This window comes from Cupressus sempervirens, chromosome 6, assembly GCF_028749045.1.
Source record: "Cupressus sempervirens isolate cs-2001-9-10 chromosome 6, ASM2874904v1, whole genome shotgun sequence".
NCBI lineage: Eukaryota > Viridiplantae > Streptophyta > Pinopsida > Cupressales > Cupressaceae > Cupressus > Cupressus sempervirens.
Window position 1 is genome coordinate 451,824,626 of NC_143123.1, and position 223,406 is coordinate 452,048,031.

General features: G+C 36.1%; 1 protein-coding gene across 1 annotated transcript; it reads right to left on the reverse strand.

Moving 5' to 3' along the window:
- Positions 1 to 34,923: 34,923 nt before the first annotated feature.
- On the reverse strand, positions 34,924 to 194,486 carry LOC149553020 (16S rRNA processing protein RimM family). The gene is made up of 10 exons (XM_089788537.1): positions 193,967 to 194,486; positions 193,669 to 193,829; positions 192,371 to 192,505; positions 189,327 to 189,437; positions 155,100 to 155,381; positions 153,704 to 153,903; positions 147,182 to 147,494; positions 112,781 to 112,894; positions 62,494 to 62,682; positions 34,924 to 35,575 (listed from the first exon to the last, which is right to left on the reverse strand). Exons 1-10 carry the CDS (start codon positions 194,196 to 194,198, stop codon positions 35,108 to 35,110), a joined length of 2,205 nt encoding a protein of 734 aa, XP_089644663.1. The 5' UTR covers positions 194,199 to 194,486; the 3' UTR covers positions 34,924 to 35,107.
- Positions 194,487 to 223,406: the final 28,920 nt, after the last annotated feature.

Genomic DNA, 223,406 nt, shown 5'->3' on the forward strand with positions numbered 1-223,406 from the left:
CATGACATTTAATTTAATAAAATGAGATATGCTCTCATAATTACTTTTTCTATTTAATTAAATAATCTTTAATTAATTAGAAACACTTTTCTTATTTAATTAAATAACTTCGTTTAATTAATTAGGAATGGCTTCTCATTTAATTAAATAACTTCGTTTAATTAATTAAAAGTAAGTACTCCATTTAATTAAATAATTTCATTTAATTATTTCAAAATTCTTTTCGAAACTAGTCAACTCAAGTCAACGGTGGTTAAATCTGGCCAACTTTTGGTCAAACTTGATCTTTGCGTATGTGAATATGAGCAAATGTGAGTATGAATTCTAGCAACAACTCGATGCAAATTCTCATTCAACCTTTCAAAATGAAGAGATGAGGGTCTCTTAAATAGACTTTCCTGGAATTCATCAACGATTGAGATCGATTTCAATCAATGGTCAGGATTAAAGGTGAAGTTCAGTCATAAAGGGAGATTTCCAAACTAAAGGGAGTTAGCAGATTTAATTTGAGTAAAATAAGGAGTTAACTGATTCAATTTGAGTAGAAAAAGGAGTTAATTGATTTAACTCATTTTTTATCAATAGTGAACTGAAAATTTCCCTTTTTGAACTGAAGAGAGATTTTGTTGAGATATTTAATTTAATAAAATGAGATATGCTCTCATAATTACTTTTTCTATTTAATTAAATAATCTTTAATTAATTAGAGACACTTTTCTTATTTAATTAAATAACTCCATTTAATTAATTAAGAATGGCTTCTCATTAATTAAATAACTTTGTTTAATTAAATAGAAGTAAGTACTCCATTTAATTATTTCAAAAAAAAAATTGAAACTAGTCAACTCAAGTCAACCATGGTTAAATCTGGTCAACTTTTGGTCAAACATGATCTTTGCGTATGTGAATATGAGCAAATGTGAGTATGAATTCCAGCAACAACTCGATGCAAATTTTCATTCAACCTTTCAAAATAAAGAGATGATGGTCTCTTAAATAGACTTTCTTGGAATTCATCAACTATTGAGATCGATTTCAATCAACGTGTCATGCCCAAACTACGGGGTAAAAATACACACACAAATTTTTTTTTATAACTAAATTAATAATTATAATGCTCTAAGATGAAATAATTGAGATAACATTTTACGTACAGGTTCTCTACCTTATGTCTTAAGATTAGAACATGAGGACGATTACATCGTTAAGATATTAAAACTTTTGTTATAAGATTGATATCGATCATTAATTAAAAAAATTGTTAATTAGTCTACTAAAATATGATACATGGGACTAACCATCTTTAATTAAACCCATTAATATTACATCTAATACTAACTATCTTTAAACTAAGTTAATTTAATAAATCAATTTATTGAAACCAAATTAACAAGATTCTATTTAATACTAACATCTCTAAACTCTAAACAAATTTAACTTAAATAAAAATAAAACTAATTAACTAAAACATGCTAGCAACTAAATTAATAATTAACTTATAACTTTGACAAATTAAACTAATTACTAAAGTAAACTAACCTTCAACTAACAATACCATTAATAAAATCAAAACACAATATAAAAACTAACTAACATAATATAACTATAACACTAATACTAACATCTAATACTATATAGAACAACTTAACACTACAATTAAAAAAACTTAATATTAAATTAAACTAACATTACATAAATTAACATAACTCTAAACTTAACTAAATTTAATGCTAATTAACTTTAAACAATTAACAAAATTTATAACAAACTTTTAATAACCACTTACTAACTAAAATTAAATTCTAAAACATACAAAACAAAATTACATTTAAAACAAACTAAATTTCTATCCATACCTTTTACAATAAAAACAAACATGCATACATAACAACTAAACAAAACAAAAATAAATAATAAATAAAACTAAACTACACATACTACCCTATTCCCTAAAGTTTCTAACCGACCCCACTTAAATACTGACTCCAAACAAAATGGCCCCCACCTGCCCACAGTAGCCTAGGCGCTATCCTAGGTAGCCCACGTGGGCCCTACATGCATCGTCCCCCCCCCCCAAGATTGTGTAGGCCTGCATTTAAGGCAAAAGAGAAGGTGGTGAATTTTGCTTTGTCCAAGACATACGTATGATACATGGGCTTAAATGCCTTTAAAAAAAAAAAATGCCTTCACAAGTGGTTGTCACATCAGTCCACTTGGATGGCAACAAATGCCAAACAATAAGCAAGCCCCAACTATGCGTTGATCTAGGAGTTATGGTAAAAGATAATTAGGTAAGTCTTTTAGATATTTTAGGATATTTGTTAGTTTAAAATATTATATGTTTTGTTTTGATTGAATATATCTATTTATCCATTTGTGAATTTATCTATATTATTCAAACAAGAATATTTAGGAGAATAAGATTCTCTATTACCAAAGGGGAATTAATTATTTCCCTCATACAAAAGACAGACAGTATTTGCTCTCTTGAGACACTTTTTTTTTTGAAAATATTCTAAGTATAGAATTACAAGGCATTGAATACATTTTTTTTTTCTCCAAGGTATATATATTTGATACATTTAAAACATAGGGTTAAACATTGTGACCCAATAATACAAGATTTATTGATTTCTCAACCAACTCGAATTGAACTATAAACCATAATTATTCTTCTTTCCTCGACATAGTTTTTTTTTTTTTTTTCATATTTAACATATAAGAAAAACTTAAAAAATTTTGCTCAATCAAACTGAATTTACACCCATGATATAATTTCTATTTCCAACATAGAAGTAAACTTGAAGTTTGCCTAATTAAATCAACACCATTTCCATCCTATTTTGATGTGCATCCATCCAAATTAAAATTTACAATTAAATCACATGACAAGCAAATTTACTCAATCACCAATTTTATTGGCAAACTTGATTCAAGGGCTCAGCCGGGAAAGAATCAAAAAGAAAACTTGGCTTCGTTGTTGATCCAACAAAGTTTGAAATACCAAATTTACATAGGATAACAATCCCAAATTTCAGCAATATAATTGAATTTTCTTCATGACCCTCATCAAGGGATTCATCACAATTTCTGCAACACATTTCTAAAGCCAAGGATGGGACGAAATTCTGATCAGGTGACAACAAGCATGACCAAGAACAATTCAACCATGCATATTCACACAAGGTTATCACTATATGATCCACAATGAATCAACACTAAGGAAAGGTGGATTCTTCCAACCAGGAGAAGTCAAGCACAACACCAAACAGATGCCCAATCGAGGCTATATACCAAGAACTTCCATTCTTCCATTTCAACATAACATAATCATACAAGGTTTGTGCTGACAGGTAGGGACCCATAACACCCTACCCTTTCTCCCTCTTCTCATCCTAAGAAGAGACTCTACACTGGTTAGAGTCCGACTAAACAGACCTTTCCCAAAATTGGTCACTTATGCCCTCTCCAAGGGTGAGTAATACCAAAACACCCATGCAAGAAAAATCTCAAAATTTCAAACATAAACATGAAAGGAAATCATCCAAAATAGCATGGTTTTCAAAGCTTTCCAACATACCCACAAACATACAAACATTGAAACAACAACAAGGTAGCATAAGCATGAAACAAGAATGAAATCTGAACAAGGGAGATGAGAATTCCAACCTTCACAAAGAGGTAATGGCAATAAACAAGTTTGAGTAGAGCTTCCCTTTCCTTACTTCAATCTTCAAGAACTCCTCTCTAAATGTAGAGATTGGGTAACCACCTCAACTAGTCCAACAAAGGCCTCTAAATAAGCCTAAAACTCAATCACCAAAGGGATCAATAACTACACCCCACCACTAACAAGTGTAGAAACTCCTACTCAACCCACACTATGGTTAAACCCTAAGTGGAGGTGAGGTAATGAAACTCAAGGTACCATGGTCAATTTTTGCACAAAGGCAAAAAGAGACTTTTTGAGTGATCTCCAAAGTCAACAAAAGGGGTGTAGGGGTTGGAAAAGACCCCTAACCCATACCCATACCCTTTGGGTATAATAATTTCATGTTTTAAGATTTAGGAAAAAAGTTTAGAGCCAAACAAAATCTAGAAATAAAATAGGACCTTCTAACTATTCTAACATTGCGGATTAAGCACTAATCTGGATTAAGGGATGACTAACCTCGATTAAGAACCCAATTAGCAAAGTGACACTAACTTAAACTAACTTAGGTCCAAAGGTTGCACAACTAACCCTAATCAGCACACTAAAGAACATAAACAATTTACGAGTGTCAAGCGACACTAAAAGAACATAGTTACGAACACTAACATTTATTGAACACAGAAAGATACATACATACATCTCATAGTACAATACGTGAATTATGAACAACAAGGTTTCAAAAATTAGCACATAGAGATCAGTTATGTTCCTCTGTCGGTTTCCTCGACTAAAATATCTGCACACTCATTGCACACATCAGTAGTCCCGAAAATCACATGTACATATATATGTATCAGAAATTCACATAAATTGAAACATACATTAATAAGGGTTTCTTTCATCCTACTTAATTCCTAACCATTAAAAAAAATCTCTTAAATCAAAGTATCAATCGTACATTTATCGATTTCATCAACATACATATAAATAAAACATTAAATGACAAACATCAATATATATGAAATTAACATCACATAACATGAAATAATATAATATGTTCCAAGCATCTGATAATGTCTCGACATCTCGAGTCGTGAGTAACAAAAAGATGAAGTAACAACTAAGGCTACGAAGGGTCGGGGCAAGGCCTCACACAACGGTCAGGATTAAAGGTGAAGTTCAATCATAAAGGGAGATTTCCAAATTAAAGCGAGTTAACAGATTTAATTTGAGTAAAATAAGGAGTTAACTGATTCAATTTGAGTAGAAAAAGGAGTTAACTGATTTAACTCATTTTTTATCAATAGTGAACTGAAAATTTCCCTTTTTGAACTGAAGAGAGATTTTGTTGAGATATTTAATTTAATAAAATGAGATATGCTCTCATAATTACTTTTTCTATTTAATTAAATAATCTTTAATTAATTAGAGACACTTTTCTTATTTAATTAAATAACTTCATTTAATTAATTAGGAATGGCTTCTCATTTAATTAAATAACTTTATTTAAATAATTAGAAGTAAGTACTCCAATTAATTAAATAATTTCGTTTAATTATTTCAAAATTTTTTTCGAAACTACTCAACTCAAGTCAACCGTGGTTAAATCTGGTCAACTTTTGGTCAAACTTGATCTTTGTGTATGCGAATATGAGCAAATGTGAGTATGAATTCCAGCAACAACTCGATGCAAATTCTCATTCAACCTTTCAAAATGAAGAGATGATGGTCTCTTAAATTGACTTTTCTAGAATTCATCAACGGTAGAGATTGATTTCAATCAACGGTCAGGATTAAAGGTGAAGTTTAGTCATAAAGAGAGATTTCCAAATTAAAGGGAGTTAACAAATTTAATTTGAGTAAAATAAGGAGTTAACTGATTCAATTTGAGTAGAAAAAGGAGTTAACTGATTTAAATCATTTTTGATCAATAGTGAACTGGAAATTTCCCTTTTTCAACTGAAGAGAGATTTTCTTGAGATATTTAATTTAATAAAATAAGATATGCTCTCATAATTACTTTTTCTATTTAATTAAATAATCTTTAATTAATTAGAGACACTTTTCTTATTTAATTAAATAACTTCATTTAATTAATTGGGAATGGCTTCTCATTTAAATAAATAACTGTGTTTAACTAATTAGAAGTAAGTACTCCATTTAATTAAATAATTTCATTTAATTATTTTAAAACTTTTTTCGAAACTAGTCAACTCAAGTCAATCGTGGTTAAATCTGGTCAACTTTTGGTCAAACTTGATCTTTGCGTATGTGAATATGAGCAAATGTGAGTATGAATTCCAGCAACAACTTGATGCAAATTCTCATTCAACCTTTCAAAATGAAGAGATGAGGGTCTCTTAAATAGACTTTCCAGGAGTTCATCAACGGTTAAGATCGATTTCAATCAACAGTCAGGATTAAAGGTGAAGTTCAGTCATAAAGGGAGATTTTCAAATTACAGGGAGTTAACAGATTTAATTTGAGTGAAATAAGGAGTTAACTGATTCAATTTGAGTAGAAAAAGAAGTTAACTAATTTAACTAATTTTTTATCAATAGTGAACTGGAAATTTCCCTTTTTGAACTGAAGAGAGATTTTGTTGAAATATTTAATTTAATAAAATGACATATGCTCTCATAATTACTTTTTCTATTTAATTAAAAAATCTTTAATTAATTAGAGACACTTTTCTTATTTAATTAAATAACTTCATTTAATTAATTAGGAATGGCTTTTCATTTAATTAAATAACTTTGTTTAATTAATTAGTAGTAAGTACTCCATTTAAATAAATAATTTTGTTTAATTATTTCAAAATTCTTTACGAAACTAGTCAACTCAAGTCAATTGTGGTTAAATTTGGTCAAATTTTGGTCAAACTTGATCTTTGCCTATGTGAATATGAGCAAATGTGAGTATGAATTCCAGCAACAATTCGATGCAAATTCTCATTCAACCTTTCAAAATGAACAGATGAGGGTCTCTTAAATAGACTTTCCTGGAATTCATCAACGGTTGAGATCGATTTCAATCAACGGTCAGGATTAAAGGTGAAGTTCAGTCATAAAGGGAGATTTCGAAATTAAAGGGAGTTAATAGATTTAATTTGAGTAAAATAAGGAGTTATCTGATTCAATTTGAGTAAAAAAAGGAGTCAACTCATTTAACTCATTTTTTATCAATAGTGAACTGGAAATTTCCCTTTTTGAACTGAAGAGAGATTTTGTTGAGATATTTAATTTAATAAAATGAGATATGCAATCATAATTACTTTTTCTATTTAATTAAATAATCTTTAATTAATTAGAGACACTTTTCTTATTTAATTAAATAACTTCATTTAATTAATTAGGAATGGCTTCTCATTTAAATAAATAACTTTGTTTAATTAATTAGAAGTAAGTACTCCATTTAATTAAATAATTTCATTTAATTATTTCAAAATTGGTTTCGAAACTAGTCAACTCAAGTCAATCGTGGTTAAATCTGGTCAACTTTTGGTCAAACTTGATCTTTGCGTATGTGAATATGAGCAAATGTGAGTATGAATTCCCGCAACAGTTTGATACAAATTCTCATCCAACCTTTCAAAATGAAGAGATCAGGGTCTCTTAAATAGAATTTTCTGAAATTCATCAATGGTGGAGATCGATTTCAATCAACGGTTAGGATTAAAGGTGAAGTACAGTCATAAAGGGAGATTCCCAAACTAAACGGAGTTAACAGATTTAATTTGAGTAAAATAAGGAGTTAACTGATTCAATTTGAGTAGAAAAAAGAGTTAACTGATTTAACTCATTTTATATCAATAGTGAACTAGAAATTTCTCTTTTTGAACTGAAGAGAGATTTTGTTGAGATATTTAATTTAATAAAATGAGATATGCTCTCATAATTACTTTTTCTATTTAATTAAATAATCTTTAATTAATTAGAGACACTTTTCTTATTTAATTAAATAACTTCATTTAATTAATTAGGAATGGCTTCTCATTTAATTAAATAACTTTGATTAATTAATTAGAAGTAAGTACTCCATTTAATTAAATAATTTATTTTAATGATTTCAAAAAAAATTTCGAAATTAGTCAACTCAAGTCAACCGTGGTTAAATCTTGTCAACTTTTGGTCAAACTTGATCTTTGTGTATGTGAATATGAGCAAATGTGAGTATGAATTCCAGCAACAACTCGATGCAAATTCTCATTCAACCTTTCAAAATGAAGAGATGAGGGTCTCTTAAATAGACTTTCCTGGAATTCATCAACGGTTGAGATCGATTTCAATCAACAGTCAGGATTAAAGGTGAAGTTCAGTCATAAAAGGAGAGATTTCAAAATTAAAGGGAGTTAACAGATTTAATTTGAGTAAAATAAAGAGTTAACTGATTCAATTTGAGTAGATAAATGAGTTAACTGATTTAACTCATTTTTTATCAATAATGAACTGAAAATTTCCCTTTTTGAACTGAAGAGAGATTTTGTTAAGATATTTAATTTAATAAAATGAGATATGCTCTCATAATTACTTTTTCTATTTAATTAAATAATCTTTAATTAATTAGAGACACTTTTCTTATTTAATTAAATAACTTCATTTAATTAATTAGGAATGGCTTCTCATTTAATTAAATAACTTTGTTTAATTAATTAGAAGTAAGTACTCCATTTAATTAAATAATTTCGTTTAATTATTTCAAAAAAAAAATCGAAACTACTCAACTCAAGTCAACTGTGGTTAAATCTGGTCAACTTTTGGTCAAACTTGATCTTTACGTATGTGAATATGAGCAAATGTGAGTATGAATTCCAGCAACAATTCGATGCAAATTCTCATTCAACCTTTCAAAATGAAGAGATGAGGGTCTCTTAAATAGACTTTCTTAGAATTCGTCAACGATCGAGATCAATTTCAATGAACGGTCAGGATTAAAAGTGAAGTTCAGTCATAAAGGGAGATTTCCAAATTAAAGGGAGTTAACACATTTAAATTTGAGTAAAACAAAGATTTAATTGATTCAATTTGAGTAGAAATAGGAGTTAACTGATTTAATTCATTTTTAATCAATAGTGAACTGGAAATTTCCCTTTTGAACTGAAGAGAGATTTTGTTGAAATATTTAATTTAATAAAATGATATATGCTCTCATAATTAGTTTTTCTATTTAATTAAATAATCTTTAATTAATTAGAAACACTTTTCTAATTTAATTAAATAACTTCATTTAATAAATTAGGAATGGCTTCTCATTTAATTAAATAACTTTGTTTAATTAATTAGAAGTAAGTACTCCATTTAATTAAATAATTTCGTTTAATTATTTCAAAGTTCTTTTCGAAACTAGTCAACTCAAGTCAATCGTGGTTAAATGTAATCAACTTTTGCTCAAACTTGATCTTTGCGTATGTGAATATGAGCAGATGTGAGTATGAATTTTAGCAACAACTCGATGCAAATTCTCATTCAACCTTTCAAAATGAAGAGATGTGGGTCTATTAAATAGACTTTCCTGGAATTCATCAACGGTTGAGATCGATTTCAATCAACGGTCAGGATTAAAGGTGAAGTTCAGTCATAAAGGGAGATTTCCAAATTAAAGGGAGTTAACAGATTTAATTTGAGTAAAATAAAGAGTTAACTGATTTAATTTGAGTAGAAAAAGGAGTTAATTGATTTAACTCATTTTTTATCAATAGTGAACTTTAAATTTCCCTTTTTCAACTGAAGAGAGATTTTCTTGAGATATTTAATCTAATAAAATGAGATATGCTCTAATAATTACTTTTTCTATTTAATTAAATAATCTTTAATTAATTAGAGACACTTTTCTTATTTAATTAAATAACTTCATTTAATTAATTAGGAATGGCTTCTCATTTAATTGAATAACTTTGTTGAACTAACTAGAAGTAAGTACTCCATTTAACTAAATAATTTCGTTTAATTATTTCAAAAAAAAACTTGAAACTAGTCAACTCAAGTCAACCGTGGTTAAATCTGGTCAACTTTTGGTCAAACTTGATCTTTGCATATGTGAATATGAGCAGATGTGAGCATGAATTTCAGCAACAACTCGATGCAAATTCTCATTCAACCTTTCAAAATGAAGAGATGAGGGTCTCATAAATAGACTTTCTTGGAATTCATCAACGGTTGAGATCGATTTCAATTAACGGTCAGCATTAAAGGTGAAGTTCAGTCATGAAGGGAGATTTCTAAATTAAAAATAGTTAACAGATTTAATTTCAGTAAAATAAGGAGTTAACTAATTCAATTTGAGTAGAAAAAAGAGTTAATTAATTTAACTCATTTTTTATCAATAGTGAACTGAAAATTTCCCTTTTTGAACTGAAGAGAGATTTTGTTGAGATATTTAATTTAATAAAATGAGATATTCTCTCATAATTACTTTTTCTATTTAATTAAATAATCTTTAATTTATTAGAAACATTTTTCTTATTTAATTAAATAATTTCATCAAATTAATTAGGAATGGCTTCTCATTTAATTAAATAATTTTTTTTAATTAATTAGAAGTAAGTACTCCATTTAATTAAATTATTTCGTTTAAATATTTTAAATTTTTTTTCGAAACTAGTCAATTCAAGTCAACCATAGTTAAATCTGGGCAACTTTTCATCAAACTTGATCTTTGTGTGTTTAAATATGAGCAAATGTGAGTATAAATTCCAACAACTCGATGCAAATTCTCATTCAACCTTTCAAAATGAAGAGATGAGGGTCTCTTAAATAGACTTTCCTAGAATTCATCAACAGTTGAGATCGATTTCAATCAATGGTCAGGATTAAAGGTGAAGTTCAGTCATAAAGGGAGATTTCAAAATTAAAGGGAGTTAACAGATTTAATTTGAGTAAAATAAGAAGTTAACTGATTCAATTTGAGTAGAAAAATGAGTTAACTCATTTAACTCATTTTTTATCAATAGTGAACTAGAAATTTTCCTTTTTGAACTGAAGAGAGATTTTGTTGAGATATTTAATTCAATAAAATGAGATATGCTCTCATAATTACTTTTTCTATTTAATTAAATAATCTTTAATTATTTAAAGACACTTTTTTTATTTAATTAAATAACTTCTTTTAATTAATTAGGAATGGTTTCTCATTTAATTAAAAAAAATTTTAATTAATTAGAAGTAAGTACTCCATTTAATTAAATAATTTCATTTAATTATTTCAAAAAATTTTACAAAACTAGTCAACTCAAGTCAATTGTGGTTATATCTGGTCAACTTTTGGTCAAACATGATCTTTGCGTATGTGAATATGAGCAAGTGTGAGTATGAACTCCAGCAACAACTCGATGCAAATTCTCATTCAACCTTTCAAAATGAAGAGATGAGGGTCTCTTAAATAGACTTTCCTGAAATTCATCAATGGTTGAGATCGATTTCAATCAACGGTCAGGATTAAAGGTGAAGTTCAGTCATAAAGGGAGATTTCCAAATTAAAGGGAGTTAACAGATTTAATTTGAGTAAAATAAAGTGTTAACTGATTCAATTTGAGTAGAAAAAGGAGTTAACTCATTTAACTCATTTTTGATCAATAGTGAACTAGAAATTTCCCTTTTTAAACTGAAGAGAGATTTTGTTGAGATATTTAATTTAATAAAATGAAATATGCTCTCATAATTACTTTTTCTATTTAATTAAATAATCGTTAATTAATTAGAGACACTTTTCTTATTTAATTAAATAACTTCATTTAATTAATCAAGAATGGCTTCTCATTTAATTAAATAACTTTGTTTAATTAATTAGAAGTAATTACTCCAATTAATTAAATAATTTTATTTAATTATTTACAAAAAAAATTCAAAATTAGTCAACCGTGGTTAAATCTGGTCAACTTTTGGTAAAACTTGATCTTTGCGTATGTGAATATGAGAAAATGTGAGTATGAATTCCAGCAACAACTCAATGAGAATTCTCATTCAACCTTTCTAAATGAAGAGATGATGGTCTCTTAAATAGACTTTTCTGGAATTCATCAACGGTTGAGATCGATTTCAATCAACGTTCAAGATTAAAGATTAAGTTCAGTCATAAAGGGAGATTTCCAATTTAAAGAGAGTTAACAGATTTAATTTGAGTAAAATAAGGTGTTAACCGATTCAATTTGAGTAGAAAAAGGAGTTAACTGATTTAAGTCATTTTTTATCAATAGTGAACTAGAAATTTCCCTTTTTGAACTGAAGAGAGATTTTGTTGAGATATTTAATTTAATAAAATGAGATATGCTCTCATAATTACTTTTTCTATTTAAATAAATAATCTTTAATTAATTATAGACATTGTTTTTATTTAATTAAATAACTTCATTTATTTAATTAGGAATGACTTCTTATCTAATTAAATAACTCTGTTTAATTAAATAGAAGTAAGTACTCCATTTAATTAAATAATTTCGTTTAATTATTTCAAAAAAAAATTCGAAACTAGTCAACTCAAGTCAACCGTGGTTAAATATGGTCAACTTTTGGTCAAACTTGATATTTGCGTATGTGAATATGAGCAAATGTGAGTATGAATTCCAGCAACAACTCGATGCAAATTCTCATTCAACATTTCAAAATGAAGAGATGAGGGTATCTTAAATAGACTTTCCTAGAATTCCTCAACGGTTGAGATCGATTTCAATCAACGATCAGGATTAAAGGTGAAGTTCAGTCATAAAGAAAGATTTCCAATTAAAAGGAGTTAACAGATTTAATTTGAGTAAAATAAGGAGTTAACTAATTCAATTTGAGTAGAAAAAAGAGTTAACTGATTTAACTCATTTTTTATCAATAGCAAACTGGAAATTTCCCTTTTTGAACTGAAGAGAGATTTTCTTGAGATATTTAATTTAATAAAATGAGATATGCTCTCATAATTACTTTTTCTATTTAATTAAATAATCTTTAATTAATTAGAAACACTTTTCTTATTTAATTAAATAACTTCATTTAATTAATTAGGAATGGATACTCATTTCATTAAATAACTTTGTTTAATTAATTAGAAGTAAGTACTCCATTTAATTAAATTATTTCGTTTGATTATATCAAAATTCTTGTCGAAACTAGTCAACCGTGGTTAAATCTGATCAACTTTTGGTAAAACTTTATCTTTGCGTATGTGAATATGAGCGGATGTGAGTATGAATTCCAGTAACAACTCGTTGCAAATTCTCATTCAACCTTTCAAAATGAAGAGATGAGGGTCTCTTAAATAGACTTTCCTGGAATTCATCAACGGTTGAGATCGATTTCAATCAACGGTCAGGATTAAAGGTGAAGTTCAGTCATAAAGGGAGATTTTCAAATTAAAGAGAGTTAACAGATTTAATTTGAGTAAAATAAGGAGTTAACTAATTCAATTTGATTAGAAAAAGGAGTTAACTGAATTAACTCATTTCTGATCAATAGTGAACTGGAAATTTCCCTTTTTGAACTGAAGAGAGATTTTGTTGAGATATTTAATTTAATAAAATGAGATATGCTCTCATAATTACTTTTTCTATTTAATTAAATAATCTTTAATTAATTAGAGACATTTTTTTTATTTAATTAAATAACTTCATTTAATTAATTAGGAATGGCTTCTCATTTAATTAAATAACTTTGTTTAATTAATTAGAAGTAATTACTCCATTTAATTAAATAATTTCATTTAATTATTTCAAAAAAAAAATTGAAATTAGTCAAGTCAAGTCAACCATGGTTAAATCTCGTCAACTTTTGGTCAAACTTGATCTTTGCGTATATGAATATGAGCAGATGTGAGCATGAATTCCAGCAACAACTCGATGCAAATTCTCATTCAACCTTTCAAAATGAAGAGATGAGGGTCTCTTAAATAGACTTTCCTTGAATTCATCAACGGTTGAGATCGATTTCAATTAACGGTTAGGATTAAAGGTGAAGTTCAGTCATAAAGGGAGATTTCCATATTAAAAAGAGTTAACAGATTTAATTTGAGTAAAATATGGAGTTAACTGATTCAATTTGAGTAGAAAAAGGAGTTAACCGATTTAACTCATTTTTTATCAATAGTGAATTGGAAATTTCTCTTTTTGAACTGAAGAGAGATTGTGTTGAGATATTTAATTTAATAAAATGAGATATGCTCTCATAATTTCTTTTTTTATTTAATTAAATAATCTTTAATTAATTAGAGACACTTTTCTTATTTAATTAAATAACTTCATTTAATTAATTAGGAATGGCTTCTCATTTAATTAAATAACTTTTTTCAATTAATTAGATGTAAGTACTCCATTTAATTAAATAATTTCGTTTAATTATTTCAAAATTCTTTTCGAAACTAGTCAACTCAAGTCAATCGTGGTTAAATATGGTCAACTTTTGGTCAAACTTGATCTTTGCGTATGTGAATATGAGCAAATGTGAGTATGAATTTCAGCAACAACTCGATGCAAATTCTCATTCAACCTTTCAAAATGAAGAGATGAGGATCTCTTAAATAGACTTTCTTGGAATTCATCAACGGTTGAGATCGATTTCAATCAACGGTCAAGATTAAAGGTGAAGTTCAGTCATAAAGGGAGATTTCCAAATTAAAGGGAGTTAACAGATTTAATTTGAGTAAAATAAGGAGTTAACTGATTCAATTTGAGTAGAAAAAGGAGTTAATTGATTTAACTCATTTTTTATCAATAGTGAACTTTAAATTTCCCTTTTTCAACTGAAGAGAGATTTTCTTGAGATATTTAATCTAATAAAATGAGATATGCTCTAATAATTACTTTTTCTATTTAATTAAATAATCTTTAATTAATTAGAGACACATTTCTTATTTAATTAAATAACTTCATTTAATTAATTAGGAAAGGCTTCTCATTTAATTGAATAACTTTGTTGAACTAACTAGAAGTAAGTACTCCATTTAACTAAATAATTTTGTTTAATTATTTCAAAAAAAAATTTTGAAACTAGTCAACTCAAGTCAACCGTGGTTAAATCTGGTCAACTTTTGGTCAAACTTGATCTTTGTGTATGTGAATATGAGCAGATGTGAGCATGAATTTCAGCAACAACTCGATGCAAATTCTCATTCAACCTTTCAAAATGAAGAGATGAGGGTCTCATAAATAGACTCTCTTGGAATTCATCAACGGTTGAGATCGATTTCAATTAACGGTCAACATTAAAGGTGAAGTTCAGTCATAAAGGGAGATTTCCAAATTAAAAAGAGTTAACAGATTTAATTTGAGTAAAATAAGGAGTTAACTAATTCAATTTGAGTAGAAAAATGAGTTAATTGATTTAACTCATTGTTTATCAATATTGAACTGAAAATTTCCCTTTTTGAACTGAAGAGAGATTTTGTTGAGATATTTAATTTAATAAAATGAGATATTCTCTCATAATTACTTTTTCTATTTAATTAAATAATCTTTAATTTATTAGAAACATTTTTCTTATTTAATTAAATAATTTTATTAAATTAATTAGGAATGGCTTCTCATTTAATTAAATAACTTTTTAAAATTAATTAGAAGTAAGTACTCCATTTAATTAAATTATTTCGTTTAAATATTTTAAATTTTTTTTCGAAACTAGTCAATTCAAGTCAACCATAGTTAAATCTGGGCAACTTTTCATCAAACTTGATCTTTGTGTGTGTAAATATGAGCAAATGTGAGTATAAATTCCAACAACAACTCGATGCAAATTCTCATTCAACCTTTCAAAATGAAGAGATGAGCGTCTCTTAAATAGACTTTCCTAGAATTCATCAACAGTTGAGATCGATTTCAATCAATGGTCAGGATTAAAGGTGAAGTTTAGTCATAAAGGGAGATTTCAAAATTAAAGGGAGTTAACAGATTTAATTTGAGTAAAATAAGAAGTTAACTGATTCAATTTGAGTAGAAAAATGAGTTAACTCATTTAACTCATTTTTGATCAATAGTGAACTGGAAATTTTCCTTTTTGAACTGAAAAGAGATTTTGTTGAGATATTTAATTCAATAAAATGAGATATGCTCTCATAATTACTTTTTCTATTTAATTAAATAATCTTTAATTATTTAAAGACACTTTTTTTATTTAATTAAATAACTTCATTTAATTAATTAGGAATGGTTTCTCATTTAATTAAATATTTTTTTTTAATTAATTAGAAGTAAGTACTCCATTTAATTAAATAATTTCATTTAATTATTTCAAAATTTTTTACAAAACTAGTCAACTCAAGTCAATTGTGGTTAAATCTGGTCAACTTTTGGTCAAACATGATCTTTGCGTATGTGAATATGAGCAAGTGTGAGTATGAACTCCAGCAACAACTCGATGCAAATTCTCATTCAACCTTTCAAAATGAAGAGATGAGGGTCTCTTAAATAGACTTTCCTGAAATTCATCAACGGTTGAGATCGATTTTAATCAACGGTCAGGATTAAAGGTGAAGTTTAGTCATAAAGGGAGATTTCCAAATTAAAGGGAGTTAACATATTTAATTTGAGTAAAATAAAGTGTTAACTGATTCAATTTGAGTAGAAAAAGGAGTTAACTCATTTGACTCATTTTTTATCAATAGTGAACTGGAAATTTCGCTTTTTAAACTGAAGAGAGATTTTGTTGAGATATTTAATTTAATAAAATGAGATATGCTCTCATAATTACTTTTTCTATTTAATTAAATAATCATTAATTAATTAGAGACACTTTTCTTATTTAATTAAATAACTTCATTTAATTAATCAAGAATGGCTTCTCATTTAATTAAATAACTTTGTTTAATTAATTAGAAGTAATTACTCCAATTAATTAAATAATTTCATTTAATTATTTTTAAAAAAAATTTTAAACTAGTCAACTGTGGTTAAATCTGGTCAACTTTTGGTAAAACTTGATCTTTGCATATGTGAATATGAGCAAATGTGAGTATGAATTCTAGCAACAACTCAATGCAAATTCTCATTCAACCTTTCTAAATGAAGAGATGATGGTCTCTTAAATAGACTTTTCTGGAATTCATCAACGGTTGAGATCGATTTCAATCAACGTTCAAGATTAAAGATTAAGTTCAGTCATAAAGGGAGATTTCCAATTTAAAGAGAGTTAACAGATTTAATTTGAGTAAAATAAGGTGTTAACTGATTCAATTTGAGTAGAAAAAGGAGTTAACTGATTTAACTCATTTTTTATCAATAGTGAACTAGAAATTTCCCTTTTTGAACTGAAGAGAGATTTTGTTGAGATATTTAATTTAATAAAATGAGATATGCTCTCATAATTACTTTTTCTATTTAATTAAATAATCTTTAGTTAATTATAGACATTGTTTTTATTTAATTAAATAACTTCATTTATTTAATTAGGAATGACTTCTTATCTAATTAAATAACTCTGTTTAATTAAATAGAAGTAAGTACTCCAATTAATTAAATAATTTCGTTTAATTATTTCAAAATTATTTTTGAAACTAGTCAACTCAAGTCAACCATAGTTAAATATGGTCAACTTTTGGTCAAACTTGATCTTTGAGTATGTGAATATGAGCAAATGTGAGTATGAATTCCAGCAACAACTCGATGCAAATTCTCATTCAACCTTTCAAAATGAAGAGATGAGGGTATCTTAAATAGACTTTCCTGGAATTCTTCAACGGTTGAGATCGATTTCAATCAACGATCAGGATTAAAGGTGAAGTTCAGTCATAAAGGAAGATTTCCAATTAAAAGGAGTTAACAGATTTAATTTGAGTAAAATAAGGAGTTAACTAATTCAATTTGAGTAGAAAAAGGAGTTAACTGATTTAACTCATTTTTTATCAATAGCAAACTGGAAATTTCCCTTTTTGAACTGAAGAGAGATTTTCTTGAGATATTTAATTTAATAAAATGAGATATGCTCTCATAATTACTTTTTCTATTTAATTAAATAATCTTTGATTAATTAGAAACACTTTTCTTATTTAATTAAATAGCTTCATTTAATTAATTAGGAATGGCTTCTCATTTCATTAAATAACTTTGTTTAATTAATTAGAAGTAAGTACTGCATTTAATTAAATTATTTCGTTTGATTATATCAAAAGTCTTGTCGAAACTAGTCAACCGTGGTTAAATCTGATCAACTTTTGGTAAAACTTTATCTTTGCGTATGTGAATATGAGCAGATGTGAGTATGAATTCCAGTAGCAACTCGTTGCAAATTCTCATTCAACCTTTCAAAATGAAGAGATGAGGGTCTCTTAAATAGACTTTCCTGGAATTCATCAACGGTTGAGATCGATATCAATCAACGGTCAGGATTAAAGGTGAAATTCAGTCATAAAGGGAGATTTTCAAATTAAAGAGAGTTAACAGATTTAATTTGAGTAAAATAAGGAGTTAACTAATTCAATTTGATTAAAAAAAGGAGTTAACTGAATTAACTCATTTCTGATCAATAGTGAACTGAAAATTTCCCTTTTTGAACTGAAGAGAGATTTTGTTGAGATATTTAATTTAATAAAATGAGATATGCTCTCATAATTACTTTTTCTATTTAATTAAATAATCTTTAATTAATTAGAGACTCTTTTTTATTTAATTAAATAACTTCATTTAATTAATTAGGAATGGCTTCTCATTTAATTAAATAACTTTGTTTAATTAATTAGAAGTAATTACTCCATTTAATTAAATAATTTCGTTTAATTATTTCAAAAAAAAATTTGAAATTAGTCAATTCAAGTCAACCATGGTTAAATCTCATCAACTTTTGGTCAAACTTGATCTTTGCATATATGAATATGAGCAGATGTGAGCATGAATTCCAGCAATAACCCGATGCAAATTCTCATTCAACCTTTCAAAATGAAGAGATGAGGGTCTCTTAAATAGACTTTCCTTGAATTCATCAACGATTGAGATCGATTTCAATTAACGGTCAAGATTAAAGGTGAAGTTCAGTCATAAAGGGAGATTTCCAAATTAAAAAGAGTTAACAGATTTAATTTGAATAAAATAAGGAGTTAACTGATTCAATTTGATTAGAAAAAGGAGTTAACCGATTTAACTCATTTTTTATCAATAGTGAATTGGAAATTTCCCTTTTTGAACTGAAGAGAGATTGTGTTGAGATATTTAATTTAATAAAATGAGATATGCTCTCATAATTCCTTTTTTTATTTAATTAAATCATCTTTAATTAATTAGAGACACTTTTTTTATTTAATTAAATAACTTCATTTAATTAATTAGGAATGGCTTCTCATTTAATTAAATAACTTTGTTCAATTAGTTAGATGTAAGTACTCCATTTAATTAAATAATTTCGTTTAATTATTTCAAAATTCTTTTCGAAACTAGTCAACTCAAGTCAATCGTGGTTAAATCTAGTCAACTTTTGGTCAAACTTGATCTTTGCGTATGTGAATATGAGCAAATGTGAGTATGAATTCCAGCAACAACTCGATGCAAATTCTCATTCAACCTTTCAAAATGAAGAGATGAGGGTCTCTTAAATAGACTTTCTTGGAATTCATCAATGGTTGAGATCGATTTCAATCAACGGTCAGGATTAAAGATGAAGTTTAGTCATAAAGGGAGATTTCCAATTTAAAGGGAGTTAACAGATTTAACTCATTTTTGATCAATAGTGAACTAGAAATTTCCCTTTTTGAACTGAAGAGAGATTCCGTTGAGATATTTAATTTAATAAAATTAGATATGCTCTCATAATTACTTTTTCTATTTAATTAAATAATCTTTAATTAATTAGAGACACTCTTTATATTTAATTAAATAACTTCATTTATTTAATTAGGAATGGCTTCTCATCTAATTAAATAACTTTGTTTAATTAAATAGAAGTAAATACTCCATTTAATTAAATAATTTCGTTTAATTATTTCAAAATTCTTTTCGAAACTAGTCAACTCAAATCAACCATAGTTAAATCTGGTCAACTTTTGGTCAAACTTGATCTTTGCGTATTTGAATATGAGCAAATGTGAGTATGAATTCCAGCAACAACTTGATGCAAATTCTCATTCAACCTTTCAAAGTGAAGAGATGAGGGTCTCTTAAATAGACTTTCCTGGAATTCATCAATGGTTGAGATCGATTTCAATCAACAGTCAGGATTAAAGGTGAAGTTTAGTCATAAAAGGAGATTTTCAAATTAAAAGGAGTTAACAGATTTAATTTGAGTAAAATAAGGAGTTAACTAATTCAATTTGAGTACAAAAAAGAGTTAACTGATTTAACTCATTTTTTATTAATAGTGAACTGAAAATTTCCCTTTTTGAACTAAAGAGAGATTTTGTTGAGATATTTAATTTAATAAAATGAGATATGCTCTCATAATTACTTTTTCTATTTAATTAAATAATCTTTAATTAAGTAGAAACACTTTTCTTATTTTATTAAATAACTTCATTTAATTAATTAAGAATGGCTTCTCATTTAATTAAATAACTTTGTTTAATTAATTCGAAGTAAGTACTCCACTTAATTTCGTTTAAATAGAAGGAAACCTATGAGTTGCAGCTCCATCCTGCAGATGAAAATTGAGGAGATTAAAGATAGCAAGATCAATTCCTTCTATGTCAAGGCAGCTTCACCATCAGAGGAAGGGTCGGGTTAACCGGGATGGGCACTGGACTCCTCCTCCCTGTGGAGTTCTGAAAATTAACACTGATGGTTCTTTCCGTGGGAATCCTGGTCCGGCTGGTATTGGCGGAGTGGCTCGTTGTAGTTCTTGGGATGTTAAATTTTTCTTCTCAGTTCATAAGGGTGATTATACTAACAATCTCATGGATGCTCAGGCTATTTTATATGCTGTGGAATAGTGTTGCTTGCGAGGATGGAGTAAGATTATCTATGAGTCTGATTCCCAGGTGGTGGTGAACATGCTTTCTTCGCAAGAGCTTGAGGATGTTAGTTGGCAGTTGGCCACTGTTGTTAAGAAGATTCTTTTCTTCTCTTCCTCTTTTCAGTTCATTACGTTCACATATATTCCTCGTGAATGGAATAGAACTGTTGATTGTTTAGCCAAATGGGCATCTAGTCATGATCCAGGTTGGAATATTAGGAATAGGAGGCAACTGTCCTTTGAGATGGTGCAAGAATTTGATGATCTTGTTGCTCAGGATCGAGCTCCTTGTTGAGCTCTCCTTGTTGTATTCCTTTCTGTCTTAATAAATTTTTACCCCTCTTTTTGCACAAAAAAAAAAAAGCGGAGATTTAAAATATAATATTTTGTAAACAAATCCAATTATTAATAATTTGCAATTTAAATAACATAATATTTGCTAAGATCTTTTAAATAGATTAATAAATATTATTTATTTAAATTCAATTTATCAAATATGAATTTTTTTTATCATTTATTAAAACTCAATCCAAAAATTTATTATGAAAAATTAATAAGAGAAATACCAAAAATATATTTATGTAAAACTGTCTCTAACGAATAGTCTATTGACTAAATACATTATAGAAACTAAAAAACAATATTTAAAGGAAAAACTAAACTAATATAAAAAAACAAATTAAAATAATTTAAAAACTAAAATCTAAATCAATTTTAAAAGTTAATAGTTAAATAAATAAAGATCATGACATGAGCTAATATGGGGATCACAAGTAATTATTATTTTTAAATAAATAGAAGAAGAAAAACAATAGCTAAAAGTGGAGATATCCTATGGTTTCAGATTGGGTTGCTTCCATTGACTTATATTGGCATCCCTATTGTTGTTTCTAGGCAGGGACAACTCTTCTAGCAAAATTTGACTATCAAGCTACAAGAAAAGGTAAATCATTGGACTCATAGATGGCTTTCTACTATTGCTCGAGTTACTCTTCTTTAATCTGTTATTCAAGCTCTTCCTACTTATAGAAGCATGGTTCAGGCTGCTCCTGTTTACTTTCTCAAGGAGTTTGATACTCTTTCTTGATAATTCCTTTGGAATGGTAGTTTGCATAGCACTAAATGGAGTTTTATTAGTTGGGAGACTGTTTGCAGGCCTAAAAAGGAGGGCGGTCTTGGTCTTCAATCAACTCTCTTGAGTAGTCAAGCGTTGGCTGCTAAGCTTTACTGGCGATGGTGCTCTAGACAACATCAACTTTGGGCTAGTATTATCACCCATAAATATTTTAGAGGTGTTGATCTTTGCTCTATTTTTGCACTTCATCTTGAAGATCATGTCTTTATGGTCTAGCATACTCTGAAGATTGGTGCTCTATTAGTCAAGAGAGGTCTTTTCTAGATATATAAGGGAGGCTTTGAGGCTTTTTTTTTTTAGTTTGATGCTTGGGATGGATTCCCATCCATATTATCCATGTACGCTCATCTTCAGACTCTGTGATTCTTTTCATGCTACTGGATGGGATAAAGTGGCTCATTACAAGAATCCTTATCAATTGGGATCTATTGTTGGTTGCAGATGGAAGCACTCTTCTGATTGGCCTCCTGAAGGCACAAAGGTGGATCGTCAGGAGCTTTCTCAGATTTTGGCCTCAATGGAGTGTTCCTCTCTACTAGGACTAGATGTTTTGGCTTGGGGAGGTACCTTGTCAAGTAAATATCATGTCTCTACTAGGTATCAAGAGATAACTAAACAATTATTTGGGGATGTTGAGGTCCCTTGGTGCAAGTTTGGAGTAAATTTTCTTGGTCCAAGTGCAATTTTTTCATGTGGCTAGTGGCTTACAATCGTTGTCTTTCGTGGGATAATCTTTGTAAACGTGGATTTCAAGGTCCCTCTTATTGTGTTTTGTGTGGTAATGGGGAGGAGTCTGACTCCCATCTATTCTTCCATTGCTCCTTTTCTACTCAATTATGGCACCTTTGGTGGAGTGCATGGGGTTGCTCTTGTAGGCATGCTTCCTCTTTGCCTTAGTTCTGGGTCCACTTGGGCAGTGCTCCCTCCAAGTCTTCTCCTCTACATGCTACTTGGATTGTTGGCCCATCTTTCATTCTTTAGCATATCTAGCTGGAGAGGAATCGTCGAATCTTCCAAGATGTTCAGATTAGTGTTATGCATATTCAGTGGAAGATCTCACATTCTCTTCAGGAAACTATTCAAGTCAAGTGTGTGCTAGGTGGGGGTATGGATCTGGCTAATCTTGCTATATGAAATCGCCTCAATTTTCATCTTTAGGATGGGGTTGCTTTTCAATGGTATCAAAGAGTGCCCAAACATCCTCGACAACATGGCAATTGGCGAGTGAATTGGGAGGGGCATTGGACTCCTCCTCTAGACGTTTGAAAATTAACACTAACAGTTCTTCTCGAGGAAATTCAAGTCTCGCTGATATTGGGGGAGTGGCTCTTTGCAGTTTTGGTGAAGTTAATTTTTTTCATAGTGCATAAGGGTGACCATACTAACAATCTCATGGAGGCTCTAGCCATTTTATATGTTGTGGAACAATGTTGTTTGCAAGGATGGCACAAGATTATTTGTGAGTCTAACTCCCAAGTGGTGGTGAACTTGCTTTCCTCACAGGAGCTTGAGGATGTTAGTTGGTAGCTAGCCACTATTGTTAATCAAACCCTTCTCTTTTGTACCTCTCTTGAGTTCATTAGGTTTACTTACATTCCTTGTGAATAGAACAAAGTTGTTAATTGTTTGGCCAAATGGGCTTCTAATCATGCTCTAGGTTGGAATATTATAGATAGTGGGCAACTTCCCCCTGACCTGTTATAAGAATTTGATGAACTTGTTGCTCAGTATAAAGCTCCTTGTTGAGCTCTCCTTGTTGTAATCCTTTTTGTTTTAATAAATTTGTACCTCTCATTTTCCAAAAGTGGAGATAACAACTAATAAATATCAAAACAAGAGTTAAAAGTGGAGTGAGATAAAAACTTATTGGTAAATAATTAACGGGAAGTATTTACAATTTTTTGGCCAAACTGACAACTTTTCCAACCAACTGACAATTTTTTCATCAAAAATTCAATTTCTGGGAACAAAGTTCCCACAAATAGCCTATCGACTAAATTAAACAAATCTCTCACTTTCCTAGGCGATAATAAAGGAGGTGACAAAAACAAAATTCCCTTTTTAAAAAAAATCACAATAAACTAAAAGTCAAATAAAGAATCAATGAGACACAACAACAATCTTATCAAACTTAATTGATATTTTCCTTGCTTCAAAATAAATGACAATAAGCTTTTATATACAGAACAAATTTACAAATTTAAAATACTATCATTTAGTAGATTTTTTTGTCTTTAAATAATTACATGATATAGGAATTATTTTTTTTATTTTTTTATGTCCATGTTTCGAATAAGGACGACATGTATTTAAATAAATAAATAAATAAAAGTCCCCACATTCATTTAATTGTTTCATAATTTTGAATGTATTTATTTATTTTAAAAGAAAACAATACAATCAATTCATGGATTAGATTCATGTAATTTTCGATTAAATCCTAATCAATTTAATTCATTCCTTCTACAATTTCCTTCTCCACAAATTTCATTCAAGGTTTGATAATGAACAATTTTTCCAGTTCCTCCAATCTAGATATAAAAGTACATATATTTTATTTTATTATCTTTTCATGCATATTCACTTGCTTTTTTAATTTGAAGTATAGTGAAAGTGCATTCTTTAAATACAACTCTAATTAAATCAATATTAATTAAATACTTTTACTAAGACAACATTTAAATTTTTTATTTTTTTTAAATATAAGTTTCTAAATTAGGACTTTAAGTTAACTCTTCTAATTTAGTCAAATATTCTAATAATTCTATCAAATTAAATATCACCTTATTTTTATATTTCCCCTTTTTAAATCAAATCATATTTAATAATTCAAATATCAATGATTAATCCAAAATCCATAAATAAGAATTCTACCAAATAAACCACGTGAAATGCATAAGGTAAATCAACCAAAGTGAAAATCAAACTACATACAGACAAAAAGACTCATGGGTTTTAAAAAGGGTAGACAGTCAATTACGAGTCCTCCTTGCAAGACAAGTATTTAGGCTATGGTTGTGATTGGACCTAAACATTATTTCTCCATTCTTACCATTGAGTTATTGCAATAGGGCATGCTCATCCTAACAATTCAAGGAAGTTGATGTTCGGTACCTGTAAACCTGTATAAAAGACGAGCAGGTGCATGTGCATATATATCTAAACTTAACAGAAAATGGTGGGTAGTGGTACATTGCGTAGATCCTAACTAGTAGGTGACTACAACTCCCTCCCTCAACCATATCAAGCACATCAAACATAAATGTAAAATAGAGACACACACCATACACACGCAAGTATGGGGTAAGTGTAATAGTAAATCACAAGTCAAATCATTACATGAAATAAAATCAACTAAGTGATTCTTTACTAATATATATGTAATCTGAATCATGAAATAATGTCATATAATTATAAATCCAATGTCCTTGGAACTAACTCATGCATGGAATAGACATAAAAGAGTTTGGTAAATATAACCAAAAAGCAAACTATGAGTGGGCATTATAGCTATTATTTATCGACTTAGGGGTTTTTAGCCCTCTCTCAAGGAGCTCCATACTTGGATATCTAAGCATTGGGATCAATATCTTATTAATATATCCATTGGGATCAATATCTTATTAATTAGCTCCATATTTTTCCTTTTGTAAGAGGTTTTCTATTGCCAGATTTAATAATGCAAATGCTAGGAGAACCTTTATCTGATAATTTCTTCACATGGGAAAATCGTTTCCCTTTGATGATGAAACCTTGGCATAAGGATTTTAATCCTTCCACTGAATCTTTTTACAAAATGCATATTTGGGTTTGTCTTCCTAACCTTGTTCTTCATCTTTGGCATGATTATGTCCTTAGGGAAGTTGGTGAGGCTGTGGGTGATTTCTCAATGGTGGATTCAAAGTCTTCTAATACATTGTATTCTATCTTTGCAAGGATTCTTGTTGATATACATGCTTCTAAAGGCCTTCTAACGAGGATTAAACTATGAGGTCCTATTGGCTCTTGGATCTAGTCTTTGGATTGTGAAGGTCTTTCGTTTAGATGCAGAAAATGCTTTAATACTAGGTGTGTTGCGAAAAAGTGTCAGGCTAAAAATTTTTAATCTAAGAAACCCTCCTCATGGTGGAAGGTTGCTTTCTTGCAACATTATACAATGGTAAAAAAAAATGCTTCTGATGGGGAAGTTCCCTTAAAAAATACTATTGTTATTCAACAACACGTAGATGTGTCTCCCCCTTCTCCTGATCATGTTGGTTCCAATCTCCCTCCTATGGTTGGCTCTATCCATGGAGCCTCTAGTATTACTTATTTTGTTGTTGTTGATCGAATAGAGATTGATGTTGCTAACTAAGTCCAACATGGTGTTGTTGAGGTTGTTATGGTTTCCATTAGAAGACTAATGATGTTAGCCCTATCTAGAATGGTTTTGTGAGGGGTGGATCTTGTGTTGATAGTCTTGCTATTGTTGGCCCTATCATTGTGCAAGGTTTGGTTGTTCTGACAATTTAGATGATTTGTTGGCCTAGCACTATATGACAACCAAGATTGAAGAGGTATGAATTATGGTTAAAGTAAAGCATTCAAAGAAGCTTCCCTCTCATTCTTCTCCTAACCCCCACAAGTTAGGGGTTAAGGGAAAATCTTAAATATATTGTCCTTTTCTTTTGGTAGGGTGGTCAGATTAATTGTGTTCATCTTTTCTTTGCTAAACAAGTTGTGAATGTGGGGGTTGTGAGATGTTTGGCTCCCCTTTATCTTTCTTTGTTTTGTTGTGTCTCTGTCTCATTTCTCTGTGAAGAGTGTGTTGTATATCTTTTGTTTTGATTTGCAGGTTGTTCATCTTTGCACCTCCTTTGTATTTGGGCTTTAGTTTACTTAATAACAAGCATATGATTCTTTTATCAAAAATATCATTTCTATTGAAAATGAATAAAGAAAAGTAAGCATAGATGTTGTAGATATGAAACTATAAGTATTCTCACCATTGATAACATAAAATAAAATATTTATACATGATAGTATAGCTTGACCATCAAACAAACTCTAGTTATATTAAAGAAAATTAAATAAGTATGTTCCTATGGCATGTGAGAAAATAAATTTCAAATAAGTACGCTCCTCTAGCATATGGGATGCATGGTACCAAATGAAAAACTCATATGTTGTCATATGTGACAGAATGAGCACTTCTAAGGGTAGAGTGCATATAGTGCGAAATATCCAATTCATATCTGGTATCAAGTCTTATGACACAAATCCTAGTAACTTTAATGTCCATAGTGTGGCATTTCCTATGGCAAATAAGCCCCCATGTTTTGCACAAGTATGGTTTGAATATGCAAAAGCATATGCAACCATGTATACGCCATATTATGCACGTGAGGGGAAAATAAGCCCCCATGTTTTGCACAAGTATGGCTTGAATATGCATAAGCATATACAACCATGTATAGGCCATATTATGCACATGAGTGGTGTCCCCATTTTTAAAGGTATTGTAAGGAATTTTGTGCAAAGGTGCATGTGCACTATTGTGTGCACTATGTAGAATGTTAAGAATGCTAATGAAGATATCACATAAAGTTTACTTGAACCATGTGTATTTTCTTGAGAAAAATGGTGCCTATTAATTTGACAGTGACCTAAGGAAATTGGGTGCACAATTGCTTAAGCTTGTACCCATTTTCCTAATTTATATACTACTAATTGACAAGAATTGTAGTGAGTATGAGTTGTCATGGTTTCAGTAATTCTATCCCTCACAATTGGATATGAATGCACATATTCTAATCCTAAATGATGTTGGACCATTGCAAGCTTCATAAGTATCTAATCATGTGTAACTTAAAGAGCCAATGCTAAATGTAGAATAATTATTATGGATGATAATGAATAAAGGCCTTCTTAATAATATTATCTAACATAGGGTGAGGACCATAGTAGAAAGTTTCATCTTCTAGTAGACCCTAGAAACATTCTTCCTAAAAATACAATTCTAGAGTTTTAACATCAACCTAAAACGACTAGTGTGCAATGCATGTGTAATGATTTATTTTGATTTATTTGAGACACGTTGGGATGCATAATCCCATTTTTATATTTATTAATTGGATAAGAGTTATTGCATGAGTAGTAAATACCATAGGGAATGGTTTCTATAATTTGTCCCCAATTTTTTTATAAGTGTGAACCATTTTCTATAGTTTAAGGGCATTTCATTAATATTCGAATGAAAGTTAAAACTGGGGCCCTCACCAAGTCTCTTCATAGTTGATTTAACTCAATAGGCCTTTCAATCTCTTAGAGGTTTTCTAGAATCACACATTGTTAGAGTTAATTAGGATTTATTCTATTCATTATAATTAAGTTTACTTACGTTAGTTTAATTGTCACCTGCCAAAAAAAATTAATATTTCTCATGTTACTAGGCAAGAGCCTACAACGCAACGGTAAATTGTGAGTCTCTCATTGGGGAGGTCTTGGGTTCGAATCTACTCAAGATTAACACATAATAATAATTAATCTTAATAATAATAATAAATTATCTAAGCTTCGACCAATTACCTATCAAAATAAATAAATAAATATTGCCCATGTTAATTATATTAGGTGTCATTCTAGATAGAGATGAGTTATAACTCATTATTTCTTATTAGTTTCAAGGGTAGTTATAACCACATGCATGCTAAGCCTCCTAAGCGCAACATTCCCAAAGTTGAGTTTCTTGCCTATAGAAATCTTTTGAGAAAAAATGACTTAGTTATTTCTAAGGCCAATAAACCCAACACCACAATCACTATGAACATGCAAGACTATATCTCTAAGATGTGTGAGCTTCTTTCAAACATTGGTAGCTACAATATTGTTACTTACAATCATTGACCCAAGATCCTTTAAAAAGTTAGAGCGACTATTAGTGGCTCCTTATTTGATTAGGCCACCATCGAGAGACACATCCTTCCATCCAAAGAAGATAACCCTCACATTTATGGGGTCGCCAAAATCCACAAAGCCAATGTCCCTCTTAGATTCAATGTTGATACCATTAGCTCTCATGCTTACTCTTTAGCTTATTTCCTTGCAAATTTAATTTCACCTCTTGTGGATAATTGTGACTCACCAAGTTGGGAACCTCACTACCATTCCTAGCATGAATTTCCTCTTCAAACATACAGGAAGGAAAAACACATGAAGCATGCCAACACAATCACCCAAAGAGGACAAATGCAACATCCTGAGATTTTAAAGTATTCCAAAGATAAAAGCAAGCAACCAAATATACACACATCCTTGATTGTTTTCTTTATCTATTTGTATGAAAATATGAACAGATGTAGAGCCCACTTGCCAAATTAAAAATTGGTAGTATTTCTGTTATCTTTAATGGTGTCTCCCTTTTTACCAAGTTTCCTAAATCCATTGAGATTGTCAAATGTGAAGTATTAATGGATTTCAAGTATTAATGGATGCTTTATGAAGCATTTTTTTTGTCATCTCTCTATCTCCATCTTGTTGCATTTTTTGTTGTTAGTTGGTACGGGTGCTGTGCCCCGTCATCAGTGGTATCAGAGCAGGAGTTCCTGAGCGTGCGGACAGATCGCCGAACGTGAGGCAGTTTGCACCAGGACCTTGAGTTGGGTGAAGTTTGTGAAGAAGTTCTTGATTGTGTAGACAGAGCGCCGACTGTGAGGCAGTTTGCACGAGGTTCTTGTTTTGGACGAGATTTGTCTTCTAAAGACTTGATTATGGAGAAAAGAAAGAAGAAGATGACTTTTGTGATTGGATGGATTCTGAGGATTCTTCGACTTGAGAAATTTAGAGCAAGAAATCAACAATCATTGCTAGTTGATTTGCAGAAGCAAGTGAATGAATTAGAAGCTGAGTTGCGGAAACGAAGAGCATGTCACCAGAAAAGAGATGTTGATAATTCTTTGAATGTGGAAAAGAAAGATGATCCAGTGGAAGAGCAAGCAGATGAAGAGGAAATTATTTGTGAACCTAAAGTTGAAGAAGATGAACGAGAAGAGGAAGAACATAAAGATGACAAGACTTATGAACCTGAAGTAGATCAAGATGATTTGAAGATTGCAGCAATGGAGGAGAAGTATAGTGCCTTAGTTGGAGATCCAATAAGTGAAGTAGTTACATGCATGAAAGAGGCAAGAAAAGATGAATATGTCAAAGAGGTAAATTCTTATGAATTATATGATGCTGAATTTGAGGTGATTTTGAAAGATACTAATGATGGTTTGCATGAGGATCTTGTTCGTGATGTATGGTATGCAAAGGAAGATTGGTATGGTGTTGTTGGATTTATTACAGGTGTAATTAATTCAACAAGATTGAATGAGGATGAGATTTATGCTTGGATAGAGTTCATTGGAAAGGAGAAATTTCAGCATTGGATACTTGTTCCAGCTATGTGTTGGAGGAAGAGGAAAAAATTATGTCAACAATGGCTACTTCATTTTGTGACTCCATACTCACAAAATTTTTCCTACCATGGGAGTCGGATGCAGGAGCATCATGCATCAGTAAAAAAAAAAAATGTGGAAGATTTGCATGTTGGTTTTCTTGTCCTGTTGAGGTGGAAGCTTGTGGTGAAGATGAAGATGGTTGTATATCTTTCTTTTGGCATTAAAGTGTGAGACACACTTTTCTATCTACCAAAGGAGTCTGATGTAGGAGCATCTTGCATGGGAAAATTAAATTATTAGAAAAAAAAAAAAAAAAAAGAGAAAAAAAAAAGTAAAAAAAAGAAAAAAAAAAAAAAAAAAAAATTGTGGAGGAGAGAGAAAGTGACGAAAATAGAAGGAAAAATAATTTAAAAATAAAATAAAGGAAAAAGGAGAAAAGAGGAATTTCTATTTTCAAGATGCATAGGTGGCGTAAATAGAAAAATAATAATAATAGTTGTTATTCCATTAATCGAGGTGTGTAGGTGGCATCTTAGAAGTTTGAGAAAATTTCCTTAAATCATGTATTTAATATTTGTTGTGATCCACAAAAGAAATGTAATTTTCTAATTGGGCCACGTAGTGGTGGAAATTCTAGAAGGTTGTAGATATTGTAGAAGGTTGTGGAGATTCTAGAATGTTGTGGATAAATCATGCCTTGGGTGGTAAGTGCCTATTTAAGAAAGGCCTATTATCATTTGTAATCAAGTTCAAGAAGTTCAAGAAATGGAAGTTTTATGAAGCATTTTGTCATCTCTCTCTATCTCCATATTGTTGCATTTTTGGTTGTGAATTGGTATGGGTGGTGTGGCCCGTCATCATTATCATTTTGGTGGAGTTATGCGTAAGATCAACCTTTTGTTCCGTCCAAGGTGTTATCTATGAATAAGTTGGCAAAGCACATTATTCATCTTTTATCCTAAAACTTGCAAATAAACATTCAATGTTTTTTTGAAGTTGGTAGCCTCATTGATTCTAGCAACATTGAAAAAACTAGTATTGTCCACAAAATAAAGATGAGAATAAGGAGAGAGGTCATGACCCCAATTCCAACCTTAAACTAGCCTTTTCCTAGCAAAAGACCTGATAAATCTTCTCAAACCTTTATCTATCAAAAGGAACAAATACAAGAAAGAGTATCACTTTGTCGAAGGTCTCTAAAGCACCAAACAAATTTTGTGCTCATTGTTGATAAGTATTGCAAACAAAGAGGAAGTGGTACAACTCATCACCCAATTGGTCCACTCGAGTTGGAAAATAAAGGTTGCAGACACATTATCTAGGAAGCTCCATTTGACTCTATCATATGCTTTGGGCATATCTAGCTTAATGAACATAACCTTTTACTTAGAGACTTTCATAAAAGTCTCTAAAGCACCAAACAAATTTTGTGCTAATTGTTGATAAGTATTGCAAACAAAGAGGAAGTGGTACAACTCATCACCCAATTGGTCCACTCGAGTTGGAAAATAAAGGTTGCAAATACATTATCTAGGAAGCTCCATTTGACTCTTATCATATGCTTTGGGCATATCTAGCTTAATGAACATAACCTTTTACTTAGAGACTTTCATAAAGGTTGCAGACACATTATCTAGGAAGCTCCATTTGACTCTATCATATGCTTTGGGCATATCTAGCTTAATGAACATAACCTTTTACTTAGAGACTTTCATAAAAGGAATATATTCTAATGCTATGATATTCTCGTCCAATTTGTTTCTTCTAGCAATAAACCCACCTTGCTCTTCAAAGATCAATTCATGAACTCGTGGCTTAAGGCTTTCAACAATTAGTTTTGTGATTATTTTATAAATTAGGTTACACAAGCCTGTAGGTCGAAAGGAGTCAAGAGAATTATTTCTTACTTTTTTAGGTATATGTACAAAGAATGTCCCATTCATGGCCTTGAGTTTGTGTTTTATGTTTATTTTTGTATGACTCTTGCACCACTTCTAAGAGATCCAACTCAATTATTTACCAAAACTTTTTGAAAAACTCTACAAGGAACCCTCTGAATCCTCCTTCATCCCAAACACCACCACTTTAACCTCAAATAAAGAAATAGGTCTACACCTATTTCTTTAGTCCTACAATTCTTGCCTAAGGATCAAAGCGGCCTCTCTGCACTATCTTAGTTCACACTAGATCTGTGAGACCCCACAGAGATTACACTTGGCAACGTCCCTCTAGTAGACCTCAGAGGCAACCTTCCAGAGTATTTGATTGCCCTAATGTCCACCTTTCCATTCTGGACTACTTCTCGCCTGTGAGAAGTTCTTAGCTGTTATTTCTTTTTCTTGGTTCTTTTGTTGTTTTGCTTTCACGTTCTTTCTACGGACCATTTGGTGCTCCCCCTGCTAGCGTTTGCCCTTTGTACTTTTTCCAGTCCTGTAGACCCTCGTTGGTCACGTGTTGGACATTAATATCTTATCTTATCATATCTAAGGTCTTCATCATTTCGTTGTTAACAATGGTAGTAAGACAACAAAGTACAAGCCTTTCCTCCTCCCTATTAGTTATAGAGTCATCAATAAACAAGTTTGCAAAACATCTAGTGGCTTTTTGAGCAATCTCCCAATAAGAAGATAGAAGAAGCCAATACAAGGATATGAGAGAAATAATAAAACTCTCATGTCTTCTATCTTTCATTGTATTATGAAAAACTTTGCTTTCTTGTCATCTTTTCGGAGCCAATCAATCTAGGACTTTTGCTTCCAATAGATATATTTGCAATGCTCCCACTCCAACTAATTAATTGCATTAGACTCTTCTCTGCATAGAGCCTCCAACAACCCTTCGTCCCTAATTTTTGAGTGATAGAATCAACCCAAGACTAAGCATCCGTTTATATCAAGAAGATATTACCAAAACACATCATGTTATATTGCTTAAGTTTATACTTTATGTATTGCAATTGCTTGACAAATGAATAAATTGTAGTACCAAAAGAGGGCTTCCCCTTAGTTCGCCAATCCAACATAAGGCTTCGTAGGGACTAGTCACAAAGCCACATACATTGAACTTCAAAAAAAGGGTTCCTTTACGACTAAAAAAATAAAAGCAAAAAACTTGACCAATCAATGGTCAAATCGCCTCTAATCTAAGATTTCCAAGGTAATAACCCACTTAGCCCCCATACAATAACAAGAAATAAGAGGCCTGTGCAATCTTTACATTTCCTCACCTTCACATTTTCTATTAGTCCACTAAACAATTTGTGGGTTTAACATCCACCACCTTCAAGAACTCACAGTTGTTCCTCAAAAGACCCATTGAAGCATTGAGCCTTATATTACCTCTCCTCTTTTCATCCATACTTGAGTTTGCATTAAAATCCCTAGTCAAAATCAAAGGAAATAAAGGAGCAAGGGAACAAGCATATCTTATGTGTGACCAAATCAATTTTTCCCACAAAATCAATTCAACCATAAACATTAGTGAAAGAAAATTCTTGTCAATTTCACAACTTGTAGCAACTGAGATAGAGGCTCTACTATAAAATTCCCAAATTGAAACAAGTTTCTCCAAGTCCCACATGGAAACCAAACTTGAGCTACCTTGGGCGCCAATACATTGACAATGACTTCAAGCCCATATTTTTTATGCCTTGTTTAACATACCACCAACTGATAACTTACTTTTCTAAATAAAAACTACAACAAGGGAATAAGAAACAATCAACTCTCAAACAACCTTTTGTCTAGTGATGTTGTGGAGAAAAGTGTGACCCAATGGTCTTTACAAAACTAGACTCCACTAATGTCTCACCAACTTCACATCTTGATTTTTCTTCCTTCCCACCTTTAGGGGTTTCTACAAAGACCCTTTTTAAGATCTTTCTAATGAATTATGAAGAAGGGTGGGGTTCATTTACTTTACTACCTTTCTCTAAGTCCTTCATTACGCATATTACAAAAGAAGTGAGATGTGGGGTTCATTTACTTTACTACAATCCTCTAAGTCCTTCATCGCAAATGTTACAAAACAAGTGAAACCTAAACTATCTTTCGTTTCTATACCTCCACTTGTTCCCAACTCACCTAAGCTCCCTAAGAAGAGATTTGTTTACATTTGCACAACTAGCCCTTCCTCCTATAATCAAACCCAAATTGCATTGTTATCTTGCCCAATTGGGTCCCCGTAGTTCCACGAGAACCTAACCAACAAGTAAATTAGTGATAGTTCCATCAACCCTGTTAAAAACTTCATCAACATGCGCATCATTAAAAGACTTTTTTCCGACATCCCTTATTATGGGTTCTAACTGGGAGGAAGGGCTCTATTGTCTATCAAGGAATGTTCCTTTATCCTATTTAGGCTAGTCCACTTGATTTTATGAGACCCTACAAAATTAGTTATAGGACACACCTTATGCAAATGCTCATACTCATAACATATTAACATAGAAGTTATACTTTCAAGCCAAAATAATAATTTTGAATTCAATTAAGATATTAAATATTTATTTTTCTCATAGAAATATATAATTTTATTTTCCATTTACAAATAATCTTTTTCTTTTCAATTAAATTTATTTTGAATTACATTATTTTGACATTTTTTATTGTCATTATGTAATTTATTATTTCAAAAACTACGTTGCTATTTTTATTTAACAAATCATTGTTTTAGTAACCATTATAATTAACTTTTTCGCTTACTTTATTAGATTGCCTCTATTTATTATTTTCAATTATTAGCATACCATCTCAATATTATAAAAAAATTAAGTAAAACTTATAGTGTCATTTTTTGTGAATTAATGGGCATTCGATTGGTACCAAAAAAAAAATCTTAAAAAAACAATGAAACAAGAATGTAAAGTCTAATTGCTAAACACTATAACCAGGATCAATCATTTTATTTGATCTGCATTTCCACAGAGCAACGATCAAGTGCGGTAGACTTCCAAAACAAAAAACACTATATGTTAAATCTTCAATAATGCAATAGTAATGTTAATTTATTGGACATGTACAACGATCCAAGGCAAACTAATACATCCAGAATAAATAAATTAATGATACAAAATCAGACTCACTTTATTCGAAGGAGAGAATTTTAACAAACTATAAATGGAAGACCGTAATTGATATGTATTTTCTTTTTCTCTATTTTCTTCTTTCAGGCAGTCAAAATGCCTCTTCTCCTTATAGTATTCCATCTGATACAGTTTCTTAGTTAGTTTCTGCAAATAACTCATGGATAAGATAGTATCAAGGCAGGCGTTCTCATTTTGCAACCCTGTCGTGAAAAGCTGTGGTATTGCACCACTTTCCTCTGAGATCAAAATATAGCCATTTTCACCACTCTGGTATTGCAAACTATATGGTTTAAGCTCCATATAATATGTGCTTGCAGCCTGTTCAGATCGACCATGAAATTCTTGAGCAAAAAGTTTAACTCCTACATCTGTTCCTTGTTTATGCATATACCCAAGGAATATAGGATCGCCAATCACTGTAAGCTCATTTATGGTGCATATCTGCATAGATGTTTCACAAAATCATCTTTCAAACTTCCAATATAGGAACACTCGGACAATCTTATAGCATAATTTAATGATAAGAAAGAACTAAATGACAGTCAGCCAAAAGGATTTCAATATAAGACGTGATATATAAGATATTAGTTCTTTGCAGGGATTTTCTAGAAAAAGCATTGAACTACTCTTCTAGATTGCTGGGAGGCCTGTTTATAATTTTGTCAAAATGATAATTGTAGATATTGAAGATTATTAAATTTTGATGCATGTCCTGATCACTTCTAAAGCATATAGGATTTAGGTGCCCTTTATTTTGGAATTTATCATAAGATCTGTGTTTTCTTGAGGCCTCTCCTTTCCGCAGCAAGTGTTCAACCATTAATTTGATCAATATGGCTACATTGTAAATAAATCATTACCCTTTTAAATTTAGCAAATGTTTACCATCTTTCTTAGGTGCGATTTCCGGTGTTTCCTGTGCCCTGACCCCCAAACCAGCACTTCACTTAGAAAACTTGAATTTAATCTAGAGTAATTGCACCTCATCACATTTATCATGTTGCTTCCCGTGTTCTCATATCCTTTTCTGGATACTTGAGCCCTTTTTAATTCTATTAGAGACAGAAAAATAATGAGCGTGGGTATGTTAACTTCTCTTTAAGATTTACTTTCGATAGATTTATTTTATATGTTTAATTACACACCATAATGAGAAATATATTGAAAAATTATACGTTAGTCAGAATTTAGTGGTAGAAAAGCCAATGCTGTCCTCAAATACCAGGCTATGCTCTGTTTAGGAAAGGCCTATTACTTTAGCTTCATCTGTTCATTTTTCACATAAAGCCTCTTTGGTGGAAGTAGGCTAGTCTCTACCCAATAGTTTGATAAAACAAAACTAGGATTTTTCCTTGCATAAAGTATATTTATTGAGATCCTGAAATCTCGCTTCAGTTTTTCCAATTTTAAACCAGGATAATCAAATTCCATTTGCACCTTGACCATAACATGTAAATGGAATCCTACTATGGTCCCAATATAAAATAGTCCTAGCAAAAGCTATGCTTGGATTCAAACTAAATAGACAAATATGTAGCATGAGCTGACCCATGCTGCAGAATTTCAACAGTATCCTCAATGGTTTGGAGTTGAAGTTGATAAATTATTTTTATAATTTAGAGAAATATATATACATAAATTGAAGGAAACAAATTCAGGAAACAGGGAATGAAACCATTAGATATTTAATGCTGGTTGGCTGGAAATATCATTTGAAATTGTTGCCATTGATGTCAAAGGGTTCTATGTTTATGATGCTTTGATTTTTGAATGCCTTGAAGATTAATAATAATAATTCAATTTATGCTGCCTGACCTATGATATTAAGTTTGGTGCCCAGCTTGTGAAAAAAAAATTAAAATTAAAAATTCTCTGTAATTTTTGCCCAACTCCCCCATTGCGGCACCCACTTTAGTGGTGTTTGCATTAAGAAATATAAATATTATTTTCTGTTTGAGCAAACCCCATCTTGGACGCCCACTTTGGGCAAAAGACAAAAAAGTCAAATAAATATTATTTCATGCACATTAAGTTTAGTGCCCAGCTTGTGAAAAAAAATTAAAATTAAAAATTCTCTGTAATTTTTGCCCAACTCCCCCATTGCGGCACCCACTTTAGTGGTGTTTGCATTAAGAAAGATAAATATTATTTTCTGTTTGAGCAAACCCCATCTTGGACGCCCACTTTGGGCAAAAAATGAAATATCAAATAAATATTATTTCATGCACATGGCCAACCTGTTTTGAAGGAGTGCATCGATTGGATAAAGGTGTAAAGGAACATTGAAAGATGCCAACTCAAATTTTAACTATACTCAAATCTGAAAATATATCTACTCGGAAAACTCTCAAATATTTAGACAGTAATTAGATGACAACAGCTAAGAGATAGACCAATTCATATTCAACATATCACAGCATTTATGCTTACAATCTTTATGTCAATAAGAATAGTAATAGACTCAGGTATAAATGAACATATGACCCTTCCCAGAAAAAACATTGAATATATATTTTGTAAATTTCGCAAGTTCACTTCTGGATTCGCTTGTGTGTATTTTTTAGCATCAGCGTTTTGGATCACACTATGTGATCTTTTGCCATTTCAATTCTGCACTCTCTCATCCTCATGATGGATTATATAGCGAGATCCAAAACATTGATGCTAAAAAATACACGATCAAACCCAGAAGTCAAGTCGCAAAATTTACAAATGGATTGTGGGAATCTGATAATGTTAATTGAATATACAGCTTATCAATACTCAAGTCTTTAAAGGAACTTGGTAAATCACACCCTCGGGAATCACAGTTCAATACTGATTCATACTGATCAAAATGCGGATATGGAAAATGTCAGAGAAAGGGGTATCTCAGAAAATTCTCAAAAACTCGTACAGTATTTGAATGACAACAGCTAAGAGATAGGCTGGTTAATATTCAACATATAACAGCATTTATGATTACAATCTTTATCTCAATAACTATAGAAGTAGACTGGGGAATTACTGAAGATATGACCCTTCCCCTAAAAAGCATTGAATATACAGCATATCAATATTCAAGTCTTTAAAGGAAACTGGTAAATCACACCCTAGTGAATCACAATTCAGTACTGATTCATGCTTGATCAAAATGCTGATATGGAAAATGTTGGAGAAAGGGGTATTGACCTCAGACTACCCCGATCTTCTCCACAGTCTAATTTAGTCTTAGTTACCAATTCGGGATCTGAATCCGATTTGGGCACTAATCGAATCCAGGGATTCCTGATTTTTTTAGTCCCATTATGATTCGTAGATTTGTGTGTGTTTGTGTGCATGTGTGTGTGTGTGTGTGTGTGTGTGTGTATAAATATATATATCCATTATATATATAAAAAATTAGGAGAAATATACAATGAGAGCAAAATAGAGAGCAAATGTGAGGTAAAATGTATTTGGATGTTGAATAAAAAGGTCATTTTAAAGTTATGAGGCAGAAAAAAATATTTAAAAAGTCATATTAAATAAGTTGGACCCACTTCAAACCTTGGCCTGCCTGTGGATTCTTGCGGAATCGCGCTGGATCCTTGAGGATTCATGCAGATTCCCACTGGATCCTCGAGGATTCACATGGATTCGCACCGACCTGGGCAAGACCCTTGCTTTACACTGTGGATCCGTCCAAATTCACAGGTCCATGGGTCCGGATGGATGCACAGTATAAAACAAGGATCCTGCCCAGGTCGGCACAAATCCCAATCTGGATTGGGCCCAGACCTGAATCCAACCTCCTAGGCATGAATCCGGTAACTAGGGATTCAGTTAATATTGGCAAATTGTGCCAACAAAACAGAATTCTCTTAAACAATATACACTGAAGACAGTAATGAGACTTTATTACAATCTACACTTTCAATCCATTCTCAAACCTATCTGTTTAACATGCTGATTGTGCTAACTCCAACAATGGCTAGTTCTGAGCAATGCCTCCGTTGGCTACTAACATTATTATCCCTTCAATATGGATCCAGGTCAGATCTGGCTGATTTGAGGTGATTAGGTGCCTTGAAGTTGAAGTCGCACTGACCTTTCCCAAAATGTCTCCTACTACATTCTGGTAACTCCATCCATTAATCAGGTTGATATAGACTAAATTAAGATCAGCTACTTCATCCAATGAATGTGTTGATTACTATCTTCTATAGCTGGTACCTCTCTCTCACATTTGAGTTTTCTCTCAAAGAGCATCCAAAACATTCAATGCTGGGAAAGATCAAATCATGCCTATATGTAGCAGCCCCAAGTAAGTTAGCAACAATAGGTAAAATTGACCAACCCCTGGACCACCAAAAGGCATCAGGTCAGCCCAAAATAATCAACTAAATAAAATTCAAAACTAATAAAAAGACTACAAGTCAACCTACAGAGGCAATTTTATTAGCGATTATTTATAATTTTATTCGTTTATTTATTCATTTGAAGACTTGAGGGAAATTCAGGTTCATCACACAGCTCCCATCTCAAATTGCTTATCCTTGAGCAATGTTAGGTTGAGATGTTAAAAAATCTCAACCCCCTCACATGTTGCATCTTTGGGGGTAGTCTCATTCATTTCACCAAATATTCAGGGATGACATCATTTATTAACCTCTTCTCTCTCACATCTAGCACTGCTTCAGCTTCAAAAAAAAATAGCCTTCATTATAAAGTGGAAGTAGCTCTTGGGAAGGAGTGATTCACTGGTCAAGGGCCTTCTTAAGGCGTCAAATGTGAAGTGTATTATGAATTCTGCTGTCAGCTGGAAGTTCCAGCTCATAAGATATTGTACCAACCTCTCTTACCACATTTTAGGGCCCAAAAAACATGGTCTGAACTTCTCATCTCCGTTCCCTTTGATAGATGATTGTTTATAGGGCTGCAGCCTCAAAAACATCATATCACCAACTTCAAAACTCATTCAGTTCGACATTTATCACCAGATATGTTTGCTGATTTTGAGCTTGCTAAATTTCATTGAAAGCATTCAAAATATCTATGCTTTCGTTGTACCATATCCTTCGCACTTGGCACTGTACTATCAGCTCCACCAACCCACTAATGCAGCGGGGTATTTCCTAAACCCTCATTTTTGCTTCTCTCCATATTACACATATCCCAATGGAGAAGCCATGGAGGGCTTCAGTGATTGCATGTAAAGGATGGTACCCGATGTTGAGGTGTGGGGCCTCATTGTGGCCGAAATGGAAGTGTATCAAAATGAAACAGGCAAGCTATTCTTCTCAAACGTGGCAAAGAGAGGTAGAAACACTCAAACCCAAGATACAATATTTGGAATTTGGAGTATTTCACATCCAAGATAAGTAGATGAATACTAAGTTACAAAAACTTGTTGTCACCTTACTTTCTAACTTTTTAATATCTATCTTGCAGACGCTTGGTGGTGAAATCGGGGTAGAAATGTCCCAAATCTCCGAAGAGACATTTTGATTTTGAACAAGCATCCCAAATGGATATTGATTGCAGCCAAGAGGTGGCTTCCTTATTACATTTGACATAGGGGCATAATGCTGATTACAAATCAGCTTTGCATGAAGACTTGGCAAGTAGTGTGGCCAAGGAGCATTTAAGGAGAAAGGATAGTGCAAATGAGTATCCATGATTTTTTCTTCTATTCATTATCTAGTGCCTATGGTTATAGTATTGTTACAGATGTTGAGCATGATGATAGAACTAGGTTTGCATCTACTCAGTATGGGATGGTTGAGTTTCGTATACTTGATGGTGTGATTTTTTCACACAAAGAGGTGCATTGTATGACTCCAGGGAGATAGTTATGGAATCTAAGTGTTAATTTTGAACTCCCAAAGAAGTTGGTTTTCATGAATACTTGAGGTATTGTTGGCATGGGCAAAGTGCTATACTTGTGCAATTGGACGACACAAGGGGAACATGGATGCATGGACCACCATTTCTACTCCCAGGATCAGATGGATAGACTTGTTTGGGATCAAGGTGTTGACAAGATAGGAACTCTTCTTTTCAGTGATCAAAATGAGTGGATTCATGGCTTAAGGCAGCAAGCAGTTGGGTTTAGAGTAGCACAGCATGCAGAAGCAACAGTATCTCTTAGGATGACATAGGATCCAAGGATCACATTGATTGATTAGTCACATTCTTATTTTTGGTACCACAGCATAGCATGTCCTGACTACAAAGTTACCAATATGGGCCATAGAGATGTTGGGAGATGGATATTGGATCTCAGTATTGGTTTAGAAACTCATGATTGCTTGAGGGCAAGCAATCTCACAAAGGGTTGTAAATGTCCCCTTTTGGGACATCAAGAAATTTATGGACATCTTCATGTAATATTAAAATTGGCTTATGAGAGCATAATGAAAATTTATAAATGGCTCAATTTAATATTATAAAGTGGTCTAAAAGTGAAAAAGGAGGAATAAGACAAAGAGAGGAGAAGGGAGTTGAAGGGCCACGACTTTGAGAATTAAAAGGAGAGAAGCTTCATTCTTTGAGAAGGATTACATTTTGAAGTTGTTTTAGGTTTCTCTTGGAAAAAGGGGAAGCTTTGGCTTTCAATTTCAAGAACCTAAGGGTCTTCTCGTCGGATTGGACACCAACACGATTCAGCATTGGTGGTGAATTCTCATCAAAGGTTCTTTTCTATGTGTTTCCAATTTGACCGTAATATTGTTATTAAGATTGAATTTTATGCTTGTATTTTTTTGGTTTATAATGCAAATTGATACAGTGCAAAGTAGGAGAATCCCCAAAGGAGATGTCCTAGCCCCCAACAAATAACCACACAACGGAAGATAAACAACAATGCAAGATCTGATACCAAACACAACTCTTTATTCATAAAATAACTGATTAAATGCAATGTGTCAGGCTGTAAGGCCTTCCTGGTTACGGCCAAATACAAAGCAAGTAATAGTTCTCCAAGATCCCTCAAGATCCAATCCAAACCCTAGCTAGTCCAGATCCACACTCTAGTAGAAACCTCCAAGGAAGATCCAACTGGTACTCGCAAGCCCACCAAGCACTCTCCTTGTTTCCCAAGCATCAACTACTAGCCCTTCTCAAAATTTTCTACTCTACCACCACCTCTTCTCCAAGAGGGATGAATAATCTCAATCCTGCTGTAAACTGCCTCACATTCGGCGCTCTGTCTATAGACTCAGGAAAGACTCACTCTTCAGCTACTCTCCAAACTCACTCCTTTGGATGAATGAATGAATAATGACTGAAGACTTCACCACACCCTACTTATACCCAACTAAGCCACAAGTTGGCCCAGTAAGCTAAAAATTAAATATCCCTTACATTAACTATTTGAAGAGCCATAGGTCGGCCTCCAACAGAAATTAAATACCAAATGCCTTAAAAGGCTTACAATACTTATTAAATACATCAAAATTAATTAACCAAGACGCAAATAGGTCCACCCAACTCCACTGAAATCCCTCCAACATGCAGGATGGTCAACTACCCTAGGATGCTCCTGCATCACAAATACAAATCTAAAGTTGTGTTAAACTAAGTATTTCAATGAGCATCCACTGGTTCATTTGTTGGTTTATATTGTTGGTTTTGTTTGCATGAGCTATCTGTTGTGTTCTGAAATTTGTGTTTGAGATAAATTTGGGAGAACATCCATTTGGGATTGTTAGTTTTTTCAAGAGGATCTGCTGCAAATGTATTAAGCACTACCATGATATTCGGTATGTGTTTTCCAAATGCAGCTATCAATATATTTATATGAAGAAAGAGTTATGAATAGACATGTCTCTTTAGGACTATGTCTATTCATAATATTAACCATTACAATTATATATACAAATTATATATTGTCTTTTTCTCTAATATATAAATAGTTATAAAATATATATGTGTATATATATATATATATATATATATATATATATATATATATATATATATTTATGTATATCTCATATATATCAAATATATATACATATCCTCACTAGAGTTTATCTAAATGAAGCTATAAAACATTAACACTCCCTCTTAGCTAGGAAGGATAAACACAAGACTTATATTACACCATTGGTAATTTTAGATATAACAAAAAATATATCTTTGATCAGATGATATCTATCATTTGATATCATAGATGATATTGCGAGTATTGGCCTCCCAGAATATCAAAGATATTCATCAAGTACTCAAAAGGTTTTGATATCACATCTGATATCAAGAGTATTGGCCTCCTAGAATATCAACATCCAATATTCACCAAGTACTCAAATAAGGTGTGATATCACATTTGACATCGCGAGTATTGGCCTCCCAGAATATAAAGATATTCACCAAGTACTTAAATAAGGTTTGATATCACATTTGATATCAAGAGTGTTGGCCTCCCAGAATATCAATGATATTCACCAATTACTCTTTGAGTAATGGCCTCCCAGAATGTTGAGATGCAAGACATTCACCATATACTCAATTTTTTTGATCTCATAATACAAGTTATTGTAAGATCATCACCTTTCAATATCTTCTACAAATACAAGTGACATCATTTGGAAGTCGTCACTTCTTCATAATGTACACAAGGGGTAGGCCCATTAAAATCACATAGTCACGAGGTATATTCATAAATCACAGTCCTCTTGACTACTACAATTTATTGATCATAAGAGAATCCATCACAACATGGTTACTCCCTCTGAATCAATATGATTGAGATCACCAAAGGTTGACTAAATTCTATCACCTATCTTCTCCCTCTCTTCCAAGGTTTCTTGAAATGTCAGTCTCCCACTAAATCGATCTCCCTCTTTTTCTGCAATAACATTCTCAGAGGAAAACATCAAGGTACATAGCTCTTATAGTGCGTATAGAAATATAAATAAGAATGTTAATTTGAATGTTAGTAATTTAACTCATGACTCTTACTAAGAATAACATTATTACATCTCTCTTTATTTTCAATAATAGAATTAAGATAACACAAAACTTAATTTATATATATGACTTCCCCTAAGGTGACATATTCTCCTAGAAGTTCAATATTTATAAATATAGTTAAATTTCATTTATGTTTCAATAACAATATTAAAAACTCACAACAATACTAATAACTTGTATTGATTAACATATTTATATGTAACAAAACATAATATTAAGTTATTAAATATCATTCTTAAATTAAGATATTCTCCTTATAAGGTCTCATTTACAAACTAGATATAACTAAGTTCTCATTTATAAATTAAGATATGTAACACATAACTAATAATAACTATACTTACGGATGTGATGTGCCAAGTCAAATCGATGTGTTCCATTGGTCAAAACATTGATTGTCTACCTTTGATGGCATCCACACAATGATCTTAATTTCCGTTTACTATAGAAGGGATCCACGTATAACAGTCGGTTGCACATTCATTTTTAGGGTTGTGCTTCACGTGCCCCTCCTTAATTTACTGCTGTCTTTCCACTGTGGCAGAAATAAAGAATGTCAGGTATGTTGAATGAGGTGTTCGCCCCGTCATTTTTTATTTAGTGGCAATGCTTAATACTCGAAGGAAATGTATTGCCTAATTTAAGCATTGCCTAATTTGACCAAAGTGATTATGACATCCCTATTTTCCCTTATATCTCCCATTTTCCAGTCGACTCCATGCTAGTACCCAAGACAGTGGATATGCTTCACTTTGGAATATCTATGAACTCCATGCAAATCTATTTTCTGCCAATATTATTTATGGTTTAGGTGAAATCAATTTGTCTCTTTCTCTGACATATCTGACATATCTGCTGTTGCATGCCTGATATTATCTGTCTTATCAGGTGGTGTGGACTAGTTTGCAACTTCATGAAAAAATCAACTAGACGACATCATGCTCAAATGCTCTTCCACCTTGCACGTTATAATCTCTGTAATTTTGTGGAGTTGAGAACTCATTTATATAGTGATTCAAGAAAATGATCGTTTTCTCCTCTATCAGACCATTGCTATTGAATACTTCATAGAGATCAACATTCTTCAGTTTTCTTGATTCCGAAAAGATTCGTCCTGCTCCGATACCATGTTAGTTTTTTCAAGAGGATCTGCTGCAAATGTATTAAGCACTGCCATGATATTCGGTATGTGTTTTCCAAATGCAGCTATCAATATATTTATATGAAAAAAGAGTTATGAATAGACATGTCTCTTTAGGAATATGTCTATTCAAAATATTAACCATTATAATTATATATACAAATTATATATTGTCTCCTCTCTAATATATAAATAGTTATAAAATATATATATATATATATGTATGTATGTATGTATGTATGTATCAAATATATATACATATCTTCACTAGAGTTTATCAGAACAAAGCTATAAAACACTAACAGGGATACTACAAAAAGGTAAGAATTTCTTTGATTTGCCTTCAACAGATTTGGTACGACTAAGGAGAGATCAGAATTGCAAGTCAAAGCATACCAAAGTTTGTTGCTGATTGTACAATGTAGACCCCTATGGGCTGGTACAGGTATGTAATCAGACATTTGAGATAAAATAACATCCGAATTCAATTCTCTCTATGTGAAATATGCACTATATCCAAAAGCTCATTGAGTACCTTTTCAATCTCCTCCGTATACACCTTTAATTGACAATATGCAGTTATCAATATGGATTTTCTCCTTCTTAAAACTCAACCATATGTTGGAAACCCCTATCTAGTGACATTCCACTAGGAATGTCTTCAAATACCTTTCTATGCTTGTCCAAAATAGACTGAATTTCCATATTGTAAGAAGCCATCCTTTGATGATCGCATAGTTTGCGAACTCTATGGGCACCCTCCCAGTTGCCAAATACTCTCTTTGGTTCTTTTGGGCAAGTTTTCACAAGTTTAACTATTGCATTTCAATAAACACAAAAAAAAACACGGGTAAGAATGTTGGAGAAGGTAAAATGCTGGTTAAAATGTGTTTTCAACATGTCTTTTTTTGGTATAAACCATGCATTCTCTTTCAAGATGTCAAATTTTAATTTAATAAATTTCATAACTGAATTTTACCAGAAGGTATGTTCCTTTAAGAGATTTTAATTTGTCCAACATTTTAAGTTTGCCAAATCGAAAATTCTGGACTTGCCATATACTCTCCACATCCAACTTTTGTGAACTATGGGCAAATGTGTGTTAGTGATAAAACTATTCAGCTTCTCATGCCACTTGATCCCTGTAAAAGACTTGCTCCATCCTCTTAGCTGAAGCTTCCATAGGTCCCTTACTAAATAAGCCACATAGACTATATTCTTTCCATTGTTTTAGAAAGGCATGGTTCAATGTAATGTCCACTATTGTAAATGCTTTATTTTTTCACCCCAAAACACAAATACCAAATAGAACAAGAAATAGGATGGAATTAGTAACATCTATATACCTAGTTCAGCTCCTGCAACATATTAGGAAATCAATGAAACATAATACTCAAAATAGATCTTCCTTATTAAAGACAATAAAAGAATAAGATCATTTCAACAAGGGTTGGAAACACTGATTTAATTAAAAGATATATTTAAATTATTGGTGGAGTTCAACCATAGGAGAGCTAGGATAAGAGGCATATCAGGGTCATGTGGCCCTTGGCATCCATATGAGAGAATGTGGCTAGTGAGGAGTACATAGCCGATCAATCCTCTACCCTAGGGATAAGAGTGGATGGCATCCCTCTTGGCCATCATGTGACTCTTTGTTATCCATACAAGGTAGTGTACCTAGTGAGGAATCGCATAGCCATTCCCCTCTTCCACTGCCACCATTATCCTCCTTATGATTAGAGTCCCTTGACATAATGGCGACCAAGGTATAGGCTCGAGGAAACTTCAGTAGGGTATCTGAAGCTTCCTTCGCTTCTAAGCCCAAGAGCAGGGCACTCCTTGCACCCCCTTAGCCTCATGGGACAATCTGTCACCAAAATGAGGTTGTGTGCTTAGAAGAGGACCTCACAACAGTTTCTCCCTCCTACTCCTCTATTATTCTTACCATGATTCATTACAGAAAACACATAAAAAATTAGGCATTGTTGCATGTATTCTTCAAATAAGAAATCAAATAATAATGGTATCATATTCATACAGGTTGTAAGAAATAAATTATAAATAGGACCATCACTCATTAGCAAGAAATCATATAGAAGACCCACAATGTTGCTTATTATAATAATTGATACTTCATACCAATTTATAAATTATTAAATAGTCCTCAAATTCTCTATGCTTGAGTGAGATTGCTGTGTGTAAGATCTGATTGGTTCAATGTGTCATATCTTCACTAATCAGATGGTTGTTGTTGAAAGATTAATGTTTGCATAAATGATTGATTAATTGAAGGAATTCCTTTAGTTTGGTGATTCAAGGCATTTGTGTGTTACAATTAAGTACTCAATGATTAGATGATTGAAAAGTTATGATTTAATGAATGCCTGTTTGATATATCAGTCGATGATGATTGAATGAATGTTGATTTGATAGAGTGATGCTTGATTGCTGAATTGCACAATCCCATGATTAAATTATGATTGATGTGGATTTGATAATTGTTTGCTTGATCTTTCTCATTGATTGTTTATAATATATATGTTTGTGCAAACTAGAGGTTGTTCTGCTCTTAGAGGTGCTGCTGCTTGTAATCCATGGTTAGATACCTTCCTACAAGGAAGTCTCCTCCTTTAGATATCTTTATCTCTCTTTGAAGAGAGACGTGTAGTGCCTCTCGTGTTTGCAGTTTGAACCTTATTATATTTTGATCTGAGAGATACTTGATACTCTTCTTATTTGTACTTTGAGATGACCTGAGGGTCGGATGCTATACTTTGATTTCAGCATCATAGATGCTATACTGCTATGCTGTTCAGTTTATCATATCTGCATGTTGATGCTATTTTGAGATGACAATAGGTCTATGATGATATCTGGTTATCTGGTATTTTGAACATATTTCTGATTCTATCATGTGATGGATTTCATGCTATGGACATTTACTTTATTCTTGCTTCTCTATGCTTTATGTAGACGTGTGTGGTGTAAATGGATTATTTTAGTGTAATTGAGTAAATGGTTAAATTAGGCATTTAATACATTTATTGCTTCGACTATGATATTATATGAAATTGCACTTGATCATGTGTTTTAGTGTGCAGGATTTATATCCCTGGCAGTGGCACCTAGAGATAGTGATTCAACTATTCATATTTTACCAATGTCACCCTTGTATGGTCGACGTATCCTTATTTTAATTGTTTAAATCAAACCTTTCGGTGATTATTAAATCCAAACTCATTTGCATTATATGACCAGACCAGTGAGCGTGTCTGTGCATTTAGAGATTCGCACTGTCGCGAAAGTTGTAAAGGGAATTTCTTTGATTTTGGGTTTTTGGGCTTTAAATTTTATTGAATTTAATTTTTGGCAGCTTTGCCATAGATGAATTCCTATTTTTAGGAATAGCTTATTTTAGTTTGGGTCAATTTGGAGTCTAGTTAGTCCAACTAGCTATTTGCCTTAATCAATTATTCACTTAAAAAGTGAATAAGTATGAAAAGAGGAATTTAATTCCTCACTTCTCACTTTTGCAAAACACAAATTTGAGAGCTTTTTGAGAATCCTCTTTTGGAGGATCACGTTTATGTTCGTTGTGAGAGTTGTGGACGTGGGATCTTCGCAAGGTCGGTCCCGTTGGATCCAGCTCAGGTAGACCTTGCTTTGTCGAGGCTTCTGGCTATTTCAGTAGGCAATTTATTTTATTGTGTTGTTTTCTATTTCAGCCCCTTTTGCTGTCAAGTAGGGCTCTCCCGTTTTCTTGTTTCAACTCAGATTTTGTATCTATTTTTGGTAGTTGTTTGTCTAGAGGCTAAGCAATAGTGTTCCTCTCCATTTCTGTTTGTTGGTTCTGCCTGGTTGGTCGTGTATGAACGTTTTCCTAGTTTTTGGGATGAGGGTTGTGGGTTTCGCACCGTTATGCTAGCCGTTTTTGCATACGGTATCCGAACCCAAATTTTATTGGATTTTCAAGGCTTTTGTGCCCAAAGACCAAATGGGTTTTAATTTCAAATTTTTCCAATTTTTTGGAATTTTACCTCGTTTTGTGTGCCGCCGAGTTTTCTCGAGTCTTCTTGTCATGTTATTGATCGCAGACTTGGATCATCCGTAGGATGTCAGTCATATCATTGTTGCACTTTTTATGTTGCATTGGGATGTGTGTCGCATCTGTTCTCTCGAGTTGTTATTCGATTGAGTGTTATTTCTGCTTGTGTTCTCATCCAGCCATTGTGTTTGATCTTTGTGATGGTGGTGCGCCACACATGAGCACATGTGTGTGCAATTGTCGGGTGACTTGTGAGGCTCGATTTCGGTGGAATTATGTTCATTTGGGGTTGGGTTGGGAATATGCATGCATACAGGCACTCATCATGTGATGAGTATGGGTATGTAGGGTAAGGTTGATGTAGGGGCTTCTAAAACATCAATGGTGTCCTAGCCCAGGTTGGCATTAGGAAGTTTCTGATAAATGATAACTAAAGAAAATTGTTAGAGAATTAAACAAGATAAGACTGCTAAAGTCGGCCTCCCGAGGGTGGTGCTGCGGGGAATGGTCAATGACACAGTCCATGCGGTTAAGCCATGGACGAAGCATGTCAACCTCCCTAGGGAATACCGAGGGGAACGGTTTGTTAGCATGTTACCAACTCTCCACCAAGAGTCCCTACATAGTTATCCATTGAGTGTCTAACTAGGACCTGTTGTACTTGCATTGTTGCATGGTCTTGTTTTCAGTCATCATTACTGTTTGGCATGAGTGATAGCCGTGGATGTTTGCTATGGTGTGTTTGTGGTTGGATCATTATCTCCATCAACACGGCGGGATTGGACCCACAGGTTTCACATGGTTGGGAGGCGTAGCTACCTTCACCATAGCTGGGGACCGATGTACAGAGATGGTCTATTGTCCCAGTGCGATCGTTGCTGGATGTTTTCACTTGGTACTTCAAATTCTAGAGTATGCTTTCTTGTGATTTATGTTTTTATTGGGATGCTTGTATATCTTGTTTTGATGATGTTAGTTTATTGAAGCACTCCCTTATTATGATGTTTGGCATATGATAGATGATGTTATCTACTTAGTTCGAGTATCTATTGCTTTTGGTTAGCATGTTAGATTTCTTGTTCTTATGATGTTATTACGCTTTAGTAGTGACATGCTTATAAGACAACTCCGACTATCCAGTTGGCAGTTTGGGATGTTTCACGTGGGGGATGGCTAGGACCTTCAAGGTCTCATGATGCTATTACGATTGGGAGGAACCGTACACTTAGCTTGTTATTTTTGTACACTGTGATGTTGCTTTTAGTTATTTCCTTTCACTACGATGTTAGATGGTTAGACGTCGTTTCCGTCTTGTAGTTATTGTCCAAGTGTCCATGCCTCGACTGTGGATTCAGTACTTCCCGGTGTGGAGGTTCTAACTTCTTGTTTTATCCCTTGATTTGTCCTTAGAGCTTTTCTTGTTGTTCCTGGGCGACCATGCATCAGCATTGGGCGATACTTTAAAGTATTGCACGCCCAAAGGAGAAATATTGTACGACCCCTGATTGTATCGCACGCCTTAAGGAGAAATGTCGTGCAATACTAGAAAGTATCGCACGCCCATTGAAGAAAGGTCGTACGATACTTATGAAGTATCGCACGCCTTCTTGAGGAGTGTCACCCAAACCCTGAAAGTATTGCGCTCCTTCATTAGAAAGGTCGTACAATACTGGCAAGTATCGCACAATGCTGAATTAAAGTATCGCCTGGGTTTTGGAAAAACCTGTCTAGGCGGACAGTGGGCACTTTTAGGTTTGACTAGAAGTTTTTCAAAGGTGTTTTGGATACCCTTTGTGGTGTTCTCGAATACCTCGGAATTGCATTTTGAATTCGGAATGTTTCCGGATTCAAAATTGTGCGTCCTTCCGTGGTTAGCCGTTTTGGTCAATAGTGGTGTTTGAAGATCCGTTGGTATTTGGATGTTTGTTTTGTCTTCCATTGCGATCTTTGTGATCCTCATATGTTATATGTCGTGTGCATCCATACTTGTTTTAAAAAAAAATTATCTTGGCTTATATTTATCCTTGTTCCAAGGATCTCCAAGCGGGGCATTACAAGACGCCTCTTTGAATGGAGATAACTCTTTAAATGGACATAACCTTTATTAATAACCCCTTTTCATTAAAATCATTGGTCTTCTCTGTCATTGCACATAGAGCATATTAATTACTGCCCTTAAACATATTAATCATCGTCTTTGCCTAATTAAATTAATCACTGCCTTCATTATTATCTTGTTTTTAAAAAAAATTATCTTGGCTTATATTTATCCTTGTTCCAAGGATCTCCAAGCGGGGCATTACAAGACGCCTCTTTGAATGGAGATAACTCTTTAAATGGACATAACCTTTATTAATAACCCCTTTTCATTAAAATCATTCGTCTTCTCTGTCATTGCACATAGAGCATATTAATTACTGCCCTTAAACATATTAATCATCGTCTTTGCCTAATTAAATTAATCACTGCCTTCATTATTATCTCTACTCCTTGCTCTATCACCACTGCCTTAACCTTTATCTCTGTTCATTGCTTTCTCATCACTGCTTCTATCGCTAATTATATCTTCTTGTATGTCTGCTATTCAGATATAATCCCATGATACCCCCATTTCTAGTCCTGCTTATATAAATTCAAAAGCCCAAGAGGTGCGACTATATGAAATGTGGCAACCATTCAAATTTGGTCTGCCTTCAATAATTATTTTATTTCTTCCCTAAGTTTTTGGGCAATTAACATTAATTTTAAATCTGATTTAGGTTGGCCCTTCATACAACTAAATCCTATATAAATCATTTTATTCTTACTAGTTAGATTGGCTCTCACAGAATTGCCTGGGGTTTTATTTATTTTATTATCATTATTATCAAACTTCTTTTTCCTTTGGTCGGCTCCTCATAGCCTGACGAGGTTATGGCATTCAATAACTCTGTTCATATTTATTAATCAAGTATAACCATTGAATTCCAAGAATCTCCTCCATATCCATGCTAATAATATGGAAATCAACTTTCATTATTATCTCTGCTCATTACTATATCACCATTGTCTTAACCTTTATCTATGTTCAATGCTTTCTCATCACTGCTTTTATTTATTCTCCTTATATGTCTGTTATTCAGATATATTCCCATGATACCGGCGTTTCTAGTCCTACTTATACCATTTCAAAAGCCCAAGAGGTGTGGCTACATGAAATGTGCCAACCATTCAAATGAGGTCTGCCTTCAATAATTATTTTATTTCTGCCCTATGCTTTTAGGTGATTAACATTTATTTTAAATCTGATCTAGGTTGGCCCTTTGTACAACTAAGGCCTATATAAATCATTGTATTCTTATTAGTTGTGTTGGGTCTTGTAGAATTGTCTGGGGTTTTATTTATTTTATTATTATTACTACTATCAAATTGCTTTCTCCTTTGGTCGGCTCCTCATAGTCTGAAAGTGTAATGGCATTCGATAACTCTGTTCATATTAATCAAGTATAACCATTGAATTCCAAGAACCACCTCAATCTCCATGGTAACAATATAGAAAGCAACCTTCATTTTATACTCTCCCATCCTCAACTCCCTTTGGAGGACCTTCTTAGTGTAAGGGAGAATTGTTCCACTAGCAACATTTACATCAAACCCCTCAATATCCTCAGTCTTCAATCCCAGTCTAGTCAATGCTTCTTCATCAATGTAACTATAAGTAGCCCACTATCAATAGGGATTGTCAACTTTTTTCCTTTCAAGACTTCCTCTAAGATGGAAAGCATTCTATCATGGTCATCCTGAAAGTTCCACAAGTGTACTTCCTAAATACCTTTCTCTTTAGTGTACATACCGCACCTCTTCTACCTCTTATTCAGGTTCAGCCTCATCACTTTCTGTATCTTCGTCAGAGACTGTCTCTATGTAATGAATTGGTCCTTCACCCAAACACCTATACCCTGGCTGCCAAGGCTCTTGCCATGTAAAACATAGCTTCCTCCTTCGTAGCTCATTTATATACACCTTTGCTTGCCTTAGCTTAGAGGAAAAAGCCTAAGAAGGTGGTACATTCTTCTACGAAAATCTCTTGTACAAAGTAGGAGGTTTTGTTTTCTTGGAACAAAATTTGTCCTTAGTCACCGAATCCTTTAGATTCAAGGCTCTCGTGAGGGCTTCTTGCAGTGTATTTGGGTCAAATGCACTTACTAAACCTTTGAGAGTTTCAGCCAAGCCTTCTACAAATAAAAATGAGCCTTCTTTCAATTACATCAAGAACCATTACTACAAGTTTTTGGAACTCTACTTCAAAGTCCTACACTTCACCATCTTGCTTCAACTAAGCTAGTTCTTTGAAGTGAAATTCTAGATCACTTCTATTAAATCTTTCAGTCAACTTTTTGGCTGAAGTTTTCCAATGAATTTATCATATCATTTCCTTGAGTTATCATGCCTTATAACCTAAGTCACAAGGTTCGAGTTCGAGTTCGAGTTCGACCACTATGACGTTTGGATGAAGTTCGACAAGGTTCAAAAATTCAAAAAAAATCAACATTAAATTTGCTTTATATATATTTTTATAATATTTTTCAAAATATAGGTATATCCAATAAATTATTAAAATAGTTTAACATTACAACATTGGTTTGAAATCTTTATAAAAGTATATCGCATTTTGAAAATAAATACAAATAAAATTGACTTTCAATTTTAAAACCATTATTTATAAACAAAATATACTAATTTAACTACATTTTAGAAGCACAAAAGTAAATTACATCGATATTTTATTTTAACTTAACAAAACAATAAAAAATAATAAAAAATTCTTGAATTTATTACATTTAAAATTACACAAATTAAAATAATAAAGAATAAATTATAGTAAATATTAATATTGTTTAAATAAAAAATTAATACACTTAAAAATAATAATAAATTTTCTTTCATACTTAACAAAATTAGAAAATCATAACATACAAAGCAAAAATACGAAATGTAAAACTATAAGATTAAACATTGAACAAAACTTAAAATGTCAAATGCCAATCAAATAATTAAAACACGGGAATTAAAACATGAGAGTTCTGAGACGAGCAGTTTGCATTGCATAGCATGCCCTAAAATTTGACCTCGACCTTAGAATGAAGCTCAACATTTACAATTCTAGGATGAGCGTGCCCTGAAATTTGTCTTCGGTTGTAGAATGGATCTCGACATTCACAGTTCCGAGATGAACAGGAATCTTTGCTAAGCCTGAATAATTTCCTCGTTGCACTAGCTGAACGGTATAATGAACGGAGACCAATATTTCAAAAAAAATTAGCGAAAACCCCCAAAAAAACCTGTAAAAAATTATTTTTTGCTTTATTCGAATTTCAGCCGAACTTCTGCAAATTTAATTATTTTTTTATGGGTTTGTTGAATTTCGAACCTCAAGCCAAAAATTCAGCGAACCCTCTGACACAACTTATAACCATTCACGAGCTATCCCTTCAAGATGTAAGGTGGCAAATTTGATCACCTCTTCTTCGAACAACGGATTTAATGAGAAGCGTGTGACTAATTTCTGCAATGAGGCCCTTCCTAACAAGCTTGTAGAGCCATCAAAGGTTGGGATGGTGACCTTTCCTAAGAAGTGTTAAATGTCCTTCCCTTATATGCTTTCCTCCCATGTCCTATTGCTTTCATGTCATAATAACCCCTAAAAGTCAAATCTGCATGTACAACAAGGCCTAAGGCATAGTGTGTATCATAAAACCTTGATACATCCTCTTCTAAGTCATGTTCTTCCTCCACATTGGCTATCGCATCCTCGTCTATATATATAGACCTGAAGGTCCTTATGCTTGTTGGGGCCAAAGATTTCTCCTTTCCTAGAGCTTTCTCACCACTTCAGCTGCTCTCATCTTCTTTGCTATGTAAAGGCATAACATTGCTCACCTATTGACCCAAATCTTTCAATAGTTGCACCATTTCTCCCCTAATATCTCTCATCCTAGACACAATTTCTCCCCTAATATCTCTCATCCTAGACACAATTTCTCCAATCTCTTTCATGAAAACCTAAGTATGATCTTCTTCTTTATCCCCCATGCCAACTCCCTACCTCTTCTCATGCAACAAGTAGCATTGTTCCCTATCGCTCATAAGCAACCTACAAGTTGGCAAGTCGAAGGGCTCTAATACCACTAAAAGACGCCAACTCAAATATCAACTATACTCAAATCTAAAAATACATCAACTCATAAAAATGTCAGACATTTAGACAGTAATTGAATGACAACAGGTAAGAGATAGACCAATTCATATTCAACAAAAAACAGCATTCATGATTACATCTTTATCTCAATAAGAACAGTAATATGCTCAAATAAAATCATAAAACTGAATATGCGACCCTTCCCATAAGAAACCTTACATAAACAACATATAAGTATTGAAGTCTTTTAAGGAACCTGACAAGTCATACACTGGGGAATCATAGTTCCATACTGATTGAGAATTGACCAAAATGGTGATTTAAAAACTTTCTGAGAATGGCATATTGGCCTCAGACTACCCTAATCTTCCCCATGCACAATCTGATTATTTAATTACTAGAAAATTCCACCATCACACAAAATCCTCTAAAACAAATATACACTAACGACAGAAAAGAAACTTTATTAAAATCTACACTTCCAACCCATTCTCAAAAAGGCTCGCATTGATTGGCTGCAGGAAGGGGATAGAAATACTGCTTTTTTCATCATTTTGTTCAAGCTCGTTGTAATAAAGGGTATATTTCTTCTCTTGTCACTACTGAAGGACTTCAAATTTCTTCTCAATCTGCTATGACCAAGGAAGCCCTTCAATTTTATTCTAACCTTTTTACTGAGGATTCTCAGCATGTAGCTAAGGAGAACTTAATTCTTTCATGCATTCCTTCTCTTATCACCAATGCCATGAATGATTCTCTTCTTCCTCCAATTTTGATATCTGAACTTGAAGAGGTTGCGTTTGGGATGAATAAAGGTAAAGCTCCAGGCCCAGATGGCTTCCCTATGGAATGCTTTCAAGAATTTTGGGAAATTATTAATATGGATCTCTTGGAGGTGGTTAAGAAATCCCTTCAGAATAAGCAAATGCTCTGTGCATTGAACTGTACTTTACTAACTCTTATCCATAAGAAAGAAGGTGTTGACAATCTTGACTCCTTTCATCCCATTGCTCTTTGTAATGTTGTGTACAAAATTATTACCAAATTGATTGCTAACAAACTCAAGATATGCCTTCCAATTGTGATTTCAAAGGAACAAGGTAGTTTTGTGGTTGGTAAGCAAATTCTTGATGGAATTGTTATTGCTTCTGAAGTTATTCATTCTATGCATACATCAAAAGAGCGAGCTATGTTCATTAAGTTGGATATGGCTAAAACTTATGACAGAGTCAAATGGAGTTTTCTCCAAAAGATCCTCTTGGCCTTTGGTTTCTGCCAACAGTGGGTAAACTAGATTATGAGTTGTGTTACCTCAGCTTCTTTTTCTGTTCTAGTGAATGGTGTTCCTTCAGAGCCCTTTGGTGCCTCTAGAGGACTTCGCCAAGGGGATCCTATTTCACCTTATCTCTTTATCATTCTAGCTGAGGGTTTGGGCCGCTTTCTTAAGCTTCGTGCTCACTAGGGTTTGATTCATGGGTGGAAATGGGGTGTTGGCTTGCCTCCTATTTCGCATCTTCAGTTTGTGCATGATACTTCATTTATGGGACAGGCCTATCTTCAAGAAGCTACTTCTTTTAGGCATGCTTTGGATGTGTATCTTGCAGCTTTGGGACAGAAAGTTAATGAGAACAAATCCTCCATTTTTTTCTTCAATACTCCCCAGGCTATTCAGAGGCGTATTACTACTATTTTGAGGTTTCAGATTAGGTCTCTTCCCTTTGTTTATTTGGGTATTCTTCTTACTGTTGGTAGATATCCTAGATCTTCCTAGCAAGTTTTGCTTGATAAACTATGGCAAAAGGTTAATCATTGGACTCATCGATGGCTATCAACTGTTGCTCGCCTGACTCTATTAAAATCGGTTATTCAAGCCCTTCCTATTTACAGGTGTTTTGTTCAGGCTGCTCCTACGTATTTTCTTCAGGAATTTGATGCTCTGTCCCGTCAATTCTTTTGGAGTGGGAACCTTTCAACTTCTAAATGGAGTCTGGTTAAATGGGAAACAGTGTGTAGACCTCAGAAGGAGGGCGGCCTTGGCTTACGATCACCTATTTTAAATGGACAAGTTCTCACTGCAAAACTTTATTGGCGTTGGTGTACTAACCAACATCAACTTTGGGCTCGTATTCTCACCCATAAGTATTTTCCAAATATTGATGTCGTTGAAGTTCATCACTTTCCTCTAGAAGGGAGAGGATCCGTGATTTGGAATATGCTAAAGTTTGGAGCTTAGTTGGTTTAAAATGGTTTCTTTTGGATTTGTCATTCAGGATCACAAGCTTTATTTTGGCTTGACTCTTGGGATAGGCACCCTCCTATTCTTACCACTCATCCTTAGCTACATGCCCTCTATCAAAATTTTAGTGCTGTTGGTTGGGACACGATTGATTTTTATAAGATAGGGTGTGTTAGAGGTTTGGCTCCTTCCTTTTGTTGGAAACACCCTTCTGAATGGCCTCCAGGAGGATTTGAGGAGGATAGGAAGGAGTTGTTTCAGATTTTGCAGTCTCGTGAGTGTACTACTTTGGTTGGTAATGATGTTCTTGCTTGGGACAGTGAAGATTTCTCTGGAAAATTTTCAGTGTCTACAGGATATGTTGAGCTTCTTCCAGAGACGTTGGGGGACATTCAGATGCCTTGGTGGAAGCAAGTCTGGTACAAGTTTTTTTGGCCCAAATGTAACTTTTTATGTGATTGGTGGTCCATAGCCGATGTCTTGCGTGGGATAATTTATGCAAGCGTGGCTTCCAAGGACCTTCAATATGTGTTCTATGCCGAACTACTGAAGAAAATATCTCTCATCTCTTTTTTCAATGCTCTTTCACTAGGCATACTTGGCACTCTTGGTGGAATGTGTGGAACCAGTCCTGTTGGCATGTTTCCTCACTAGCAGAATTCTTTGCTCGTTGGGGTAAGGCTCCTGTCAAGACTTCATTTCTTCAAGTTTCCTGGACTCTTGGACCCTCCTTTATTAGTTGGCATATCTGGTTGGAAAGGAACCGTCGTATCTTTAAGGATGAGTTTTTAGAGGTTCCTCACTTATGGAGGGAAATTCTCCATTCTTTGGGGGAAAGTGTTTCTACAAAATGTGACACTTCTGAGGCCATGGAACCAAGGGAGGATATTTTCAATAATCGTCTGAATATTCCTCCCACATGGAAAATTGCTAAGAAAGATGTGTAGACATCCCTTGCGAAAGATAAATAGGGTGGGGAAGTGGAGTGCCCCTCCGCAAGGTATTCTTAAAATCAACACGGATGGGTTTTCCAAGGGAAATCTAAGCCCTGCTGGCATTGGTGGTGTTGGTAGAGATAGTAAGGGGGATGTCCAGTTTGTGTTTTCTATTTATAAAGGTCGTCACACTAACAACCTGATGGAGGCCATAGCTATTTTGTATGTTGTGAAGAATGCTTGTGACCTTGGTTGGAGAAGGCTTATCTATGAATCTGACTCACAAGTGGTGATATGTCTATTGAATCAGCAACATTCTGAAGTTGTTAGTTGGAAGTTAGCTTTGATTGCGGACCAGATTCATAATTTGTGTACTTCTTTAGAGTCTGTTACTTTCACTCATATTCCCATATGAGTAATTGGAACATTGTTGATAAGACTCAACTTCTTTGGAGGCTTCTGACCATATGTGTAATTGGAACATTGTTGATAAGACTCAACTTCCAAAGGATTTGTCTCATCAACTTGATCGCTTGGTTGATCTTGATAGGGTTGTCTGATGCCCTTTCCCTATTTGTTCTTGTTTCTCTTTCAGCTTGAATAAATTTTTACCCCTCCATTATTTCAAAACTATCTGTTGTACATATTGATTGTGCTAACTCCAACAATTGCTAGTTCTAAGCAAAGCCTCCTGTCATGTCCCCTTTCTAATGACATAATTTTAACAAAGAATTTGCCTATCACCGACTCTCGTAGGAAAATGATTGTGGAAAGAGGGTCATTTGATTTCCAGATGATTACATTTGTGCTTCCGGAGAATAATAATTCAGTAACTGGGGCCTACTTGTTCTATTATTAAATTAAGGTTGTACTTTAACTTTATAAAGTTATTTATTTAATTTTATAAAGTTTAATAATAAAAGTACATCATAAAGGATAATTCCGGAAAACTTCCAGTAACTTCTCAGTGAGTGAATAAATAGAGGACATAAGGCACCCATTTGGACAGGGGGGTTTTGTGAATTCGATTTCGATTCCATTGGAGCGATTTGTAGCCATTTGGTCTGCAAATTCTCAGACTATCTTTGGGAACGATAACTCCCATTGATAAACAATTTTGAGGGTGTGGAATATCACCCGAATTATTGCACTTGGAGGTAGCATTCAACTATTTCGAGTTGGGCGAAATTTGTGGCCTAAGGCCAACATCCAAAGGGATTTAATTGTGAGGAGTTGGATTGCATATCTTGTGAAAATCTACTGCACTGCGGAAAGGATTTCTTCATCTAGAAACTGACGAGCTGAGCAAGACATATTTTAAGAATTTGCCATTGATAGGAATGCATCATTTTTCAGTTCGAAATTCATAGTAGAGACAGCGAATTTGTTTGGATTTTTTGCAGCACTGTTTCCCGTCAGATCAGGTGCTCCATCGGTGAGCATTTTCGTCACCTATTGATGCAGAGCCACACATGATCATATAGGGCATGAGACATCACAAATCGCAGGTCCGCGAGTCAACTTGAGGAAACAAAAATCGGCGGAATTGTTCTTGCAAACGATTTTAATCAAGGTCGAGCCAGGCAAGATATTCTCGCCATGCGATTCAAAGTTCAAGGTGTTATTAAGCGGCAACCACGACCACAGTCGGGTTTAAAACGGCAGATGTTCGAGAGGTTTTTCCTGCGGGTCTGAACCCTATCACAGCGAGTTACACATTCCAGACATCGTTGGATTTACTCCTATCGACTCCATTGGCATTCATCACGGACCAGGTTCCCAAAAGGTTTATTACATGTTTCTTCGTTAATGTAACGTCAGGCTTATATATTGAAGAATGAATAAAATGTGCAAACTGTTTACTATATCATTTGCCGTAATTATTGAATGATCTTTCCATAGCAGAGTTAGACTTTAATATCAATATCACTGATTTGCTTATTCAGTCACAACAAAGATTTCCTAGTTTCATATCAGATTTCATTTGAGTCATATCAGTGGTTTCAAGTTTGTCTGCTAATTATTTGACGAAATGTCTAACCCATGAAATAGTAAGATTTTGGTGTTGGGAAGAAGGTATAATCCTGCAGGGAATATTTCACCTCCCTTGGCTAATAACACTATTCTCCCTAGTTACCAGATTCATGCCCAGGAGGCCAGATTTGGGTCCGGGTCTGATCCGGATTCAGATTTGTGCCGATCTAGGCAGGATACAAGGATCCTGCCCAGATCAATGCAAACCCACACGAATCCTCGAGGATCCCACACAAATCCACATGAATCCTCAAGGATCTCGAGAAAATCCGTGTGAATCCTCGAGAATCCAATGCAAATCTGCGAGGATCCACAGACAAGCCAAGGTTTTAAGTGGGTCCAACTTATTTTAATGACTTTTTAAATTTTTTTGGCCTCCTAACCCTAAAATGACCCTTTTAATCAAGATCCAAATACATTTTACCTCAAATTTGTTCTCTATTTCGCTCTCATTGTATATTTCCTTTTTCTTTTTTTTATATAGATAATGCATACACACACACACACACCCGCGCACATGAACCCTTACGAATCATAATGGGAAAAAAAATACAAATCCACAGATCCAATTTGCATGCCCAAATTGGATTTGGATCCCGAATCGGCAACTAAACTATTCTCCCTTCAAAATGGCACTATGTCAGACCTTGCAAATTTGAGGAGATAATGCAGTTTGAAGAGGCGCCAGAATTTCCTAGAAAGTCTCTGGCATTCTGGCAACTCTGTCCAGAAATCAGGTCAAAATAGGCTACCTCTGGATCAGCAACTTCATTTGATGAGTGTTATTCCTCGTTATATTCTCTAGCTCCAACTCCTTTCTTACTTATGATATTTTGTCTGTGAAAGCAAAGCATTTGTTTAATGCAGTTTGTAGCCAAAACATTTGATGCTGGGAAAGACCAAATCATACCTATATAGCCACCTCAAATAAAACGACCACAAAAGGAAAAACTGACCAAGATAAATAGAAGATCATTTGAGATGCATTTTATCAAGAATTCATTAAATATAATTCCTATTCAAAGCAGATCTAGAGCAGATTAAAAGGAATATATGTGTAGATTTTAAGATGGATTATTGCAGACTTATGAGCAGATATTTTTGAAGATCACAAGCAGATTTAAAGAAGCATTATTGCAGACATCTGAGCAAAGGTTTTTGAAGATCACAACCAGATCTATAGAGGCAATTTTGAGCAGATTTATAGACGAGGGTTAGCTATGATTCAAGAGGTAGATCAAGTATTTATCACAACATTCTTTGGAGGTCGGTGCCTCATATTCAAAGAGATATGTGTCTCTTGCTGAGTTGGTACTCAATTGTGGGGATTGGTGTATCGTGTGGAGTTGGTGCCTACAAAGATTGTAAGAAGTTTATAATACAAAAGCAATATCTTGCCACTGAAGGTTTCCACATAAATAATGTGTTTTTATATTTCTACTTGCTACATCTTGCATTTGAGGTTGATTAAGTTTTTGAAGTATTGCTACTGTGATCAATCATGTTTTGAAAAGCAAATGTTTGTTACTATGTTGATTCGGTCCCCCTCTCAGTATAACCATGTGCTCTTGAATAAGAAACCAATCAATCATTTATAGCACCATATCATGAATGTATTGGTAAGGTAGGCAGAAACTGATTTTTAAGTCCCCCTCTCGATACAATCATGTGCTCTTCAAATATAAGAAACCAATCAATAATTTATAACACCATGTCATGAATGTATTGGAATGGTAGGCAGAAACTGATTTTTGACCTCTATTGTTTTTTTATTTAATGAAGATCCATTAAAAAATTCTATTAAAAAATACATTATAAAAATAGCATGTATATGCCAAATGAACACTTGCCTGTATGTATTGTATGCCTTTATCTGTCAACCATTCAAGAACTCCTTGTTCCAAAAAAGATCTGACAATGTTCCCATGCCCATTTGGTGCCTCAATTATTTTCCAAGATGATTCCATAAGGATTTTGTATTCCTCTCTATCACTCAAGCTGCTGACACAAGGCAAACTCCCTTGTGTTACAAACCATACCTGCATTTCAAGGATACAGCACAGATAAAATTTCTCAGAGGTCAATGAAATACAAATTCTGATATTTGTGGGAAATAAATTAAGTAAATTAAGCAAGCAAGATTTTTCATTTAAAAAACAAGATTGAAGAGCTTATGAATAAATCAAGGTTAATGGCAATATTGCATTCGATGTTAGCAGGCATAATGAAAGGGAAGGATTTCTCGAAACACTCAATATCTTAGCCATAGGTAAACTGCAATTCTGCTAGTTATGTGATATGATTAGCTTTATTGATTAATCCTCCTTAATGAATGGGAATTCTAGAATAGTCCAAAAGAACGTTTGGACGCAAGAAACAGATGATACCAATTTATGGAGTTGGCAGTTACGAAGTGAAGTAAATAACCCATCCTAATTTCCATTAAACAATAAAGTTACCATCATAGAACAGGGACCATCCCAGTTACCGTCATACAACAGTTTGTATATAAACTATATACATCCAAAGGCTCATTGAAGAAATGACCTTAATGGCAAAGACCCTCGTCAGTCACACTAAATGTAAACAGTCAGATTACATTAGAAAATAAGGGTTTTAGTAAAAGCCATTAAGCCTATATTTATATAAGGTCCATCCTTTTCCTCAAACAGTAGGAATCAAGAGAACCTTTGAACTGTTAAATATTGTTGGTAAACGGCATATTGCAGACAATCAATATAATGAGTATTAAAAATTAAAACCCAAATATTGAAAGAAATAGGATAGAAAACAGGCAACAACTAGCTACAATGCCTTGACAGCATTGGAATATAATTTTTCATCATCCGCAATGTGGACAGTCCAAACCCTTTACTGTTGTCTTCACATTTCAGTTATTTCGTCTTTCATTTCATGTAGATTATAATAAAATGTGTCATTCTCTTTCCTTGTAAGATATATTTTTCATTCACTTGAATTTAAACACTGACCATGGTCCTCGACCAAGCCCAACTCTAAGGCTGTTCATAAACTATTGAAATCCAAACTTTAATAAACAACAAATGTAATGTCTCCTTTTCACATCACCATGGTTGGTGGTTTGGATTAGCTTATCAGTGGTCCTCATAGGCTAAGTCAATTGGATAGAGAGTCCCATTTGCCAGATCAAGAGACTCTTTTCCTTCTAGAGGTCAGAAGAATTCAGGATTGCTCTTTGTTTGGGGAAGTTAGGTACACTTACTATTTATAGTAAGAAATTTATCCAGCATTTCTATATTTGGCAGGGCACTCGGACCGGCCTCAGTTGCAGTGTTGACCATTGGCATCTTTGTTGATCAGGTATTCAAGGATTTACTAATTATAACAATTCAGGGGTTGATAGAGAAGTAACCCTACTATTTTTAGTAAGGCAGTTGCCTGCACAATGGAAGCAGTGGTTGACCTACAGGATTAGACGAAACAGAAAGATAATGAGTAATCAATGAGATATTAAAGTTATAATGGCACTAAAGAGGTTATAACTTATTTCTTAACAGTTATATTATAAAGTTAATATTTAACTTTATAAAATGTTATTAAGTGAGGGGCCATTAAGATTAAATAAAAAGTACACATTTATCATGGCATAACCTACGATCTACACAAAAACAATTATTGAAGTCCATTATAAAGTTCATGAAGTAAATGGGAACCACAAGACATCATTAATAAGCATTAAATGCTTTATTTACATTCGCACCCAAATCAAGCATTATTTACAAAGTTAAATCAAAGCCATTCTGCAAGTCAATAATGTGACTTATTATAGAAGCATCATGATCGAGCCATATTGAGGAAATATAAAAGCCAAGGGAAGGAAATTGAATGGTTTATGCTATTGACAATTGGCTTTTCTTATTGAGAGTTCTTGGGCTTTGAGCCATGAAACCTAGGGATTTTGTGAATTCCGGCATTGGAGGATGTTAATTTTCTAGTGTTGTGCAATTCTGAGACTGTCAAAGATCAGTTGAATTATTGCTTGCCCGTGGGCTTTAGACAAAGGCCCAAGTTGTGTTATTTGGTGAAGAACCAAAGAATTACCGAAGGGTTTGAGCTTCACAAGAAGTGGCGATTGCAGTTCTAGCAATGACAAACCAGTAGCTGCAATTTGCGGCATTATTGAAGACTAATTTTAATATATTTGAGGCCACCATAACAATCCCAAGCCTCACATGAGCAGCTGATGCTTGGGCACCAGGTATCTAGGCCAAATCAACTAGCATTTGGTTGCTTTCTTGTCACCACTATGACAAGTACAATGGTGTGGGGATTTAGTTGATTCCATTGTGGAAAAATCAGTGAATAAGCTGACTGATCACTTTCAGCTGTCACGTTCATGGATAAATGTGTATTTTTTATGCAGGAGCATCCTAGGCTTTCTTGCAATCCTGCATGTTGGACCCAAGTGACAGTGGTTTCCAATTTTCCTGTTGCTACCAAGTTGTTCAATGGAGGCCGAGTTATTGTAGCTCCTAGTGGATGCCAAGTTACTATAGCTCTTGGCGGAGGCCGAGTTATTGTAGCTCCTAGCGGATGCCGAGTTACTGTAGCTCCTAGTGGGTGCCGAGTTATCGTAGCTCTTAGTGGATGCCGAGTTACTGTAGCTCCTAGTGGGTGCCGAGTTACTGTAGCTCTTAGTGGATGCCAAATTACTGTAGCTCCTAGTGGGTGTCGAGTTACTGTAGTTCCTAGTGGATGCCGAGTTATTGTAGCTAATGGATGTCGAGTGTTCCTATATGTGTCGAATGCTAGTATTGGTTTTGGTTTTGTTCATGTTGAGTTGTCTATGAACCGACTTTTGGCATTTAATTTATGTATGGGTATTTAATTTCTGTTGTGACCGTCTTATGGCTCAAAATATATTTAATGTGAGGGATTTAATTTAGTTTGTAATGCACTGGGCCGACTTGTGGCTTGGTTGGGTATAAATAAAGGGTTTTGTGAAAGTCTTTAGCATAGCTAGAGAATTCATTCATTCGGAGGAGTGAAGGGGATTGTGTAGATGCAAATTTTGAAGAACTAGGGCTGCAGCATAAGAATCAAAGGATTGCTGGGTAGACCTGAGGGTACAAGTGTGGATTTCTTGGTGTTCTTATCCAGTTGGGATCTGGACTAGCTAGAATCAAGTTTGTAAGTGGATCTTGTTGGATCTTGCAGAACTGTGATTGTAATTGTTGTTTGTATTTGGCCCTAACTTGGAAGGCCTTACAGCCGGGCGTATTGCATGTAATCAGTTATATCTATCAATAAAGAGTTGTGATTTGCATCAGTTCTTGCATTATTGTGGTTTTGTTGTATTTTTGTTGTGTGGTTGTTTGCTGGGGGTTTGGACATCTCCTTGGGGATTCTCCTGCCTTGCACTGCATCAATTTTCATAAGAAAATTCAAAAGAACAGCTTGTCTTTCTAAGTATGTTTGGGCATAAAAGAATTGTATATATTTCTAATATGAAATCAAAACTTTTCCAACCCTTAAAAGTTGCATGCCAAGTGCTTGTATCATAGAAGCATAAATCATTTTGGGAAAAAATCGGCAAATTAGAGTAGGATATATTGAAAAAATGGTGAAAAAAGAATATAAAATTGAGAAAAAATCGAATTTACGAAAAAATTGTAAAAACATGAAAAATACTAAAAGATTTTTTTTTTTTTGTTTAAATTAAGGGCAAGTGCAAGTGAATAGTTGAGTTGGTGTGTAGGCATGTCATTAGGTGCAGAGTTAGCCTTATGATCCCAATGCTATGCATCCACTTCGGTTCAAGTCACACTTGGTCATCACAAATCTTATTATGATCTCGGTGCTACACATCAACTCTAGTTCGAGTCACAAATGGTCACCACAAACCCTTTTGGAAAAAACCCTTTGGGAAAATGGCTCTCAAGCTACACTATGGCCGACCATTCCTTCAGCATAAAGACAAGCATTACAACAGCCCTTCCAAGTGGCAATGGCCTTTCAACAGACAGACACAACACACAAACCGGGCTCAAAACTAGTGGTAGTTAGGCTCACAAAGAAATGAACCACTCAGCTACAAAAAAGAAACAATGACCATAGATCCTCAATACAACCCCTAGTACAGAACTCACAAGCTCAAACTCGAGGGAATCAATAGGGGTATGCCAATTAATGCATACACAAACCTTTCAGCTTCAAACTTGTAGAAAACAAATTTTGGAAACCAAAGACTCCGTATGCAGTGGGCCAACAATGTGAGAAAGAGGTTCACACTATTCACTTAACTGTCGTTAAGGTTCTTGTAGAAAACAGAGACTAGCGCTCCTCAATCTCAGACCTTCGTAACAAAGCTTTTTTCCTGAAATGGAGTGGACTTTGGCCAACTCTAAGAAAGATTGGGAAATGGGTTGCAACTCAATGGGGAAATTGTTGCATTATTAAAAATAAAACCCCTTCCTAATGGGTTTTAATTTTTACCTAATCATTTGAGGGTTATCAATCAGGATTGCACCTATAGCAAGATGTAAAATCTAGCTATCCTATTGGAACATGGAAAAACTCGTAGGCTATTGGTAGTCCTATAGTGAGAGGGAATCTCTGGGATTAAAAGATTGGTTCCTTTTTGGTATCACCTAAAACTAAACTTATGTGGAAAAAGGGTGAGAAATGAGTGATTAAAAATAAATACTTAAAACTTAAATGAGGTGATACACCTGCAATTTATATGCAACTTTAATTAAATGAACACAAATTACCCACAATACCAATGGTTCACAATACCCAAACAAGCATGCAATTACAAAAGTGATTCTATGCAAGGACCCATAATCTTTTACTTTGACTGGGAAACCTAGGCTTTACCTATTTTCTATAGAAAGAATAATGACACGAACAAAGACCTGCAATTACAAGTATCAAGATTCAAAAATGCAATAAGGAATATACCTAAAGTGCGGGAAAACACAACACAAGCAAAAATCCACAATACTCCGACAAGAATCAATGAGAAGGAAACATTGAATTTGTATAATGAATGCTGAAAAATCTCTGCTACAAAGTTCTCCCACAGTAAAACTCACAAGTTTGCAATATGAAAAAAATGAGCAAAAAAGAAGAGACCTCAAAACGAGGAGAAAATACAATAAATGGAAGCCCGAAACCCTAATTCGAATATGAAAAATATGCATGAAATGAAAGACTCAAAACTGCTCCAACTTGTGAAGAAACCCATCAAAATTGCCCTCAATTCCATGTATAACTGATAGATGACTGAAATCTGCCTCCAACTGCTCAAATATCACCTAAAGAAATCAAATATCATATTTACACTATATTTTACATATTATGTGCATATATATTTAAAAAGTAACATTTCACTTTAATGTTTTTAAATAAAACATTAAAGTAAATCTCAACATTAAATTAGACTATGAAGTACATAAAGTCACTTAAGTGAAATCAAAAGGCCACTCAACATTAAATTATAACATAAAGTGCAGTGTAATGACTTAAATCACTTAGGTGATAAAGTAACTTAAAAACATAATGTAAAGTCATTCTAAGTTATATTTTTCAGAAAGTGCAACTCAACATTAGAATATAAGGCCAATATTTTAAATATGCAATGGGACTTGGAGAATGCACTTTTTGGGCACTTAAACTTTGATATCTTTTGACTAATAACTCCGATTAAGCCTCAAGAGGTATTGAATCGAAGGAAAAATTGAAAGCAAGAGATTCAAGGAAACAAAAAGGCTAAAACAATCTAAACAAACACTCAAAAACACAAAAGGGGACTTTGAAGGCCTTAAAAATCAAGTATAAGCTAACAAACTAGAAAACTAAAAAAGACTTGACGAGAACCTTCATTAAAACAATTCATTATATGGATTGGGAAGGATTGGTTGATCAATCTTGGCAAATCAAATAGTGAATTATCTCAGAAAAATGTGAAACACAATTGGAAAAGTTTCATACTGTTAGCAGAGTTCTCTTGTCTCTATTTTTTTATGGTTCCATTTAATTGCTCTTATTGTTTGTTCTTCTTGCTAAAGCCATGGATAATATTCGTCATCTAAAAGGAAGTCCTTCAGTATTCAATTCTTAAAAAAAAAATCTTCCTGAACACTATTTTGGAAGGGTAGATATTTTATATATTCATTTAGAGAGAGATACATTTATATCAAGTATTCTTTTTAACATTAGATATGTAAAAGATTTGTAAGAACTTGTGACAAGGTGTTTTCAGGGACAAAAGGGAGTTTAGTGGTGGTTCTATTTTAATGGAGTGAGAGATTGTAGGAGTTTTCAGAGTGATAGAGGATAAAGAACAACCATGTTTGCATTTATGTCTGTCCATATTTGAAGATGTGCTCTTCATTGCAAATCCAATGGGTAGTTCACCAATTTGCATCCTTACACGGACTTCTTCTCCATTGCCTCCTCATGTTGTTGAGACAAACCCAGATACAAATATTATTGCACATACTATCACAACATCCCCTATCCCACCACCATGTTGCTTAATGTACTTTCAGCTTTCAATGCTTCTTCATCTAATGAGGATATTGAGGAATATCAATGTGAAGAGATCAAAGAAAAAAAAAAGGATCAATTGTAATCTTTGAATAAGTAGGTGAATACAAGGCCCGTCAAAGTACTAACAAAGATTGGTCGAAATTAGTGAAAACGGAGTTGCAAGAACTATCTACTAAAGTGTCACAAGGAGTGTGGGTCTGTTTATGACTCAAAGCCTTGTCGAGTTGGAGTTCAGTGAAATCAACACTATGTGTGCACCCATGATTGTGGGAATTTAAACAACACTATTGGAGAAACATTCGTGGGTTTTCTATAATTTAAGAAGGCATTGGATGGAGGTTTCAAGCTTCGCCAACCTTCTTTATTTGGTTATGCATATCTATCTCCTCATTTTCATTTTCTTGTAACAAACACCAATTGGATTTATGCACGTTGACATTCTGGATAGTCGGATGAAAGTGATTTTCCCATTTCACTTTCAAATCTGTTATACTCTCAGTAGATGGTGAGACAACAAGATGTGTTGTGAAGTTCTCGGTCTCTATTTGATGGTTCAAAAGGAAACACCATCGAATAGAACTTATAGTACAGACTCCACCTCCATCACTTTCAGATGAAAGTATATAAATTATTACATTTAACAAAACTAAGTGGAGTACACATGTTTTGGTGAACACTCAGAAAAAGATTTGACATTGTTTGGTTTACACAATTTGATTTCAAGCAGAACCGAACACTCATTTTGATACGATTTTAAAATCCTGCCATTGTGGGCACTCTGATGTATGGTTTGAATTTGTCATTACTGTTTGGTGTTATTTGAAAGAGTTAAGCCTTAGACTTACAAAGACACGACTTTTAAAGAGAGAAGCGAGATCTCTTTCATTTTGCATCATGCTTTCTTGGTGTTTGCTTCCTTGGCTCTATCATTGTGTCATTGTTTCTATTTTGTTTGGCATCATGCTTTTTTGGCATTATGCTTTATGTGTTCTTGGCTCTATTCATTCGGCATTCTATCCAGGAATGTTAAAGCATTGCTACATTGCTTAGATTCGCCTCCTAATATGTTATGCTTATTTTTCTTTTTCTCTCAAACACTAGATGTGATAATTCTCCGGGATTGATTGTTATCATGTAGTGATTTAGAATCTTCATTTTGATCTTCTTGTTTGTGTTTTGGTATCACAGTGCATGCATGTGCCTAGTTTGCTCAAAGGTTGATTTTGTTAACATTACATACAGCTATATTGGCTGTGTTGCTTACTTACATTGGTATCATACAGATTGGGTGGCATTTGCATATCCTATGTTACAAATGGTTCAAATAAAATGGTGCGCTAGAGACAACTAAGATGTAGTTTCATTGCATTGGTTGAGCTGAGGTATTTAGAACTTGTGTTGAGGAGTGGGATGTTGAAATTCTTGCAAGAGTTGGACAGTGAGATGAGTCAGTCTGGTAGCGATGGCAGAAATTTTTTATGGATCCTTCCTGTGAGAGTTGGAGCCAATCTGTAGCTGCAATATAAAAGCTCTGTGTTGATTAAAAGCTAGTATTAAAGAGTTATGCTATAAATGCTTCTATTTAGTCTTGTAGTAAAAGGAAAGACTAATTTAAAGAAAATAACTTTTTGAAGTTGCAAATTTTGGTTTGACACCAATATAGAGATAAGTATTCCATTATTATAAATCATGAATTTTAAAATAACTGGAAATAGTATATGCAATGGCATTGATCTCTATGATTGATTGATCTTAATCTCTATTGGTTGCAAGACACAATGGGACTATGTAGGTTGGATAAGGATGTTGCTTTAGAGGGAGTTATTTTAGCTTCAGAGGGAGGTTTTAATTTGTCATCCTTATTGCAGTGATCAAAGTAGGATTGAGAGGGAGTCCTTATAAAATCCCTGCCATTCTTGCATATGTTGTTAATATTTTGGTATTGTAGATTTTGAGACTCTTGTTGGAAAAGAGTTTCAGTTGTTATTTCCTTTCTTGTGATTCTTGCGTTGAGGCATATATAAAATTGTGAAATACAAAAAATTGTAAGGACAACATGACAACTCTCACTTATGGGAGACTCATAATGAGCATGATTTAGAGAGAGTCCATGATGTCATCACATTGAGAGATTTTGTGATGGGAATTGAAAGTCATGTTAAGAGAGTCCTTGAACATATCACATTGACAGAATCTGTGATAAAATGTTGATCGTAAACCTTACTATCTTGTCATGTTCAGAGATTCCATGACAACATCATGTTGAGAGGTTTGTGATGAAAGCTGGTTATAATCCTTGCAGGCTTGTCATGTTGAGAGATTCCAAGACAGCATTACATAGAGAGAGCCCATGATGTAAGGGTCTTGCAAGAGTGTCGTGTTGAAAGATTTCATGACAACATCACGTTGAGAGAGTCCGTGAAGAAAGTTGATTGTGATTCTTACAGGTTTTTCATGTTGAGTGATTCCATGAATTATGTTTTTGTTTAAGGGTCCGTTTGGTTCGTGGAATTGTAGAAATCTTGATTTCTACAATTCTTGATTTAGCGAAATCAAGGTTTTGCAAATCTTCATTCCTATTTTGGGATTTTACTTGAACTGCTTGTTTCACTCGAAAGATGAGTGGGAAGACACATTTTTATGTCTAAGCTTGGAGTCACAAGTAGACTCCAAAATGTGGTCCAATCTATTGCGTTTACACTCCTCAAAAAGCATAACCAAGTTTTGATTTTCAATTCCTACTTGCTAGTAGGAAGTCTGAAATTCTAATTCCATTTTGCCAATTTTGGAACAAATGCAAAAAATTTCAAATCCAGATTTTGACAAAGCCAATTCCTGTTATCTTCCATGAACCAAACGGACCCTAAGAGTCTATGTCAATAGAATTTATCATTGACATTTTTGGTTGCAGCCTTGTGTGTCTGATTAGCTAAAGATCTCTCTCACTAAAAGGGAGTGCTGAAGATTGTAGCTGCGATAGAGATCTTTATCTCTAGAAATATGGGCGTTATTATCATTATGGTCACCTTCATCAGCTGACAAGGACATTTACGATAATAATTGTAATATTAAATATAAAGACATATGTCATAGGACATGCGTTGAGGCATGGAAATACGAAGAGTTGTGTATTTAAAAATGAAGAGTCATGTTTTGGGAAATTCAAGAGAACTTTGGTTGTAATGTGAAGAGTCTCTCTATTTCTTATAAATATCGCATCAAGCGAAGAACACTATATACTTAAACATTTTATTATCAATAAAGTGATTTTTTTGTTTTGTGGTTGGGTTTTCCCTTCAATATTAGAAGATTTTTCCTAGGGTAACTTCTAGTGTATTTTGTATCTATTATGTTTTCACCAATGTTTATCATTTATTTTTGGGCAAAACATAACACGGGAAAAGACTATCAGTTCTTATCCCAAGGACAATGAAAATCCTTTCATGGAATGTTGGGGACTGTAATGCCCCTAACAAAGTTCGTTTATTCAAGCGATGTCTTGATCAGACTCGACCTAAAGTTATTCTCTTACAAGAGTAAAAGTTAAGTGGACAAGATTTGGATGTTTTTAGCAACTAGTTTAGGCAATGGCATTGCTCTTTTGTTGAGCTCAAGAACCCTCAAGAGGACAAGGCCTAGTTTGGAATCTAGAAGTTAATGACATTATTGTAATAGCCTTCGCGGGTTTTTGGTACTTGGCTCATGTAGTTTTTAAACAATTGAATGGTGGCTTTGATCTCTTAAATGTCTTTGGCCCTACAAGCAAAGGTGGTTTACTGGATCAATGGGAACAAATTTCAAATATTCTTTTTCAACGTCAAGACAACTTTTTTGCCATTGGACAGGATTTTAATTTGATTCTTCGCCCAATTGATAAATTAGGGGGTCTAGGCTAGGAGAGTGCAAAGCAAAGGAACTTCAATGACATTGTTACTCATAATAATTTGGCCGAAATTCCTTTCCAGTCTAGGGATTTCAACTATACGAATAGAAGGCATGGCTTTTCAAACATTGTTGATAAGCTAGATAGGTTCTTCATAGCATTCTACAAACATTCTACCTATAACAGGGTCGGATCACTTCCCAATCAACTTATGTATTGTGGAAGGTGTCATTCTAGATTGTTGCCCTTTCAAATTTGAAAAGATGTGACTTTGGTCTAAAGGTTTCAAAGAAATGATCCAACATCGGTGGCTGATATCTCCACAGTGGGAAGGTAATAAAGCTTTTAATTTTTTTTAAAAAATTCAGTTCTTAAAGGATCATCTAAAAAAGTAATATAGAGTAGTTTTTAAAAATATCCTTACAGAATAATTGAGAATTGAAAGTGAGCTCAAAGATCTTAATGAAAAAATTATCAAAGATGGTACGATTAGTTTTGACTTTGACGCTAAGAAGTCTCTGAAGGAAGAATACATGGAAATCCCAAGAGATTTGGCTTCAAGAAGGGGACAGAAACACCAATTTTTTTCTTAACTCGGATAAATCTACCTCTATCAATAATTAAGGACTCTGTTGACAATCTACTATTGGAGAAAGAGGTTACTCACAGAGGTGTTAGGTTTTTCACTTAAGGGTTTAGGGCAAAGGATGCCATCTTTCATGATCCTAAAGGTATTCTCAAATTGATTTCACTAAGTGTCAATGAGGCTCAAGATAAGATGTTACATGACAAAGTTTCACTCCCGGAGATCAAATCTACTCTTTTTGGAATGGGTGGGGATAAAGCTTCAGGTTTGGATGGTTTCCCGGCTTTTTTTTTTCCAAAAACTATGAGACATTTTTGCCCAGGACATTTGGGAGGTAATTGAGGAATCAAGAAAAGGGGGATTTATCCTTACGGGTCTAAATAGCTCCTTCATTGCTTTAATTCCAAAGAAGAAGGAGACTCGAACATTTGAGGACTTTAGACCGATTGCTCTATACAAAACTATTTACAAGATCATTTCCAAAGTTATTGCAAATAGACTCAAATAGTGTTACACTCTGTCATCTCAGTGGAACAGAGTGGCTTTACACCAAATAGATCAATTTTAGAAGGTGCTATAGCTGCACCTAAAACTATTTACTCAATATAACAAGCCTGGGCAAACAAAATGTTGGTCAAATTAGACATCCAATGCGCATATGATGGAGTCAATCGCTCCTTCATATTTGCAGTACTTCGTAGAATGGAGTTTGATGCCAAATGGTTTCAATGGATAGAATCATGTATAAGCATGCCAAGATTCTCCATTATAATCACAAGGTTTTTTTGAAGGTACAAATGGCATCAGATAGGGTGATCCTCTCTCCCCCTTTTTATTTATTATTATGGTGGAAGTCCTGGGTAGATTGATTACAAACAGAAGGGTTACTGATAGTTGCTCCACTTTGATATAAACATAATGTAGTCTCCATATCCGAAACAACTCACCAAGTCTTTGTAGTGTCAATGCAATATTGAAGCCGCCACCTAGATCCCACATCAAAGTATGGTACATTCCTTATGGAATGTAGAAATGGACCACATCATCACCATAAAGAAACCATTTGTTAATGCAGATCATCCTAATGTAGTGAGGGATGAATCCTCATATGCCAAGAAATCCACACAAATGGTCACTCGATCTCGCTATCATAACTCAAACTAGCAACCAACATGATATCAAACATATTATCCAACCAATGCTAATCCAAAGAAATCACCCCATATTCCAACTATATCCAAATGAAAAACCTTTTTGTACTCTCATACTACTAAATCATGGAAGTACTAGATGCCAACTCAGGGAATGCTATATGATTCTAACCAGGGGTGCTACTAGCCCAACTAGAGTCAAGGAACATGAGGTCACCAATCAATAATCATAACGCTATCCTACTGAGAAAACAGATGATACAACCAACGATAAGCTATGAATATTCTTAACAACCATCATAGACAACTCATGAGTGGCCAGCCCACTAAGATGGTTGACAATACAATCATCATTATCATCACGAAAGTGATTAATAACTAATTTATCTGAATTGACCACTCTATGATCAGCACCTTGCAATGAGTGGTGGCTGTCCCAAATATGGTGAAGACGAAAAATTCACTTGATGGGCAAATAACTTGGCTTGTCTTGCCCTTTCTAACCAAAATTCATATAGTTTTTGAGACTACTTTATCTCTGCTGCTCCAAAGTGTTTGAATCATGCCCATTGATTACATCATGTGTTCCAATAATGGCAGAACCTATATTACTCACCTCCAAGTGACTAGAGGCTGCAATGTCATTAAAATTGAGGATTTATCACTGCTGTTAGAAATCAAAAAATTAGGAATGATCTCTTCGCCTTTATCCACGCTTTTCCAAGTCTTAGCCATGAAAAACAAACATATTCCTAGCTACCCCAATCTTGGTTTCATTCATCAATGCCCTAAGTACAATATGTTTACCCATATAAGTAAACTCCAACTCCACCTTGTTGAAATCTTGGACATACCTTACAAGAGATATCAACTATTGCACACGAAGTACCACATCCATAACTCCGCCAATACCAACCACAAAGTAATCATCTATGAAGGAATAATTACCCAATGCAAGGCATAATGTTGGTATACTTCTTGTGCAAACCATTAATGAATCATCTCCTAGCATGACAAAGAATCCATCACCTTTCTCTACCTCCAGCCCCATATTGACCACAAAGCTCTCATTAATGAAACTATGAGTAGCACCACTATCTACGAAGCATAACACCCATTGCTCCTTAACAATTCCCTCCAACATGAAAGGCTGCTAACTAGGAACACCAAAAATAGTCACAATGGTACCACACATGCCTCAACACCCTCATCATTATTGCCCTCAAAATCTATGTCTGAAATGTGCTCATCCTCAACATATGAATGAACCTTGATAAGATGCGCCTTGCCTTTTCTAAGGCATTTGTGTCATGGCTCCCATGGCTCCTTACATGTAAAACATAACTTCCCCAACTCTATGAAACTCTTGATCAAGCATAGGAGGTGGCAGTTCATTCTTAGCACACGTAGAGGGCCTCAGGAATAACTTTGTACTCTTGGAGGGCTTCTTATCATACTGGGAAGAAGAGGGTGGTGGTGTAGTGTTCAACTCCAATGTAGTCTCAATGACCTCCTCCAAGATCTTGGGCTTAAAAGCTCTCAACAAACCCCCTAATCTCTCATGCAATCCCTCTATGACGAGCATCACAACACACGTAAGTGGCATCTCTGAAACCATGACTGCAATGTGCTGAAACTCATTAATGCAAGTCTCAACATGACCCATCTACCTCATCAAAGCTAGATCTTTGTAGTATAACTCAACGCCTTTCCTATCAAATCTAGCAATAAGTTTCTCTCTCTAAGAGTGTATGAAGTCATGGCTATGCCACCAATCATATGCAACCCCCTCCAAATGTAGCATGACAAACTGTATAGCTTTCTACTATGGTATAGGCTTAAATGTAAAGAATATATCCAACTTCTGCACCCAAGCCCATGCACACATCTTCCTATTGCCATCAAATGGAAATAATGTAGTTGTTAGCTCGCTTAATATCCCCAATTTGTTGTTGTCTAAACCATCTATCTCCTCTAGGCCTAACTTGTCTCAGCATTGTGCACAATATTGGCCTAGTGGATATGCATCTCTAACATGTTGAGGTAAGGCACGTCACTTATCTATAGCTGTCATCATTGTGTCCTGAAATCCAACACAATCCAAAGGTTTTGTCGGTGCATGTTCCTCTCTAGGAGGGAAATGTGGTTGTAAAGGTCTATGAATTGTGCATGTGTATATACTATCTTGTCTAGGAAACAAATGTGCTATCATCTATTAAAGAGACCTACTGCTCAATGACTACCAACAACTAATGCTGACCTACTCCCTCTATCACGTCTACCACGCCTATCTCTGTGTCTAACCCATAGTTCAAAATAGTGTGGAGAAGTGGTCAATATACCTACTTCTCGCAAGAAATTGCGCCAGGCGAGAAAACTTAACCTTGACGATAAAACAAAAAATTCTCAAGAAAAAGAACTTCTCACAGACGATGCTAGTAAAATTGGGATGCCCAATGAGTTCCCTAAATTGATTTCATTTGCACTTTTAAGCATTTGGAGGAGAGAAGGGTTTTGGAGGAGACAAATAGTGTTTGGCAGCATTGTAGACCAATTGCAAGTGTATTTGAAGTGGGTTCACAGCTCTTTTCAAGTAAATCCGGATTCACAAGTAAGTTTTCTAAACTCTTTTCTTTAAAGTTCAAAGTCGTTTTGTCTTAACTTAGTTGCATCTAACTTTATTGAAACTCTAAAATATTGTTTGCAATGTTCTCTAACATGTTTTAGAGTGTAATGAATAAGATCTAACACCATGTTTTTGCATTTTTTTAAAAAAAATTATAGTTTTCTTGATATTTCATAACCTAACATATTTTCAGTTTTTTTCTTTCAAGTTTCAGCTTGTATTTAAACTTATTTAAAGTTTTAATCTAATTTAGTTTGTTCCTAAATATGTTGATTATATTTCAAAATTTGTGGCTTCAATTTATATTTTGTATGTGTAGGTTGATTTTACATTAAATAGGAAATATAGATTCCTCTACAATTGGGTCAACGGCAACATCTGCCAATGGCCCCATAGGCACATGTCCATCTAGATTTGTAGGCACATGCCCTAAAGGGGCTAGAAACAAGGCATGAAAATATGCCTTTGAAGGAACCAAGTATAATAGCATGATATGCATAAAATGCAAAAAACAAATTCGTGAAGGCATATCTCGTTTGAAGTACCACCTTGCCAGTATAAAAAAGCGTGACACAAGGATTTGTGATGCGACCATTGAGGAAATAAAAAGAGAGATGTTTGCCTTGCTCGGTACCCAAAAAGAGAAAAAGTTGAATAGGGAAAGGGCAAAACCAGCCATGAGTGCAACCGTTTCCAAATTGCAAGGTATGGTTACTTTTTAAGAATCATTAATTATTTTCTAATCACCGATGTTAGTTTGGATTATCCTAAAACAATGATCATAATGAAATGATGTGAGTTGTGACCAAGTATCTCACTCACCCTTGATGAAGAAGCAAGAATAGTTGAGGGCATATTGGGCTCTCTTCGTGGCCCATGGATCCATACACCTACCTATAATGTCCACTTAGCTTCCACTTCTGTTGGTTCTAGTAGACCACAGAAATCTTCTCTTTATGGTTTTTTTGTGCATAGAAACACACATGGAGCACAACCATCACTGGAGGGTACTAGATGGAACAGTGATGTGCATCAACAAGTTGACATTCAATGTGTCGATTTTTGGTTTTTTAACATCCCTTTCAATGTTGCAGCAAGTCCCTATTTTCTAAATTTTTTGATTGGTTGTATAGTGGCAGGAAAGGGCTACAAGGCGACTACTCCTACAGACTTGAGTACAAATAATAACAGACAATGCAACGGCATATGTGGCAGCGAGTAGGATCTTACAAGATAAGCATAGCACACTCTTTCTGTCTCCTTGTGCAATGCATGTTATTAGCTTTCTTTTGGAGGATATAGGGTAATTGGATTGGGTGAGACTGGTTATAGAGGATGCAAGGAAGTTAACAAAATATATCTACAGTCACCCTTGGGTTCTTCACTTGATGAGAGAATTCACCCAAGGGAAGGAGTTGATTAGACCCGCAATCACAAGATTTGCAACAATGTCCTTAACATTGCAAAGTCTTATTGCTTCTTTGAATCCTTTGAGGTAGATGTTTGTGAGTCAACCATCGCTAGATTCAAGTTATTCAAAGAAACCTAATGGACAGAGTGTTGCACACATTATCTTTGATAGTCACTTTTTTATCTAGCTACAGAAACCGTGGAGTAAACTTGGAAACTTCAAAAGTTGAATATTTAAGTTTTTTATATTCAATAATCAAGTCTTTCCTTATTAATTTATAACCCTACTCTATAATTAATGATAATTGTTTTCTACGTTTCAATAGTAGGTGGCAAAGCCCTTGGTTAAAGTTCTCCACTTGGTAGATGAGGAACAAACCCCAATGGGATATCTTAATGAAGCAATGGATAGGGCCAAAGAGGCTGTAAGAAATCAATATAGAGGGAACAACCCAAAATTTGAGACCATAAGGGAAATTATTGATAGGAGGTGGAGCAATCAGCTCCACCAACCCAATCATGTAGCAGGGTATTTCCTCAACCGTTGTTTTCACTTCTCTTTGTCGTATCCAAATGTCAATGGAGACGTCATGGAGGGCTTCAGTGATTGCATGTTGAGGATGGTACTCGAGGTTGAGGTGAGAGACCTCATTGTGGCCCAAATGGAAGTGTATCAAAATGCTACGGGTAAGCTATTCTCCTTAGACATGGCAAGGATGGGCAAAATCACTCAGACCCCAGATCCAATACTTGGAAATTGGAGTCTTTCACATGCATGATAAGTAGATAGGTACTAAGTTACAAAAACTTGTTCTCGCCTTACTTTCTAACTCTTTAATATTTATCTTGTAGATGCTTGGTGGCAAAATTGAGGTGGAAATGTCCGAAAAACTTGCCCTTTGCATCTTATGTCAGCCATCTATCTCATCCAATTGTGAGCATAATTGGAGCTTATTTGAAGCCCTTCAAACAAAGAAGAGGAACAAGTTGGCACGAATATGCCTAAATGACCTCTTCTTTGTGCAATATAACCTTAAGTTGTACATAAGAAAGCTAGAGTGAACACCAATAGAGCCACTTGATCAAGATGGCATAGATCCTTATGGTGATTGGATTGCACAGGAGCAGACTCCATTGTTCACAGAGGATGACATATATGATTTGGAAAGGCAGGCTATGGAGGAGGGTGGCTTTCCACCAGGTCTAGATGACATTTAGTATTACAATAACAGATAAGTCGTCTATTATTAGTTAATGGTTATCTTGTAAATATCTTAAGCTTTAGTTTGCTTTCGTTTTTTGCTTTTTCTAGAATAGAATGTTTCTATTCTTTACGATCATTCTTTTGTATAAATTGACCTCTCGGTCTCTATTAATAACAAGCAAGTATTTACCAATTACCTCGTAATATGGTATCAGAGCATATTTCTTAATTTTTTTCGAAAATTATAATTTCCTTTCCGAAATTATTAGAGCAAATTTTCAAAATAATTCTGTGATCCTTGCTTTCTAAAAACCCTCAGATTTTTGACTAGGGTTTTTGTTGAGGTTTTTGCGTCTAGTTTCTTCTAGAAAATCGCATTTTTTCTTCTCTGTTGTTCTGAGACGACTTCAGCCGCTGGATTTTCTGCATCCCGAAGCGATTTTCTGCATCAAAAAAAAATCCTGTCTCCCGCGCGCTTTTCTACTACCCACGATTGGCTGGAAATGGGTCTACAAAATCAAATACAAATTAAATGGTACTTTGGTTAAGTACAAAGCTCGTTTAGTGGCGAAGGGCTTTTCTCAGCATCAAGGCATTGATTATGAGGAGACCTTTGCTCCTAGTGCAAATATGAGCATCATCAGATTAGTCCTAGCCATGGCAGCACAATTTGGTTGGAAGGTCCATCAGATGGACATAAAAAGTGCTTTCCTGAATGGTGATCACCATGAAGAGGTCTACATGATGCAACCTCATGGTTTCAAGGTTGTTGGTAAAGATCATCAGGTTCTCAACTTGGTAAAAGCTCTCTATGGTTTGAAGCAGGCCCCTCGGGCCTGGTACATCAAGATTGATAAGTACCTCAGTGATCAAGGCTTCAAGAGGAGTTCTTCAAACTCAAATTTGTACATCAAGACTACTGATAGTGACATCATCCTTCTGGTTATCTATGTGGATGATCTGATCATCACTGGCAGTTCTACATCTTTGATTCAGGGAATCAAACAACACTTATGCCAGTCTTTTGATATGACTGTCCTTGGGCTCATGCATTATTGCTTAGGTGTTGAAGTTTGGCAACAATCTTCTGGTATATTCATCTCTCAGTCCAAATATGCCAAGGCCCTGTTAGACAAATTCCGAATGCAGAATTGCAAACCTGCATCTACACCTATGGAGAAAGGTCTCAAGTTATCAACAAAGTCTGATTCTCCTTCTATTGATGATACTACATACAGGCAACTAGTAGGCAGCCTCATCTACCTCTCTGCTACTAGGCCTAATATCAGCTTCGCAGTCAGCTATATTTCACGCTTTATGACAGCTCCTAAGGCTAATCATTGGCTGGCAGCAAAGCATGTGCTTCGTTATGTGAAGGGCACTTCAGATTATGGACTTTTGTACTCTCAGAGTTCTAGTCCTAAACTCAGTGGGTTCACAGATTCAGATTGGGCAAGCTCTGTTGATGATAAAAAGTCACCATTTGAATGTGTTCAATTTGGGATCCGGTGCAGTCACATGGACCAGCAAGAAGCAATAAGTAGTTTCTCTCTCTTCTACAGAGGCTGAATACAGAGGGATTGTTAAGGCAGAATGTGAAGCTGTTTGGCTTTGTCGGATGCTTGGGGATATGCAGATGTCACCAACAGGTCCAACTACTCTGTTTGTTGATAACGAAGGCATTATCAAGTTAGCACGGAATCTAGTCTTCCATTAACGGACCAAGCATGTGGATGTTCATTGTCATTACATACGACAGCTGGTTGAAGACGGGACTATAGATCTGCAGTATGTTCCTACCTCAAATCAAACTATAGACATTCTCACCAAGCCTCTTGGTCCTGATAAGTTTGTCAAATTTAGAGGATAGCTTGGTGTGTTTGATAGATTAACCATTAAGGGAGGGTATTACAATAATAGATAAGTCGTCTATTATTAGTTAATGGTTATCTTGCAAATATCTTAAGCTCTAGTTTGCTTTCGTTTTTTGCTTTCTCTAGAATAGAATGTTTCTAGTCTTTACGATCATTCTTTTGTATAAATTGACCTCTTGGTCTCTGTTAATAACAAGCAAGTATTTACCAATTACCTCGTAATATTTAGGACATTGATAGTGAGGACACTAGCAGTGAGGATTCAGATCATGAGGAGTGATTGTCAACGCCAGCACCAGCTACATTATAGAGGACTGCTAGGGCTAGACCCGCTAGACCCCCTCCCACTCCCATAGTTTTTACTAGAGCTCCTGGGAAGGGGAAGAGGAAGATATAGACTGGTTTCATACGGTACTTGATATTTGCATTTGCTTATCATTTTACAAAGACAATTTACTATTTGTAATTTGCTTCAAAGTTCAAAGTCTTTGACTATGGCTGCCAACCATCGACATTCCACATAAGGATGCTATTTTGTTACTTATTGCATTTACATATATCTAGATCAGCTTGTTTGGTCTGTCTTCTCATTTACTGATTCATTAGATGCATCCCCCTATCGCTTTTTGTGAAAAAATGCATTTCTAATTAACTTTAAGTCATTTTTTAAATTGCAAATATTTTTCCAAGAAGTTTCCAATATTTGCCAAGAACAAGTTTTTTGCTTCACCGATAGGTAGTAGACAAAAACTATGGTCTAACCAACTCCAACTAATCAAGTGTGTCATGTAGCCTATCCAGCACCTTGTTCTCTGTGGTTGAGGGTTAATGAGGGTCCTGAACATCTCCCTATCAAGGTCATCCTGTTGGTTTGTCTAGTGCCATCATGTAAGTCACCCATGTCGACAAGATCCTTTGTACGCAACTCATCATGTGCCTATGCTCTCCTACGGAAGTAATATCTATAAGTATCAAATATACCCGAATGCATAGAGCTGAATCTCTAAACCCTCAAGGTGGAAGAATGGTTGCTTTGATACCATTGAAAGATGCCAACTATGAACTTTTGTATAAATACTAAATTTTGTTTGCTGATTGTCTATGACTAGGCATATGCTCTCTTTTTTTGTGGTTTTTTCTCTTTCTGATTTTTTTTTGTGTTTTGGTAGTTTTTAAAATTTTGGGGGGTTCTTTAATAGAATGAGATGCAATGAACAATTTGACTACAGTAAAATAACAACTGCAAAACAAATTTAGACTAGTCTGAAACAATCTGATTTCTGATTACGACTAAATGCATATTACAAGAGTCTAGACCAGGAAATTATTGAAAAGAATGTCTGTTAATGAATGTACATGCGGTAAACTTAGTAGCAGACTGTTATTTTAATTTCAGACTTCTGATCTGATTGCTATGACAGGTAGATATCAGCCATCACAATGCAATAATAATGTTCGAACTTGATAAGGAATTTTTGAATATGATATTTGACTTTGATCTGATATTCAAATGCAGAGATAGAACGATTTATTGTTTACAATGGTGCTATCTCTTGCATCCTCAATCGGATATATACAATCCTATGGCAAGTAGACATGCTTACTCAAATGATGAGACATGATGGTTCATTAACATTTGTTTCCAAGAGGCACAATTATAATCGGTTGTTTTTTAGTTAACTATAACTAACACAGGTCTCATTAGTGCTTAGTTTGTATTAACAAAATCAGATCGATCATTAAGGTAAATATAGATATAACCAATGCTAGATCGATAAGCAAAAGATAAATGAATGTTTCAAACTTGTCAAGGATGTGATCAGTCAGATCGCCGAAGGAAGGACAGTCAATTTGGATCATGAATATAATTATGTATGTATACATGTATGCATACATGGTTATCAGTTCCGCATTCTTCCAGGCTGACCAATGCTATCACATTTGACACTCCCTCTTAGCTAGGGAAGAGAACAAGGTATGCATAGTTTTAGATGTCACCTAGTACGTGATATCAAGGAGTATACAGAATATAAAGTACCATGATACTTGTATATCCTAGTTATGGTATGTGCACTAACACCATGTTGCATGATGTCTACCGTAACTTGTCATGGTATGTCCACGGGCAATATGTCACATAATGTCCACCATGACCATGATTATCTCATTAAGACCTGTTAAGAGTATAGGATCTCTGATAGATAAGCAATTACAAATATGTTTCTATAAATTCAGAATGAAATGAGCAGAATAACTTTACTTATCATCATGTATTTGTAGCAGGTACTGGAACTCTTCCTTCCTCAGCACTGGATGCTTATATTGAATAACTGTAAGACAAATATTGAATGATAATAGCAATGATATTATAATATAGGTATGCCTCTGCAGGAACTCGTATATTATTTTTTTGTTTTTTTATATGTTCACTGCAGGTTGTATGTTCTCACTTATATATATAATGAACAGGCATGACCCCGAAGAGTCATGCCTCTACATGGCCCAAGAGCCACGTAGGGACATGCCTCTTCGGAGGCATGTTTAACTTAACACACGATTGTTCATAATTGTTACCAATAACAATGAGCATAATTACGAAAGCAACAAAACACAGGTTTGAGACCCGGTGTAAGAATTAATGCTTGGACGCGGGTAATACCCCGACAATATCACAGTCGGGGATAACAAGAAGCTTGGTGTTTTAACCTTGATACGGGTAATATAAAACCCGATGAGATATCTGTAGTGAATGATGGGAAACCCGATAACAAGGTCTGTCATGAATAATAATAAGGTTCAACCATTCAAGTCGGTCAATCATAAAACAGACTTTACTGTCACAGTTTATATAAGTAAATATACATAACAGAGGTGTATGTATATGTACATGTATGCATACATAAGTATGAATACATGTATGTATCTATATGCCTCTGTCATGTATATCAGACAGTGGTGCATGAATACTTCTTTGTAATATATGACAGATATCAAAGTCAGAACAAATTGCTTATATCTCTGAAATGTAATAATAACATCATAGAAGATTCAAATTTACTTCTCCTAATACTAAACATCAACACTCCCTCTTTAGCAAGGGAGAAGAAAAGAAATTAGTCAGAGTTATCTTAATAAGCAATACTGCATGAATAGTAACTGATCTCTACTTGCACTTAAGCAATGTCTAGAGGTAAGCCAACGATAATCTCTACTTGCACTTGAGCAATGTCTAGAGAAGCCCAAAAATAATCTCTACTATTTACAAGATCGTTACCTTGTAAATAATTCTAGATTACTGAATATGTCCATTAAAAATCATCACCTTTTATTACATATAGAATAGAAGAAACGAATAATCAATTCTTTTTATTTTAAAAAATTTCCATTACAAATAATCATACCAAGTCTTTCCCTGAAATATTTTAATTTCACTTTAGCAAGAGGTTTGGTAAGAATATCAGTTGTTTGATCATTTGTACATATATATTCCAATTGTATAACTCCTCGATTAACAATATCTCTGATGTAATGGAATGGAATTTTGATATGTTTAGAGTGATTGTGAAACACGGGATTAGAAAAAAGCTTGATACAACTTTGATTATCACAATGAATCACGATGGGCTTCAATGGTCTTTTGAAGAAATCAAAGAGCAACTTACGAAGCCATACTGCTTCTCTGGTACATAGGGAAGATGCAATGTACTCGGCTTCACTAGAACTCAAGGCCACAAAAGTTTGTTTCTGACTAGTCTAAGAGATCATACCAGATCCAATACTGAAACAGTATCCTAAAGTACTCTTGCGCTCAATAGAACTTCCAACCCAATCAGAATCTGAGTATCCAGATAGCTCAAGATTAACTGTCATATTTGATTCCCATTCCAATAGTACCTTTTAGATACCTCAATATGTATTTAGCTGCCTACAAATGTATCTTCTTAGGTGTGCACATAAACTGACTCAAAGTATGAGTTGCCTAACAAATGTTAGGACGAGTATTAACCAAGTACATTAAAGATCCAATAATCTGTCTATAATAAGTGGGATCCACATCTTCAGATTCATCCATATCATCTTTTAGCTTGTGTAAGTTTATCTCCATAGGTGTAGCAACTGGTTTGCATTCCATCATACCAAACTTGGTTAATATATCAATTGTGTATTTTCCTTGATTCAGTATAATACAGTTGTCTAGTTGCCAGATTTCTAATCCCAAAAAATAGTGAAGTAACCCTAGATCCTCCATTTCAATTTCAGCAAAGAGATCTTGTTTACATTTTTCTATCATGTGTTCATCACCTGTGATTAATAAATCATCAACATATAGTACAAAGATAACCATATCATCACCTTCTGTTTTGAAGTATAGATTAGGATCAGCTTCATTCTTGGCAAATCCTAATTTTAGTAAATAGTTATCTATTCTTTCATACCAGGCTCTAGGAGCCTATTTAAGACCATAAAGTCCTTCAATTTACAAACACGAGTCTGATGATCAAAGATACTGAACCCTTTTGGCTGTTCAACATAAACTTCTTCTTCAATCTTTCCATTGAGAAACGTGGTTTTGACGTCCATTTGATGTACTTTCCATCCCTTAGATGCAGCAATAGCTAGGATAGTTCTGACTGAAGTATATCTGGCAACGGGTGCAAAAGTCTCATCATAATCGATCCCTTCTTTTTGAGAGAAACCTCAAGCTACAAATCTTGCCTTGTATTTTTCAATACTTCCATCTGCAGCATGTTTAATCTTGAACAACCATTTAGAAGAAACAACAGATTTGTTTTTAGGTCTTGGTACAATGTCCCAAACATCATTTTTCAATATTGAATTATATTCCTCAATCATGGCTTCCTTCCAAGATTGATGTGAGAGTGCTTCCTTAACATTGTTAGGTTCAGATTTAATGAGTTCAGATAACAAAGCAACATAACAGAATTCATTTCTAGTTCTTTTGCTTTCTTGAATTACATCATCTGATTCAATTTGATTTTCAGCTAACATCTTTCTGGCCCAAAGAGGTCTCTTCTTATTGTTAAGGTTGACATTTTCAGATTCAGTATGATTTGACATGGAAGAGATGTCAGAATTTCCCTCCCTCTCAATTTATGTATCTTGATCTTCTTCAAAAATAGATTCATCATTATTAGAAGTCTTGAAGGCCGTGTCTTCTTCGAATATGACATCTCTATTGATCTCAATAGTTCTTTGTCCAGGAATGTAGATTTTGTACCCTTTTGAAATTTCACTATAACCAATGAATATCCCCTTCTTCCCAGAAAGCTCTAATTTGGTTCTCTTTTCTTTTGGAATGTGAATGCAAATTGGACATTCGAAAATTCTTAGATGACTTAAATTTGGTTTAACTCCGGTAAATGCTTCTTCAGGAGTGATGTTTTCCAATATAGAGTGAAGACAACAATTTTGAATGTGGACGGTTGTATTGGAAGCTTCAGCCTAAAAGGAGTAATGGAGGTTTTGATCATGTAACATGGCCTTGGCTAACTCAACAATGGATCTATTTTTTCTTTCAGCTATTCCATTCTGTTGAGGATTATAAGGTACGGAATACTCCCTTTTAATCCCAACAGAAATACAAAAGTTTTTGAAAATATTAGAAGTGAATTCACCCCCATTATCAGACCTAAGGATTTTGATCTTTTGTCCTGATTGATTTTCGACTAGGGCTTTAAACTCTTTAAACTTGGATAAGACTTCAAAAGACTCATTTTGTTTCAAAAAATAAATCCAAGTTCTCCTAGAGTAGTCATCAATGAAAATTACATAAAATTGACATCCATTTAGAGAGGGGACTAACATCGGACCACAAAGATCTGTATGAATCAACTCAAGTATGTTTTTAGATTTATGAACACTATTGAGAAATGAGTGTTTAGTGTTTTTCCCTAAGGCACACCCTTTACAAATACTTGAGTGATCTGAATTAAGATTTGGAAGACCTTTTACAATTTTACTTATAGATGCTAAAGCTCGAAAATTAAAATGACCTAATCTTCTATGCCAAATTTCCATGGAGTTTGTCTTATTTTTACTAAGAGTTAAGTTTAACTCTGGGTTTTGAAAATTACATAGTTTATAAAGACTTCCATCCCTAACCCCTATGGTTATAGCTTTCTTGATAGATGAGTTCTTAGTCCAGGATAGAACTTTATGTCCTTGAAATGCAATGTGGTACCCTTGATCAGCAAGTCCAGAGATGGAGACAAGATTTATTTTGATCCCTGGCACATAAAGAACGTTCTTTAGTTGTAGAGTGATATCAGAATTCAGTTGAATAGAACATGTACCAATGCCTTTAATTGGATGAGAGGAGTTGTCTCCAATAGTAACTTCTTCTGATTCATGATTTGAGAGAGTCTCAAACTTGTCTTTAAATCCAGAGATATGGCGAGAAGCTCCACTGTCTAAGATCTAGGTGTTGTGATTAGAGTTTAACTCACTTGAGAGAGCTACTATAAATGCATAATTTTCTTTGTCTGTCTTCTCATTATTCTCTTCTCTAACTTCTGCCAATGCTACTTGAAATTTTTGTTTTTCAGGACACACATAGTAGGAATGACCAAGCTTATCACATTTAAAGCATCTTACTTTGGACCAATCTCTATGTTTGTGAGATTTATGATTTTTATTGTTTCCCTTCTTGTTGTGATTGAACTTTCTTTTCTTGTTTGATTTCGAGTACGAAGCTTGGATGTGATTATCTTGATTTGAAATTAAACCTCTGGATGCTAATTTGGACTCTTCTTGAGTGCATTCATTCTTTAGTTGATCAAATTTTGGAAGTTCAGGATGAAAGCTTAAACTTCTTATGAAAGTTTCCCATGATAGTGGAAGTCCTCTAAGGGCAATCATACTTAATTCTTTATCATCTATTTGATTTTGCATAGTAGCCAGTTGATCCTTTAATTCGGTGATTCTAAGGAAGTAAGATGTAATGGATTCTCCATTTTTCATTTTTATGTATAGTAGATCTTGTTTCAAAGTGAGCAATCTACTTGTATTGTTAATTTCAAATGTACTTTGAATTGTAGAGAACATATCAAATGCAATTCTGAGATTTGCTATAGAAGGAAGAATATGATCTTTAACTGAATCTATGATTATTTTCATTGCCTTATTATTGTGCCTTTTCCATGTTGCTTTCTCAGATTCGTTTTCAGGCATAGGTAAAATAGTTTCAATGTAATTTTCTAATTCCATCTCCCTTGGAATTATTAAAAGCCTGGTTTTCCAAGATGAAAAATTTGAAGCTCCATCTAATCTATCTTCAATTCTTACATGGTTCAACATCTTTTAATGCCCTTTTAAAACTTTTATTTTCCTTTTAAATTAGACTCAAAAATTAATATTTGCAATGGTTTTCTTATCAGTACTGCTCTAATACCATGTTAAGAGTATAGGATCTCTGATAGATAAGCAATTACAAATATGTTTCTATAAATTTAGAATGAAATGAGCAGAATAACTTTACTTATCTTCATGTATTTGTAGCAAGTACTGGAACTCTTCCTTCGTCAGCATTGAATGCTTATATTGAATCACTGTAAGACAAATATTGAATTATAATAGCAATGATATTATAATATAAGTATGCCTCTGCAGGTACTCGTATATTATTTTTTTGTTTTTTTATATGTTCACTACAAGTTGTATGTTCTCACTCATATATATAATGAACAGGCTTGACCCCGAAGAGTCATGCCTCTACGTGGCCCAAGGGCCACATAGGGACATGCTTCTTCGGAGGCATGTTTAACTTAACACATGACTGTTCATAATTGTTACCAATAACAATAAGCATAATTACGAAAGCAACAAAACACAAGTTTGAGACCCGGTGTAAGAATTAATGCTTGGATGCGGGTAATACCCCGACAATATCACAGTCAAGGATAACAAGAAGCCCGGTGTCTTAACCTTGATACGAGTAATATAAAACCCGATGAGATATCTGTAGTGAATAATGGGAAACCCGACAACAAGGTCTGTCATGAATAATAATAAGGTTCGACCATTCAAGTCGGTCAATCATAAAGCTAACTTTACTGTCACAGTTTATATAAGTAAATATACATAACAAAGGTGTATGTATATGTACATGTATGCATACATAAGTATGAATACATGTATATACATATATATGTCTCTGTCATGTATATTAGAGAGTGGTGCATGAATACTTCTTTGTAATATATGATAGATATCAAAGTCAGAACAAATTGCTTATATCTCCGAAATGTAATAATAACATCATAGAATATTCAAATTTACTTCTCCTGATGCTAAACATCAACAAGACCAAATTGATCTGCAATAGTTATCAAGTCAGCATCATATCAATCAATTAGTCTAAGAGATGTTAACTATCAAGTTAGCATGATAGTAGACATTGTAAAGTCGTCACCTTACAATGTTGAATACAAGTGTACATTGTCAGAAAGATCGTCACCTTTTAGTATTATACAAAGGTGAGGCCGATGAAGTCATAAAGTCACACATATGACAAAAGAGTTTACACATTAAACATCTTAAAAACATATAATAGTACAAAAGTTTCAATGAATTACATTCAACCATACCAAGTTTCTTTCTGAAGTACTCCACTTTAACTCTGGAGAGAGGCTTAGTAAGGACATCTATTGTTTGGTTATTTGTACAAATATATTGAAATTGAATTGCTTTCCTTTCAACCATATCCCTCACGTAGTGATAAGGGATCTCTATATGCTTGGATCGATCATGGAAAACAAGATTAACTGAGAGCTTGATGCAACTTTGATTATCACAATGAGTACTAGTAGGTTTCAAGAACTTTCCAAACAGTCCCACAATCAATTTTCGAAGCCATGCAGCTTCTCTAGCTTCCATTGTGGGTGCAATGTATTCGGCTTCAATCGAACTTTGTGTCATAAAAGGTTGTTTCCTACTTATCCAAGAGATCATGGCGGATCCCAAACTAAAACAACATCCAAGCATACTCTTTCAATTAGTCACACTTCCGGCCCAATCCAAATCTAAGTATCCATGTAAGTCTAAATAAACATTCTTATATTTGAGTCCATATCCAATACCACCTTGTAGGTACCTCAAAATGTGTTTAGTAACAAGTAGTTGTATTTCATGTGATTCACACATAAACTAACTCAAGGCCATCACTATATGAAAAATGTCACATCGTGTGTTAACCAAGTACATCAGGAATCTAATGATTGTCTATAGAGGGTAGGATCTACAAATCTAGATTCAATTTTTGCTTCTTTCAACCTGTGTAAGTTTTTTTCCATGGGTGTGGACATAGGCCTATAGTTTAGCATTCCAAACCATTTCAAAGTGTCAATAGTATATTTCCCTTGATTTAGAAGGATACCACAGGTTTCTGCCAGACTTCCAATCCTAGAAAGTAGTGTAGTAGAACAAAATCCTTCATATCCAACTCTTAAGCCAAATCCTTCTTGCATTGAGCAATTAGGTGAACTTCTTTTGCTATCAGCAAGTCATCAACATATAGAATTAATATTTAAACATATCACCTTTAATAACTTTAAAGTAGAGATCTGGATCAGCTTCAATCTTAGAGAAACCTTCTCCTATAATGTGTAATGTTCCCAAATGTGTTGAACTCCAAACTAACATGCACTAGATTAGGATAGGCACACAAGGTGAGGTGTACAATTGGGCCAAGTTGATGTACAAACTGCTTGGGTCGTACAGTAGATGCCTGGATGTTGTACGGTGCTTTCATTGGAGACCGTACAGTAGTATATGAGGCTCGTACGGTTGAGGGAGCAACTGTTGGCCGTATGGGGAAGGCAATATGGGTCGTAAGGGTTTATGGTGAAATGGTTGTACAGTGAGGGGGTGTGTTGGTCATAAGATATGTTAGAGTAAAGGTCGTACGGTAAGATGAAGCAGAAGTACGAATGTGGAGTTGTCAGGTTGCTCGGTAGGGTAAGGTTGCAATACGGGGAAAATGGGCTCCATGTTGGATGAGGGAATGGTGTGCAGTTGAAGGGAAAACTCGATCATGCAATCCTAAATTTAGAGATCCAAATTCATTAGATAATACCAAACAAAAATGGAGATTAGAACACAAATAACCTTCAATTAGTGTTTGCCAAAAGATGGTGCTCCGATTTGCCAAATCCAAGCGAAGTATTATAGGCAACGGAATAGGATGAGGGTTGAATCCCACCGAAACCAAAATAGCCAAATAAGGAAAGTCTTTCACTTCCGCAATGGCGAACAACAGAGAATCTCAACGGGAATTCGCAATACAAAGAAATAATCCAAATTGCATACCAAAGACTACCTACAAGCCGTGCCTAAATACCCGTCAAGAAAAATCTTTCCTAGAGTGTATAAAGATAGCCAACAACGACGCTAACCTATAGGAACTAAAACAAAAATGGGTCCGAGATATAATAAATCAATTGGCCCATTGACAAAATTATAATCAATAATTTATTTTATGACGGGAACATTACATAAGGTATTTGTCAATTCTCTCGTACCAGACTCTAGGAGCCTGTTTAAGTCCATACAGGGCTTTCTTCAATTTGTACACATGAGATGTTGCATCATGAATCAAAAAACCGTCTATGTTACAACCCAATTTTGACTTAATTTTAAATTCTCATAGCTGTTAGATTGAATGGATTTTTTTTTCATAATCATGTGAAGTAGGTAGTTATTTATATCCGTCGTATTAACTGTTAATGAAGATGGTCGTTGTCCATTATTTGTCATGTGATTTTGGAATTATGGTAAATAATTAAATTCTTTTAAATATTTATATGAAAAATATTATGGACCTTGTTATTATTGTGGAAGTATTTCACGAGTGATTGTAGGAGAAGATGAAGGGGGGAAGCATTGCTAAATGGGATCAACAGAATGGGATACTAGTTTAGTCCAGTCATCAGGATTGACAGGTATGACCTTAAATTACCTTGGTAAGGACCTAGCGACTTGAACTTCGGAACACAACTGAAGGACCTACATGAGCTACTAAATAAATAATTTAAAACACAAAATAAATTAATTAGAATATAATATGTACCTCAAAGGATTTTGAATGATCTTTCACTATATTATTTTAATATATACCTATGTACGTACCCAAACATAAATATAAAGTGACACCATAATATTATTTTCTTTATAATATAATGATGTCACCTCACAAATATATCTAAATGTACATAGATAGATTTAAACCATAATATTTCCAATTTTTAACCTTCAAATCTTCTTTCATCATTTTATTCTTTTCTTGCTTATAACCGATTGAACACTTGGCACATTTATTTGGCGTCCAAGAGCCGAGACATTCTATTATGTTACGGCTTCTTGGAAGCCAAAGAGTCCTTTACCCTTTTATATATTTCATAAGATCAGGAGAGACGGAGATATACAAAAAAATCACATACTCGACTTCCTTTTATTATTCCCATTTTCCTTGCTCATTTCCGGCTACCATCAACAACCCGATACTTTGCAAATACCTTTCGAATTTCTGCAAGTTCCGTTCATAACCGTTGCATTATTTTAGCAATGTCATTCTTGTTAAAATCTGCCTTATATTAAGTCATGATTGTTTTTACACACTGTGGTTACGCCTGGAATCAAATTGAAGAAGAGTTGATACATAGGCATCTAGCAAGACTCTAAACATTTCCAGAATTATATCAGGTTATGTGGTCCATCAACCTCTAGTATTGTTATGAAATTTATTATCAGCTACTACTATATACCGAACTCCTTAGTAGTAGGCAGTTGTTATATAATCATCATGCTTAAGTATCAACAATTGACCCTCTTAAGAAGGAGTTGTTATCAAATTAGTAGTAAAGTATCCATGACATAGAATCGTGTTTTATATATGCCATTGATAATCAAAACCAAATGATATTTTCTGCAAGTCTTAAAGAACATATTTCTTCAAATCATAGAATGTGAAAAGCTGAAAACATATGATATTCATGATACAGTTGAGAATCAACAGACAAAGCCGAATTGCTCTAAGATTCTGAGCACCTAGGACTCACTGGCTGTATAGCCATGGAAAAGGTGAAGAGGTGAGATGGAATCTGCAATGACATGGCAGTGAAATCAAATATGATTCAATAAATCTAAAATATTTTTTACTTAATAGCTCATGCTTGTCCCTATTGTTTTTCCTCTATTGTCAAGCCGAGCGGTGGTGATCAAGTCATTGAACCCATCAGAAAAACCTTGGCCAAGGTCATCTAAAGGCATGTTTACCATCTAAAATCACTCGAAGTTAGTGGTGCCAGTTATTTAGACATGTCTATCCATAATTGTGCGAACATTCTAAACATGTCTATCATAGAATGTGAAAAGCTGAAAACATATGATATTCATGATACAGTTGAGAATCAACAGACAAAGCCGAATTGCTCTAAGATTCTAAGCACCTAGGACTCACTGGCTGTATAGCCATGGAAAAGGTGAAGAGGTGAGATGGAATCTGCAATGACATGGCAGTGAAATCAAATATGATTCAATAAATCTAAAATATTTTTTACTTAATAGCTCATGCTTGTCCCTATTGTTTTTCCTCTATTGTCAAGCCGAGCGGTGGTGATCAAGTCATTGAACCCATCAGAAAAACCTTGGCCAAGGTCATCTAAAGGCATGTTTACCATCTAAAATCACTCGAAGTTAGTGGTGCTAGTTATTTAGACATGTCTATCCATAATTGTGCGAACATTCTAAACACTAGAATGCTCAGGTGGCTGGACTAAAAGTATCCCAAGCCCGATCCCGGGGTAGCGAGGGTCTTTCTAATTCAATAGATTGCGTGGAGATAAGTATGGTCCATGGTTGAGAGGTTAAGCCTAAGTCAATGCTTCTCTTCTTATCGAAAGCCAAGGCTTGCACAACCAACTAAAGACTCATCGAATAATACTTGTATGTTTCCTTTTCTTCTTTTCATGTTAAGCATTTGCTTTACTTGTATGTAGAAAAAGATAGTTAATCGTTATTATAATTATAATTAAATTCAATTAAATTGATCATTAATACAATTATTTTTTAATCGTTATTCTAGTTATTTCAGTTGATCATTGATACAGTTATTTTCAGTTAATTGCTAATATGGTTATTACAGTTGATCATTGTTTCAGTTGATCATTGATATAGTTATCTCAGTTGAACATGGTTATTTCAGTTAATCGTTGATAGTTAAAACAGTTAATGTCCTATGAAAAGGAATTCAGTTATTTGTTCAATAATTTGTTGGGTAAAACTCTGTATAAATCGTCTTTGTTTTGTTATGAAAAACCTTTTGTTACAGTCTAGTTGTTCTAGACAGATTTCCTCTTCTATAGTCACGTTCAAGAATGTCATCTTTACATCTATCTGGTGTATCTTACAGCCCTTTGCTGCAACAATGGCTATAACTGCTCTAACAGACATATATCTCGTAACTAGTGCAAATGTCTCCTCGTAATCATTTCCCTCCTTCTATGAGAAACCTATTGCAACAAAACGTACCTTATGTTTCTCTATACTGTCGTCTGCAACATGTTTAATTTTGAAGAGCCATTTAGACCAAGCAATCGATTTCCCTTTAAGTCTAGGTACTATATCCCACACATCATTTTTTAGAATGGACTGATACTCTTCTGTCATGGTATCTTTCCATACTTAGTATTTAAGAGCTTCGGTTACATTAGTGGGTTTGAATTTGAAATCGCATTCAATAGTGATAAGTAGTTTGACAATATATTCGGCCTCTGACTCTCTAAAAGTGCCTTTCAATGCAGCGAAATTTTTGCTTCCTCAATAACCTTTCTAGCCCAAAGTGGTTATGTCCTTTTGTTAAAATTGGGATTTTGCTTCCTCTAAATCTCAGAACTACTATGGTTTTCATTAGGGTTTTCTTTGGTTGCTCCCTCTAAATCTCAAAATTAGGTTCTCCCTCCTTGTTTTCAGGTGTGTCCTGAATTTCTAATTGATCTACGCCCTTAGACCTTTTGAAGACAATGTCTTCCTCAAAAGTGACATCTTTGCTCAGCTCTACTTGGCCTTGATCAGGAAGGTATAATCTATAGCCTTTGGAAGTTTCATTGTAACCTACAAAAATCCCTTTTTTCCCAGAAGGTTCTAATTTTGTCCTTATCTCTTTAAGTGCATGTATGTATACAAGACACCCAAATATCCTAAGATGGCTTATATCAGGTTTTATCATGGTAAAGGCCTCTTCTGGTGTTTTATTATCAAGATGTGAGTCAGGACATCTATTTTGTATGTAGACAACTATTATTGACACTTCTACCCAAAATGAAGTATCAAGATTTGGGCATACATCATTGACTCTGCAACTTCCACAATGGTTTTGTTTTTCCTCTTGGCTACCCCATTTCCTTGTGGATTATAGGGTACAATGAACTCCCTCTTAAACTCGGCATTAATACAAAATTCTCTAAAGATTTCAAGAGCGAATTCTTTCCCATTGTCAGTCCTCAGGGTTTTAACTTTCTTTCCAAATGGGTTTTCTGTTATGGCCATGAATTCTTTGAATTTCTTAAGGATCTCTTCTGACTAAAGCATTCCAGGAAGTGGATCCAGGTCTTTCTAGAGAAGTCATCCACAAAAATTACATAGTATAGAGCAAAGAACCAAAAATCGCGATGATTCATGAGATTCGCGCGATTCAGCAATTCAAGTTAGCTTGGGCAATTTTTGCTGACTCAGTGAATCAGATCGCCAATTTTTTGGTGTGAATTGCCATAAATCGTTGATTTAGGCGATTTCTTCAAAAACCACCAAAAATAGTCAAAAATCGCCCGAAAAATCAGCAATTTTTTGGCCACTGACTCCTCTCCGACCATTCTGAAGGAGATTGATCTAGAGTCAGAGTGGCTCACTGAGGGTACAGATGCAGTGTTCACTGAGGAAGACCATGAGTGGGTTGACCAGGTAGATAGAGAGGCTAAATCTGTGGCTCTAGCAGAGGAGGAGGCTAGACCACGTTCAAGCACTAGCAGACACACACGCACACGCATAGACATAGGCCCTACTGATGTTGATCATGAGTCTATCTCACATGTGGGGGCGATGGCTCATCAATCCTTTAGGACCTACCTTAGACGAATTTGTAGAAGGCAGACAGGATACTCAAAGGCTGAGGTTGAGGCTACGATCGAGCTTGAGAATGATGATGAGGCTTGAGCTAGAGACTTCTTTTTTTCATTTTGTTTACAGATAGACATATGTTTCATGGATCTTCATCTTACATACATTTATGATTTGATGTCATCGGTTTATGGATCTTCATATGACATGCATTTATGATTTGAGAACATTTATAATTCTATATATCTATGTCTATGATCCTCTTCTTTCTATTTATTTCAACTACAATTTACATTTTATGTATGTGATGGATTTATCACTTATGTTCTTTGTTTATGTATGTTATTTTCTATTTGATGATGTTATAGTGTTTTTAAGTTATATTCAATAAAGGGTGCATGAAATAGGTTTTAAATCATTAAAATCTCTAAATTTCAAAAGTTTTAAATCATTAAAATCTCTAAATTTCAAGGGTTTTTTCACTTTGCCGATTCATAGCTGATTTGTAGCCAATTCCGATCCAATTCATGATTCGAGTCGGTCTTGCCGATTCCGAGTTTTGGTTCTTTGGTATAGAGAGCCTCTCATTATTGGAGTTGACATAGGTTCACATAAATCTAAGTGGACTAATTCCAATACATTTTCAGTTTTGCTTAAACTATTTTGGAAGGATCCTTTAGTGTTCTTCCCTAATGCACACCCCTTACATGTTCCATTATGGATTGTGTTTAGTTTGGGAAGTCCTGTTACTAATTTTCCCATAAATGTTAGGGCTCGAAAATGTATATGCCTTAATCTTCTATGCCAGATTTCATTGGAGTCATGGGTTTCATGAATGAGTGCTTGTTTTGACTCAATCCAGAGCTTGTATGGGTATCCATGTCTTACACCTATTATTTTAGCCTTATTAAAAGTAGCATTCTTTGGCCATGCCAAGAATTTTCCGTTCACAAAAGTAACTCTATATCCATTATCTTCTAGGGCAGATATAAATACTAGGTTTCTTTTAATTCCTGGTACAAATAATACATCTTGTAGTTGGATAGTGATGCCAAAATCTAATTTGATGTTATAGGTTCACACTCCTTTTATAGGATGTGCAGAGTCATCTCCAATGGTTACTTCTTCCTCAATTTCTTCAACCATAGTATCTAGATGTTCTCAAAATCCGGTGATGTCTACAAGACCCACTATCAATCACCTCAGTATTGACTTTATTTGATACATGATTTGATAATGCCGAATAGAATAGAAACTTCTCAAGATTTTATTTTGTATTTGATTTCCTAACCTTAGCATAGGATGCTTGTTTCTTAAGTCTTTCAGGGCATTTGGCAGCATAATGTCCATATTCATCACATCTAAAACATTGGACTTGTGAAGCATCTCTCCTTTCGTTGCCCTTTCCATGAAAATTGTTCTTCCTTTTGAAGTTCTTCTTTCCTTTCTTATGATATTTAGCATTTAGAACATCACAGTCCTCGTTTATGGATTTTTGGTTGATTCCTTTTGGTAATTGCCTCGCTTCTTCTTGTAGACAGTCAGACCTTAGGCAGTCTAACTTTGGAAGTTTTGACCTAGCACTTATGCCTTGTTTGAATGATTCCCATGAGTTTGGTAATCCACTTAGAGCTATAAGGGATAATTCTTTTCTTTCTATCTCATGTTCAATGTTTGATAGTTGATCTCTCAATTCTATTATTCTCATGAAGTAGGCAGTCACAGATTCTCCTGAAGTAGGCAGTCACAGATTCTCCTTTACTCATACTCATGTGAATCAGTTGTGCTTTGAGTGCAAGGGTTTTGCATGTATTATTTATCTCAAAGGTGCTCTCTAGAGATTTTAGCATGAGGTATGTTGTCATCTGCTTTGACAGTATTGGTACTATGCGGTCTCTCATAGAATCCACTTTTAGTTTCATAGCTTTCTTGTTATTTTGAATACATTGGGATTTTTCTGGCTCATCCTTAGGTTCTGTCCTTTTATCTTTTACATATGAATCTACTTTGTGCTCATCTAATATCATCGTGATTCTTAATTTCCACGCTATGAAGTTGTTGGCTCCCTCAAGGAAATCCTTAAATCTGATTGGATTTGTCATTTTGAATGTTAGAAGTGTGACAGAACTTTATCATCGTAGGTAGTCTAATTTCTCAAGTTTACCTTTGATCTTCCTAACTTGGCTTTGATACTATGTAAATGCACTAGTAAACTTAGCAGCAGACTGTTATTTTAATTTCAGACTTCTGAACTGATTGCTATGACAGCTAGATATCAGCCATTGCAATGCAATAATAATGTTAGAACTTGATAAGGAATTTCTGAATATGATATTTGACTTTGATCTGATATTTGAATGCAGAGATGGAACAATTTATTGTTTACAATGGTGCTATCTCTTGCATCCTCAACGGGATATATATAATCCTATGGACGAGTACACATGCATATTCAAATGATGAGACATGATGGTTCATTAAGATTTGTTTCCAAGAGGCATGATTACAACCGGTTGTTTTCTAGTTAACTACAACTAACACAAGTCTCATTAGTTTTTAGTTTGTATTAACAAGATCAAATCGATCATTAAGGTAAATATAAATATAACCACTCCTAGATCAATATACAAGAGATAAACGAATGTTTCAGACTTGTCAAGGATGTGATGAGTCAGATCATCGAAGAAAGGACAGTCAATTTGGATCATCAATATAATTATGTATGTATACATGTATATCAGTTCACAAAGTGAACTGATATACATGGTTATCAGTTCCACATTCTTCCAGGCTGACCAACGTTATCACATTTGACAATGAATTCCTATCAACTTCAATTTTGGCCTACATGCTGAAACCTAAGTTACCGAAGCCGGTTCTAATGCTGATGTGGGTGCAGGAGCTATTTTTTTGGGGGGATTTTGGATATGTTTGGTTGCGTCCATAAACATATATGTATGTATGTATGTATGTATGCATGCTAAGAAATGCAAGAAATATACAAAAATAAACCATTCCATAGCATTATGCTTCACCACTGATAGTTCAACTTCAAACTTCACTAACACAAAATGACAAATATACAAATTGAAACAACTAATTACTAAATTTAAAATTACTGGAGTTCAAGATTCCAATGGAATTTGAATCACAAAATCAAAACTTAGTTCATGATTCAATGTTAATCAAGACTCAAGACTCACTTATCAAATTCAGTCATTCAAAATCATAAGGATTCTAAAAATAATCCACATCAATTAAATACATGCTAAAATTAGTGTCTAAAGGCCTTTTTGCTGCGGGTGCCTTGTAGATGGGCCTGGATGCTCCCAGGAAGCGCATCTTAGGCCTGTGGGTTCTTGTTGGATACACTGCAGTGCATCCACCAAGAACCCACAGTCCCAGTATGCGCTTCCTCGGAGAATCCGTGCAGCATCCTAATGCACTCAAGCATCAGGATGCACCAGAACCAGCATCCACCCATTTCAAAGAGAATCGGTATCTAAGGCTGAAACTGATGATTCTGGGCGTAAACTACGAAAAGTCTGCTAGAATTTTATCCACAAATATTGGCGCCTACTGCTGGAAAGGTCTTTATAGCTAGCATGAATCATATGGCTCAACTTACAGAGTGCAGCTGGCTGGAAACTACAAACAAATCTGCATTCCTTTCCTTCAAACACTGATCTGAAGCAAGCCACACAAATATTGCACGAACCCAATTTGAAACCATGCATTTTCTCCCTAATTTGTGATGTTGCCCTCTTTTGGAGGAGTGTGGCTATGCTAGAAGGCAAGATAATTATCAAATGGTCTCTATTAATCAGATCTCCACTCCACAAGTCTGCTCTGTAAATTCAGAATTTCTCCACACAACAATCAATGATCTCCTCAACAAATTTGATGCCCAATTGCTGCAACCAGCTGATAAAACAAATTAATCACAATTCAGTGATTCACCAACAAGATGGGGTGATGTCCAAGTCATTTTCTGCACGAGTTTTTGTTCTTGAAGAATGGATTTTCTGCAACTCCGCAATTTCAGAGCTCCACACGATGCTGGAATGAATTCATAAACCTAGATAATGAAAATGGGTTTCCAACGTGTTGATTTATTGGCCTCAAACCCTAATTCATTTTTAGGGTTGACTTGCATTTTTTTATTTTTTTTTAAAGTTTCCTTACCTCTCCCTCAACCCACTTAGGCAACCTTTTAATAAAACTAAGTTGTTTTTTAAAACAACTTAACTCATGTCTCCTAGGCAATCATGGCACAAGGGTCTCCCAACTTGTTACTTTATTACAAAAATATAAAGTAACATTATTATTATTTATTTATTCTAACCAACTTAGTGTTTACCGTACAGGTAAAGAAAATGAACGCATACAGACAATGAACACGACAGCAGAATTATATTTGCAATAGTAGATGAATGATGATTTACAATGATCCCAGACGGGCTATAAATACTACCGCCGAACCTTCCCGAAGGAGTCCATCAGCCACAATTATTCTATCCGCTACAAATTATTTACCGCCGGACCGTCGACTACAGAATACCGAAACACTGCCGGACCGTCGGCTACAGAATACAAAACACCGCCGGACCGTCGGCTACAGAATACCGAAACACTGCCGGACCATCGGCTACAGAATACAGAAACACCGCCGGACCGTCAGCTACAGAATACCGAAATACCACCGGACCGTCGGCTACAGAATACAGAAACACCGCCGGACCGTCGGCTACAAAGTACAGAAACACCGTCGGACCGTCGGCTACAGAATACAAAATACCACCGGAACCATCCAGTCGGCTAACACCATCCCCCCCAAAAAGAAAAGTCGTCTCCGGACGACAATTACAACATATCTGAGACAAATTAACAAACAAAATATATCATCAAAGTGACTACAACAAGAAAAATCTGCTTCTGTCACATCACTTTCACATTCATCCCATTACATCTGTAGCCTCTGCTAACAAAATACTGTCTCCTCAAGCTGACCTTGATAGCCACCTGTGCTGCTTTCTCTGTTTTCAATTCCTCGGTAGCCTGAGCCAAGTGTCGCTGCACTGCCTCCAACTGGATGATCAGCTCCTCTCGAGCTCTCTACACATCCACCAAGACAGCATCACAGCCAACACTTAATCCCACTGCCTCTGGTACACAGAAAGTCCATGCCTGCAGCAACTTCAACTCTTCTCAACTAGTCAGACTCCCATGACTAATATCTGCCACGACTAGGGGTCCAGGGGGCAATGCCCCCGGCGGGGTCGAGGGGCAGCGCCCCTCGCCGCCAAGACCAAATTAACACTTCGAAACCCACACAGAAATGCACGGATCACACTATTTTTGTCATTATCTACCGATTTTGCACTCTTTTTGGCAACCACGAATGCGTCCCCTTCCCTTTGGCATCATCTGTCACTCATTCTAAACAACTTGATTTTGTCGTCGTTTTTTTTTCTTTTTTCTTTTTTTTAATTGCTTCCTCTACAATCCACCACAAATTCCTCTGCACACAGAAATTCTTCTCCTTCTGGAAGAACAAGCACTCTTCTTTATGTCTTTGTTTCCCCGCGGAAGTCTGGCTGGGGGAGGGAATGGAGTCTAGCTGGAGGATTCAGAAGTTTGATGCCCGCGGCTAATATTGAACCCATGATGTTGCAGCAGTCAAGGCAACCATTCACCGTTGCACCATAGGTACCAGCCGTAGCACAATCTTTACTACTACCAATACCAACCTGATTTTCCTTGTCCAATGACGGCCCAACTGGTGACGAAGCTTCTGATTCAGCAACATAAACAACCTTCACTTACGCTCCTCAACAGCAATTCCTTTTTGTTTATTGAATGTATCCAAATAACATCTTTCTGCTCTGTATCGGATGGCACAGCTACGCCCAGAGGGAATCTGTTTTGCATTGCATGTTCGGCGGGGTTTATGGTTCCGGCAGCCAAATGTTTTATACCCGCGGACATCTGCCCACGGGGCTTTTAATAGCCTGCGGACAGACTGTCCGCGGGACCTTCCGTTGAACTCCCGCCGCGAGGTCTTCTACCCGCGAGACTTTCCGCTATACTCCCGCGGGGTCTTCCACTGCCCGCGGACAGCAGTTGCCCACGAACTTCTCAGCCCGCAGGCCTTTCTGTCCGTGGCCTCCTTTTTGTTTTTTTTTTTTTTTTTTTAAATAATTTTTTTTTTTTGAATTTTTTTTTTTTTTTTTAAGAAATCAAATAACAGAGGTACCTCCATTTTGCCTCTAGGCGTCGCCATTCTGCAACGACGACGGAGTCAGCTGGCCATCCTATGACAGCAACGGAGTCTTCCTAGCATCATATATTTTGAATTTGGATCCGTTGACTGCCGAAGGTACATTCTGCCCGTCCAAAGTTGATAATCTGATCGCTCCATTGTCACCGACCTTCCGAATCTGATATGGTCCAACCCATCTGGCCTTAAACTTTTCCACTTTGATTTCATTCCGACCATCGTATGCCTTACGTCTGTTCTGTGCCACCTCCGTCGCCCACTGTGCCTACAGTCGTCGTGCAACTGGATTATTTCCTTGCTGTCGGTGCCCTTCGAATAATTTTATGCTGCGTTGTAACCTTTTCTTTCCGCGCAGTCCATTCACCATGTACTGGACAGTGGGATCTTTCGTTTTTCTGTGTTCAGCCTGTATGTTCTTCCCCTCAGCTTCAGCCACGGTAGCTTTTCCTTCTTCCACTTCCCTGCATTCCTCCGGACATTCATTTTCCTGTGTTTTGTCACGTTCGTCGACCGTTAACATATTGCAACTCGGAAACAGTTCGTAGTCTTCTATCTGCCAGTGGAACAGGCCATTCACTGAGTCCAGGTCGTCGTCATTCGATCCTCCATCAAGTCTCAATACTCCCTCTTCGTCTGGTTCCATTCTCCTCTTTGCTTCGTCATCACTTTCGCCGTCACTTTCTGAATCTGACGATGTTGCCTCCTCACTGACCATTTGTGTATGCAGGTCAATTGTGAATCTTTTGCCTCCGCGCTCCATTGATAGGGTATTTCATTTCCAATCATGTTTTACTTTTTCTTGTACCAACCAATCCCGTCCCAGAATAGCATCATATCCTTTTCTTTTTAATGGAATGACCACAAAATCCAATAAAAATTGTTGCGTACCAATTGTTACCGGCTGCGCTTTCAAGATTTCCAACGGTTTGATCCCGTGCTGGTCTGCCGTGAGCAACTGAAATGCAGGTGGCCACAATGTCGGCTTTCCCAACTTCTTCCAAGTATCCTCCGGCAACACATTCACGCCGGACCCTCCGTCGACAATTGTGTCTGTCAAAACATTTCCCAAAATCCCCATCTCGACGACCGCCGGATGTCGTCCGGAGGTGAGTGCGAGCAACATCAGGTCTGTTGTCATCACTTCCCTACTGTCCCTTCTTGTGTCCTTCGTTACTTTCGGAAACGGTGTATGATTCAGAATGGCCGTCCGTAACTGGGGCATTGTGAGAAGGTCACTTATCTTGACCGGTATCTCCGTTTGTAAGATCTGTCGTACAATGTTTTGTTCTGCAAAGGTCTTTGCCAAGGTGCCGATGATGTCCTTCAACTGAGATGTCCCCGCCGACGATGCCTTTGCAATGTCCGCCTGCACTTTCTCCACTTTTCTCTTTTCCTCCGCTTGCCTCCGTGTAATTGCCAGAACCTCCTCTACATCTGTGCCAACAGTGATCAAGTTTACTCCAGCCTTTGGACACTTGGAATCTTCGTGATCGCCGGGTCCGCACCATCTACATAATAATTTCGGTGTGTTTTCCGCTGTACAATCCCGCGCAAAATGACCCCACAAATTACACACTCGGCATTGAAGGATCGGCCGTTCGTTTGCATCATATTGAGTTCGACTTCGGCTCCCATTATTATTGTTATTATTGTTATTATTTTGCCCTCTGTTATTATTCTTGTATCCTCCGGATGTAGCACCGGCGGTATTCGTGTTTCCGCTACTACCCGACGGGGAAGCCTCATGTGTGAGAAACACCTGCGGAGATCCTCTTGTCTTCTTGTCTCCTGGACAGAGTTGCAGCAGAGAGATCATTGGCAGTCGAGATTGAGGCTAGACAGAAGCTAGCCGCCGACTTGGCCAACCAGCAGGCAGCATGGGCCGCAGAGCGGGCAGCACTACTGGCAGATTTGGCAGCAACGGTCCAGGAGAGAGACGCGGCTAAGCAAGGTATGGTGGCAGCAGTTCGAGATAAGGATGCAGCTGAGCACGAGATGCAGTCAGCTAGGACGCAAGCCATGGATGCGGCGCTTCTTTTAAAAGAGGCCGTCGAAGTTAATTCTCAAATTTAGACAGATCTCCGCATCCGGACTCAGCAGGTGTACGAGTTCCGTCGCCAGCAGCACACTTCTGGGACACCCCCTTCTCTCTAGTTTCTCTATGGTATGTAACTTGTCTCCTAATTTTGTTAGTCATCAGGAAACGACTGTTTTTTTGGGGGGGATGGTGTTAGCCGACTGGATGGTTCCGGCGGTATTTTCTACTCTGTAGCTGACGGTCCGGCGGTGTTTCGGTATTCTGTAGCTGACGATCCGGCGGTGTTTTGTATTCTGTAGCCGACGGTCCGGCGGTGTTTCGGTATTCTATAGCCGACGGTCCGACGGTAAATAATTTGTAGCGGATAGAATAATTGTGGCCGACGGACTCCTTCGGGAAACTTCGGCGGTAGTATTTACAACCCGTCTGGGATCATTGTAAATCATCATTCATCTACTATTGCGAATATAATTCTGCTATCGTGTTCATTGTCTGTATGCGTTCATTTTCTTTACCTGTACGGTAAACATTTGGCGTTGTTGCCTTATGAATCTGGAAGGTGGGAGCAATGAAGATTAATGCCAAATCAGCTTAACAAGGATCGAAATAAGTGAAGGGAAAAGATGGAATCCGTATTGCGCAAGAGAATTTAATTCTGGCACAGCAAGCTAAACGCCGACGAAGATTTCAGAAGATTGCCAACGGAAACCGAAGTGCAGAGGAATTGTTGGAGGAGACTCGGCAGCGGGTGGAATTGGTGGAAAAAGCACGGGAGGAGTTCTTGAATTTGTGTTCGTCGAGGGAAGAAAATTCAGACGGGAGAGCATCAACTCGCACAGCTCGCAGTGCCGATGGAGCACGAGCATGGAGTGACCTCTTCATCCAGGATAGACTTCCGCGAGAAACAATTTCGGAGGATCCTTCGTCTTCACCAAGGTTCGCAGCTGTCGACACCTCCAGTGTGGGAGTGCAGACCACCGGTGTGGGAGTGCAAACCTCCGGTGTGGGAGACCAGTCCGCCGGTGTGGGAGTACAGACTGTCGGTGTGGGAGTGTCGACTGCCAGTGTGGGAGTGCCAACCAGTGTAGGAGTGCAGACCTCCAGAGTTATGGCGGGACCCAAAGAAAAGCTACCGAAATTTGAAGGCGATGGTACAGCCGACCCCCTTCGACATTGTAAGACATGTGAGACGATTTGGCGGGCAAATGGAATCACAGATACCGACGAATGGGTCAGGCAATTTCCGGCAACCCTACGGGGTGTCGCGATTGATTGGTTTTCGGATATGGATCCGCAGAAGCTGGATACATGGGATAACATTAAAAAGGAGTTCTTGGCGGAATTTAAACTCTTGCGGGATGATAATGAAATCGTAGCGAAAATTTTCAATACCAAGCAAGGGAAGCACGAAACTGTCCGTGTCTACGCCAGGAGATTGAAAGACTTAATAAACAAAATGGAAAGCAAGCCAGCGGACGGATTGTAGAAAAGCTGGTTTGTGGACGGCCTATGCTCGAAGTTGCGGAGGAAAATGAAAATTGTGCCACCGTCATCATATGTGGATGCGTATAACAGAGCACTGGACCTTGAAAGTGAGCAGAAGACAAAGAAGAAGAAAACTAGCTCCTCTAATTCTGATGACGACGAGCCTGCCGAAGATGATAGTAGCGACGACGAAGGCAGCAGCAAGAAAGTTTGTGCCCTACAGAAGGATATGGTTCGCATGATGAAGGAATTTAAAAACATGCAGAAGGAGCCAAAAGCCAGTGAGCTGTGGTGAACGGAGTGTAAGACAGACGGGCATACTAAAGGATCGTGTCCAAAGAACCAATTCTGTGACATTTGTCAGATCATGGGCCATTCGACAAAGGAGTGCCCCTTTAACATGAAGACAAGAGGATCTCCGCAGGTGTTTCTCACACAGGAGGCTTCCCCGTCGGGTAGTAGCGGAAACACGAATACCGCCGGTGCTACATTCGGAGGATACAGGAATAATAACAGAGGGCAAAATAATAACAATAATAACAATAATAATGGGAGTTGAAGTCGAACTCAGTATGATGCAAATGGACGGCCAATCGTTCAATGCCGAGCGTGTAATTTGTGGGGTCATTTTGCGCGGGATTGTACAGCGGCAAACACACCAAAATTATTATGCAGATGGTGCGGACCCGGCGATCACGAAGGTTCCAAGTGTCCAAAGGCTGGAGTAAACTTGATCACTGTTGGCACGGATGTAGAGGAGGTTCTGGCAATTACACGGAGGCAAGCGGAGGAAAAGAGAAAAGTGGGGGAAGCGCAGGTGGACATTGCAAAGGCATCGTCGGCGGGGACATCTCAGTTGAAGGATATCACGGGCACCTTGGCAAAGAACTTCGCAAAACAAAACATTGTACGACAGATCTTACAAACGAAAATACCAGTCAAGATAAGTGACCTCCTTCTCACAATGCCCCAGTTACGGACGGCCATTCTGAATCATACACCGTTTTTGAAAGCAACGGAGGACACAGGAAGGGACAGTAGGGAAGTGACGACAACAGACCCAATGTTGCTGGCACTCACATCCGAACGGCATACGACGGTCGTCGAGATGGAGATTTTGGGAAATGTTTTGACAGACACAATTGTCGACGGAGGGTCCGGCGTGAATGTGTTGCCGGAGGATACTTGGAAGAAGTTGGGAAAGCCGACATTGTGGCCACCTGCATTTCAATTGCTCATGGCAGACCAACATGGAATCAAACCGTTGGGAATTCTGAAAGCGCAACCGGTAACAATTGGTACGCAACCATTTAAATTGGATTTTGTGGTCATTCCATTAAAAAGAAAAGGCTATGATGCTATTCTGGGACGGGATTGGTTGGTGCAAGCAAAAGTAAAACATGATTGGAAACGCAATACCCTATCAATGGAACGCGGAGGCAAAAGATTCATAATTGACCTACACACGCAAATGGTTGGCGAAGAGGCAGCATTGTCAGATTTTGACAGTGAAGGCGAGAGTGATGACGAAGGAAAGAGGAGCATGGAACCGGATGAAGGAGTATTGAGACTTGATGGAGGATCGAATGACGACGACCTAGACTCGGTGAATGGCCTTTACCACTGGCAGATAGAAGACTACAAACTCTTTCCGAGTTGCAATATGCTAAGGGTCGATGAAGATGAGAAAAAGGAGGAAAATGAATGTTCGGAGGAATGCAGGGAAGCGGAAGAAGGAAAAGCTGCCATGGCTGAAGCTGAGGGGAAGAACATACAGTTTGAACACAGAAAAACGAAAGATCCCACTGTCCGGTACATGGTGAATAGACCACGCGGAAAGAAAAGGTTACACTGCAGCATAAAATTAATGAAAGGGCACCGACAGCAAGGAAATAATCCAATTGCGCGACAACCGCAAGCACAGTGGGCGACGAAGGTGGCACAAAATAGACGTAAGGCATACGACGGTCGGAATGAAATCAAAGTGGAAAAGTTTAAGGCCAGATGGGTTGGACCATATCAGATTCGGAAGGTCGGCAACAATGGAGCAATCAGATTATCAACTTTGGATGAGCAGAGGGTACCTTCGGCAGTCAACGGATCCAAATTCAAAAAATATGGTGCCAAGAAGACTCTGTCGCTCTCACAGGATGGCCAGCTGACTCTGTCATCGTTGCAGAATGGCGACGCCTAGAGGCAAAATGGAGGTACCTCTATTATTTGATTTCTTTCAAAAAAAAAAAAAAAAAAAAAAATTTGAGGGAAAAAAAAATTTATTAAAAAAAAAAAAAAAAAGGGCCCTGCGGACTGAAAGTCCCACGGGCAACTGCCTGTCTGCGGGCAGTGAAAGTCCCGCAGGCAGAGAAACCCCGCGGGAGTCTAAGGTCCCGCGGACAATCTGTCCGCGGGCTCTTAAAAGCCCCACGGACGGCTGTCCACGGGCATAAAGTTTTCCTCCGGCAGAAAAAAAAAGAAGAGAGAGCCCCCGCAGGCATAACATTTTATAAAATCCTCGCCACAGGCAGCTGCCGGTGAAAGAATGGTCCGCGGGCATAAAGTCTCTTCGAACATTTAACTCTCTCCGCGGGTATAACACAATTGTTCCTCCACCAGGCCGCGGGTAGGAGAAGAAAGGCCGCAGGTAGGAGAAGAAAGGCCGCGGGTAAGGAAAGATAGGCCGTGGGTAAAAAACATTCCCGCCAAACTCCATTCCCTCCTCCAGCCAGACTTCCGCGGGGAAACAGAGACATAAAGAAGAGTGCTTGCTCTGCCAGAAGGAGAAGAATTTCTGTGTGCAGAGGGATTGGTGGCAGATTGTAGAGGAAGCAGTTAAAAAAAAAAAAAAAAACGACGACAGAATCAAGTTGTTCAGAATGAGTGACAGATGATGCCAAAGGGAAGGGGAGGCATCCGTGGTTGCCAGAAAGAGTGCAGAATCGGCAGATAATGACCCGAAGGACACTTTCTGGATTATCTGCCGATTCTGCACTCTTTTTGGCAACCACGGATGCGTCCCCTTCCATTTGGCATCATCTGTCACTCATTTTGAACAACTTGTATTTTGTATTCTGTAGCCGACAGTCCGGCGATGTTTCTGTACTCTGTAGCCGACGATCCGGCAGTGTTTCTGTATTCTGTAGCCGACGGTCCGCGGTATTTCAGTATTCTGTAGCCGACGGTCCGGCGGCTACAGAATACAGAAACACCACCGGACCGTCGGCTACAGAGTATAGAAACACCGCCGGACCGTCGGCTATAGAATACAAAATACCGCCGAAACCATCCAGTCGGCTAACACTTAGCAAATATTAAAATATTCCTAAAGTATTCATAAAATCCAAATCTGGACTCAAAACTAAATTTTGACTAAAGCACTATAAGCACCAATGTTGCATAAATCTTTCAAGCCAACTGGCACTTCCTCCTAAAAAGTAAGGACTTCTTCTATAAAACAGGAACCTCTCTCCAAACATTTGTAACTGCTCAAAAGGATCCTTCTTTTCTCTGTGGTCCCCAGAGTGGTTATCCAGTGAACTGTCAGTTCTCCCTAAAAATAGGAGACCTCCCTAAAATGTAGAAGTGTCGTTTGAAGCTCCAAAACAGCTCACAGAGCCCCTACAAAGCTCCATGATCCTTAGAATGAGTACTCTAGCCATATTGATGATCTCCGGGAACTCGAATGATAGGTCAGCCCCTTCTCTTCTCCTGACGCCTAGAAAGGAGACATTACAAATAGAAGAGTTTGTTTCTTCTGTATTTTCTGTCAAAGGAAAGATGTTTTATATTGCTTGGCAGGAACTGCATCTATGGACAGGCTTCTTGCAGGGAAAAAAACCCAAAAAGTAGAGGGTTCAAATATTGGAAGTCGAGAAATCTCAGTTGGAAGTTATTTATGTTATCACTGGAGGCTCCTCAATACTCTATGGATTTCCAAGAGGAGTAGGAGGCAGTTATTGCTAACATGTGCTTGAGGAGTTTCTAACTGTAAGGATTCTGAAAGTTTTAGCCTTAGGGTTTTCTTTGAACTGATTTGTTCGTAGGGATCCATTTTTATGTCATTTGCATACACGTGGTTAGTAAGTTTCTACAAGTATTGTTTAGCTCTCTGTAGACATTTAGAGCTAATCATGGATTATTTCAGTTTGTAATGACGCATTTCTATATTTTGTATTTGAGGGCCCATATAAAGCCCTTCATAACTAATCAATAAAATATATACAAAACTATTCTTACAGCCTCATTACAGCACTCCATATTGATTTGTGAAATGCAGAAGAATAAATGCTGCTAACAGTAGCTTACTCTCGATCAATTTGTATCTAATAAAGCCACATGAACAAAAGTTTCAAAAGCCCACTTGCGCCTAGCTTGTTTAAATTTTAAAATTGATCCTATATCCCACTCCACTTGGAAACATATCGGGTGTTTCAAAACTACCAAACCTTTCCCAAAAGAGTACTAAAAGTTCCAACAACATTGAGAGGAAGGAACAAGCAATTCCAAAAAGAACACATGGAAAATTTTGCTAAATTTTAGAAGACAAGGCAAATTCAAACCCATTACCCAACAACTCCTAAACTTGTATCTAATTTTTAGTTCTTTTGATTTTAATTATGCACATTGTTGTAAAAATATAACACGATATTATTCCATTAGATATCAGAGTGACAATTATAATGAGGTTCACCTAATTATATGGAGTTCAGAATATTAAACTGTCAAACATAAACATGGGTATTTGTCCTAGAAATTAAGTGCTAAAAATACCAATACTAACAGATGGCACAATGGTAACTTTATTAGAAAGGTAACTTTATATTTTGATACCCACTTTTAGGGCTTGCTATACTAAAAACATATAAAGATGATGACTAAAAATTATAAAAGTCAAAACCATCAAAACCATATATTCTTCAAAAGATTTTCTTTGGAAGCAATTCTTGGACTAAGTTTTAACTCCATCAAGCTGCCTTGTAATTGTGAACGCATACCTCCTTGGCTGAATTCCTAAGTACCCATTTATCACCTCCCAACATTTCTGAAGTAGAAAATTTCCTAGTTACTGGACAATAATCCATGCTAAGCTGCATTCATAGTTCTCCATGAAGTTCTCTCCCTTGCAAGGAAATAGTTCACAAAGTCCACAAACTCCCAAACTATCTTGCCAAAAACCTGTGCTAAGTTTTGTCTACAACAGATCCCTTCCTATCTTAAAAACAATAGGCTTCTTAAAATACATATACTTCATCAACAAATACTTCAGCACTGCCAATATCTACAGAATCTTCAACAATGACTGCATTAGCTTCATTTGGTTTTGTTTCTTGAGCTTTCCCTTCAGAATGACATTGGATTGTATTCACAAGTTTTAATATGTATGACCTATTTTCTTGAAGTGGTAACATGTAGCCCCACTTTGTCTTTGTACGATCTTCATCAATTATTTATTGCATAGAATGCTATCTCAATTTGAGAATCATCTTCTCTATCTCCTACAATTGGTCTTTTTTCTTCAACTAAGAGAGCTAAAATCATAACTTGCAGAGTTTGTGAAGATAGCTCACTAAGAAGAAACATGGGTTGTCAATTTTAGAAGGCAAACACTATTTAACGAAATTGTCTTCGTCTAAAATAATCCACTGTAGAATTGGTTGTTGATCTGTAGCATTGATCTTTGATAGCTATCAAAAGAGAGACCTCAATTGCTTATGTGGTTAGACATAGTGACTGATTATCTTCAACCTTAAAAAGTTGATATTTCACATAAAAGTTTGCATTTAGCACTTCTACTCCTATTAGTTATGGCATTTTTTAATGAGTTAAAAATAGGGCTCATAAATACCTTAATATACAAAATATCTAAAAATAATAATAAAATATAGAAAGTACTCAACGATGAAGGTGATTATGTAAATATCAAAGTCTAATAGTTCTACCTGTTCCTCTTCAAGGCCAAAATAATCATGATCTTCAAAATATAATTGAAGAAATGGAATTGTATCTTCTGTTGCTACTATAATAAGGGGTATTGAAGAATTTTCAGGAGAGCCCTGTATTCACAAATACATTTTAGAAAGCATAATTAGTGCAAGGAGACAAGATTTCAACTTCAATGAGAGATTTCAACTTCAATAAGAATAGAACTTCTTTCTATTTTAATGAGTTAAACTAACTGTGAGTGATCTTATGTTTACCATCAAAATAGAAGCAAAAATCCTCAGATAGTTCTTCCCTTTGATTTAGTGATCAAACAAGGAAAATGTTAAACAAAAGAAAGTCAATCAATCAAGATTCAAAACCCAAAACTGGGTGACGAAGATCCCACAGAAGGCAGTACATTCCTCCAAAGTCCAAACTGATGTTGGCTGAAAATAACTAAGGATCTCACTCTTAGCAGTTGAGTGTATAATGGAGATAAACATTTCTTGACAACTTCATTGATAGCTTTATTGCTTTAATCAATCTAAGAACATAGAAAGGGTCCTTTGTCTTAACCTTCCTAGATGCTATTTTCTTGGGTCCTTTGTCTTAACCTTCCTAGATGCTATTTTCTTGTTCTCTTTTGCAGTTAATTGAGGATTCCCTGCCTCACAGATGCAATAAATACTTTTCCTTCTCAAAACCAGCCATCTGAAGACATTGAAACCTCATTTCATGTTGAAGGAACTACAAGCAGCTATTAAGGATATCAAGAGTGATATATCTACAGTTTCTGACAACCCCAATGCGAAATTTTACAAGCACTACTGGAATTATTACTAACACAACCTACTTCAGAACATACCAAGAATTAATCATTAAAATAAAACCTAAAATTAATTGAGTGCCTTGGATGTGTTTTTGTTGAAAAATGGAAAGTTCTCATCCGAAGGAAGATGTTAAAATCCCTCGGTGTAGATAGATGCAACATGGAAAGATTCCTTAAATGAGCCAGGTAAAAGAGTACATAACAATAGAAATGGAAGATCAAGGTCAAAGAATTCTCAACACCTGATCTACTGAGCCATACAAGTGTCCTAAGTCACACAATTCGCCGAATTTCATCCATGAAGTTTGAATTTCAGCAAATTTTTACCCTTTACGAACTTCATTCAAATCTTACGATATAATAAGATTATTTTATTTTAAAATAATATTAAGTTGTTTAGTTTAATTATTTAGGAATGTTTTGACAATTTTGTGAATATATTTCTTATATTTAAAAATAAATAAATATATATAAGTTCAATTTAATGTTGATTATTTTTCAAATTTTTACCCTAGCCAAATTTCATTCGAATTTTATGATTGACAAACTCAGGTTCAAATTCGAACCTTGTGACTTAGCAAGTGTCAAACTCAAATGAGCTGCACTGATCCCTGAGCACAGATAGATGCAACATGGAAATATTCCTATAATTTGCATAAAATGGGGTAAGCAACGCATGGCAATGGAAATGGAAGACCAAAATAGAAGCATTTTCAATGCCTAGTCAACTGAACCATACATTGTGCTGGTGATGAGCACAGTGACCTGCAATGGTCCCTTGGTCCCTTGACCCAATAGTCAAAGAGTCTTGCCTATCCAGCCACCTATCCTTCTAGAATCTTGGCAAAGCCATAGACAGGGGCATGAATTATAAGTGAGTGTGATGTCCCTCCCTGATTAATGGAACTAGTATTATTAATTTTAATTAAATGCTAAGTTGTCCCCTCATTGGCATTTAATTAAATATTAATATTTCACTTGTACTTATAAAGTTTATATTATGAAAAAAAGTTGAAATATTCTTTTTGTCTCATATGTTGAGGGAGTTTAAAATTAAATGCATTTAAAGAATTCCTCGGCAATTACATCTGGAGGTCAGGTTTAACTATTAAGGAGTTTTCAGTAAGGGGCAGACTGGGAATTTTGATTTTTTAGAACAGGGGAATTACAGATTTGCAGATTGGAGCAGCTTCTGGAGAAGGCAGACTCTTCAGCGGGGCATCAACTTTATTGTTGAAAGATACTCTCAGGTTGTTTAAAATATTTGGGTATTTTAGCTTAGAATAGACAATTGAATGGATTACTCAATTTTGTACAGTATTTATGCATTTAATGTCATAATTCTTTCAATGAATTGATGAAATTGGTTGCCGTGAGAATTAAGAACAATTGGTAGATAGTGTGAGAAAAAGTTTAATCTTTGTCTGGGTGTTACATTAAGCAGCTGGGTGTTTACAGTATTCTCTGCCAAGTTTGGAACTGATAGAATTAATTTGGAGAAAAAAATGCCAGGGTATACCGTGTGATCTTTCTTGTTTTCATAGATTGCAGAAATTTCGAGGTATTGAACAAAACATCCTTGCATAGATGATACGTCTAAATGGAGTTATTCCAGCCATTGTGAAGAGTTGGAATTGGAGAGTGATTTGTGTCATTTTCCTAAGGAGGGAACCTGAATTTATCATGTTATAGTCTAATGAAGACTATGTTATCTCTTGTGAGTTTCGTTGGCAGCACAAAGTAAAACTGGTGTTGTTGCAGGGAACTTTTGATTGTCATTTTATAACTAACTTATTTTGTATAACGGAAAGATTTCAATGGGATCCCACCGCACGAGTTTACTTTCACGATTATTGTACATGAGGTGGCGGGAGAAAATGTGGTGCAGTTGGTGACACATAATGCAGCAAGTTATGTTGCTGCAGATAAACTTTTTGAGTTTTGATGGAGAGGAATCTATGAATCTATTTAAATTTTTCTTATCAAATATAAATTTCTAATTAATTTAAAATTGTTGCAGGTAAACATTTATTTTTTTGATAGATAGCTGCAAGTAAAATATATATTGGTCTTCAAGTATGGCTCATTGCCTTGATCTCATATTGGAGGATACTGGTAAAGTTTGATGAGCGAAAGCATGCGTTGAAAGGGCCAACAATATCTGCAAAGTCTGCAGTCATGCATTGATTCTTAGCATTATGAAGCAATACACGAGGCAAAAGGAGTTGGCTTGTCCTAGTATCATGAGATTTGCCTCAAATTTCCTCACACTAAAATCCTTGATGAAATCAAAGGCGACTTTGAGGAACATGTTTGTTGGTGAGTGAAGTTCCTCATCCCATACTATGACCACTACAGAGATGGATGTGGTAGATTGCATTTTTGATGATGCAAGTTTTTGGACCCCTTGTGAAGAGATTGTGCAGGTAAATTTATTTCAAATAGTTTAATATTTAGTATTCTTTTTATAATTTTATATGCAAATTTTTGTTTTCTTTGCAATTTTGCTTATTTAAATGCACACTTCAGCGGGTGGCTCCTCCTACTACAGGAGTTTACTTTCACAGTCATTGTATGGTTGGGACAAAGCCACATAATTGTCAACCAGCCGTCAATGATTAAGTCCACGGAGCTGCCGGTGGGAGTGAATGACGACTTTCCGATGCTCATCTTTTTTACATAGCCATATTGCCATCAAGGCACACTAGCGTCAGGGAACGAAATTTCCCTTTCATATATTAATTTGGACATTACTAGAATTATCTAATTCCTTCTACAAATATGAACAATTATCAATGCAAAGATACTTGATTAGTAGTTCTAAAAGCCAAGTAAATGCAATTTCAAGTGACTGGTAATTCCAAATGCTATAATGAATGATAAGAATTAATGAATTTGATACACCATGCAGCAATATGAATGCAATTGTTATTCTTAATGTTACGATGTAGATAATGGAATGGAATTGTATATGTATTTACAAGGATGATTCCAATGCCAACGGAATTCAAATTCCAGAATATGTCTGCAATAATAGTTCAAACTTCAGACTACAGACCTTAATGTGATGCTATGGTTGTCTCTGTTATATTGATATGGTTCCTCCACATGCCCTGCTAGCCATCTCTAACAAGCTTTATAATATATGTTGTTGTTCAATACGGATGATCACTAGCAGTATGTCGTCTCTGCTATGATCTTTTGTAAATGCAATCTACAAGTTCCTTGAGTCATCTCTGATATGAACATAGTATATGCTCGATATAGTGTTGTCTGATATAACTATTATGATGCTTGTACTTCGCTTATAAAGGTTGCGTGAGCAACCGATTTCTTGCTCGAATGGAGCGTAAATCCATAAAGGGAATAAATTGTCATTTTTTCTACAAATCCACATCTTTCTAGCTGGTTGGCATGGAATATAAATATGTCTATGAACGGGCACATGAAGCATCATACCATATAGTTACATGTTATGATTCATTAACATCATAATCAGTTATCATAAACCAATAGCATAATACAATTCAATACTAATCACATAAAATGATAAAAGGATCAAGTATCAATAATCATATATGCGCTTCAATTAATTAAAATGGATGAGTTTATGACAGCCACCACCCCTTAAAGTTGCTTGCCCACAAGCAACCTTAAATTAGGATGATGGCATATGTGTTCTTTCTCCCAAGTGGCATCTTCTTCAGGAAGATTTTACCATTTAACTAGATACTCCTTGACATCTCTGTTCCTCAACCTTTTTCCTTGGGTATTGATAGTTCTTTATGGTCGACAGACCAACTTCCCAATGTCAACAAGAGGAGAGAGAATAGAAGAGCTTTTGTCATGGTTTCCCAAAGTCCTTTTTAGGCAGGATACATGAAAGACATTGTGAATTCTGCTTTCTTCAGGCAGGTTGAGAGCATATTCTACTTCTCCAATCTACATAGAACCAAGGTTGTAGTTTTTCAGCACCAGTCCTGATTAGTGGGTTGTAAGCGGAGGTAGACTTTGTCCCCAATTTCAAAACTTTGTTCAGTCCATTCCTTGTCTACATAAATTTTCTGCTGGTTTTGAGCCTGATGTAAATTGTCCTTGAGGATTCTTAATATGTCTTGACTTTCTTGTACCAAGCCTTAAGCAACAAGAACCTTACATTGTTCAAGTAATTATGTCTATAAATAAACAAGGGTTATATCCATAGAGTACTTTAAAAGTAGTATCCCCATGGACATGTAATGTCTTGTATTATAATTATGTTTTCTAAGATATAGCCACTTAACACGTGACTTTTGTTATCGTGTCACATAATTGTGAAGGTGACCTTCAACCCACTTGTTGACAATCTCAGTTTGGTCATCAGTTGCGGATGATAACTTGTGTCGGTATTTAATTTTGTCCCTATGAGTCTGAATAATTTTGTCCAGAAACTAATGCTGAATTTCCTATCACGGTCACTAATTACGTTGCAATGCTACCCATGTAATCGAAATACGTCTTTGAAAAACACTTATGCCACTTGCAGTGGACTGAACTCTGTTGTGATAGCAAAGAAATTTGTGTATTTGGTTAGGCAATCCTTGTGCCTTAAGAAGCACAGTGATAAAGTCCACGATATACTTTCCCATTTTTGTTCGGGTATGAGTAGGGGCGGAGTAGCCGTGTTGGGTTTGAATGCTCATCTTTATTTTGTTGGCAAGTGGGGCAGTTCTTGACATGCTGCAAGTCATCACCTTTTAAACTCTTCCATGAGAATCTTTCTCATATTTGCTTGCATGTCTTGTAATAGCCTGGATGATCGTCTAAGAGGCTATCATGGAAGGCTTTGAATATCTTTTCCTTAATCTTAGACTCAAGTACACAGAATATCATGTCTTTACAATAGATGATCCCATCTTGTACTCTGTATTGATCTTCTTTCTTTTCTTCTTCCAACAGTGCTTTTGTGAAGGTATTCTTGGAATGTTCAGCTAGGAGATGTGCCTTCCAGTCATTAGAGAGGGTGGTTAGAGAGCATATTGCTCATTTCCTTGATAATGGATCAATTACCACATTTCTTTTCCCCTTAATATATTGGAGTCTGATTTTCATATAGTCTTTAATGAAATATCATCTGGTAATCCTTCCTTACTCCAATCTTCTTTGATTTGCTCTTGATGTTGTCTGAATTTTGATTGTTCCATTGTTTGGTCATAATGGAGCATTTTCTCAGGATGGTTGGCTCTGATACCAATTGTAATGTTCCTTTCATGTTTTGTTTTGGACACTACTAGAATTATCTAATTCCTTCTACAAATATGAACAATAATCAATGCAAAGATACTTGATTAGTACTTCTAAATGCTAAGTCAATGCAATTATATGTGACTGGTAATTCCAAGTGCTATAATGAATGATAAAAATTAATGAATTTGATGAAATGTGAAGCGATATGAATGCAATGGAAATTCTTTGATGTAGGCAATATGTTATGATGCAGATAATGGAATGAAAATGTATATGTATTTACAAGGATGATTCCAATGCCAATGGAATTCGAATTGCAGAATATGTCTCCAATAATACTTCAGACCTTAATGTGATGCTATGGCTGTCTCTGTTATATCGATATGGTTCCTGCACATTCCCTGCTAGCCATCTCTGATGAGCTTTATAATATATGTTGTTGTTCAATAGGGATGATGACAGCCAATACGCCATCTCTGATATGATCTTTTGTAAATACAGTCTGCAAGTCCTTGAGCCGTCTCTGATATGAATATAAATATATGCTTGATAGGGTGTTGTATCTGATATAACTGTTATGATGCTTGCACTCTGCTTATAGAGGTTGCCTCAGAAACCAATTACTTCTTCAAATGGAGCGATAAATCCCCAAAGGGAATAAATTGTTATTTTTTCTTCAAATCAACATCGGCATAGTCGATTGGCATAGAATATAAATGTCTGTGAATGGGCACATGAAAGGTCACACCATATAGTTATATGCTGTTATGACTAATTAACATCATAATCAGTTATCATAAATGGACAACATAATGCAATCCAGTACTAATCGCATCAAATGATAAAAGGATTAAGTGTCAATAATCATATATGTGCTTTAATGAAATGGGATGAGTTTATGACAGGGAGTATCTTGCAAGCTCACAGTTTCCAAGGGACATGCCACCAGGAGAATGCGGAAAGTAGGTCCTTAGAAGTAGAACATTCCAGTTGATAAACGGGTTGCTCTATTAGTTGGCACCCAACCAAGTCTTGACGGCGTGTATTGTAGAATGGTTATAACTGTACAATATACAGAACAATATAGCATGAATTCTACTGTACCAATGTAACATTCATTACTAACACCAGAATACCAAAATGGCGAGGAAATGTTATTACTGTATTGATTACCAAAAACATGAGTACATCATCCATATTCCAAAGTTCTTATATATTGGTCAGTTGGTTGGGAAAACCAACGGACACATCCCCTTGCTTCCTATCTACCCCAACCCGACAAGGTTTAACTAGTTCTAATTACAAAATTACTTTATTACGTACTACATTTATCCCCAAAAAAAAGAAGTCGTCTTCTAGACGACTACCCAACAAAACAAAAAGAAAATTAGACTTCAAGAAGAAGGTTGTGAAGACATCCTTGGACTAGAGGCTCCACGAAAGCTTAAAAGATCTCGTTCAACCACCTTCTGTTTGGCACAAACTCCCTGTAGAACACGCAATGCATCCATCTTTTTCACCTCTGTTGTTGTGAATTTATCTTCCAAGGAAGCTTTCTCCATCCTCCATTTTTCTTCTAGAGAAGCTTTTTCTACCTCCCATTCCCTTGCCACTTGTCCTACCAATTCCTTTTCTTGCTGAAGTTCCAAGTATGTCCTTCTACATGCTACTTCCATTTTACAAGTGCGTGAATGAGAGGTGGTTGTTCCTTGGCTATAGGTATGGTGTATAGGTAAGTCCACTCTGCAGCTATTTCCTCTTGCTTGTACCCACCTTGTTGAAGTAACCCCAAATCTGTATGGCAGTCCCTCTTCATGAATGTTACCAAGGATTCAGCTGCTCTAACTATGGCCTCAAGGTTTTGACTCTTAGCCTGTTTTATAATCTCCTTAGTAGTATGTTCCATAACTTGTAACTCTTGGAGAAATCTTTCTACTTTGTCTTCCAATGAGATTGTTTCGGAAGGTCCACCTTCTCGTTTTGCATTTTTGTTTTGTTCTCCCCTTCTATCTGCCTCTTCTAGTACTTCGTCTTCCACCGGTATATCCTCCCCTAGTGTGTCTTGATGTTTAGTAGTGGGTTCTTCCCCATGCTTCTCATGCTCTGCAACCCTTTTTCCAGTGGGTTGCACCACCAAAGCAATAGGGTGTGCTACTTCTATACCTTGAAGTGTGTGCAGTCTTACCTTGTGCCCACATTTTTTCTATCACCTGAGATCTATAACCTTAGTACGAGTCTATTGATTTGTCGAACCAAGTTTGCTACTCCTGGCAAGAAAAGTCTTGTTGCCCCCCATTGAGGAATCTCTTGCTCTCTACTGCCTTCTCCCTTTGTACTATGGTTCTCCTCTATACGGTTGCACTCCATGGTACGGACATCTATAAAAATTCCTTCCTCCATACTAGTGGTGGTACGTCCGTCCATACTAGGCATAGTACGGATGCCTTCCTCCATACCAAGGGTACAGACACCTTCCTCCATACCAGTGGTGGTACATCCCTCTTCCTGCGGCTTACTCTTACGAACCTCTTCCGTACTCTTAACTTTAGCACTCTGAATATCAACTTGGTGAATCTAGGCATACTCGGGTACCTCACTTGGCAATAGTCCCTTCACTGTTGGTAGAAAAGTGATATCTCCAAGCGTGCCCTTCAAGTGGCTTAGATGGATTCTTCCTCTCGAGAATCTGAAGATGTGTCTATAATAGTCTCGTCCTGCTCTGAACTATCCTCCCCAATCTCCTCTTGGCTTGAGCTCTCAAAAGATGCTACTTGTACCAATGTCTATCCTAGTTTCTTTTTCTGTGGTTCTATGTAATGTCCCTATCATAAAATATATGTATTTAATTAAACTTTTTTAATGGGCCGATTGATTTAATATATCTCGGACCCATTTTTTATTTAATTGTTTTCGTAGGTAGTTTGGTTGTCGGCTATCCTTGTACACCCTTAGAAGGTTTTTCCCGACGGGTATTTAAGCATGGCTTGTAGGTAGTAATTAGATATGCATTTTGGATTATTTTCTATGTACTGCAAATTCCTGTTGGAGTTCTCTGTTGTTCGCCATTTCAGAAGTGAAAGACCTTCCCTCTTTGTTTTGTTGGTGAAATTCAACCTTCACCCTATTCCGTCGCCTGTAACACTTAGCTCAGATCTGGCAAATCGGAGCACCATGTATTTGCGAATATTAATTGGATATACCCATGTTCAATTTTCATTATTTGGATTTCATCTTGTTCATGGTTGTATTGTTCAAACACATTTCCACTACCCCCACGTCTTCTTCTGTACAACTACACGAACATGCAGACTATGGATTGGCGCACAGTCATTTCGTAGTAACACCGTATGGCCCATCCTATATAGCCCATTCCGTACAGTCCATCTTGTACGGCCCACCTTACTTCCCTCCCCTTCACCCTTAGGACTCCTATCTACATTGTACAGCTCACCTTCCTTGCTCTCTGTATGGCCAACTATCCACCGTGCACCCACCTCTTCAGACCTCCCACTGTATGGCCCTGTCTAAATACTATATGGCTGCACTATCTTCTCTTGTACGGCCCCCCTATTCATATGCCCCTTGCTCACTATACTAGCTTCCAAGCTCCCTACAGACCAAACAATCCCATCGTACGACCTTCTTGTAGCTCTTCATTGAAGACCCTCAGTGTTTGTGATTAACCATTAGACCACCCTCTAGGAACGGAACTTTACATTCTCCTCCACCTGACCCTACTCCAAAAGTGTCCATGTGAACCCAATATGTCATAGCTGATCTGTGGGGTTCCACTCTATTTGCTAGAACCCCCTCCACATTCAGCAGTCACCTGAGTACGAATTGCTTCCAGGAATAAGGCTATTACATGGTGTGGCATGTAGAATGCCTTATGCTTCAACTCCATGAACTTGTAATCACTCTGAGAGAAACTGCACCTAGTTGTACAGTTGTACACTTGTCCCCTATTCAATCCATCAGCCACAGGTAACATCCATAGAGCAATAGCCGATGTGCAACTACCAGATGTAAGTTTGCTTTTAACCAAGTCTACAATGCATCACCATTCTTCATTAGCTATAAAGATTTTCTTTAATCCCTGACTATTCTTTTTGCTCAAAATGCCCTCTCATTCCTTTGTCATTCTTGCACATTAACCCCAACCACTTCTTTTTTTCCTCCATTGTCAGTAGGGTTTTTGCAAGTTCCTGACCTCGGTTGAGAATTCCAAAAACCTTATTTATTTCCTTGGCCAAGTAGGAGATTGTCAAAGTTTGATGCAACTACTGAATTATAGATTTATGAGCATTCTTATCATAGCTAGCCACCATGGTCCTTAATATAGATTCAAAATCCTTTAAATCAAAAAAGGGCATAAAAATGATTTTGCCTAACTCAGCTTTGCCTAGCACCTATTTCAGTGGATGAATTTCCCACCAAGTGCGACATTCACTTCTCACTACACTTTCGAAAGTGACAGTGGCAGCAGTATAAGTCTTTTCCGCAGTTTTCCCTTTATCCTTCTTGCTTACCATCTTCTTGATCTTCTTCACCTGCAAGTCTGAATTTTTCTTCTTGGAACAATGATTTTCCCTCTACTAGGGTTCCAACACTTATCTTTACCAAATTTTTATGGTATACATGCATCTAACTGATTTTAATCTTCCAACCATTTTCTTTCTCCATGTGGTTGTGTTTGATTCGTTCTTGGAACAATATTTCTTTAAGAGTAAGTTGTGTGGACATTACGGGTACGGCTCTTTGATACTTGTGCTGTCCCAAATACCTACATGCGGCCTCCTGCCCTTTCTCGTACGACCCCAAACTCCCTCATACGGCCTCCTCCCAACACCTACATACGCTCTCTTGCACATATGGCTTCCAACTCTTTGTATGACCTCCTCCCAACACCTGCGTACGGCCTCCTGCACGTACGGCTTCCAAATCTTGTGTATGGTTGTCTCATACTCATTCTGCTCACTACCTCCACGTACGGCCCTATATGGGTGTCTATACAACTCATATGGCTTAGATGCTCCACTTACGACCCCAACTTCATCTTCCTCCTGAACCCTTGATGTGTTCCCTCTTGCTCCAATATGAGTTTGTACGCCACTACTTGTCTGTCATATGCATACTTTAATTCACTTTTGTCGTCCACCTATATTTATTTCGGCTCGTACTCTCGTAGGGTTTGATCGTTATTGGTACGTTATTTCTTCACATGCTCCACTTAACTTGCCTATACCTCTTTCTTCAAGATATCTCAATTTATAGGAGGACCCACATTGAAAGACCGATTCATTTATATTTCTTTTGAATTGGTCATCCCCTACTTTTTCAATAACTTTCGCTTTTACTTCCTTCATGTCATTTTCTTCTTTTGTATTTATGAAGTAGGAAAAGGCTCATTTCTTTTTTGGTTTTAACTTAGACTCATTAACTAGGTCTTTCAAAGGATTATTATCCAAAGTTGATAATTTTATGGCTTTATTTTCTTTTACCTCCAATAGACTGTATGGCCCCAGTCATCGAATTTTAAACATACCCGGTTTTATTTCATTCTTGCCATCATACTTGACTACCAATTGGCCTGGTCTAAAATTCATCATCTTTAATTGCTTATCATGCCAAAATTTCTGCCTCCTTTGTGCCACTTCAGGCGTCCATTGAACTAGAGTCCTTTCGTCCAATTTTATTAGTGTTGAGTCTTTCCCTTAAACTCTCCTCATCTCCTAGCCTATGTTGGACTGCTATTCTTAGGCTGGGTACCGTATATTCCACTGGCATCACTGCCTCTTGTCTGTATATTAAATAAAAGGGGGTTTATCCAATGCTAGCCTTGTAGGTAGTTCTATACGCCCACAAAACTGTTGAAAGTCCTTCCTCCCAATCTCCTATTTTAACTCCACAAATCTTGTACAAAATTGTGACCAATACTTTATTTGTCAATTTTGCTTGACCGTTTCCCCTAAGATAATAGGGAATCGAAAAAGAATGAAAGATTTTGTACTCACTTGTCATTGTTCTAATTGCCTGGTATACAAAGTGTACCCCTCTATCAGTTGTTAGTTGTAGCGGTATGCCAAACCTTGTCACTATCAACTCATAGAGAAATCTGGTCATATTGATTGTTGTGTTGTTGGGAAGTGCTCATGCCTCTGCCCATTTTGTGAGGTATTCAATTGCCACCACTATGTACTTACATCTGTGGGTAGTAGTAGTAGGCAACGGCCCTACAAAGTCCAACCCCCATTGTTCGAATAATTCGTGTGGTTGTGACAAAAGCAGCAACATAAAATCTCTTTTTAGGAGTTTACCTGTCCTCTGACATGCATTACAGCTCAAAACCCATTTTCAAGCATCTGCATATGATCTAGGCCACCAAAGTTCTACCAACAACACTTTTTGAGCCATTGCATCAAGTCTCATGTCACCTACTACCAACCCTTCATGGGATTTTCTCAACACTTCGAGAATTTCTTCCTCCATGACACATCTCCTTGATACTTCCTTTGACCCCATCTTATACAACAATTCTTCAATCAACTGGGATCTCTTGCTTTTGAGTGCAATTTTCCTCCTCTCCGTTGTTGGCATCTCCCTTTGGAAGGTAGCAGTTAACTGGTACTACCTAATCCCATCATACCATTGGGGTAGTACAACAATTTGAAATAAATGGGCATCCGGAAAACCTCATTCACTCCATTTCCCGGAGCTTCTTCTGACTTGATTCTTGATAACTGATCTACAATTACATGACTATTCCCTAGGCGGACTATGATTTTAAAAGTGAATTCCTAGAGAAGGATTAGCTACCTACTCACTTTCCCTTGAATCACAAGCTTGTTCACCAGATACATGAGTGTTTAATGATCAACAAAAAAGGTAAAGGGAGTAATTAATAAGTAATGTCTAAATTTCTAAACTGCATAGACCATACATAATGCTTCCCTTTCAGTGGTGTTGTAGTTTCACTCTACTTTTGACTAATCCCTGCTTGCAAAGTACACTAGATGGTCCAATCCTTCCTTCCCCGTTTATGCCAAGGTAACACCTATTGCACAATTGGAAGCGTCCACATGGATGTGGAATTCCTTGTTCCAGTCAAGGTATATGAGAATAGGAGCACCTCCAAGTCTCTTTTTTAACTCTTCAAAAGCCTCCTCTTGTTCTTTCTCCCAACAAAATCATTCTCTCTTTCTAGTTAATCTTTCTAGGGGTAGAGACACCTTAGCGAAGCCTTTTATAGAACTCCTATAGTACCCCACATGTCCCAGAAAGAACTTAACACCCATCACATCCAATGGAGCGTCCATGACCTTGATCTTGTTGAGATCTATTTTCAACCCTTCCATGCGTACTATATGGCCCAAAGGTCAGCCTTGCAGAACAATGAACCTGCATTTCCTGGGATTCAAGGCCAACCCTGCCCTCCTACATCTTTCCATGCATTCACCAATGACTTTGAGGTGGTGCTCCTTCCCACTGTAGATTGACCAATCATCTAGGAAGGCTTTGAAATTCCCCACAGACATACCATCAAAGATATGCAGTATGATCCTTTGAAAGATGGTTGGTGCATTGCATAGACCTAAGTCACAAGGTTCGAATTGGAATTCGAGTTCGGTAACCATAAAATTCGGATGAAATTCGACAAGCATAAAAATTCAAAAAAAGTTCAATGTTGAATTCGCCGTGAATATATATATATATATATATATATATATATATATATATATATATATATATATATATATATATATATATATATATATTAACATTGTTAAATAGCTTTAAAATCATTATTAAAACATTGACACATTAATAAAATATAAATTTTATTTAAGTTATATGATTAAACTTTTATTAATATATTTTAATATGAAACATAAAATTCATAACAATTTAATATTATTAACAAAAATTATAAAAACCAAAAACATTATAATACGTATAAATGATATGGTAAAAAAAACCTACATATCACAAACCCAAAACTATATAATAATATTAATATTAAACATAAAATAAATTATAATCATCCGACACGGCAAAAAGAAACAAAGTGTTATCGCGACATGATAGACATGCGACTCAACCCCTATCTTGCCTCTGTCAAACGATCAACTGCCGTGAATTTTTCCACGTCGGACGATCAACAAAGGTATTTCAAACAGACGATTAACAATGGTATTTCCATGTTGGATGTTAACAATGGTATTTCCTCATCTTTGCTCCTGTCATGTAACTCAGCTCCTTTACAATGAATTCAGGCTGCATTGAAGTTGATAAAAAATTTCCCTTAAAATGATATTTCAAACCCCTAAACACTGGTTTAAAATTTTTTACTTGATGAAAAATCCCGTCCTTTTCGATACGAACACAGGTCGAATTTCAATGAATTTTATGGAAATATCTGAAGTTCACCCAAATCCGAATTTCACACTTGAAATTCGGTGAACTCTGTGACACAGGCATAGACCAAACGACATCCTATTATAAGCATACACTCCATCTTCGACTACAAATGTGGTCTTGAGCTTATCCTCCTTGGCAATGTTGATTTGGTTATATCTTGAAAACCCCTCCATGAAAGAGTATATTTCATGGCTGACCAACTCTTCTAGAATACTATGAGAGAGAGAGAGAGAGAGAGAGAGAGAAAGGGGTCTTTTATAGTTACTGCGTGCAAGCATCTGAAATCAACACATATTCGAATTCGATTCTCGTCCTTTTTCAGTGATATAACTATAGGAGATACCCACTCACTGGTTTGCACCTTGAATATTATACCTGCCTCAAGCATTTTGGTGATTTCTTCCTGAACCTTGGCTGCATAGTTCTTGTTCATCCAATATGGTCGTTTGTGCACTAGTCTTACTCTTGGTATCAGCAGTATCCGATGGACGCACAATTCTAGTGGTACTCCTTTCAAGTCCTTGTATGTCCATGCGAATATCTCCTTACACTCAAGGAAGATATCAAAAGTTATCGCCTTCAACACAAGATCCCAATTATCCCCTATGACTCCTTGGGTTGGTCCTTCTCTTCTAGGTTTATTGTCTGCAGCTTAGCTTCCTCGTATTCTACTTTCTTCTCCTTGCTAAATATATGTGTTGGTTTATCATTGAGGATAGTCATGCCCTTCCTATACTCCTTATACCCTTCTAGATATTTTTCTTTTGATTCGGACTCTTTGATTTGCAACATATTACATTTTGGCTGGAATACTTCATAGTCTCCCATCTGCCAATGAAATAGGCCGTTAAGGGAGCATGTTTCATCTTTTGAGCACTACCCAAGCCGGAGCACTCCTTCATCTGGTTCCACTCCTTCCCCATCTTCTCCTTCTACCTCTAAGTTGGATGCCAAATCTTGACTTCCAAACTGATTCCTTAGATCAATAGTGTAGTTTTGCCCCTCTACTTCTAATGAAAGGGTGTTTCTCTTCTAGTTATGGGTGGCCTTTGTTGTGACTAGCCATCTTCCCCCCAACAACGCATCATACCCTTTCTTCTCCAAGGTAATCACCACAAAGTCCAAGAGGAACTGTTGTGTACCAATTACTACCTTTTGTCCCATCAGAGTTCCTATCTGCTTGATTCCATGTTGGTTTGCACCCACCAGTTGGAATGTGGGTGGCCAAAGTGCAGGTTTCCCTAGTGCCTTCCATGTCTCCTCAAGTAGGACGTTTATGCCCGTCCCTCTGTCCACGATAGTATTTGTGAATTTGCATTCCATTATCTCCATTTCTACCACTACAGGTATCCTCCCCATCCCTATGGTGAACATGGTGCTAGTCTCTTTCCCGGCTTGTGCTCCCTCTTTTTCTTTCTCCATAGACAGTTCTCTTTTGTCACTTGCTCCTTGTGTTATTGCTACCTGTAGCTGAGGTAGTGTTTCTAGTAGAACCGCAATTCTCACAGGAATGTTGGTCTCCAATACTTGTTTCATGATGTCTAGTACCAGTCGAGTGGTTGGAAGTCTAGGCATACTTACTTTCTCTCACTCTGTCATGTTATCTTGAATGTCTTTTATGTCTTCCTAAAATCTTTCTTTCTTTGTAGCCACATCAGGGCATACGATTTTCTTTGCCTGCATTCTTGTAATGGCCAACACATTTTTTGGCTCTACAATGTCAAGCATGTTCACCCCTTTTTGTCTAGGACAATTGGCATCCTCATGATTACTCAGTCCACACCATTTACACTACATCCCTCTGTCCTATCCTCCATCGTTCTAGCAGTCCCGAGAAAAATGCCCCCATTCGTTGCATCACCTACATTGGATCATAGGTCTTCTTTTAGAATTGTACTAAATTGCTCTCCTAGGTGTGCTATTATTGCTATTGTTATTGCTTCCCCGCCTATTGTTTCTATACCCTCCAAGTGAGGCTTCTGTATTTGTGTTTCGTGGAGGGGTGGAAGGCGGTGTAGATTGTTCTCCTTGGGTAAAGAATACTAGTGTATTTTGTGCCTTTAGATTGTAGGGACGGTCCTTAATTGTGTGGCCCAACACCTAACAAATGTCACAAAAGGCTTTGTGCAAGCATGCCCCTTTTGTGTGTCCTTCCTTTTCACAATCTGTACACCACAATTCCTTCCCCTCTCTTTTCTCCTGCTTACTTCCTATTACCTCATTCATTAGCCTCATCAAGTCCTTCCTCAAGGCTTGGATGGTCTTGGATTCATCCCCACTCTCCTTTGAACTTTGACTCCCACTTCCATGCCTCTTGGCTTTGGAAGTTTTGTTCTCACTTTCTATATCCATTGCTTGAGTGCATACGTCGACAAAGGATGATGGTGGTACTATCTTAGTTTTTCGTCTTAATGATGTCATTAGCCCCTCAATGAATCACCTCTTTTTTAATCTATCAGCAGGTTTTTTGTCCAGCTTTGCTATTAATCCCTCGACTCTCTTGCTATATGCTCTAACCGATTCATTTTTCCCTTGCCGTGTATTATAGATTTAGGCAACTATCTCATCATCATCTCTTAGAAGTCTAAATTCCTCCTCAAAGGCAGTACGGAGGTCTTTCCATGTGGTCTTCATTGTAGCCTCCAAGTCTGCATACCAGTCAATAGTTATTCCTCTTAGCATTGCTGGGAACGCTCTTAACCACTCATCGGCATTGTTTTACCATTCTTCCCTCTTGTTGGGATGCTCCCTCTTGTCGAGATGCCCCCTCCTACTGGGATGCCCCCCTCTTGTCAGGATGCTCCCTCCTGACGAACTAGATGTTAGAAATAGGGAATACTGAGAGGGGGGGTGAATCAGTATTCTACAAACTTTTGTCGCCAAATGGATATCATTAGTTACTTTGAACCATGCATAAGAAAGTAACCAAGTAATGTTGAACAGTAAAAGTAACCATGCATAGAGAGAACTCATAACACCATATTTTGTTAACTAGGGAAACCCTGGCCAAAAGAAAACCCCGGTGGGGATGATACCCACAAGATGATGTACTAATATAGATATTGCTTGATAGAGGATGGACCCTGTTAGGAGTCTATGAATTCATTTAGTACATATGAGTCCCTGTTAGGAGACTTTGAATCCTTGTTAGGAGATTCCAACCCTATTAGGAGTTGTGGTACAATGAGTGCAAGAAGAGCTCATTGCCCAGACACTTTCAATTACAAGAAGAGCTCACTGCCCAGACAAGTAATTAAAGTTCCTTGATTACAGAAGTATGGATGTTGTACTTTCTTTCAACTGATCTCTAACCTCAACTCGATCTTGGATCACAAAATCAGGTTATCAAAATTCGCTTCTGCATATGATACAAAACTTCGCATTCACAACTTTCGCATTACACTTCCCAAATAATCTCACAAGATGCCTTTGCATAAATACCATGCCTTTTCACAAATTGCTACTAGGTCAACTAGGACCAAAATAAACTTTCCCAACTTGGAGTAAACATCTAGGATGTCGTCCCTAATTGGTCAAATAATTATTTTGTAAACAAAATAATTCTTTTACCTTTCATTCCGATGTTCTGTACATCTTATATATTTCTTTTCCTTACTGTATGTACTGATGTCTGAGGTTATACACATCATCATCAATATGTATACTGTCTCCATATATCTTCTCTCTCAAGAATAACATCATATAAACAAGTTATACATAAAATGATACACTGTTGTAAACCATTTCCATACTTAGACAATTTTCTGAGTACCAAAAAGCTAAGTATCTTTATTTCCAAGGTTTTCTACAAGCAAGTACATCATGTGTTGCCATTAATGACAACATTTACATATCTACATATAGCCAATTGTCAACACTAGATTCCTGGGTTCTTGGTCCAATATAATCTTCTCCCCCCTTGCAATTCCCCTTTTATGTGGCTTGAGCTTTATTCCTACCGATGTTCTCTTCGTGTAGAGATTTCACAATTCTGCCACCCTTCCTTCCTCTGCGGTGCTTCCAAAATAGCCAAGTTGACTATACCTTCTATTGTGTTTTCAATCAACCTTTCTTTGATTTGATTTGTACTCTGGGGGTGGTTCACCAGTCCCCTTAAGTTGCGACATCTTTCCTCCTATTGGTGGAGACACAAAGTTTTCAGTGCGGCTTCCTCCTCAGTTTCTTCCTCTGGTACTCTCCTGCAATATTCATTTGGAAGCAAGGGCATGAATTGTTTTAATGTCTGGTTATCTTCCTTGGATTGTCACACTCCTCTAGTTCTCGTGTCCTTTCTGCAAACTATTGGAGCACTTGTCATCTTCTTTGTTCTCTTTCCGTTTTGGCTCTCTTCCTCCATGCGTACCAAATTTCTTGTCAATAGTCAAGGGATTTGTCCAAGTAGATCGTACACTCTTGGTGGTGCTGAAAGCTTGTCCCATACTGTGATCTCTGGAACCACTCTCTCTCTCGGGCTTCCCTTTGCACGTACAAGTAGACTGAAACTTCCCATGCCACAACTAGATCTTGTGTCACCTGATCTTCTCTTATTATTTCCTCTTCTTCGTCACTGCTTGTTGCTTGTATACGTGATAGGAAGGGTCTTCCCATTACTCCATCCTACCTAGTCGACGACCTCCAGGTTCAAACTTAGGCAATGACACTAAAATGTAGAATGGTTATAAATGCACAATATACAAAACAATATAGCATGAATTCTAATGTACCAACATAACATTCATTACTAATACCAGAATACCAAAATGTCGAGGAAATGTTATTACTTTTTGATTACCAAAAACATGAGTACATCATCCATATTCAAAAATTCCTATATAATGGTCGGTTGGTTGGGAAAACCAACAGACACATCCCCTTGCTTCCTAACTACCCCAACCCAATAAGGCTTAACTAGTTCTAATTACAACATTATTTTATTAAATACTACATGTGTCATGGAAGAGGTTTCAAGTGTTCTAAAATAAGCACACGATGGTTTCGTTAGAGGCAACATGGGACCAGATGTCATAGCTCAAGGTGTTGCTCTTTGGCTTGTGCTGGCCTACATTATACAATGATGCTCAAGAGTGGGTCATTCGGTCAGACACCTTTCAAAGGGCCAAGAAACCACTAACGAGGGATTATATGCCTCTAAACCCCTTGCATGCACAAGAGTTGTTCAACCAATGAGAACTAGACATTATTGGACCTTTGAAGACTAGTCGTGCACATAGGTGTCAATATATTGTTGTGGTGACAGAGTAATTGACAAAGTGGGTCAAGGTACAAGCCCTATCGAATAACTCATCTTTGAGTACAACTAGGTTCATATGTGAACAAATCATCACTGGGTAGGACATTCCATTCCAATTAACTAGTGATCGAGGCGGGCACTTTGTGAACCATGTGGTCAAACTCTTGACAAATGAGTTCAAGATTTTTTACTCATTATCGATCCCTCCTGAAAGCAAAATGGGCAAGCAGAAGCCACCAACAAGATATTAGTCTCAATGATTTACAAGTCATGTGGAGTTGAACAAGGCTGGGAAGAGAAGTTGTTGTCGATGTTATGGGCCTACAGAACGACATACACGGTCACAATGGGCCAAACATCTTTCCAATTGATGTACGGCCAAGAAGCAATCGCACCAACCAAATTCATGATACCAAGTTTGTGAATAGTGGTGGAGAAATAATTGGGCAACATGGAAAGCCTACGGAAGCAATTAAATGCATTGAATAAGTTGGACAAGCAAAGGATGACAGCTCAGTGGCTCACAAAGGCAACACAACAATGTTGTAAACTCTAGCATGATAAGCACATTATATGGATGAGGTTTAATCCACGTCAATTGGTACTAAATATAATGAGCACAATGAGATAAAACCAAGAAAGTTCAAGGTCTAATGGTTGGATCCCTAGACAATTCAAGAGGTCAGCGGAAATGGAGCAATAAAGTTGTCAACTCTTGATGGTCAAGATGTCCTAGAGGCTATGAATGGGTCGAAGTTGAAGTTGCACCACAAAAGAAGATGGAATGACCCAACTCAACCTGATATGTCCAATAAGAGGCAATAAAAAATAAATAATAACAATAAAAATCAAGAGAGCTCTCCATGTACGATAAGCAACTATAGGGATAGTCATAACCATATGATGAAATACAAGAAATTCAGCATCGGAAGGACCACCGTACTGCCATAGGCTCTAATGAAATAAAAACAAAGGAAAAATAAATCATTATAAGGTGAGAAATAACAAAAATAACACTGAACACCGTACAAAAAAGATTGTATGGTGCCCCAGACAACATAAAGAGGATGATTGAACTGTATAAAGACAATAAAGAAAAATATTGTTCGGAGAAAAGGAGAAAGAATCGAAGTCAAGGAAAAAGATCGTCGAACAATGGTAATGAAAAGGTGCAATTATAATATCATAGTGCGACAAAAACAAAAGGCAAACCAAGAGTTAAAGCCCACACAAAGAAAGCATAGCATTGTACGTAAGAAGTCCAGAAGTCATATAGGGATGAAGATGCATCACACAAGCCATACATAGAAGCCTGTATGCATGAGCAGTAAAGGTAGGAACAGAATGTAGGGAAGCATTGGCAAGGCCCCCACAGACAATTAGCATCGTACAGTAAAGGGGCACTCGAACAAGCAATGCATGGTGAAGTGATAAGAAGACCATAGGGTGACCACAAAGACCATACATGGGAGAAAATCAAACATTGCATAAAGGTTGTAAGCACAAGTCAAGGAATGGAATAAAACAAGTAATATATATTAATCACTTTGTACGGTAGATTACACTACACGACTTACAAAAAAAATTATGGGAAAACAGATATAGCATTATGGACAAACAAAAATTGAGAGACAATAACAAAGGAAGTGAGGAAGGCACGAAGGGAAGGGAAAGAAACCAAGATGGCACATTCAAGATTGTAATTGGAAAAACAAATATAATTGTGCCTTTACTTAGAAGAGAAGAAGTCACACATGCAGACAACAAAAGTTGTAAAGTGAGGTGGAAGTTGTACTTTCCCTAATCAATATAGTGAATAATATATTTAATTGAATTCATAAGTCGACAAAGCTAATTGATGGACTTGTAGAAAGGCAACTAAAGGAATCAGTTACAATAGTTACCTGGTACAATTGTGTCACCTTCAACAATGGACAGAGGAACAAAAACATTGCCTTCAGGAATCAGAGTTGCAAGGAGAATGGATTCCAGAAAGACTACCATGGGAATGAAAACACGACCAAGAATCCAAACTCAAAGGGATAAGGTGACAATACATACAATTATCTTCAAGGGTTTGAGTGATATTGAATGTAGAACATGCTAGCAAGAAAATCAGCATGATCACCCTGTAAAAGACTCCCTCAGGTGTGCACAAGTGCAATGAGCCATCCAAATGCCACTATTTTCTATTAAAGATTTTGGCGTACCACTGATAGCCATGGTTGGGACCTATGACAGAGAGACTGCAGTCAGTGTTTGATTACCAACGATGCAATTACAGTCTCATTTTCAATTGTTCCATTTACTAGCATATTTGGCATTCCAAGACCGAAGGGCAGAAAGAATGATAAGGTGACGAAGATGACCACTAATCAAAAAGACACTCTTGCGAATGATGTGTCGAGACAATTTGACACAAGCAAAATGGGACACTTTGACACATGAAAAAAGGCCATGGTCTAAAAAAATCATTTCATGTATAGGGTGAGAGGAGGTGTCTTTTGGATGTTTTGTAAAGCCAACTTATAGGAGTCAGTTGCACTTCCAATATAGCAATAGCACAGATTGCTTTGATCAATAGGCTAAGGAACGACACACTCTATGACTAGGCCTCTGTACTAGCAGATGGGATGGAGGAGTTTATGACCCTGTAGCATAGGAATTTCTACATGCATCATCACACCTTTGGACTCTGTCTAGAGGTTGTATGGACACAGGTGTCTCCCCACCAACAAGAGTTGGTGCCACATGGTTGTGTGCACCCTTCTCAACCACCTATTTTATATTGGATGTATTTGGACACTTTGAGTATCACCAATGATGTTCAATCAAAAAGGTACAAGCATCACATAGTTGTGTTAGAGATGAAGTCAAAAACAAATGGCGAGGGTGGGGGTGTTAGCAGTAGGCATCCCTTGCAGGGTTTGTGACATGGCTTAACTATCTCCTAAGTCTTCTATAAGTCTAGTGGTGGTCTATAAGTCTAGTTGTTATATCAAGCATTGATAGGTCAGTCAATTGGTGCAATAACCACCTTAGCTTGTAACAAGAGGTATAAGAGCTTGGTCACAGCTTTGAGTCTAAGCAAGCCACAATGACTGACATTGGGAGGGGGGTTGTTAGCAATGGGCTATTGTCCCTCACGCAGTTTGTGACATGGCCTAACCGACTCCCATGTCTTCTATAAGTCTAGTGGTTGTATCGGGCATTTACAGGTCAATCTTTTGGTGCAACAACCCTAGCTTGTAATAGACTCACGCAGCCAAGAGGAGTCACAAAATTCTTCAGGGATTGGCGTAGGAAGTTTTCAAATGGTGAGCAAAGGAGAGAATTGCCCAACTGAGGGAGGTGTTGGATGCCGAGGTCAAAGCTAAGGATCCTCCATGAGTTGCACCATCAAGTGATGTCGCGGTCATACTAGCATCAGGCACCCATATACCCTCAACTGGATGTGCCAAATAATTATTTCCGCTCCAACTCTTCCATCTAGGGGAAATTTGTTGATTCCATCTATCTCATTTTGGGTGACACCGGCAACCTTACCCGTATTGGGATTCGAGGAATTGTGGAAACCAAAAACCTTGACACCTCCTAGTACTAGCACTATGGTCATGGAACAACTAGCAATAGTTGACTACCAAAGGTTGGAGAGCCCACAATAGCATCTTTTAAACCAAAGGTGGCAAAGGTGGTCAAGACATAGGTGGTAGAGCCAATAGAGGCTATGGAGCAGCCGACAAGAGAGGAGATGCAAAGGAATGGAGAAGTTGAGGTGTCAAGGAGCGAGGGTGTTGAGTTGGAGGTTTCGAGGGAGACCATGCACACTTGCCTCACCCGCTTTGAGTCGACTCGTATGGCACCCCTCAAACTTGCACCCCTCTTGCCACAGCAGCAGGTGCAACTAGAGATCGTCAATTTTGAGGAGGGTAGTTCTCATATGCAAGAGTTAGAGCTAGTCCCATAGCTAGACATGGGCATGTTGGGAGAGGAATCTAGGGGGCAGCCTACATTCAGCACGGATCTGAAACGCACTGTGGCTCAAGTAATTTGGAGAAGTTTCTCATAGAGATCGAGGCTAGTGCACAGAGAATAGTGGATTCAGTATGAAAGGAACAAGCCCACACGGTGCCTCAGGCAGTTGCTTGTATTAGCTATAAGAGATCGCACAAAAGAGTTTGTAGTATTTCAGCTCTCAGGGATGGCCTACTACAAAAATTCCTACCATGATAGAGGATTAGAGGCTACAAGAGCCGATGGGCAAGACTAGGACCTAATCCTTGCTTAGGAGGGTGGACCAGGCATTTAGGGAGGGATATTACAAGCTCCAGAGGGCTCAACATTCAGTAGAGGTCAAGCAGGTGGCAGCTAGTATGGCTCGGGAGGAGTTGGGTACTCAGATCAGGATATTGCAGGATGAGCGAGCCCAACACAAGATTGAGATGGAGGCCTTGGAGGCTCAATACAAGGAGCAGAAGGATCAAGAGAGGAATGAGCAAGCAGCAGTGAAGGCTCGCCTGGTGGCAACATTAGAGGAGAATGTTAAGAAGCATACAAAGTCGTTTGAGGTAGCATTTATAGTGACGACAGCTTGTGAGTGAGAGTTGGTAGCTAATAGAAAATTGTAGCATCAGGCCCAGCAGGTTCACCAGTTGAGAGTACAACTGGCGGCACCCATACCACCACTAGCACCTTCATTATCAAGGGCATGCTCTTGGCCCCTTGCTTCTTGATTTTTGTTTGTCTAGTTGTAATTCCCCATTTTGTTGTGTCATCCGGATACAACTTCAATTTGGGGGGGATGATGTTGTCAGGTAATTCACATTTGTTAGTCCAGGGGTTTGCAATTAGCCGGATAGTTGCCAATGGTTAGGACTCAACACCTCTATATATACATCGTACTTACCTTCAAGTTGTGTTGTTATCTGATGTTATGTCATAGTGTGGTAATAATATTGTCTCTGAGATATATTGTAATGATTCTAAAAGCAATGAATAAACAATTCTGAGTTCTCTCAAATACATTGTGTGTACTTAATGTTATGTTTTACAAGCATTCTATTATGTTCTTAACATATACCATATGGGGCAAATATATATTAACTTCACTATTTATTAATGTTCTTTCTACTATTTTTTTATTATGTAATTATAACATATAATATTATCATTAATCTTGTAGAAAATTTATAAATATTGTTGTAGATTATAAATATTTAAAAATATGTATATAAAGCCTAAAAAAAATGGTTTGGACTATATGTAATGTGTTCTATATCGATGAACACAAAACAAATCCAACCCCCAAAAACATTGTGGTCGAATCTGCAAACCAAACCAGTGAACCAAACCCGAACAAGTACCAAGACCAGTAACTTAGAGTCACCAGCTAACTGTAGCATCTTACAAGCCTAGCACACTATTTCAGGGTTTGTTTTTGTGATTCATGATAGCAATCAACAATAAGATCAACATTTTCAGGCATCGCCATCATTTCCCATAACTGTGTCATCTTGGGAGCCGTGATACACAAAGAAAACCTCAACTTCTTCCTTACAGCCTTGTTCACAAGTGGAAAAATTAGTAAAAAATCATTTCTGGCTTGAAAATTTCTGATATAAAAAAAAATTCTCTCTGAGGGTTTTCAAAGATATTATGATCTACCTAAGATTTTCAATTTTGCAAATTCTGATTTATCAGCAACTAGGGTTTGAATTTTATAATCATAATTATTAAAGGCTGTTCATTTCAATTATTTCAATTAAAGCAGAAGTTAGCATAGAATTTTGAATAAATCTGATTGGGCCATCACATGGAGCATGTAAGCAATTTTATTTCTAAATAAAGAGACAATGATCCTTACATGGAGCTTGTATGCAATTTTATTTTTAAATAAAGAGAGATTTATCCTTATTGGACAGCCGAATTTCATGCATATTGCACAAATTTCAGTATTTTTTTATGGCAGAGACCTGTGTAAACCATAGTTGAGCTCATATGTATGAATGCTAGGGGAAAGGATTGTACACATCATTTAAAAGTATAACGCTTGGCACTGACCTAGAAAATCGCCTTCACCTTTACAGTTTATATCAGTTTTTAATTGTATATAAGAAACTGATGAGCTCTCTGAACTACTGCAGAACAATCTTTTCTAATCTCTAAGGTTAGATTGTCATTGGTTGTTGCCCATTTCTACAAGGTTCAGCAAGCATTTCTGAAACAGATTTATAATTATAAATAAGTTATTAAAGGTTGCTGGCTGCCTTTTAATATGAGTGCTTGGTTGTTCACTGAGATGGTTTGCAGGAAACCATTCAATATTGCATGAAGATTGATTCTTAGATGTGAGACTCCATGGCCTAACTTTAGCAAACAGATTGTTTGCCCGTATCATAGAATTTTTTTAATTTTTATGCCTGTATGAGAGTTGAATCATTGGCATTCATGCTTTCTGACTTTGATTCCAACATTCAAGGGCCAAAATCCTTCCAGTAAGAAATCTGGAATCTTGGATTATGTAGCCTGATGCTTGTCACTGGTTATTTCTTGCTGGAGATTTGTGAGCCATGAAATATTTAAGGTTAATCTACAGTGCACAGATAGTTTTCTGTTTTATAATCATGAAGACTAGAGAAAATATTGAGAATCTCTTTCTAAGGAATCAGCAGTAACAATTTATATGCTGTGGAAACCATCCTTTCTGTTAAGTATACTATGATTAACAAGAGCCATTGAGAACTAGACATCCAATCATACACATTAATCCAGGTCCGTGGTCATAGATGATGGGGTTATCAATATCTAGCAGTTGAGTGTTTCTTGGTTCAGTGGGGTTATTGCCTCATTAACAAAAGATGGAAGTGTCCCAACTGTCCATTAAATTATGCATTCCTATGTTTCAATATCAAAAACTTCTTGATGCATTAACTGTTTTTTTTTCACTGCAGTCACTTCCCTCATTGAGCACGTATACACATCAATAGTTTATAGACAATACAAAAAATTAAGACTTGGTTGAAAATAATATTAACAAAAGAAAAGACTAGAAGAGATCTCAAATATCCATACTAAATACCAGCCAACTATGTCATGTCCCCTTTTTAGTGACATGTTATTTTTTTCAGTGAATTTGCCTATTGTGGACTCTCGTAGGCAGATGTTTTTGGTGAGAGAGTCATTCTGATGATTATTTGGGGATTGGATGGTCTTAGCTCTTGAAGAGAGATGGGGTTTATCATATTTTTATTTAATGTGTTATGCGAGGCCAAAGTATTATAATTTTGAGTTGAGTTGCACTTTTTATTTTATAAAGTGCATTATAAAGGGATTTCATAAGAATATCTTATGGATACTTCTAGAAGTTCTTAGAGGTTTCTTAGAAAAGTGAATAAATAGGGTGCTTGGCCTCTCATTTGGACATCGCAAGTTTTGAGTTTACACTACTTTTCTCTTTGAGCATTTGTGGCGCCATCTTGGTCTGCAGATTGTCATTTGATCTTTGGGAACGGAGTCTCCTAAGGATTTGCATAACTGAGGAGGTGAAATATCCTTTGAAGGGTTGCACTTTGGAAGTGGAATTCAGCTGCTTCAAGTTGAGCTTATTTGGGCTTTTTTCAGCAGGGTTCGATTTTCAGCCTAGTCATACATTTTTGCTCATATCTCACTATTGGCTGGGAGTTTAATTTCTATTTTCTAGATGAATTTTCCTTGGAGCCTAGCAATTATTTCTCTATCATTTTCGGCACCTTTCAGCCCAGCATTTATTTTTGCCAGGAGCCGTACCAGTTTGCACATGTACGGTTGTACCTGCATGTCGTACGGTCAACAAATTGGAGGGCAGTTTGGGGTTGCACTTTCATCATTTTGTCTTCGGCATTCAGTCTCCAGCATTTGCTCAATCAAGGTTCATTTATTTCAGTTTGTAGTTGCAAGAAATTATCAGTTGTATTCAGCCAATAAGGGTTTATTTATAATGTGCCATGTTGTAATGCCTTGAGTTAAAAATCGCATATCATATGTAAAAGCATTTGGTTATCATTGAATGAATATATTGGCACTATTTTACATCAGTTATTTGACTAGATTCATTGCACAACAATTTCCTTTATTCAGCATTTTACTTTCAGCAGTGTATTTAGTTTGCATGCCAAGTGTTTGACAAAATTTCACAGTTTAGTATTAGTGGTTATTAGTGGCTTATTGGTAAGGGTCATTACAGCGGTATCAGAGTCAAATCCTGCCATCCTGAGAGTTTAGCAATCACATGCAACCACCTGGGGTTGGCTCTCATAGATTTTACACTCGCAGGCAAACTTTGTTTGATAGGGCACAAGATTTTGACAGGCAGCCATACACCATAGGTGACAGACAAGAGCGTAGCCCACCAAGAGACAATAGGAATGAGGATCAGGAAACAAGGAAATTTTTCAGAGCAATGGTTACAGGACAAGAGCGGATGGCTCAGGCTTTGCAAGCACTCACCACCATGGTTGAGCGCATGAACCCTCAGGACAGACGTAATCAGGAACAGGATAGGAGGACACCAGAGCAGGATAACAAGAGTGTAGCAAGTTCACAGGGTGCTCCTAGGCACAGGTCACGGACTACAAACAGGCCTACACGTCCTACATTCCTCAAAGAGGCAACCCAGGAGGCAGTAGAGGATTATATGCTAGAGGATTTTCAGGATGATCTTCGAGCTGTAGATGCAGAATGGCAGGCACTACCTCCACATGTTCGTGAGTTGCTGAATTTTGATCGCTACCTGAGTCAGAAAAGAGAGCACATGAGAAGTAGCAGGCAGAACTGGAGGCCTAGAGGAGGTCAGGACAGTGAGTTGCAACGAGCTACTAGCAAGCTCACCTTACCATCTTTCAACGGTAGTGGACAGATGACAGCACAAGCCTAGATCCATAAGTTAGATACATTCCTAGCATTAAGGCCTATGTTAGAGACAGATGCTATCAAGTATGCCACTTTGCATTTAGAGGGCGCAGCACATGATTGGTGGTCACAAGGTATGGTTACATTGCAGCATAATCAGGTGACATCCTATCAAGATTTTGTAGATAGATTGGTAGAGCGCTTTGATAAGAAAGACTCGGAGGTCTTCTTCCGTGATCTTGCATAGCTAAGACAGACAGACAGTTTGGAGGTCTGCATCAATGAGTTTCAGAGATTATTGGTGATGGTGCAAGATGTGTCCGAGAGGAGGTTGGTTATACTATTCACTGAGGAGTTGTTTGAACCTCTAAAGGGGTGGATCAAGGCATTCGATCCCCCTTCATTGCAGGAGGCTATGAGGAAGGCATGGAGCATGGAGCTCACAGCACCCTCCAGCAAGTTCACCTCTAGGAGCACTTCTTCATTCAAGGACAATAAGAAGTTTGATAAAAACAAGGGCAAAAAAGGTGATACTAAGGGTAAGTCTACTGCACCTTTGGCTATGGAGACACTGAATGATTTTTGCAGGAAGAAGCTATGTTTTTACTGCAAGGGTCCCTACAACAGAGATCATGATTGTCCTATGAGGCCTAAGGGGAAGGTTAAGAGGGTTATGTGGGCTTACTACGACGATTCTGATTCTGATAATTCTAGACATAAGATTGATCATAGTGATGTAGAGCCCGAGGCAGAAGCAGAAGCTCCAGAGACTAAGGAGGAGCCCGAGTTGCATTTCCAAGAGGCACGTTTGTCTAGCATTCAGCAGGAAGGATCTTTTAAACTGCGTGGTGTTCTAGCAAGGCAGAGAGTTATTACTTTGGTTGATACTGGTGCTACACACAATTTCATTAATGCACTTTTTTTTAACGTCGTGGTATTATGACTGAGGAGTTTGAGGGACTACAAGTACAGGTTGCTGATGGTTACACTCTTAAGTGTAACAGGATGGTTAGAAATTTGCCCTTGCACCTGAACAACTATGAGTTCAAGGCGGACTACCATGTTGTCAACATGGGTGATTTGGATATTGTTCTTGGGATGGAGTGGTTGCGCTCATTGGAAGAGGTCACCTTCAGATTAAAGGTCATGGAGATTAAGTTTGAAGTGAATGGGAAGCAATACATTTTGAGAGCCATCAGGAATGGAGACATCAGGACCATTTCCTTTAGACGGCTGGAGAGGCTAGCTAGACATGATGACATTGAGTGGGCAGTTGTATGTACTCTCATGCCTACACAAGGGGAGCAGCATAAGACAGAGTATCATCTAGACATACAGAGGTTGAGAATAAAGTATGACAGAGTCTTCAGTAACATTCCACCAGGCAGACCACCAAACAGAGGTATTGAGCACATCATTGAGTTGGAGGAGGGTGCTAAACCCATGATGATTACACTGTACAGGTATCCTAAGAGACTCAAGGATGAGATCAAGAAAACCATCAAGGAGCTTCTTGCAATGGGTCACATCAGGCCTAGCAAGTCTCCTTTTGCTTCTTCGGTTGTGATGGTAAAGAAAAAGGATGGTACATTAAGAATTCCATTGATTACAGGGTGTTGAACAAAAGGACAATCAAAAACAGGTACCCCATTCCACGGATCGATGAGTTGATTGATGAGCTTCACAGTGCATGTTATTTCACAAAGATTGATTTGAGATCCGGCTACCATCAGATCAAAGTTAGGGAGCAAGATATTGAGAAGACTGCCTTTAGATGTCATTGTGGGCACTTTGAGCTTGTGGTCATGCCATTTGGGCTGACCAATGCGCTGGCTACTTTTCATTCCACCATGAACAGGGTCTTCCGTCACCAGTTGAGGAAGTATGTGTTAGTCTTCTTTGATGATATTTTGATTTATAGTCGGACTTGGCAAGAGCACATGGAGCACTTGGAGACAGTTTTAGGGATCCTGCAGTCAAAGTCCTTGTACGCCAAGGAGTCCAAATGTAATTTGGGCATGAGAGAGCTATTGTATTTGGGTCACATCATTAGTGCAGAGGGAGTAAAGATGGATCCTGATAAGATCCGTGTTATTGTGGATTGGCCTCCTCCAGAGAACCTAACACAGTTGAGAGGGTTTCTTGGGTTGTGTGGTTTCTACCGCAAATTTGTCAGTGGGTATTCACGCCATGCAGCTCCTATGACAGATTTGTTGAAGAAGGGAGCCTTTGTTTGGACACTTGAGGCACAGGCTTGTTTTGAGAGATTTAAGGAGATCATGACTACATGCCCTGTGTTAGCATTACTCGACTTCTCGAAGCCATTTGAGCTTCAGTGTGATGCATTTGGAGAGGGTATACATGTTGTTCTGATGCAGGACAAGCACCCCATTGGATTTGAGAGCAGGAAGCTCCATGGGCCGGAGAGATCATTTAGTATATATGACAAGGAGATGTTGGCTATTATGCATGCATTGGCTAAATTCAAGTAGTATCTGGTGGGTGGTAAGTTTTACATTAAAACTAACCACAATAGTTTGAGACACTTCCTTGGACAGAGAGATCTCAATGACAGGCAGCAAAAGTGGGTTAGTAAACTGTAGGCTTATGATTTTGACATCTCCTATGTGAAAGGGACTCAGAATGTGGTAGCAGATGCATTGTCACGTAGACCACATCTTAGTGCTATGATTCAGATATCAGAGGATTAGAGGCACTTGATCATTGCTGAGTATGCTAGAGACTCATGGGCATCTGGGATTGTTGATGGAACGGTTGTCGATACTAGGTATACACTTGTGGATGATTTGATTATCTACAAGAACAAGATATTCTTAGTCCTAGGATCGAAGGTGAAGCATATTGTTATGAAAGCACTTCATGATTCAACTACAGCTAGACATCCTGGATACTTCAAAACATACAAGCAGGTACGGGAGCGGTTCACATGGAAGGGGCTCAAGGCAGATGTGTTGCAGTATGTTAGAGAGTGCCCTGTTTGTCAGTAGAACAAACAAGAGAGCACCTTTCTAGCAAGGCTCCTACAGCCACTTCCCATTCCTGACAGGAAGTGGGAGTGCATATCCATGGATTTCATTATGGGCTTGCCTAAGGCCCAAGGGCAAGATTGAAACTATGTGGTGGTAGACAAGTTGACGAAGTATGCACACTTCTTTCCCATCACTACTACTTACACGGCAGTGCAAGTGGCTGAAGTCTTTTTCAGGGAGATTTTCAAACTACATGGGATACCTCGGAGCATAGTGAGTGACAAGGACAGCAGGTTCTTGAGTCATTTTTGGCAGGAGGTGTTCCATTTATGTGGCATTGAACTCACACCTAGCACCAGTTACCACCCACAGACTAATGGGCAGACAGAGATAGTAAATAAGTGGGTGGAGGGATATTTGAGGAACTACGTGGCTGGTCAGCAAAAAGCATGGGTTAGATGGATTTATTTATGTGAGTATTGCTATAATACTACCTATCACATGTCTATTCAGATAACTCCTTTCAAAGCACTATATGGCTATAATGCACCGAGCTTTGTTGATTTGCTTATGAGTGATGTTAGAGTTCCTCGTGCTGGGGATTTGCTTCAGGAGAGCAAGGACATTGTTGATGCTCTCAAAGATAATATTGCCAGAGCACAGAATCAGCATAAGCAATATGCAGACCAGAAGAGGACAGAGAGGAGTTTTGAGGTTGGTGACATGGTTTACCTCATGCTGTAGCCTTACCGACATTCTACTCTCAGGAAGAGGGGGTCAGAGAAGCTTAAGCCTAGATACTATGGTCCTTTCAGGATTATCAAGTGGATTGGTGAGATGGCTTATGAGCTTGAGCTTCCAACAAACAGTAGGGTGCGCAATGTTTTCCATGTGTCACTATCAAGAAGGGGTTGGGTCAGCATGTTGTGCCTTCAGCAATTCTTCCTCCATTGGATGATGAAGGGAAATTGGTTCTTATTTCTGAGTACATCATTGACAGTAGAGAGAGACAGCTCCGTAGGAGAACTATCAAAGAGTACTTGGTGAAGTGGAGAGATTTACCCGAGGAGGATGCCACATGGGAGGGAGAAGATATTTTGCAACATCTAGCTTTGAGATTGCTTAAGGGCAAGCAATTCCAAGAGGGGCGAACTGTCATGTCCCCTTTTTAGTGACATGTTATTTTTTTTCAATGAATTTGCCTATCATGGACTCTCATAGGCAGATGTTTTTGGTGAGAGAGTCATTCTGATGATTATTTGAGGATTGGATGGTGTTATTTGCTCTTGGAGAGAGATGGGGTTTATCATATTTTTATTTAATGTGTTATGCGGGCCCAGAGTATTATAATTTTGAGTTGAGTTGCACTTTTTATTTTATAAAGTTACTTTTTATAAAAGTGCATTATAAAGGGATTTCATAAGAATATTTTATGGATACTTCTAGAAGTTCTTAGAGGCTTCTTAGAAAAGTGAATAAATAGGGTGTTTGGCCTCTCATTTGGGAATTGAAAGTTTTGGGTTTACACTACTTTTCTCTTTGAGCATTTGTGGCCCCATCTTGGTCTGTAGATTGTCATTTGATCTTTTGGAACGGAGTCTCCTAAGGATTTGCATAACTGAGGAGGTGAAATATCTTTTGAAGGGTTGCACTTTGGAAGTGGTATTCAGCTGCTTCAAGTTGAGCTTATTTGAGTTTTTTTCAGCAGGGTCGATTTTCAGCCTAGAATACATTTTTGCTCATATCTCACTATTGGCTGGGAGTTTGATTTTTATTTTCTGGGAGAATTTTCCTTGGAGCCTAGCGATTATTTCTATATCATTTTCGGCACCTTTCAGCCCAGCATTTATTTTTGCCAGGAGTTGTACTAGTCCGTACATGTACGGTTGTACCTGCAAGCCATACAGTTAGCAAATTGGAGGGCAGTTTGGGGTTGCACTTTCATCATCTCGTCTTCGGCATTCAATCTCCAGAATTTGCTCAATCTAGGTTCATTCATTTCAATTTGTAGTTGCAAGAAATTATCAGTTGTATTCAGCCAATAAGGGTTTATTTGTAATGTGCCATGTTGTAATGCCTTGAGTTAAAAATTGCATATCATATGTAAAAGCATTTGGTTATCATTAAATGAATATATTGGCACTATTTTACATCAGTTATTTGAGTAGATTCATTGCACAACAATTTCCTTTATTCAGCATTTTACTTTCAGCAGTGTATTTAGTTTGCATGCCAAGTGTTTGACGAAATTTCATAGTTCAGTATTAGTGGTTATTAGTGGCCTATTGGTAAGTGTCATTACAAACTACATGTAAGCTAGTTAATACTCTTGCTTTAAGGGTGTGATCCATGGTTAGCTCATGGAATTGTCATTATTGTGATCAAACAAATGAATTCTTCTTTCAGAGACAAACACATTGCACCCAGGATTGAAATGGACTCTCACATTGCATGGAAGAAAAAATCACTGAGATTGCTACAAAAAAGGGAGAAACTAAGACAAAACTCTATGCATGTGTATATCCCAATTCCACAAATAAATTGGATCCTCGCAGCAGATACAATACCTTAGCTAGAAAATTTACCTCTAACCATTTTGATTGATATTAAACATATTTTTGCAAAAACAAAAACAAGAGTGAATAGGATTTAACCTTTCTCGGAATGAGGCAAAAAGGGGAATATGTTAATATAACTATCTTTTATCCTCCCTCTAAGAATTGTGTTCACATAAAGTCTAAAATGTTTAGACACTTTGCATTTAATTCCACGAAAATAGAAAATAAAGCTTAGCAAATAGGGATATTTCAATCCTTACTGAATTTGCAAGCTTCTGAATTGCGAGGAGTTCTTCTGCCCGAGATTGTAAAATATTTTGAAATGCTAAAATCCTTTGATCCACAGTGATTTCATTGTTACCATCCTTGTTCTGCAATTGGTTTTCATCCATAAGTAGAACTACTGCAACTTGACCTAGGACAATGAGCTCCAGTCCCTCCCTATGCAGCTGTAATGTATCTTTATTCTTGTATTCTTTTCTTCCAAGCTGAAGATTACTTTTCCTCAAGTGATCTAAACCTAAGAACAAGTTTCTTGTCAATTTTGTGTCCAAGTGGCGAGACAAATCAGATCTGTATTCACAAAAATTAATGGTAAAAAGCACGTCAACATCTAAATACATAAATTCAATACAACACGACCATTGCTCTCATGTACAAGAGCCTAAACTCAAAAGAAAAGTTATAAGAAGCTCTACATAGGAAAAACCCTTAAAATTCACAGGAATAGAAATTAGATAATGCTGTATATCTCAATTCTCTAACAATTATTACAAGAAAAAAAATATGCCTCCTACTTAAATTTAAACTTTTATTTACAGCTAGAGGGAAAAGTTGTGCCTTGCACAGTTGCATTTTGCTCTTGTTTATTTTGATCCGAGCTAGACTCTATTACTTGATTTCATGCCTGTTCGTATATTATTCTTTTGGTATTGGCATTCATGCATGCACATAATTCCAGTTATGATTCTTTTTGTTCAGATTGATAGCACTGCTAATGTAGATGGTAGTTTATACTTGTAATTCAGTGATGAACATATGTGTGTGATGACTCTACAATGATGTGACATGAAGTCATATGATGACATTTGATTTATATTTCATATGAGATATTTTGGATTATGTGGATCCTGGTGTGATTTGATGATTGTTCCGCTGATGTATCTGCCAATGGTTATTGAGATATTGTTGATTACCATGTTTGGTTAGTATCTAGATTAGGGATTCGATATATGCTCTTTATTGTCGTAGAAAGTTATTTAAGTGCACAGATTAGATGAATATTATTATTACAATATTTTAGATAAGGGTTAAACAAGAAAGGTGCGATTTCATAACATTCAAATGTAGAAGAATGGTTACGACATTAAAATGGCCTTTCATTAATTTCAATTTTTTGATTATTACACGGGCGCTCCGGCTATCATTTATGTGAGCAACTACATTTGATCTGTGTATGTTGTAGTGATGGCAGGTAACAGACATCAACTCCACCTGGCATCACAGATCCAAGTGCATCTTTATCTTCGATAGTGGTTACACGGGACAATCACATCAGCCACCCATCATACTTGGCCAATATCACTCTCGCTAGGACAGTGTATTTTATTGCATCATTATACCTCCAGTTGGCGTGTATGTAAAGTTTGGATTTCATTTGCATAAATGGAGTAGACCACTATTTGTTTGTGCATTGTCGAGTTATCCAGAGTGATCATGGTTTAGTTAATTTAGTTATATATGTTGCTTCAAATATTAATATGCAGATATTATTATTGCCAACAAACATGCCATATATGTAATCCATTTAACAGGAATTAAATAAATGAATGTTTGGGTGTTTGGAGAGTTTCTATCTTGGCTTTTGATTTATTTTAATTCAATTGATTTTGTTTACACCAAAAGCTGCCTTTTTTTTTAAAAAAAAGGCTTTCTATTTTGTATGTGAGTTCTTTAATTCACTTTTGGCTTCAATGAACATTGAAAATTGATCAAAACCCTTCAGGAAGAAATTAATTTTTGCTTGTTGGAAAGATGGAGTTGCCCAAATTTTGTGGGTATTGATTTGTTTGGATATTGTTGGGATTGTTATAATCTGCAGATAATTGCGCTTGTTTCTATGGTGATTTGAGGGTTTTCTTCAACTTTTGGGTTTTTCATCGATTTGAGGTAGAATCCTCACATATTTGTTAACCCTTCATTTTTTATTGCTTAATGTTTGTTGCAAATCTTATGTCATATGGTTGATTGTATATTATCCCACTTGTTTGGCTTCATTTGATGCCCATTTGGGCTTGGATGTATTTAGAGTGTAGGAAATGTAGTTTTGTGCCGTTATGTTGTTCATTAGGTCATGTGATGTCAAGATGTAAAATTCATTGGATTTATGGGATGCAATTCACTTGGGAACCAATGGGTTTTCCCATAATCGCAAGATTCCAAGTTTGCATTCTGGGCGTTTTGGGAGGTCCATCAATGGTATGGGTCGATGGCCTTCAGGACTGATTTTAGCCATGTATGGCATATTGTGAAAATTGGACCTTGATATTTGTTGGATTTGGCTATTGTGGAATGTTGAATTTTAATTATAAGATCCCCGATTGAGGATCACTGTTACCGAAACTCTTGGTTTTGTGACTGATTGAGCATGTTTGTGTGAATTTGTCAATTATTGTCCGAAAATTAATTCCTTTGTGAATGTATGTTCTTGTGAGCTTTATCCTCATGTTATGTTGTAAAATGTAGTTTGGATCATCTACATATCCATGCTCTTGGCTATGATGCCAATTGAGTATACATGTTGTACATTTAACTTTGTTGCACTTGCTTGAGATATTGTTGTTATGGCATGTTGGGTCATATTGATATATTTGATATTAGTTAGTGTTGCATGGTTTTGACAAGGTTCACTGTCTTGGCATATCAGCCAATTGAGTTATTTTTATTTCATTGTTTGATCATTGTGGGATCTTCCCTCTTGGTGAAGACCAATTGACTAAATCATGTGGAATGGTGATATTATACCCATTGTTTACTTGCATATTTATGGTTTGCTTCAAATTTGGCACTTCGGTTTTGTGAAGTTGGACCTTAGGACAAGGTGCTTTGAGTAGGTATGGGGAGTAGCTCCTTGCATGTAACCTACCCAATAATAAAATTAATGAGTTTAAACATTAACAAGATAAATGAATCCCCAAATGTCATGAGTGACCTGTGCAAGTAGTGGAACTGGATACCATTGAATCCTCGAATGTCATTGGTGACCCATGTTGTGGTAGATAGAACTTGTGAATCCTCGAGAACACCATGAATGATATCGTAAGGCTATGAGTGACTTGTGCAGTGACTTGTGCGGGTGTTCATACACCCTATGCTTACTAGTCTAGCACCTAGATCCAGTTGGATTGAGTAGCACCCTATTTTACAATTGTTTTGTTTGCAATAGGTCGGTGCTTGCGAAGAGTGGGAGTTGGTGCTTCTAGTGAGTCGGTGCTCATAAAACGGAGGGTGGTGCCTCGAGTAGGTCAAAGCTTACAAATCATTGTAGAAGAACAAGTTTATATAAAGCAATTAATATGCCGTGGTTTTCTCCCGCATTTGGTTTCCACATAAATTTTGTGTCATTGTGTTCATGTGCATAATTGTTTATTTCAATATTTGAATTTTTTGCTTGGATAAGAGTTTTAAATTGGCAAAGTTGATATTATACTGATTCACCCCCCCTAGTATAATCGTGTGCTCTTCAAGCTTAGGGGGATGCCCTACATCATAAACCCACATAGCGTGGTTCTTTGCTTCTTTTGGTCTCAATGAGCAAGTATCACCTTTAGATAAAGGCCCCTTGCACCAATAGCAGGGTTGTCTCCTCCTCAGATCCTCTCTAGAAGTATCATTGATCTTCCTCGTTGACTTGCCTTTGTCATCAATAATTAGTAGGGACTCATCAACAAGTGGAGGAACACAAGATTTCGAATCAACCTTGCCTCGAGAAGATGACTCTAAATCTCGCAATTTCCTCATCACCTCCTATAAGGAAGATGGGTCCAATGACTTAACCCATCCTTGGAGTGGCTCAAACAATCCCTCCATGAACAACGCGCTCTGATATATCATAGACCATAACTGAGAGCCACTAGAACTCACTGACATAACCCTCTAAGTTGCCAGACTGCCTCAGTTGAGCCAACTCTCTAAAGTACACCTCTAGATCCTTCCTATCAAATCTCTCGATCAGTCGATCCACAAACTCCATATAGGAAGTGATTTGATCATGATGAAGATAAACTAAACCATGATACCACCAATCGCAAGCAGCTCCATCAAGATGCAACACTTTGAATCTAATACTGTCCCCTTCAGTCATCGGACACAATGTCAAAGATGTGTCAAGCTTATGTGGACCCAAGTTCGAGCTACAACTCTCCCACCGCCATCGAAGTGCTCAAATCTCATCTTACTAGCAACCTCACACAAATCAGTCTGTCTAGGCCTCTGTCTCTCAGGTGTTAGCTCACTCTGGAATGCTCTCGCTTCTGAGTCAGGAAGCTATCAAAATTCAAATGTCACTTTATCACATGTGGTAAAGCATCCCACTCCACAAAGTGTGCCACCATGTCATCTACAAAAGAAGTGGCCGCAGACCCAACACTAATCACATGCGCCCCGAGTCTCAAAAATGTGGACCTCTCCAGCCTATCATATGTGCCACTATCTCTAGTCCTATCAACCTTGTCAACTAACCTCCCCCAATCCTCAACTCTTGCCTTGTCACCATCTCTATATCAGCCATCCACCTGGGATCAATGCGAACTAACAAAAGCATCACGAGCACCTCACTCACTATTTCGATCTCTAAGTAAAACAATATGCTACAACATGTCAGAAAGTTGCTGCAACACCTTAGCAACATGGTGTTGTCTAGCTACCAAGTTCCTAAATGTCTCTCTAGCTTCTCTGTCAATCTCAAGACCTATGCCAGCATCTTTGTACCCCGTACCAGAAGAACCACCTAGACTATGAGCAACTCTGTCGCCGAAAGAACCAAATTGAATATCAGGCTCTCCGTCTCTAGGTGAAGTATGCCCTTTGCAGGTATAATATCTACTCGGAATAAATCTCCTATCTCTGTCCATGAAGACTAAATACCAATAACCAAATCAAATGTGGACAATTCTTGAATAAAACACTGAACACAATAACTCTCAGCCCAATTCTTGCAGGCTAGCAAGAAACCACTTTGATACCACTGTAAAATCCCCTAATCAGTTATAGCTTTAACAAACATCAATTTCTTTCATTAATCAACAATTTAGCATTTTGTCAAACACTTGGCAATCATGTCTTGGTAAGGCTGAAATAGTGATCTTAGTTAGCTAGGGAATCTAAGAGTCTTCAAATCTTCTAATGGATTAATTCATAAAACCATTGGAAGTCATATGACGCCATTGAAAGATGAAAATAAAACACCACAAGTGGGATCTAGTGTGATGTTGGTGGGAGAAAAGGAATTCATAAAGACCATGAAAGGGGAGGAGATAGGATTCGCAATCATGACCAGACCAAGGACTGTTATAATAGGAGCAAAGGTTGATGATGGAGATCCAAGGATTGTTGAGTAAGTATGTTAAAGTTGTGGTAGATGAACTCCCAAACTCCTTACCACCAATGAGGGCTATTAGCCATCATATAGATTTCATATCAGGAGCTAGCCTATCTAATAAAGCAGCATACAAGATGACTCCACAATACAATGAAAAGATTAAGAAACAAGTTCAGGAGTTGCTTGATAAGGGGCTAATCAGGGAGAGCCTCAGTCCATGTGTGGTTCCTACTATCTTAGCACCCAAGGAAGAAGGTGAATGGAGGACGTGTATGGATTCTAGGGCCAAAAACAAGATTACAATCAGATTAAGTTTTCCATTCCCAAGGATAGAAGATCTCTTGGACTACCTAAGTGTAGCAACTTATTTTTCCAAGATAGAAGTTAAGAGTGGATACCACCAAAGCAATATCAGACAAGGAGATGAGTGGAAGACAGCCTTTAAAACAAATGAAGGGCTGTATGAATGGCTTGTAATGCCTTTTGGCCTCTCCAATGCACCTAGCACTTTCATAAGGCTTACGAATGAAGTCCTGAAACCTTTTATTGGTAAGTTTGTAGTGGTTTATCTTAATGATATTTTGGTTTTCGATTCTAGTAAAGAAGAACATTTGCATCATTTGAATTTGGCTTTAAGAAGGTTAAATGAGAAGAAACTAATGATAAATTTGAAAAAAGCATGAGTTCTTGAAGACAGGGTTGCTTTATCTTGGGTTATAGTCAGCAAAGGCACATTGAAGATGTGTCCTAGTAAGGTGGAAGCAATCCTAAGTGGCCTAGACCAAAATCAGTTGGCTGATGTGAGGAGTTTCTCTAGGAAATTCATTAGGGGTTTCAGTCATGTGTGTACACCCATTATAGACACTATCAAGGGAAATAGGAAAAGAAAAGTTGTCTGGACGGATGAGGCTGAAAGGAGTTTTCAGTATTTGAAGAAGTGAGCTGCAGAAAAGCTCATACTATCTTTACGAGATTTCAAGTACAGTAATGTTCAAATGTCCTAAAATGAGTCCCAAGACAAGTGCCTAGTGGGAAGCCCGTGAGTTGGTTTCCTCATAAAGGTCCTTCCTCTACATCAAAACTTTCAAGTTTCTATGTAATAAAAAGAATAAGCCCTTCTTATAAACTCTGATTACTTGATTTTCTGTACTTACAAAAAAGGTAAAAGAAAGAAAATCTGTACCTATCACAAGTTCCAGATGCCTCTTGCAATGCATGTTTGAAAAGTTTGAAGTCAAATCTTGAAATCTGGTCTAACAGAGCTTGCTTCTGGGCCTCATTTCCTGTTGAAAGTCCCATTAGAATATGCTCCTGTCCAATCTGACGCAGTTTCTTTTTGATACCTGCTACTTTCTGCCGTGTTTTTCTTTTCTGCTTGATTTCCTGTTTGTTGCAAAGTCCACAGTAGAGAAATGAAAAAAGTTCAAATTTTGTATATTACTTTCTTAGTAAGAAAAGAAAATAAAAAGTGAAGGAAGAATTATGGTCAATGAAATCAACCATATAAAATTCTGAAGTTTTTGGTGACAGTTTGTAAATAAAACCATATGTTTCATGACAGAATGCATTTGTTCAGAAAATATTTTTAATTGCTGGCTGCAAAAAAAATTAACAGAGCAGTGCATGTAACCTTGCATTGTGCAACCACGGAAATGTCGCATACCTCAATCTCATGGTAAATGTGCCAAGATCCAAATAACATTGGAATATAATTTAAAATTTTCAAATCAAAACCAATCAATACAAGGGTCAAATTCAACCACCACATTTCTTATCCACAAAAGGAAGTTCATCGAAGAAGCAAAGAATTACATAGTTGTATTTGCTCCAAATTGTTTATTGTGTGTAATGAGCAAAATGTCATAGACAGAAATCTTGCTTTCCAGTAGTAACAATCTCCTAGAAGTTGGGCTTCAGGAAAACGCATACGCAACCACAATTCAAAATCAAGTTAAAACAACATAAATGAAACTCCATCCAAACACGATGTAGAAGAATTTAACATGTGCGTTATTCAGGTTATATTTTGAATAGTGACTTGAAGAGATTTCGAGGACACAAAAGAAGGCTTTCTCTTATAACAAAAAAAAGAAAGATCACATCAACGACAGAAATATATTATGGAGTAAAACCTTACTTTAAACATGGTGAAAAGAGAGTGACAATATCCTCATGACATGAATATTATAAGAGGTTACTCACGTCAATATCAGTAGTCAATTCAAATATCTTCATGGTTGTTGAACAAAATTTTCATAATCGGAGGTCGTTTTTAAATGAATGGTTTACAGGCCCCAAAATGATCCCTTAGAAGAGCAAGGAAAAGGACAACCATAGAAGGTACTCACTGTCAACTTATAAATAGTTAACTTGTTACTTGGAATGCACAATCTACACTATGTATAATACGTTTTGAAGCCTAAGTTTATTTGCAATTAATTATTGCATCTAATGCAAAATAAAATGTATCTTAGAGACAAACTACTCTGTTCACAAATCTGCAGAAACCAACGATTCACAATGCTCTTAACATAACCAAAACTATAAACCGCAGAGTTGATCTGAGATCAATATAGCACCTCTCGGCGCCTATCGCCGCTTGTCAAGCCTTTTGGACGCAAGTTCAGCTCTAGAAGTCCTTCTGGTGGAGTGATACGAAGTTGCCTCATCTGCATGTCAACATCTGGAACAATATCTTGGACAAATGGAATCCATATAAGAGGGGCAGATTTTTCTTTGTCTGCTGCTTGACTTTTTGCATCAGTAACATTGTCTTCAGTTTCACTCAACATAATCGACAGAAGATCATTGGCTCCAGTATTAAAAATGTCCACAACAGTACCAACCTGCTCATTAGTATCCTGATAATAACACTTAATGTCAGGCAAGCATCATGAAAATCCATAAATCTGGTGAATATTTCCTAAAACTTATAAATGATTAAACACAAATGGCATACCTTTAATAAAATCTACACAACAAACAAACAAGTGGCCACAGGAACTCAACACATTGCACACATTTAGGTTTACGAGTCAGATAAATGTCATATTTTGCCAAAAATGGAACACAATAATCGAACTTCTATTTTCCTGGACTAGGAATTGAATGGTCTACCCAGCACAATTGGTAACTTTGAACTGAAGAAACCATTGGTACGTGTAATGCAAATGCAGTCAAACATGGTTAAATAATATTATTGCATATGCTGGAACGTGCAATGCACTTATTGTTTCAATTACTATGGTTGTTGTCTTTATACTTGTGGTCTGAGAGTCCAACACATATCTTGGCTACACCTAAGTCACAAGGTTCAAATTCGAACTCGAGTTTGTCATAAAATTTGGATGAAATTCGGCAAGGGTAAAAATTCAGGAAAAAAAGGGACATTGACTATTTTTAAATATTAGTAATATATCCACAAAATTGTCAAAATAGTTTCACTTTGCTAAATAACTATACTAAAAAACTTATTATTATTTTAAAATAAAAGAATCTTATTATAAATAACAATATTATATTAAATATCATAAATTCGGATGAAGTTCGGAAATGGTAAAAGTTTGCTGAAATTCGAACTTCATGGATGAAATTTGGCGTATCCTGTGACTTAGGGCTACACATCCTACACAAACACTCATAGAATAATTGAGGCCAAAGAAATGAGCTTTAATGTCTCATCATCCTTGTAGCATAGACAGCCAGTATACCCTACTTATATCACTAAAACTACTAGCTTAACATTTCTATTGCCACTTCGGTAAACTTCTAGTCTATTTTTCACTGGTGAGCTAATTTTTCCACTTCTCCCCCAAAACAAATCAGAAGAAAAAATTTGAAAATAAGGACTTGTTCCAAATTTCAATAGACAGTAACTCTTTCCTTCTTATTTCGTCAAGTTTATAAAACATGTATATTCTCAAAGGAAAAGAAAAATATTTGCTAATCATTGTTAATTTAAGAACTAATTTTTGTGAGAGATGCATCAAAATCTGAATTTCAAAAATTACAGCCTGCCTTTCTTAGTGTTTGCTAAAGTACTATTGTGATGTGTTTTACTTTGTTTATCACCAAACAACACTGTGTGCATGATAAATTGTCCTAAAAATCACAAGCGCATGGAACTCCCTAAGATTTAACTAGACCTAAAACTAACAAAATTTACAAGTATGCACATTGTGCAAAACTTCATTGGCCATTTGCATTTAAACGTAAATATCTACCTAACCATGTTTTTGCCTTGGATGAGGGCATCAGACTGTGCTTAGACTTTTCAGACTTCAGGAGGATAAACACTTCAAGCACAACCTCATGCTACTTACAGTAAAGACAAATATTTGGCTATACATAAAGATACAAGCAAACAGCACCAACAGATGTTGACTGTTCATTAGACCAAGACCGATATTCTACATCAACATCATATGATTAAATGGATCAACATCATATGATCCCAAAAAACAGATTGCTAAAAAGATACACAAAGTTATTACTTTAGTAAATAAAGAGCATTAATGCAAAGATAGGAAAGGTTACTCAATTCAACTCAGGAAATTACATAGTGTAACATCACAAATTGCACCCTATGCAATTTCACATCACATGGCCTCTGCTTTAGCCGACTCCAAGACAATGTCAACTTTTTGTCTCCCGACAACCTTCTTTGTCACCTGCCACCTCATTTTCTTGACCATTGGACCCAAATCATTTATAGATATGTCAAGAGGACATTTGTACCCCAGACATTTGTCCCACGAATATTTGGAAGCCATTGGAAGATTACACTGTCTAATTCCTAGCAGTGCAATGCCCCCATGTGCTTCCAATGATGTTGGGATGATGCACAGCCTTCCATATCTCACCATTTTGGCCTAGTTTTGACAAGAAGTCACTAGGATTCACTCTCTCAAGCTCTCATTTTCACAATTTCTTCCGTTTTCTCATCTCCACTGTTGCTCACAGCAGAGCGTTGCAGACATGGGATTGGGAGGTCTATGCTCTTCCTCACTCCAACAAGCTCTTGGTTTCTGGCATTAAAGGGGAGAGTTCTCCAAGTTATCATTTGTTTTGTCTAGCATATCTCTTGTTTCATTATTATAATATTATCTCTCTCATTGTATCGCTTTTATCTATTTCGATCATTATCTATCCATCTAGCTGTCCGTGGAGGTGGAAACACCAAAATGGGGGTTTGACTATGGCAAATTTCTTATCACGGCCACCCTAATTTTTTGTCCTTGGTTGTATGTGTGCAAGTATAACGAAGGAGAGCTTGGATGTGCTAGAGGCTTCATTTTCTGGACCTTTTGTAAGTATTCCTCTCTTTTCTTTCATTGCTTCAGTTGTTTCACTTTTTCCTTTATGTTCCTATTTTACTCAGTTTATAGTATTTAGCAAACAAAATTATACACCTGTTGTTCAACAATTTATGGCATGCATTTCTATACTTAGTATGTATAGGACGTATGCATGCCACGCCATTGTCCACAACCCTACGCATGCGTTATACACAGACAGCGTACTGGGTTGACTGAAGAATTTTTGTAACCTATGTAATTGCCTTATATTGTCTAAACACCTTTCTAAGTTAGTTAGCACTCAATTACACACATTATTCTTCAAGAGAGAAAACTTTGAGGTAATAGTGCTCCAAGGATTGCTGCAAATAGAGATTAGGGTACTGAATCCTCGAGTGGTCTAACTATCCTTCCCAGTGGTTTGATTTTCCTCCTCTACACAGTCTTAAACAATTACTAAATAACAATAACAATTGAATGTTTTTTGCAGCATAACAGTTACATCCACTATCATTGACCACAAATAAATACAATAAGTTTTCAACATTCAAATGATGGCTTCTGCAATGCATGTCTAGTGTCAACTCTTTTCTTTATCTATGTACTCAAGGCCCTTATTTATAAGCTCAAAAATGAACTATAAACTATGTGAACAGGCTTTCCCAAGGTGTTTGAGTAGCATTCTAAGCAGATGGTGGTGAACTCAAGGGGACCCACAATAATTGGGATCCAAAAAAATATGTTAAAAAGCATTTTTTTGAATCAAAATCTGGCCCAAAAGCATTTCTCTAAACATAATTATTGTTGGTTTTTAGGAACAGGAATGTAAGCAATCAGTGTTAATTCCTGATAACCTGACAATATAAATATTCTGATTTATCAGATCAGTCTGAACCAGATGCATGAATATCCTTATAATATGGACCTAGAAACATTATACTTGCTCTAGGAATAATCAACAATTTTCTATGGGTCTTATTAGACCTATTATTGACTAATGTGGTTAGTTAACCACTAACTATTAGTCAAAATAGAATGGGCGCCGATTTTGAGGAAGGGACATGATTTGGAAAAGGCCGACCTAGGAAGGGGTGTGCTTGTTGAAAGGTCAAGACCCTTGGGTTATGTATAAGATACAGGTGTGTTTGTAGATAGAAGGCATACAATTATAACATAAGTCTGCTCCTCCTAGCATTCAGCCCTAGGTGATCTACTTGCAGAATTAATAACAAATTCAGAACTTACTTTCAGGATCGATAATATTCAGTCTATAATATCTGAAGGTTAGTCTCAGCAAATTATAAGTACTTCATCAGCACTCTAATTATCAGAATTTGCAGAAACTTTACACGGTATCAGAGCTCTGGTAGTCAAATCTTGGCTCTACAAATTGATAATCAAATTTAAAACATATCTAGCAACATCCTTCTACCTACAATGGCCAATGCAATCAGACCTGAAGACAAGTTTGATGAAAAAGACCACTTCATTGCACGGAAATTCAGAATTAGGATGGCTCTTGAAGAAAATGATGTAACACAATTTGTTGATAAGGAATCCAAGCAACTTGATGCTGATCATTACAAAATTAACTGGATCGAAGGAAACAAGAAAGCCATGAGAATAATATTAGATGGAGTTAAAAATGAAATAGTACCTATGCTAATGAAACATCAGACAACATTCAATATGATGAGTGCATTAATAAATGCATATGAGGTTAATAATGCAACTAGAACCCTTTCACTAAAAAGGCAACTAAATCATATAAAAATAAGGAATGGAGAATCTATGAATTCATACTTCCTAAGGATGGCTAGTCTAAGAGATGAACTTACAAGCATTGGGTACATAATTGATGATGAAGAACTAACATTAATGGCAATAGATGGATTACCAGATTCATAGGAAATATTCTCACAAGGAGTAAGTGCTAGAGACAAACTTCTAAACTTCAATAGACTTAAAGGACAATAGACTTAAAGGAGATTGCCTTCAAGAAGAATCTAGGCAACTCGAGAAAGGAAGGAAATTGAAACTGAAGATGAAGAACTTCATGTTCTCAACACAAATTCCTACAAAAGTAAGAAGAAGCACTTCAACAAGAAGAAGGCTCATCAAAGAAATGTCAAACCTAAGAGAGATTTATCCAAAGTAAAATGCTTCAAACGTGAGAAATTTGGACACTATAAAGAAAATTGCCCAAAGAATACAAAGCAGCAAGTAAATTGTACAAACATTACTAAGAAAGTGGAAGATTATGATCCTGAGAAACGTGTATTGTATTCAACGCTATCAACTGAAGTATCAAGCAAAGCATGGGTAATTGATAGTAGATCGTCTCGACACATTACAGGATACAAGCAAATACTAGACTCAATATTAGAAGAAATTAATGACGAAGTTACCATAGGTGATAATTTCACTCATCCTGTCAAAGGAATTGGGAACTGCACCTTGAAACTGAAGTCAAGTATTTATCTTCATCTCAAAAGAGTACTCTATGTACCAGGAATCAAGACGAATCTAATCTCTATTACAGCACTTGAAGATGATGGACATAAGGTTGCATTCATGGACAATAAAGCAGTGACCTGGTCTAAAAACTCTTCATTTAAGAAATCAAAGTTGATTGGTCAAAGAAAGGGATACTTGTATGAATTAAATATAGAACCTATTCAAGCCTTAATCCATGAAGCTGCTGATATAAACGAAGTGTGGCATAGAAGGTTAGGGCATCTAAACTTCAAAGCCTTATCGACTATGGAGAAGATGGTTACTGGTTTAGCTAAATTAAATAAAGATCATTCTAGCATGTGCAAAGGATGTGCACTAGCAAAATGGGGAAGCAAAAAGGAAGAATAGGACAATTATAGAAGCGGCAAGAGCTATGATACTTGATCAAAACTTAGAATTTTATCTTCAGGCAGAAGCCTCATGTACTGATGTCTATATTCAAAAAAGAAGTCCTCAATCCGACCTTAGAGATAAAACTCCTGAAGAAGTCTTTTCTAAGGTTAAACCAAATATAAGAAAAGGTCACTTTGGGCTATTAAGACTGTGGAGGAAGCACAAGACTTCGTTGCACCATTTGGAACCTTTAGAGAGAGCAAAAGTCCCAAAAGATTTTCTAGCTATGCAACAAACATGAGTGACTTATCTAACACAAAACCAACAAATGTTTCAAATGCTACCAAACATATAGCTTGGAAGGATGCCATGACAGAAGAATACTCCATTATTAAGAATGATGTTTGGGAAATTGTTCCAAAGCCTGAGGGAAAATTTGTTGTCTCTTCTAAGTGGATATTTAAGATCAAGCATGTTGCTGACTGTAGCATCGAAAAATATAAGGCCAAATTCGTAGCCAGAGGATTCTCTCAGAAGGAGGGAATTGATTATGAAGAAACTTTTGCTCCAGTTGCCAAATACACCTCTGTAAGAATAGTCCTAGCTATCGCAGCATTGAAAGGATGGAAAGTACATCAAATGGATGTGAAAACAACATTTCTGAATGGGAAGATTACAGAAGAGGTACATTTGGAACAACCTGAAGGATTTGAAACTCATAATCCTAAAGCCTTTGTTTGCAAACTCAAGAAAGCTCTCTATGAGCTTAAACAGGCTCCAAGGGCATGGTATGAAAGAATCGATACGTATCTCACCAGTTTAGGATTCTTTAAGAATGAAGCTGATCCAAATCTCTATTATAAAAGGGAAAGTGATGATATGATATTTTGATATTATATGTTGATAATTTACTAATAATAGGTGATGATCATCTTATAGATCAATGCAAGGAAGATCTGATCAAAGAATTTGATATGAAAGATTTAGGACTCCTTCATTACTTCCTAGGACTGGAAGTATGGCAAAACTCTAACAGCATCATACTTAATCAAGGAAAGTAGACATCTTGAAGGGATTTGGAATGTGGAACTGGAGACCTATGTCTTCTCGAATGGAGACTAATCTACAAAAACTTAAGGAAGCAGTAGCAGAATCACCCTCCATAGAGTCTACTCTTTACAAACAGATGATTGGATCTCTTATGTACTTGGTAAATACAAGACTTGATATTTGCTATGTTGTTAATGCCTTAAGTCAGTTTATGTGTGAACCAAAGGAGATTCACCTGGTTGCAGTCAAACACATTATGAGATACTTATAAGGCACTCTTAACCTTGGGCTTAAGTATAAGAAAGTTGACTTGAACTTACATCAATTCATAGACTCAGATTGAGCTGGAAGTGATGCTGATAGGAAAAGCACTTCAAGATGTTGTTTCAGTTTAAGCTCAACAATGATATCATGGATATGCAGAAAGCAATCATCAGTAGCACAGAGTTCCACAGAAGCTGAATACTTTGCAGCTGCAATGGCTTCTCGGGAAGCAGTTTGGCCTAGAAAGTTACTTATGATTATTTGATCAACCCATGAATCCCACTATCATTCACTGTGATAATCAAAGTTCCATCAAGCTTTCTATGAATCCAATTTTTCATGACAGATCCAAGCATATTGAAATTCCTTACCATTATGTAAGAGATATGGTAGACAGGAAAACTGTCAAGTTAGAATACATTTGCACTGCAGATCAGATAGCAGATATTCTTAGCAAAGGTCTCTCTCGAGTGAAGATAAATCACTTCAAAAAAGGACTTGGTATGGTTGAATTATAATACATTTGTATTCTTTAAATTATCAATGAAATAATTTTGTGTTAAAATTATTATTGTTAGGCTATTGATTGTTATGGGCTTCACCATTTGTATTCAATATCTAAGAGGTGATGATCTCTGAAATAATAAACACTTGTATAAAAGACATTATGAGAGATGACGATCTCTGTGATAATGTACTAAACAATAGAGAACTAATGACAGATCTAAATGAGTTCAAGATCACATTGTGATGTAGACATTTCTATGCCTACGAGTCACAACTTGGATAAAGGAAGAATTTAATCATTCTCCTAATTTTATCCTATGTACTGGCAGATCTTAACTCAAGACCATATTGTGATATAGGCTTATCGGTGCCTATGAGTCACATCTTGGATAAAGGAAGAATTTAATCTCTCCGAATTTTATCCTATATATTGCATTCCATTTAATACTGTTATCACAAGTATAAGTCATATTACAGGTATAGTAATATGACAAAGTACCATGTGTACAATGATACCACATGCTTAGAAGATTCAGATAGATATGTTATCTCTCATTTATATTATCACGTTAAGAGGGAGTGTTAATTCTTGATAACCTGACAATATAAATACTCTGATTTATCAGATCAGTCTGAACCAAATGCATGGATAACCTTATAATATGGACATAGAATCATTATACTTACTCTAGGAATAATCGGCAATTTTCTATGGGTCTTATTAGCCTATTATTGACTAATGTGGTTAGTTAACCACTAACCATTAGTCAAAATAGAATGGGTGCCGATTTTGAGGAAGGGACATGATTTGGAAAAGGCCAACCTAGGAAGGGGTGTGCTTGTTGAAAGGTCAAGACCCATGGGTTATGTATAAGATAGGGGTGTGTTTCTAGATAGAAGGCATACAATTATTACACAAGTCTACTCCTTCTAACATTCAGTCCTAGGTGATCTACTTGCAGAATTAATAACAAATTCAAAACCTACTTTCAGGATCGATTATATTCAGTCCATAATATCTTAAGGTTAGTTTCAGAAAATTATAAGTACTTCATCAGCACTCTAATAATCAGAATTTGCAGAAACTTTACAATCAGAAAAAGCAATACATAAGACAATGAACACAATGTTTACCTTGGCGAAACCCTCCTACTTGACAGAGAAAAACCCAGCAAATATTCTCTTATATATCAGATAGAGAAGTTCAAAATTCGGCATACAACAATCAGGCCTTATACAGGGCAAGTCTCATACAACAATAGATATGTCTCTTCTCTTGATGTGAATACAAAAACAATAAAGAACTTCTGTATATTGATCTCCTTGAAGCAAATATGTCTCTTCATCTATCTCAAAAATCGAATACCTTCTTTATAAACCTATCTTGACACTTGACTGTCTTGACCCTTCATTGTCTTGATGAGCCTTCAATGTCTTGAAATGAAGCGACACGTCATTTGAGCTGTCTTGAAAACCATTTCTGTTAATTTTATTTAGAACAAGAAGGCCAACATACCTTTAATTAAGAGAAAATAGCTCCCGAAGCTATATAACACTAACACTGCCTCTTAGCTAGGGAGATATTTTCTAGATATCTACGCATGGAGTCTCTCAACATGACACCCACAATGGCTACACCCATTTGTGGAAAGCTCGGAGGTTCATCATGGATTCTCTCAATGTGATGTCGTCATGGAGTCTCTCGACATGATGTCTCATCTCAGTCTCAAAGATGAACAAGGGTTTTCACCTCATATTTCTCCATCTCAAAGAAATATACACTAAAAAGGGTTTCACCTCATATTTCTCTCTCACAGAGAAATATACACAAGTGCTTTCACCTCATATTTCTCCATCTCAGAGAAATATACACTATAAAGGCTTTCACCTCATATTTCTCTCTCACAAAGAAATATACATAAGGGCTTTCACCTCATATTTCTCTCTCACAAAGAAAAAGACACTATAAGGACGTACACCTCATGTTTCTTGCTCACACAGAAATATACACTAAAGGGATTTCACCTCATAATTCTCTCTCGCAAAGAAATATACATTACAAGGCCTTTCACCTCATATTTCTCTCTCACAGAGAAATATACATTACAACAAATCTTCATGATGATGTGACTCCCTGTGAAGTTCCAAGCACTTGCATCAAACTCCTGACCTCCTTGTTCAAGATTATTTGCAATGTTTGCCTACGAAGAATGATTTTCAACACACACCTCCAAAACTTATGGCATACTAAAGTCTAGGACTATCTACTATCCTCCTCAACCCCATCCCAGATCACCCTATTCTGAGTAAGTTTAAGGAGCTACCAATGTCAAATCCAGATTGATTGTGCAAATTTGTTCTCTACAACTGAAGAGTTTTTCAATGACTTTAGTACCTGACCTTGCAACGTTGTAACTCACTTAGCTGACATCATCACTTCTTCATAGAGAATCTGCTCAAAAAAATCTGATCGGATCTTTTGAACCCACTTTGACGCCATGTTAGTTTTTAGGAACATAAATGTAAGCAAACAGCAAAGCGCAATACATAAGAAAAAGAACACAATGTTTACCCTTTCGAAACACTCCTACTCGAGGTTGAAAACCCCAGCAACTAATCTCTTAAATATCAGATAAAGAAGTGCAGAATTCTGCATACAACAATCAGACCTTATAAAGGGCAAGACTCATACAACAATAGATATGTCTCTTACCTTGATGAAAATATAAAAGCAATAAAGAATTGTTCTGAATATTGATTTCCTTGAAGCAAATATGTCTCTTCATCTATCTCACAGATCGAATACCTTCTTTATAAATTTGTCTTGACCCTTCGTTGTCTTGAGATGAAGCTACACACCACTTTAGCTGTCTTAATAAACATATCATTTAATTTTATTAAAAATAGATGACCAACCTGCCTTTAATTAAGACAAAATAGCTCCCGAAGCTATAAAACACTAAAAACTAGCACTTGCACCGAGAATATGTGCAAGGGTATAGTCGATAGTTGCATGCTGTCAACCATTTTGAAAATGTGACAGTCCTAACCTCCTTTTCATTATGCAACTCTCTTTCAGTTGGATGCAAAACATCTGGATGTGATTGTCTTTTGATTTTTTAAGCTTGAAACTGGCAAGAAAAAGGTGTCCTTATTTCTTCCTTGCAATTCACATCTTCTCCTTCTAACATTGCTAATTAAGGAAATCATTGCCCCAAAATAGAGCCTATGAGGAGAGAGGTCTCTATTTATCCTCTTCTCTATCTTTTCTCAATTTCCCCACAATATTCCTAGAACTTCTCATTTGCTCTTGTAGCAATTGTTTTATTTAAGAAATAGATTGAATATTTAAATTACGTAAAACAACAATATGGAAAATATACATAATCAAAATATAGAAAAAAAACAGTTAATTATGTGTTTCACTCTTAAAGAATATATTATAGTTTATTATGTGACAATTGGACTTCACACATTCAACTCTTGCCATCTCTCACATGATTAGAGGAAACCAAACTAGGGCTCAGACAAAATGCTTCATTGAGTTTTGCTCCATCTCTAACCTTTAAAACCGTTTTAAAATAATTTCCATTGAGAATTACTCCATGGTATTTTATATGAATTAGAGATCTCGAGAGAATAGATACTATTAACTTTGTTTTTATAGTGGAAGATATTACGAGGTAATTGGTAAATATTTGCTTGTTATTAACAGAGACCGAGAGGTCAATTTATACAAAAGAATGAATGAAGAGAATAGAAACATTCTATTCTAGAGAGAGCAAAAAACAAAAGCAAACTAAAGCTTAAGATATTTACAAGATAACCATTAACTAATAATAGATGACTTATCTACTATTGTAATACCCTCCCTTAATGGTTAATCTATTGAACACACCAAGTTGTCTTCTGAATTTGACAAACTTATCAGGACCAAGAGGCTTGGTGAGAATGTTTGCAGTCTGATCTGTGGTAGGAACATACTGTAGATCTATAGTCTCGTCTTCAACCAGCTGTCGTATGTAATGACAATGAACATCCACATGATTGGTTCGTTCATGAAAGACTGGATTCTGTGCTAACTCGATAACACCTTCGTTATCAACAAAAAGAGTAGTCGGTCCTGCTGGTGACATCTGCATATCCCCAAGCATCCGACGAAGCCAAACAGCTTCACATCCTACCTTAACAGTCCATCTGTATTCAGCCTCTGTAGAAGAGAGAGAAACTGCCTGCTGCTTCTTGCTGGTCCATGTGACTGCACCGGAGCCCAAACTGAACACATATCCAGATGTTGACTTTTTATCATCAACAGAGCCTGCCCAATCTGAATCTGTGAACCCACTGAGTTTAGAATTAGATCTCCGAGAGTACAGAAATTCATAATTTGAAGTTCCCTTCACATAACGAAGCACACGCTTTGCTGCCATCCAATGATCAACCTTAGGAGCTGTCATAAAGCGTGAAATATAGCTGACTGCGAAGCTGATATCAGGCCTAGTAGCAGAGAGGTAGATGAGGTTGCCTACTAGTTGCATGTATGTAGTATCATCAATGGAAGGAGAATCAGACTTTGCTAATAACTTGAGACCTTTCTCCATAGGTGTAGATGCAAGTTTGCAATCCTACATTCGGAATTTGTCTAACAGGGCCCTGGCATATTTGGACTGAGAGATGAATATACCAGAAGACTGTTGCCAAACTTCAACACCTAAGCAATAATGCATGAGTCCAAGGTCAATCATATCAAAAGACTGGCATAAGTTCTGTTTGATTCCCTGAATCAAAAATGCCGAACTGCCAGTGATGATCAGATCATCCACATAGATAACCAGAAGAAGGATGTCACTGCCAGTAGTCTTGATGTATAGATTTGAGTCTGAAGAACTCCTCTTGAAGCCTTGATCACTAAGGTACTTATCAATCTTGATGTACCATGCCCGAGGGGCCTGCTTCAAACCATAGAGAGCTTTTAACAATCTGAGAACTTGACGGTCTTTACCAGCAACCTTGAAACCAAGAGGCTGTGTCATGTAGACCTCTTCATGGAGATCACTATTCAGGAAAGCACTCTTGACGTCCATCTGATGGACCTTCCAGCCAAATTGTGTTGCCATGGCTAGGACTAATCTGATGGTGCTCATCTTTGCAGTAGGAGCAAAGGTCTCCTCATAATCAATGCCCTAACGCTGAGAAAAGCCCTTTGCCACTAAACGAGCTTTGTACTTATCCAAAGTACCATCTAATTTGTATTTGATTTTGTAGACCCATTTGCAACCAATGGGTTTCTTCCCTAGTGGAAGATCATAAAGTACTCAAGTGTTGTTCTTCAGCAAGCTCTAGTATTCAGATGTCATGGCCTCTTCCCACTCTGGTCTGTTCCTTTAGCCTCAGAATATGTTTGAGGTTCAAACACACTGTGAATGTTGGCCATAAGAGCAAAGTTAACAGAATCTGTAGTTTTGCTCTTTTTCCGAGCAGTTCTCCCATCAATGAGCTCATCATTACGAAGATCAGCGTCTTAGCCCACCACTTAGGCCGAATAGGAGAATGACCAACAGTAGTACTAAGAGATGCTTGATCAATAGGATCCTCGTCAGAAGAAGCTGGATCAAACTCAAGTGAAGCATCTACAAAGCGAGGTGATCCTACAAGAGAAGCCGGAGGTGTCTATATAGGTATCACTGGAATAACTGGAGCTACAAGAGCTACTGGAGCCCTCTCATCAAGTGGACCTAATGGAAGCCGAACTCCCAAATCATGAGCCTGCATAGGATGGTCTGTTGGATCGGGAACAGGAGAAACAAGCATGAATGGTCCTCGCTGCTCATCAAAGACTACATCACAGTTGTTTATGAGACGAGATGTCTCAACATCAATCAGGCGGTAGGCTTTGTGAAGACTGCTATATCCAACAAGCATCGGTTTCTAACTCTTGGCATCCAACTTGGTGCGTGAAGCATCAGGGATCCAAACAAAAGCAAGAGAGCCAAAAACCTTCAGGTGACTGATTCTGGGCTGGCAACCTGATCAGGCCTCTTCCGGAGTTTTACCTTTAACCGCCACTATGGGTGACCGGTTCAATAGATAAACTGCAGTGTTAAATGCTTCTGCCCAAAACTGTTTTGGAACATGTCTGTGTTCAAGCACGGAACGAGCCATCTCAGTGATTGTCCTATTCCGACGTTCAACTACACTATTCTGTTGTGGCGTGTGGGGTGTGGTGAACTGGCGTTGGATGCCATGTGTATCCAAGAAGCTGGAGAAAGCATTAAAACAAAATTCCCCCCCCATTGTCTAATCTAAGAGTAATAATAGATTTCCCAAACTCTTTTTCAACTAAGGGTTTAAACTTCTGAAATATAGTAAATGCATCTGATTTCTTTTTAAGGAAATACACCCACATTTTTCTATTGAAATCATCTACAAACAACAGAAAATACCTGGACCCAAGAACAGAAGGAGTGGCCATAGGGCCGCAGATATCGGCATGAACAAGCTGAAGTACCTGAGAAGCTCGCCAAGAATCGCCATTGGGCAAAGGTGTGCGATGTTGCTTCCCAGCCTGGCATGCATCACAAACTCCAAGGTGTTGAGTCTGAATCTCTGGCAAACCAAGAACAAGCTCATCCCGAGCAAGCTGTGAGAGATAATACACATTTAAGTGCCCATATCGCTGATGCCAAAGTGTGCTGACAGAAGATCACCGAGCAGCCATAGCTAAGTCCTGAGAATCACCAGAATCAGTAAGTTTGAAAAGACTATGATCCTCAAGACCTACTGCAACAGTAGACTTAGTTGCCTGATCAGTGATGGTGCACTGATGTGAACTAAAGGTGACTGCCAAGTGTGGAGAATGTCGCAGCAACTGACTGACTAAGAGTAGATTGAGTTCCATCCCTGGAACGTAGTACACATCAAGGAATATGAGATTCCTCCCAACAGACTGAATCTGAATGTTGCTTTTACCGACAACTGTGTACTCTTCACCGCCACCAAAAATAACAGAATCTGAATAAAGCTAGTAGTCAGTAAACTAGTCTCTGCGGTGAGTGAAATGTCGAGAGGCACCTGAATCAATGTACCAAGCAGACGACTTCACATGATCTGCAGGTCTTTTAGCCATAAAGGCGTAAAAGGCAGATTTCGCCTACTCAGTGTGCTCTGCACTGTTTGCTTTGGGTTGCGAACCTGATTGCTTAGACTGGGCAGCTAAGCGTTTCCGACATTCAACCTTCATGGGACCAAACTTGTGGCAATAGTTGCATTGAATGTTCTTTCTGATACCATCGGATGCTGAAGCAGAAGACTTCTGTTGAGATGGTTGTTGAAACTTGCCCTTATCCTTCTGAAAGGATTTCGCAACAAAGGCTTGCTCAGTGGAGGTGGAACTGGAGCTGCTACCGAATTGTTGTTTCCACCAATCTTGCTGAACCAGCAGGGTGCAGAGATCAATGAACTTCAGATCAACACCATTAGATGTGATTTTGAGAGTCTCAATAAAATGCTCATAGGATTTTGGTAAACTACAAAGAGTGATTACCACAATATCCTCTTCCTCCATCTTGCGACCAATGGCAAGTAGTTGATCACGGATTTCCTAAATCCGATTCAAGTGTGCCTGGAGCGTGGTGTGCTCATCCATGACAATAGAAAATAGAGTGTTTTTCATAAAGAAAGCTCTGCTCTTGTCAGAAGTCTCATGAAGACCCTTCAGATGTGTCCAAATTTCGGCAGCTGTCTTGCCCGATGGAATCTGAGAAAGCTGATCATCAGCTACAAATAATTTGAGAAGCATCACTGCCTCTCGATTATTTGAATCCCATGTATCTTGATTAGGACCCGGAGAAGTTGGATGCTGCATAACACCCAAAACAAGTTGATTGGTGTTCTGATATTCGAAGATTGCAATGATGCGCTACTTCCACATTCCATAATTGGGGCCATTGAATTTGGAATTATGCTCGAGCAGAATATTTGTCAAAGATGCCATGGCACGTTTTTCAATGAAAAACTGCAAAAATCTGTGAAGGCACGTTCTTCAAGGCAAAATGTGAAAGACCCAAAAGAATCAGAGTGACCCAGAAGAGAGCTCAAAAAACCCAAAGGAATCTACTGTCGTTTTCTAGCTCCGCTGGCTCGAAAATCAAGGCACCCAAAAAATTCGGACGACAACCCAGTTGAGCTCTAGAAAAGCCCACCAAGAATCTACAAACAAAATATTTTTTCAAACCCAAAAATTAGGGTTTCGAGCAAAAATTCAATCAACGGCCGTGGAGGTCAAATCTACAAAAAAAGTTGATTTTTAAGGAAAAAAATGATCGATATGGCAGTGGTAGGTTGCAAGCAAGTATTTGTTGTGATTAAAAAACACAAAGCCGTCTGAAAACGACTATGTTTGACCTCAAATAATGCAGATTCAGCAGGAGCAAGGCCGTCTGAAAACGGCAGCCAAGAACATCTACGATTTTTCAAGGGAACAAACGCCAAGAAATATCTACAAGCTCCTTGCAGATACTTGAAAAAAGGACCACGATTTGCAACAGAGAAAGCCAAAACGAATGTGGGCACGAGGTCGGACGCGATTTGTAGAGGAGTTCGGCCAAAAAATCGCGATTTGTACCAGTCACGAATCCGTAAAACCCTAGTTTGAGATTTTCAAATTTTCTCTAAGCAGAAAACCCTAGGCAAGTTTTAGAAAAATTAACTGAAAAAAAATTTGAAAAAATTTAAACAAATAATTTCACGATGAAATTATAAATTTTTCCAAAAAAATTTAAGTGTTAGCTCTGATACCATATTACAAGGTAATTGGTAAATATTTGCTTGTTATTAACAGAGACCGAGAGGTCAATTTATACAAAAGAATGAATGAAGAGAATAGAAACACTCTATTCTAGAGAAAGCAAAAAACGAAAGCAAACTAAAGCTTAATATATTTACAAGATAACAATTAACTAATAATAGACGACTTATCTATTATTGTAATAGAAGAGATATCAACATAAATGTGATATACAATTATTTATGAAAAATCTTAAAGAACACATTCAGAGTATTTGTTTCAAGTTGGCCAAAAATTGGAGAAGAGTTGGTTGTGCCTTTCAACAAATGTAGGCACCGGCTACGTTGAAATGTCATGCCCCATCTCGTGTCATGCATGCACTATTACACATTGCTCGACATTTTCACAAATTTCAATCATCCAAACACACATCATTCTTTATTGACTTTGATTTCTTCTTCCATTAATAAATAGCTTGTTGAAATATATTATTATCTTAGACATTCCTTACAAGTCTTTTGTATTTTAATATTTTGGAGGGCCTATATTTTTAATTTAATTGTTTTTACTATTGAGTTTAATTATTAATATTGTAATTTGTTAATGTTTAAATTTTTTTTAAATATCATAAAATTAGTTTTGATACATTTTTTAATATTATAATTAGTTGTATAAATCAGAAATGGTATTTATGAGTTTTGAAAAAAAAAATTAAGGATCATTTTAATAAATTCAATTCTCTTTCTACGTAGTTCTAAATATTATATTTTAGAAAAATTACGAAAGATAATTCTTTTTACAAACGAATTCGTCTTTTTACACAATAATATAGGTAATGAATGAATTTATTCTTGTTTTAAGGAAATAAATAAAAGACACTGTTTTGTTTTTAAGAAATTATATAATAAATGAATAAGAAAGTTCTAATAACATTCGGAAAATCTACCAACTAAAGAGCCAAGAGACATAAATGAAAGTGTAATTGGCATTGACTTAAGTTATTATAAAACAATTTTCTCATGCTTTGATTTTTTTCAATCATAGCCTTAACTAAAAAACTTATCCTAATAACAATTATGTACTTCAGTTGTTAACTTTTCTAATTGTGAGCATCTCTTTTAATATGATACAATATGATCAATTAAAAAAACGATTGAAATCTACTTACTTTCGTTTTTACAAATTGTAAACTTTAGACATCTAACTTCTCTCAACTAATTAATAGAAACTAAAGTTTACATTTTCTGAGAAAAACACTTTAGTTATTTACTATGATTTACTATTATTTAATATAGTTAGCTATTGAAGATGAAACTTATTCAGATGCACTGGATAAGAGAATTATGTTTCTTCAACAGTTGGAGGAACAAAGAAAGGAAGTGGTTGATATGCTTGTTGCTCATCGGCAACAAGTGAAAGTTCTTTTTGATAAAAAGGCCAAGTATCGAGAATTTCAAATTGGTGATCTTGTCCTACTCTAGGACAAAAGGCGAGAACGAAAAGGAATGCATGGTAAATTTGATTCTCTTTGGCGAGGTCCTTTCACAATTCATCAGATTGCAAGCGAGCACAGGTTTTGGCTTGCATATCGTGATGGAACACCAATGCCACTACCTTACAATGGACATCATTTGAAACATTACTTCCAGTGATTATCAAATAAGTATCCCTTGTATATAGTTTTGGTTTTTGAGTCGTTAGTTTAGTTTTTGTTTTCTTTTGTCACCTGACTCTATTGCCCAATGGAGTGGATAAAGGCACTTAGAGAATTGGATTCTATGTCACTCTTTGTTTCCAAGAACAAACAAGTAACATTCCCCAGACAGAGCTAGTTGTTGTCCTACATTTTGTCACCACAAAATGTTGGTAATAGCATGAAACTTTTCCAAGCTAGTTTCGCGTTTCTCTAAGCTTGAATTTGATATTTAATTGTTTAATGTTGATCAATTGATCCATTTCGATTCAAATATCAAATCATTTTACTAAAGGCGTTCGTCAAGTCTTTTTCGTTTTGTTTTCTGTCAAGCCTTTGCTTGATTTTTGAAACCTTCATCGTCCATTCTTTGCTTTTGAGTTTGCTTTTGTTTGTTTTTAATCCTTTGGTTTTGCTCATGTCATGCCTTTCAGTTTTCCCTTCGATTCAATCTAACCTCGAGGTCAATCAGAGTTGTCAATCAAGAGTTATGCCCGCTTTAGTGCTTCAAAAGTGGACATTTTAGATGCAATAACACGAATTAAAAATATGATGTTATAATTTCAATTTGACATTCACTTTTTGAAAAATATAACATTATACTCATTTTTTGTTATGTTTTTAATTTACTTTTACTCTAAATTTATAACTTAAAGTGACTATAGTGCACTTTATGTTATAATTTTAAGTTGAGTTACTTTTTAATTTTTCATTTAAAGTAACTATATAACTATATAGTTTCATTTTAAATTTTTGGTTTTAAAAAACAAATACTTATTTAAATGTTACTTTAAAATGATGTTTATGTATTATATTTCATAATATGATAAATAAATATTGTTTTTGACCCATTTTGTAACATTTTTATAATTTTAAGTGAATCCAATGACTTAAAGACTTCATAAGTGGACATTTTATATGCAATTACATGTAAAAAACCATCAAAAGTGGACTTTTTACATGCCCTTGCATATAAAGTCTACTTTGGTGGACATTTTTCATGTCATTACATCAAAAGTTCACCGTAAGTGGACCCTTTTGATGCTATGACGTGAAAAGTGGAGTTTTTATGCCTATGCATCTAAAAGATGAGATACACTTTATAATATGCAAATGACCTCAAAAGGTACGATTTTACCCATAAGCATATTTTAAAACATGCTATGCACTCTAAAAAGTGTGATTTCACTTAAAGGCATATTTTAAAATGTGTATATGACTCCAAAAGTTCCGATTTTGGAGGAAAGCATATCCTAAAATGTGTTGTGTCTATCAAAAGGTCTGATTTCGAAACAAAATATGCACTTGCTTTCCAAGAATCTGATTTTGCTCATAACTTGAGATTTTCTCAATGGATTTGCACGAAATCTTCTCCATTGAAGGCGTTTTTTCTTGGCGATGAGTTTCCTTGCATCAAAGATGAATTTAACATGCTGAAAATCGATTTTGAGAGCTCAATCCTAGGGCACGTTTTTGAAGAAAACTCCAAATATCTTCATTTTTTATTAACGTTTTTGCATGAGGATCAATCGATTTGCTCTTATTGGATGATTACATTGCATATTAGTGTTAACATTTTGGTGTTTAAATGCCAAATCGATTTACTTGAGATTCTTGGTGAAACACTTTTTTACCAAAAACGTCCCATGAGTTTTCATCTTCAAAAACGTTGGAGTATGGAGAGTTTTTAGGGCACGTTTTGGCATCTTCCAACAATTTCTCCTTGTTTGCTGCCCTCTCCTATTCGAAATTGCAAAGTTGGAAAAGGTATTACCATTTTTGAAAAAAATTTCAAACATTGGAGCATCTTTTTCCTTCATATTTGGCACTTAATCTTCATGTAAGTAGACTTCTTCCTCCTTGCAATTTAATTCATGCTTTATCTTGCTGATTTTATGCATGAAATTACCAGATGGTTGCCATTTATGAGAATATTTGATATGGAAAGTGCATTTTTCCTTTAAGTATGAAGTTTTGGTTTTTTCCCAAGTCCCAATTTCGAATTTGAGCTTTGAAGTGCATTGCATCTTGGCATGTTTTAAGTTATTTTCGAAAGTACATTGTTTTTTTTTGTGTTTTGTGTTTTGTGCTTGCTTGCCGGTTTTCTCCACTTGCAGAAATTACAAGTTTTTTCCCAACTACTTGTTTTTGCTTATTACATGTGAAAGCATCGTCATCTTTCACATTCCATTTCCATGTTACAACACTTTATCTCTCACTCAACGAAATGTAATTACATGTTTTTCATCTTATTCACCATCCGCATATGCATGTAATCTCATTTTCCACTTCCATTTTCACCCATCTCACTTTTCACTTCCATTCGTACAACACGATTACACGAAATGTCTTACGTGTAATTGCATCTAAAAGATCCGATTTTAATTAAAAGTCACATTTTGAAAAGTCAAAAAGATGTCATTTTCCATGTACTTTGACTTCTCCTTTTCACCAAAAGTGACTATAAAACTCATTAAACTCGCGTACATTTTCCATTTCCATCTCTTCATATGCATTTGTGCTTACATGAGTAAATACATATTTTGGCATCTTTCAATGCTTTCCATCTCATCCTTCATTCGCACATACGTGTGAAGTATATCCTTCACTCGCATTTGCATCTCATTTCACCCTCCACCTCCTGTTACATGTTGCATTTACGTGTACTTATTTTTCATACAATAATGTCTTGAAAACGCTAAGTCACTTTTGAAATCAGCAATTTTCATTTGCATACATTCCCATGCATTTCACCTTCACGCATTCTCATTCCATTTCATCTTCCATTTTCTCACTTTCATTTCATTTCATTCCATTCCGCTTTCCATTCCATTGCATATGCATATGCTTTCTCTTTCAAGTTACTTTGACAGATTTGTGAAGTCTTCAATCCGTTTTCGAATCTTCACTGCTAATCCAGAATTCACTTGTATGGGGATTCCCTCTGATGATGTATTTATGTTTTGGGATTTTTGTGTTGCAGCACAAGCACAAGATATGTCCTCACCATCCAAATCCAAAGGCAAAATGAAATATCAATATGATAAAAACTTGGCTCATGCAGCTACTTCTTCAATCATATCTGTTTTGGATAACGTGTTGGACATGAAGATTGGTCATATAGACATGGCTGATTTTCTACAAAGAGTTGAAGTCCAGGCTAGTCATGAAATGAAGCGCATTAGAAGAACCAACATTTATTTGGTATCCACATTTCCAATGGCAGCTATAGAACCTGACTTCGTTTATGGATGTGCACGGCGGTTTACTCCCAAGACGAAAACTATGAAAGATGCTGACAACAAGGTTATCATTAGCCTTAATCCTAAGGTTATAGAACAAATTTTCAAGGTTCCGCATAAATCAGAATGTGCTGATTTGACTAAAGAATCATCATTGGCTTGTTGGAATGAGCAGAAGAGTCATTATCAGAAATATGTCAACCTTTACTAGTTACACAATAAAAGAAGCAATTTTTTCAGATGACCAAAAACTGTTCATTGGTCAAATTTCAAACAAGAATATAATCTCATCATCTTTCTCAGCAAGATTTGTGGCCTTAAAGATTCTACTGATTTTGAGCCATCGATGTATAAGTTCATGTTTCAAATTATGGAGAATAAAGAACACATCTTTTGGGGAGAACTTATCAGTACTGCACTTTGCCAGCAAATATGCCATGTGGGACCATCAATACCCTTTTACATGAATTCTTATCTAGTTTACATCACTGCTGCTATGGGATCTTTCTCTAGGCTTTCTACCAAAGGAGATCGTCTTCAAGTTCTTATTTGGGATTACTATGAATAATCACTTTGACAAATAGTAAGTTCCATTACAAAAGAGTCCAAGATGTCTTCTTTGGACATTTTCGGTGCTTGTTTGATAAGCAGTTGATTATCAAAACAGTATCTGATGTAGCATGGGAGAAGGTGAACCAATATGGCTATATTTTTCTTCAATTTCCCACTTTCACATACTTGAGAGTTGGATATTTCAAGGGAGAACCGTATACCTTACCTAGGTATACAGATCGAATCATCCTGATGGAGTTAGCTAGAGAGCTCATGGACGTGCAGAGTGATCAGCATGCTTCACATAGGCCTGATTTTGGCATTACCTCAACTAAGCCTTTGGTTATTGGTAATTATTCAATCATTTTTGTGCGTAAAGCAAAGAATATGCAAGCAGAATTGCAATTGACTACCTTGAAGAAGTTCAAGGCCAGATTTGATTTTCACTATCGAGAGATGAATTCTCAGATAAAAAGAGCCTAGACTCATTTTCATCGCATTGAGGACATTTGGATTGATATGAGAATAGAACTTGACATCATAAAGATGGATTACTGCATATTAACCTTGCAGCAAATAATTGATCTTAACATTTTGGAAATACCTTCAGATTTTCAAGTTGAAGATGATGGCGACATCCTTGATCCGGAGTTTCATCAAGCCGGTTTTGATAAGAAGTGTCCTTTTCCTATTCAATGGCAACAAAAGGAAGGTACATCTACAATGGACAGATTTCAATCCATCCTAGTACACACTAACAAATGGTTGAAAAGTAAAGGCCTTAAAACAGTAAATCCTAAGATGGGCTTGGATTGTGGAAGTTTCGGTCCTCCTGGCAGGAAATCACAACTAGAGATTACAGGGAAAGATGGAGCCTCATCTTCAAATGCCAAGGGTTCCCTCAAATTCAAATTGAAGGGAGGAAAAGGAACTAAATCATCTCAAGTTCCTAAGCCAATTCAAGAATTAATAGCAGAATTAGAAAAAGAATTGGAAACAAAATCTGATAAAGGAGATTCAGATGAAGAAGGAGAAATCATGATCATATCTCCTCCAAAGCTTGAACAACCCTGTACGTCTTCTATACATGAAGAACCTCTTTTGCATGAGGTTGATGATGATGTGGATTCTTTTTCCACTGTTTTCACTCCTTCCATTCCAGTCTTGGAGGTTAATATCATGGCTCTTCCTATTTCTTCTGCTGCTCCACGCATCCCTGCAAATGAACAGTATGATCACTTAGCATATGTGTTTGAAGATTTTCCGACTCTTACCAGTGGTCAAGTTTCCCAACTTGATATATCTTTGACATGATTTGAACTTTTCATGACAGAGTCTTCTCAACATGTTCCTATGCCTTCAGCAGTACAGATTGAATCTTGCTCAGTCACTACGGATATACACTCTAGATCAATGCCAATGGTCTCCACCGTGCCTACTTTTGTAGATGAAAGTTTTAGCCTACCTGCATGGTTGAGTAAAATAACAACAAAGAGAAGAAAAGTGGTTGTTTCTCCTGACAATCTTCCTGTTAAGAAGACTAAATCCAAATCTTTGAAAGATAAGATTGTTTCTAGAATTTTGGTTGATTCTAATAAAACCAAATTTGTTGAGGTTGTTGAGCCCTTGGAAGATAAACCTGTTGAGGAACTTACTCGTTTTGACTACAAGTTTACTAAGGTTGAAGTTGGAAAGCAATCATGTTTGGGATGTTTGCAAGATGCTCAAGATGCATTGACCAATGTATCAAAAAGCAACCATGAGCTTTGGGAAAAGAAGAATAGGTTGAAACATGAGATCTCTCGTTTGAATGAGGTTATCCAGAAAAAATCTTCTCAAAGTGTTATTGTTATGTCTCAAACATCTAAAGAGAGAAGGCTGATTGAAGTTGCTAAGTCTTGAATACACGAAATAATTTCTAAAGGAGTTTGAGCCATCACAGAGCATTTGCAGTTCTTAGGTGTGTCAAAGAGATGAACAAAATAGAACGAAACTTAATTTTTTCTTTGACTCAAGAAGCAAATAACCTGAAAGAAATCCTTGATGATTGGGATGAAATGATAAAATTTGATCTGGATGCTATGGTCTCATGTGACATTCTTTTGTCATGTGAGATGTTCTTCAGGTTTCAAGGACTCATTGGTTACAAGGAGGAGACTTTGAGGAAGCTGATTATAAAGTTGTAAGTGGCCTTTGGAGATTGTCAAGCAATTGAAATGAGTGTTACTTATGATTTGGAACAGATGGGATGTCATGTTACTGATGAATCTAATAATCTTAGTGGAACAAAGATAGTAAATTCAGAATATAGCAATAGGATTAATACTGATGTAGATTCTAAAGATTTTGGTTCACATACGATGAACAAGTTTGTTTTGTATAAATCCTTAACAAAACACTTGTTAGATACTGCAGCAGCAAATTCCAAAATCGTGCAATCAGCATATGCAAATGCAGTAAGAGTTGAAGCCATATCAAAGACTATGGAAATTGTTGATCTTCCAACAGTGCGTGACATCATTGTCAAATTCAAGGCACTAAGAAACAATCTCTAAGATTGTTGTTTTGTTTTTATTTCATGTTAGTAGTTGTCTAGAATGCATTACATGAAAAAGCATAATTACATGTAATGCAAGTTACATGTATGTAAAAGAATGTAATGTGAGTTGCATGTGCAGTTGCATGTAACCCTTTATTTTCTATAGTTAGACTAGGTCAAAGTTGGTTGAGTTGCTCCCACTTTTTCCTCTATCTTTTTCTCAACTCCTGTGCCTATATAAAGGAGTGCCCCCTCATTGTAAAATCATCATTATCATTATGCAAGAGAGCTCTGGAGAAATTGTACCAACAAAATTTCGTTTGTGTAAACACTATTTTGAGAGAAAGTGAATACAAAAGAGCATTTGAGACTTAACTTTGATTAAGTGAGATTATTATTTGTGTGAATTGTAAGCTTTGTCTATAATTCATCCAAGTTGTCTTTGATTCATATTATCTTGTGTTATTGGTAGTTGTATCTCGTGAATTGAATAGAAAAGAGTTAAAAAGCAATTGAAACCAAAGCTTTGACCAGTAGCAATTGTGGAAGTATTTAGCTAGAAGCTTTGTCTGTAGCTTATATTTTCTTCTTAATTCACAAATAGCTAAGTATTCTTACTTTTAGGAGTCTTTGTGCCCTAATTGTAAAGCTTCTCATATAGGAGTAGGACCAAACTTAGAGCCAAACCAATACATTTTCAGCTAGCCTTTGAGTTAGTGAAGGTTTATCTGTATCATTGTTTCCAGCTCTTGATAGAAGTGTAGTTAGAGATTCACCCTACCCATTACTCGCTCCACGAGTAAGTGGATTCTTTCTTAAAAGTTAAGAAAAAAGGATATTGGTAACAACCATTTTATAAAATCTCTCGACTTCTTGCTTACCTTGAGTTGATCCAAAGAATCATGAGAAGGGGGAGCCTTCCCTTTAAGGTAGGAGAGACTTTGTCTCACACGCTATGGCTGGTCATCCTATTTTGCGACTAGATTTTTACTCAAAACTATCGGTTGCAAAATAGCCACCCAACAAGTTATTAGATAGTTTGGATAATTATGATTTCAAACATGTCATATTCTAATATTGTTTCAATACTATATAAAATTATAAATAAATTAATATTGTTATTTGAAATCATAAGTGACTTTTATATTGTTATTTGATGCTATTGATTGCTACTATTGGTTTTCTGAGGATCGTTGCAAATGTAATAGCACTGACATAATGTTCGTTGTGTCTTCCAATTGCAGCCACCTCTTATATTTATAATAGAGTGAGAGAATGGGCATGTCCCTTCATGGGACATGTCTATTCATTAACATACTTAAAATCTCTTATATATTATATATTATAAATTTATAATATCTCTTAATATAAATATTATATATGTATATGTATATAAGTTTATATATATATATATATATATATATATATATATATATATAACTTGATGTAATTTATCTGAGTAAAGCTACAAAACATCAACACTCCCTCTTAGCTAGGGAGGATAAACACATAACCATATATTAATTCAATGTAATATACAAATATCTTTGATCAGAAGATATTCAACATTTTGATATCACATTTGATATCAAGGGTATTGGTCCTCTAGAATATCAACACATGATATTTACCAAATACTCAATTAAGGTTTGATATCACATCTGATATCATGAATCTTGGTCTCCCAGAATATCGACATTTGATATCCACCAAGTACTCAAAATGATCAAAAGATATTCAACATTTTGATATCACATTTGATATCAAAAGTATTGGTCCTCCAGAATATCAACACATGATATTTACTAAATACTCAAATGAGGTTTGATATCACATCTGATATCATGAATCTTGGTCTCCCAGAATATCGACATTCGATATCCACCAAGTACTTAAAAAGCTTTGATATCACATCTGATATCATGAGTATTGGTCTCCCAGAATACATGATATTCACCAATTACTCAAAAATGTTTGATATCAGGAGTATTGGCCTCCTAGAATATCAATGATATTCACCAAATACTCTCTGAGTAATGGCCTTCCAAAATGTTGAGATGAAAGATATTTCATCAAATATTATGAGTAATGGCTTTCTAGAACATCAAGTCGCATGATATTCACCAAGTGCTCTGTGAGTAATGGCCTTCCAAAACATCAAGATGCTTGATATTCACCAAGTACTCTATGCAATGGCCTTCCAAAATATCAATATGCATAACATTCACCATGTACTCAAAAAAAAAAAGTTTATAAGGTATGTGCACACGCATTCTCATAATGCTTCCCATATAAACATCCACTATGCAAAGAATAATCTATCATGATCTGCATAGACATCGTAAGATATCCATCATAATAGAAAATTAAGTTATTATAAGATTGTCACATTTCAATAACTTTTGTAAATACAAGTGACATCATTTGGAAGTCATCACTTCCTCATGAAGTACAAAGGGGGTGAGCCCATTAAAATTACATAGTCGCGAGGTATATTCATGAATCACAATCCTCTTGACTGCTACAATTTATTGATCATTGAAGAATTCATCTCACCATGGTTTACTCCCTCTTAATCAATATGACCAAGATCACCAAAGGTTGACTGAATCATATTCTCTATCTGCTCCCTCTCTTTCAAGGTCGCCTTTAATGAAATGTCAGGCTCCCCTCTAAATCTCAATCTCCTGAGCTCCTCGTCCAATAATGCTTCCGATGGAGTGTTAAGCTCCCTCTAAACTTGATATCAATTCTCCTTTTCCTGCAAGAATTTCTCAGAGGAAAAGCTCAAGGCAAATAGCTCTTATAGTATGTACAAATAAGAGAGAGACTACATTAATTAATTTAATAAAATACTCAAGGATAAATACTCAACTGTACATCAATATCCTTTTATTTATTTTCATGCCATTAGACATTAATATTGTAATTCAAAAAACAATTATTTATTACTTTTAAAGTCCCCTACTATTAGGTTGGCTTAGAATGATCCTACAAAAGATATGAGATTCACTAGAAGTTGAAACTTGATTTGATTAATTATATTTGAACCAAGTTGTAAATATCATCACTAAATTCTATTAGAAATTCCAGAGAACATCCATTTTCCACATATATTAGATTACATAAGGGATGGTAGATATATAGCTACTTGAGGTTGGAAATGACCTATTTGGAGCTCTTTTGCCCCAACGTGGGCAATTTATTCGTCCCCCTATGCACACTCCCTATCCACTACATAATTGATGCAATGGTTCTAACTTCTTATAGACTTATCTGTCATTTACTAATAGTATTAATCATTACATTAGATTCCTTGCAAGAGAACAATTTATAATCACATTAAAGAATAATCATTTTATCAATATATTTAGACTCAATTTGATTGTTATAATGATATTTCATAACAACATTATAAATTATTATAAAATTAAGGATTAGTTTATTATAACATGACAACTCTCAATAATAATCTAATCCTTCATCTCTTTATAAAATGAATAACCTAATAATGAAATGGAATAACAAACATATACACTTTCTAATACCTTATAAAACCCGCGAGTGATGTTACCCTTCACAATATATAATTGAGAGTCGAATATTCCTCATACCTTTTCTTAAATAAGCATTATTTATATAATTGTCTATTTATCTTTTATTCCATTATCAATCCCATCTTAGAGGTGCTTGACTTAATACGTTATATACAAACTATCATTATGATTAGTAACATATACAAACTAACGTTAGTATTAATTACTTATTCATGGGACATAAAATACTTACCGAACGTCCCACGGTCTTATCTTGTCCAATAACATGGGCTCGTGATTCTTAACTGATCCATTTCCATATGCAATGGTTACCCTGTCGAATATAAGCTATCTACCCTGTGCAAAGGATTGTCAGCCCCCTCTTGGAAATGATTGTAGTTATTTGAATTCGTCCACCATTCATCATTTGATAAACACTTCTTCCCTCATATTCTGTCGTGCATCACTCCAATCTATTCTGTCAATATTCTTGATCCACTGGCTGTTTGTTCATGGCAGGAAAGTTTGTGAGAAAAAGAATCGAGAATCTTCCAACGTCAACTGCTAAGGAATGCTGGCCATGTTCCCTTATTTGAACTGAATCAATGTTTGATCTTTTCCCATGCTTCCACACTAATATTTTCTCTCTTCCATCCATGTTCCTTTCTAATTAACAATTATGGACGATATCGACTGTAGATTCAATATTGGATTGAAAAATGGTTTACTACCTTTCTTAGTGACTCTGGTAAAGTAAATACACGTTGATTACTACTACTATCTGCTAACTATTCAATCACGTCAGTGCTGAGTATATATCCCTCCTAATGGTGCTTGGACGCTGCCAAACTAGTTTGCCGGAATATGTCTTCCACCTTGATTATCCACAGTATGGGTCTATATATATCTGAGATCGCCATGCTCGATAATATTATGTTTGCATATTTGCAGAGAATTAGATTTGTAACCTTCTAACTGGGATTCGATTGTCCTTTCTAAATTCCCTGTTCTTCCTATATTTTCCTCCATGTTGACGGAGATGTGTTAATGCATGAAATAGATATTGGTCATGCCAAATACTTTGTTGACTCCGGTTGTGATATTTCGATGCTATCTGCAGAGGATACTATACGTCCTCTTTTGTGTCACTGCTAAATCAGACTTCCGATCTCACATATCTCTCCCATGCATTTGGAATCCATCTATTGTATAGGTACGAAATCTTTCTCTCATGTCTTGGATAGCTTTTCTTACATTTGCAGCCTTGCTCTAATACCATGTTGGTTTACTAAGGATCGCTGCAAATGTAATAGGACTGCCATAATGTTCGGTATGTGCTTTCCAATTGCAGCCACCTCTTATATTTATAATAGAGTAAGAGAATGGACATGTTCCTTCTGTTCATTAACATAATTAAAATCTCTTAGTTAGATATTATATATTATAAATATATAATATCTCTTAATATAAATATTATATATGCATATGTATATAAGTTATAGTTATATATATATATATATATCTTGATGTAATTTATCCGAGTAAAACTACAAAACATCAATAAGTACTATAATTTATTAATCAAAATTAACAAACAATTATCCCTCTTTCATAAATTTACAAAACATAATATTTAGAACTATTTTTAAAATCAAGAAAACTGATTTTAATAAAATGATATTTGACAACTTCTTTTTCAAATTTATAAATATCCTATCTATCTTAATAAATATTTATAATATCAGGAAAACGTATTAATAATTTAAAAAAAGAAGGGCGATTCTTGTGGAGGCTGCAACCTTACCAATCAAGCTTCATAGCTGCAATGGCAGCAGTAAGTCAACTTAAAGTTTGGAAAATGTATACCATTTTCAAGACAATTTTGAAATATGGTTGTACCTACTAAGATATAATGTACTTATGACAGTATTTCAACGGACATAAAAAGTGTCAGGTTGCTTTTCATCTCTAAGCAGCAAAGTATTTGGAATAACTTTATGGATGGGATCCCTGTACATGCTAATTTGCAGGATTGTACTAATGTTGTTAGTTTGAGGGTTAGGGGAAGAAATCTTAACATGATTGGTTGCACCCAAGATTTTAATTGCTGCAAATAAAATGGTTTTTTTCTTTATAGAATCTTTTTCCAATCAGGGGAAGTTGAAATCTCAGTTAATACCTTTATCTGGAGTACATGATTGCGTGAATATTTCTCCCTTTGTCATTTACATATCAGTGATTCGTGTTGTATCCTTTATCTGGTAAAATCTACGATCCTTTATCTGGTAAAATCTACCATATTAATTTGGCCCAAAAACTTCTACTCAATTATATTCAAGAAACCCTTTTCATCTATATTTATAAGTTCACCCTCTGTGTGTGTGTGTGTGTGTGTGTGTGTAACTTAATAAATATATCCCCATGCAACAAAAATGATTCCCAATCCTAAAACAACCAAGATATTCACAAGAGTGTAAAAAAGCAATGTGTGTGTGTGTGTGTGTGTGTGTGTGTCTAACTTAATAAATATATCCCCATGCAACAAAAATGATTCCCAGTCCTAAACAAGCAAGATATTCACAAGAGTGTAAAAAAGCAAAAAACTGAATTTGCTCTTGTTGCTTTCTAGGAGGATAATAACATTTAAATTTTATTTCAAACCAACCATGCATTCATTTAAATGAATCTAATTAAAAAAATTAATTGAATAGATTATAACTTTCCTCATTTTCTCCTTCCCTCTTAGCTAGGAATATATTTTCTAGATATCTACATCATGGAATCTCTCAACATGACACCCACAATGGCTACACCCATTTGTGGAAAGCTCAGAGGTTCATCATGGAGTCTCCCAACTTGATGTCTACATCATGAAGTCTCTCAACATGACACCCACAATGGCTACACCCATTTGTGTAAAGCTCAAAGGTTTATCATGGAGTCTCTCAATGTGATGTTGTCATGGAGTCTCTTTACATGATGTCTCATCTCAGTCTCAAAGATGAACAAGGGCTTTCACCTCATATTTCTTCGTCTCAAAGAAGTATACACTAAAACGGCTTTCACCTCATATTTCTTTCTCACAAAAAAATATACACAAGGTCCTTCACCTCATATTTCTCTCTCACAAAGAAATATACACTACAAGGGCGTCCACCTCATACTTCCCACTCGTAGAGAAATATACACTACAAGGGATTTCACCTCATATTTCTCTGTCGCAAAGAAATATACATTGCAAGGCCTTTCACCTCATATTTCTCTCATGGAGAAATATACATATACATTACAACAAATCTTTACGATGATGTGACTCCCTTTGAAGCTCCAAGCACTTGCATCAACCTCCTAACCTGCTTGTCCAAGATTGTCTGCAATGTTTTCCTAAAAGGAATGATTTTCAACACACACCTCCAAAACTTATGACATCTAAAGCCCAAGGCTATCCTCCTCGACCTCATCCCAAATCACCCTATTCTGAGTAAGTTTAAGGAGTTACCAATGTCAAATCTAGATTGACTGTGCAATTTTGTTCTCTGCAATTGAAGAGTTTTTCAAGGACTTTAGCACCTGGCCTTACGACACTACAACTCACTTAGCTGACATCATCACTTCTTCATAGAGAATCTGCTTATATAAATCTGATCGGATCTTTTGAACCCACTTGGATACCATGTTAGTTTTTAGAAGCATAAATGTAAGCAATCATAAAAATCAATACATAAGAAAAAGAACATGACATTTACCCTTGGAAAACCCTCCTACTCAAGGGAGAAAAACCCAGCAAATAATCTCTTAAATATCAGACAAATGAGTGTAGAATTCTGCATACAACAATCAGGACTTATAAAGGGCAAGTCTCATACAACAATAGATATGTCTCTTCTCTTGATGAAAATATAAAAATAATAAAGAATTGTTCTGAATATTGGTCTCCTTGAAGCAAATATGTCTCTTCATCTATCTCACAAATCGAATACCTTCTTTATAAATTTGTCTTGAACCTTCGATGTCTTGAAATGAAGCGATACACCACTTGAGTTGTCTTGAAATACATTTCATTTAATTTTATTCAAAACTAGAAGGCCAACCTGCCTTTAATTAAGACAAAATAGCTCCAAAAACTATAAAACACTAACAATTATACACAAAAAAAATGCATGTGTAACTAATTTTACCCTTAAGTGGCAAAAGTATGAATAGCATGCATCATTAGGTTTCGTGCAGTCTCAAAGGCCTTAGTTTGGTCTTGGTGTTGGAGCTCTACCCTTGACCCCACCTTGTAACAAGACAAGGACACATGAGGGGCACAATCCCCAAACCCCACAAGGGGCACTACTCCTCAACCTTGCAAGGGGCATTGACCCCGAACCCCATAAGCAGTACTACCTCTCAACCCCATTAGGGCCTCTACTCCTCGACCCCACAATTTTATATTATATATTTTATAATTTTGAAGTTTTTCACATATATATACGAACCCATAAACGAGGAGAACAAATTTTTGCATCATCATACCTAATAACTGTACTCATCCTAAGACTAGCAACTAAGACTATAAAGGAAATATTATTCTAATAGAATCCCAATAAAACTTGGCTTTAGAACAGCCTTAATATTATCCTCATAAAAAAGGTTCATTCTTCATTTAAATTGTAGTGTCCTTAATATAAGTCTAATATGTAATATGGTGCCATCCTTTTGAACATTTTTTGCTTTACGACTATAAGATAAGCATTTGAATGCATTTCAACAAGCTTGCTTTCCGGAGTTACACATTTATAAGACAATTGCCATTCTTGCCAGATTTCTTTGGTGGTGTTGCCAATATAAAATTGCACCCAACACTTAGACATTATAATTTCACCCTACCACACTTTCATGACCATGACTATCTTGCCAACTTTGGACATTGATTTGAATAGCTTTGCAATAGAAAAGGTACAATTAGATATTTCAAGTGGCTTATGAGTTCAAAAAGTGTGCCCAAAAGGTCTTAATATTACAAATATTAATGATTTTTGCAGAAATTAATGATCTTTGTGAGTAATCCAAATGCTTCTATTCTTAGTTACCAAGTTCCGACCCTGCTGCCTGGATCCAAGTCCAGCTCCGTGCGGGTCCAGGTTTGTGCCCAGGTTCGCTGCAGATCCAGGCAAGGTCCTTATTTTGGACTGTGGGTCCACCCGGGTTCACATCAGGAACCCACAATCCAAAATAAGGACCATGTGCACCCAGATGGACCCATGGCGAACCCGAGAGGACCCACAATGAATCAAGGAGGATCCGTGGGTTTCTCTTTTTTTTTGTATATATAATCATTTATACACACACACACACACACATATACATATATACTCATGAAACCACTGACAAATCCAAATGGGAAAAAAAAAATTGCCCAAACCCACGAACCCGAATCTGTCCCCAAACCCGAATCGGCAACTTACCTTCTATTCATTATAAATACGTGAAAAGGGATTCATTTACCAATCCATTCAAGTCTCTTGTCAAGTATGCCACCCTGAGATAGAATTGAAGACCAACCGTCCATGCTCTTGGGCTTGATCAGGGAGGATAGCCAGCCTCTAAGGTGAACTGAATGATGGAAGGGCAACCCACCTTCCATGCTCTCATACCACAAGGGCAGCCAACCTTGAGACTGCACATTGCAGACATTTCAACAAATTTCTAATTAGAATATTACGTGAATCCACATTGGAAGGCTATGGCCTTAATTAGAATTTTAATATGAATGATGTTAATGGATATTATGACGTTTACTTATGATGTAAAATGTATGTTATCATGGCTTATGATGTAATGTCAATTTCCTCTTACTAATATTGTATGCAGGACCTAGATCAGGATTTCTTGTATAAAGGGCATTTCAATTGGTAAGTTTGCATTCTTAAATGTACTATATTTATTGTTTCAATGAAATTGTAGTTTTAGGGCAAAATTTAGGTATATCCCAAAAGGTACCATTACATTTTATCCCTGGACTCCCTTGACTCTCGAGTATCTTTCAAATTCCCTAAATCAGCTTTTAATATATTTCATATATCTTTCATATTTCATTTTCTTGTCAGTAACTATGGGCATTTCCTTGTCACTGATCTTTACTGAGTTTACCCTACAGAGACACTCACATTCTCATTAGCAAATGGCTCATTATATCAATTCATATTGTATTTTCTTACATTGTGTCAACAGTTTAACAAGAAAAAGTATAGATCTGTTTCTCGTGTCCCACGCACCCAGCAGGTTCTTCACTGGTGCTTGTATAAGATGTATCATACTCAGTTAATCTTTACATGATTTTCTGTTTTTCCACATCAACCAGCATTTAATGATAATGAATTTCTTAATGGACATATAACCGCTTCACATAACCAATTGAGTATAAAGGTTTACGAATTCATATAGAAAATACAAGTACATTAACAAGCTTTTTTAGGTTAAGATTTCAAATCATCAAAAATACTTACCTTTAACATGACACTCATGCCAACCAGATCACGACTATAGTACTCATCCTCATCCAAAGTTGGTCTATCATCATCCATAACAAACATGGTGGCTCCTACTAATTCCTTTGCCTACAAAGCAGAAAAACTCAGAAAAGAAAGGCTATTGGTAACAGAACAGCATAGAATTCAGAATTCTAAATTTTAAATATGAACCCGAAAGCACAAAGAATTCAATCACGTGTTTGTATTTTCAATGCCACTGCTATCTACTATTTAAATTTAACAAGTGACACAAATTATGGTTAACATACTTCAGAACTAATTGAAGGTAAGAAATTTGTATAAAGTTTTGTGCATTGACATCTTAGAAGCATAACCTGTTACTATTTTAGCCATTCACTTGCAAGAAAAATGGCAATGTTCTTATATAAACTATGTAGGGAGCTGTTGTTTAAGGAGAATGACAACAGCTTTATGTAATCTTTAAACCTTCATCTATGTGAACAGGATTCTAGGATCCATCCAGCAGTCCACATACTAAAATTAGAGATTGTAATATGTCATGACTAGCAATTATTTGATAAGAATAAATAGAAACGATGACCTGAGTGTATATATAAAGCATAGACATACACACGGAAAGCAAAATGGACTAACTACTCATAATCCAGCAGTCCACATACTGAAATTAGAGATTCTAATAGATCATGATCAGCAATTATTCAACGAGAATAAATAGAAACAATGACCTGAGTGTATATATAAAGCAGAGTCATACACAGAGAAAGCAAATTGGACTAGCTACTGAAATCAAAATGATGTTAAAAGATCTGTGTATGAATAAATATCCTTATTATAGAAATCAATATGTATCTATGGCCCAATACATAAGAACAAGAAATAGAAGAGATGAAACAATTCATTCCCAGACTATCATAAGAAAGTGTCATGTCCCCTCTTTAGCTCCTTCTGGCAGTGATATGTGAGTTAGCCTATCAAGGAGTCTCGTAGGCTGACAAGAGTATTTAGAGGCTCAATCAGGGTTACAGTGTTCAGATTTGAAGTTTCTGACAGTGAAGGCACGATTCAAAGGAGTTCCTTAATTATAGGAGGAGACCCCTACTTTCTAGGAGGTGGAGGTATCATCCAGCATTGAGGTTATAGGAGACCATCCCCTAGTTTCAATTTCGGGAGATTCGGAGGTCTTCCTACTTTTTAGGGTTATCCCTAGATTTGAGGGATGAGACTGTTGATTATTTCTTGATATCCGGCATCAGTCACAGGTGGTGGCAAGTTCAATTTCACCTTCTGATGGTGATCTGGCTATTAGTTGGCTCTTGGGGAAATATTTAAATATATTTAAATATTTCCCTAAATTAGTAATTAAATATTTAAATAAGGTTAATTTATTAGCCACTAGGTTGAAATAAGGAGATTTTTGGCTCCAATTGGTCAGTTGTGTTGGGGTGTGATAGTCCGTTGGAAAGTGCCAGACCTCTACTATTTGATTTTCAGCTACAGGAGCTTCGGTGACACTTGATACTTTTACCATGATTGAAATAATGTTTTTTTCCTCTATGTTGGACGCCAATAATGAAAATAAACATTATAACCCAAAGTTTCCACTTAAGTCATATTAGGTCATTTTTAGGGTTCGAATGCCTAGTAGGGAGTTATAAAGAGAAGCAAAGGAAGGAAAGATTATCTTTTACATTATTCATCCATCATTTTGGGCACTTGGCTCTAGTAGAGCATTCCTCCAACTAGGATGCCAACCCTAGGTTGAGAGAGTAAACTGTTTGGGACGTAACCCTCAAGCAGCTGTGATTCAGCAAGTCTTCAGCACTATTTTCAGGCAGAAAGCAAGCAGTTTAAGCAATGGCAACCCTTCTTATCTGATCTTCAGCAGCGGCCGCCATCTCAGATCTGATTTTCAGCATTGGGCCGCCTTTTCTGCACACCTGGGAGTTGGAATAAGAACAGATCTGCTGCAGACCTGTAGCTGGCCGCCTATCCATATCTGGCGTTGACTGTAGCTAAGGTACTGGGTTGCTTTTATTTTTGTAACAGTTATTATTGGGTTTGTTTGGGTATTCCTAGCGTTCAAGTGCTATGGTTTTGGATTATTACTATGCTGTTTAAATATTGCTGTTACTAGTAGATATTGTAACACATCTATTTTGAAGAGAAAATATCAAAAATCAAACACCAAACTTCTGCACTTCTGTCTACTCTGTAAGAACACTTAAAAATTGCAGGAGAATTCTATTTATTTAAATAAAATTACAGCAGATCAGTGAATCGGTCTGCTAGGGATATTTCAGAAAGTTGGCACCACTTAGGACGATCACATTGACTAGCACTAAGGCACCAAGTCAGCCCCGACTTCATGTTAATGCTAGAAGCTAGCACTCCTTGAAAAATGTTCTGAGGAATGCTGGCTGTAGTGATTAAATTTTTGCCCTTGGAGAGAACAGGAAAGAGGCAGAGGAAGGAAAGGGTTTACTACTCTACCACCTCTACAGGCACTGTAGCTTTCCTAGCAAGGTCTGGTATTTCAAGGATGTAGCTTTAAGTTGATTTCAAATTCATATATTGACAATTCCAACCTTCCATGCCCAATATTTATAGCCTGAAGCTTTAAGTCCAATCATGTCTCCTCTTTTAAAAAATCAAGCAGAATTGGATGGTGGTCATCACAACTTTCTTTTTCGGAGGCCCTAGCTATTGCATGAAAGTTTTTCTATTAGTCCTTTTCATGAAAATGCCATTTTTTTCTTGGATTTTTCAAAAATTTAGAATTCATAGTTTTGGATGCATCACATGGTAAGCATTTTCAGAATGTATTTCAAGTTTGGCCAAAATGCATTTTTTGTTGATGAAAAAGAGTTGCAACTGGTAAGGAATCATAGAGATGATGAATTTTTAAGTGAATATCAGCCAAAATACATAATATTTATTATGATCAATCAAACATTCTGTCTACAGATTTAAACTCTCTCTAGAACATTGTCCTTTTACTATGATAGCCATTCTAGTTACACTTCCATCAAAAACCTTACCTGATCTGCAGAATTGACACCCTTGAAGCTAAGTAACCATTGCTTCTTTCCTGGGTGACTTCTTCCACTTGTAAGTTCGAACTCTTGAATTGTTACACTCCCAGAGCGTTGAGTCTTCAGCCATCTTAGTCCTGGCTGCCAAGGACATTCAATCACAATACCTCAGCCCTCAAGAAAAAGAATGAAAGAGAAAGTCTAAAATTATATATTAAAATAATAATATCGTCAACAAATAAAGATAATAGGTGAATTTGACAGAAGTATAGTTGCTACAATAGCTTATAAATACAAAAGAATCTCCAACAACTAAAATAAAGGAATCTAAAACTATATCCTAGTAGTAACACGACAAAATCAGAGGGTGATATACCCAAATAAGCAAAACATATACGAGTCAAAACATTCAAGAGTTGTAAAGCCGAGACAGAGGTTTAACAATTTCCTTGGTTGAATAGGCTGGGCTAGGAGTTGCTCACCCGAGCCACTCTGGGAGGAAGAAGCGCAGTCCTCCCTCCCCAAACATCCACAACTAATGGTCAACTAGACATGGAGATAGATTTGGCAATGCAAATCGTAAACCAAATTCTCTAGATAATCGAGGGTGAGTTTGTGAGTACAAGAAAATAGATCACTGACAAGGATACTAAAAGTGGTAGTTCTAAGCTGTGTCTTGAAGTCCACCTTTCAAACTTAGTTCAGCACTTTGGCCATCCAAGGTCCCTAAATAGTTTAGAGCTACAGATTCGTGCATCACACTATGTAATGTACGCCCACATGAAGACAATAAGAAGAAACGTAAATTGAATTCATCAGTTTCCAAAGAGCACTCAATAACCGCTAAACCAAAACGCACTAGAAGTTTGTCAAAGGGTTGTGGCAAAACACTAACAAGGAATGCTACTATGAGCAACCAGAGGTTCAAAATGCCCCACAGCAACAAGATCGCCCATAACTCCATTGGGCATAGAGCATGGACAAGATTGGTACGAATCAAATGAATTTGACGGAAGACACATCCAGATTATATAAAACAAAATTATGCAACAAAGATTGGTGCGAATCAAATGATAAAAGCTTCGCGGCTATCATTCCCAACATCTGTTCAAATCCTAGGAGACACTATATGATGTTGAAGTTGAATGTGGTAATGTATCCGGCTGGTTGAATTTAGCATCTCAAGAGAAGAGGGCACGGCCAATATCAAATACAATCTCCACGAGAATTCTTGGCAAGAGATGCCCAAATTTTAAAAAGGAGAAAACAATATATATACAAAACTTTAGAAATAATTTTCGGACCTTCTCAAACCGCTGTTCTGGAAAATCTGTGCTGGGATGGACACGAACTTCTCCATGAAGACCAAAAACATTGCATATATACCCCACTTCAACAAGCTGATTTTCATCTACAAGACTCTCTACTTGAGTAACATGCGACTCCCTCTCCAACGTTTGTATCTCTAAAAACAATACAATAATTGTATACATTCACTCATCTCTTCCAGTACAAAAAAGGTCCAAATAAAAATATAGTTATGCTTTTGCTATAGAAAACCAAATGAACTCAACAGAAGAAAGGAGGACTCCATTAACTGACCATGGTTGACCTGTACTTGGATTGCACTTTGCAAAACGTGGGGAGAGTTTCTGCATTCTGTGAAATTTGATGTATTGTAACTACTTTTTAATTGTTTGCATAGGATTGGAAATGGTTGGCAGTGACTGATTTTGGATGTTGCAATGAGCTTGTGAGATATAGGCGGGGATGTTGGAAATAAAATAGAAGTGGAGAGACAGGGAAGTGTGGTAAAAAATGGAGACTTCGCCATGCTCTGTAAATGAAATGATGTCTTGGCACAGCTGCGTTTAAATACTTATCCAAATCAGAAAAATGCAAAAATAATTCGTGGATCCCTGTTTAGACATGACGTAAGATGGAACAGGACTAAGGATGCGGCTAGCCCTCTCTTTGGAATTGAACGAAGGGTTCATATCCTTATTCAGATGTTTACAGACTCGCGAGTTTATGGGACTAAGGGCCCGTTTGGTGAGCGGAATAGGAATACGTATTTTGGAATACATATTCCAGAATACGTATTTTGGAATAAAAGGTATTCATGTTCTTCATTTGGTTCAGCCAATATTTGATGGAAATTCGCAGACCCAAAAATTTATGTTTTATAAAATAAATAAAAATGGAATAGGAATATGTATTCCAATACCACCTATTTGGATGGAATTGCAAAACCCCATTTTTGGGCCAAAATTGGAATATGTATTCCTATTTTACCTCGTATTCCAATCCTGTTTTGGTGCATCGAAACAAGGAATTCAAATTTTTTTAAATACGTATTCCTATTCCGCTCACCAAATGGGCCCTAAAGGTTTAGGCTTATATTCCTAACTATGAGTAGATAAGAATTTTGAATTTTTAAATTACTTAAATAAAAATAAATAAATAAATTATATTCTATTTGTAAAGAAAGATTATTTAATTTATTATTGTATCTGTTTGGTTTAATTACATTGGGGGTTTGTGAAATTAGATGGGAGATTTCAGTGGGAGCAAGCAAGAAGCAGGCAGGGGGTCAGGATCACAGGGAAACACAAGAAAACAATGATCTAGCAACAAGAAACTGGTGGGAGGGGGCAGGCAGCATCTGAAGGAAGGTCGGGCCCACGGGCAAAAACAAAAATACAAGACCTAGCATTTAAACGCAAGCATCATCAGGTGTGTCTGCTTTATTTACTTGTCTCCTTTCACTTAATATATTTTATGTATCAATATTGAAGAAGCAATATTACATCAAAATTGGTAGACACGCAAACTGAATCGGTTCAATATCCTAAATCTTTCCATGTTGGAAGGGCACTGGGCATAATTTTTACATTTGGATCAGTCAAACGGAGTCAAAGGGAAAGTTAGCAATGGTCTGTCATGGGTCAAACACAGGAATTTCTCAAAGGGGAGTAGGGAATAAATTGTTTATCGAAACAAACCTAATGGATGGCACCAGTTTCAACAACAATTTTCAAATGTTGGGTCCAATTCTCAATGCCCTATATCAAGATGGTTGTAATCAATTTATGAGAGAGCAAACAACCAGTCAGACAAAACCACTATCTATGGTTAACACAAATGATTTAATGGGTGCTTGGAAGGCTAACATGTTGAATTTTCTGCAAAAAAGACAAGTAATGCGAACAAAGGGTTGATATTGGTAAATGAAAAACAATACAAAAGGATTTTAAGATGCGAGAAGATTCGGAAGTTCAAGCAGTTGCATAAGAGACATCTTGTAATGATTTTGTTGCGTGTGAATGGTGTCTTAGACAATATTGGACAAATCAATGTGGAATGAACAGAGCTAGAAGAGAAAGAGGAGAGGGGGAATCAATGGCAGGCAGTAGCAAGCAAGAAATCTGAATCATTTACACACCAAGGAGAGGCAAGCGCAGGGGCAAAAGCGGTCAGCTTTCCAGAAACACAAGAAGATCAAATATATTACAGCCCAACCAGAACACCATTAACGTGGTGCCCAGGACTATATGTACAGGTGCTCATGGACTTAAAAAAGAGGCGTGTGGTTGTGGAAACAAGGAATTGGGAAGAAGAAAACAAAGTGTATGAGGCAATAGAATATACAAGTAAGATAGAGCGGGAAAACAAAGCTTTAATGGAACAGATCTCAGGCATGCAGGAGAAAATGGAGATAGGATAGCAAGAGCTAGAAACCATAAAACAAGAACTGGAGAAATGGAGATCAATTGGAAACAAGGGACAAGTCTAACGAATGGAGCTGACATAACACAAATAAAGGACATTCAAACATCCATGATGGATATGGAAGTCAAAGAGTCTCAATTAAAGGCACAAATAGAAGATGTAAGATCTTGGTCTTAGGTAGTTAGTGGAACAGTGGACAAACAAAAGGAGATTATTGAACGACAACTCAAAATTCAAATGAAAGAAGAGTAAGATAGACGAGACAAAGTGGCTAATATCATAGTCAAAGGAGTGAGAGGTTTTCAAGTAAATGAAAAAACAGACACACTAATGAGAGATTTTCTTAGAGATCAACTAAAGTGGATAGGTAGCATTCAACAAGCAAACAGAATTGGTAAATGGGTAGACAACGAGAGGGATAGGCATATATGGGTCACCTTGAAAAATATAGAAGATAAGATCAACATTCTTAGGAATAGAGGGTTGCTCCAAGGCACACATTTTTATTTGGATGAAGATCTTACCTTTTCCCAATAAGAAAATCAAAGAAGGGAGTCGGAAAAGGTGAAAACAACAAGAAGTCAAGGGAAATGGGCCTCATTGAAGAATGGGAAAGCCCAAATCAGTGAGTGTTTCTCAAGGGAGAAATAGCAATTAGGGACCCCACAAGACCACCTAAGTATTGTAAGTTGAAACTACATAGGTTATCCATGGAGAAGAGATCTGGGGGTGGGGCCCATAGCGGAAGAGAGGGATATTATCATCCTTGTAGAAACGCATGACCATGATGGTTGCAAAGTACTAGATTTTGAAGGATACCAAAAATTTCAATTTGGAATGAACGGAATGAGATAGGTAAAGGACATGGAGGGATTACAGTGATGATTCAGGAGGAGTGGTGTGGCATTGTGAAATTGGAAAAGGAGGACCCAAATAAACAGTATATTTGGCTACAAATATCAAGGAACACAATAAATTTCAGGTTAACTACATGTTACTTTGCTCCACAAAACTCTAAGTTTTACAAGAAGAGGAAACTGGACAACAAAGATCTTTATGCATCACTAAAACAAGACATCTTAAAGTTCAACAACACCAGAGACATAATGTTAGTGGGTGACTTCAATGCTAAGAAAACTAACAATCAATCCTTACAGTTGACTGATAGTGACAAAGAAGCAAACAATCCTATATGGCTAGAAGAAGACAATGATCAACTTTGGAAGAGAGCCTTCGAGGATGGCGAGGGAGGCGTCTCACATTCTAGAGTTGAATTATTGGGGTTGTGTAGCGTGTTTGATATGGTGATTTGCAATGGGTTGAAGAGTTGGCCAAAATTAGGATGTATCACGTGTAAAACATATAATGGCCAAAGTGTAGTTGACTATGTAATCTATTCACAAAATATTATAGCTAAAGTGCTTAATTTAAAATCAGTGTTTGCCCTTCAGAGTTGAACTCTGATCACATGCCTCTTTTTGTTAAGATGGACTTCGCCTCAAACAACCCACAATATAAACATGACTCTCATGCACAAAAGACAACAATCAACAAAAGCAAAGGCAATATCATTTTAAATCAAGAGAACAAAGTTATTTTCAAGACTATGTTGGAGTAGAAACTCCATGAAAGTAACAATATTTTGGTGACATTTTCAATGAGAAATGTGAACCAATTCATAGCAGCATGTTGACCTCTAGTATACATAAAGCTCTAGATGAGTGTAAAAAATCAAAAAATAAAAAGAGGGCTACTAATACTTTTTTGGCTAACCCATGGTATGATGAAGAATGTAAAGCAACAAAGAGATTTATAAAAGGGAATGAAACAAACAAAGAACTCAATAAATGGCATAATATTGATTCACCCAAAGAAAGAAGAGTATGTCATAGCTAGAAGACAAAATTTAATATCCCTTGGAAAACATGACCCCAAGAAGTTTTGGAGAGAGCTACAACAAGCAAAAAATAAATAAATAACAACATTACGGATGCTCAATGGCTTGAGTATGCTACTCAACTTTATGAGAGCCCACAAGAGGAGAACACCCCTATGTTTGTGAATGCAATGAAAGAAATCTCCATAGTTGAGGATATCAATATAGGGATAAAGACTCTAGCAAATGGTAAAGCTAGGGACATTGATGGGTTGCAAGCTGAATTTTTTTAATGGGGAGTGGAACTCTTTGCACCTCATATAAAGGATATCTTCAATCGTGTTGCTTGTGAGGGTTTCCCATCATACTGGACAACTAGTGTGGTTATCTCCCTCTTTAAGAGTGGAGATGTCAACAATCCATTAAATTACCGCACTATTATGGTTAACCCACTTTGGGCAAACTTTTTGGGAGCATGGTAGAACGTTGAATTAGCAAATGGGCATAAAAGGAAGGTAAGAGAGCAAGAGGGCAAGCTGGTTTCAGATTCAGACGCTCCATAATTGATCATCACATCACTCTTCGACACATAATAGAGGAAGTGTGGGACAAATAGGGAGAAGAAGCCTACTTATGTTTTGTAAACTTCAAGAAAGCTTTTGAAACGGTGCCTGGAGATAAGTTATGGAATATAATGAAAGATTTGGGGATTCTGGATGAGTATAGAACAACAGTGCATAGATTATATGATAGAGTTAGAGCCAAAATCAAAACTAGTGGCAAATGTCAGAATGTTTTGGGAGTGATATTAACATTAAACAAGAATGCCATTTATCTCCCACGTTGTTTGGGTTGTACATCAATAATCTAAAAGCTTGGTTGGATAAAACAGAGGGAGAGGGTGTTCACCTGGCAGGGTACGTGGTCAAGCTTCTTTGTATGATGGTGATCTTATTTTTAATATCAAAAATGGCTTAGGGGCTAAGATATCATTTAGGTGCCTTGGAGTAGTTTTGTTAGGAAGTCGAGATGCAGGTGAATATTACTAAAACCAAAGTAATGATTTTTTCTTTAAGGAGAGAAGGAAAATATATCACATTCTTGTTTGAAGGCAAACCGATGGAAATTGTGAAAGAATACAAATATCTTGGGATTGACTTCCATTATAAACTCAATTGGGAGACTTGTAGAGCGAAAGGGATTCAAGGGGTCTAGAAAGCTTCATTTTTACTCCAAAATAGATGCAGGACAATGGAACTGTGGGACTAGAAAACCAAGAAGACTCTCTTTGATTGTTGGTCACACCAGAGGTTCTTTATGGCTACGAGATGTCGGCAGGGGTGGGGGGCAACATGTCAAAATGGGGTGGAGACAAATATAGAAAATAATTAACCACAAGCAATCTCAAAGTCAAGAGTTCTATGCCTTATGAAATTCTTATGGCTAAGGCCAAGGTTTTTTTGTTAGAGGCTTTAGTGATAATCTGGTTACTTAGTTACTTAAAGAAGATTGAAAACATACAAGATCATTATTGGCTGAAAATTGTAAAAGGAGAAACTCTTAACCAAAGGAAGAAAACATGGATGAAACAAAACATTAAATGGTTTGCTAAATGGAACATTAAATTACAAGATTGCGCGAACATAAATGCAGACATAAGAAAGTTTGTCAGAGGGAAGTTTTACAATGCCATGTGGAACAATAATATGAGTAGAAAAAGGCCTATTATATTAAAGAATTTAATCCAACCAGGGAACTTGGTGAAAAAGCGTACCTTGGGGCTTCTATTAAAGGAAAGGCAATGTTATTAGTGGCACAACTAAGGATGGGATCTCATCACCTTAGGTGTGAGACAGGAAGATGGAAGAGGTCCAAAGAGACTTGGGAACAAAGAATTTGCATATTTTGCAAATCTAGAGTAGTTGAAATAGAATGGCATTTTCTCTCAAAATGCATGACATACAACAACATCTGATCTCTCTATTTGAGGGTGGACAACATGCATAGTTTATTTGAAGGGGATAAGATAAAGCAAATTGTTGATTTTTTGGTTAAGATACAAACCGAAAGATTAGAAATGGAAAGGAATTCATAAATTATCTAGTGTGATTGCTCTTCAGTTCCTTAGACTACTCTGGTCTTGTGGATGTCATTCAAAAACATTTATTCATTCATTCAATCACTTCCATCTAACTAGTAAGAACTGTAAGTATTTCTATTTTTAATTATAAGTTTTAAGTTTTCTAATGTTTATATGTTAGATTTTTTATTTCTAAATTCATGAAATTTATGTAACTTGAGTTTGATTGGCTCAAATATGTTGGATCTTATAGGAACGGATTCAAGAACCACTACCCTTATTGTATGGCGATATTTGAGGACGAAATATATGTAGTGTCTCTCATGTTTGTAATCTGTACCTTGTCTATTTTGATTCGAGAGATACATGATACTCTTATTTTATGTACTTTCGAATGTTATACTTTGATTCAGTACCGTAGATGCTTTACTGCTATATTGTTCAGTTTATTATATTTGCATGTTTATGCAATTTTGAGATGACAATTGATCTATGAGGATATCTTATTATCTGGTAGTTGGACATATTTTTTGATTATGTTATGTGATGGATTTTATGCTATAGCGATTTACGTCATTCTTGTCTCTTTATGCTTTATGTGAATGTGAGTGATGTAAATGGATTAATTAGGTGTTTAATGCATTATTACTTCGGCTATGATATTACATACAATTGCACTTGATCATGTGTTTTAGTGTGAAGGAATTATATCCCTGGCAGTGGCACATGGAGTTAGTGATTCAGCCATCCATATTTTACCAATGTCGTCCCTATATGGTCGATGTATCCTTATTTAATTATTTAGATTTAAAACCTTTCACTGATTATTAAATCCAAACTCATATGCATTCTGTGATTAAACTAGCGAGCATGTTTGTGCATTTAAAGGTTCGCATTGCCGTGAAAGTTGTTTAGTGATTTTTGTGATTTGGTTTTTTGGGCTTTAAATCTTCTTGAATTTAATTTTTGGCAACTTTGCCTTAGGTGAATTCCTGTTACGAGGAATAACCTATTTTTGTTTGGGTTGATTCAGAGTCTAGCTAGTCTAACTAGCTATTTTCCCTAATTGAATATTCACTTGAAAAGTGAATAAGTATTGAAAAAGGGATTTTATTATTCACTTCTCACTTTTTGAAACTAGAAATTTGAGAGCTTTTCTAAAATCCTCCTTCTGAAGGATTTGTTTTATGCTTGTTCTGAGAGCTATGAGCATGAGATCTTTGTGAGGTCGGTCTTGTTGGATCCAACTTGGGTGGACCTTGCTTTACCGATATTTTTGGAAACTTTGGTGGGCGTTTTAATGTATCATGAGGGTTTCAATTTTTGCCCCTTTTGTTGTCAGGTAGGGTCGTTCTATTTTATTGTTTTAGTTCGGTTTCAAGTTCTATTTTTGTTAGCCATTTGTCTGGAGGTTGAGAATTAGTGTTCCCCTCCATTTATGTTTGTTGATTCTGCCTGATTGGTCGAGTATGAACATCCTCCCTATTTTTGGGATGGGGGTTTAGGGTTTCGCACCATTATGCTGGTTATTTTTGCATACGGTATCCAAACCCAAATATTATTTGGATTTTTAGGGGTTTTGTACCCAAAGGTCAAATGAGTTTTAATTTCCAAGTTTTCCAATTTTTGGGGTTTTTACCTCGTTTTGTGTGCCACCTTATTTTCTCAGGCTTTCTTGGCATGATGTGGGTCATGGACCTGGATGATCTATTTGGATGTTAGTTAGACCACTGTTGTAATTTTATGTTACATTGGGATGTGTGCCACATTCATCATCTCGTTTATGTTTTTGGTTGAGTGACTTTCTACTTTGTGTTCTCATCTAGTCCTTGTGTTATGATCTTTGTGATGGTGGTGCGCCACACATGAGTATCTTCACGTACATCTATTAGGTGACTTGTGAGGCTCGATCTTCTATGGTACTTTCAGAAGTTATGATCATTTAGATTAGGTTGGGAACTTACATGCCTATGGGCACTCATCGTTGGATGAGCATGGGTAGGGTAGGGTAGCATATGGAGGGGGCTTCTATCTCATAGCTTGGCGATCATGGCACCATAGGTTGGAAGAGGGAGCTTTAATTAAGTGATAACTAAACTAACACACTGGGTGGTAATAAAATTTAAGATAATAAAATGGTTCAAGATGTGCTCCTTTTGTTGGGAAGTCTGAGCTACCAATACTAGCTTGGGTTTGTCGATGCCAAACAACTCTCCATGATGTCAGCCCCTACTTAGTAGCCCTTTGAGTGTCTGACCAGGACATGTAGTTTATGCATTGTCTATGTCTTGATTTCAGTCATTATATTGTCTAGCATGTGTGTTAGCCATGGACATTATGTTTTATGTGTGTTTATGGTTGGATCATTATCTCCATTAGCACGACGGGAATGGACCTATGGGTACCATATGGTTGGGAGGCGTAGCTACCCATACCACTGCTAGGGACCGGTGTACAGAGATGGTATATTATTCTAGTGTGATCGTTGTTGGATATTTTCACTTGGTACTTTGGGTTCTAGAGTATGCTTTCTTGTAATTTATGCTCTCACTGGGATGCTTGTATATCATGTTAGATGATGTTAGTAATTGTTGCATTTCCTTATTATGATGATTAGCATATGATGGATGATGTTATTCATATTTGTAGGATTATCTTATGATTTACTCCTAGCATGTTAGATTTCCTTATGCTTATGTTGTAGCATGTTTTAGTAGTGACATCCTTATATGATAGTACTAACACCCTGCCAAGGGATCCAAAAGAACTAACCTAAAATGTTACTAAGTTTGCCAAACAAATTTTTTTTCTTTTAAAGATAAACATTTACAACAAACATAATGTAGTGGAAGCACTAACATACAATCATACATAAGCAAATATAACATATTACATTCCTTAAGGATCCCAAAACGTTGAGTCACATTTAAATTTTAATTAATACTAAGTCAAATAAATAACACATCCACATGAAAGAATAATTACAAGTCCAAGTCCATTTAAATAATATACATTTTTTTCGAATGCCACTTGGCAAAAAATTCAGAATGCACGATCATCCACTATACATGTCATAGAGTATGAAAGGTTGAAAGAATATACATTTATAAAATAGATTACATCATCCCTTTCAGATCCATGAAACAAGATACAATACAAGTAAAATCATCCACCATAAAGAAATAACCATCCATCATAATACACAAAGATAGAATGAAAGGAAATGCAGACAATGGACTCCAGCCACAACATCAATGGACGGATCTCGATAGTACAAGTAAAAAAGCACTACCACCCAACCCCATGGTAACCCAAAAAGGTCCACTCCCACTGCGCTAAGGAGATAATCTCAAGTCCCAAATAGGATATCAATCCCCAAAATCAAAAGTAATATCTATGTCAAGGTAAATTCCTAAAAGTATTCTAACTCAAAGGTTCTATGATAAATCAACATCTAGACCTAGAGGGAAACAAAGACACATAGGAAATCTATACTACTAGTGGAAAAGTGTCATCACACAAAGCAACTCTAGGGTTACCCAACTAGTTTTTTAATCCTCCGGCCCCCTAGTGACTCTATGCAGCACTAGTATCCTTTCGTACTGACAAGGCATACTAATGATGCATGGTCACAACCAAGCATCCTCTCTACTCCCATCCTAGTCTATACTAGCACTCGAGGCATGGGTGAGGAAAGACAATGACTCTTATTAGGTTCATTTTACTCTCATTTAGTGTAGTGTTTTCACTTATTAACTACTTACAATGGGTTACCCTGGCAGCCACTTTGGGCCTCAGCCTCCATTGCAAGCCACTTCCCAACTGAACATATAGATTACCTACCCTAGGCCCATAAAAGTACAAATCAAAGAATCATAATTTTCAACTCAATCCTATACAATTGACTAGAAAGCATCAAAAGATAATGCACAATAACACCTCAGTTCTTTACAAGCAACTGGAAAGCATTCCAAAAATAATTGATTGAAGACTCAAAGGTTAAGTCAAATAGGTCATACCATTCATCTCAGTTTCACACAAGAACACTAAAGAGTAATAACGAACAATAAATCCAAACTCATCATAGAGCATACGAGACACATTACCATGGTTGAGTTTAAAAGATCAAGATCAAATCATCATCATGACATCACAAACACAGAACTCCCGAGCCTCTGGTAAATATCCTAAGACTGGTCAATACACTAGTCAACCCAAACCTAAAACATAAGACAACATACAGATAACAGTGTAGGTTTCATAGTTTGGTTTGATCTTGAAAACACATAGTTGAGTTAATAGTAAGGTTTAAGTTTTCATTCAATATAAGTTTTCGAACATATGAATTTTACATTTTACCCTTAACTATATAACCCATTTCTTGGATTTGAACAAAATGCATAATTACCCTTATTCGATTATAAGTTAATTATTCCAAAATAATTTAAGAGTAATTATTTATTAAATTATTAAAATAATAATTATTAATTTTCAAATAAAAAAATTAAAGTTCTATTAAAATCAATAATAATAATAATAATAAAATAAATTTAAAACTTCATTAAACGATATACATCATTAATCAAACTTAATTAAACTAATCTTAATTAAATTTATTAATAATTATAAAATAAACAACTATCTTAGTATCTTATTAATTATTAATAATTAATAAAACTATTAATAAAATTATTAATTGATAATTAAAATAATAATTAATTTTTTTATAAAAAATAAAAAATAAAAATTACAACCCGTTTACATTTTAAAAGCCTATTAGCTTTGTTGTCGTGGTAGCCCTGTTGCCATGACAATAGGCGTACTTGTTGTTCATGGCAGCATGTCTGTCGTGCGACCTTTACTGGCAAGTCGACAACCTGTACTACCATGGTAGAGAGCTTTGGTGGAGGTGGAGGTTTGATGACCTTGCCTCCCCACCCACATTTATATTTTATGTGTGTGTGTGTGTGTGTGTGTGTGTGTGTGTGTGTGTGTAGTTTTAATTTATTTTAAAAATATTTATTAGTAACACCCCCCCACCCCCCAAAAAAAAAAAAAAAACTTGTTTTTAATATATATTTTTAACAAAATTTCTATCAATACTCTGATAGGAAAAATACAGCGAACCAATCAAATTTTCAATTTAAAATTTCCATTTCTTTTCAAAACCCTTCTCAATTTAATTTTCAATTTTAAAAACTACTAAAAGAAAGTTCTAATAATATTTTAATCTTCCCGTATACATACGAAATCCACATGCATACCAACAATTTCAAATAATAGTATTGAAAGATTCATTACAATGAAATTCGGATAAACAATTCATAGTCACAAAGAAGACAGGATTATTAAATAACATAATTTAACTGGGTGAACAAACACAAGAATCTACCTGGTTCTAAAGCTAAATTCGCAACCACCCAAAGATTGTCAGAGAAATCTCTTCTCTCAAAACCTTCTTTCTAAAAATTCGTTCTCCAAAATTCTTAGTCCTCCAAAACTTTCAATCCTTTGAAAAATGAACTCCAAATTGTTGATAAGGAGTTCTCTCCTAAATTTAGGGCGCTGATTGTGTGATCACCCGAGGGAACTCCTTGATCGCAACTTTTTAACTTTTTATTATCTTTTTTGAAACTTCATGCAATTTTAAATATCTTTAAACAAATTTATTTGTTTTCTCTTTTAAATTAATCTATTATATTTTAATCTCATGCATAAACTTTATGCAATTTAATTAAAATAAACTTTATTAAATAATTGTTTACTCTGTCTTTTTCATTTTCAAGGCGTTTTCTAATATCATATTTATTAACTTAAGTAACAATAGTATTTAGCATTTATCTAAAAATGATATCCTAAATATATTATTATTAAATTAAATTAATATTATTATGCTCTCAAAATAGATTATAATTTTCTCTTTAAAATTAATTCTTTTTATTTAATTAACTTACCAATTAATTAAATATAATTAAATATTGAAATTATCATAATGATTTTTCATTAAATTAAATCATTAATTAATCTTTTAATTTGACTTAATTAATAGATAAATACCAAAGACCTATAAGACAAAAATACAAAAACCCATCATAAAATATCGCATACAAGATCAAACTCAAGGGTAACCATCACAGATACTTGTCCTAATTTTCTAAGACAATTGGTTTAAAGGTTAGGATTTGGATTTAAGAATTTATCTCCCCTCTCTTACCATTGAGATATTGTGATAGGGTATGCTCATCCTGGCAATTCAGGAAAGTCGATACTCGATACCTGCAATCTACATAAAATCCATGCATATACAAACACATATATTCTAAGCTAAACAAACAATGGCAGGAAGTGGTACATCATGTAGATCCCAACTAGCAGGTGATTATGACTCCCTTCCTTAACCACATTATAAACATACATGCACACCATACACATGCAAGTATGAGGTAAGTATCCATAAGAAAACACGTATAATAATCTATCTAACTAACATCATCATATAACTGAAATCATTGTAACAATCATCATCAAGGTATAATCATGCATACATGAAATAACTGGTACCAAGTAGTCTCATCATATAATCAACTGAGTATGAAAACAATATCTGATAATCTGAAAGAGAATGCTACTAATCATCAACCATAAACTGACCTAAAAGAATTCGATAATAAAAACAAAATGTAAACTAGGGGTAGGTACGATCCATGAAAAAAAGTACATTATAATAAGTAAAATCATCCATCAAATAGATACAACCATCCATCATAATACACAAAGATAGAATGAAAGGAAATGAAGAACAATGAACTCTAGCCATGACATTAACAGATGGATCTCAATGGTAAAAGTAAAAAGCACTACCACCTAACCTCGTGGTAACCCAAAAAGGTCCACTCCCACCATGATGAGGAGATAGTCTCAAGTCCCAAACATGATATCAATCCCCCAAAAATCAAACGTAATATCTATGTCAAGGAAATCCCTAAAAGTAATGTAACTCAAAGGTTCCAAGATAAAGCGACATCTAGAACAAGAGGCAAACACAGACACATAAGAAATCTATACTACTAGTGGGCAAGTGTCATCGCACAAACCAACTCTAGGGTTACCCAACTAGTCTTTTAATTCTCTGCCCCACTAGTGACTCTATGCGGCACTAGTATCCTTTTGTACTAACAAGGCATACTAACAATGCAAGGTCACATCCATGCATCCTCTCTACTCCCATCCTAGTTTGTACTAGCACTCGAGGCATGGGCGAGGAAAGACAAGACTCTTATTAGGTTCTTTTTACTCTCATTTAGTGTAGTCTGATCGGTAGCTTGAGATGTTATGCATGGGGTATGGCTAGGGTCCACGATGGTCCTATGATGATATTATGGGAAACAAAAGAATTGCGCACTTAGTTTGGTTGTAGTGTGCATTGCAATGTTATTTCTGTTATTGTGATGTTGCTTTAGTACATTATGATGTTTCCTTCTATACTTTCCATTTACTACTTGTTTAGATGGTTAGATGTAGTTTTTGTCTTTTAGTAGTGTGTTTGAGTGTTCATGCCTCAAATTATGGATCTGGTACTCCCCGCTATGGAGGTTCTGGACTTGGTTTAACCCTTTTTGTTGTCCTTAAGTGTTTCTTTCTTTTCCTGAGCAACCATGTGTCAGCATGGAGTGATACAATTTTATGTCGCACACCCATTAGGATTCTATTGTGCATTCCCTGATTGTGTCGCATGCCTCTTAGAGGAATGTCGTGTGATACTTTCCAATATCGCACCCCCTTTAAAGAAGTGTTGTATAATGCTTGAAAAGTATCACACACTCTTGAGAGTTATAACACCCTATCCCTAAAAGTGTCACCCTGCTTCTTTAGAAATATTTCACAATACTGGAAAGTATCGCCCAGTGTTGATTTAAAGTATTGCCTAGGTTTTGTAAAAACCTGTTCAGGTAGACAACGGGTATTTTTCGATAAGACCTAAACTTTTTGGGAAGTGTTTTCACTACCCTCTTAGGTGTTCTTCAATCCATTGGTGTCACATTTTGAATTAGAATTGTTTTGATTCAAATTCAATTTTGCATCTTCCATTGTCACTCATTTAGGTCAATAGTGGCATTTAGAGATCTGTTGGTGTCAGGATGTTGGGTTAGTCTTTCATTGCGATCTTGGTGATCCTCGTATGTTGTATGCTGTGTGTACTCATACTTGTGTAAAAAATTTATTATTATCTTGGCTTATATTTATCCTTGTTCCAAGGATCTCCAAGAAAGGCATTACAACTGGTATCAGAGCCCATGTTGAAACATTGTGATCTCTGTGTTATTTTTCTACTATGGTTTTGTTTTTTGTTGTGTATTTTTATATTATATTTGATTATTTGATATCTCATTGGTTCATGGTTTTGACTCTTATGCTTCTAACTCAGCTGTTCTGACATTATCTTGTTGCTCCCATAGTGATGCCTCCTGCATGTAGACCTAGTGGCCATGGTGGTACCTATAGTGGTAACTATGAAGAAGAACACCAGGAAGAGGGATGTCAAGAATGAGAGGGAGAACAGGGTAATAACACTAATCAGAATGGCATAGGGGCATTGATGCCAATACTTTAGGAGATTCTTGCTTGGTTGGGCCCTTGTGTAGAGGAACGTCGACAAGATCATAACCAAGAGGAGAGGTCCCATCATGGGGATTCATATCACTCAGAGCATAGAGAGGAGGAACATGAATTTGGATGCTCTCTTACTCCACCAGGTGGCAGAGGGCACTGTCAGGGTGGTAGAGACCACAACAACGAAGATTCTATCAGGTTGGATATCATGAAGTCTCTTCATCAATCCAAACCACCATTGTCTAATGGTAAAGGAGGTGGCCTCAAGGAAGAAACTTTGTTATTAGACATGGAGCATTGATTCACCATGTATCCATATGCAACCAATATGATGACACATTATGTGATTATGCAGTTGAGGGAACATGCATCCATTTGGTGGAATATTGAGAGTCAAAAGCTCCAGATCAGTGTTGTAGATCTCACCTGGGAGATCTTTGAGGAGAGGTTCTGAGAGAGATTCTTATCTCCTTAGTTTAGAGAGGTCCATGTTGATGAGTTTCGTTCAATTTAGCAAGGGAATTTGATGGTAGACCAGTACAAAATCTGGTTCTTTGAGCTTAGGCAGTATTCTTGCTACAATCATAATGATTTACTCCTGGCTCATCATTTCATCTAAGGCCTTAAGGATGCCCTCATTAGAGAAGTATGTGTGCATCAACCTAGGACTCTTGTTCTCACTGTTGAGAAGGCACATATAGTAGAGGAGAATCTGGCTAGAGGTTTTAGTAGTAGATTTGGTTATCAAAACCAAAGTGCTTAGAATTCAGGGCAATATCTACAATTCACTTAGTCTTCTAGAAAGGGTCAGGCCCAATCAGCACCCTCTCAAGGTGGTGATCACTGTAGGAATAAGAAGAGGTTTTGGACCAAGGGTGGACAAGATTTTGGTACCTCAGGTAAGAAAGGAGATAGCCAGAACCGAGGACAAAAATCTCAGTATGATCATCCTCCTAAGAGTACTTAGCAGAATTCTAGCAAGGTTATTGCGCATTATCCTAGTGCTACCCAAGGTGGAGGCGGAACAGGTTCCAACTTTGTATGAAACTATTATTCTTGTGGCCAACTTGGCCATAAATCTTTTGAGTGCCCCATCAAACCATCTTCAAGACTTGGTAAGGGCATAGTGATATTTGAGCCTACTATAGGACATGCTAGTAGGAATCACAAAGTCTTTATAGTGGTTGACAACCATCAAGCAGATCATCATCATATGATAGTTGAGGCTACAGATGCATTGCATGGTATTTCAACTTTAGTTTTGTTTAACTCTGGTGCTTCTGATTCTTTCATTTCACCATCTCTTGTTCAATGATGTGGGCTAGTGGCAATGCATCAAGTTGATAGGTGACAGATTGAGTTAGCCATGGGTTCCAAAGTGGTTGTTGACTCATTGGTTAGGAGTTGTGTTTTGAATTTGGGTACCTTCACCACCATAGTGGATCTACGCATTCTACCTTTGGGATCATATGACATTATGTTGGGCATGGATTGGTTAGCCACCCATTAGGCGAATATCAATTACCGTTATAAGACGATACAATGTGTTGATGACATAGGTGGGCATGTGGAACTTTTGGGAGTCTCGAGATTAGTCTCACTTCGGATGATCTTAGCTAATCAACTAAAGCAGAGCGTGCAAAAGGGTTGTCAATTGTTTCTTGTTTTTGTCAGTGATCTGAAGGAAGTCAAGAGCCATACAGTGACACTTAATGATCACCTACTCCTTCATGAGTATGCAGATGTGTTTCCTGATGAGATTCTAGGTATACCACCATAGTGTGACATTGATTTTCAGATTGATCTTGTACTAGGAGCAGAGCCAATTTCACAAGCTCCTTATCGCATGACTACTCAAGAGTTGAGTGAGCTTAGATTGCAGTTGGAGGAATTGTTAGCCAAGGGCCATATTCATCCTAGTATATCCCTATGGGGTGCACTAGTCATCTTCATGAAGAAGAAGGATGGTTCTTTGTATTTGTACATTGACTACCAACAATTGAATAAGGTGACGGTGAAGAACCATTATCCTTTGTCGAGGATGGATGACTTGTTCGATCAGATGAAGGGAGCACAAGTGTTCTCGAAGATTGATCTTAAGTTGGGATACCATCAACTTTGTATCTAGGATGTTGATATTCATCAAAAAACTTTTCGTACATGGTATGGGCATTATGAGTTCATGGTTGTACCCATTGGGTTAACCAATGCACCATCAGTGTTTATGAGTTTGATGAATGGTGTATTTTACACTTACCTTGATCAGTTTGTCATTTTATTCCTAGATGACATATTGAACCATTCAAAGACTATTGAGGAGCATTAAGTCCATTTATGTTAAGTATTATAGTGCTTGAGAGACCATCAGTTGTATGGCAACCTAAGTAAATGTGGGTTCTTCTAGTTTGAGGTGAAGTATTTGGGACACATCACCACATGTGATGGAATTGCAGTGAATTTGAAGAAGATTTGTGCTATCATGGATTGGCTGGTACCCACTAATTTCTCAAAATTTCACAGTTTCATGGGATTGGTCGGTTACTACCTGAACCTTCATGAAGGATTTCTCACAAGTAGCTCATCCCATCACTTCTTTTCAATGGAAAGGGAAGAAGTTTGTTTGGTCAAACTAGTGTAAAGCAACATTTAATGCTCTTAAAGAGTGTTTGACCAGTGCACCAGTCCTTGTAGTGCCTAATCCTGTAGATGATTTCATGGTTTGCATAGATGCTTTGTTAGAAGGTGTGGGTGCAGTGTTCATGTAGGATGGTCGCGTAATTGCATATGAGTCTAGGAAACTCAAGGACCATGAGCTTAACTACCCCACTCATGATTTGGAAGTTGTGCCCGCAGTGATGCCCTTGTCCATTGTAGGCATTTTCTTTTGGGACACAGGTTTGAGTTGCATAGTGATCATAAGAGCTTGCAGTATATCTTTACTCAGCCAAACCTGAATGCACGACAATGTCACTAGATGGAGTTCTAGTGCGAGTACATCTTTGATGTTCATTACATCAAAGGGAAGGAGAATTTCATCGTGGATGCTTTGAGCAGAAGGTGACATGAGGTATCAATGATGTCAATGGGAGTGGATTTGCGAGGCCGTATCTTGGAGGCTTTGCCTAGTGACACTTGGTATCAGGAGGTGAGGGCAAAGATCGAGTCTAGAAGTACCCTTGAGGGGAGGTTTTTAAGTTATATGCTTGAGTCTGATGGACTACTACGACACTAAGTGTGTATCTATGTACCCATGTCGGGTGATCTTCATGCCTTTGTTTTGTCAAAGGCACATTGTGCATCATATTCTACACATCCTATTGTTAAAAAGATGCACGTTGATCTCAAACAATTGTACTTTTGGGTAGGGATGAGGTGCAATTTTGTTAATTTTGTTGCTAGATGTCTTGAGTTCTAGAGAGTGAAGGCAGAGCATTAGCATCTGATGAGTCTTTTGCAGCTGCATACCATTCTAGAGTGGAAGTGGGATACGATATCTATAGATTTTATCACAAGGTTGCCTATGTCATCATAGAGGCATCATTTTACCATAGTGACAATGGACAAGTTGTCCAAGGTAGCATATTTTTCACCCATGAGAGCATCCTACACAACTTCTTATATAGCACATATTTTCTTGGAGGATATTGTTCTTATACACGGGATCCCTTGTCAGATCATTTCAAATAGAGATCCAGTGTTTACTTCTGCACTATGGACACCTCTTTAACATGTGTTGGGTGCATAGACCAATTTTATTTCGGCTTATCACCTAGAGACCAATGGTTAGAATGAGAGAGTGAATTAGGTTCTGGAGGGTATGCTTCACATGTATGTTATGGATAGGTAGGTTAAGTGGTAGGACTATTTGTACCTTGTTGAGTTTGCATGCAACAACAGGTATCATAGTTCTCTTAGCATGTCACCTTTTCAAACCTTGTATAGTAGACCATGTTGTACCCTTTTGAGTTGGGATCGCTTAGAGGACCAAGTTCTTTTTAGTCCAAAGATGCTTTAGGATATGGAGCAGCAGATTGTTCGCATTAGGGATCATTTGCTTACTACTCAGGATAAGTAGAAGAAGTATGTAGATGTCCATAGGTTGGATCGTCACTTTTCTGTTGGTGATAGGGTGTTTTTGCGAGTGCATCTGAGGAAGAGCCCCATCCATTATGGGAAAGACTCTAAGTTGGTGCCATGTTTTGTTAGACCATTTGAGATCCTTGAGAGGATTGATCCCATTTCTTATTGACTAGCATTGCCACCTAGCCTATTGCGCATCCATGATGTTTTTCATGTTTATGTTTTGAGGTAGTATATTCTGGATGTGACCCATGTTCTTGATTGGGATGATTTGTAGGTAGTGGAAAAGTAGCTTACTTTGGAGCCCATTTGTATCCTACATCTCCAGAGACTAACCTTGCGAGGTCAGGACATCGAGCAAGTAAGGGTCCAATGGGACCCGAGTGATGAGACCTTTGTGACTTGGGAGGATGCTACATGACTAAGGGGATTGTACCCCTACCTTTTTGCTGGCTTCCAAGAGTAAGCCTATGCTAGTGGGGGATGATGTAGTGCCTCTCATGTTTGTAGTCTATACCTTGTCTATTTTGATTCAAGAGATACTTGATACTCTTATTTTATGTACTTTGAGATGACTTGAGGGTCAAATTTTATACTTTCATTCAGTACTGTAGATGCTTTACTGCTATGTTGTTCAGTTTATCATATTTGCATGTTGATGCCATTTTGAGATACAATTGATCTTTGAGGATATATGATTATCTGGTAGTTGGACATATTTTCTAATTATGTTATGTGATAGATTTTATGCTATGGTGATTTACATCATTCTTGTCTCTTTATGCTTTATGTGAATGTGAGTGATGTAAATAGATTAATTAGGTATTTAATGCATTATTACTTCGGCTATGATATTATGTACAATTGCACTTGATTGTGTGTTTTAGTGTGCAAGAATTATATCCCTGGCAATGGCACATGGAGTTAGTGATTCAACCATCCATATTTTACCAATGTCATCCCTGTATGGTTGGTGTATCCTTATTTACTTGTTTAGATTTAAAACCTTTTGGTGATTATTAAATCCAAACTCAATTGCATTATGTGATTAGACCAGTGAGCGTGTATGTGCATTTAGAGGTTCAAATTATCGCAAAAGTTGTTTAGTGATTTCTTTGATTTTGGGTTTTTAGGCTTTAAATCTTCTTGAATTTAATTTTGGGTAGCTTTGCCTTAGGTGAATTCCCATTATGAGGAATAACCTATTTTCATTTGGGTTGAGTCAGAGTCTAGCTAGTCTAACTGGCTATTTTCCCTAATTGACTATTCACTTGAAAAGTAAATAAGTATTGAAAACAAGATTTTATTATTCACTTTTCACTTTTTGAAAATAGAAATTTGAGAGCTTTTATGAAATCCTCCTTCTGAAGGATTGGTTTTTTGCTTGTTCTGAGAGCTATGAGCGTGGGATCTTCACGAGGTCAGTCTTGTTGGATCCAGCTCAAGTGGACCTTGCTTGTCATGATTTTTGACAGCTTTGGTGGGCTTTTTATTTTATTGTGCGGGTTTCAATTTCTACCCCTTTTGGTGTTAGGTAGGGCCTTTCTATTTTATTGTTTCAGTTCCATTTTAGGTTCTGTTTTTGGTAGCTGTTTTTCTGGAGGCTGAAAAATCGTGTTCCCCTCTATTTTTTTTTTGTTGGTTTTGCCCAATTAGTTAGTTATGAACATTTTCCCTATTTTTGGGATGGGGGTTTGGGGTTTCATACCGTTATGCTGGTTGTTTTTGCATACGGTGTCTAAACCCAAATATTATTGGATTTTTAGGAGTTTTGTACCCAAAGGTCAAATGGGTTTTAATTTTGAAGTTTTTCAATTTTTGGGCTTTTTATCTTGTTTTGTGTGCCACCATGTTTTCTCAGATTTCTTTACATGATGTGGGTCATGGACCTAAATGATCCATTTGGATGTCAAGCAGACTAATGTCATACTTTTATGTTGCATTGGGATGCATGTCACATCCATCATCTCGATTCTTTTTTCGATCGAGTGACTTTCTGCTTTGTGTTCTCATCCAGTCCTTATGTTATGATCTTCATGATGGTGGTGTGCCACACACAAGTACATGCACATACATCTATCAAGTGACTTGTGAGGCTCGATTGTTCATGTTACTTTTGAAAGTTATGATCATTAGGGTTGGGTTGGGAATTTGCATGCCTACGGGCACTCATCATTGGATGAGCATGGGTAGGGTAGGGTAGCATATGGAGGGGGCTTATATCTAAAAGCCTGGCAATCATGGCACCATAGGTTGGAAGAGGGAGCTTTAATTAAGTGATAACTAAAATAACACATTGGATGGTAAGAAAATTTAAAGTAATAAAATGGTTTAGGAAGTGCTCCTTCTGTTGGGAAGTTTGAGCTGCCAATACTAGCTTGGGCTTGTTGATGTCAAGCGACTCTCCATGATGTCAGCCCCTACTTAGTAGCCCTTTGAGTGTTTGACCAAGACTTGTAGTTTATGCATTATCTATGTCTTGGTTTTAGTCATCATACTATTTGGTGTGTGTGTTAGCCATGAACGTTGTGTTTTATGTGTGCTTATGATTGGATCATTATCTCCATTAGCACGACAAGAGTGGACCTATGGGTGCCACATGGTTGGGAGGCTTAGCTACCCATACCAATGTACATAGATGGTCTATTGTTCTAGTGTGACCATTGCTAGATATTTTCACTTGGTACTTCGGGTTCTGGAGTATGCTTTCTTGCAATTTATGCTTTCATTAGGATGCTTGTATATCATGTTAGATGATGTTAGTAATTGTCGCATTTCCTTATTATGATGATTAACATATGATAGATGATGTTATTTGTATTTGTAGGATTATCTTATGCTTTACTCCTAGCATGTTAGATTTCCTTATGCTTATGTTGTAGCATGTTTTAGTAGTGACGTCCTTATATGATAGTACTGATGATCTGATAAGTAGCTTGGGATGTTACACATGGGGGATGGCTAGGGTCCACAATGGCCTTATGATGCTATTATGGTTGGGAGGAATTGTGTACTTAGTTTGGTTGTACTATGGATTGCGATGTTGCTTTAGTACACTGTGATGTTTCCTTTTATACTTTCCCATTGTTGCTTGTTTAGATGGTCAGATGTAGTTTTCATCTTTCAGTAGTGTGTTCAAGTGTTTACGCCTCAAATTATGGATCCGATACTCCCTGGTGTTGAGGTTCTGAACTTTGTTTAACCCTTTTTGTTGTCCTTAAGTATTTTCTTGCTTTTCTTGGGTGACCATGTGTTACCGTGGAGCAATACAATTTTATGTCACACGCCCTTTAGGATTCTGTCGTGCATTCCCTGGTTGTGTCGCATGCCTCTTAGAGGAACCTTGTGCGGTACTTTCTAGTATTGCACCTCCTTTGAAGAAGTGTCGTATGATACTTGAAAAGTATCACACACCCTCGAGAGGAATATTGCCCTATCCCTAAAAGTGTCACCCTACTTCTTTAGAAATATCGTGCGATACTGGAAAGTATCACCTAGTGCTAATTTAAAGTATCGTCTAGGTTTTGTAAAAACCTTTCCGGGAAAACAATGAGCACTTTTTGGTAAGACCCAAACTTTTCAGGAAGTTTTTTGACTACCCTCTTAGGTGCTCTTCAATCCCTTGGTGTCACATTTTGAATCTGGATTGTTATTATTCGAATTTATTTTTGCATCTTCTGTTGTTAGGCGTTTTGTTCAGCAGTGGCATTTGGAGATCCGTTGGTGTTAGGATGTTGGGTTAGTCTTCCATTGTGATCTTGATTATCCTCGTATGTTGTATGTCATGTGCATTCATACTTGTGTAAATTTTTTTTATATTGGCTTATATTTACCCTTGTTCCAAGGATCTCCAGGTGGGGCATTACAATATATATTTAAACATGAAACTCATAAAACATATTGAATAAAATTATAATAGTAATATTTTTCAAATATTTAAATAAATAAGTAGTTTGAATAATAAATTTTAAAAGATTAAAAAATTGAAAAATTATTTTTATTTTATGTAAACTTGAATTAATCTATCTAATTACCAACTTTACTAATCAACTTTATAAACATAATTATAAAATGACAATATTCACTAATTCTCTCCTAATTTTAAATGAAATATTAAAATACATTAACAACCTATAAATCTAAAATTATTAAACCTAAAGTAACTAGTTATTATCAATAATAAACACATACAATTCTTTTGATAAAAGAATATTTATAAGATGAATTGAATTTTACCAATCAAATTATAATAAATCTTGTATTGATATAATTCTTACCACTTCTACGCATTCTATTTTGAAAAACAATTCTACATAGCTTCTATGCCTTATAACTTATGTTACAACAAAATCAACTTACCAAACAATCTTATCATTCAACAAAATTTAGAACTAAAATATTAATCAACTATTGATTAAAATATGTTAATTTCTTCTCTCACTATTTTCTAACTATTAAATTAGCTTATGAAAAATACATGCCACTACATGGCACTTGTTGTAATTGTCCTAACTTCGTAGAATTAGTTTTCACAAACAAACCAATTGTATTCAAATATTTTTACCTTATTTCAATATTTCTAAAGTTTATATTTTTTTAACAATTAAATATATTATTTAAAATTATTTATCCTAATTACAATTGGTTCAATTCATTTGGTGTTATAGGAGACCTTTTTATGAAGCTCCTATATTGCATTTTTATGGAGCTCCTATATTGTATTTTTAACAACAATATTTTTGGAGATTACATAAGCTCAACTATATAATTAAGCTAGTTAAAATTTAAATGAATCCAACAATTACTCTTTACCATTTTGACAAATAAATATGAAAAATTGAATGTTATATAAAAAATATTGATAGATAATATTACATTAAATGCACACTTAACTTAATTATTCATTTCAAGTTAATTTCAAATTCTATTTATTCCTTAGTGATAACTAGTTTATATATGACAATCATCACTAAAAATTATCACTCACTAACAAATTTATTAGCTTTCAAAATGGTCTGAAATGAGTTTAGCTCTACAACTTTCCCACTTGTTTTGAGTTTGAATTATTATGAGTCAGGATGGCCCCCTTCTGGCTAGCCAAAGCCCTAAAATTTGTCTTGATTTGCAGCTAGTTTTGACCTCAAGTGGGAGGAACCAGTTCTTGTTCTCCCTTCGGGTGAGGACCCCATTGTGTCAGGCCTGTTCTCCATATATTTTTAGGGGAAAGTTGAGGCCGAACCACCTCCTGTGGTCTCTAGTCGAAAGGATGTGATCCTGGGGGAGAAATTGACACAAAACTCTTTTGAAGCCCCTAAGGTGATCTGTGGGGATGAGGGACTGGAGATTGTCATCTTGGACAAATTGGTTGATAGTGTATCTGCTAACCTAAGTTTGTGTCTAATTGGACATTTTGTGGCCTTCCGTCTATCAATTGAGATGGTTAGGAAATGGGTGGGTCAGAAGTGGAAGGTGAAAGGCAGTGTTGTTGTTTCAATTATGCCTAGTCGTCTCTCTTGCTTCAAGTTTATGGCTACTGAGGATATGGCCATGGTTCTAGTAGGGTCATGGTACTATGGTAAACATGGTCTCATGATGGCTAAATGGCATCCTTCCTTGGACCCGGTGAAAGAGTTGAATAAGTTGGCTCTGGTTTGGGTATGGCTTTTAGGCCTTCCCTTAGAGTTTTGGGATGAAAGGATCCTCAAGTTGAATGGGAACTCCTTTGGCCATTTTATTGCTACAGATTTGGTCACTCTTTAGAATTCTAGACTGGTATTTGCAAGATTCACTATGAATGTAGTGATTAGTGTAACTCTCTCCAACAACATCCTATTGAGCTCCAAGTGGGGGAAGAAGCTTGAACCTATTATTTATGAGAATGCAGGGCTTTTCTATTAGAATTTTTCAATGTTTGGACATGTGATTATAGAGTATAAAAAAAAAAGTAAAACCTATGGGATAAGAGAGAAATTAAGGGAGAAAGATGTGGTGGACCTACATAATGAGAATGTGGAAAAGAAGGCTAGTGGGAGAGTATCGATGGACTCTGCTCCCTAAGAGGTCCAAGCGATTGTTAATGAGGAGTCGAATAAGTTGTTGGAAAAAAATCATTTGTTATGGTGGAGGAAGGAGAGATTGTGGATGTTGATGTGGGTGACCCCTTCCCCTTTCTGCAAGGCATTGAGGATCTTCTAAATACCCCCCTAAGGACTTTGGTGAACAAGGAGGTTGATGTAAATTTAGAGGGAGAGTGTATAGAGATAATAGAAGATAAGGGGATTGATTTGGATGATAAAGAGGTGGCCCATATGCTTAGTTGAGGTGCTGAAACCCCCTTGGGAGCCTAATTGGTGAGTTTGACAAAAGCTTCATCCTCGGTTTCAACCTCCACCTTGGGAGTTGAAAAAGGAATATAGAAAACCTAGAGAAGAAAGATGACAAAGCAAAGGAGAAGGAAAAATCAAATAACAAGGGAGGAGGCTACTGGTAGGCAACCAAACCTAGAGGCTATGACCAAGGGTAGGAAATGATTGTCCTCTCTTGGAGTATGAGGTGGTTGAATAGCCCTCAAAAGTAGTTTGTGCTTAAGAAACATTTGTTTAGTACTAGGGTAGATATCCTATTGATTCATGAAGTTAAAATGTCATTGGGAAGTCTAGATAATATTAGAAGTTATATCTGGTCAGGGGGTAGATATTGTTATAGTGAAGTGGAAGGAACTTTAGTAGGAGTGGCCACCTTTTGGAACCTGGGTGTTGGAAAAGGGAGATTTATTCATATTTCTAAGTGGTACCTCATTACTAAGCATAAGATAGATGAGGAGGTTTGGAATTTCATTAATGTCTACACCCCTAACTTGAGACAGTGCAGAGGCAGGCTCTAGAAGGAGTTGACTGACTTCCTATTACATTCAAGGAACTCCTTTTGCACGAGTGATTTCAATTCCCCCTTGTACCCCTTAGAGAAGTGTGGTAGAGTGATTGACTTTACTGATAGTATGAATGTTTTGGCTAAATTTATAAATACCAATGACTTGATGGACTTTGAGTTGAAAGGTGTTAAGCTAACATGGTTGTATAACAAGAAGGGGGAGGAACTCATTCAAGTCAAACTTGACAGACTCCTTGTCCCTACTGGTTGGAAGGGTTTGACTTCTTTCACTCTCATGGGACTCCATAGGATGGTCTCAAATCATGCCCCTATCCCTTTCAACTAGAAGGAGAAGGTGCAGGGGGCCCAAAGTCTTTTAGATATGAAATAATGTGGCAGTCCCACCCAGACTTTAGAAAATGTGTGGAATGGTGGAATATTAAGATAGAGGGTATTGTTATGTTTAGACTCACTACTAAATTGGATAACGTGAGAAGGAATGTTCACCCTTGGCATAAAAATTCCTTTGTTGATATCTTTAAAATCAAGGAAGTAGAAGGGAAACTAGAGAATCTCCAAAAGGTGATGAGGGATGGGTTGGCCTCAAAAGATATGATTTTGGAAGAGGAAAATTGTAGGAGACAATGGAAGGACATGATGAATAGGGAGGAAATGTTCTGGAAACAAAGATTGAGAATCCTTTGGCTGAAGATGGGAGATAGGAACAAATCATTTTTCCATACGTCAACCTCTAACCATAAAAAGGAGAAATACAATTGACTCTGTGATGAATGACCAGAACAAAAAGCTAACGAAGATGGAGGAGATTGGTAGCTAGGTGAGTAATTTCTTTCAAAATGCTTATAAGGAGCGGTACAAGGAGTTCAATAGGGATGACAAGAAGTGGTTGATTGATTCCTTACCTAATGTGATCTTAGTGGATGAATATGCTGACCTTACTCAACTGGTCATGGAGGAGGAGGTGTGTAGAACTATGTTCTCCATGAAGGCCTCTAAAACTCCTAGACTAGATGGGTTCCCCTCGACCTTCTTCCAACATTTTTGGGATGTTATAAAAGTTGATGTTGTTGGAGTTGCAAGAGATTTCTTCAAGACAGGGAAGATGTTGAGAAGGCTTAATAGAACATTTATTGTTCTGGCCCCAAAAATTAAGGACTCGGTGGCTCTCACTAACTTTAGACCTATCAGCTTATGTAATACAACCAAAAATATCTTTTCTAAGATCTTAGTGAATCACCTAAAGTTGCTACTTCACAAATTTATTAGTAAATCTCAGAATGGGTTTTTCCCAGGTCACCAAATTTTGGATGTTGCTATTACTACCTATGAGGTGATTCACTTGATGGACAAAAGTGGTAACTCAGGTATGGCTTTGAAGTTGGATATTTCCAAAGCTTATGCTAGAGTCAGCTAGTCCTTTCTATATGAAATCATGGAGAAGATTGGCTTTAACCAAGGAGTCATTAAAATCATTAGGATAATGATTGAGACTATGAACTACTTGGTGTTGGTAAATGGTACACCTTGGGGAAACTTTAATGTGGAAAGGGGTATGAGGTAGGGGGACCCTATTTCTCCATACATGTTCATTATAGTCATTGAAGTGTTAGGAAGAGATTTCTTGAGAATGGTGGAAAGGGGAGACATCAAAGGTATTAAACCAGCCACCTCCCTCATGGAAGAGGTCATACAAAAATTTGTAGATGATGCCTGTTAGGATAAACCACAGACATAAATAAAAACTACATGCAAATATAACCAATAACATAAAATAATAGATCACACAAAAATGAACACAAGGCACCAAGATTTAACGTGGTTCACCCAATCCTTGGGCTACGTCCACCAAACTACAAGTCCAATATTATTACAATCTAGTGATTACAACCTAATTACAATCCGTAATCCCTTACAGCTCAATACTGCCGCAAGAAACAATTTTGCATCACAACATAATGAAAAATACCCAACCCTAAACCCTTTTATACAAGTATTAAACTGCTTTAGGGTTATAACATGTTGGCCATAAATTAGCCATAACTTTAGTGACAAATCGACGAATAGTACCATTTTTTTTTTGCAGGGCGATGCCTCAAACCCCACTAATTATGAAGTATGCATAGTACTTTCCTGATTAGTCACCATAATCTAATAATCTCCCACTTGGGGATTGATCAGGCTCCACACTAAACAACAATCTCCCACTTGGAGACTAATCTTGTAGCAATACCACTACCACATGGGGCTCCCACTAGATCAAACCACCCTGGACACTACTGTTCTTTTATTCATGTTCAGTCTAAAAGACCAACCGAAGCTGAAGAGGAGTTCAGCTTCTCCCTTGTTACAACCTTTGTCAACATATCTGCTGGATTGTCATTTGTATGTATCTTCTCCAGCTTTAACTGTCCATCCTCCAAAATTGATCGAATGAAATGGTACTGCAACTGTATGTGTTTGGTCATAGAATGCAGAGCTGGATTCTTGGCAAGATGAATGGCACTCTAACTATCTGTGAACAAATAATTATCCTTCTAAGGATGTCCCAATTCTTCCAAGAAGAACTAAAGCCATATCATCTCCTTGGCTGCCTCTGTAGCAACAACATACTTTGCCTCTGTAGTGGATAAAGCATTAATCTTCTATAACCTAGAAACCCAGCTCACAACTGCCCCACCAACAGTAAAGACATAACCTATAGTACTGCGCCTGGTATCAATATCCCCTGCCAAATCTGAGTCAACATAGCCCTATAAATCAGTAGTAGAGCCCCCAAAGTGTAAACACTTATTGGATGTTCCTCACAAATATCTGAGAATCCACTTGACAACATTCCAATGCTCAAATCCTGGATGACTCATATACCTGCTAACGACTCCCACTGCATGTGCAAAATCTGGCCTAGTGCATACCATAGCATACATCAAGCTTCCTACAACTGAAGCATAGGGTACCTTGGACATCTTATCCTTCTCTTCCTGTGTCTTAGGACACATCTCCTTAGTCAACTTCAAATGACCAGGTAAAGGTGTGCTGACAGCTTTAGCATTCTCCATAGAGAAACATTGCAACACCTTCTCAACATAATCAGCTTGAGATAGAGTTAATTTTCTATTCTTCTTATCTCTACAAATATTTATACCAAGGATTTGTTTTGCTGCCCCCAAATCCTTTATAGAAAATGCATGTGCTAACTAGCATTTCAACCCCTTAATATGATCCATGTTAGACCCAACTACAAGCATATCATCAAACATATAAACATAAAATAATGTAGCTATCATCATCCAACCTCTTAAAATAAACATAGTAATCTGAATGACACCTATTATATCCATGCTCATGCATAAAACTGTCAAATTTCAGATACCATTTTCGAGGTGCTTGCTTCAAGCCATATAAACTTTTCTTCAATTTGCACACTAAGTTCTCCTTACCTTTGACCTCGAAACCCTGTGGCTGAGCCATATATATTTCTTCATCCAAATAACCATGAAGAAAAGATATTTTAACATCCAACTACTCTAAATGAAAATCTTCAGTAGCCACAAGACTTAAAATAGTATGAATAGAAGTCATTTTAACAACAGGAGAAAATATCTCGTCAAAATCAATTCCCTTTTTCTGTGCAAATCCTTTTACAACTAACCTGGCCTTAAATCTTTTTTCACCTCCTTCCTCTTCTTTCAACCTGTAAACCCACTTATTCTGTAAAGCCTTTTTACCTTCAGGAAACTTGCATAGATCCCATGTCTTATTCTTCAACAAAGAGT

Coding starts and splice junctions, on each gene's coding strand:
- LOC149553020 (XM_089788537.1), bottom strand. CDS start 194,198: ATGGCGAAGTCTCCATTTTTTACCACACTTCCCTGTCTCTCCACTTCT. Junction 189,438..192,370: donor GTGTCAATTCTGCAGATCAG/GTAAGGTTTTTG, acceptor TCTGCTTTGTAG/GCAAAGGAATTAGTAGGAGC. Junction 62,683..112,780: donor TTGGCCTTGAAGAGGAACAG/GTAGAACTATTA, acceptor CTTGAAATGCAG/GTATGGTTTGTAACACAAGG.